Genomic DNA, 288358 nt, shown 5'->3' with positions numbered 1-288358 from the left:
ATTAGTCAGGATAATCTCCCTATCTCAAAATCCTCAACTTAATCACATCTACAAAGACCTTCTTTTTCCTTAGAAGGTAACATTTACAGGTTCCAGGGATTAGGACCTAACATCTTTGGTGGCCATTATTTAGCTTACTCTACCCTCCAGTCACCATCATCTCATTCAGAATCTTTCTGTTGTATCAGGGCATCATTTTTGCTCCTACTTCTTTCTATATACCATTCATTGTATGAATTATATTTAGATATGGTTATATACTGACATGTACAAGAGTAAAGCTCATGCACTATGTATAAGGGAGAACTTAATCTGATAGATGAGATCATTTCAAGTAATTGTTAGGCAGAGCAGACAAATAACAAGGACAAAGGACAGCCCGGCATTAGCTGAGGTAAACCATCAGGTTCCCTTTGCCTTAATCATGGGCATATCAAGGCACACCATAGGAAAGGGTATATAAAACATACCCATAAGATAGTTTTAAGATGGTACTAAGTGAAACAGGCTAAGACATAAGTCAAGAGAGCTCAGGGAAATTTGTACTGGCCCCTTGGGGCCATTTGACTCAAAATGGAAAATGAGATGAGACAAGTTCATAAGCCTACTAGCAACACTGCTATCACAGCTTTAGAAAGCTATAGATTTCTTTGATTGTACTCTTAATATTTTCTGAACTCTCTGTGCTTCCCCTGGTTATTTATTCATTCCCTCATTCATTTAATCCACAAATATTTATTGAATGCCCAGTATGCGCCAGGCACAGCATTATACCCAAAGTACGCAACCGTTAACAAAACTGATCTGTTTCTACCCTTCTTGGGCTTACAGTGTGAGAGAGTAACTCCTGCTGTTTAAGAGTAGGAAATCACTGACTACCTTCTGCCTGTGTTGAGGAGCCCAGGGCCAGTTGCTTACTAAGAGCACATCATGAAGATAGGAGTGAGTCTAGAGTGTGCAAGTCCTAAGACAAATATGAGAATAAAGGAAGGAGATCCAGAGCAACTCAATCAGCTCTGCCCCCTCACTTGAAGACTCCCCTTCCAGGGAAAACCCATGATGTTCCTATATTTTGTTTTAACAAAGAAGTTAGAGTTGCTATAGAGCAAGGGTCTTGAGAACTCTCAGAGAACCAAAAGAGCAACGTGATGAGCCCTCTCACGAGTCTGCTACAGAGCAGCTCTGGTTTCATCTGGTTTACATCTTGGGCTTTTAAACAAAGGGTTCTACAATAAGAAAATGAAGATTGAAAACTCCTGTGTTAGAGGAGCAGACCCCCATAGTGACCAAGAAACCTCCTGCAATGTGACATGCATGGGAAACAGCTCCAAATGCAAGCACCATGAATGGGGGGTACATCTTATATGAAAGAGGGACTATTAAATTATGCTTAACCAATGACAGTGGCCAGTATATTGATGATAAACTGATTCTTTCTGGTGTTTCATTTCTTTTTCATGTAACAGGAGAAATAACCAGGAAGGGAATGAAAAAAGGCAAACATGTTTCCCACAGTACTTGTCACCTGTCATGTCATTATTTCCCTGCTCATGTTCTGAATGTTCTTCCCTTTTGAAGCATTTTATATCTCTTATGAGTTTTCTTTGAAGAACTGTTCCTAGGGATTGAAAACACAAGGATCGCAGGACTTGCACAAGTTAATTTTTTTTTAATGAGTTTGGATCTAGAAGTTTGATGAAAACCTCTTCTTACCAATTGCATATGTATCATTTTTTTGTTATCTTGTAAACCTTTAGAAAAATGAGTGAAACTCCTATTTCCCAGACTACACTAGCCTCTAAGTAAGATAAGGTAATCACAACAATAATCACAGTATGTCCTGGCTCTATTTCTGCACAATCTAACTTTTAAAAAACTCTCCCCAAACAGTTCTGAGTCTTTTTCAGTGGTATCTTGTACTGTGGCACCTACTAAGATCAGGCCTTTCATTTTTGCTCACAGTCACGATTCCTTTAGTCACCTTTAACATCAAAAGTGGCAGCTATACCATGATGATCACAGAGACTTATAATGAACTGGTTAAGAGTTCTAGCACTTTAGTCAGATTGCTCAAATCTGATTTGAGCCTGAAGGGACCTGAACATTAGAAGTAAAGATAGTTCAAAGATGTCTGCAAGCACTAAATACCAGATGGGACAGTGGGTTTATGCTCACATAAACAGGAAAACAATGATAAGGACCAAATTGCTGAACCCACTTCCCCAGTGCCTTGGCTCTGCTTGCCCCAGTGTTTCAGAATGCAAATACAACTCTAGGAACAGAAATGGAATATATTGAGAACATTATCCCAATACTTTCTACTTCTAGAGGAATCATGTTCATATAGACAATAAAGTTCTATTTTCTGATCACTTGAATTCATTAACTGATAACTTTTTTCCTTTATGTAAAATTATTTAAATGATTAATCATGCAAAATTAATTATTCACTGTCTAAACATATAATTATAATACATAATTATAAAGTTATATTTACAATAATGTTTAACATTCTATATAATTAACTACTATAAAACATTAATAGTTTATGTATCTTCTTAGATAATCTATTTCTCAGACAATATTCCCCCCAAAATATTTACCAATTTTTCAGCTTTTCATTGCTTTGTAAATGGTTTATTAAATCAGTTGGAGTCCTACATTTATAGTTATGGAGAAAAGAATGTATGTTCTCTTCCAATGAATCAAGAACACAAGTTATAATGACACAGTGTTAGAAGGGGCCCAAACTCTCAAGACCATGACCCCTATGAGAAAAGGCTTTTAGACATGTAAATTGAAAGCTGTCCTTTCTCAGTCATTCTCCTTGTTTATTTAAAGAAGTTTTCAGCTAATCTCCTTAAGTACAACTAAAAACTAAATCTACATCTGCTAAGTTTCCCTTTGAGAACTGAAAAACACATTACCATTTAACGGCAGCTAAGTTAACACCCTCCCAACACACCAACAACTACTGCACCTGAAAACTTCAGCTGCACAAGGGAAACTCAGCAACAGAGTATTGTTTTAAGAGAACAATAGATCTTCTTACAGATTCACTGGAGACAAAAGCAACAAAGCCACTACTGGAAAGTCTGGTAAATCTTTGCATGCATCTGGAATTGATAGGAAGAAATGACATAGGACCATTATTTGTCTTATATGAATTCAAAAGTCATCTTGTTGAGCACTGTATTATTTTCCTAGAGATATTTGTACTTCAACATAGTGTAGCTCTTTCTTGTACACAGATGCACATGATGAATGAATAGAGCAAGGGACATTGGTTTCAAAGTTCTCACCCTCCAAAACTGAATTTACCAAGACGCTGCTAATTACACAATAGTTCTTCTAAATGAAAGCTCACAACAACAAAACTCACAGTAGGGGATTTTAATGGATAGTATAATATTGAATAATTGACTCTTTAGCCCTTGAAGTGGTACTCAGCTTTTTTTTTTTAATTTTTTAATTTTTTTATAAGCATATAATGTATTTTTAGCCCCAGAGGTACAGGTCTGTGAATTGTCAGGTTTACACACTTCACAGCACTCACATAGCACACATCTTCCCCAGTGTCCATAACCCCATCATCCTCTCCCAACCCCCCTCCCACAAGCAACTCTCAGTTTGTTTTGTGAGATTAAGTGTTTCTTATGGTTTGTCTCCCTCTGGATCCCACCTTGTTTCATTTATTCTTTTCCTACCCCCCAAAACCCCCAGGTTGCATCTCCACTTCCTCATATCAGGGAGATCATGTGATAGTTGTTTTTCTCTGATTGACTTATTTTGCAAGCATAATACCCTCTAGTTTCATCCACATCATCGCAAATGGCAAGATTTCATTTCTTTTGATGGCTGCATAGTATTCCATTGTGTATATATATATATATATATATATATATATATATACCACATCTTCTTTATCCATTCATCTGTTGATGGACATCTAGGTTCTTTCCATAGTTTGGCTATTGTAGACATTGCTGCTATAAACATTAGGGTACACGTGATCCTTCGGATCACTATGTTTGTATCCTTAGGGTAAAGACCCAGTAGTGCCATTGCTGGGTCAAAGGGTAGTTCTATTTTCAACATTTTGAGGAACCTCCATGCTGTTTTCCAGAGTGGTTGCACCAGCTTGCATTCCCACCAACAGTGCAGGAGGGTTCCCCTTTCTCTGCATCCTTGCCAGCATCTGCCATTTCCTGACTTGTTAATTTTAGCCATTTTGACTGTTGTGAGGTGGTATCTCATTGTAGTTTTGATTTGTTTTCCTTGATGCTGAGTGATGTGGAGCATTTTTTCCTGTGTTTGTTGGCCATCTGGATGTCTTCTTTGCAGGAATATCTGTTCATGTCCTCTGCCCATTTCTTGATTGGGTTAGTTGTTCTTTGGGTATTGAGTTTGCTAAGCTCTTTATAGATTTTGGATACTAGCCCTTTATCTGATATGTCATTTGCAAATATCTTCTCCCATTCTGTCAGTTGTCCTTTGATTTTGTTGACTGTTTCCTTTGCTATGCAAAAGCTTTTGATCTGGATGAAATCCCAATAGTTCATTTTTGCCCTTGCTTCCCTTGCCATTGGCGATATTCCTAGGAAGAAGTTGCTGCGGTGGTATTCAGCTTTTAAAGTTAAAGGCAACTAGATCTGGATGGAAAGGAGAAGAAATAGGACCGGAAACCAAAATAATTTCCTTTTCACCGCATTTCTTTTACCGCATTTCTTTTTACCTTTTTACCGCATTTCTTTTTACCGCATTTCTTCCTCTATACACATCTCATACATCAACAAAGAGGGCTATCTTGCTTACTATCTCATCAAGGCATATTATATTTATTTTATTGAAGATACTGAATGGAAAAGCAATTGGACTCAGGTAATAAGAATTCATTTTTTCACCCTCTGAATAATTACACTATTACTGATATTGATAATTATTTATTATTATTAGCTACCATTTTTAAGCACCAAGATACTGTGGTAAGACTTAAGCATTAAATTAATTTTGTCATCAACCTATGTGGTACTATAATATTTATAATATAAAATGGAGGTATACAAGTAAGTATGTTGATTAAGTTCACACAGATAGTAAGCGCTGAAGAGGTATTCAAAGATGGGGTTTTCTAAATCTATTAGGATAGAGAAGATTTTGACTAAATAGATATTACCTCTCAAATATACTTTTTTTTCTGTTTGACTAGAATTGTAGAAATGCTCAATTGTAGAAAAAAACTAAACAGACTGGTTCTGGATCCTTTGTTAAGATTTTAAGTTCCTAAATAAAATCAATTATTACCATTTATAATAAGGATCTGGTGTTTCAAGCAAATAATACAGGACCATCTTCTTTCTCACATGGAATCTCCTTGAGCAAAGAGTCAAGAGCTTTCAGATAGTGTCCCACCTATTCAGGCAACATTGGGACAATTCTAAATCTAACCTGCTTCTCAGTGGAAACACTATTGATATTTGAGGTGAAACAAATATTTGTAGTGCTGAATTGTCCCAGTCATGGCAGGACATTGCATCCTTGACTACCACCCAGTAAATATCAATGGTGCTAAAAAGCCCCCACACAAATACAAACCCCTCTGGGGGTGATACTGCCTCTAGCAAAGAACCACAGAGTTCATTCTTTCAATGTTCTCTAGTCATCAGGCAGCTGCTATATACCTGCAAAAAAGCAGTCCATCATCATTCTTATTCGTCCACAAATGTTAGGAGCTGATAACATGAAGCCATAGGCAAATCTGGACTAAGCCACTGCTCTGGGGCAAAACTCGAAGATCATGGGAGAAGGGCTAGGGAGTCAGATCAGAATGTGTAGAAGTGGAAAGACAGTCAGTCGCCATACCGAGGCATAATCATTAATGGGAAGGAAAAGAAAGAGAAAACACATTAGGAGGTGCATGTCTCCAGTTCACTGGAAAAAAGAAACAGTAGTAAGCCCATTTCAGGCTCCAATTGTCTGGTTGCCAACTTCCCACATGCTATTGGTTCATGACATGGTAGTTCTCTCTCTGAAACCTAACAGTGCTTTCTGACTTTATAGTCACTCCTCAGTCACCTAGTAACTACCCATAGGCCTCACAAAAGACAAGCCAACTGTTTACTTTCACGTCTGTTGCAACTTATTCTTGAAATATGTCACTAGAGGACTAAAAAGCTTGATGTCCCATTCAGCACATTTTGAGTTATATTTTTGAAAGAGGATGTTTGGGCAATGACACACAAATTACATGCACAAAGCCAAATTAATTATTTGCAGATATGTCGTATAATTATATGGGTTTATGCTATCCATCTGTGAACCTTAGTCTCCCCTGGTGCAAGTACTGCTTACAATAAAAACAGTTTAGTAGCTTTAAGAAAAATGCATTATACTTACATTTGCACAAAAGGAACGCCTTCATTATTTGATGGCATTCATGGGCTTCTATGAGTGGAGGAGACCTCGATAGGCCAACTGGTCCATTCTGTGACATTTAAGAAGAATCAGTTTTAAACAAACTCTGAAAGATGGTGGCAAGGAAGTATCACAGCCACCTGAAGAAATATTTCATTATTGAGTATCTTTTACACTCAGGAAATTCTTCTGTTACTGTATCTACATTTCCTGCAGCAATTTAAACCATTCAAAAATGATCTGGTGCCCACTGATCCCAGAAAACACCCAGTTGTCTCCTCTATGTTGGAATAGGTCATGGCTCAGGGTTGTTATTCAATGATTTCTACCTCCTCTTTGTTCTTATTTTTTATAAGCTTTTATTTATTTATTTGATGGAGAGATATACAGTGAGAGAGGAAACACAAGCAGGGGGAGTGGGAGAGGGAGAAGCAGGCTTCCTACAGAGCAGGGAGCCCAATCATGACCTGAGCCCAAGGCAGACCCTTAATAACTGAGCCACCCAGGGGCCCCATTTACCTCCTCTTTAAATTGAGTGTTATCAGTACAATTAGGCTTCCCTAATAGGTCTTATTTAATAAAACTTAAAAAGATTTTTAATGATAAAGAAAATTGTGGGGCACTGTGTGGCTTAGTCGGTTAAGCGTCTGCCTTAGGCTCAGGTCATCTGGGATCAAACCTCACCTCTGGCTCCTTGCTCAGCAGGGGATCTGCTTCTCCCTCTCCCTCTGCCCCTCCTCCCTGCTTGTGTTCTTTCTCTCTCTCTCAAATAAATAAATAAATCTTAAAAAAAAAAAAGAAGAAAATTGTACAAAAAGACTGGACAATGCAGAATTACAAAATGACAGGAAGTTCCTCTCAGGGGTCCTTATATGTATTTTTTTTAATTTGTATTGCTATCGCCTCAACTTATAAAATAGCGTCATGTCTCTGGCTGTGTGCTTTCATGTCCAAGTGCCTCATTATTATGGTACAATGATGTAAGAGTGGACTTGGCAATCACATAACTTATAGAAAGAGGTAAAAAAAAGAAAAAAAAAAGAGAATGGAGTGGCTGCCTTTGCCGTGGCTGTTAGGGTTGCTCTACAGTAGTGACCCTTCAGTTTCATCTTCTAGAATTGAGAAGGAATTTTCTAACTGCGAAGAGGGAGTTACTTTTAGAATATTATATGATATAAGTGGATAGAACCAAAAAATAGACTCATGTTTTCATGCCTACCAGCATGCTGATACACAGGTTAAAGGGAATAAAATGATGGAAGGAAAGTAAAATGTATTGAGCACTGCCTATAAGCTGGATGCATCACATATATGGTTTTATTTCATCTTTGCCGTGGTTGTATACACTGACCCACATTTTACTCATGAAAAACTCAACAGTTCAGAAGGATAATACTGTGCCTGTGGTCAGACAAATGGTGAGTGGTGGAACAAGGAGGAGAGCCCAGGACTGACTTTCCTGTGTTTATCATATTACTCTCTTATTCCAAAACTGATGGATAGATCAGATAGATAGACAGAGCAAAACTGATAGATAGATAGATAGATAGATAGATAGAGGGATAGATGATAGACAGATACATAGATAGCCAGGTCATGAGAACCTTGATTGCACTGCTAACAAATTTGTATTTTATAGGCTGAAGAGAGTTGGAATTTTTATAACTTTAGTTTTAGGAAAAAAATTATAAAAACAACTCTCACAATAGTGTGGATCAGAAATTTAACACAAGAGAAATGATTTCAGAAACATGTTGTCAGAGGTTAAAGCAGTAGTCCAGGGAAGACCCAGTGAAGATCTAACCGAAGGCAGTAGCACTGAGGATAATATGGAACAAAGAGATTCACAAGCTCTTTCAGTTTTTATCTCTTGGGTTTGGTGACTGCTTTGATGTGGGAATGAAAGTTTCTGAGTCTGGGATCACTCCCAGTTTACTAACTTTGGCAGAAGATGGGATGTGGTAAATAATGGTACTATAAATCAAGATAGTAAATGCCAAAAGCAGCAGCCAGTTTGGAAGTAAATAATGAAGAGTTCAGTTTTAAAGACATGTTAAATTTGAAATAAATATATCCTATAGGTAAGGAGCCCTCTCAGAACAGCTGAGGGTTGGTAGAGAAGAGAAAAATCATCCAGAGAAAAGACAGAGTCAGGAGAACATGGGCTTAGGGGAAAACCTCCAGGGCCATCAACTTTTAAAAAAAATTCCATATGGAATGGGAAGTGGGTATAGAAGAGGAAGGGGATTCGGGGCGCCTGGGTGGCTCAGTGGGTTAAAGCCTCTGCCTTTCGCTCAGGTCATGATCCCAGGGTCCTGGGATCGAGCCCCGCAACGGGCTCTCTGCTTGGCAGGGAGACTGTTTCCTCCTCTCTCTCTCTCTCTGGCTGCCTCTCTCCCTGCTTGTGATCTCTATCTGTCAAATAAATAAATAAAATCTTAAAAAAAAAAAAAAAAGAGGAAGGGGATTCAAAGGACTCATCCAAGGGGTGGAAAATGAACCAGGAGGTATGGTATCTTGGACTCTGAGACAGGGACATATTGAAGAACAAATAATGGTGAGTAGAGACAAATTATACTGGAACTTGGAAGAACCTACCGGTTTGAATCATTAACATTGGTGGTATTATGGTCCAGAGAAGCACAAGTAAAGTGATTTGGGCTAAAGAATAGTGGTGGTGAATTAATGAGAATTAATTAAATTATTAATTAAATTAATTAAAGAATTAATGAGAAGTGAAAAAGTAGAGATAATGAAATAAAGTGCATTTTTAGGAGCTTGGAATATAATAAATGAGTTGAATATACAAAAATCTTAAGTAAATTTACTACGTCTTTAAAAGTCTTCAGTAGGGATAATCCTCCCCTGCTCCTAGATAAAAACTAGGCAGATTCCATAACTTTTCTTTCAGTTAATAAAAATTCTTGTAGGTACTTCAAATTACAAATCCATCCTCATTTCACTAAGTAAAATTGTCCAAACAATATAATAAACAAGGTTTCAATGTCTGTTCCAAGATAAACATTTCCCTTGGTGGGAAGGGGGGGAAGTTCCAGAAGGTACCTCAACTGAGATGGCACATCCTGCCATCCACACCTCGGCCCGTTGCTTAGAAGTAGCCTCAACAACCTCCACTGTTGCCTCATCTCCCAGTACTGTGTGTTTTCTCAGCCTCCTCAAGTCTGCCATGGTGCAAGCAAAGTGACTCTGCACTTAATCACATCTCCCAGGACTTGTGGAGACTCTGGTTCTCTTCCCATTTCCAAATTCATGAGAAAGCCTTGCATTACAAGGCACAAGGTCTAGCTTTCCAAATGGTTGCATGGAGAGGCCTGGGAACACATCCTGGAAGGGTCAAGGGTAGGGCAGTTAATGCCTCATGAGTTGAATTTGTACCAAAAAGAGATAAGAAATGGAAAACAGCCCAGTGAATGCCTCTCCATTACTTCCAGTGAGGGAGTAATCTAAGGCAAGGTGGTTCTACAAAGCCTGTCTGGAAGATATACTTTGGAAACAAGCAACCACCTAATGTACTGCCTTGTACATGTTTTCCCTCTTTCCCTGCCTCAGTGTCCTTTTCCCTTGATCTTACTACATTGAGATTATACCTTCCCACACAGTCAAAGCATATAAGCTTTCAGCAGGGTTTTCTTAGGGAACTCAGGCCAAGACAGAGGTGGTTGTCTTCTTTTCTCTTTCTTCTCATTAGACAGCAGTTTTTTTCTCTAATCCCTTGAGAGCGACTTCATAGTCACTGTTATGCTATGGCTCTCTATCCTCTGTTTAACACTGATTCTTTCTTTCCCTGGGCACTTTGTGGAGATTTATGGGCAGATTTTCTGACAACTCCCTTAACTCGGGCAGTGCCTCTCCTTAGGCTTCCTATTTCAAATTCCCCACTACTATTTCCGGTGATACAACTCACAGCATCTTACTTCTAGACATCACTACCCAGGAGGACACATTTGTTCTCAGATGTGAATCAAACTCAAGTCTATAATTTCCTCCAACTGCAGACAATACACATATATATACAACACACATTTATATCATATATTTATGTGTGTATGTGTGTATCATTCATATACATACATATCGATGATACAAGATTCTTTAAGTGGTCCTGTTGAAGCCCTTATAAGATATAGAGTTGACAACTTGTACCTTTCATTCCTAAGGGCAGAGGAGAAGAGGGTTATAGACTCACAGAACTCCAAATGTTCTCCTCAAATATATGTCTCAAAAAATATTCTCCTTTATTTCTAACCCTAGATGATTTTATATTCTTAGTATGTGAGGAGTATGAAATTCTATACATGATCTACTATGTCCTCTATATTTATCATATATATATATTTATACTATATCCTTTACATATATCCTCTACTGTATCCTCTAAAATTAAACATCTACTGGTTTGCATAGAACAAATCCAACCTTAATAACTTCATAATGAAAAGGATGAGAAATAACATAGTAGCTAAAGAAAGGAATAGAGTTTAAGAAGTATTTAAAATTTGGGGCACCTGGGTGGCTCAGTAGGTTAAAGCTTCTGCCTTTGGCTCAGGTCATGATCCTGGGGTCCTGGGATCGAGCCCCACATTGTGCTCCATGCTCAGCAGGGAGCCTGCTTCCACCTCTCTCTCCCTCTCTCTCTGCCTGCCTCTCTGCCTGCTTGTGATCTCTGCCTGTCAAATAAATAAAAAAATAAAATCTTAAAAAAAATAGAAGTATTTAAAATTATTTCATTTTATTTTAAATATTTTATTTATTTGATAGAGAGAGATATCACAAGTAGGCAGAGAGGCAGGCAGGGAGAGAGGGAAGAAGCAGGCTCCCTGCTGAGCAGAGAGCCCAATGCAGGGCTCGATCCCAGGACCCTGAGATTATGACCCGAGCCAAAGTCAGAGGCTTTGACCTACTGAGCCACCCAGGCGCCCCAAATTTTTATTTTATTTTGATGGGAAGTGAAAATGATTTATGTAGGTTCAAAATTTTGCTTGCATGGACTTAGTCAGGAAGAAAATATTGAAAATATATATTAACAAAAGGATATTCATTTTCTTAGTTTCCTAATCTGCAAAGTGTAGCTAATAATATCAATTAACATACAGCAGTTGTGAGAATTAAATGGGAAAAAAAGTGAAATGTGTTAATTTTCTCTGGCCCACAATAAGAGCTCAAAGAATCTGGAATTTGAATATTAAGCCAAAAATACTTAAACATTTGCCGGAATCATAACATAGATTTTTTTTTTTTAACTCAATCTTAATCTAGTAGTTATTCAGTGTTTTAGTAACTTGGATGAGAGCAATCTGAATGGATTTATGCTTCATAGATCTACAACCCCTTTCTTTTCAAGATGTCTGCCAATTGGCTTTAATAATAATCTCTCTCTTTTATTTTCTTTAATTCTTAGTATCATTCATATATATGTATGAACATACCTGATGTTTTAGCCCAGGTTCTTTTCTCTTTTCAGAAACATTCTGATCTTTTATGATTTCATCATAGCTGTTTTCCCTGGACTTATTTGACCCAGTTGTTTCATTTAACTACAACTAAGTCACCCAAATCTGCTGACTCCACTTTTCTATTGAGGCAACATTCACCTTTAATAAAGTAATGACAATAGAAGACTATCAAAGAGACACTGAGTGATTGTGTGTAAATTTCTGTGTAAAACAGATCATTTGCATCAATACCCACAGTGATTTTGTGAGACATGTGTTTTTATTATCCCCACTTCACAGAAATCTATTAGAGAGATTAGGTTTTCAAAATTATTCTTTCCCCCTGAACTGGTTAATATCTCAAAAGCAACAAATTTTCAAAAAGGACAGGAATCCTAGTAAGGAGGCAAAGTGCTATAACTCCTTACCGAGATGTAGTGACAGCCCATGGAGCAACCTTTGTCCCCACTGTGACATGAGTCAGTGCTAGCACTCTATCCACCTCAGAAATACACCTCACCCATAATGAATCCACAGAGATTTTTACTGAAGAATTCATGGTATAATACAGAAGAACATTTATATTGCAAAACTGCATAAAATCCTCCTTGGGATTTTCTTTTTCTAAAAAGCTCTTCCGCCAAACCAAGCATTTCATCTCCTTTTTCCTTCCTCTATCCCTTAAGGAAGAGAATCACCTGTTTGAATATACCACTGAACAAACAAAGACAAACGAAGGCAGTTCAAGGAGTATCAACAGTTTTACTTAAGCATGTTCCTTCAGTTAGCATGGGAAAAGGGTGTCTGTCTCACCCACCTATCTCTAGTGGCCTATCCAATTTATCCATTATGTACGTAATACTTATTAGGGATGGAGAGTGGAAAGACACATTTTGATACTAGCAAGAGATTCATCTCATTAGTCCTTGCTGAACCAGGACTAGAACTAACTCCCTAAAAACAAAGACCAAAACACATAATAGAGAACAGGATGAACATGCCCTCTTAGACACTAGAATAGATGATACCAAGCTTCTTCTCTGTGAGTTCTATGTATTATTAAATGTTTGAATCAACCCTGTGAACCACCATGCAGAATTCTGAATTATCTTTTTAATATCAACTGTCAGTGGCATACTTAGGTGTGGGTTACTACAGAAATAGAGGAAAAGCAAGGATGCTTCCTATTTAGAATAAAAGAAAAAAAAATAAAGAACAAGAGGAAGGAAGAAGGAATGATAAAATCATAGTAGAAATGTAAACTTTTCTTTACCAAACTGTCTTTTCTAGAACCATGTTTCCTAGTTTTGTCAGACTCTGATTTAGATGGAAATTTTCCTTAAAACACATACATTTTATTTTTACTTATTTATAATTATTTTAAAATATTTATTTATTTGTTTGTATATTTATTTATTTGTTTATTTTAAATTATTTTTTAAGTAGGCTCCATGCCAGCATGGAGCCCAATGTAGGGCTTGAACTCATGACCCTGAAATCGAGACTTGAGCTGAGATCAAGAGTCAGATGCTTAACTAATTCAGCCACCCAGGCATCCCAAAACAAAGAAATATTAGAGAGAATGTGAAAATAACCATATTTTATAAATTTCTCTTCTATATCAGATTTTGAGAACATAAGTCTCATTTTTTGTCACAACTAAATATATATTGCTAGTAATGCTCTTACCCTATGTGAGAAATTTTTAAAGTTTTTTATTTAAATTCTGGTTAATGTACAGTGTAATATTGGTTTAAAGTGTACAATATAGTGATTCAACACTTCCATACAACACCCAGTGCTCATCACAACAAATGTACTCTTTAATCCCCACCACCTACTTTACCCATCCTCTAACCCATCTCCTGTCTGATAATCATCAATTTATTCTCCATAGTTAAGAGTCTGTTTCTTGGTTTCTCTCTCTCTCTCTCTTTTTGTTTCCCCTTTGCTCATTTGTTTTGTTTCTTAAACTCCACATATGAGTGAAATCATATGGTATTTGTCTTTCTCTGACTTTTTTATTTAATATAATACTCTTCAGCTCCATCTACAGCATTGCAAATGGAAAGATTTCCATCTTTTTTATGTCTGAGTAATATTCCATTGTGTATATATATATATATACACACACACTACATCTTTATTCATTCACCTATGGATAAACACTTGGACTGTTTCTACAGTTTGGCTATTGTAGATAATGCTGATATAAACACTGGGGGGCATGTATCCCTTTGAATTAATACTTTTTTATTCTTAGGGTAAATATCTAGTAGTCCAATTACTGAATATAAGTTAGTTCTATTTTTAACTTTTTGAGAATCCTCCATACTGTTTTCCAGAGTGACTGTACCAGTTTGTACTCCTACCAGTAGGGTAGGAGGGTTCCCCTTTCCCCACATCCTCATCAACAATGCCTGCTATTTCTTGTGTTCTTGATTTTAACCATTTTGACAGGTGTGAGGTGATATCTCATTGTAGTTTTGATTTGTGTTTCCCTGATGAGTGATGTTGAGCATCTTTTCATGTGCTGTTGGCCATCTGTATGTCTTCTTTGGAAAAGTGTCTAATCATGTCTTCTGCCTATTTTTTAATTAAATTATTTGGTTTTGGCAGATAATCACATCAAAAAATGGGCAGAAGACATTAACAGACACTTCTCCAAAGAAGACATGCTAATGACTAACAGACATATGAAAAAATGTTCATCGTCATTAGCAATCAGGGAGATTCAAATCAAAACCACATTTAGATACCACCTTACACGAGTCAGAATGGCCAAAATAACAAGACAGTAAACAACATGTGCTGGAGAGGATGTGAGGAAAGGGGAACTCTTACACTGTTGATGGGAATGCAAGTTGGTGCAGCCACTTTGGAAAACAGTTGGAGATTCCTTAAGAAGTTAAAAATAGAGCTTCTTATGACCCTGCAATTGCACTACTGGGTATTTACCCCAAAGATACCAATGTAGTGAAAAGAAGGGCTATCTGTACTCCAATTTCATAGGAGCAATGGCCATGGTCGCCAGACTGTGGAAAGAACCAAGATACACTTCAATGGACAAATGAATAAAGAAGATATGGTCCATATATACAATGGAGTGTTATGCCTCCATCACAAAGGATGAATACCCAACTTTTGTATCAACATGGGCGGGACTGGAGGAGATTATGCTGAGTGAAATAAGTCAAGCAGGGAGAGTCAATTATCATATGGTTTCACTTACTTGTGAAGCATAAGGAATAACATGGAGGACATTGGGAGATGGAGAGAAGAAGTGAGTTGGGGGAAACCGGAGGGGTAGACAAACCAGAGTCTGTGGACTCTGAGAAACTAACGGAGGGGAGAGGGTGGAGTGATGAGTGAGCCTGGTGGTGGGTATTATGGAGGGCATGTATTGCATAGAGCATTGGGTATGGTGCATAAACAATGAATTCTGGAACAATGAAAAGAAAATAAAAATGGAAAAAAAAATATTTGATTTTGGGATGTCAAGCTTATAAGTTCTTTATATAGTTTTGATACTACTGATCATATATGTCATTTGCAAATATCTTCTCCCATTCTGTGGCTGCCTTTTTGTTTTGTTGATTGTTTCCTTAACTGTGTAGAAGATTTTTGTTTTGATGAAGTCCCAATAGTTTATTTTTGGTTTTGTATTCCTTGCCTCATGAGACATATCCAGAAAGAACTTGCTACAGCCTAGGTCGAAGAGGTTGCTGCCTGTGTTCTCTAAGATTTTTATAGTTCAGATCTCACATTTAGGTCTTTAATCCATTTTGAATTTATTTTTTGTATGGTGAAAAAAAGTGGTTCAGATTCATTCTTTTGCATGTTGTAGTCTGGTTTTCCAAAGACTATTGAAGAGACTATCTTTTTCTCATCGGATATTCTTTCCTGAATTTGTCAAAGATTGACCATATAGTTGTGATTTCATTTCTGGATTTCCTATTCTGTTCCATCGATCTATGTGTTTATTTTTGTGCCAGTTTCATACGATCTTCATTACTACAGCTTTGTAATATGATTTGAAGTCCAGAATTGTGATGTCTCCAGCTTTGCTTCTATTTTTCAAGGTTGCTTTGGCTATTTGCTATCTTTTGTGCTTCCATACAAATTTTAGGACTGTTTGTTCTAACTCTCTGAAAAATGCTTTGGTATTTTGATATTTTGTATTAAATTTGTAGATTGCTTTGGGTAGTATAGACATTTTAATATTATTTGTTCTTCCAATTTGCAAGCATGGAATGTCTTTCCATTTCTTTGTGTCACCTTCAGTTTCTTTTATCAGTGTTTTACAGTTTTCAGAATACAGGACTTTCACCTCTTTGGTTAGGTTTATTCCTAGGTATCTTATTACCTTTTGGTGCAATTGTAAATGGAATCAATTCCTTGATTTCTCTTTCTGCTGTTTCATTATTGGTAAATAGGAATACAACAGTTTTCTGGATGTTGATGCTATATCCTGAGACTTGACTGAATTCAGGTATCAGTTCTAGCAATTTTTTGGTGAAGTCTTTTAGGTTTTCTATGTAGAGTATCATGTCATCTGCAAATAGTAAAAGTTTTACTTCTTTGTTGATTTGGATGCCTTTTTGTTGTTGTTGTCTAATGCTGTGGCTAGGTTTTCCAGTACTGTGATAAATAACAGTGGTGAGAGTGTGCATGCCTGTCATGTTCCTGACTATGGAGGAAAACTCTTATTTATTTCCCTTTCAGGAGGATATTAGCTGTGGGTTTTCATAGATGGCCTTTATTATGTTGTGGTATGTTCCCTCTAAACCTACTTTGTTGAGGATTTGTATTTGTTTTTTTTTAATTAACATATCATGTATTATTTGCCCCAGAGGTACAGGTCTGTGAATCATCAGGCTTACACAATTCACACTACTCAATATAGCACATACCCTCCCCAATGTCCATAACCCAGCCCCCCATCCCTACCCTCCCCAGCCCCCAGGAACCCCAGTTTGTTTCATGGATTAAGAGTCTTTTATGGTTTCTCTCTCCCAATCCCATCTTGTTTCATTTTTACTTTCCCTACCCCCCATCCCTCCCCACTGTGACTCTCAAATTCCTCATATCAGAGAGATCATATGATAATTGTCTTCCTCTGATTGACTTATTTTGCTCAGCATAATACCTTCTAGTTCCATCCATGTTGCAAATGGCAAGAATTAATTTCTTTTGATGGCTGCATAATATTCTATTGTATATATACATACCACATCTTCTTTATCCATTCATCTGTTGATGGACATCTAGGTTCTTTCCATAGTTTGGCTATTGTGGACATTGCTGCTATAAACATTTGGGTGCACATGCCCCTTTGGATCACTACCGTTGTATCTTTAGGGTAAATACCCAGTAGTGTGATTGCTGGGTCATAGAGTAGCTCTATTTTCAACTTTTTGAGGAACCTCCATGCTGTTTTCCAGAATGGCTGCACCAGCTTGCATTCCCACCAACAGTGTAGGAGGGTTCCCCTTTCTCCTCATCCTCGCCAACATCTGTCCACTTCCTGACTTGTTAATTTTAGCCATTCTGACTGGTGTGAGGTGGTATCTCATTGTGGTTTTGCTTTGTATTTCCCTGACGCCGAGTGATGTGGAGCACTTTTTTATGTGTCTGTTGGCCATCTGGATGTCTTCTTTGCAGAAATGTCTGTTCATGCCCTCTGCCTATTTCTTGATTGGATTATTTGTTCTTTGGGTGTTGAGTTTGATAAGTTCTTTATAGATTTTGGATACCAGCCCTTTATCTGATGTTGTTTGCAAATATCTTTTCCCATTCTGTCAGTTGTCTTTTGGTTTTGTTGACTGTTTTCTTTGCTGTGCAAAAGCTTTTGATCTTGATGAAATCCCAATAGTCCATTTTTGCCCTTGCTTCCCTTGCCTTTGGTGATGTGTCTAGGAAAAAGTTGCTGCAGCTGAGGTCGAAGAGGTTGCTACCTGTGTTATCCTCAAGGATTCTAATGGATTCCTGTCTTAAATTGAGGTCTTTCATCCCTTTTGAGTCTGTTTTTGTGTGTGGTTTAAGGAAATGGTCCCGTTTCATTATTCTGCATGTGCCTGCCCAATATTCCCAACACCATTTATTGAAGAGACTATTTTTTCCACGGGACATTCTTTCCTGCTTTGTCAAAGATTAGTTGATGATAGAGTTGAGGGTCTACTTCTGGGTTCTCAATTTGTTGAGGGTTTTTATCATGAATGGATATTTTATTTTGTCAAATGCTTTTTCTGTACCTATTGAAGTGATATATATTTCTTACCCCCCCTTTTTTAAAAGATTTTATTTATTATTTGACAGAGAGAGATCACAAGTAGGTGGAGAGGCAGGCAGAGAGAGGAGGAAGCAGGCTCCCCTCCAAGCAGAAAGCCCAATGCAGGGCTCAATCCCAGGACCCTGGAATCATGACCAGAGCTGAAGGCAGAGGCCCAACCCACTGAGCCACCCAGGCGCCTCACCCTTTTTTTAAATTAATGTGGTATATCATTAATTGATTTGCAAATATTGAACCACACTTGTAATCCAGGAATATATCCTGCTTGATGGTAGCAAATGATTTTTTTAATGTATCATTGGATTTAGATTGCTAGTATTTTATTGAGAACTTTTGCATCCATGTTCATCAGGGATATTGGCCTGCAAGTCTCTTTTTTAGTGTAGTCTTTATCTGTTTGTGGGTTCAAAGTAATGTTTGCTTCAAAGAATGAGTTTGGGAGTTTTCCTTTCTTTCCTACTTTTTGGAATAGTTTGAGAAGAATAGGTATTAACTCTTCAAATGTTTGGTAGAATTTGCCTGTGAAATCATCTGGCCCTGGACTTTTGTGTTGGGAGTTTCTTAATTACTGATTCAACTTCTTTGCTGGTTATTGGTTTGTTCAAGTTTTCTATTTCTTTCTGCTTCAGTTTAGTAGTTTATAGGTTTTTAGGGATTTCTTCCAGTTTTGTCTAATTTGTTGTCATATAGTTTTTCACAATATTCTCTTGTATTTGTTTGTATTTCAGTGGTATTGGTCGCTATTTCTCCTCTCTCATTTGTGATTTTATTTATTTGGATCCTTTATACTTTCTTTTTGTAAGTCTAGCTAAAGGTTTATCAGTTTTATTTATTTTTGTTTTCAAAGAACCAGCTCCTGGTTTCATTGATCACTGCTATTGTGTTGGTTTTTTGTTTTTGTTTTTGTTTTTTAGTTTCTATATCATTTATTTCTGCTCTAGTCTTTATCATTTCCTTCCTTCTTTTGGACTCGGGCTTCATTTGTTGCTCTTTTTCTAGCTCTTTAAGTGTAAGATTAGGTTGTTTGAGATTTTTCTTGCTTCTTAAAGTAGGCCTATATTGCTTATATCCTTCCTTTTTGGGCCATTTCTGCTGTATCTCAAAGATTTTGAACTGTTGTTTTTTAATTTTCATTTGTTTCCATGTTTACTTTATCTTTTCTTTGATTTCCTGGTTGACCCATTCATCATTTTGTAGCATATTGTCTAACCTCCGTGTATTTGTGGACTTTCCCAATTTATCTTGTGGTGGATTTCTAGTTTCACAGAGTTCTGGTCAGAAAAGGTGCATGGTGTGATCTCTTTCATTTTGTATTTGCTGAGATCTGATTTGTAATCTAACATTGTGATCTATTCTGGAGAATGTCTCATGTGCACGTGAAAAGAATATGTATTCTGCTGTTTTAGGATGGAATGTTCTGAATATATCTGTTAAGTCCATCAAGTCCAGTGTGTCCTCAAAGCCATTGTTTCTTTGTTTATTTTCTGTTTGATGATCTGTCCATTGATATAAGTGGGGTGTTAAAGTTCCCTTCTATTATTGTATTATTATCAGTTAGTTCTTTTATGTTTGTTATTAATTGTTTTATATATCTGGGTGCATAAATATTTATAATTGTTATATCTTCCTGTTGGATTGTTACCTTTATTATGATATATGCCCTTCTTTTCTGTTATAGTCTTTGTTTTAAAGTCTAGTTTGTCTGTATAAGTATCACTGCTCTGGCTTTCTTTTGACATCCATTTGTATGATAAATATTTGTCCACTTTCAATTTGCAAGTGTCTTCAGGTCTAAAAAAAATTAGTCTCTTGTAGGCAGCATATAGAAAGGTCTTTTTTTTTTTTTTTAATCCATTCTTATACCCTATGTCTTTTGACTGGAGCATTTAGTACATTTATATTCAAAGTAATTATTATTATTATTATTTTTTTTTTTTTTTTGCAGAGGAAATAATATAATTCCTTTATTTGAAAAATGATACTGAACCTCAGAGATCAGTTAAATCTACTGCTGGAATGGGGATTCTTTTTAAACTGTGTTGTTCCCTCTCTTCAAACAGCTGTAGCTGTACACAGATGGAAAAACATTTGGTCAGAAAGCAGCAAATTAGTGTTTTTCAGGACAGAATTCAGCTCCCGCAGCTCCTGCGTCTCTCCGTTCAGCTAGATTTTATTTCTTCTTTGCGTCGACATTTTTGCAGACCCAGTTCATGCCGTCCTGAACGCCCTCTTCCGTGAGGGCTGAGCAGGACTGGATCTGCCAGACGCAGTCGCGGATGGTGTGCAGGTTTAGTTCTTCTGCAATTTCAGAGGCAGGGGCTGCCGTAAGCAAATCCTGCTTTGTTAGCAAAGATGAGCACTGACACACAACTTAGCTTTTCTTCCTCCAGTAATTCAGCTAGTTCCTGACCCGTCTCTTCAAATCTTTTTCTGTCTGCACTGTCAATTACATAGATGAGAATATCAGTATTTTCAAAATAATTTCTCCAGTAGGGTCTGATTTTTCTCTGTCCACCAATGTCCCATACATTCAGTTTAAAACCTTGTGATTGCACACTTTTGATGTTAAATCCCTGTGTAGGTGTAATGTGGCTGATGTCTTCAGATGCAAGCTGCTTCAGAACAGTGGTCTTGCCAGCATTACCCAAGCCCAGGAGAAGGATCCTCACCTCCTGGTCTGGTGCACTTTTCAATTTGCACAAAATTGAGAGCAAGCCCATCCTCCCGCCGAGTCCCTCCTCCTCCTCCTCCTCCCTCAAAGTAATTATTTTTTAAGATTTTATTTATTTTAGAGAGAATGAACACAGGGAGGACCAGAGAGAGAGAGATAAGCAGACTCTGCACTGAGCATGGAGCCCAATGTAGGACTCAATCCCACTACTCTGAGATCAGGACCTAAGCCAAAATCAATAGTTGGATGCTTAACTGACTGAGCTACCCAGACACCCCTCAAAGTAATTATTGATGGATGTATATTTATTGCCATTTTATTACTCATTTTGTCATTGCTTCTGGAGTTTTTTGGGGGGTTTTTTGTTGTTGTTGTTGTTGTTGTTTTTGGTCCATTTCTTCTCTATGTCATTTTTGGTGTCTCCTTTGCAATCCAAAAGTCCCCTTTAATATTTCTTATAGGACAGAAATAGTGTATTTTAGTGGTAATTTAGTGTAATTTAGTGGTAATTAAATTTAGTTTTTCTTTGGGAAACTCTAACTTTCCTTCTATTCTGAATGACAGTCTTGCTGGATAGAGTATTCTTGGCTATATATTTTTCCATTTAGCACTTTGAATATATCATGTCACTCTCTTCTGGCTTGTCAAGTTTCTGTTGAGAAGTCTCCAGCTAGCTTTATGGGTCTTCCTTTTAAGTATGTCTTTTGTCTTGCTGCTTTTAAGATTTTATTTTATTTATCACTGTTTTACAAATTTAACTACAATATGTCTTGCTGTTGTCCTGCTTTTGTTGATCTTGATGGGAGTTCTCCATGCTTCCTGGATCTGGATGTCTGTTTCCTTCTCCAGATGAGGAAAGTTTTCAGCTATTATTTCTTCAAATAAATTTTCTGCCCCTTTTCTCTCTCGTCTTCTAGGGCTCCTATAATACAAATATTATTACATTTGATGGAGTCACTGAGTTCCCTAATTCTATTCTTGTGTTGCATAATTCTTTCTCTTTTGTTCAGCTTCATTATTTTCCATTATTTTGTCTGTAAGTTACTAATTCATTCCTCTGCTTCTTTCAGCCTGCTGTTCACTGGGTCAAGCCTGTTTCCATCTTGTTTATTGTATTCTTCATCTCTGACTCTTTTTTAATTCTTTTATCTCTGTGGTAAGGGTCTCACTGATGTCTTCTATTTTTTTTTTCCCCAAGCCCGGTGAGTATCCTTACGATTGTTGCTTTAAATTCTCCATCAGGCATGTTACTTATATCTGTTTCACTTAAATCTCTGGCTGGGGCCTTATCTTGCTCTTTCATCTGGGATAAATTCCTCTGTCTTTGCTGTTTGTCTAAGTTTCTGCCTTCTTCTTTGTTGTTATAAAAAGCAGTTATGTCTCCTGCTCATGAAAAATTGGCCTTATGAGAAGAGGTCATGTGGTGAATAGGGCCTGGCCCTTCAGGGAGTGTCTCTGGTGTGTGCTGCATGCTCTGTGCTGCTGTGTTTTGGTTGTTCTATCCTTCAGACCAGTCATCTGCAAAGCCTCTCCTTGCCTGCTACAGGCAGTGTTTGATCTCTGGCCTGAATGTGATGAGTTTTAACAAGGTGTGCTCTGGTCAGTTTGTGATATGAAACCGGACACCACTTTCAGCAGAACTGAAGCATATAGAATTCTCTGGTCAGGAGACATGTTGTGGGCAGCGATTTGTCTTTGTCTTCTGGGGTAGGGCCCACCACACTGGGACTGAGGCAAGCTTGACTGAAAAAGGCAGTTCTTCCAGAGCACAGGGGAACAGAGCAGTGCTCTCCAGACTCTATCCCAGGCAAGCCCTCTACCTTTAAAATTATAGGCCCCTCTCATTTTCCAAGCCAATGGCTTTGGGAAAACATCCAATTTGTGTGTACCTCTATGTACTCCTCTCTCTCTCTCCCCCTTACCCCTCTCTGGGACCACAGCTCTCTCCCTTCCACAGTACCTAAAATCCATTTCTCCTTTAAACCATGTCTCTGCATTTCCTATGATGTGGCTTCTTCTTTCCCTTTAGTTATGGAGTTTGTTCTGTCAGTCTTCAGGTTGACTATGAGGGTATTTAGGATGATTTGGTAGTTATCTAGTTGCGTTCATGGAATAAGATGAACCTTGGGTTGTCCTACTCTGCCACCATCTTCTCTGTCTTCCAACTCAAGTCCCTTTGTGAGAATTTTTGACTTGAAGAGTGAAGCATGAAATCCTCATTTTGAAAATGTAAAGTTTTCTAAGCCTGAAAGAGATCTTTTGACCAGGGAAAGCCAACTTCAAAGGAATAAATTGTTTGCTTTTTTGTAAGCTTAATTTTGATCTTTCTTTTAGTAAATGGAATATGTTTACCATTTGTATTACTGGCTTGCAAGTTTAGATTAACATAAAAATAGTTAAGGTCAATTTATTTGCCTTTTTTTTTGTAAATACAAAGACTGCATCTACACCATTATCAACAATCCAGAAGAAAGGAAAAATATCCATCAATAATGCTCACCAAAAATACAGATGCTAAGATGTTGTAACACTTTTCACTGAGATAACATAGTACAATGTAAACCAAGCTAAGAACTCTATGACTTTGAGGACAAAATATTGTTCATTATATTGAAATTTCTCAGCTATATCTGATTCTTTATTTAAAATAAGTTTCTCTCAGGGTGCCTGGGTGGCTCAGTGGGTTAAAGCCTCTGCCTTCAGCTCGGGTCATGATCCCAGGGTCCTGGGATCGAGCCCCACATCAGGCTCTCTGCCCAGCAGGGAGTCTGATTCCTCCTCTCTCTCTGCCTTCCTCTCTGCTTACTTGTGATCTCTGTCTGTCAAATAAATAAATAAAATCTTTTAAAAAAATTAAAAAATAAAAAATAAATAAAATAAGTTTCTCTCACTTTATTTCTTTATTCAATATCCCTTATAAGACTAATTATTTATATCAATTTTACAAAATGTTTCTACTGCATTATGAAATTTAAATTCCACTGAAAAGACCATACAACTTCTTACATATCTAAGTCACAGTTAATTCATATATATTTGAAGATAAGGGGAAATTTCCATTTAAAAATCAAAATACTTCAATAAATCAATATTTGCAAGTGAAAATCACTGTAATAATTATCTCCATGACTTCTTTTCTTTATCTTACACTAACATTCCTTCAGATTCCATATTTATTTCAGGGTTCTAGATCAAGGAATTCACAACTGCAGTAATTCAGATACCAGCAACTGGAATTCACATTAATCCATCCCATACCCTACCACAGCTTTCTGAAGCCTGTAACATCTGAACAGTCACAGTATAGTCAGGACAGGACTAAGTCCTGCTTAGGGTAAAACATTTGCCAATAGAAAGTCATTTATCTATATGTTTGACTATACACTGTGTTCAAGTATTATTCAGTATCACTATGGGAGGTAAAATTGCCCTTCTTTCCAAATACTCTGTATTTCAAGTATTTTAACAACTCCACCAATAATTCTTTAATTGGTTTCATTTTGAAGGAGATTTACCATTTTTTAGAAGATCAGAGTTTAACCCTAGAAGACCCTCTATTTCAAGTATGAATCTGAGAGGTTCTGGGAAATAAAGGGAAGGACAAAACATAAGGGTCCCCATGCACTCCAACTTTATTTTACCATGCCACCATGTTTTAAATCTCTCTTCCTTTACTTTCCATCAGGCCTTAAGAAATGATCTTTAGTCCATATCGACCAGTGGGAAATCCTGGGCCAGAGCCTGTGTTAAGAAGAGATACTACTGAATAGAAGCCTAAAGGAAGATTCAGACTCCATGGGATTCAAGGCCATCTAGATTTTTTAATTAAGTTCCCTCAAGGGGTGCCTGGATGGCTCAGTCAATTAAGGGTCTGATTTCAGCTTCAGATCTTGAGGTCCTTGGATTGAGCTCTACATCAGGCTCCTGCTCAGTCTGCTTCTCCCTCAGCTCCTCCCCCTGCTTACGCACTTTCTCTCAAATAAATAAATAAATAATAAAAAGAGTTTTCACAAATGTCTTCCTAAGTTATTACACCTATATTTAAAAATTATAATAAATTAAAATCTTCTTAACAAAAAGATATGCTCCATATTTTCATAATGCTATTAATACTGAATGTTTTTTGGTAAATCAACAATAAACACCGGATTATCTACAATAAAATTAGTAATATGGGGCGCCTGGGTGGCTCAGCGGGTTAAAGCCTCTGCTTTTTTTTTTTAGCTCAGGTCATGATCCCGGGGTGCTGGGATCGAGCCCTGCATCGGGCTCTCTGCTTAGCTGGGAGCCTGCTTCCTCCTCTCTCTCTGCCTGCCTCTCTGCCTACTTGTAATCTCTATCTGTCAAATAAATAAATCTTTAAAAAAATAAATAAATAAAATAAAATAAAATAAAATAAAATAAAATTAGTAATATTACAAGTTTGGAATTCAACTAAGTTCTAAAGCTCACTACGTTTATATATATATATGAAATATATATGTATATATATGAAATATATATGTATATATGAAATATATATGTGTATATATGAAATATATATGTATATATATGAAATATGTATATATATGAAATATATATATATATATATATACACACACACACACACACACACACACACACACACCCCTTTTACTTTTACAACTTATTAAGGGGGTAGAACTTATGCCATATTACTATTGTGCATATAGCACTTAGCATAGCCACTGGTATGATATAGGAACTCAATAAACATTATATTAGTTAGTTAGGCTCCATTACATTCCTAGTCTCTGCCTAAAACTACTATGTACAGAGCAGCAACTAAAATTATGAGACATTTCCCATTGTCTTCAAAGAGCTTATAGTCAAATAGGGGAGACAAGACCTCTCACACAAAGTTATTAAGGTTCCATTAGAGAACAAATATCTTGACATAACAATGCAAGATGATAAATATGTGGTTAGGTGTGAACAACTGCACTTAATAAAAGAATCAGATAATGGTATTACATTTCACAAACTGTGCATCAGAACATCTCTCTTCTTGTATCTAATACAGAGGTGTCCATATTACATAGCTATTAGCACAGTTAGGGCAATTCCAACCTTGAGGTAGAGACGACTGAACCTCCACTCAAGCCACAACATGCTTCTTTGCTAATGACACGCACAGTCTTGATTGAGACAAACAGGTGTCACAGTACTTATGTAGCTACTGTCTGCCTCATCTATGAGGTTAAAATGCCTTCTGATATCTTTAATACTGACATAATAGCTAATAATATAAGCAAACTGAAAGACTATCCCATTGTCCTTGCATGGTATTGAGCAGAATTTAGAGAGCCATAGAGCTGGCTATCAAGGTTTTTTTCCAAAAAGAGTCAAAAGTTTCTGGAAAGCAGATACCACTGAAAGAAATTATCCAATTTTCATGAGACATTTTATTAAAAAAATTAAAGAACACATTAATTTAAAATTTGGTGGAACCACAAATAATTAAAGATAAAACAAGAATAGATTATAGCATGGAGAATATAATTTTATATTCAAATGAAATTGCTTTATATCCAAAATAGTTTTGCTGAAAACAAAGTGCTTTGAATATTTACCTTTGTTTAATCTAAACCAGTAGTTTTCCATAGTAGTCATAGGAACAACTTCAATTGTCACATAAATGTCTGACAGAAATATAATTTCCAAACCTATGTTGAGAATTTTTAGAACTATAAAAATGGATAATAAAATATATAACATATTTTCACGCACTGGAGAACCTGTGATACAAATCCAATGCTAAATAATTTTAATGCCAATTTTAGTATAAAACTTCTGCAATTTCCATGTATATTTTGAACTTCTCGCAAATGTGGGATTCACTAGGATGTTTATAGCTTTGCATTGGTCATTTTAGGTGTTCAGATCTATATATATCTAATTTTATAACACTGGACACAGGAAGAGAACATCTCAGTACTGTGTGATCAAATCAAACTATTCAAATAAATGGACGAATGATACAAGACAGTAGTCATTAATTTGGACCATAAGTCCAAATTTCAAAAAATTATTTTCTTTAAAAGTCTTATCCTTCTTGTATATTTTCTTTGTAGGTTCTATAAATTTATATTTATCAGATAATTTTATACATATATTTTATAACTTATAAAATAAATATGTTTTATTTCTATTTTGTCATTTATAAAATAAATTTCTATTAGTAAAATGTATGTTACATTTTTGGTTTTTTTGCTTTTGAGAAGGCTCACATATCATTGTTAATAGTCTGATGTACCATTACATGGTTAAACATGTACCCAAACCAAATCTCATTCTCACTCTAATTTAGTCTCATTATTTACTCTAATAAAATTTCTCTGTAACAAAACCAGTATTAATCTCAACAAAATGAATTGTCTTCATTGAACCATGCTCTCTGCTGCATATATATATATATATATGTATGTATATATATGTATATATGTATATATATGTATGTATTGGGATATATATACATACATATATATACATATATACATATATATACATACATATATATATATATATCCCAATTGCCCCTTGTAATATCTTGCACTCCAGACAGTATCTGCAGGTTTAATTCGAATTTCTCTGACCATTTTGTTGTCTTCTCACCATGTGGGGTATTTTACCCCTGCCCATTAAATACTGGTACCTCTAAACCTCAGGCTTGCCTTTTATATTCTCTAATTTGTACCCTCAAGAACTTCATCTGTTCCCCTGACTTTGTTTGTATATCTCCAATATTTTAGAGTATCACATTAAATGGACGGCATATGTGACAGAAATCTTGCATTGATAAACTATTCCCAAAACTATATACTGACATAAATGACCATTTTATGTAGTTTATAATTTAGAGCTAAAGTGCCCAAGAAAGGCTCAGTTCGATTTTTCATCTTTGATCTTCTTGACTTCAGCTTGGACAGTTAGAGTAGCTGGAGAATACACTTTTCTTAAATGATTTTTTGAAATTTATTTATTGTAGAGAGATTAAGAGAAGATCAGGTGTAGGGCAGAGGGAGAGAATCTCATGCAGACTCTGCACTGAGCATAGAGCCCAAAACTGGGCTTAATATCATGACCCTGAGATTATGACATCATGCAAAAATCAAGAGCTGGATGCCCAAGTGACTGAGCCACCCAGGTGCCCCTGGAGAATACACTTCTTAAAAAATGTTTTTGCTTAAATGTTTTCACCTAGCCACTCCTTTTGTGTCTGACATCTCTCTCCCTCTCTTCAGGGCCTCTCCATAGGGGTTGGACCTGTAGCATGGAGGTTTCTGGGTAGCTGCAGTTCTTACACTGTAACTGGCATTCAAGAGGCAAAAAGTGGAGACTTCCAGGCTATTCAAAGGTCTGGAACAGCATTATTTCCTCCATATAACATCGTATTGCCACCTCAGTGGAAGATCACATGCCCATCTTTATACCCCTGACTTAGAATATATTTTTCCTTCTGCTCCTTCAATTCATGTCTCTCTTCCTTTAGAAAATATTTTCCTGTGACTTATTTCAAGATTAACTTCTGCAGTTAATTCTGATTCCCTCTCCCTCAGAATTTAGACACTATCTTCACATATTACTATGTGTAATGGACATTTCCTACTTTTTGAATGTTCACCATTGAGGCCCTTTTTTTCTATTAGTAGTCCAAATTTATTTGGTAATGTCTCATTTTGTAGAAATCTTTTGATGTTTTAGCCACTTCCTACAAAATAAGCTGTGTTTAGGGTCTCCAGAGAAATAGAACCAATAGAGGTGTATGCATGTGTGTATGATAGAAGAGATTTTTTTTTAAGGAATTGGCTTATGTTATTGTGTGTTCTGGTGAGTCCAAAATCTAATAAATTAGGCCAGCAAGGTGAAGACCAGGGAAAAGTTCAGTTCAAGTCCAAAGGCAGTCTCCTAGCAGAATTCTTTCTTTCTGGGGGAGTCTCTGTCTTCATCCCAGTAAGGCCTTGAGTTAACTGGATAAGGCCCATCCACATTACAGGGAGTAATCTGCTTTCTTCAAAGTTTGCTGATGTAAACATTAATTTCATCCAAAAACACATTCATAGAAATATCCGTGATAACATCTAACCAAATAACAGGGCACTGTGGCCTGGTCAAGTTGATGCATAAAATTAACTATCACAGATGTCAAACTGATTTGTTCCTCCCTTTTTCTCCACAGAGTGGACACCTAAGATAAGTTCGGTAAATCAGATGTTTTTTCTTGGTTGCTGAATCTTGAGCAACTAATACAATGATATCAGGAAAGTAGGAGGTCATATTCATTACAGCATCAGGAGAGGCAGTGACATGGCATCTGATTGTACCTGAAGTGTATCTACTGCTATTTTTCTGCTGCCCAGTCTTCTATTATTTCCTTCTAATTGATAGTCCTGGTCATTTGTACTCCCATAGAGTCTGGAGCCTCTAGATATATTTCCAATGAACTCACTGTTTTTCTGCAGATAAACAAATTTGGTTTCTACTGCTTGAATCCACATCACACTCGATAATATGTTATGCTACTTATGTACTCGAGTTGTCCTGAGAATAAATGAGTTACTAACCAAGAAGCATAACAAACAAATTCCTTACACAGTAGTATGATCAATGAAATGTTTTTCCTCATCATCATTTTCTTTTTTCTATTTTTCCTTAATATCATGAAAATTATTATAATAATCATTATTGAACTTTCTATATATGTTTTGAACAAGGAACATAACTCCTAGCATAGTACTCTGGACAATGTAGTACTCAGTTCAATTCATTAGCCTGCTTGGGTCATTTGCAATTAAGATGAAAACTTTGAGATGCTAAGGGACTTAGGTAATTCATGCAATAAACTATCCATTTTAGTACTGAATTCTCTAAACTCTGCTACATTTCACTGCATACTTGAAATATTTTGGTTATCTACAGTAAAAAAAACTTAATAACTTGGAAATTGGAATAATCAAAATTGACTTTTCTGAACTATAAATGAAACTTTATTCAACTTAAAAGTTAAAAGTAAGTACTAGTTCCCTGAAATTTCTACCAATAAATTCCACAACAGACTACTAATACGTATAGTGTTTCTTTTTAAGGTGATGAAAATTTCTGGAATTAGGGTCACCTGGTTGGCTCAGTTGGTACAGCATGCAATTCTTGATCTCCAGGTTGCAAGTTTGAGCCCTTCGTTTGGGTATAGAGATTATTTAAAAATAAAATCTTAAAAAAAAATCCTGGAATTAGAAAGAAGTGTTGGATGCTCAACTTCGTGAATATACTAAAAACAACTTATACATTTGAAAAGCATGAATTTTATGGTAAGTTAATTATATATCTCAATATTATATATCTTAATAAAAAAGATTTTTTAAGAAAATCAATTAACTATGCTGTAAATATCTACTTAGTGTTTCAGATTAGAGGTGTCCATTTTCTAGAAATTTATTCTTTATTGTACAGCCAGGATTCCTATATTTCTGGAGGAAATTTCTAAATCACTATTATTTATTTCTTGGGCAGTTTTTAAACCTGTCAACCTATGACATTCACTTTAAATGAAAACTTCATCATTCAGATTTCAGGTGAAATCTAGTTGTGGAATTCAGTCATTCCTAATGGACACATATTTTATCATATCTGGAGATTTATCTGGCAGGTACTTAGTAAAGTAAGGAAATGGATTGATTCCAACAATATTTGAAGTAGTATGGTGGGCCAAAGCATCCAATGCACATGAATAAATCAATGACACCTTTCCATTTCTTCATCATAGCTGAAATACTCAAGTTATGCTTAGGAGTGATTGCATCTAAACACGTTTAAGAAGAAATAGTCATCATTCTTTTGTTTTACTTCCAAACATATAACTGGAGACAAATAAACGTTACATGATAATGGAACTGGTGATTAAACACAGCACATAAGGAACACACTAACTCCATATTATTTGCCCATATTGCTTTGAGAAACAGATAGGGAAATATTTCAAAGTCCTCAAACTCCAACTTAAGAAGAAATATTTTACAATAATTCACCTGCTTCCATTCAAGGAATTTGATGTAGCTCCCAAGACAGTCTTTAATAGAGAATATATCTGAAATCTCACTGCAACATGTCAAGAAAAAAAAGGAGGGAGGTGGGGAGAAGGAGAGGAAATAGTTGTTAAAACTGGCAACATACCAAGAGTCATGTTTAGTACTCCACCACATAAAATGGGCTTGGACCATTTTATCTTCTTTCTCTTGCTCTGTCTCATTCTCTCTCTCATCCCCTCATCTCCCCCCAACCCGCACCCACCCAACCACCACCACCACAACCCACCTCTCCGTTTCAAGCAATCTACTTATCATTGTGCCTAGGCTTGATTAGATTTATAGTTTGTTTATCTGAGAGCTCAATGCTTTATTGCATCCAGAAGCCAAAATACGTGCACCTCCACAACCCAGCTGAATAAAACAAACTCATTTTGATCTTTGTGTACAAAGCCATCAGCACTGGTTCAAAGTGTAGTGCAGCCAGTTCTGGACAGCAGATGCAGAGTTCAGCTCTTCTCCTGGGCCCTTGGTTTCAATTAGGCTGTCTGCCAAGTGGCCCATGTGCCTCTGTGTGCTGAAACATTTCTTTGAGGCAGCTTTTTTAAATTAGGAAATAAAGACTTCCCATGTGATTTGCTATATATACAATTTATGACAATTGATTTTTATAGTTAAAATATGTACATTTTTAACATATTTCTCTTTCTGCAAAATAGCAGCTTTCTAACAAGAGAAGATAATTAGCAAAATGTAAATATTGCATTTCATTTACTCTTACTACTCTAAAATTAACTCATACATTGAAATGATACTAAAGACCACTGGGTTTCTAAAATAAATGACTTCTTTGTCTTAAGGTGGTGGTGGTGGGGAGGTAACAGTGGGATATAAGCAAGCACTTTCTAATTTCTAGGAATTGTAAATAGGGGAAATAATAAATATGAACAGAAAAGAAGCTATAATTACTTGAGAATGACCAGTTCCTCAACCAGAGTAGATGATATTTTTCTTGCTTTCATTACCATTTGGGCCTTTTACCTCCTGAACTTTCAAACACAACCTTGTGACCTGGCAGTAGATATAACAAATTCCAAAGCCAACGTCCAATGTCTAGCTGATTCCTGGTAAAAGCATGAGCTAAATGCACAGCAAATGTCTGTGATTCATAGCCTCAAATGTACACATATGTATGCAAATATAATTCTCACCAAAGATAGCCTCACATGGCAAAAATCTAGAAACTATTGGAAGCAGTTATCTAGTTGCTCTAAGATATTAATAATATCTTCATTTTGCTACTTAGAGGAGGCAGTCAAGTCCTACTAGGACTGGAGGAGCCTGGAGGGGCAGCAACCATCCTATATGGAAGATCCAAGCTATGTAAAAGCCAGGAAACCATGACAGCTTGCAACCTTTTGCAAGGATTCAGGTCAACTTTAAAGAAGCTCCCACATAAGCCTAGCTTACCCTTAAATTCAGAGGCATTTAAATCCCAAAGACCTGGACCCACAAATTGAGCCATCACTTAGCAGATGTTTGCCACCGCCAGTGCCAAGCCAAACCGAAAATAACTGGGCACCAACAATAGCAACTGAATGGTAACCAGCTGTTAGTGGTGATTTTAAGCAGGCCCCATACCATGCTAGGCCACTCAAACAGCAGGGACGCATAAGTGTGGCATACACATTTTTTTTTTTCTTTCTTTCTTTTCTTTTTTTTTCTTTTTTTTTTTTTTTTAGTGACCAGATGGTTTTATTGAGTCATTTTCCTGTTTTCCATAAAGCTGAATTACTACATTCCTAAAAATCTTCTCTATTTCTACTTCTAAATTAGAAGATTGCCCATAAACTCGGTGCTTGATCTTGAAAACGTACTGAAAATGACGGTACTATGCCTGTTTGATGGACGAAATTTCAATAACAGAGAAAGAAATAAACTTTCTGAAAAACATAACTTTGTTGAATAATTCTTTGGTAATATTTTAATAACCAAGGATAGAAATATAGGATTCATGTCAGTGTTAAGATGTTTTGATATTTTCCCCTTTCTAAAGGTGTCATCGCAATCAGAAATTTATAAATTTTCTATATATATCTTGCTGCATCCAATGTAGTACAAAGTAGATAAGATAATCTTTTCCTCTTTAGCACTTACTGTAAAACATATACAGACAATGCAGCTCAACTAACATTTACCAAATATCTATAGCATTGGCACATTTTTGGGGTTTTTTGTTTTTTTTCTTTTTACTGTTTAACTTCCTGAACCCATTTCTCCAACCTCCACCCCATCCCGCTGGAAACCACCAATCTATTTTCTGTATCTGTGAGCTTGGTATTCTGTTTTTATTTTTATTTTTTATTTTTTAGATTCCCTATATAAATGCTATCATATAACATTTGTCTTTCTTTGCCTGAGTTATCTTACTTAGCACAATGCCCTCAAGCCCCATCCATGTTATTGCAAATGACAAGAACTCATTCATTTTTATGGCTGAGTAATATTCCAATGTGTTGATATTAGTAATATTACAATGTGTGTGTGTGTATAATACACACACAAACACACACACACATATAGTCTCACAGATTCTTTATTCACTCATCTACCAATGGACATTTAGATGTTTCCATATCTTGGTTATTGTAAATAATGCTGCAATGAACGTGGAGGTTCATGTATCTTTTTTTTTTCTTTTTGAGTTAGTGTTTTCATTTTCTTCACATAAATACCCCAAAATGAAATTGCTAGATCCTATGGTAGTTTTACTTTTCATTTCTTCCAAAACCTCCACACTATTTTCCATAGTGGTTTCACCAATTTATATTTCCATCTGCAGTGCACAAGAATTCCCTTTCTCCACATCCTTGCCAACACTTGTTATTGGTTATCTTTTTTATAATAGCCATTTTAACAGGTGAGGGGTGATAGCTTAGTGTGGTTTTGATTTGCATCTACCTGACAATTAATGATGTCAAGCATCTTTTCATGTACTTTTGGTCATCTATATGTCTTCTTTGGAAAAATGTCTATTCGGTGTTCCACCCATTTTTAATCAGATTGGGTTTTGGTTTTTTGTTTGTTTGGTTGGTTGGTTGGTTGTTTTGTTGTTGTTGTTGTTTTTGTGGGGTTTTTTTTGCTATTCAGTTGTATGAGATCTTTATGTACTTTGGATATCAGCCACTTATCAGATTTATGATTTTCAAATATTCCTATCAGTAGGTGACTTTGTTGATGGTTTCCTTTGCTGTGCAGAAGCTTTTTAGTATGATGCAGTCCTACTTATTTTGTGTTTCAATTCTTTTAGAGTTAGATTCAAAGAAAAATCATCACCAAGACCAATGAGAAGGAGCTTACTCCCTATGTTTTCTTGAAGGAGTTTTACGGTTTTAGGTCTCCCATTCAAGTTTTTAATCTATTTTTGAGTTTATTCTTGTGTAAGTTTTAAAACAATGGTTGTATTTCATTGTTTTACATGTGGCTGTTGTTTTCGCAGAACGATTTATTGAAAAGACTATTCTTTCCCCATTATATATTATTGGCTCCTTTGTCATAAATAAATTGACTATATTTATATTCATGAATTTATTTCTGTTCCATTGATCTAAGTGTCTATTTTTATGCCAATATTGTTTTAATTACCATTTCTTTATGTAATAAAGTTTGAAATCAGGAAGCATGTCTCCAGCTTTATTATTCTTTCTCAGGATTGTTCTGAGTATTCAGGGTTTTTAGTGTTTCCATGCAAATTTTAGAATTGCTTGTTCTAGTTCTGTAGAAAATGTCATTGGAATTTTGATAAGGATTTCATTGACTACAGATTGCTTTCAGTAGTATGGGCATTTTACTGATTCTTTCAATCGACGAGCATGGAATATCTTTCCATTTACTTGTGTCTTCTTGAATTGATTTCGTTAATGTCTTTTAGATATCAATATGCAAGTCTTTTGCCTCCTTGGCTAAATTTATTCTTAGGTATTCTATTCTTTTTGATGCAGGTGTAAATGGATAGTTTTCTTCTTTTCTTTTTTTTTTTAAGTTTTTATTTATTTATTTGACAGACAGAGATCACAAATAGGCAGAGAGGCAGGCAGAGAGAGAGGGGGAAACAGGCTCCCTGCTGAGCAGAGAGCCCGACATGGGGCTTGATACCAGGACCCTGAGATCATGACCTGACCTGAAGGCAGAGGCTTTAACCCATTGAGCCACCCAGATGCCCCCTTTTCTTATTTTTTTTCTGATAATTCATTAAATAGTGTACAGAAACACAACAGATTTTTTTAACATTGATTTTGTATTTTACAACCTCACTGAATTTATCAGTTTAACAGTTTTTTTGATGGCATATTTAGGGCTTTCTATATATAATATCATGTCATCTGCAAATATTAATAGTATTTGTAGTTTATTTCTTCTTTTACAATTTGGATACTTTTTATTTTTAATTTCATTTAATTATTTACATCACCTAATTGCTTTGCACTACACTGAATATATTGAATAAAAGTGCTAAGAGTAGGCACCTTGTCTTGTTCCTGATCATAAAAGAAAGGCTTTCAGCTTCTCATCATTGAGTACGATGTTAGCCGTGGGCTTATCATATATATGGCCTTTATTCTATTGAGGTTCATTCCCTTTATACCCACTTTGTTGAGAGTTTTTATCATAAATGGATGCTGAGTTCTCCCAAATCTGTTTTCTATATATACTAAGATACAGAGATATCCTTCATTATGTTATTTAGTGTATTATATTGACTGATCTTTGAATGTTGGCCCATCCTTGAATTCCTGGAATAAATCCCACTTGATCATGGTGTATGATCCTTTTAATGTTTTGTTGAATCTGGTTTGCTACTATTTTACTCAGGATTTTTCATCTATGTTCATTAGGAATAGTGGACTGCACTTTTCTTTTCCTTTATCATCCTAGTCTGGTTGTGGTATCCATAATGCCAGCCTCATAAAACAAGTATGGAAGAGTTCCCTCCTTTCCTATTTTTTGGAAGAGTTTAGTGAGGATTGGTATTAACTTATCTTTGAACGTTTAGTAGAATTTTTCGGTAAAACAGTCTTGTCCTAGACTCTTGTTTGTTGGGAGGTTTTTGATTATTGATTCAATCTCTTTGCTAGTAATTGGTCTGTTCATATTTATTTTCATCATGATGCAGTCTTGATATATGTTTCTAGGAATTTATCCATTTTTTCTAGGTTGTCCAATTTGGTGGCATATAATTGTTCATAATATTTTCTTATGATCCTTTCTATTTCTTTGGTATCAGTTATAACTTTTCCTCTTTTGTTTTTTATTTCTTTGAGCCCTCTCTTTTTTTCTTGGTGAACTTAGGTAAAAGCTTGTCAATTTTATTTCTATTTTCAAAGAACCAGGTTTTCCTTTCATTGATCTTCTTTATTGTATATTTAGTTTCTATTTCATTTATTTCTCCTCCAATCATTGATATTTCTTTATTTTTACTACTTTTGGGCCTTATCCTCTTTCTACTTCCTTGAGGTGTAAAGTTAGGTTGTTTATTGGAGATTTTTCTTGTTGCTTGAGGTAGACATTTATCAGTAGGAGGATTCATCTTCAAAATACAAATTTTTGTATGTGACATTGCCATTTTTGCTTATTTCCAGGTATTTTTTTAATTTGGATTCTGATTTTTTCTTTGACCCATAGGTTGTTCAGTAGTATTTTGTTTAATCTTTATATATTTGTGAATTTTCCAGTTTTCTTTGTGTAATTAAATTCTAGTTTCATACCATTCATAAAAGATGCTTGATATGATTTCATTTATCTTAAGTTTATTAAGGCTTGTCATTCCATGTGTACTTGAGAAGAATGTGTATTTTGCTGCTTTGGGATGGAATGTTCAGTATGTATCTATTAAGTCCATCTGGATCAACATGTTGTTTAGGCCCATGTTCCTGCTTTGATTTTCTGTTTAGATGATCTACCCTTTGATTTAAGTGGGGTACTAAATGTCCCTACTATTATTGCATTGTCATCAATTTCTGTCTTTAGGTATGTTAGTATTTGCCTTACATATTTTGGTGTTGCTATGTTGGATACCTAAATATGTACAAATGTTACATATTCTTGTTAGATTGACCTCTTTATCATTATGTAATACCCTTCTTTGTCTCTTATTACAGTCTTTGTTTTAAAGTCATTTTGTCTTATAGTAAGTATACCTACTGTAGTTTTCTTTTCATTTCTATTTTTATGGAATATCTTTTTCCATCCCTTCACGTCTGGTCTCTGTGTGTCCCTACATCAAAAGTGAGTCTCTTGTAGGTAACATATAGATAAGTGTTGTTTTTTTGTTTGTTTGTTTTTTATCAGTTAAACTACTCTGTATCTTTAGACTGGAGAATTTAGTCCATTCATATTCAAAGCAGTTATCAATAGGTAGATACTTACTGACATTTTGTTAATTGTTTTCTGGTGTTTTATAGTTCCTCTCTATTTCTTTCCTCTTCTCTTACTCTCTTGTGGTTTGATGAATTTCTTTGGTGATATGCTTATAGTCCGTTATCTTTTGTGTATTTACTATAGGTTTTTGCTTTGTGGTTACCATGAGGCTTACTTATAACAAACAACTTATGCCTATAACCTTATTTTAAGTTGATAACTTAAGTTTGATTCCATTCTAAAGCTCAACATTTTTACTGTGCCCTTCACCCACATTTTATGTTCCTAATGTCACATTTTACATCTTTTTATCTTGTGTATCCCTTATTATAATCATATTGACTTTTACTGCTTTTGTCTTTTAATTCATGCTATTTATAAATGATTAACACACTACCTTTATTGTATTTATTTTTCCAGTGAAATTTATTCTTTTAAATATTTTCTTATTACTAATAGCACTCTGAATTTTCAGCTTAAAGAAATTCTGTTAATATTTCTAGCAAGACTGGTCTGGTAGTGATGAGCTCCTTTGGCTTTTGCTTGCCTGGAAAACTTTTTTTCTCTCCTTCAATTCTGAATGATAACTTTACCAGGTAAAGTATTCTTGATTGGAAGGTTTTTCTCTCAGCATTTTGAATATTTCATTCCACTTTGTTCTACCCTGCAAAATTTCTGCTCAAAACTCTTCTGGGTTCATAAGAGGTGGTCCCTTGTATGTGACAAGTTGTTTTTTTTTTTTTGATGGTTTTAAGTTTCACTTATTATCTTTAACTTTTAACAAATTATATTGTGCCTTGATATGGATCTCTTTGGGTTAATTTTTTTTTTTTTTTTTTTTTTTTTTTTTTTTTTTTTTTTTGCTTACCTCTCTGGGCTTCCTGGATCTGGACATCTATTTCCTCCCCCAGGTTAGGGAAGTTTTCAGCTATTATTGCCTCAGACGAGATTTCTGTCCTTTTCTCTCTCTTCTTCTGGGACCCCAATAATGCAAATATTAGTTAGTTTGATGCTGTCTTATAAGCTTCTTAAGCTATCTTCAGTTTGTCCCATTCTTTTCTTTTTCTCACTCTGATTGGTAAGCTCCACTGTCTTTGAGTTGACTAAACCTTTCTCTTGCTTAATTTAGTCTGTTATTGATTCCCTGTAGTGTATTTTCTAGTTCTATTACCATATTCTTTAGCTCTGTGCCTTCTATTTGCTTCTGGTTCAAACTGGTGATGTAGGAATTTCCTGAACTTATCTTCTCCCATAGGACACACTGAGTTTATAGCTATATATGGAATATTTTCTTCTTAGGAAAAAAAAAAAAAAGCCTAGAGACTTGCTGAGTAATGACCACACATTAGGCACATGAAAAGAAAACCACATCAAAGTAGGTAGGAGAGAATGGGAAATAATCGTGCCATAAACTCCACCTCTGGTATGGTGACCCACACTAGGAGAAAACTTAGAACCCAGAGCTTCTCTCTGAGGAGAAAAGGGCTCAAACCCCACACTGAGCACCTCAACTTTTAGGACTTCACCCTGAGAGATGAACCCCCAAACATCTTACTGTGAAAACCAATGGGGCTCATGACCTGAGACCCATAAGATTATAGTGATCTGGGAGACAGTTCTTAAAAGGCCCGTGGACTCAGACTACCTGCTTCATGGCCCATCTCAGAAGCAGCCAACTGTACCCAGATTTAAAGTGAAGGAGGCTCACATACTTATATTAAAGTATTGGGCAGGCATCTAATTTACCAAATACATCTGAGTGTCACTGGAACACTTTCTGGGGATGGAGACTGGCAGATGTTATCTTCTTGCTCTCCTTTTGCTGTGATCCAGAGCACCAGTATTTCTCAGAATAGTTTTTACATGTGTCTGGTGCTTAATCTTTGCATCTGCTGCCCAAAGGATGCCTCTTAACTCTCCAGCTGTGAAGGACAGAAGAACTTGCATTCCTGATCCCATAGGTCTATAATAATCACAGTCATCCAGAAAGGAACTCATATCTCAATCTGGCATCCTGATTCTTTTGGCTGCTTCCAGGGGACACCTCTACATTGCCTGGCTTTGGTGGTCAGTGAAGTTTATGATTGTGTATTCCATGGGATTGTAATCTATAGAGAAAGAATTCCTAAATAGCTACAACCACCCCCACTCAGGCACAGCAAGGGATAAAACAGACCCAGGAGCTTGAATTTAAGGCCTATTAGCTAATCATCCTGGTTAAAACCTAAGGAGAAGGCTTCTAATTAAGCACACATCTAGAGACTGACTGTAATCCTTTCCAGAGATCTCAGAGGATAAGTGCTATTTTCACACATTCCCTCTGCCTCACTCCAGGGCACCAGTGTCTTTTGGAGGAAAACTTTACATACAGCTGGTGACCTGATTTTTATATTGGGTGCCCCAGTATTTTTAGCTGTCACCTAGAAAATGTTCCTTGATCAGCTGGCTCTAATGGCCAAGGCAGCTTGCATTCCTGGGTCACACAGGACTGTGGCAATTGGTAAATTGGTTCTCGGCAGGCTGCAATCCCCACAGCACTATGCAAGATGGCAGACTGAGGCATACTTTCCAATCCTTCTTTGAAGGAGACTTCTGGAGATTTGCCCTAGGGGACAGGCTTCAGGTTTGGCCACATCTAGTGGACTACAAAGCTGTTCACAAGGAAGAGAGGTTGTAGATGCCATCTTGGAGCTATCCTTCTCCCTTGCTCCAGCTTCCAGATATCTCCCAGAGAAGAGCTAATACACTCATCTGGAGCCTACTTTTGTGACTGCCACCTAGGGGACAATCTCAGATTGTCTGGTCAGCAAGACTTAACACTTGCAGTCCCGCTGGATTATATATATTTGCATACTTTTAAAAACTACTGCTTGAGGATCAGTTTTCCAAACAGCCTGAATCTAGATGCAAAAATCTTTCCCTTAGAGACACTGACAGTTCTTGACATACCTTCAACCACTGGGAGCTATTAAAAATACAAAGGGCTGCCTGGACAAGCATAGAGATTTGACAAAGGGCTGGGACAGGGTTGAGGGACAAGATTCATCTCCTACAAGGGACCACACCTTCAGTACTGGGAGAGGTGGTTGTTTTATTTACTCTGCACAAACCAACATACAGAGTCAAGCAAAATAAAGAAACAGAGGAATATGTTACAAATGAAAGAACAAGATACAACCTCAGAAAGAAACTTTATGAAATGGAAATGAGTAATTTACTTGATAAAGAGTTCAATGTAATGGTCATAATAATACTCACCAAACTAGGAAGAAGAATGAATGAACACAGTGAGAACTTCAACAACAACAACAACAAAAATGGAAAATATAAGGAAGTATACTTTGTTTTTTAGTTGAGAAGATATAATATTCAAACAGCCATTTCTTAAGACTCATACTAACATATGGTTTATTCTTTTGGTATAAGGAGAAAGGTGAATAAGCCTATATATTTTAAAAAACTAGTTTTAGGTAGAATAATTTCAATATAATAAAATATCCACTATAGGTGAATATCCATAGATTTGGGACAGTCATAAGTATTTTTTCGTGACTTTGTCATTGTTTTCCAGTGAACTATATCTTGGGAGTAAGTACTTTTGGAAATGGAAAAACATCATTAAATATAGCAAAAAATGAATTTACTAAATGGGACTCAAGTAACATCAATTAATAAAAGATTAATGCAAATGTTTAGTGTATACTGTTTGCCCTAGAGGAGAACTAGACTTCTATCTTATACACCAAAATACCATTAATACATAGACACAGACACAGAAACACACATACAAACTCACTCAAATATTCATGAAATTGGGAGAACCTGTCTAGCATCAAAGAATCATGGTGCCCCTTCTACCCATGGCCCTGTAAATATGGAAATCCCACTTACTTGCTTACCATACTTCAGCAAGCATTAAACCCTAACTGCTAAAAATTTCTGTCTCAAGCAAAAGCCCCAGTCTTCTAGAATTCAACCTGATACTCTTATTCTACAAATTATTTCTAGATTTTGCCATAAATCCATTAGTGCTTTATTTTTGGTTACCCATTCAGAATCACTTCGTTGGCCAAAGGCATACTGACTCATCGCTTAAAATTTAACTTCTCTCACTTCTCTGATTTTAGCATTGAAAGTCCTCACCTCAAGCCCATGGAAATCTGATGGCTTGAAGTAAGCACATACACTGTGGAATGGGATCTGTATACATGTAAACAAACAAACAAAAAAGATAAAAAAAGGGGCATCTGGGTGGCTCAGTCAGTTAAGCAACTGCCTTGAGCCCAGGTTATGGTCTCAGGGTCCTTGGATCAAGCCTCACATCTGACTCCCTGCTCAGTTGGGAGTCTGCTTCTCTCTCTCCCTCTGCCTTTCTGCCCCTGTTTGTGCTTTCTCTCTCTTTTGAATAAATAAATAATATCTTTAAAAAAGGATAAGAGAAAATGTGTTTAAATGTCCTATTATTATCTAAGATATTAGATAATAAGACATTGCTATTGAATTTCATCTGCATAATCTATATCATTAGTATTTCAAAGATGTTCCTAGGCAATTATATGAAATATGATGCTCAATCATAGAAATCAGGTGTTGACCAATTTTCTCAGATCCAGATAATTACAATGCAGCTCCTATTATCCAAAGCCAAGTGTGACTTGGAATCTGTTTTCACTGCAAATAAACAAACAAACAAACAAATTAGCTTTTATGAACTTGAAAAATGTTTCCCTTAGGCTAAGAAGTTTAAAGGTTGAGAAGTACACCCAAAAGTCCTTAATATTTTCATGAAACAGTCAAATCCAAGTGAAATATAAGTACAAGAACATCAGTTTTAAAAATGACCTTCAGAGTCAGCTGGGTGGCTCAGTCAGTTAAGTGTCTGCCTTTGGCTCAGGTCATGATCCCAAGGCAGTGAGATTGAGTCCTATGTTGGGGTCTGATTCTCCCTCTGCTCCTCCTCCCATTTGTTCTCTCAATCTCCCTCTCTCTCTCAAATAAATAAATAAAAATCTTTAAAAATATTTTTAAAAATGACTTCTGATCACCTGGTGTCTTTGATCCCAAGTATCAACATGGAATTCTAAATTAGCTCATAAGTTAGACTGAACTGCATGGAGCCATACAGAAAGCCATAGGCCTAAAATCGCTGTTCCAGCTTTCCATGTGCCTTTCTGCCACTGCCAAGGTGATACCTCTTATAATGGGTGGTATTTAACCCAAAAAAGGCAAGCAAAGGAAAGCTGGTTCTACTCTATCCACCTCAAGCTTGTTCAGGATAGAGTCATTCCCTCCCAAGAATAATCATGAGACTGTTTTTCCATAAACACACTGGAAGGAGACAGATATCCTAATAGGAAACAGCCAAATAGAGGATGTCACCATCCCATGAAATGTGTCCTTGACCTGGATTCATCCATTCCTGTTGCCAACACCTTTTACCTGAAGTAGATTAAAAGTATCTTAAGCATGCAGTAGAAGCCAACATTATGGTACATTGGTGATGATGACAGTGGAGAAAACTGAAGTCAGTATGGGGGCTTATTTAGGTATAAAGAAAAGATATCATTAATCTGGAATTTCCTGGCAACTACAATAGCAGCAGGGGAGCCTCTGGCTTCCACAGACTTCATTAATCATAATGGAATCCTGTACCTGAACCGTTAAGAATTTCTGGATCCCCAGAAAGGTTCTTCTGAGAGATACTAAAGGAAGACCTCAAAAGGAAGACTAGGGCCTTGAAGAAATTACATAAGAATGCAGGAAAATAGTCACCCAAGAAGCACATGGGCACACAATGGGGAAGCCAAGTTTTGACCTATAAAAATAACTTTCTGTGGAAAAAAAATCAAAGCCCAATAAGAGTTATTTATCACTATGTGTGTAAAAAGAAAATTATATTAAGTAATATTAGGGAATATAAATGAAAACATACAACTTGGCTGTGAAGACCAAACACACATGACATAACTAACAATAAATTTAGAGAACAACACGGTGGAAATTTGTAAACAAGAGTGAAGTAATTAAAAATAGTAAAGTCTTGACTCTCCAGATGTTTTAGACAATTATCTGTTTGTTGAGTTTTCCAGATAGCTGAGTTATATTCTTTTCAGAATTCAAAGAATTTCACTTTACTCTTTATCCTTTCCAAATCATTTATGCAATCCCTTGCCTTTTAGAATGGAGTTAGCTCACATGATGCAATCTAAAATTCACTTTACCTAGAAAAAACAAAAAGTTCTCCTTAATCTCACTAATAAATATGACTATTTTTTAGATTTATCAACACATATAATAATATACTTTATCAGTTTAATTCTTATAACAACCCATATGGATGAGAGAATCTATCCTTGTATACCCAATAAGTAAACTGAGGCACATGGGTTTCATAATTTGCTCAAGACAAATAAAAAGTGGCAAATCTGAGAATCAAACTCAGGAAACATCACTCCAAGTCTGTGTACATAGCCTCTATGATCTGCCATTGTCTTTCCATTTCTGTTGTTTCATCCCGATCTTTACTGACAAATATGTTTTTAAAAGTATTGGTAGTGGTGCCTGGGTGGCTCAGTCATTTGAGCATCCGACTCTTGATTTTGGCTCCGGTCATGATCTCAGGGCCTTAGGATCAAGCCCTGTGTCAAGCTCGGTGCCATGTGCTATGATCCCCCCTCTCTCTTATCCCATGGCTCCTGCTTTCTCTCCCTCTTTCTAATAAATAAATAATCTTTAAAATATATTGTTAACAATATCAAATGTCTGTGCAACCATGATCACTCTTTTAATTAACAGTATTAACATTACTATATAATTTATATAGTTCTCATAATTATCATTTAAATGAGTATATAATGGTCTGTTGGGTTGATGGGCTATCTTTCAGTAAATCTCCATTGTTGGAACATACTTAGATTTCTTCAGTTGTTTAGGCATCACTTGTATTTAATTTAAGTATTTTTGTGTCAAATTTCATGAACTCTTTGACCTCAGATATGGTCATGTGTGTCTGGAAAAGTAATTCAAACATCATTAAAGAAATATAAATTATAATTATTTAACTTATTCTTGAAGACTCAAAGCCAGTATTAAAATTTCAATTATTTAGCTATGATGTGCCACAGTGCTACCTGGGAAATTATTAAAAGTTACAGGCTATTTATACCTATACAAAATGAATGAAGACCATACTACTTTTTTTTTTTTTCCTTTTTTTACAGATTGAGAGAGAGAGAGAGAGATTACAAGTAGGCAGAGCAGCAGCCAGAGAGGGGAGGAAGCAGGCTCCCTGCCAAGCAGAGAGCCCGATACGGGGCTCGATCCCAGGACCCTGAGATCATGACCTGAGCTGAAGGCAGAGGCTTAACCCACTGAGCCACCCAGGCGCCCCTTTTTTTTTTTTCCTATTTTTTTTTTATATTTTTTTTCTCATTTTATTTATTTTTTCAGCGTAACAGTATTCATTCTTTTTGCACAACACCCAGTGCTCCATGCAAAACGTGCCCTCTCCATTACCCACCACCTGTTCCCCCAACCTCCCACCCCTGACCCTTCAAAACCCTCAGGTTGCCCCAACCTCCCACCCCTGACCCTTCAAAACCCTCAGGTTGTTTTTCAGAGTCCATAGTCTCTTATGGTTCGCTTCCCCTCCCCAATGTCCATAGCCCGCTCCCCCTCCCCCAATCCCACCTCCCCGCAGCAACCCCCAGTTTGTTTTGTGAGATTAAGAGTCATTTATGGTTTGTCTCCCTCCCAATCCCATCTTGTTTCATTTATTCTTCTCCTATCTCCTACCCCCCCATGTTGCTTCTCCATGTCCTCATACTACTTTTTAAATTATACCTATTTTATGTACATTCATTTTTTAGTATCTTCTTTTGATACAAAGCTGACAGGTTTCACTTCTGTCTTAAGAGCATGTATACTTCCCCTAGTTTGTATTTATGGCAGATAAAATGTTTTATATTATAAAATAAATAATAAGTTCTGAGTGAACATTGGTAGTGTTCTTCTATGAAATAAATGCATGGATTTTGCCACACCTGTTTCACCTACTAAAAGCTCTTTAACATATTTGCCTCCTTTGTCTTACATAGGAGAGGACATTATGCAGCAGGTCCATGCAAAGTTGAGCTACTATGGTATTTCAGTAATGAAAGAATACAGAAAATGACATTGAGGTAGGGAAGGATAAAAGAATGAATTCCCTGAGATCTATTACTGATGTACAAAATATGCAAGTAAAGACACATGACCTAAGGGGTTTTCTCTCTAGGAATTCATAATTTAACCTTTGTTTGAGACCTGGGCTTAATTCCACTACTAACTAATAATAGTAACTCTATTTAAGACGTGATTTTTGGGTGCCTGGGTGACTCAGTCATTAAGCGTCTGCCTTTGACTGAGATCATGATCCCAGATTCCTGGGATTGAGCCCTGAATTGAGCCCCGCATTGCGCCGCCTTCTTCTCCCTCTCCTACTTCCCCTGCTTGTGTTCCCTCTCTTGCTCTCTCTCTCTCTCTCTCTGACAAACAAATAAATAAATGAACAAAATGTAATTTTTGTCAAATAAATAAATAAACAAAATGTAATTTTTATTTATTTTCTTTCTTTCTTTATTATTGGAATCCATTATATTCCAGAACTATACAATGTAGTGAAGTAGATATATAAAAGATGTCTATGGCATGATACTGGGTTTTAAAAATTCAAATCTTTTTAGGGATAGATATATGAAATAACCTAGAAGAGCCTAATAAACAGTATTGCCAGCTAATAAACAGCATTGACATAGTTTTCCAATGAGAAGGCTTGATGTTATCAAATGTGTTTATTAGTAGTTATTTATATTGAACTGTGATTCTCTGTAAGTTACGTTCTCAAGTATAGTTGGTCTTCTCTTTGAGAAAAAAAAAGAATAGTTTGTAGTTTCTTGAGTGTGCAAAAAAAGAAAAATCTCAGAAAAGAAAAAAAATGCTCATATTTCTCTGGGAACCCAGCAGATTGGTAAAGTTTTGGCCATGATGGATTACATTAGAATGTGGGAAGAGAAATACCATGCATTTCTCTGCAGCATACTTCTTTTAACTGTCCCTTTCCCATTTCTTTAATGTTTGCCTTATATTAATAGTGACTGATATGGAATAATCAACAGACTTGTGCTGTAAATCCAAAGAGAAAATTGCAAAGAATTCAAAGATTTGGCCTCATATATACTTCTGCCAGATAAATGGAAAAAAGCCAGAGGAGTAGGATAAAGTTAAAGGAATATTGCAGTTAAATTTTATGCATTATGTCTTTATGTAATATTTTTGCTGAAAGAAATACGAAAATGTACACAAAAATACACAAAACTTAGCTGTCAGCAAGAGTGAATTACTAGTAAGTGCCACTGAGAAGCAAAAGAGAAACAACATAAATTATTATAATCACCACCATCATCAAGATTCATGTGTTAAGTTCACATATTTTCATTGCATTGGGTTAGTTTTGTTAAAAGCAAATTAAATAGGCATGTCCTTGTCCTATAGGAACTTATGATTTAAGACAGACTATGTTACCAAGACAAATGTAAGGCAAGTATATGCACCTCAAAGAAAGACTTAAATTGAGTGGATGAAGGAATAAATAAACTAAATTCTTTCTATTATTTATTAGTTGAGGAAAGGGGTAATGGTAAATCCTTGGAATTCTGAGTTTGGAATTTAACCATCAGTTGGCCTCACGAGAATGATTTTGGGAAGGTACTATTGCAGTAATGGTAGAAAATTATCTGAGCAAATTGAAAGATTAGAAAGCTAGAATGTTTGAAATTCTAAATTAGGAGTTAGGAAGCATCATGTTGCCCACAGATTTTTAAATAAGGATTCCATAAATCATGATTCCATACTTTAGTATAATAGAATATCTTTGCACTATTTCAAAGAAAAAAGTAACGTGATGAAATGATGGGTAGAGAATAAAATATAACTCCACTTATGAAATTTTAAAATGTCACCTATTTTGCCATTCAGAATTATTCTATTTATACATTATTTTAGAGATCACATTGTAATTAGGCTTTTTTTCTTTGAGTCTTGTAATGGTCTTTAACCAAAATCCATACTATTCTGATCTGACTAAAAGAAAATTTCAGAAGACTATTGTTAATTACATTATTATTAATTACATTATTATTACTATTAATAATTACATTAAATTTTAACTGTCCAGAAATTAGTTTCTTATTTATTTAAAATGGCCTCACTAATAAAGAAAGGGCTGAATTTTTAAGACACTAGTTTTCATGACTCAATATCTTTGATGCAATTATTAAAAAAATAGAAACAGGACAACCAATATGGTCTTTAGTATTTTAGCAATGTAAAAAGTAGTTGTCATAGTCATACAGTTTTAATTTTTAAAAACACCTTTGGTGTTATTCAGTGTTTCTTAGTGAAAACCATTTCTGTGTTGTTTATTTTTAATTTGTTCTTCATTGCCTGCTTTGCAATGGAACATGTGTTTGCAATTGTATTTAGCAAAATTCATGATCTTAACATTGTACACCAAAGTCAATGTGCCTTTCTGGCAAAAAACAACCAGTATTCAAACACTTTTAAAATGTTTGGGGTTTCTGTCTCAATTGACAAAAATTGAAAAATATGTATTAGCCAAGCAAAACCACTATCTCAAAGCCATGTTGAAAATTACTCCAACCTGTCAAAGCCAATTGAAATTCCCTTCCCAGCCCAATTCCCAACTTCATTTTGTATGTGAAATAGGAAAAGTTGGATTTGATTATAACCACATGCAGAAGGAATAAAAAAATCACATATATCTTATACATCTAATACTATATACAATTTTCTTTTCAAAATTTTTGTCTTTTTTTTCCTTTTCCATCGTTTATCCCATCTTACTTGTTCTGAATAAGTCACTTGTATATAGCATACACACATGAGTAGTTTAACAGTGACTTGTGTAATATATTTTAAAAATCCCTGCTGTACTACATAATTCTTACATTGAAGATGGACTAACCCTAAAGTAGTGATCTAAGATCTGTTCCTAATGCAGATCAAGTAATTTGGGATGTTGCTCAATATCAGTATATTTTCTATTATTTGTTATGTTTACCAACTACAATGGTTTTCTAACTATGGTGCACAGTTGCTGTTAATCCAGGTGTAACAAAAGGACATGCATGATTCTGTCTTTAAAGTTCATTATAGAAGTTAAGTTCCCTCCTTTAAGATGAAAATCAACTTCATTTCACATCAGAATAACCCATGATCCAGGATGTAGAGAGGCTGACAGAAGGTTATATACAAGATGAGGAGCATGACTAAAATATTTTTATCCTGCCCCCAATCAATGCTGGGCAATACAAACTGCTTGAAAGTTAGAGTGCATAAAATCCCTGGAAAACTTAAGAGAACAATGAATATAAAATAATGGCAGCCAGTGGAGAAAATAAAGGCAGGTTACTTGAAATAAACGATTTAATTTCCATCCATAAAATCACTCCAGAGTCCATTGCATTTAACATTTATGAGCATTATCTAATGGAAAGAGCAGAATGTGTCCAAAGAAGTCTAAGAGACAAGTTTAAGTTATGTAATGTTATGTATCACTGTTATTTATTGATGAGATATTTGAGAATTTGTATCAAGGCTTTGATATAAATATTTCTGATTCATTTTACCTAGGGTAATTGAGACTCTGGTGGAGTACTGGTACATTCAAGATTAGCCAGTACATTATTTCCAAATAATGAAATTAATTGGAAGCTAATTTTTAGGCACAAGAATGACTTGAAATACTCAACACTATGGAGTGAGTGAAGTTTTGTATTCTAGGTTGAGACACTTGCGCTGTTCATCATTTATACTTGTATGTGGGTGAAATATGAATTCAAAGGGTAAAAGTACCGGTAGGACTGTGCACACTACTCTTTCTTCACTGCCACAGCAATCATGGAAGAACTTATTATGGACATGCCATATGATTGAATTAGCCTGAGGTTCTGAGCTCCCACATGGAAGACAGCTGCCTTGGAAAGTTGCCTGTACCCTCAGCAGACCCTGAGAGAACAAATAAATAAACTGTTGTGTATTAAGCCACTGGGATTTTAGTATTGTTTGTTTCCAAATCTTAATGTGACCTATCTAGACTGATATATCAACCACTATTAAAAAATTGTTAATATATTTGCACTTAGCTTTCCAGTATTATTTTCTATATATAAATATATTGAGAAAGAAATTTAGATCATGTTGTACATGTTATTTTGTAAAACTTTTCTTCATCAAATAATACTTAATGAACATTTTCCCATCATTAAGTATTTTCCCAAACACTTTTTATAATAGTTACAGGACATTGAATTAAAGTTGTACCACATTTTAATCAACCATTGCTAACTGGAAATTTTTGCTAAACAGTTCTGTATTCAATAATCTATTATATGTTCTTTGTGTATACTTCTCATTACTTTCCTGGGATAAAGTTTCCAAAATGGAAATGCTACATTAAAATTTATCCATATTTTAAAGACTATTGATACACATTGTCAAACTACCCTTTAAAATTGTTGTACCAACTTCTAATTTTTCTAAGAGTGTATAATATATCACTGCCACTCTACCCTTGATGGCCCTGAGAATTTTAGTTTCTTAAAACTGAAACTTTGATATATAAAAACTATCTCACTCTTTAATTTACAGGCAAAGTTATTAGGAGTAGCTGGTTTCAGGGAGAAGATCAGGAATTCAGATCTTGTAAGAATTAAAGGATTTGATAGTATATATTTAAAACTATACCCTTGGCCTCATTCTGAAAATGTTATTATGTGATATTTGATTATCATAGTTTTATAAGGGCCCTGTAGATTCAATTTCATACTTGATCCAACAATTGCATAGGATAATTTCTAATTCTACTCTTCGTTCTTATTTGTTTATATGTACACATATACAAACATACATATTATTGATTACTAGTTTTATTAATTCATGGTCTGAGACTATGATTTGTATAACGCAGTTTCTTAACATTAAACAATATATTATTTACATCCAAATATATACTCATTATTTATTTTTTAAAGATTTTATTTATTTATTTGACAGAGAGAGAGATCACAAGTAGGCAGACAAACAGAGAAAGAGGGGGAAGCAGGCTTCCCGCTGAGCAGAGAGCCCAATGCGGGGCTTGATCCCAAGACCCTGAGATCATGACCTGAGCTAAAGGCAGAGGCTTAACCCACTGAGTTATCCAGGCGCCCTTATACCCATTATTTAAAATGTTTCAGTTTGCTTCATGGATGTGGTAGACATGGTGAATCGGCACTCAGCATCCATTCTGTCTGCTTCTAAGGAATCTTGTTGTACTACAGAGGCTGGAAAACTAAAAACCATATTTCCAATGTTAACTGGCAATTCAGGATGGAGATGTGAATTAGATTACAATAAAGATGCCCCACCCCATCCCTTGAGATTGGGAAGGTGCAAGTTTGCCTGGGCAGGGGGTGACAGAGAGGGGAACTCTTCTTGTTTCTCCAGTTGCTGCTGGCAAATGAAGACAAAGATGGCACCACTCCAGTGCCCAGTCACTAACTTCAAAAGCACTTGCAGTGGAGATAATCAGCAACAGTTTCCTGTTGCCTGGATCACAACTCCGGTGGTGTGTTCTTCAACTTGACAATTCAGGTGGTGTTCACCTGATTATTCACATTTCTGATTATAGCAAAGGTAGCTGCAACCTCAGAAGCCTATCTGGTAGTGTCATTCTGGGAATTATCTCTGGAATCATCCCATAGCCTACTTTTCTGGCGTTCCCAACCACTTTGTATGAATTAATTTATCTGTGTCAAATGTCTTATGCTTAAAATAGCTAGAGTGATCTCTATTTCCTATAACTGAACCACCAAATGATATAAATAGTATTTAAGACTTAGCCCCTCTTTATAGTTTCTAAATTTGACATATAGAAATGTTTAATGTGATTGATTTTATTACTTAAATTCTCTATTTTTTTTTTCTTTTAGTTACTTACATTTAAAAAGATACTGTTACAGTAAAGCCTTCTTCAACAATTGTGGTTATTTCTTTTTCATTTTCTCCTTGAGTTATAATCCTTTTTCCATAATCAATTTTGATGTTCTACCTCCTTTGTAAAAATTTTATTTTGTTAAAACTTACGTTTGATATCCTCACCTACTTAAAAAAAAATAGCCACTTTTCTCACTTTTATGCCTTTCCTTTTTTTTCTCAAATTCTTTCTCATCTGATACCAATACAGAGACCTAAAGCATCATCTTGATTGCATTTATTTGATAAAACTTTTTTCATATTTTATTTTTAACCTTTATAACTTACTTCAATTTTGTGCATACAGAAATCCATTTACAATGAAGAATTGGTTGGTTATCTGAGGTGAGATGATGAAACGTATGATCATACAAAGCATAAAGTAATAAAATAAATGTATAGCCAAACAAACCATGGTTAAAGGAGGAATTTAGAATGAGTTCATCTTACAACTCCTTAACTATTACTCAACCTTAGTAACATCAATCCGATCTAACAGGGACTGGCTTAAGTAAATTTTCAAAGGTAATACTATCAACATGTAACTTTTGCTTTATGCTATGACATGAAACCTAACTCTGACTCAAGACACAAGGACACAACTCCATAGTTAATACTAGACATGATTCTACATTCCAGCCACATGTAATGAGCAAAAATAATTATTGCCCAAGATAAGCAACCTTCCCACAAAGATAAAAACTCTTCACATCAATGCTGCTTCAAAACCTTGACTTTATGAAGTAATTTTAAACAATGAAGGATATATATTTCATTTCTAAAGGAATGACTTGTGTGATCATGATGTGAATAATTAAATTAACTGATAATTACATAAATATAAAATACCTACAAGATTAAATTCACACATGTACAGGCACAGCTACAAAACAACTCAGTCCCCTGCCTTGAGGAAGCAAGTTTCTTTTAACATCGATTTCGGCATTGTATCCCAGTTTCAGAAACAGAAGTGATAAAACATACTATGGTCAAGAAAATATGCAGGGGCACCGGGGTGGCTCAGTGGGTTAAAGCCTCTGCCTTCAGCTCAGGTCATGATCCCAGGGTCCTGGGATCGAGCCCCGCATCGGGCTCTCTGCTCAGTGGGAGCCTGCTTCCTCCTCTCTCTCTCTGCCTGCCTCTCTGCCTACTTGTGATCTCTGTCTGTCAAATAAATAAATAAAAATCTTTAAAAGAAAAAAGAAAATATGCAAATATATTAGAGAGTTGTTTAAGTGATGGCAAACAGTTTATTTTTATCACATCATTCATTTATAAGGAATGTTTAATTTTCAGTAGGAATTCCTGGGAATAAAAAACTCCTCCAGGAATTTTTAAGACACATGTCCAAACTAAGAAAACACACAAGTGTAAGTGTATTTTTAAGAACATGTGCAAACTCATCAAGATGGTGGAGGAGTAGCAGGCTGAGATGACATCAGGTAGCAGGAGTTCAGTTAGATAGTTATCAAACCATTCTGAACACCTGCAAATCTAACAGATAGAAGAGAAGAAGAGCAGCAATTCTAGAAACAGAAAATCAACCACTTTCTGAAAGGTAGGACCTGTGGAGAAGTGAACCCAAAGCAACAGGAAGATAGACGGTGGGGGGAGGGGCTGGTTCCCAGCAAGCGGTGGGGCAACAGAGCACAAAATCAGAAATTTTAAGAGTCTGCTCCAGAGACAGGGACAACCCTCCAGAGGCTAAGCGGAGTGAAGCCCTCATGGGGACAGCGTGGTCTCAAGTTCTGTGGGGTCACAGAAAGATTGAGGGTGTCTGAGTGAAGCAGAGCTTACAGGTATTAGAGCAGGGAAGCTGACTAGAGAGATGGAGCAGAAGAGTGAGCTCTCAGCTTGCAGTTACCTTAAACTGTGATCCATGGCACAGTCAAACCACTGCTCTTTGAGTAGGGACCCCACAAGTGGCAGATCCAGGGAGACCCCTCCTGGAAGAGGAGAAGGGATCTGCTGGGTTTGGAAAATCCAAACGGGGCTGTGTGCCAGAGACAGAAATGCTCGGTCACAGGCCAGTTGAGCTCGTAGTGTGGCAAGAGACCAGGGAGATGGGAGTGATTGAGCACTTTTCTCTGAGAGCACACTGAGGAGTGTGGTCCTGTGCTCTCGGCTCCTCTGGTCCAGAGGTTGGGAGTCCGCCATTTTCACTCCCATCCTCCAGAGTTCTACAGAAAACATTCAGGGAATAAAAGCTCCAGAAAGCGAACCGAGCAAATTACAAAGCCTGGCCCCTGGCAAGGGCAGTGCAATTCCACCTTGGGCAAAGATACTTGAGAATCAATACAACAGGCCCCTCCCCCAGAAGATCAGCAAGAAATCCAGCCAAGGTCAAGCTCACTGATCAAGGAGAACAGTGGAACTCCAGAGGAGGGGGAAGCAAAGCACGGAATTCATGGCTTTCTCCCCATGATTCTTCAGTCTTGCAAAGTTAATTAAATTTTTTTAATTTTATTTTTCTCTTATTCTAACTTTTTAAACTTTTACTCTTTCCTCTTTTAATATTTTTAACTAGTTTATCTTAACAGTACCTTTCTTTAAAAAAATCTTTTTGAAACTTTATTATAGTCATATTATGTACTTCATTGTATCTAACTTTATCTTTTGTATACACACAAGGTTTTTTCTTCTAAAAAATTTTGGGATGCAATTTCTTCTAATAGATCAAAATATACCCTAAATCTAGTTTGTTCTAGTCTCCAGCCTGAGCAAATTCTCTCCATTTTCTTTTTTTTTTAATATATTTATCATTTTTTTTCAGAGTAACAGTATTCATTGTTTTCTCTCTCCACTTTCTTTTTCTTTCTTTTCCTAACGAACTTACCTTATCAACTCCTTTTTTAGATTTTTAAAAAATGTTCATCTTTACAGTCATATTCCATCCCTTCTTCATGTTTACCCTTATTTGTGTGTGTGTGTGTGTGTGTGTGTGTGTGTGTGTGTGTGTGTTTCTTTCTTTAAAATTTTGGGAGGTGGTTCCTTCTAAGACACTAAAATACTCCCAAAATCAAGTGTGTGGCTCTGTTCTATTCACCAGTCTAATATATATTTTTTCTTTTTTTTTCAATTATTTTGAACTTCTATTTACCCCCATCATCTCCCCATGATTTGGGGTCTCTTCTGATTTGGTTAACGCACATTTTTGGGGGTCTTTGCCACACTTTTAGTATTTTATTCTCTCGCTCATATATTCTTATCTGGATAAAATGACAAGGTGGAAAAGCTCACCAAAAAAAAAAAAAAAAAAAGAACAAGAGGCAGTACCAAAGGCTACAGACCTATTCAATACACACATTGTTAATATGTCACATCTAGAGCTCAAAATGACGATTCTCAAGGTACTAGCTGGGCTCAAAAAAGGCGTCTGGAGAAATAAAAACCCTTTCTGGAGATTAAAGAATTAAAATCTAATCAAGCTGAAATTTTTAAAAAAGCTATTAATGAGGTGCAATAAAAAATGGAGGCTCTTACTGCTAGGATAAATGAGGCAGAAAAGAAAATTAGTAATATAGAAGACCAAATGATGGAGAATAAAGAAGCTGAGCAGAAGAGAGACAAACAACTACTGGACCACGAGGGGAGAATTTGAGAGATAAGTGATACCATAAGATGAAACAATATTAGAATAATTGGGATTCCAGAAGAAGAAGAAAGGAGGGAGGCAGAAGGTATACTGGAGCAAATTCTTGTAGAGAATTTCCCTAATATGGCAAAAGGAACAAGCATCAAAATCAAGGAGGTGCAGAGAACAGCCCCCCTCAAAATCAGTAAGAATAGGTCCATACCCCATCATCTAATAGTAAAATTTACAGGTCTTAGTGACAAAGAGAAAATCTGAAAGCAGCCCAGGACAAGAAGTCTGTAACATATAATGGTAAAAATATTAGATTGACAGCAGACTTATCCACAGAGACCTGGCAGGCCAGAAAGAACTGGCATGATATATTCAGAGCACTAAATGAGAAAAACATGCAGCCAAGAATACCATATCCAACTAGGCTATCGTTGAAAATAGAAAGAGAGATAAAAAGCTTCCAGGACAAATAAAAACTAAAAGAGTCTGTAAACACCAAACCAGCTCTACAGGAAATATTGAAAGGGGTCCTGCAAGCAAAGAGAGAGCCTAAAAGTAGTAGACCAGAAAAGAAAAGAGACAATATACAGTAACAGTCAACTTACAGGCAATACAATGGCACTAAATTCAGATCTTTCAATAGTTACCCTGGACATAAATGGGTTAAATGCCCCAATCAAAAGACACAGGGTATCAAAATGGATAAAAAAACAAAACCCATCAATATGCTATCTACAAGAAACTCATTTTAGACCCAAAGACACCTCCATATTTAAAGCAAGGTGGTGGAAAACAACTTACCATGCTAATGGACATCAGAAGAAAGCTGGGGTGGCAATCCTTATATCAGATCAATTAGATTTTAAGCCAAAGACTATAATAAGAGATGAGGAAGGACACTATATCATACTCAAAGGGTCTGTTCAACAAGAAGATCCAAGAATTTTAAATATCTATGCCCCTAACATGAGAGCAGTCAACTATATAAACCAATTAATAACAAAATCAAAGAAACACATCAACAATAATACAATAAGAGTAGGGGACTTTAACAGCCCCCTCCCCTCACTAAAATGGACAGATCATCCAAGCAAAAGATCAACAAGGAAATAAAGGCCTTAAGTGACACATTGGACCTGATGGACATCACAGATATATTCAGAACATTCCATCCAAAAGCAACAGAATACACATTCTTCTTTAGTGCACATGGAACATTCTCCAGAACAGAGCACATCCTGGGTCACAAATCAGGTCTCAACTGGTAACAAAAGATTTGGATCATTCCCTGCATATTTTCAGATCACAATGCTCTGAAGCTACAACTCAATCACAAGAGGAAATTTGGAAAAAACCCAAACACATGGCTAATGAGCATTCTACTAAAGAATGAATGGGTCAACTAGGAAATAAAAAAAAATAATTGAAAAAATTCATGGAAACAAATGATAATGAAAACACAACAGTTCAAAACCTGTGGGACACAGCAAAGGCAGTCCTGAGAGGAAAATATATAGCTATGCAAGCCTTTCTCAAGAAACAAGAAAGGTCTCAAATACACAACCTTACCTTACACCTAAAGGAGCTGGAGAAAGAACAGCAAAGAAAGCCTAAACCAGTAGGAGAAGAGAAATAGTGAAGATCAGAACAGAAATCAATGAAATAGAAACAAACAAACAAAAAAAAAGATAGAACAAATCAATGAAACTAGGAGCTGATTCTTTGAAAGAATTAATAAGATTGATAAGCCCCTAGCCAGACTTATCAAAAAGAAAAGAGAAAGGACCCAAATAAATAAAATCATGAATGAAAGAGGAGAGATCACAACCAACACCAAAGAAATACAAACATTTATAGGAACATATTATGAGCAACTATATGCCAGCAAATTTGACAATCTGGAAGATGGATGCATTCCTAGAGACATATAAACTACCAAAACTGAACCAGGAAGAAATAGAAAACCTGAACCGACCCATAACAGTAAGGAGATTGAAGCAGTCATCCAAAATCTCCCAACAAACAAGAGCCCAGGGCCAGATGGCTTCCCAGGGGAATTCTACCTAGCATTTAAAGAATAATTAATTCCTATTCTCCTGAAACTGTGCCAAAAAAAATAAATGAAATGAAAACTTCCAAACTCATTTTATGAGGCCAGCATTATCTTGATACCAAAACCAGACAAAGACCCCTGCCTTCGGCTCAGGTCATGATCTCGGGGTCCTGGGATCGAGCCCCGCATCGGGTTCTCTGCTCAGCGGGGAGCCTGCTTCCCTTCCTCTCTCTCTGCTTGCCTCTCTGCCTGCTTGTGCTTTCTCTCTGTCAAATAAATAAATAAAATCTTAAAAAAAAATTAAAAAAAAAAAGTTAGAGACCAATATCCTTGATGAACACAGATGCGAAAATTCTCACCAAAATACTAGCCAACAGGATCCAACAGTACATTAAAAAGATTATTCACCACAACCAAGTGGGATTTATTCCAGGGCTGGAAGGTTGTTGGTTCAACATCTGCAAATCAATGTGATATAATACATTAATAAAAGAAAGAAGAAGAACCATATGATACTCTCAATAGGTGCAGAAAAAACACTTGACACAGTATAGCATCTTTCTTGATCAAAACTCTTCAAAGTGTAGGGATGTAGGGTATGTACCTCAATATCATCAAAGCCATCTATGAAAAACCCACTGCAAATATCATTCTCAATGGAGAAAACTGAGAGCTTTTCTGCTAAGATCAAGAACATGGCAGGGATGTCCACTATCACCACTGCTATTCAACATAGCACTAGAAGTCCTAGCCTCAGCAATGAGACAACAATAAGAAATTAAAGGCATCCAAATCAGCAAAGAAGAAGTCGAACTATCTCTCTTTGCAGATGATATGATACTTTATTTGGAAAACTCAAAAGACTCATCTCCAAAGCTGCTAGAACTTGTACATGAAATCAGTAATGTGTTAGGATATAAAATCAATGCACAGAAATCAGTTGCATTTCTATACACCAACAAGACAGAAGAAAGAGAAATTAAGGAGTCAATACCATTTACAGTTGCACCCAAAACCATAAGATACCTAGGATTAAACCTAACCAAAGAGGCAAAGAATCTGTACTCAGAAAACTGTAAAGTATGCATGAAAGAAATTGAGGAAGACACAAAGAAATGGAAAAATGTTCCATGCTCATGTATTGGAAGAATATTGTGAAAATGTCTATGCTACCTAAAGCAATCTACACATTTAATGCAATCCCTATCAAAATACCATCCATTTTTTTCAAAGAAATGGAACAAATATTCCTAAATAATCCTAAAATTTATATGGAACCAGAAAAGACCTTGAGTAGCCAGAGGAATATTGAAAAAGAAAGCCATAGTTGATGGCATCATAATTCCAGACTTCAAGCTCTATTACAAAGCTGTCATCATCAAAACAGTATGGTACTGGCACAAAAACAGACACTTAGGTCAGTGGAATGGAACAGAGAGCCCAGAAATAGATTCTCAACTCTATGTTCAACTAATCTTGGAGAAATCAGGAAAGAATGTCCAATGAAAAAAAGACAGTATCTTCAACAAATAGTGTTGGGAAAACTGGACAGCCAGATGCAGAAAAATGAAACTGGACCATTTCCTTACACCACAAACAAAAATGAACTCCAAATGGATGAAAGACCTTAATGTGAGAAAGGAATCCATCAAAATCCTTGGGGAGAAGACAGGCAGCAAACTCTTTGACCTCAGCCACAGCAACTTCTTCCTAGGAACATCTCCAAAGGCAAGGGAATCAAGGGCAAAAATGAACTATTGGGACTTCATCAAGACCAAAGCTTTTGCACAGCAAAGGAAATGGTCAATAAAACCAAACACAGCTGACAGAATGGAAGACGATGTTCACAAATGACATATCAGATAAAGGGCTAGTATCCAAAATCTATAAAGAACTTATCAAACTCAACACCCAAAGAACAAAGAATCCAATCAAAAAATGGGCAGAGGACATGAACAGACATTTCTGCAAAGAAGATATCCAGATGGCCAACAGACACATGAAAAAGTGCTCCACATCACTCGGCATCAGGGAAATACAAATCAAAACCACAATGAGATACTACCTCATGCCAGTTAGAATGGCTAAAATTAACAATTCAGGAAACAGATGCTGGCGAGGATGCAGAGAAAGGGAAACCCTCCACTGTTGGTGGGAATGCAAGCTGGTGCAGCCACTCTGGAAAACAGCATGGAGGTTCCTCAAAAAAGTTAAAAATAGAGCTACCCTATGACCTAGCAATCACACTACTGGGTATTTACCCTAAAGATACAAAGGTAGTGGTTCAAAGGGGCACATGCACCCAAATGTTTATAGCAGCAATGTCCCCAGTAGCCAAACTATGGAAAGAACCTAGATGTCCATCAACAGATGAATGGATAAAGAAGATATGGTGTGTGTGTGTGTATATATATATATATATATATATATATATATATATATATGTGTGTGTGTGTGTGTATATATACATATATATATATACTATGTAGCCATCAAAAGAAATGAAACCTTGACATTTGCAATGACATGGTTGGAACTAGAGGTTATTATGCTAGGAGAAATAAGTCAGTCAGAGAAAGACAATTATCATATGATCTCTCTGATATGAGGAATTTGAGAGGCACAATGGGGAGTGATGGGGGTAGGGAAGGTAAAAATGAAACAAGACAGGATTGAGAGGGAGACAAATTGTTAGACTCTTAATCTCACAAAACAAACTGCTGGTTGCTGGGGGAGGGGTGTAGGGAGAGGTTGTTTGGGTTTTGGACATTGGGGAGGGTACGTGCTATGGTGAGTGCTGTGAAGTATTTAAGCCTGACAATTCACAGACCTGTATGCCTGGGGCATAATACATTATACATAATACATAATACATTATATGTTAAGAAAAAATAAAAAAAATTTTTAAAAATGTCCAAACTAAGAAAACACATGAGTGTTAAGTATAAGGGCACAGGTAACCTGCACTTACAGAAGGTTGCCTTGCCAAACCAGAAGTCAGCCTCAGGTTGCCACATTTCAATTACAATTAGTCCTGATGACTCCTTTTGAAATTCATCATGTAAAGCCCCCTGCCACTAATACCATATTGATGGCAGAAAGGAAGTGAAAGGAATATAGGAGAGGAAGTCAGATCATGTTAGTTTTTTATTGCTCATAACAAATTCAAATTTGGTGCCTTAAAACTTTATCCACTTACTGTCTCACAGTATCTGTAGGTCAGAAGTCCACACATCCTGTAAGCTAGGTTCTCTGCTCAGTAGCTAAGAAAGATGTGACCAAGATACCTGCTTAGGCTGTGTTCCATCTGGGGCTCAGGGTCCTTTTCCAAGCTCATTAGGTTATTAGAATTCAATCTTTTGTAGTTATAGGACTGAAGTTTCTGAGGACTGCTCTCAGCTTCCAGACCTAACTCTCAGGTCCTCACAATATAGTCCTATCCCAGTACCACAGCTCTTTCTTTAGAGGCAGCAGGAGAATCTCCCTCCAAACTGTAGTAACAGTCTTATACAGCACAACCTAATCAAGGGAGTGATCATCTTTCATATTCACTGATCTGATCCACTCTCTGGGTCATATATACCAGTAGGCAGGAATTTGGAAGCCATCTTAGGATTCTTCTCAACCACACAGTAGTTACAAGGAGAATTTTAATATAGTTAAAAGTATGGTTTATTGATCTCTGTGTGTTTTAATATAGTGTTAAAAGTGTGGCTTCCTGATCCCTGTGTGTCTTATGAATGCATGGAAGACAGAGTTTCTGCCCCGAAGAATGGGAATTGAATCTTCAGCAAAAATAAAAAATAGGTGTGAAACTCAGGAAAAGTAAACTAAGACATCAAGGGGTTTAAACTAAAATCTAGTGGCAATGTAATAGGAAAGATTACTTTTCTTAAAATCAGGAATTAGTGTTCAAACAATTGTGATTAATATTTTTGAAGCAAAATTGTAATGCTAATTTTAAATACACTGCACAACAATACAACAAATAGTCAGTGTAGTATGCTTTGTGACTTGCCAGATGGGTAATTCAACCTAAACCATCTCCCCAACTTCAATTCCTCATCTTCCAAAAGGACATAAACTGGTTGATATGACCTGCAACATGGCAGCTTTGACCTATGCTGAAAAATACAATTTTAACACCTAGTCCATTAACAGCTCAACTCAGTGGTCAATAAATGTCTTTAGCTAAATAACTTAATATGTCCAATTAAACAATTTTAAGTGATTGTTCTATAAATGTTTACTCCGTTTCATCTGCTTCTTATTTTAAGGTCCAATATCAAAGTTTGTTATCCTGATTCTTAGATCACTATATAATACTTTCAATAAAAGCCTAAAGATTAAAGATCATCTTGCCTCTTAAACTACACTGCAATCCCTTTCTGAATGGTAGAGTTGTCCAAATAATCCAAATATTTTCTGGGTTATTATAAATTTTTGATATTCAAATATTATTTAAATGCCAGCTATGTGGAAGTGTATTATACAGTTTGATCTGCTTTAGCTGACTTTTTCTATATTCTCTTTTTCTAAAACCATATTGCCAAGGTACTTTTGAAAATGTAAAAAAATTCCCCTGAAAGTATGACAGTGGAGTGCTAGAATATCAAATAACTTCTGCTTTTATTGAAAATTATGACATTAAAATACAGAGTAATATAAAACTGAACATATGCACAAAACATCCACTAGAAAGGATATAAAGCAAAATGTTAAATCTGTATATATAATATGGTATGTTATACTTCAGTTTCCATAGCAACTTTCTTGACAGATGTTAACATGGATATTACTGTGAAATACAAAATAGCATGAAATAAAGTTATGCACATTTTCAGTCAGTGATTAGCTTACTACACACAGAATTGCAGAAGCTAAACCACATATTACTGAACTAAGCACAAAAGGCTTTGACAAATCTGAGAGGTTTGTAGTATAGCATTAACAAGATCTACATTAGGGACAAATTATTCAAATATCAAATTGGATAGCTCTTAATAATGGTACTTCTAATCAGAACGGGGAATTTTGATGAAAAAGAAATTCTTTCAGTGAGTAGAGTTTTTCCTATTTTGTAGTCCTGTATGGGGGGTGTTTTTGTTATTTTTTTTTTCTTGGCATATTATAGTTTATAACTGTTACAACAGAAATCAGCTTGATGTCTTTCTTTAAAAATTAACTGGGCCACTTGGGCTATCACAAGATAGACCCTAATTCCAAATAACTTCACTATAAAGGAATTTTTTCTTAACTTGAAAATCCTGAAATGGTACTGTTTGAAGGCTTCTCTTTTATTTACTCTTGAGCTTCATCTCCATTACTTTACATATATCACTCTACCAAGGTTACAGATGACCTTCACATTGCAAACAAACAGTCAAATTTTAGGCTTTTTACTGTGTTACCTATTAGCACAATTGGTCATGGTTGATCATTCACTCTAGCTTAAAACACTTTACTTGTCTGCCTGAACACAAGTGTGGCAAATTGTTTTTGGTTTTGCTTTTCAAAATATTCACATTCTTTAACACCATTGGTCAAATCCTCTAAATGTTTTCCATGTCATTCAGAATAAAATAAGGAGCCTACAAGCCATCCATAGTCTTTCCTCCCCTCTTCCTCATCTCCTACCATCACCCTCTTTTTGCTTCAGCCACACAAAATACCTTGTTCCACTTTAGAAACTCTGAAATCACTGTTTCCTCTACCAAGATCGCTTCTCCAGATTATCTAAATGACATCCTTCCTCCCTTCATTGAAATTTCTGCCCTAATTTCTCCTTTGCAGTATTGCTTTCCTTGATCAACCTTTCTTAAATAAAAAACTTCTCTCACTCCTTGTTTTATATTTTTTTTAATTTATTTTCAGCGTAACAGAATTCATTGTTTTTGCACCACACCCAGTGCTCCATGCAGTACGTGCCCTCCCTATTACCCACCACCTGGTTCCTCAACCTCCCACCCCCTGCCCCTTCAAAACCCTCTGATTGTTTTTCAGAGTCCATAGTCTCACATGGTTCAACTCCCCTTCCAGTTTCCCTCAACTCCCTTCTCCTCTCCATCTCCCCATGTCCTCCATGTTATTTGTTATGCTCCACAAATAAGTGAGACCATATGATACTTGGCTCTCTCTGCTTGACTTATTTTCCTCAGCATAATCTCTTCCAGTCCCGTCCATGTTGCTACAAAAGTTAGGTATTCATCCTTTCTGATGGAGGCATAATACTCCATTGTGTATGTGGACCACATCTTCCTTATCCATTCATCCGCTGAAGGGCATCTTGGTTCTTTCCACAGTTTGGCGACTGTGGCCATTGCTGCAATAAACATTGGGGTACACATGGCTCTTCTTGGGGGAGTTGTCAAGATGGCGGAGAAGTAGCAGGCTGAGACTACATCTGGTAGCAGGAGATCAGCTCGATAGCTAATCTAAACATTGCAAACACCTACAGATCCAACGGGAGATTGAAGAGAAGAAGAACAGAAATTCTAGAAACAGAAAATCAACCACTTTCGGAAAGGTAGGACTGGCGGAGAAGTGAATCCAAAGCAATGGGAAGATAGACCGCGGGGGGAGGGGCCAGCTCCCAGCAAGTGGCGGAGAAACGGAGCACAAAATCAGGACTTTTAAAAGACTGTTTCACTGAGGGACATTGCTCCAGAGGCTAAACCGGGGTGAAGCCCATGCGGGGTCAGCGTGGCCCCAGGTCCCACAGGGTCACAGAAGGATCAGGGGTCTCTGAGTGTCACAGAGCTCTCAGGTATTAGAACGGAGAAGCCAGCTACAGAGACAGAGCCGCACACTGAACTCTCAGCTCGGGGTTACCTTGAACCGGTCACAGGCTCGGTAACAGCTTGGAGTGCGGCTGGAGGCTGGGGATACGGGAGTGATTGGGTGCTGCTCTCTGGGGGCACACTGAGGAGTGGGGCCCAGGGCTCTCGGCTCCTCTGGGCCGGAGATTAGGAGGTCGCCATTTTCGTTCCTGTCCTCCAGAACTCTACGGAAAGCGTTCAGGGAACAAAAGCTCCCAAAAGTGAAACCCAGCGGACTACTTAGTCTGGCCCCGGTAAGGGCAGTGCAATTCCGTCTCAGGCAAAGACACTTGAGAGTCACTACAACAGGCCCCTCCCCCAGAAGATCAACAAAATATCTAGCCAGGACGAAGTTCATCTATCAAGGAAATCAGGTTCAATACCTAGGACAGCAGAATTCCAGAGGAGGAGAAAGCAAAGCACGGAACTCATGGCTTTCTGCCCATGATTCTTTAGTCTTGCGGTTAATTCAATTTTTTTTTCTTTTTTTTTTTCTTCTACTAAATTTTTTAAAACTTTTACCCTTTTTTAACGTTTATTGACTAGTTTATCTAAAATATATATTTTTTCTTTCCTTTTTATATTTTTTCTTTATTTGTTTTATTTTTTAAATTTTTTTTTCCTGAACCTCTTTTTATCCCCTTTCTCCCCCCTACAATTTGGGGTCTCTCCTGATTTGGTTACACCGCATTTTTCTGGGGTCTTTGCCACCCTTTTAGTATTTTATTTGATCCTTCATATCCTCTTCTCTGGACAAAATGACAAGGCGGAAAAAATCACCACAAACAAAAGAACAAGAGGCAGTACCAAAGGCTGGGGACCAAATCAACACGGACATTGGTAATATGTCAGATCTAGAGTTCAGAATGACGATTCTGAAGGTTCTAGCCAGACTCAAAATACGCATGGAAGATATCAGAGAAACCCTCTCTGGAGATATAAAAACCCTTTCTGGAGAAATTAAAGAACGAAAATCTAACCAAGTTGAAATCAAAAAAGCTATTAATGAGGTGCAATCCAAAATGGAGGCTCTCACTGCTAGGATAAATGAGGCAGAAGAAAGAATTAGTGAGATAGAAGACCAAATGACAGAGAATAAAGAAGCTGAGCAAAAGAGGCACAAACAGCTACTAGACCATGAGGGGAGAATTCAAGAGATAAGTGACACCATAAGACGAAACAACATTAGAATAATTGGGATTCCAGAAGAAGAAGAAAGAGAGAGGGAGCAGAAGGTCTATTGGAGAGAATTATTGGAGAGAATTTCCCTAATATGGAAAAGGGAACAAGCATCAAAATTCAGGAGGTGCAGAGAACCCCCCTCAAAATCAACAAGAATAGGTCCACACCACATCACCTAATAGTAAACTTTACAAGTCTTAGTGACAAAGAGAAAATCCTGAAAGCAGCCCGGGAAAAGAAGTCTGTAACATACAATGGTAAAAATATTAGATTGGCAGCAGACTTATCCACAAAGAACTGGCAGGCCAGAAAGAGCTGGCATGATATATTCAGAGCACTCAACGAGAAAAACATGCAGCCAAGAATACTCTATCCAGCTAGGCTATCATTGAAAATAGAAGGAGAGATAAAAACCTTCCAAGACAAACAAAAACGAAAAGAATTTGCAAACACCAAACCAGCTCTACAGGAAATGTTGAAAGGGGTCCTCTAAGCAAAGAGAGAATCTAAAAGTAGTAGATTAGAAAGGTACAGAGACAATATACAGTAACAGTCACCTTACAGGCAATACAATGGCACTAAATTCATATCTCTCAATAGTTACCCTGAATGTTAATGGGCTAAATGCCCCAATCAAAAGACACAGGGTATCAGAATGGATAAAAAAAAAAACCATCTATATGTTGCCTATAAGAAACTCATTTTAGAACCAAAGACACCTCCAGATTTAAAGCAAGGTGGTAGAAAACAACTTACCATGCTAATGGACATCAGAAGAAAGCTGGGGTGGCAATCCTTATATCAGATCAATTAAATTTTAAGCCAAAGACTATAATAAGAGATGAGGAAGGACACTATATCATACTCAAAGGGTCTGTTCAACAAGAAGATCCAAGAATTTTAAATATCTATGCCCCTAACATGAGAGCAGTCAACTATATAAACCAATTAATAACAAAATCAAAGAAACACATCAACAATAATACAATAAGAGTAGGGGACTTTAACAGCCCCCTCCCCTCACTAAAATGGACAGATCATCCAAGCAAAAGATCAACAAGGAAATAAAGGCCTTAAATGACACACTGGACCTGATGGACATCACAGATATATTCAGAACATTTCATCCCAAAGCAACAGAATACACATTCTTCTCTAGTGCACATGGAACCTTCTCCAGAATAGATCACATCCTGGGTCACAAATCAGGTCTCAACCAGTATCAAAAGATTAGGATCATTCCCTGCATATTTTCAGACCACAATGCTCTGAAGCTAGAACTCAATCACAAGAGGAAAGCTGGAAAGAACCCAAATACATGGAGACTAAACAGCATCCTTCTAAAGAATGAATGGGTCAACCAGGAAATTAAAGAAGAATTGAAAAAATTCATGGAAACAAATGATAATGAAAACACAATGGTTCAAAATCTGTGGGACACAGCAAAGGCAGTCCTGAGAGGAAAATATATAGCAGTACAAGCCTTTCTCAAGAAACAAGAAAGGTCTCAAGTACACAACCTAACCCTACACCTAAAGCAGCTGGAGAAAGAACAAGAAAGAAACCCTAAACCCAGCAGAAGAAGAGAAATCATAAAGATCAGAGCAGAAATCAATGAAATAGAAACCAAAAAAACAATAGGAATAATCAATGAAACTAGGAGCTGGTTCTTTGAAAGAATCAATAAGATTGATAAACCCCTGGCCAGACTCATCAAAAAGAAAAGAGAAAGGACCCAAATCAATAAAATCATGAATGAAAGAGGAGAGATCACAACTAACACCAAAGAAATACAGACAATTATAAGAACATACTATGAGCAACTCTACACCAACAAATTTGACAATCTGGAAGAAATGGATGCATTCCTAGAGACATATAAACTACCAAAACTGAACCAGGAAGAAATAGAAAACCTGAACAAGCCCATAACCAGTAAGGAGATTGAAACAGTCATCAAAAATCTCCAAACAAACAAAAGCCCAGGGCCAGACAGCTTCCCAGGGGAATTCTACCAAACATTTAATGAAGAACTAATTCCTATTCTCCTGAAACTCTTCCAAAAAATAGAAATGGAAGGAAAACTCCCAAACTCATTTTATGAGGCCAGCATCACCTTGATCCCAAAACCAGACAAGGATCCCACCAAAAAAGAGAACTAAAGACCAATATCCTTGATGAACACAGATGCAAAAATTCTCACCAAAATACTAGCCAATAGCATTCAACAGTACATTAAAAGGATTATTCACCACAACCAAGTGGGATTTATTCCAGGGCTGCAGGGTTGGTTCAACATCCGCAAATCAATCAATGTGATAGAACACATTAATAAAAGAAAGAACATGAACCATATACTCTCAATAGATGCTGAAAAAGCATTTGACAAAGTACAGCATCCCTTCCTGATCAGAACTCTTCAAAGGCTAGGGATAGAGGGCACATACCTCAATATTATCAAAGCCATCTATGAAAAACCCACCGCAAATATCATTCTCAATGGAGAAAAACTGAAAGCTTTCCCGTTAAGGTCAGGAACATGGCAGGGATGTCCATTATCACCACTGCTATTCAACATAGTTCTAGAAGTCCTAGCCTCAGCAATCAGGCAACAAAAGGAAATTAAAGGCATCCAAATCAGCAAAGAAGAAGTCAAACTATCACTCTTTGCAGATGATATGATACTATATGTGGAAAACCCAAAAACTCCACTCCAAAACTACTAGAACTTGTACAGGAATTCAGTAAAGTGTCAGGATATAAAATCAATGCACAGAAATCAGTTGCATTTCTATACACCAACAACAAGACAGAAGAAAGAGAAATTAAGGAATCAATCCCATTTACAATTGCACCCAAAACTATAAGATACCTAGGAATAAACCTAACCAAAGAGGCTAAGAATCTATATGCAGAAAACTATAAAGTACTCATGAAAGAAATTGAGGAAGACACAAAGAAATGGAAAAATGTTCCATGCTTCTGGATTGGAAGAATAAATATTGTGAAAATGTCCATGCTGCCTAAAGCAATCTACACATTTAATGCAATCCCTATCAAAATACCATCCATTTTTTTCAAAGAAATGGAACAATTAATCCTAAAATTTATATGGAACCAGAAAAGACCTCGAATAGCCAAAGGAATATTGAAAAAGAAAACCAAAGTTGGTGGCATCACCATTCCGGACGTCAAGCTCTATTACAAAGCTGTCATCATCAAGACAGCATGGTACTGGCACAAATACAGACACATAGATCAATGGAACAGAATAGAGAGCCCAGAAATGGACCCTCAACTCTATGGTCAACTTATCTTCGACAAAGCAGGAAAGAATGTCCAATGGAAAAAAGACAGCCTCTTCAATTAAGGTGCTGGGAAAATTGGAAAGCCACATGCAGAAAAATGAAATTGGACCACTTCCTTACACCACACACGAAAATAGACTCCAAATGGATGAAGGACCTCAATGTGAGAAAGGAATCCATCAAAATCCTTGAGGAGAACACAGGCAGCAACCTCTTCGACCTCAGCCACAGCAACATCTTCCTAGGAACATCGGCAAAGGCAAGGGAAACAAGGGCAAAAATGAACTATTGGGATTTCATCAAGATCAAAAGATTTTGCACAGCAAAGGAAACAGTTAACAAAACCAAAAGACAACTGACAGAATGGGAGAAGATATTTGCAAACAACATATCAGATAAAGGGCTAGTATCCAAAATCTATAAGGAACTTAGTAAACTGAACACCCAAAGAACAAACAATCCAATCAAGAAATAGGCAGAGGGCATGAACAGACATTTCTGCAAAGAAGACATCCAGATGGCCAACAGACACATGAAAAAGTGTTCCACATCAGAGAAATAGAAATCAAAACCACAATGAGATATCACCTCACACCAGTCAGAATGGCTAAAATTAACAAGTCAGGAAATGACAGATGCTGGCAAGGATGCGGAGAAAGAGGAACCCTCCTACACTGTTGGTGGGAATGCAAGCTGGTGCAACCACTCTGGAAAACAGCATGGAGGATCCTCAAAATGTTGAAAATAGAACTACCCTATGACCCAGCAATTGCACTACTGGGTATTTACCCTAAAGATACAAACATAGTGATCCGAAGGGGCACGTGCACCCTAATGTTTATAGCAGCAATGTCTACAATAGCAAAACTATGGAAATAACCTAGATTTCCATCAACAGATGAATGGATAAAGAAGAAGTGGTATATATACACAATGGAATACTATGCAGCCATCAAAAGAAATGAAATCTTGCCATTTGCGACGACATGGATGGAACTAGAGGCTATCATGGTTAGTGAAATAAATCAATCGGAGAAAGACAACTATCATATGATCTCCCTGATATGAGGATATGGAGATGCAACATGGGGGGTCAGGGGGATAGGAGAACAATAAATGAAACAAGATGGGATTGGGAGGGAGACAAACCATAAGTGACTCTTAATCACATGAAACAAACTGGGGGTTGCTGGGGGGGTGGGGTTGGGAGAGGGGGAGGGGGGTTATGGACATTGGGGCTATGGTGAGTGCTGTGAAGCATGTAAACCTGGCGATTCACAGACCTGTACCCCTGGGGATAAAAATACATTATATGTTTATAAAAAATAAGAAATTAAAACAGATGGCTCTTCTTTTCACTACATCTGTATCTTTGGGGTAAATACCCAGCAGTGCAATTGCAGGGTCATAGGGAAGCTCTATTTTTAATTTCTTGAGGAATCTCCACACTGTTTTCCAAAGTGGCTGCACCAACTTGCATTCCCACCAACAGTGTAAGAGGGTTCCCCTTTCTCCACATCCTCTCCAACACACGTTGTTTCCTGTCTTGCTAATTTTGGCCATTCTAACTGGTGTAAGGTGGTATCTCAATGTGGTTTTAATTTGAATATCCCTGATGGCTAGTGATGATGAGCATTTTTTCATGTGTCTGATAGCCATTTGTATGTCTTCATTAAAGAAGTGTCTGTTCATATCTTCTGCCCATTTTTTGATATGATTATTTGTTTTGTGTGTGTTGAGTTTGAGGAGTTCTTTATAGATCCTGGATATCAACCTTTTGTCTGTACTGTCATTTGCAAATATCTTCTCCCATTCCGTGGGTTGCTTTTTTGTTTTGTTGACTGTTTCCTTTGCTGTGCAGAAGCTTTTGATCTTGATGAAGTCCCAAAAGTTCATTTTCACTTTTGTTTCCTTTGCCTTTGGAGACATATCTTGAAAGAAGTTGCTGTAGCTGATATCGAAGAGGTTACTGCCTATGTTCTCCTCTAGGATTCTAATGGATTCCTGTCTCACGTTGAGGTCTTTTATCCATTTCGTGTTTTATATTTTTTTGCATTTTTATAGCCACTTGACTTTGGATGGATGGATGGATGATGGATGGATTCATGTCTCTTTCCTAAGAGCAGAAAAATTTTCTGTTGTGTTCATTGCTCTAGACTTAGATCCTCCACCTGTGTCTAGGTTAATAATGTAGGTGCTCTACAGATGCTTTTCAAAAGTGTGAATAAGTCAATCCAGGAGTTCAGACAGATAATTGAGGCCCTTTCCCTCTTCCCCTCTCAGGAATTCTCATTTCTGCTAACCTCATTCTAATCCATGCCAATCCAAGTGTTAAGCAAAATGTATACCAGCAGCCGAAGACTCACATGCTCTGAAATAACCCATCTCAGTTTAAATACATTTTTTTCTTGGTAAGCAGACACTGATAGCAGAAACATGATCCTATCAGCCCTCTTTGGATGATATGCCTCTTCTGGACCAATTATTGCATCTAGAGAAATACAGTACTCTATCTCATATAGTCCAGGTCATGGGACTCTCTAGGATATAAATAGTCAGAGCACTAATACTGATGGTCCCTCCTGACCACATGGGTAGGCTAAAAATGGTTTCTTCAAAAAAAGCAATTCTGGAAGGACAAATAACATGCCTCCTAATATTTAACATTGTATGCCAATATGAAGGGCACTAATGTGGTGATACAAACATAGCCTGTACTTAAGGAAGGCAAATTGCTGCCTAGCAATCCAATGCACCCTAGGACAGTCTCATTTGCTACTGTGTTCTCTGAGTGTTATGTCTCTGTGACTCATTTTCACAGCAATCCCAGCTCATAAGAATACTCTGAAAATAAATATGATGACGAATATGGTAATATAGTTTACTGTAATAAGGATACAATTAGTCTGAGAATATGACCTCAGCCCAGATTTTCAGTTCCTAAAGTGCATCTCCAAAAGAGTCAGTACTGGCTCTAAACCTAAGCAAAACTGAGTAATTGAGTTTAATCAGACTTTGCCACTAACTAGCTGTGACCTCAGGGATCCAGCTTAAAGCCTCTAGCCTGGGATTCCCCACCAGTAAATGACAGCTAAGTTACCTAAATTACAATGTTGAAATGAAACTAAATTGTGGTCATGTCTATAAAGCACCTTCTCCGCAACTAGTATATACAGAAAATAAAAATTAGTGTCATACTCCAAATTCCATATTACCTATGGAAAAGCTCACCTATACTTTTCAGTTTCTTTGGTAAGTTCTTCCTTATGTGTTCTTGTATCTCAGGGTTCATTCTTTATTTTTTTTTTACTGGAATAATATTTATTCCAATATCTACAACTTAAAGTCCTATTAACTTTTCAAAATTCCTATCAAGTACCATTTCTTAGTAAGAGTATCCAAACTTTCTAATCCGGATTAATCTCTCCTTCCACTGGGCTCCCACAGTATTTTAAACATTCTGCCTAATATGTTGTTATTTGTGATACTAACTTTTTGGGGGGGGGGCGGTCTAAGAACTCAGTGCAGTGCCGAATTTAATTACATATATATCAATAAGGGAAAGGATCTTGTGTTGATAATTCGAATTGGTTTCATTTTAATTCCTCCATATTCTTATAAAATTATGTTAATGAAAATAAGCTTAAATGCACAAGTAAGAAATTGGTTCAAACTACTAATAGCATTCCTTTAAGATTATTTTGGTAGCAATATGCTATAAGCATGTTCAAGGAAAAAATTATTCTTCTTCTCCCAGTAATTGAAAATATGTTTTAGAATGATAAATCAATAAATATAAAATCATTTAAAATTTATCAATATTCAAAGGTTCTAAATCCATGTAATGAAAAGAGTTGGTATATAGAGAATAATTTTTCACATATCTGAATATCAGCATAATAATCTGAAGTAGCCTTCTTACTTTTCTTAGGCTCTTCTGTTTAAATTGAAGCTGGGTGCCATACAATTCATCATTTTCAACTGCTGTCCTCATCCATTTCTTTGTCAAAAGCAATCATGTGATGTCTCATTAGAAGAGAAAGAAATAACTGCAAATGTTCTGTTCTTTGTAGAATGAATATCATAATCTGCCAGATAATTTCTCACACAGATCATAATAGTTCTGTTCTTTAGGAAAACTCTGTGAATAACATCAGTTCTAACTAAACTCAAAAAGGTTTGAAATGTTACTACTTTACTGATTGCTAGCTACTTACTCATCATCTTATATATGTTAGTAGGTGATCACAAATGTAGAAGGAAGAGAAAGAAGGTTTTCAGACCCAAAATGGATGCACTCAACTCTAGGAGGACTACAATCCTGTTAGTGAAAAACATTTAAGTCACTATTTTAGAAAAACTCTATCAAGTATGGTTGTACAATTCCCACTTCCCAGCAAAATACAAATACCAGATAAGACAGTACTAGAGAAGGAAATGATAAAAGTATGCAATTTGGGATATGAGCCCTCAAACATAGCAGTCCATGGCTAGCTCAAGAACAAATATCCCTAAAGGATTTTAAAGGACATCTCTGCATCTGTCACATTTGTTCATATTCATAAAAGGGAACCTATAATACCAAAAGCATATTAAATAGACTTTAGTACACTTTATTTCAGAACAGGGAAAGTTATACATTTAAGAATGATTTATGTAAGACTATTTGAATCTGAGAAAATATCTGTTCCATCTGAGAGGGGTAAACATTGGAAACATTCCTTAAAAATCTTCTCTGAAATAGTTTGTTTCCTAGAGCCTTAATCTGTTTAGGCAGCTATAACAATATACCACAAACTGGGCAGTTTATAAATGGCAGAAATTTATTACTCAGAATTCTGGAGCCTGGGAAGTCCAAGATCAAGGCACTAACAGACTCAGTGTTTAGTGAAAACTCTCTTCTGGGTTGCAGACTGTCAACTTCCTGTGTACTCACATAGCAGAAGGGGTGAGGGATCTCTCTGGGGTCTCTTTTATAAAGACACTAATCTCTGGTAGAAAGCTCAGCTCTCATGATCTAATCACCTTCCTAACACTCCACCCTAATACATTGGGTGTTAAAATTTCAACATATAAATTTAAGGAGGATGGGGACAAAAACTTTCAGTTCATTGCACCATCTGGGGTCAATTTTTGTGTATGGTGTGTGGTAGGGTTCTCATTTTATCTTCTTTATCAGTATCCACTTTCTGCCATTATTTAACAAGCAATCTCTCTTTTGACCACTGATTTGTCATAACACGTCTGTCGTTTACTAAAAGTTTCATATATGTAAATGTATTTTTGGACCTTAATTCTAGCTCCATTCATTTTTTCAATTTAGTACTAGTGCCACATTCTTTTGTTTGTTTGTTTGTTGTTTTGTTTAGATTTTATTTATTTATTTGACAGAAAGAGATCACAAGTAGGCAGAGAGGTAGGCAGAGAGAGAGGAGGAAGCAGGCTCCCCGCGGAGCAGAGAGCCTGATGTGGGACTCAATCCCAGGATCCTGGGATCATGACCTGAGCTAAAGGCAGAGGCTTTAACCCGCTGAGCCACCCAGGTGCCCCCTAATGCCACATTCTTTTGATTACTGTAACTTCACCGTAAGTCCTAATGTCATGCAGAGTGATTTCACTTCATCTGTACTCTTCTTTAGTGGTTACCTGGTTATTCTTGTCCCTTAGCTTATTTACATTTATATTTTATATCTTAAGGCATCTTGTCACTTTTTCAAATTCTATTTTTAAAAAAATTGGGTTGATGAATTAATTCAGAAAGAATTCACTTTTTAACACTATATCTTCCATCCATAAACCTGAACTCTCAATTCCTTATTTAGGATACTGGTCTTTATTTGACATCTTTCTCATTGTGGTTTTAACATCATTTTTCTAATGCATAAAGATGTGGAATATCTTTTGCCTTTTGTCCATTTTGTCCCTTTGTCCATTTTCTAATTCTATCGTTTGGTATTTTACTGTTAAATTTTCAGTGTTCTTTTTTTTTTTTTTTTTTTTTAAATATCTGAGGTGGGGGACGGGGCAGAGGAAGAGGGAGAGAGAATCTTGAGCAGGCTCCACACACAGCTCTGAGCCCAACACAGGGCTCAATCTCACAAACTTGAGATCATGACCTGAGTCAAAATCAAGAGTCAGAAGCTTAACTGACTGAGCCATCCAGGTGCCCCTCAGTGTTCTTTACATATTATAGATACTAGTTCTTTTTCAGATAGGTCATTTATAAATACTTTCCCCCCAGGATGGAGCATGTCTTTTTAATCTCTTAACATGTCTTTCACAAAGCAATTTTTTTTATTTTGATAAATTCTAATTTATCAATTTTTCCTTTTATGGAGGGTGCTTTTGGTATCAAATTCAAGAACTCAAGACATGAGATATGTGTTTTTTTCCTTCATTAGTTTGTTAATATGGTGTAAAATTTAGCACAGACCAATCAAAACTCAGATCTTTCCCAAAACTGGAGTATTCTTTTTCTAATCTCCAAAACTAAAAGTGGTCTAAATTTAGATTAGGATCCTTTTTCTCCGTACATTTCCTCAAGACATTTAGGACATTCTCATCTGTTTTTTTTCTTTTCCCTTCATTAAGCAATTCTAAGTGTTTGACAGCTGCCAAGGTACCATCAATGTGTAGGAGGGCTATGGAAGGGATCAATAGAGATAAGGGAGGATGGTTGTACTTTGAGTGCCATGTTTCTTAAGCTTTAAAGCACTATTATTTAATGAAGCCAAAGACAATACTGAAGAGATTAATAAACATTTATAAAGTAGTCAAAATTATTGAAGTAATATCACATATGATATGCTTAATGTCATTAACATGGTACAGAATCATGTGTTGAGATTTTTCTCTGAGATGGGTATAAGTTTTTGATGCTGAATATAAGAGCTTTTTAAAACAAGTAATTAGAAAGTACAAGCTGCTTTATAAGTAAATTAGTTTTTCTGATGTGGTCTTTAGCAGTAAACTAACTATAAATTGAAAATGTGAAACAAATCATCTTCTGGCATGAAAAATCTCACACAGAAGTTATCTTTGGTAGAGAAACAAATAAAAGACAAAATTAACTCACTGATATTTTTTAAATTCCAAACACACACCCCCACCTGAATCATCAAGTCTAATGTGGTAAAAAATTGAAGTCAACATTGTGTGATTTAGGTAGTAGCCTAACAATTATTTTTCACTGATCTATACACATTAATTCTACCCTAGAATTTATTTGATTAAATATCCCTTTGTTACATATTTGGGGGCATTCAAATGAAGTCTTAGTAAAATGTTAATGCCTGATCTGTCCCCCTCAGTAGCAACAGACTGAATTTTTGTGTCACACACAGACGCCAGTCTATTCTGTCTGGAATGCATCTCTTTAGTTACTATTGTACTACACAGAGTTTTTCAGTAAGCCCCTATTACCCACAGAATGAAGCTCAAAACAATGAGTTTTAACTCAACTCTCCTTGAATCTGCTACTAAACTACCTTGCCTATCTTATTTTCCAAGTTTATTCAATTAATAACTCAACATCTTAGCCAAATTAGAAGACTTACTGTATCCTTTGAAAACTTTAAATTTTCAGTTGATGTCTTTGATCCTGCTGTTTTCTCTTCCTAGAGAGCACTTACTTTCATCGTTTTATACCAAAAAATCTATATAGGTTGCAGATATTGGTTCAAATGACACATCCTCCAAACACCTTCCTGATTCCTCAAAAGAATCACCAAATCACCAAAATTCATTTAAACCTTACTTTTGGTCATTATATCAGTATATGTGTGTGTGGAGGGGGGGAGGTATTGCTTTGTTTTGTTTTATATATATGTATATCATTTTATTTATCATTAACTCATTGGGAGCAGAGATCATTTCTGACTTATCTTTATATTCAGGAGACTATCTAGAATAAAACTTGGAAGTAGTCAAACCCAAACAATGTTCCTGAATAAATGCATGATTGGATATGTACTACAAATGTTTAAAAGTTTCTTTATCAATCATTTTGTCTCTAAGAATGAGTTTAACAAATTCTATATAAGCTCTATCAAGGTAAGTTTATGAAGTTCTATTGATAGGTAATAAAGCAACTTTTTATTCTGTCCAAGAGGACATAGTAGGAATGGACAAGATTTAGTCTCCCATCTGACACAACCGAAAACCATGAAACAATGGTTTTAAAGACAAACATTAAGAAAGGAAAGATGACAAAAGGCAAACTTTCTTCTCTAAGATCAGGAACAAGGCAAGGATACCCATCCTCTCCCCTTTCATTCAACATAATATTGGAAGTCCTTGACAGAGCAATTAGGCCATAAAACTAAATAAATAAAAGGCATAGAAATTGGAAAGGTAGAAGTAAAACTGTCATTATTTAGAGAACATGATATGATATGTAGAAAACCGTAAGGAGTCTACCAGAAAGCTATTATAACTAAGAAATGAATTCAGCAAAGTCAGAGGATACAAAATCAACAGATAGAAACCAATTTCATTTCTATACACAAATAATGAGTTATTAGAAAGAGAAACTAAGAAAACAATTCACTTACAATTTTATAAAAAAGAATAAAATGCCAAGGAACAAATTTAACTAAGCAAGTAAAAGACATGCTCTTTGAAAACTATAAACCACTGATGAAAGAAAGTGAAGATAACACAAATAAATGTAAAGACAATGCTCATGGATTAGAAGAATTAATATTGTTAAAATGTCCATACTACCCAAAGCAATACACAGATTCAATGCAATTCCCGTCAAAATACAACAGCATTTTTCACAGAACTAGAACAAAGAATCTTAAAATTGTATGAAACCACGGTAGACTCCAAATAGCCAAAGCAATCTTAAGAAAGAACAAAGCTGGACAGGGCGCCTGGGTGGCTCAGTGGGTTAAGCCGCTGCCTTCAGCTCAGGTCATGATCTCAGGGTCCTGGGATTGAGTCCCACATTGGGCTCTCTGCTCAGCAGCGAGTCTGCTTCCCGCCCCCCCTCTCTCTGCCTGCCTCTCTGTCTACTTGTGATCTCTCTCTGTCAAATAAATAAATAAAATCTTTATTAAGAAAGAAAGAACAAAGCTGGAGATAGCATGTTTCCTGATTTCAAACCATATTACAAAGCTATATTAATGAAAATAGTGGTGTACCTGCATGAATACAGACACATAGATCAACAGAATAGAATATACAGTCAATTAATCTATCACAAAAGAGGCAAAAATATACAATGGGAAAAAGATAGTCTCTTCAATAAGTGGCGTTGGAAAAACTGGACAGCTAAATGCAAAAGAATGAAACTGGACCACTGTTTTATACCATACACAAAAAATAAATTCAAAATGGATTAAAGACTTGAATGTAAGACCCGAAACCATAAAACTCAGACATAAAACCAGACAACACAGACAGTAAGCTCTTTAACATCAGACTTAGCCATTTTTTTTTTTTTGGACCTGTCTCAGGCAAGGGCAGAAAAAGGTAAAACAAACAAATGGGATTACAGTAAACTAAAAATCTTCTGCACAGTGGAGGAAACCATCAACAAAATGAAAAAGTAACCTACTAAATGGCAGAAGATATTTGTAAGTCATACATCCAATAAGGTGTTAATATCCAAAATAGGCAAAGAACTCATATAACTTAATGTCAGAAAAGCAAAGAATCCAATTAAAAAATGGAGAGAGATGGGGCGCCTGGGTGGCTCAGTGGGTTAAAGCCTCTGCCTTCAGGTCAGGTCATGATCCCAGGGTCCTGGGATCGAGCCCACATCAGGCTCTCTGCTCAGCGGGAAGCCTGTTTCCTCCTCTCTCTCTCTCTCTCTGCTTGCCTCTCTGCCTACTTGTGATCTCTATCTGTCAAATAAACAAATAAAATCTTTTAAAAAAAATGTAGAGAGGACTTGAATTGACATTTTTCTGAAGAAGACATGTACCTTCATTAGGTCTTGCTCCTTATAAAAATAATTTGATAAATTGAATCTGAATCTAATCAATCTCCTAAATCCAAGGGGCAATTTAAAGGGAATACAGTGACAGAGGAACATGAAAAACTACACAACAGGGACATAATCAACAAACTTCAGACTAGTAAACTCTGAAGGACCCATTTTTTCAACAAATAATTCACAAGGGATTAAAAAAAAAAGATGGTAGGAAATACAGATTGAAGAAGACGTAGACATGTTTGCACCTGATTCAAACAAAAACATTAAAAATTAAGACATTTATGAGACATTTGGAGTTTTTATCAATGTCAGGAATTACAGCTGATGCTTAGGTGTTTTTAATGTTATTATAGTTACTTGTTTATGAATTTTATCTTCTAGACATATGAATGGGTATATGTAACAGTTGAAAGTATACAATATTTGGGTTTTGCTTCAAAATAATACAAGAGGGGGGAAGTGAATGAGGGTATAAAGAAAACAAGATTGGACTTGAGTTTATCATTTTTTTTAACACTTTGTTTATTTTTAAATAATCTCTATGCCTAACATGGTCTAGAACTCAGGACCCCTGAGATCAAAAGTCACATGCTCTGACAACTGAGCCAGTGAGGCACCCCAAGTCTGTAGCTGTTAAAACAGGTTCATCTATAATGAAAATGAGTTCCTTAAAGCTATTTCTCCACACAGGAGGCTTCTAGGACACTAGTAATATCCTACTTCTTGCCCTGGTGGTAGTTACATGGGTGTGATTATTTGGGCTATGTCATACATTGTAAACTTGAGCTTTATCACTTTTCTAAATGGGTTCATATACTATATTAAAGGATTCTCCTTCTGTGGTTTCCTCCCCTTCACAATTCTCCCTGCTCTCTCTGGTTTGCCAAGGCTCTTTCTGTGGTTGCTCTATCTTGGGATTTCTCTGCCTTGGCACTATTGATATTTTCAGCCAAATAATTATTTGTTGTGGGGAGCTGTCCTTGCATTGTAGGATGTTGAGCACCCGACCTCCAGCCCTTCATTTTAACACCAGAAATGTCTCCAGACTTTACCAAATGTCTCCTCTAGAACAAAATCCCCTTGTTGAGAACTATTTGCTTTAGCCAGCAAGATGTCACTATTTCTTCTAAAGTGTGAGCTATCCACACAGCACTTCTGATAATTGAGTCTAAACCTAGAACAAAACCATGACAAACAAGAAAAATACCATCTCCCACCCATGCCAGTCACTTTTACATGTTTGACTCTCTTGCACAAACTGCCTGCTTTTCTTTACTTTTCACAAATCTTAGGGAGTTTAAGGTTCTTATTGCTTGTCATGTTTACTTTTGTATTTGTCCAGCGTTTATATTTGCTAAAGGGATGAGGAACAGAGAACTCACACTTCCACAGTGGAATTAGAACTTAGAGTAGCCTCCATTCCCCTCCTGACCCAAAAACACCCATTAGAAGTGATTTTATCTAGTTCTATGACTATTCATATTTTTTTCTTTATATCTAAAATTTCTATTTTACTAAAATATATCTCAGTGTCAATTTTTCTGAACAATTTTCTCTGGCCAACATGTGGCACTTCAATATGTGGATTTAAGTGGATTTTTTTAGAATTTTTTTTAACATTTTTTTTTCTTTTCCACTATTTTTCTTTTTCATACTCCAATTATACACATGTTGGGTTTTTTGTATTCATATTCAGTATTTGTCATGCTTCCTCTATTTATTTTTAACATTTCTCTAATTTCTACTTAACTGTACTTGGTTTCTTATCTCTATCATCTATCTTCTCCAGTGTCTCTCATACCTAGTCTTCTTTCCAAATTCATCTCTGACTTTTTCTCTACTTTTCTTTTAAATATAAGTTCTACTGCTTCATTTAATCTCCTATTTTCATGACTTCTCCATCCTGAGGTTTTTAATATATATTTCCAGTATTCCTTCCAAACAATATAGGAATCTTATTATGCTTAAATTTTAATCATTATTTTCTAAACAAACATTTTTTTATCTTATATTTATTTTAGAGCCTTCATTGGTACCTTCTTTGGTATCTTTAAAATTAATCATTATAACCTTTATTTTGTTGCACTCATGATTGTTTAAATTTATTTATGTATTTGGAAACCAAATTGTATGCCATATGCATATCCAATTTCTTCCTTCTGAATGCAATTTCTTCTTCCTAAGATACATCTTTTCAGAAATTTTTAAGAGAATCTCTGATGGAAAAGTTATTCTTCTTTGTTTTAAAATTATCTTCCTGTTGCCATCATATGTGAATAAGAAATAGACATATAAATTTAGGTCAAAAGTTATTTTTCTTCACTATTCTCAAGCTTATAATCCCATTATTGTCTGGCATATTAGTTTGCTCGGACTAGTGTTAACAAACTAGTACACACTGAGAAGCTTAAACAATAGGAATTTATTGTCATACAGTTCTAGAGCTATGAGAGAAGGATGTGTTCTAAGCCTCTCTCCCTGGCTTGTAGATGGCCATCTTCTCCACATGTCTTTTCACATCACCACCCCTCAATGTGTACCTGTTTCTAAATTTCACATTTTTATAAGGGCACCAGGCATATTGGATTATGGACCCATACTACTCTAGTGTGACCACAAACTTACTTAACTAATTATATCTGCACTGACTCATTTACAAATAAGGCCACATTCTAAAGTACTGGGGGGTTAGAATTTCAACATATAAATTATTAGCGGAAACAATTCAATCCATTGCATTTGGTCTTTTTCTCCATTGAGAAGTCCAATTATGTTCTGTGGACAATATTTTTTTTACTTCGATTATTTTAAAGATTTTTCTTGAAATCTCATGACACTATAGTTTGTTACAATATTTATGGATATAGATTTATTTTTATAAATTTTTCTTGGGACTTGGTAAATTGTTGCTTTTTTAATATTAAAAAGTATTTATGATTTTCATCACTTCTGAGAAAATCTCTTCTTATATTGGCTCTATCACACTATACAAATACTGGATCTTACCCCCTCTTCCATCTTTTAAATCTTTTTCTGTATCTTGCATTCTGGATAACTCTTCTATATTCCAGTTCACAGATTCTCCTTTTAACTGCACTTAACCTGGCTTCAGTGGTCTTATTATAAAAAATTTAAAATAATAATAATAATAACATTGCTTTTTCTAGAAGTCATATTTAGTCATTTTTCAAAGCTGCATTTTTTTCATAACATTTTATACTGAAAAGTATATTTTTTCAGTATAAAAAAAAGTTTATTTTTGTGTTGATATTATCAATGTAAATTCACTTACTTTATAGATCTTAACATGTATTCTGTATTCTTAATTCTGTATTCTAAAGTTCTGTGTGCCTAACTCTGCTGTTATATCTTTTCATAGTAGATTTTCCCCCTGGTTTGTAACTTATAATTGTAAGCTCAGCTATAGAGGAGATAATTTTCTCTGTGTTAACTGCCTGTGGCCTGGGGTGTAAAAGTGCCCTCTTAGTTACTTCTCTCAGGTGAAGTGTTAGTATCACTGGTTCAAGATAATTTATTTCATTAATTTCTTATCTTAGGAGCATTCCTGAAAATCCAAAGCAATACAAATTAGTATTGCAAATCAATACAAGTTTGCCAAGTTTTCCCCCCTCAGAGTCTAGATTTTTAAAAAAATATTTTTCTTCTTCCTAAGCACAGAAGTGTTTTTAGCTTACATTTTCTCTCAGGTGCACTTCTAATTTTGTTCAGGGGTGGTAATTTTTTTCTGTCCCTAATGACTGAAGATTTCTTTAGAACACCATGCAGATAAGACCACTGTCTTATAATTTTTACTAATAATTTAGTGGTACTAATAGGACAGTGAGGATAGCAATGAAACAGCACAGCAGGTAACATAAAACTGAATTAGACATTTCTTAAAGTATATTAGTCTTCACCCACCTCTAGCCCATTCAGAAAAAGAAAAGTCTATATAATTAAGACTCAATCTTTTCATTCATTCATTCATTCATTCATTCTGCTGACAGATACTTAAAATTCTATTGTTACTATGCAAATAACATATTCTTCCATCTTCTCCACTAATTAAATACTAGGTCTACCTTGGCACTATCAAAATCTCATTGAGTTGCTTTATTAGCCCTTTTAGCTTTCAGATTATAGTTTTTTCTTACCACAAACAAGATCAAATTATAGAATAAAATGAAGTCTAATTTTTTAGATAAATTCTGAGTAGCCCTTAGAGTGACACGTTAATTTTCATGCATGTAAGAAGGCATTTAATCATTCTGCATGGTTGTAATTATTCTTTAAGGTATAAACTGATGAGACCCTATTTTGGCTGCAGTGTGGTTTCTAGTAAGAGAGACCTACTTATGTTTTCTCAGGAAAATTACAGACATATGCAGTGATAAATGTAAAGAAAAAACCTTAATTTTCTTGTTTTCAATAGGTTATATTAATGTTTAAGACAATTTAATTTTTTCTCCAGGTTTTTATTTAAATTGCAGTTAGCTAACATAGTGTGATATTAGTTTCAGGTATAGAATTTAGTGATTCATCATTTATATACAATACCCAGTGTTCATTCCAAGTGCCCCCCTTAATACCCATCATCCATTTAGCCCATGCCCCCACCCACCTCTGCTCCAGCAACCCTCAGTTTGTTCTTTAAGTTAAAAGAGTCTATTTCTTGGTTTGCCTCTCTTTTTTCTCCTACGTTCATTTGGCTTGTTTCTTAAATTCCACATATGAGTGAAATCATATGGTATTTGTCTTATTTTGGTTAGCATAATACTCTCTAGCTCCATCCACACCATTGCAAATGACAAGATTTCATTCTTTTTTATGGTTGAGTAATATTCCATTCTAAGTATATACTACATCTTTACTCATTCATCAGTCAATGGACATTTGGGCTCTTTCCATAATTGGCTATTGTTGAAAATGCTCCTATATTCCTGGGCTGTAAGATGGTTCAATATTTACAAGTCAATCAATGTGATACACCACATTAATAAAAGAAAGGATAAAAACCATAGAATCCTATCAATAAAGCAGAAAAAGCATTTGACAAACTACACCCATTCATGACAAAAAACCCTCAACAAAGTAGGTTTAAAGAGAACATACCTCAACATAATAAAGGTCATATATGAAAAACACACAGCTAATATCCTCAATGTGGAGAAACTAAGAGTGTTTCCTCTACTATCAGGAACAAGACAGAGATGTCTATTCTCACCATTGTTATTTAACATTGTACTAGAAGTCCTAACCTCAGCAGCCAGACAACAAAAAGATGTTAAAAGGCATCCAAATTTGCAAAGAAGAAATAAAACTTTCACTATTTGCAGACGACATGATACTCTGTATAAGAAAACCCAAAACACTCCTCCAAAAAATTGCTAGAACTGATAACATGAATTCAGTAAAGTTGCAGGATATAAAATCAATGTGCAGAAATATGTTGTATTTTTAACACCAATAACAGCAAAATTAGTACAATAATTTCTAGGGGCACCTGACTGGCTCAGTTGGAAGAGCAAATGACTCTTGATCTCAGGATCATAGTTCAAGCCCCACATTGGGTGTAGAGATTATTAAAATAGTTTTTGAAGATTATTTCTATTTTCTTTGTTTTATGTGATATTAGATGGTCTATCTTACAAAGTAGTTTTTAGTGTTATTCTTTTAGAGTGTCTAGCAAGAAGGCCTATATCTAGGTGTATAATGTAAATACCCTTCCTGTCATGTATATATCCAACTTTTCCAGACACTGTGGAAATAAAAATCAGGATGTCCAAGCATTGAAGAAGGCTGAATCTCATTCTAACTACTCCTGGTGGACCTCTGGTCTGTAGACTTATGCATGGATTCATTCTATTGCTACTGGGCCTAGAGCCAACTCATGTGATATCATCACATGGGTGATAATTTCAACTTTAGTATTTTCTTAAGCCATAAACACGACACCAATCTTTATACTAACTGGTATGGCAAGAACAAATGTTGTATCTCATTTCATAAAATTCAGCTCCCCAAATCTAGGCTTTCCATGTCACAAAAATAACGAGATAAGAAAACCAAGTTTATTCAAGCTTAAAATTCTAATTGTTTTCACATTGATATATATCACAAAAATATTAATTCATTTCATAGCCATATAGTTTTCTGCATTCTATTTATTATTAAATGGGTATCAAAATGCTGGTTATATCATCCAGAGCTTCTAGACCAGAGCTTCTGGAAGTTCAATGTCTTTAATTAATTTAAAGTGAGAAACTAGTCATTATTTAAATAGGGATTGCTGGACAAAATCTTCAGACAGATATAGTTTAGTAATGATGAGATGGTCAAATAAAACTGATTATAATTCGAGTCATTGTCATTAGAAATGAAGAAACTGTAATTTGTACTCTGATAATATGAGTACCCTTGAGTCAGCTCTATTTTGTTCTATAAACGTTACTGTATCTTGCAGGATAGTTGGTAAAGTCTTTACCTAGATCTGTTATCTTTTTTTTTAATTTATTTATTTTTATTTGTTTATTTACAGCATAACAGTGTTCATTGTTTTGGCATCACACCCAGTGCTCCATGCAGTACGTGCCCTCCCTATTACCCACCACCTGGTTAGATCTGTTATCTTTATACCTAAACTTCTATAATCTTCCCCTAACTCTGCACATAGATACACACACACACACACACACACACACATGCACACACAAGTGCATGCTCACATGGGTGCATCTCATTTTTGGGTATTTCTATTCAATTTCATTCCTAGTGTATATCTCTATCTAGGCAATTGCCACATTGATATATAACTCCGGTTAATTTTTATTTCTCCCATGATACCCATGATACTCCATGCTGCTTACCTTTGTGTTTCTAGTGTCTGTTTCACTGGCACACAATAGATACTCAATAAATTTTTAGAGAATCTGCTCCTTCTATATTATTTTTTTCTTTTTAAAAATAATTACTTATCTCACCACAAGCAACTTAACACCCTGATGCAAAATGAATACCTAGTTTGACCCAGAAAACTGAAAATCTTTTGTCCTTTTTCACCCTACTCATGTTAGCAAATACTCTTTTTTTTTTTATTTGTTTATTTACAGCATAACAGTGTTCATTGTTTTGGCATCACACCCAGTGCTCCATGCAGTACGTGCCCTCCCTATTACCCACCACCGGGTTCCTCAACCTCTCACCCCCCCCCCCCGCCCCTTCAAAACCCTCTGGTTGTTTTTCAGAGTCCATAGTCTCTCATGGTTCATCTCCCCTTCCAGTTTCCCTCAACTCCCTTCTCCTCTCCATCTCCCCATGTCCTCCATGTTATTTGTTATGCTCCACAAATAAGTGAGACCATATGATACTTGACTCTCTCTGCTTGACTTATTTTGCTCAGCATAATCTCTTCCAGTCCTGTCCATGTTGCTACAGAAGTTGGGTATTCATCCTTTCTGATGGAGGCATAATACTCCATTGTGTATATGTACCACATCTTCCTTATCCATTCATCCGCTGAAGGGCATCTTGGTTCTTTCCACAGTTTGGCGACCGTAGCCATTGCTGCAATAAACATTGGGGTACAGATGGCCCTTCTTTTCACTACATCTGTATCTTTGGGGTAAATACCCAGCAGTGCAATTGCAGGGTCATAGGGAAGCTCTATTCTTAATTTCTTCAGGAATCTCCACACTGTTCTCCAAAGTGGCTGCACTAACTTGCATTCCCACCAACACTGTAAGAGGGTTCCCCTTTCTCCACATCCTCTCCAACACACATTGTTTCCTGTCTTGCTAATTTTGGCCATTCTCACTGGTGTCAGGTGGTATCTCAATGTTGTTTTAATTTGAATCTTCCTGATGGCTAGTGATGATGAACATTTTTTTATGTGTCTGATAGCCATTTGTATGTCTTCGTTGGAGAAGTGTCTGTTCATATCTTCTGCCCATTTTTTGATATGATTATCTGTTTTGTGTGTGTTGAGTTTGAGAAGTTCTTTATAGATCCTGGATATCAACCTTTTGTCTGTACTGTCATTTGCAAATATCTTCTCCCATTCCGTGGGTTGCCTTTTTGTTTTGTTGACTGTTTCCTTTGCTGTGCAGAAGCTTTTGATCTTGATGAAGTCCCAAAAGTTCATTTTCACTTTTGTTTCCTTGGCCTTTGGAGACATATCAAAGACTCCACCCCCAAACTACTAGAACTCATACAGCAATTCAGTAACGTGGCAGGATACAAAGTCAATGTACAGAAATCAGTGGCTTTCTTATACACTAACAATGAAAATACAGAAAGGGAAATTAGAGAATCGATTCCATTTATTATGGCACCAAGAACCATAAGATACCTGGGAATAAACCTAACCAAAGAGGTAAAGGACCTGTACTCGAGGAACTACAGAACACTCATGAAAGAAACTGAAGAAGACACAAAAAGATGGAAGACTGTTCCATGCTCTTGGATTGGAAGAATAAACATTGTTAAAATGTCTATACTGCCTAGAGCAATCTATACTTTTAACGCCATTCCGATCAAAATTCCACCGGTATTTTTCAAAGAGCTGGAGCAAATAATCCTAAAATTTGTATGGAATCAGAAGAGCCCCCGAATTGCTAAGGAAATGTTGAAAAACAAAAACAAAACTGGCGGCATCACGTTACCCGATTTCAAGCTTTACTACAAAGCTGTGATCACCAAGACAGCGTGGTACTGGCATAAAAACAGACACATAGACCAGTGGAACAGAGTGGAGAGCCCAGATATGGACCCTCAACTCTCTGGTGAAATAATCTTCGACAAAACAGGAAAAAATATGCAATGGAAAAAAGACAGTCTCTTCAATAAATGGTGCTGGGAAAACTGGACAGCGATATGCAGAAGAATGAAACTTGACCATTCTCTTACACAGTACACAAAGATAAACTCGAAATGGATAAAAGACCTCAACGTGAGACAGGAATCTATCAGAATCCTAGAGGAGAACATAGACAGTAACCTCTTCGATATCAGCCACAGCAAATACTCTTTTTAAGCTGATAGTACTAATCACCACCTAGTGGCTAGGATGGGGAACTATCTGATTTGATATGTATTATCTGGCACTTTCAAGGCATTTGGGAGGCCCAAACATTTGGAATTAGAGGTTATCAATTACAGCAGGAGCCTCAAGTAATCCCCAGTGGAGTCCAATCTAGGCCTTGGATAATCTTATATTTAGATCTTCTTGTCTGGGGCTTAGACCATTTAATCTTCTTTGGGGATGTTTGCATACAACAGTGAGGTTCTTATTTTTTTTTTTTTTAGTTTGTTTTTTTTTTTTTTTTTTTTGACAGAGAGAAATCACAAGTAGGCAGAGAGGCAGGCAGAGAGAGAGGAGGAAGCAGGCTCCTGGCTGAGCAGAGAGCCTGATGCGGGACTCGGTCCCAGGACCCTGAGATCATGACCTGAGCCGAAGGCAGAGGCATTAACCCACTGAGCCACCCAGGTGCCCAGTGAGGTTCCTACTATCAGACTTTCCAGATCCAAATCTCAAATCTACCACTTACAGTCTTAATGATCTTAAACAAATCATTTAACCTCCCTATGTCATAGTTTTTTCATGTATAAAATTGGATTTCTCATCTATAAAATAATATTCCCATACAGAATTTCATGCTCATAATATCACATTGAGTTTCCTCTGAGGACTAAGTATAGTAACTCATGTGATTGAATTAATGCAGTAACTGGCATTTAATTAGAACTCAGTAATTGAGTATTGTTTCTGCATTGAGCTAGTTTATCTTCCTGGCTAAGTTTGAAAGCACTCCCGTTTAGATTCATTATACACATGCAGTTTTTCTCCAGGTAGGTCCTGGTTTCCATTGTCTTTGTCTGCACTGGTGACTGTTTCTGGCCCTGGCCCTACTTCCTAATTCCAATGCTTAACTCATCATAGTTTCACCCCACAAACTACCTCTTTGCCTGAGGAGATTTGTGTCTGCAGTGTGACTCTTGTATTTCCATTTTTATGACAATAAAGATTTTTCCATCTTGGGCAATTTTCCTTTGTCTATATATACACCACCTTAACCACTCTACTTCTTGTATATCTTTCACTGCGTGCTCCTTTTCTTCAAAAAAAAAAAAAAAATTGGTCATCCCTTTCTCCTACCCTTAATTAACCTCTATTTCTCTATTGTATTGTCATGGCTGATAATACAACTGGGGATCTGTGAAACTACCTGTATCAAGGAAAGAGAAAGCTTAAAAAGTTGTAAAACAAAATTAAGCCTAAATTATATGAATGTTACTAATCCTTGAAGACCTTGAAAATGCCCATGAATCCTCCTAAAAACCTGCACAAACCTACCATTTTCTAACTCTTCGTCTATTAGAAGTGTACATTTCTTCAAGCACCAATCTATTGAGAAATACTTTTAAAACTTCTTAAATAATATTATTATGAAAAACTGAAAACATTTTCTGTAAATATTGATACTTCAAGCATATGTTTTATTGTATCAACGGAGTATTCTGTATCAATCCTATAAAACTAACCACCACCATAAATACTGTTGTTACAGAATAATGTAGGCCAAATGAACTTATGATACATGATTTATTTCTAAGTTAGGAACTGAATGTAAGAAGAATGAACATGATATCTGATCTAAATTATTTGGGCCTATTCTGCCAGCATGTCCTCCTGTTATCTAAGTTATTGAGTAATTCGATCTTAGTTGTTTCTTTTTTTTTCTCCTCCCTGTTGAAACAACTGTGCTTTGAAATTTAGAATAATCAGAACAGCACAATCAGATACTTTTCAGTCAGATTCCATTGATCATATTCTGAATATATTACTTAGTGATGACAGTCTTTTGTTCGGTGGGGTGTTCACAGTATGTTGGGCACTGGAAACATCACTCATGGTGATATTATATGTCTGAGGAACAGGTCAGAATGTGGGAATGCCCTGGTTTGTTGCCCTCAATCAAGTAAGGTAATTTGTTCTCAATGGATGAAGGTGCAGTTACTCTCACTGATAAATAGCTATATAGACATAAGGTCTCAGTCAGTTCATTCCATTTTCATACTGGACCTTCTTCTCCAAATCATGGACCAAAAGCTAAAAAGGTGAAAGAACAGATGCCAGTTCCAATTCCTTCTGTGACGTTTCGCTCATCTTCCCTTGATCTTCCCGTGGTCTTCTCAGAACGCACTGGCAAGCAGCTCCAGAACCAGGCCCAGAGCAACCCGTCAGAGGTCTGCTTAGATCATCATAGATGAGATCCACTCACAGTGCAGTCTCCTTACTTTTGAATATAATACAGAGTTTGAGAAATTTTATTATGTGACTTACTTGATAATTTCGGTTTATTTTCTGATTCTACATAAATCATTAAAATCATAAAAGGAAAGAAATCCTTAATGCTGGCACTATGATCCTTGTGCTATAAAGAATGATATTACAAGTGATTTTAGTCATAAGGTTTTCTGATGATGGATTTTACGTCAGAGTTTTGCACCCAAGGTATCATACTTCAAAAATAAAAGAGGGGAACTGAAACTTTAATGACACTTTGGTTAGTATCTATGACAAGGAGTCTCTTCTGAGGTGCTTGTAACTAGGTTATTCAGGTTCTGCAGGTGCTATTAATTCACTGCCTACAATTTAAATATTTTTTAAGGTTTATTTATTTATTTTAGAGAGAAAGAGTGAGCACAGTGGGAAGGGGCAGAGGGAGAGGAAGAGAGAAACTTTTTTTTATTTAAAATCATTTAGTCAACTTATAGTACATCATTAGTTTCAGATGTAGTGTTCAATATTTCATCAGTTGCGTATAACACCCAGTGCTCATCACATCATGTGCCCACCTTAAGAGAGGAAGAGAGAATCTTAAATAGACTCTGCACTGAGTGTGAGCCCTACAGGGGCTTCCTTCACGACCCTGAGAGCATGACTGAGCTAAAAACCAAGAGTTGGACACTCAGCTAACTGAGCCACCCAAGCTCCCCTAAAGATTTTTTTTAAAAACTTATTCTTCTTTGGGCACCTGGGCGGCTCAGTCGGTTAAGTATCTGCCTGATCCCAGGGTCCTGAGATCGAGTCCTGAATCAGGCTCCCTGTTCAGCAAGGAGCCTGCTTCTCCTGCTCCTCCTCACTCATGCTCTCTGTCACTCTCAAATAAATAAATTCTTAAAAAAAAAAAACTTGTTCTCCTTTTATAAAATTACAAAAGGAAATGGGTTCATTACTTGTAGAAAAATATTCCCATTAAATTTAAGCCTGCTTTAAAATATTCAAATGTATGCACTTATGCATTCACTCAAAACATTTTTTTCTAGATGTCTGTCAAACTATGCAAGTTTTAAAAGTGGCCTAAGACTCACGTTTAAGGAGGAAAATAACACAAAAACATGTGATGGAACCAGACTACAATTATAAATTAACACAGGTGTAAAAATAAGATAATATAAAACAGTAATCTGAACAAAATATACATTTTCAGAAAATATACTGTAAAGGGCAGGTATCTAGGTCAACAGTGGACCCATGTGAGGTTTAAGAAATCTGGGAAAGGGAATCTAGGATAAGGAGGTCATGAATTGCAAGATGGTGCATCTAAGGAAGGAAATATAAGACTAACATGTTATAATAGAGTAAAGAATGAAAGACCATTTAAGATAAAGATTCTACTAATTAATATGGAATCCCTCCAAATCAAGTTCTTAAGGAAAATTACCACTGGTCTCAGAGTAATTACATATTTCATTATGAATCAAGAGAGAAAGTATTTCATTACTTGGAATGTTGTAGGTATCCAGGACAATAAAAAATAATGAAATAAACAACAAAATTTTAAACTGTTGAGTGTTCTAAAAGGTTTAGTAGATGAGGGTTCTTTACTATGTTAGAGTCTAATCATAGAAAAAAATGAGAAATGACTGTGTAGTCCTGGAGATTAAACATTAAAAGACATGAGACTAAATGTGAGAGAAATACCTTATGATGTTATGAAAATTAAGAAAGGAAATAAGGCTTCTGGCCAATAATGAACAATAACCAATCAAACAAAGAACTACTAAGGCGAAGCAGGCTGCTATCACTTTTGTGAACACACTAATATTGACTAAGCTAACACTAAATTTCTTCTAAATAACTGATGGTGAAATTACTTGTGATTCAAAGAGGTTTCCAGAAGAGGAACTAATAAAAACTCTGTTTCAATAGGAAGAAGTATAAAGATCTGAGAAAACATTCTCATTAGAGCCCAGAGAATGGCAGCATATCTCAGGAAAAAAAATTCAATAATCCTAGCTTTGATCCATTTGAATAAAAGTGCCACTATTTAAAACATTGATTTCTCAAATCCTACAAAAGTTGTTGCTCCCACATTCCTCTTTGCAGAAAGCTTCTTTGAGGGCTCTTCATCCTCATTACCCCATCACCCCCATCGCCCAACACCCAAAAGAATAATTACTTCGTCTTTGCTCTACCATGAATCTATCTCTGTCATAACACAATTGCCCATTTCTATATATTAACAACTAACAAATAACACTTGTAATAGACTGGAAACTCCTTAAGGTCAATGTTTGTTATATTCCATTTGCTTCACACAATACTAGCATTTACTGGGACGTAAAAACTTATGAAAAGTAGAAGCTTAAAGTTGTTCTTGAATTAATACTAGCAGTTCATATATAGTTTCTTACATTCCTTCACAGTATTTTGGACTTTCTCTTCTTATCTCTTAACACATTTGTGAAATAATTACCAATTATAATAATTATTATATAACTTAGAATATTATATACATAATGTATGTGTGTGTGTATATGCATATACATACACATAACGTGTATGTATATATGGCCTGGGCTAACCACATAATTTGCAGGGTTCATTACAAAATGTAATTGTGGAAGTCCTTGTTCATAAAGTGGGGGGGGAATGCCATAAATTATAAAATACAAAGCTTTTCCCTTTCTTTTGAGTTTCCTATTTTAAACTGTCACGGTGCTTTTTACTTTCTATTTAATGTCATCCTAAGTAAAGAACATTCAAATTTTAAATTGTTATAGGTTTTACTACTAATTTCATATTGTGTAATGCCAGTTTTAAATGCAAATATAAAAAATCTAACTTTCATGCAGAATCATTGAAATTATACAATTTCTATTTGTAGCTTTTATATGCATATGTATTTTGTTGCTGCTAGAAACAAGGATACTCTGCATAAAACTAACAACTATTTTGTTTCACTTCTTGATATGCACACATTCTACCAACTCTCTATTGGCTGCTTACCCAGGATTAAGGAAGGACTGAAAGGAAAGGAACCATGGATTGCCTTATCTTTCTTTTTCCTCCTATTACACAGCAGTTTCTGTAACATTTACCTGGTACTTGTTCTGAGTCTGTACTCCAGTGCATTGTGAATGCAATGGAGTTCTGTGTTTATGGGACATCACAAAAGCTATATAAAAAAGGGATGGCAATGAATGATGGTCATACATACTGTTCAACATTGTCTCTGCTCACGTGAATGATCTATTATCCATCAAACTCTGGTTACAAAACACAAGTTCTAAGATAAAGCTTTTAAGAATTGAAGATACAACAACAGAGCATTAAATTACACACAGGCCCCTTCTGGGGGCAAAGCCTATTGACCTAAACAGCTGTAAACCCATGAAGCCAACACTGTATGGGGCCTCCTGATATTATTTAGACCACAACCCTAACCACAGAATGAGCTAACTGGTCAAACACAATGGGTTTGTTAATGTCACTAGCATTAGAGGGCAGGTGACTTAAGTTTTGCCTTAAGTTGGAACTTGAAGACTTTGCCAATTACTTTTATTTGAGTCCAAAACTAATGTGAATTTTCAGACTGTGAAAGAAATGTTAAGAAGCTGATTGCCAAAAATCTTGTAAATTTTAAACTTATATAGATGCTATTTGTGGAAATACGATCAGACAAAAGGCTCTTACAAAATACCTCTGTAATATCTGAAGTTAAAAAAAAAAAGATTTTCAAGCTATGGGATGGCACTGCATTAGTAGATACTGAAATCAAATTACTAGGTTGTAACCAGAATTTTTTAAAATAATGAAACAGACAAGACAAAAATAGAAAAGATCAGAGTGCTACACATATAGCAAAGATACGTCTAATTTTATGAAACTTTAGTTTCCAGTATCTATATACCTATAATATATATATATACATACATATATGTGTGTGTGTGTGTGTGTGTGTATATATATATATGAATGAAAGTAATATGCTGCAATATAAGATGTATTTCCTCCTGTGGGTTATCATTTAAAAAGCCACTGTCATTAAAACCTGTGTCCTAAGATGAAGTCTATGGTTTCTAAACTCAGGAACCATCTTTTGATATTGTAACAAAGATTAATTTCAGAAAAGGAAGATCAAGTTCATGTAAATCATCCTGACAACTATTTTCTACAAAATGCTGCCTTTCCAAGCTCAGATCCCTGTAGATGATTATGTTCTCCAGGATTTGTAGATAATGTACTCAGCAATTCAAGCATTTGCAACATCCATCAGAGTGGGCATTTGGAGTCAAAGAAAGAAAAACACACACACACATTTATTCTTTTCCATTACGTGATTTAATCCTCACAGTAATCACTAATGGATAATAGCATCCTTTTTTTACAGGTGAGGAAGATGAAACTCAGAGAATTTAAGTAATTTGCCCAGGCACATATCTTATTAGTGGCAAACGGGACTTAGAACCTAGGTTGTCTGCGTCCAAGTTCAGCATTTACGTCTCCTGAGGTGTTATAATCTTATAAAAAATGTTGAAAAGATTAAAATTAAAAGGGGAAATAACATAACTGATGCACAAAAATCAAGGTTTGATTGTGTTACAGTCTAGTGAAATATAATTTAATTTTGGACTCCATTTTCCCACTGAACCATACCGTAACTAATAGGCAATATTCTTTTATGAATCAGAGCTTCAGCATTTGCATTTTCTTGTGGTTGCATTATAAGAAATAATGTGCAATGTTTTGATTTCTTTGTACCCACAATCGAAGACATTCAAAAACAACAAAATTCCACCAAGGAGAAGGAAAAAATAAATCTTAGAGAATTTTGGAAAGAATAGTATCAACTTTTTATAGCAATCATAAGAAAATCATCTACATTCGTATCAAATATCAGGTTTCCAGCACAGGAAAAGAAAACTGCAGTACCTGCCATTTTAAATTACTCCCTGTCATGTTTTTATTCCTCCTCCTCCCCTGGGATGTTAACGTCTTGAAGAAATATGTGTGCACTCTGAAAATATTTCCTGAAGTCAGTGGATTCCATATGTTCCTAGGGAAACAAATTATTCACTCCGTGGGTCATTCCTGGTGACATTTAGATCTTCTAATCAGTACATTTAGGCCCTATGTACTTTATATTTTCAGAGCTCTCTTGCGTAGACCTACATAGAACTCAAGAAATATTTTCGTTGACTCAAACCCTCCCTTAATCTAAAAGAACACACATGAACACACACATACACTCTCTTTCATACACATTTACATATAAAAACACATTCACAAAGACACCCAAATACATGTACTTTAATTATACTGGACATTGGTTTAAGAAAAGTAAGACCGCTATTTCAATCTAAGTGATACAGTTCTAAATGCAAAGGAAGCATTAGAAATGTACACAAAAATATACTCAATTTCCTTAGTTCATAGAGTTGATTAGAAGAGAGGCCAAATAACAAGTTTTAAGAGACTGCTTTTGTTTGGTTTGTGTGTTGTTTTGTTTGCTTATTTTACAAAGATAAAGATCAAGAATTAGAATCTGACTTTTGCTTTCCTTTGGACCAAAAAGGAAAAATAAAAGTATAGTTCTTAAAATGTTTTCCTCATTTGATTTCAGGTTCTGCCTTTTTCCTGTTTTCTGAAATGTTCTTTAATGATTCCTCTCATTACTGACTCTGATGTTGGAGCTTTCCCAAACTATTTCATTGGTCCTTTTCTTCATTATTTTTAGAAATTTCAATATTATCGCAGGCTTCAGTTGCCATCAATGTGCTATAGATTCCCCAAACATATTATTTTACTCATTTTATTGTACATATATTTGTTGATCATTTATATGTCCAGGAATTTTGTGTCATTAGTTGGGACAAAATAATCATGGTCACCATCATCTTACAATTTAAAATCAAATACTGGACCCATATATTAAATATGTTTAAAAAAAAAAGAAAGAAAGAAGAAAGAAAGAAAAATAACCAAGTAACAACAGTGCCAGAAAGGAAAAAAAAAGTAGGGCTCAAAGTAAGAGAATAAAATAGGAAGAAGGGAAGTGACATTTAAGTTGAGATCTAAAAATTAAGAAAGATCCAATCTAACAAAGATCAAGGATAATATATTTAAATAATTTGTAATATCTTTGATTTTAAGATGTATATAACTGAACTCTAATTTCCATACAAATCCAATTACCCTGCTTTTTCTCCCAGCTATTTCTGTCTTTGTTAATAGCATCACCATTCACCTCAGAAGTCTCTCGAGAATCTTCCTTGTTCCTCACAATGTACATAAACCCTCACCAAATCCAATGAATTCCACTGCATGTAGGTGTTTAATAAGTGTTTTTATTAATGAATAGTGACTCAATCAATAAACCACCTGCTAATGAAAAGTTTCTCAATGCCACCTAAATCTATCTTAATAACAATAGAATGTGTTCCTTCTTGATTTAGAATGTATACTCTGCCTTTCAAAGGAATGCAAACTACTTTTGTTGAACACATCACAACACTGAAGAAAGCAGGAGAGAAATCAGCTCCTACCTTGCCATTCAATCTCAGTCTAAAATAGTTTATTGACAAAGGGAAGGGCACATTTTTATTTTTGGAAGTATTGCTCCTAAGGAAGAGCATCAAAAAGGGGAAAATAATGCTCATCCTCTACTATCCATATATAGAATGCTCACAGGTTTATATTCCCACCCATATCTCTTCCCTGTACCACTTGTCTATAGGCTTATATATCCAACTACCTACTCAGAACTTTCACATTAACTTCTTAAACATATATATCGAAAATGAGCTAACTTCTGATATTCTCTCCCAAACCCTCCTCTTCCAACAGTCTTTATTACCTGTGTTATTAACAATTCCATCCTACCAGTTGCTCAAGACAAAAGCTTTAGAGTCATTCTTAACCCCTCTATTTTCCTTATATCCCATATTTAATTTTACACAACATCTTGTCAGTTCTACCATCTATGTAGATCCAGAATCTGACCAGTTATCTCCACCCCCACCATAAAAAAAACTTGTCTTAAAATTGTTTCTCTCTCAGATTATTGCAAAATCTTCCTTCAATAGGGTTTCTGCTTCCATACTTGCTCCCCTACAATCCTTTCTTAAAAGAGCAGTCGGAGAAATACTTTTTGCTCTAAACTCTTTGATGTCTCTTATCTCACTGGGGTAAAAGACCCAATCCATACAGATGCCTAATGTGACCTGCCTAGTTGCTGCTCATCTTCCAGGACTCCCCCTTCACTCCCTTTCTTCTTACCACACAATCTTTTTGTTACTTCGTTAGTAGTCTAGGTAAGCATTCCCCTCAGTGCTTTTACAATTAGACTGTTGCCAGCTCCCAGAAAATGATCCTGGATCCACCTCTTCCACCCCACCTCACTGCTAAGCCTTTATCTCCCTAATTAGTCCTTCTCTGGCTCCCTACTTAAAATTACAAACCTCTCCCTGTCTCACACTTCCTATTTCCCCTGCCATGCTTTATCTCCACAGCACTTTCAAAGTCTAAAATTCTATACAATTGTGCATTTTTTTCTTTGTTGACTGTTTCTACTAACTGAAATGTCAATTCTTTGAAGGCAATATATTTGGCTTTCTTTACTGCTATTTCACCAGTGACACACAGCAATGTAAAAAAATTTAAAGGAAAAACCAAAAGAATAAATGAATAAATGAAAAATGTGTATTTATGTGTTGGGAATTAGCTTGAAATGAAGATGGGAGATTGGGTCAATACTTGCAAATTAAAAAGAAACCCATCCTCTTTTATGATTATCCTCATAAAAGATTAGATTTTTCTACTCTAAATAGAGTTTCGCCAAATTTAAATTGTGGGTGTGGTAGAAAGAGAGAAGTGGGAGGCAAATTAAGGATGGGCTTGCTATGGAGGGGTAGATAAAGGGAGAAGCGTGCATTGTGACTAATCTGGATATCTGGTTTTTGGAAATTGAGGTTTGCACTCAACTATTTCCAAATCCCTGGCCAGCTCTTAGGTTCTAGGTTTCTGCAAAGAAGATAGATACCACCAAGCATCAAGATAAAAATACTTACTAAAAATTAGACTAACACTATCTCTAAATTCCCTGGAAGCTAAGGCAAAAACCAAAACACGATTGAGTTTGATGTGCATTTGTTTATGTGTTTGTTTTGCCAAGGAAAGCATGCAATTCACTTGAAAAAGACAAATTTATCTTACAACTGAACAGTTAACCATTAGAATCTCTAACAAGGACCTATGGATAAGAGAGTGAACACATCTTAAAACATAATTTAATTTTGGGGCACCTGGGTGGCTCAGTGGGATAACCTCTGCCTTCAGCTCCGGGCATGATCTCAGGGTCCTGGGATCGAGCCCTGTATCAGGCTCTCTGCTCAGCAGGGAGCCTGCTTCCTCCTCTCTCTCTCTCTGCCTGCCTCTGTCTACTTGTGATCTCTGTCTGTCAAATAAATAAATAAAATCTTTTTTTAAAAAAACATAATTTAATTTATATATATATACACACATACATGCATATAAATATGTATATATTTATAAAAAATCTATGATATTTTATAGGCTCTCTCTAAATCCAAAGGACATAACATTAAATGAACATATGTTGAGCCCCACAGGATACATAGAAATGTACCTTGCATGTTTACATTAATACCAATCCAGTCTTCAGCATTCTGCTCCATACATCCCTCCCTTAGCAACATACTTATGACTTATCTTTACCATCTTAAACAATTACATAACACACAAAATTATCAAATAAAAGGAGTGCGGGTGGAGGTGTCACAAATTGGTTGGTACTTCTGGAGGAAAATTTGTTGAGGTTCTATCACACCTTTTAAAATGTTTTTAGAAAACTAAAATCAAATGTCCATAAATGATTTTGAAGTCATGTTTCTAAACTGATCATTTTCTTTGCCTCCCTCAACCAGAAGTGATTGCTTTGTGTTACTTTGTTCAGATCACTGACAACTGCTATATGCAGAAACTCTGAGCTGTCAGACTTTAAATCTTTTTTTTTTCTAGCTTTATTGAGGAATTACTGGCAAATGGAATTGTATAGACTTAAAGTACAGCCTGATAATTTGATGTAAATATACACTGTGAAATGATTATCAAGTTGAAAATAATTAACACATGCATCATCTCGCATAGTTAACTCTGTGTGTGAAAAATGAGAATACTTAAGATCTACTTTCAGCAAATTTCAATTATATAATACTGTATTACAAACTATAATCAGCATGCTATATATAAATTAGATCTTAGAACTCATTCATCTTATAACTCGAAATTGTGTACCTTTCCATTTACATTGCCCTAATTTTCCCTCTTCCCAGCTCCTTGCAACCATCATTCTATAATTTCCTTAAATTATATCAATTTTTTAATCCCACATTCAATGAGACCACTTAGTAGTATTGATTCTTCTCTGTCTGGCTTATTTCACTTAGCCTAATGCCCTCCAGTTTCATCCATGTTGTCACAAACAGTAGGATTTCCTTGTTTCTTATGGCTGAATAATAATTTTATTGTACATATTCACACAAAATTTTCTTCATCCATTCAACCACTGAAGGACACTTAAGTGGTTTCTATATCTTGGCTATGTGAATAATGTTGCAATAAGGATGGGAGTACAGACATCTCTTTGAGATCACTGGTTTAATTTCCTTAGGATATAGACCTAGGAGTGGAATTGCTGGGTCATATGGTAGTTATATTATTAATTTTTTTAGGATATCCTTACTGTTTTCCATAGTAGCTATACCAATAAACACTCCCCCTGAAGTGGGAATGTTTTCTCCACATCCTTGCCAACATTTGTTTTCTCTTGCCCTTTTCGATAACAGCCATCCTCACGGGTGTAAGGTGATAATCTCATTGTGGTTTTGATTTGCATTTCCCTGATGAGTGGTGATATTAAGCACCTTTTCATATATCTACTGGCCATTTGTATGCCTTCTTTGAAAAAAAAAATGTCCCTGCAGGCCCTTTGCTCATTTTTAATCAAATTATTTGGTTTTTGGCTATTCAGTTCTATAAGTTCCACATATATTTTGGATATTAACCCCTTATCAGATATATGGTTTGCAAATACCTTCTCCCAATCCTGTAAGTTCTCTTTTTGTCTTATGGATTGTTTCCTTTGTTGTGCAGAAGCTTTTTAGTTTCATGTTGTCCCATTTGTGTATTTTAGTTTTTGTTGCCTGTGCCTTTGGCATCATATCCAAAAAAATCATTGCCAAGACCAATGTCAAAGAACTTTTTTCTATGTTTTCTTCCAGGTTTATGGTTTTAGGTCTTACACTCAGTCTTTAATCCATTTTCAGTTAACTTTTATGAGTGGTGTAAGATGGGTATCCAGTTTCATTTTTAGGCATGTGGATAACCAGTTTTCCCAACACCATTTTTTAAGATACTACCCTTTCTCCATTTTTTTGTTCTTGACAACCTTGTCAAACAGTGGCTGAATGTATGTTCATGAATTTACTTCTAGCCTCTCTATTTTGTTGCACTGGTGTATGTGTATATTGTTATGCTAGTGACACAATGTTTTGTTTACTATAACTTTGTAATACAATTTGAAATCAGAAAGTGATGCCACCAGCTTTTTTATTCTTTTTCAGGATGGCTTTGGCTACCTGGAATCTTTGTGATCCCATATGAATTTTATAGTAGTTTTTTCTATCTCTGTGAAAATGCCATTAGAATTTTGATAGGGATTGCATTGATTCTATAGATTGACTTGGGTAATATAAGACTTCTAATTTTCTAGTACAGTACATACCCATTATTCACAGATTCTGTATTTGCAAATTTGCCTATTCACTTGAATTTATATTCCCCAAATCAGTATCTGCATTGCTTTCCCCATCATTCATAGACAGTACAGAACAATGAAAAATTTGAGTCTCTAGTTGGCATATCTCCTGGCTGAGGTTAAACAAGGAGATGCCCTGTCTTCTTATTTTAGCTCTCATACTGTAAACCAGTACTTTTTAAAATTTTTGTGCATTTGGTTGGCGATTTTGCCATTTTAGTTTAGTTTAGTTTTTACTTAAATCCCAGTTAGTTAACATACAGTGTAATATTAGTTTCAGGCATACAATTTAGCAATTCAACACTTTCAAACAACGAAACAACATCCCGTGCTCACTGCAGCAAGTGCCCTCCTCAATCGCCATCACCCATCTAACCCATCTTCCCACCCATCTCCCCTCTGGCAACCACCAAAATAAATTCAAATGGATTAAAGACTTAAATATGAGACAGAATTTTCCCATTTCAAATAATCACCAAGTGCAATATCGATGTGCTGTTTAGTCTTTCTATGTGCAAGAGACTGTGATGTGCATTAATGGAGAAAGTGTGTGCACTGGATAAGCTTTTTTCAGGCATGTTTATCATGAGAGTGCTGTTGACCATGAGCTCAATGTTAGTAATCAAGAATATACATTAATTAGGGTGTCTTCAAGCAGAAACATGAATAAAATGAGGTTATATATTGATCAGTTATCAAAAATATTGTGACCAGAGGAACCTAACACTGTATTTCCCTTAGCAACAATGTTCAGTATTTGTTAATTCAGCATTTGCCATGACTTTATAGAACATAACTGCCATGAATAATGAGAATAAATATATACAAAGTATGAAATACAAGCTTTGGAAGAAACTTTTGAATGTAAAGCTTATAAAATGTAACCAGGGCTACCTTGCTAGATACAGTCTAGTTAAGAGTTCATAAAATAGCTACATGTGTCCATGCTGCTAATCACTGATGCTTCTAAGGAATCAAAAAGAACATGCGTGTAACTCCTCCCTTGATCTTGGCACTCCCTTCTATTGGACAGCATGATAGAGGGGTATCTTCCTAAGCAAAAGTTGCAAAACTCTCTGGCAATTACATCTTTGATTGAGAATGACAATACTAAGCCACCAGTAAAAATATATTACATGTAATTCTTCAGGCATTAGCTCTGCTAGTATAACTGGAAACTTGAGGGATTTTTCCTTATTTGTTTCTATTTTCAGGGATTTTGGAAAGGGAAGAGGACTTGAACTCAGAAGATTTATGTTTGGAATCTTTCCTCCACCACTTTCTAACTATAGTTACTCTATTAATCTGAGTTTCTCTCTCTTTTTTTAAATCTGGGTCTCTTTATGCAATATAGAGAAATATCTTTTTCACAAGCCTATTGTCAACATAAGAGGAAATTATATGAGAGGATTCTGAGAACTATAAGGGTTATATAATCATGCCATATCCAATCAAATCTAATCTAATGAAATGCTTATGTCATAGTCATAGTCAAAGATCTAGCCTTTGTCTTCATCATTCTCAATTTGGCTAAAACATTTTACTCTATGATTAACTTCTTCCTGAAACAATCTCCCTTGTTTTTTAAGAGACTGCATCATCTCATTTTTATTTCACTCTTTTATCATTGTACTTTCTTGGCCTCTTCTGGAAGGATCATGACTTGAGGAAGGAGGAAGGATAAGGGGAAGAGAGAAGGAAAGAACAAAATTTCTGAGTCAGAAAACCCAAGTTCAAATGAGACTCCTCTGGTATAGAACCTTATACAAGTTACTCCTTTGTTTCTACCTTTCTTCATTTGCAAATTTATACTAAAAAATATGTATCTTATAGGATTCTTCTGAGTGTTAAACAAGTAACAGAAATGATTATATTCCCTTTGAGATGACTAAGTTGAATCACATCATGCACTGTATTCTGGTTTATCTCAGTCACTACTAGCAGGCCAGCCTCCCTGTGCATCAATTGGATTTCTACTCTAATTTGGATCTGTACATCCCCTAGTCTAACTAAGCTTCCACATCTTGTCAACACTCAACTTTTGTACTGTGTCCTCTGAAACTCCTGGTTTGTCACCATCAATAAACCCAATATTCTCAACTTCTTCTTTGTTAGTTCTCTTCACCATCAGATCCAGCTTACCTTACGTGCCTCTCAATTAATAGCTTTTTCTTCCACTCACGGGGAGGAATTAAATATTCTCTCTGCCCTTTATTGCTTCTTCCAACTTCCCCAAAAGTTATATCTACTTCCAAGTACATGTTATCAGACTCTGATATGTGATAATCCCTCCTTGTTGCAAATGTCTATCATCTTCCAGGTCACTCCCTCTCATTTAGTGACTCCTTTATCACCTTTCTCTTTACCACTAGATTATGTTGGGTTTTTAACACTTGGGTACTTAGTTCATTGACCTTCCACTTCCACTCATTCCATGTTATTCCTGTGCTGTAACCTTGAACCAAGCTAAACTATGTAATGTTTCCCAAATATGCCCTATGTCTTCCAGTCTCAGAATATTTGCTTAAGCTCTTTCTGTTTATGGAGCACATCCTTTTTCATCTCTAACAAGTTTCTACTTATCATTCATTGCTGCCCTAAATGTCATTTTTCCATATGCAGTCTTTCTTGAACATTTAATTTGGCTGTGAACATTCCTTTCTTAAAATCCTGTGTCATAATTATTAGAGTCAGCCTTTAATTATACTCTTCTGCATTCTTGCCTTATCCTATGCCCTATGCAGATGTTTATTATTACTATGGTAAGCTCTTAGATGGCAGTGGGAGCTACATTTTACCAACAGTGGCTTTCCTTGATAAATCTAATACAGCCATTATAACTTCAATATTATTAATAATTAAAATGTGTTTAATCTTAGGGTGCCTGGGTGGCTCAGTCAGGTAGGCATGCGATCTTGATTTTTACTTCAGTCTGCTCTCAGGGTCTTGAGATAGAGCCCTGTATTGGGCTCCACACTCAGCAGGGAGTCTGATTGAGATACTCTCTCTCCCTCTCCCACTGCCCCTACAATACTCCCATCTGTAATACAAATAAATAAATCTTTTAAAAAATGTTTTTAATCTCAATAGACTGCTGGTTTCCATAAAGAATATGGATTCAGGCAAAGGGCTAGAATAGCACCTTTTTTGGATTCTGAGTGCCTACAACAGTGCTTTTAATTCAATCAATTTTTGTTAAATGGATAGATTCTGTTCTGGTTTTTTGGTCAGAGTTTTCCGTGTTTAGCACATTTGAGGTGAGACATCTCCATACAAGAGGGAAATAATCTGCAAAAGTCTTACATGAAAACAATAATCCTGAGTAAAAGTGGTGACAATTCTTTAAAATTGTAATTCAGAACCTTGACTAATTGAAAGAATCATCTGCAAAATATTGGAAAAAACATAAATGCCTAAATGGCATCCCCACACACAAATTAGAATTTCTGCAAGTGAAACCAGCCACCTGATTTCTACTTTGGGGATGAGATAATTTTGGAAATTAGGTATGGTCCAGAGCTGGGTCTCTTTCTTACCAGTATATTTAACCTCTAAACACCATCCAAAGTGATTATGTATATATATTTTCTAAATTTTTTAAATTAAATTTTTTAAATCTGAGTGTGTGTCATCTATGCATTGAATAAGAATCCAGGAAATATAATTGAGGCAGAATAGTTGGACAAATCTATAAGTCAGTGATTATTACAGGTAAGTATTTTGAAGTTGGATAATTTAATATGGACCTACTTCATTTAAAATATATTTATATAATATTTATAATGTAATTTTGGTATATGAAAAAAGAATTCCCAATTTAGTGTGTTTTCTAAGATTGGCAAATACAAAAAAAAAAAAAAAACTAAGAAATGTTAGTTCGTATGTATTTGATATTGTCTGTTCTTGGCTTGTATAATTGTGTCATATAAATAGGTCCAAGCCAAATAAAGATAGTTTAGCAATGTAAAAGTACCATGACAGCTCAGAAAGATCATGTAAGGTCACAAAACATAGCCAACTGGACTTTGTTTGTCAATTGTGGGGTTAATCACAGTGGAATAACACTTTTGCTTAGCTAATTCATGTTGCCTCCATTTTCAGAGAAAACTGATAAACCACACCTTGTTCTCAGAAAAGATTTAATAACTAAGAACTGGAATGAGACTGAAAAGCCAAGTTGTATTTCTCATATTAAAACTAAAAGCATAAAACAAGGGGCAAAAACACTAGAGTTTGTTGAATCAACTGTCTAAATTCTTGTATTAATTCTACCACTGAATTGCTGTAGGGAAAACAAAAGCTCTCTTTTTAAATACGCCTTTTTAAACACTGACAATATTATTTATTTAAATAGTAATTAATAATAACAATTAAAGACAAGGGTGAACTCGTGCTTCATATGTGGTAGGCATAGAGAACTCTGACCTACAAAACAGAGCAGAAATCATTCATTCAACAAAAATAATCTGAGCATCAAAGCACCACAAGAGGCACTCAGAAGGAAAAAAAAAAAAAAAGACTCCCCCCAGCACTTTAGACTCATGGTCTAGCAGAGGAGGAAGAAATATTAAGAGATTAAAAAATGAATATATCTATAAGCCATCTATGGTATAATCATCTGACATGAGATGAGTTCTTGGCAGGCTTTTGCAGCCATAAGAAACTTTAAGGAAGAAAGTTTAGTTGGGCTTGAATAATAAATGGAAAGATGATGAGCTGTGGAGAGCATGCTACATTGTGTTCAGAAATAATAAACATCATTTTTTTTGAAATCACAAGTCTTTGGGTCAATTGAGATCTTTGAAAGCTGGTTAACCATTTTGCACCTCAGGTTTCTCATCTAAGAAATGGGAACAACATGAAGATGGTGGAGAAGTAGCAGGCTAAGACTACATCAGGTAGCAGGAGATCAGCTCAATAGCTTATCTAAACATTGCAAACACCTACAAATCCAACGGGAGATCGAAGAGAAGAAGAACAGCAATTCCAGAAACAGAAAATCAACCACTTTCTGAAAGGTAAGGCTGGTGGAGAAGTGAATCTAAAACAATGGGAAGATAGACCGCGGGGGAGGGGCCGGCCGGCTCCCTGCAGCGGCAGAGGAACGGAGCACAAAATCAGGACTTTTAAAAGTCTGTTCCACTGAGGGACATTGCTCCAGAGACTAAACCGGGGTGAAGCCCAAGCGGGGTCAGCGTGGCCCCAGGTCCCGCAGGGTCACAGAAGGATTGGGGATGTCGGAGTGCCGCAAAGCTCGCAGGTATTAGAACAGGGAAGCCGGCTACAGAGACAGAGCTGAGGACTGAACTCTCAGCTTGGGGTTACCTTGAACTGGTCGCGGGCTGGGTGAGCTCGGAGAGCGGCTAGAGGCTGTGGATACGGGAGTGATTGGGTGCTGTCCTCTGGGGGCACACTGAGGAGTGGGGCCCGGGCTCTCGGCTCCTCTGGGCCGGAGACTAGGAGACCGCCATTTTCATTCCCGTCCTCCGGAACTCTACGGAAAGCGTTCAGGGAACAGAAGCTCCCAAAAGAGAACCCGAGCTGATTACTTAGTCCGGCCCCCAGTAAGGGCGGTGCAATCCTGCCTCGGGCAAAGATACTTGAGAGTCACTAAAACAGGCCCCTCCCCCAGAAGATCAACAAAATATCCAGCCAGGACGAAGTTCATCTATCAAGGAAAACAGGTTCAATTCCTAAGACAGCGGCGGAATTCCAGAGGAGGAGAAAGCAAAGCACGGAACTCATGGCTTTCTCCCCATGATTCTTTAGTCTTGCGGTTAATTCAACTTTTTTTTCTTTTTTCAATTTTTTTTCTTTCTTTTTACTTCTTCTGCTAAATTTTTTAAAACTTTTACCCTTTTCTTTTTTAACGTTTTTTGACTAGTTTATCTAAATATATATATTTTTTCTTTCTTTTTTATATTTTTCTTTATTTGTTTTATTTTTTAAATTTTTTTCTTTTTTTTTCTGAACCTCTTTTTATCCCCCCACAATTTGGGGTCTCTTCTGATTTGGTTACAGAGCATTTTTCTGGGGTCTTTGCCAACCTTTTAGTATTTTATTTCATCCTTCATATCCTCTTATCTGGACAAAATGACAAGGCGGAAAAAAACACCACAAACAAAAGAACAAGAGGCAGTACCGAAGGCTAGGGACCTAATCAACACGGACATTGGTAATATGTCAGATCTAGAGTTCAGAATGACGATTCTAAAGGTTCTAGCCATACTCAAAAAGGCAGGGAAGATATTAGAGAAACCCTCTCTGGAAATATAAAAGCCCTTTCTGGAGAAATTAAAGAACTAAAATCTAACCAAGTTGAAATCAAAAAAGCTATTAATGAGGTACAATCCAAAATGGAGGCTCTCACTGCTAGGATAAATGAGGCAGAAGAAAGAATTAGTGAGATAGAAGACCAAATGACAGAGAATAAAGAAGCCGAGCAAAAGAGGGACAAACGGCTACTGGACCATGAGGGGAGAATTCGAGAGATAAGTGACACCATAAGACGAAACAACATTAGAATAATTGGGATTCCAGAAGAAGAAGAAACAGAGAGGGGAGCAGAAGGTCTATTGGAGAGAATTATTGGAGAGAATTTCCCTAATATGGCAAAGGGAACAAGCATCAAAATCCAGGAGATGCAGAGAACCCCCCTCAAAGTCAACAAGAATAGGTCCACACCCCGTCACCTAATAGTAAAATTGACAAGTCTTAGTGACAAAGAGAAAATCCTGAAAGCAGCCCGGGAAAAGAAGTCTGTAACATACAATGGTAAAAATATTAGATTGGCAGCAGACTTATCCACAGAGACCTGGCAGGCCAGAAAGAGCTGGCATGATATATTCAGAGCACTCAACGAGAAAAACATGCAGCCAAGAATACTCTATCCAGCTAGGCTATCATTGAAAATAGAAGGAGAGATAAAAAGCTTCCAGGACAAACAAAAACAGAAAGAATTTGCAAACACCAAACCAGCTCTACAGGAAATGTTGAAAGGGGTCCTCTAAGCAAAGAGAGAATCTAAAAGTAGTAGATTAGAAAGGTACAGAGACAATATACAGTAACAGTCACCTTACAGGCAATACAATGGCACTAAATTCATATCTCTCAATAGTTACCCTGAATGTTAATGGGCTAAATGCCCCAATCAAAAGACACAGGGTATCAGAATGCATAAAAAAACAAAACCCATCAGTATGTTGCCTACAAGAAACTCATTTTAGACCCAAAGACACCTCGAGATTTTAAGTGAGGGGGTGGAAAACAATTTACCATGCTAATGGGCATCAGAAGAAAGCTGGGGTGGCAATCCTTATATCAGATCAATTAGATTTTAAGCCAAAGACTATAATAAGAGATGAGGAAGGACACTATATCCTACTCAAAGGGTCTGTCCAACAAGAAGATCTAACAATTTTAAATATCTATGCCCCTAACGTGGGAGCAGCCAACTATATAAACCAATTAATAACAAAATCAAAGAAACACATCAATAATAATACAATAATAGTAGGGGACTTTAACATTCCCCTCACTGAAATGGACAGATCATCCAAGCAAAAGTTCAACAAGGTAATAAAGGCCTTAAATGACACACTGGACCTGATGGACATCACAGATATATTCAGAACATTTCATCCCAAAGCAACAGAATACACATTCTTCTCTAGTGCACATGGAACATTCTCCAGAATAGATCACATCCTGTGTCACAAATCAGGTCTCAACCGGTATCAAAAGATTAGGATCATTCCCTGCATATTTTCAGACCACAATGCTCTGAAGCTAGAACTCAAGAGGAAAGCTGGAAAGACCCCAACCAAATACATGGAGACTAAACAGCATCCTTCTAAAGAATGAATGGGTCAACCAGGAAATTAAAGAAGAATTAAAAAAATTCATGGAAACAAATGATAATGAAAACACAATGGTTCAAAATCTGGGGGACACAGCAAAGGCAGTCCTGAGAGGAAAATATATAGCAGTACAAGCCTTTCTCAAGAAACAAGAAAGGTCTCAAGTACACAACCTAACCCTACACCTAAAGCAGCTGGAGAAAGAACAAGAAAGAAACCCTAAACCCAGCAGAAGAAGAGAAATCATAAAGATCAGAGCAGAAATCAATGAAATAGAAACCAAAAAAACAATAGGAACAATCAATGAAACTAGGAGCTGGTTCTTTGAAAGAATCAATAAGATTGATAAACCCCTGGCCAGACTTAAAAAAGAAAAGAGAAAGGACCCAAATAAATAAAATCATGAATGAAAGAGGAGAGATCACAACTAACACCAAAGAAATACAGACAATTATAAGAACATACTATGAGCAACTCTACGCCAACAAATTTTACAATCTGGAAGAAATGGATGCATTCCTAGAGACATATAAACTACCAAAACTGAACCAGGAAGAAATAGAAAACCTGAACAGGCTCATAACCAGTAAGGAAATTGAAACAGTCATCAAAAATCTCCAAACAAACAAAAGCCCAGGGCCAGACAGCTTCCCAGGGGAATTCTACCAAACATTTAAAGAAGAACTAATTCCCATTCTCCTGAAACTGTTCCAAAAAATAGAAATGGAAGGAAAACTTCCAAACTCATTTTATGAGGCCAGCATCACCTTGATCCCAAAACCAGACAAGGATCCCACCAAAAAAGAGAACTAAAGACCAATATCCTTGATGAACACAGATGCAAAAATTCTCACCAAAATACTAGCCAATAGCATTCAACAGTACATTAAAAGGATTATTCACCACAACCGAGTGGGATTTATTCCAGGACTGCAGGGTTGGTTCAACATCCGCAAATCAATCAATGTGATACAACACATTAATAAAAGAAAGAACAAGAACCATATGATACTCTCAATAGATGCTAAAAAAGCATTTGACAAAGTACAGCATCCCTTCCTGATCAAAACTCTTCAAAGGGTAGGGATAGAGGGCACATACCTCAATATTATCAAATCCATCTATGAAAAACCCACCGCAAATATCATTCTCAATGGAGAAAAACTGAAAGCTTTTCCGTTAAGGTCAGGAACACGGCAGGGATGACCATTATCACCACTGCTATTCAACATAGTACTAGAAGTCCTAGTCTCAGCAATCAGACAATAAAAAGAAATTAAAGGCATCCAAATCAGCAAAGAAGAAGTCAAACTATCACTCTTCGCAGATGATATGATACTATATGTGGAAACCCCAAAAACTCCACTTCAAAACTATTGGAACTTGTACAGGAATTCAGTAAAGTGTCAGGATATAAAATCAATACTCAGAAATCAGTTGCATTTCTGTACACCAACAACAAGACAGAAGAAAGAGAAATTAAGGAGTCAATTCAATTTATAATTACACCCAAAACTATAAGATACCTAGGAATAAACCTAACCAAAGAGGCTAAGAATCTATATGCAGAAAACTATAAAGTACTCATGAAAGAAATTGAGGAAGACACAAAGAAATGGAAAAATGTTCCATGCTCCTGGATTGAAAGAATAAATATTGTGAAAATGTCTATGCTACCTAAAGCAATCTACACATTTAATGCAATCCCTATCAAAATACCATCCATTTTTTTCAAAGAAATGGAACAATTAATCCTAAAGTTTATATGGAACCAGAAAAGACCTCGAATAGCCAAAGGAATATTGAAAAAGAAAGCCAAAGTTGTTGGCATCACCATTCCGGACTTCACGCTCTATTACAAAGCTGTCATCATCAAGACAGCATGGTACTGGCACAAAAACAGACACATAGATCAATGGAACAGAATAGAGAGCCCAGAAATAGACCCTCAACTCTATGGTCAACTTATCTTCGACAAAGCAGGAAAGAATGTCCAATGGAAAAAAGACAGCCTCTTCAATAAAAGGTGCTGGGAAAATTGGAAAGCCACATGCAGAAAAATGAAATTGGACCACTTCCTTACACCACACACGAAAATAGACTTCAAAATGGATGAAGGACCTCAATGTGAGAAAGGAATCCATCAAAATCCTTGAGGAGAACACAGGCAACAACCTCTTCGACCTCAGCCGCAGCAACATCTTCCTAGGAACATCGGCAAAGGCAAGGGAAGCAAGGGCAAAAATGAACTATTGGGATTTCATCAAGATCAAAAGCTTTGCACAGCAAAGGAAACAGTTAACAAAACCAAAAGACCACTGACAGAATGGGAGAAGATATTTGCAAACAACATATCAGATAAAGGGCTAGTATCCAAAATCTATAAGGAACTTAGCAAACTCAACACCCAAAGAACAAACAGTCCAATCAAGAAATGGGCAGAGGACATGAACAGACATTTCTGCAAAGAAGACATCCAGATGGCCAACAGACACATGAAAAAGTGCTCCACGTCACTCGGCATCAGGGAAATACAAATCAAAACCACAATGAGATATCACCTCACACCAGTCAGAATGGCTAAAATTAACAAGTCAGGAAATGACAGATGCTGGCGAGGATGCGGAGAAAGGGGAACCCTCCTCCACTGTTGGTGGGAATGCAAGCTGGTGCAACCACTCTGGAAAACAGCATGGAGGTTCCTCAAAATGTTGAAAATAGAACTACCCTATGACCCAGCAATTGCACTACTGGGTATTTACCCTAAAGATACAAACATAGTGATCTGAAGGGGCACGTGTACCCGAATGTTTATAGCAGCAATGTCTACAATAGCCAAACTATGGAAAAAACCTAGATGTCCATCAACAGATGAATGGATAAAGAAGATGTGGGATATATATACAATGGAATACTATGCAGCCATCAAAAGAAATGAAATCTTGCCATTTGCAACGACGTGGATGGAACTAGAGCGTATCATGCTTAGTGAAATAAGTCAATCGGAGAAAGACAACTATCATATGATCTCCCTGATATGAGGATATGGAGATGCAACATGGGGGGTTAGGGGAATAGGAGAAGAATAAATGAAACAAGATGGGATTGGGAGGGAGACAAACCCTAAATGACTCTTAAACTCAGAAAACAAACTGGGGGTTGTTGGGGGGAGGTGGGGTTGGGAGAGGGGGAGGGGGTTATGGACATTGGGGAGGGTATGTGCTATCATGAGTGCTGTGAAGTGTGTAAACCTGGCGATTCACAGACCTGTACCCCTGGGGATAAAAATACATTATATGTTTATTAAAAAAAAAAAAATTTGGAAGGGGAGGCGAACCATAAGAGACTATGGACTCTGAAAAACAACCTGAGGGTTTTGAAGGGGCGGGGGTGGGAGTTTGGGGGAACCAGGTGGTGGGTAATAGGGAGGGCACGTATTACATGGAGCACTGGGTGTTGTGCAAAAACAATGAATACTGCTATGCTGAAAAAAAATAATTAATTAAAAAAAAAGAAATGGGAACAACATTAATACCTACCTATGTCTTATAATTATAGGAAGAATCAAATGAAATAATGCCAGCAGAAGTGATGTGGAAACTGCAAAGAGCCATAAAAATGATACAGTCTTAAATATGTTAATAAAAAATAAAAAATAATTCATCACCAAGATGATGATGTAAGAGATGAAAATGATGTAAGAGAAGACCCAGAGGCCCCATGAGCCTGGTGTATGGACAGCTCACCTTATTTGTTCATTGCTGGTGAAGCAGGGTTTTTAAATGGGCCCTCTGAGGGTGTCTGGATGGCAGTAAAACATCATGCTCAGAGTAGGAATCTGCTTAAGATTCTCTCTCCCTTTCCCTTTGCCCTTCCCTCTCCCTTTGCCCCTCCCTCACCCCTCTCCACACTCTTTCTCTCTCTCTCTCTCTCAAATAAGTAAATAAATCTTTTTAAAAAATAAAAAAATTTTCCATGGCCTCCACAGACCTATACCCCTGGGGATAAAATTACATTATATGTTTATAAAAAAAAAAAATTGGAAGGGGAGGCGAACCATAAGAGACTATGGACTCTGAAAGACAACCCGAGGGTTTTGAAGGGGCGGGGGTGGGAGGTTGGGGGAACCAGGTGGAGGGTAATAGGGAGGGCGCGTATTGCATGGAGCACTGGGTGTTGTGCAAAAACAATGAATACTGTTATGCTGAAAAAAATAAATAAATAAATTTTTTTAAAAAATTAAAATTAAAAAAATTTTTAAAAGTGGGTACTTTGGTACTCCCCATACCTGATCTTCCTACTTCCTTTACTTTCTCCCTGAATGACTCATCTTCACACTTCTTTTATTTAAAAATTCTTCCTTAATTCAATAACTACATCATATTTAATTTTTAAAAAAAGTTCCTTGTCTGATCTTTGCCTATTCTGTGAAAAGGACTAGCAGGGTTAGGCATTAAATGAGAAGTTATTCAAATGGAAAATTCAGGTAATATTACTTCTTTTTTTTTACTCCAGGGTAATAAAATACCCAGAGTAGTGCTTCAGGAATTTGTGTTCTGCAACAAAATTTTAATAATAAATCATATCTACAAAATTATGGAATTAAAAGAAATTTCATGAGAATCTACCCTAATCCTTGCATTTTACAGAGGAAATAACCAAGCTACAGAAACATTAAGGCAATAAAGTATTCAGTAAACACATGGGCTTTGGAATGAGACTGTCAAGACTAAATTTAACTTTTAATAGCAAATGGCTTCTGTGTGATTCTCTGATTCTCAGTCAACTCCTTTGTAACATGGAGATAATGACAGTTACCTATTTGGTAGAGTAATTGAGATGGTTAAATAATCTAATGTATATAAAGCCCTTACCATAATACCTGACCTAGTGTAGTTGCTCAATAAAAGTTATTATTATTACTACTGTCAGCCGCAGCCTTGTTTTCCAGGCCCAGGCAGAGGCTACACTCAAACTGAGGTCTCGTGAGTCCTATTTCAGTATTCTTTCTCTTTAGTTTCAAGGTATTGCACAGAATTTTGAGTAAATGATACTGCGCATGAGAAGGGTTTGAAAATGCCTTCTCCGTGGGTACTTCCCTCAACACTGGAGAGTCTGTTTTCGTGAACATCACCATATACGAGCTTTCTGCAAGCCTGCTCTTCCCACAGCCAATTAGGATGAATGTCCCGATGAAAAGGCAATGGTACTTCTTCATCACAAGGGCAAATAGCATGATTACAGGGCCGATATGATTAAATACACAATCGTTTGAAAATAAATTGAAGTTGACATTTTTCACTAGCCCGGATGTCTGTGGCACAGTTGTTTTCTAATCCTCCCATAACCTTCGCATGGTAACAATGATAACTCTCCTTGGCTCAGTGCTATACAGTTTTTAGAAAAGCCTTCACTCACATCTTCCCATGTGATTTGCACACACTGCTGTGCATTAGAAAGACAAGGTATGACGACCTCGTTTTGCAGATGAGGACAATAAAGCTAAGGAGTGACATACTTGAGGCGACCCAGTTGGTAAGCAGCCGAGCCTGTCTACTCAAACACGGATATTCTGTCTTCAAGTGCATATGAAGTGCATATGTGCTCTTCCTGCTTCAGAAAGCACACTGCCCTCAGCTTGATTACTTACAACACAGAGTGATTTTTATCTTCAGATCAGGTTCGAATACAAAAGAATTCTTAGAGTAAATGAAATGCACTGCCATCTTATGAAATAAGTTGGTAAACCTACAGAAACATCAGTCTGGTTTTCTGGAGGTTCGGTAGTTACTCTGCTGCCGGGGAGAATTAGGTACCTATGAAGATAGAGCTGAGAATCTTTCTTTGTGCTTAGAAGCATACATAGTAAACTTGCCAGTGGAAAAAGAAGAAACCTGACAGAGCAAGCAAGCAATGGTCATCTTTCTAAGTTGTTATCAAGACTTCTGTGCAACATCTGATTCTGCAATCTGTCATTGCTCAAAGCCAAGAAATGAAGAGATAGTGGGAGTCAAGTTCTTTGTAGAAAGCAGTGCAGTTGTTGGGGGCTTTGTTCCCTTCCTTTTGCCAAATGGGATGGGACTCTGGCAGCAACACTTTGAATAAATCCTAAAAACAGTACTAAGGGCCAAGAAATTACTTCATAAGGGAGAGGGAGGGAGAAAGAGAAGGAGGCGCGGGATCCCTGGAGCAATCAATTTATGTGCTGGAGTATGAGATTTGATTATCTTTATCTGATTTTTCCAACTTCAAATGCTATTGATCACAAAATTCCCAGCATTTTAAAGATCTGTGACTCACTTTTGAACTTGGTGACGTGTCTCTACATACTGGTTGTAAGTTCAATTTCCCCACAAGTAATTCAGCATGCATTATCTCCACATTCCCTAAGAGTACTATCTTGTCTTTTGTTAAGTAGCACTGGCTTCATTTTTTTAATTCCTCAATTCTAATTCACTTTTGAATATCCAGATAAAATAATCACAGAAGATTATAGGGGGAAAATGTTGAATTTAGTATAGGGAGACTTGAATTGAGGTCCTGGCTTTGTTATTCATTAAATGTACAGGTGGATCAAGCTTGACTGTATCAGGCTATTTTTACTCCTCAGGAGCTCAGTTTTCTCCTTTGTTCAAAAAAAATGTTTATTTCTAATTTCTAGGCCTTTAATAGTTTCTATAATTCTATGTATGACCTTCTGACTTCCAAGCAATCCTCAGGAATTCTTATGTTGCCAAACTGAGAAAATATTTCTAAGTACAATCTCTCCTTGCACTCTGATAGGAGAGTAAAAGGATCTAGAGTCTACAGAACATATAGCTAAAGCCATGTTTTGTTTCAAAGTATTCCAATCCAGATGAATCAAATAAACAGAAACAAAGTCAATGAATATGTTATGTATATGTTCATATCTTGCTTTAACTCACAAATAGGAAGAATGTATAAAATAATATGGAAAAATTACAATATCAAAAAATTAAAATAAGGAAATTGTGAATAGAACAGAAAGTCAAGACCATAAGGAAAGGCAGAACAAAAACATGTATAGTTTGATGAAGTCTATATTGTCATTAACATTGACATTCATGTCCATCCTCACACTGTTTTCCCCATGCTTAAAGATCACACATTTTTCTATGAGGTAGTGAAACTATATTTATTATATTCAAAGTCACATATTTTCAAGTATTTCTGGTCTTCTCTTACAAAAAATATATCTCAATCAGGAAAAGCCCTGTCATGCCATGTATTTCTTAGGTCGTTCTTAGATCATATTTAATGATTGGACAACTCTACATAGCTTGTGAAAATAATGTATTCTCTATACCTTTTAATGCATATATATCTGATCCACACTGAAATAGGTTTTAAATCCAAGGTCTGGATCTTTACTGAGTTGTTTTTAAAATATAACTCCCAAATGTACATTACTGTTTGATTCTTTTGACTGTACTAACAACCCAGAAGACACAAATAAAGTAAAAGCTTGATGGCCATCTGGTGGAGATCTTACAGAAGGTGTTCATACTTTGGGCAGGGTCTGGCTTCTTTTCATAAAAGCTGGTGAAAACTCAGTGTGAACTTCAACCCTGTGGACCAGTTCTCAGGCATGATAAGATAGAATCCAGGAGGTCTGGCTGGATCAGATATGTTTTGCAGAGCACTGGACAACAGATGGAAGCCAAGGAGTAAGCACTAGTATTATCTCAGGGATTAACAGTCACTACCAAAGGAGTATTATAAACAGAATACTCAAGAAGCAAATGTAATGATACAGGAAAGAAAGCAAAAAGTCAGGAGCTAAAGGAATCATGAACTGGTCAGAAATCAGAGTGGAAGATAGGACACAGTGAAATATTTATGATATTGCTATCTTGGCTGTGAATGAATGAAGCAAGGATGCCAAAATCTTTTTTTTTTTTTTTAATATTGAATGATAGGTAGATTAGTCAGCTTAAAGGAGGGTTCGGTTGTCTGTTTGCCACTGTAGCTCTCCAGGAGAGAAGAAAAAATGTCAAATTCCTCTTAATATGTTCTAGACTGTCTGAGGTCAACTTAGTACCATTTTTCTGGGCAAATAAAAGGAAAAGGCTTCTCAGACCCTTCAATAATTTAAGTGTAGATTATCTAGAGAGGAATAGCCATTTTTGTCAATTTTTGTTTCGAGAGACAGTTCATACATCTCTTCCAATTTTTCCACATCTTGGGCACAGAGGCACTTTCTATCATTTTTCCAGACTATCTTTTCATGGGGGTTTGTAAAATGAAGAACCTTGAAAGATGAAGACCGTGTTTCCCAAAGCGAAGGGTAAGTTTGCCTACTGTCTTATATAATAAAACACATGTTTATCTTCAGAGTAAAAGACAGGAATAGTTACACATATTATAAAAGATTCAGGTTCCCTAATCTCAAGACACCTCTAGTTTAACACCAGCTGCTACAAGGACAAGAATTACCCAATCTTTGCACTGTCTTGTGGGAACTGAGGTATGGGGAACGAGCACAAGAAAATGCTGATACTCTGGCTACTCCCTGCACACACACACACACACACACATGCGCTCACGTGAGCGCGCGCGCACACACACCCTTAATCATCTCAGCTCTCTTACTGAAGAATTTGGCTTTCATGATGATAGGCTGTTTTGGGGGCTTTCCCTTTCCCAAAACCTTATAGTAGTTTTATCATACCACATCCATGATAGGAGTGGCTCTAGTCTTGTTTTTGGCAGCATTAATCTGTGTCTGCTCGCTGACCGAGGTCCACATTTATCCAGGTTGACAGTTGGGCAGAAGCTCTGGTTCCTCTTAAAGTAGTAATGCCTCCTACCAGTTCTACCAGAGCAATCTGAGGGATATTTGTCAAAGTCGATCCCGTGGTAATGCATGCCACCAGCATTACCTCAGCATCCTGGTTTCTTCTGGTGCTTGCCAGTGTCACTGCATCCTTGGCTCACATGACCCCAAAGTTTCTGGATCTTCTTCAGTCTGGATGGCATGTTGGCAGTCCAAACAAAAGCATTTAATTCATTTTTGAATGTTATCAGCCTTATATATAGATTGGGGCAGTCACCCTGGAATATGGTTTGAGAATGATGCAAGTGGAGAGGATGAAGGGTCATGATATGTAAATGTGAAAGAAACAAGATGTAGGGATTTAAGTTGAATGTCAGGCAAACGGGCAAAAGGGTAAATTCCAGAGAAATCCTGAAGGGGCAGAAGTCACAGAGCCAGTAGTGACCTGAGGCAGACATACTAGTATATCCCAAGTTTAGATTATTGTGTTTATTTAGATTATTATCACTTTAATGTTCCAAACAACTCGACCAATACAAATACACCACCCTATTCACTTGAGCAAATCTTTGCCAACACTCAGTAAGTTTCAATTTAAACACATCACACATCTGTTTATATTCAGTAGAGAAATCTGAGAATTTTCATCAGGATATACAAAAATTGAGTCTGGAAGTTTGTGGTCTAACAAGTCCTCCTACTCAAAAGCAAAGGCATTATCGCCAAAAAGGCTTTGAGCACAGACAAAAGGATTGAGTTTTCAGAGAGGATGGGAAATAGTGTGCCCATCCCAACTCATCCATGTTAAGAATCAAGCTATCCTTCTGGCTACACCAAATTGGCCAAGACCAGATTTATGTGCTTACTTAACTTGGTGTCACAAAAAAAGATGAAATGTTTAATAATTATATATTGGAATTCACAGTTATTATTTTCTTCAAGACTACATGATAGGGCCCTAGGTAATAAGCAGGATTGTTTTTTCTATCAAGGTAAATTTTCCCCTAGAATTTACATTTTTTTTCAAAGACTTACTTATTTGAGAGAGAGAGCAGTGGGAGCAGGGAGAGGGAGAAAGAGAAACACAGACACCCTGCTGAGGGCAAACCCAGCCATGGGGCTTGATCTCACAACCTTGAGATCATGACCTGAACCAAAAATCAAAAATTAACCAACTGAGTCATCCAGGCACCCCTAGAATTTACATTTTAAGCTAATTTTCTTTTTAGTTTATATTTTTTCACTCTCTCCTATTCAAGAAATAAAAGTCATTGATCACCTACTCTCCCTATATATAAATAGTTTTTAAAATATTTTATTTATTTATTTGACAGAGCGAGAGAAGGAACACAAGCAAAGGGAGTGGGAGACGGAGAAGCAGGCTTCCTAACAAGCAGGGAACTGGATGCAGGGCTCCATCCCAGGATCCTGGGATCATGACCTGAGCCAAAGGCAGATGCTTAATGACTGAACTACCCAGACACCCCAATCACCTATTATATTTAAGGCACTTTACTCACCACAGAGTACCAAATGAGGAATAAAACAAAATCCCTGCCCTAAAGGAACTTAAAGCAGGCAGTTATCTTTGGAAACAGACCATCATAGAAGCACACTCAGATTGCCACTCCAACAAAAATATTTAGGATGTTAATTGGTTTAACTTACTACATTTATTAAATGATTTGACCTATCAAAATAAGAAGTTTATAAATATTATATTTACATAAAATATACTTCTATGTATTTACATATATATGTGTTACTATACTTTTGCAAAGTTGAAAGTGAAGCAAAATTACAAGTGGCTAGACTCATTCTTGTAATTCACTTTTATTAAATTGTAAGGTACCAGAAATTTTAAAAAACTAGCCTATATTGAAAAATAATAGCAATAATAACTTAAAATTTTTCTATAACCACCATGATCCTCATTCTCCAGTCATACATCCAGCGCTTTGACTTGGTCACTCTTTTCTGCCTGGGTATAGGTGCTGCTAAGTTACTCCCATCTGTGAATATACTGCCATCATAAGGTTTGTGTTTTTGAGAAAGTGAATCCAGGGAAAGTAATCCAAGGGAAGTTTCAGATAGCATGGTCAAGATAGACAATATACATGTGGAAGACTCTTCCTACAGCTCTCAAACAGCATCAGCTCATCTGATTTATTTATTATTGGGGTTCATTCTCATGACAGCCACTTCTGCTATTGCACACAGGATAATTATGACATTGATCTTTCAGGTCCTAGGCAAACAGCAACCAAGAAATATGCATAGATCCTAGGCCACATGGATAAAAATGGAAATATCACATTCTAGAATGTACCACTATCCTATTGTTCTCTGCTTCAGACAGTAAGACCACCTTGTGTCATTCATATGTGGTCTGCACTTAATATCTGGCATTGCCCTAGATGGAAAGAAACTGAGTGAATGAAATCTAAATACAAACATCCAATTTTTACCATTCATTGCAACTCTAACCCCCTCCAAATTTTTGTGAGAACTAAGACACATAGTCTTTAACCAAATTAGGTCTCTGATCCCTTTACCTATCTTCCTCTTCTAGAATATTAGCTACCTCCCTCCACCACCAATATACATTGTTTCAGTTGCTTCTGTCCACAATTTGCACCCCTACGGTGTCATATTTTTATTATTTTTTTGCCATTTCATGGTCCCTGGTCCTTTTGTAGTGCCTATCTAGAAAATTTCCAAACTTTTACCAAGGCAACAAGTCTACCTTCTTCCTTCTTAACAACCAAGAGATAGGAAGGAAATCACTTATTGTAAAAATTGTCACCCCTACAAATTTCTGGTTTCTGGCCTCAGTGGGGCTTGTAACGTCTCATTTGAGCCTGGGTCTTTATCCTTGCCTCCTATTCTTTCTTGTTGGAGATTCCAAATTTTCAGTTCTTTCCTCAGGCTCTATGCTCTGTTGCACTTGCCACAGCCCAAACAGAAGATTTCTTCCAGTTAGGCAGTCAACTTCCCTACCTTGTTCTTAATTGCACATTCAAAGTAAGCCTCCTGAAATTTGATCCTTCCCTCTATTTACTTTGTTATTGTTCTGGAGAAATCAGTGATAATTTCTTTCCTGGAACACTGCACATTCTAACTGATCTCCCTGCCCATAGTCTCCTGCTTTTCCATATCATTTGCTTCCTTGCATACAACATTCATTCACTCTAATCCTACTTCCATATGCTGGTAACTTCCAAACCGTGTCCTGACTGATCTCCTAAACCACAGATCCACAGTCACAACTACCTTCTGAATTCTGAATTCTGAATTCTGAATATCTCCAAATGGCATTCAGTGGACTTTGTATGCTTAACATGTCAAAAACTAAAATTTTAAATTTCCTGCCCTGCAACCTACTTCTCCCAGATCTGTTACTAAATCAATAGCGCAAGTTAGAATCTGCTAGCCGCTGTCAGCCCCTTCTTCTTATTCACCAGTCTCCCCAGATATGACAAATAAATGACTGCTAAGCATTGTCATTGTACCACCCAACTATCTTTTCAATCTTTCTTCTTCTCTTAAATACTCTTACTAATGTTCAAGTCTTTTTCACTTGGGGTTAAAGGGATGAATGTAGCCTACTAACAACTCTTGTTTCCCCAACCTGACTCCCTGTCTGATACCAAAGCATTATTTCTAAAACATACATACATAATTCAGTATGAAAAGGCTGAAAGTGTCTAACAAATCTTACTATTCACCATCTAAAGGAAAGGAAAAGATGACATAACCCTGGAAATTAAGACTAACAGTAAACTAATACCAGAATTTAGGAAGCATTTGGGAAGAATCCTCACTAAATGCAAAGTCAGTGACACTGCCCACCATAAAGAGGAAATAATGTACATTTGTACTTACCATATATCAAGTACTATAGTAGGAGCTTAGGTAAGAAACTAATTCATCACAACTCACTGGATCAGAAGTGATCCATCACAACTCACTCTCCAGAAGCAATATCTCCCTCACCATAGGTACAGGTTCTCAAAGGAGGCGGAGGGCTTTCTCCTACTTCCACTTTCCAACCCACCACTTGGAGTTCCCTTTCTACATCTAGTCTAATCCTACAAACTCCAGGAAACTGGATAGGGCAATAGAGTGTGGGCACAGTAGTAATGGCACATTTATTTCCAGAAAGTATACTTCTTACAAGCGAGTCATTATGGTATAGGTAGAGACAATTTGTGAAAGCAGGATATATTGAGGATTGTAGTTTTTTAAAGGTATGTATGTGCTCAAAATGACATAGCAGGCAATAGAATGAAAAGGAAAATCATATCTTAGATAGTGACATTAGATAAAGAGTTGCAGATGGTAAAAACTGAGAACAAATTCTGTGGACCAATCAGTCACTACAGCCGTAAGTCTGAGAAGTAGACTTAACCATCACTAAAGTCAACAGGCTCTGAACCCAAAGAGCAAGACCCATACCTGATCTGTTGGCAAACACCCAGAGTGAATAAATTAAAAAATTAAAAAATAAAAAAAAATAAAGAAAGGAAGCTGGACTTCTGGAAAAAGAAGAAATGGCACCTGAGAAAGGTGACACCAAATGTAAGGCCCAACAGAAGAAAGAGAACTTTGAAAAAAAATAATTGAATATGTGTATATTTGGTATTCTAATTAGGATACGAAGTTAGAACTTTAAGAAATAGAAGAGAAAGCCAAAACACCAGCAGAATCACAAATCAAAGATATAGATCAGATAAGGAAGGATTATTTTTCTCAGGATAAAAAATGCAGTAACATTTAAAAAAATGCAGTAACATTTAAAATGTGCACTGAAAGATGTGATGATAGTAACACTGTGTGATATGAAACGAGTGACATAGTGGACATGCTTGAAATATCCCAAAATACTGTGGAAAAAGAAAAAACCTAAATGATGGATATGTGGGTAAGATAAAAGAAAAATTTAAATATGCAACAATAGTTAACACTTACAAAGCATCTTTTAAAGCACTTTATATGCATTCTACCCATTTAATTCTCTCAGCACTCCATCCTCATATTAATAAACACAGAAACTGGGAAAAATAACTAGCCTAAGCTCGCAAAGCTAATAGGGAGAGAATTATAACCAAGTCCATCAGACATCAAGGTCAGCTATTAGTCACTATGCTATAATAGCTCTCGAAAAGAGTATCTAGAAGAAAAGAAATAGACAAATAAAAGAGAGAATTTAACTAATAAAGGATTTGAAAAGTACATTAGAGATTTATTATCCATAAAGGTCAAAATAACCTAGACGAAAATCTTACATGATGACTATAAAGAAAAAGAATCACTGACACAGCATATTCCCCCCTGTAATAATAGTTGGCAAAAGGAGTTGAGAGAAAACTTTTTGTCCCAATAGTTTAATATTCAGCCAAGTTATTATTCATCTATGAAGGCAACTGAAGATATTCAAATGTTCAGAAACATCCCTCCCTTACAACACTTATGAAAAGAACACATATACTCAAGAAATGTTTGCATTACACCGTTAAATGAGGAAAGCAGCTTATAAAACAATAGGCATTATGTAAGTCATTTTTTGAAAGAAAAAAGTATCTTTGCAAATATATTCATAGAAAATATTTATAAACTTTCATGGCAAAACGTTATCATGTACAAAGGGGATTTTTAAAATTTCTATATTTGGAGTATGCAATTGCTTATGCCATAAGAATAATGAAAGTTAAAATAAAAAATGTTTTTGGAAACAGATTAATAAAAATTAGGCAATCATAATATTAAAAATGATGATGAAGCACTGAACTCTGACTCCATGCTGGGCAGGAGTCTGCTTGAGATTCTCTCTCTCCCTCTCTGCCCCTCCCCCCTGCTCCTTTGTGTGTGTGCTCTTTCTTTCTCTCTAAAAATATATAAATAAATCTTTTACAAAAATAAAAAGAATGAGAATGAACATTATATACTGGCATAGAACACTGTTCAAAATTCATAGTTTTATGAAGAAATCAAATCTCAGGAAAATACATACAAGATTATTCCATTTATTTAAAAAAAAATCCTACAAAGCAAAAAGAAACATATTATCTGACTTAAATACATGAAAGTGTCTATTAAAAATCTTGAAAAGTAGAGATAGAATGGGAATTATTTTTTTTCATTCCTACATTTTGTAATTCTCTGTGGGATTTATTCTAAAATAAAAATATATCTGTCAAAACCCAGGTTTCCTAAAACACAGAGGCTAAGGGAAAGCTTGGATCTTAATGTTTGACTGAGGGGAAGAGTGCAGTCAATGGCTGCAGGAGGGAGAAAAGCCAGAAAATGAGGCAGGGAAGTAAGGAAAGCAAAAAACAACATGGGGCAGTCAGGAGCTGGCACAGCTTCCCGGGAAAGCATAGCTGGGGACATGTCCTGGCAGGCCACATAGAACATCTGCACCTTGGAACAGATGGGGGTGGGCTGGGGAGTAGACTACAGAATCAGCTCTCTCTCATCTCCTATTCCTCAGTGGTGTACTTTTCCCCCACAAGTTAACTCCCCGGAATTTCTGGGTTGTGTTACTCACTGCACGTGAAGAATCTCTGGGAAAGACGGATCTCATGTGCAGTACTCAGTGCTCATCTGAATGCAGAACCCATGGGAAAGACAGACTAGTCATGTATTTGGTGGACTCCAGCCTGGTTTAGATACTGCCACAGGTCTCCCCTCATCAGGTACTGTAAAGCCCAACTTTCTGCCAGGGAAACCCGAGACAGTAAGTGTTATTTGGGAATAAGGTGACTCCATGGAGTCATGGAGATCTCCACTGAACAAGTGCCCAACACCCCAGGAAACAGATGGGGCCAAGTGAATACAGGAAGGTATGTGAATGCTTAATTCCACCATCAGTATATTAAATTATGTAAATATGCTAATTATAGAATTAAAAATGAGTAAACAGATAAAAGCTATTAATATGTTTTTACATTCTCTATTAAGGGAAATAAACCAAAGACAGTAGAAAGGAAAGAAGAGAGAAAAGACTATGATGGCACAGTCTAAAATCCTGAAATACTGACAGTAGATCAATTCTATGATAAGATTTAAGTCCTCTCTATTAATATTGGCCATTTATATGCTATGCTTTACCACCACTTTATCATTATCAATGGCATAAAGAGCCAGCCTGAAATTGAAGTCAGTTCAGAAGCCAAGAGAAAAGAATGATACCAACTATGCCATAAGGACAGACAGCCAGCTGCTTCTTAGTGTCACACTGGCTTTCCTCTGTAATTTAAAGGCACACCTCAGACTGTGAGAGGAATTGCCAAAGATACAGAAACTAAGACTCTAAAATCATAGATGATACTAATTATCTCTATTATGAAATTCTGCTCAAAGTTTTCTTGTAAAAGTAAAAATTTCTGTTTTCTGTCCCATTAGGAGCTTAATTTCATATGGAACATCTTTATTCTACAATGAAGACTTAGAAATTAAGCTGGGAAATTTTTTCAAATTGTCTGCAGTCTATGTTTCTGTTAGATTTCACATTCCGCACTACTCAGTTCAATGCAACTCCAAAAAAAAAAAGCCGTTGAACAGAACATGGATCCAAGGGACAGAACTAAAATCCAGGCTGCCATAAAATTCTTCCAGAGCTCATCTTTGCAATGACATCTATTCCCTCTCTAACACTGTATTTCTCTTTGACCTTTAACATCAATCTGTTTGACACTTCTCACTCTGTGACTGGGCAATGACCCTACTTTGCTATGTAACCACTAACAATAAGATTCTATTTTCAGATATATATTTTGGGTAAGGATAAAGACTTCTTAGCCCAACCACAGCAGTCCAGAAAGGCATGAAGGGGTAAAGGAAAGAAAAATTAAGCAACCTGGCAAAAGCTCTGCCCGCAGGCCTGAGCTGAGCTGAGAGGTAAAGAAGCCACAACAAAACCAAAAAGATTCAACATCACCGGAGGGAAGAACACTCTGTCCACACCTGCTGGTAAAACCATATATGTTCATGGCATGATGATATGAAAGACATGCTGATGCACAAGGAGTTTCTGCTCAAAAATCTCAACCCTGCCCCTTGACATTTTATCATCAGGGATTTATGCCTTTGCAATTACCCAAGCTAACACCCCAAAGTACTAGAATTCCAGCCACTTGAAAAGGAAATACAGAAAAGCTAAATATAGTATGAAAAATTGGTGATAAAAAAGACCACAGAGAGTGTAGGTAACTGTAAGTAAAAAAAAGAAAAGACAGGGGCGCCTGGGTGGCTCAGTCAGATGACTGAGTGTCTGCCTTCAGCTCAGGTCATGATCTCAAGCACCCTGGGATTGAGCCCCACACTGGGCTCCCTGCTCAGTGAAAAGCCTACTTCTCCCTCTCCCTCTGCTTCTTCCCATGCTTTCTCTGTCAAACAAACCAATTAAAAAAAAAAAAAAAAGACAAATATTTCACATATGTCACTCTTTTCCCTGAATTTTCGGTACCTTGGTTAGGAAAAAGCAGCAGTGAGAGTCAAAGGCAACAAAGTATGCATTGGGTACCTCGTCTACAAATGCCTTGTTGTAGCTGCGAGCTACAAGGAAGAAACAAAATGTAGAAATGCAAGTAGGAAGACAGAAAAAAGGAATAAAAACAGAAATCAAAGTTACAACAATAAGAAAGCATGAACAAAATCCTAAAACACGTCTTGTACTAAATATAGGAATTTCTAATTTCATGTTGGCTCTATTTGGAAATTTGATCCTAATGAAATATAGAAATAAATTTGTACCTGATGAGAAAAATGCTGGCTATTACTCATCTCCAAGTGTTATACCTACAGAAGATAGACTGTATGAAAATGTTATGCAAATCTTAAAGACATTCACTCAAAATCTGCTTTGAGTAAATACCAGCTTATCATTGCCACAGACTAGAAACTGAAGCTGTATGATTTCTTATAAATATGTAAAGTACTAAAGAAAAAATATATAAAATATTTTTTCCTCCCTCAATTCCTAAAGAGCAAATGTTCTAAAACTAATTTCCTCATAAACACAGGAGCTGTCTCACCGTTTAAGTATAAAGCAGTTAGTGGCACTAAAATAGAGTGCATGTCTCCTTCAATCGGTTTTTCTTTTATTATTTCTAGTTATTCTTTTCCAATAGCTTTCTTTTATACATTCTGTCAGCACATTTTTGTTGAGCATTTCCTATGGGCAAGCCATATTGCTTCAAATGAAAAATGTAAAGCTTAGATCACTTGATCCCTTCACTTAAGGATATTGAAGATTTGCTGAAGAGGTAGGATGCGTCCAGAAAAACAACTATAATGCAAAGCAGACGATGTCAGAAGAAAAATTAAATATTAAAGCAAAATCCAAGGATAGTTTAGAGGAACGCGGAAAATATTCGCACAGTGTTGGGAGAGGCAAGGTATTTTTCATGGAGCACACAGCAGCAGAACAGAACCCTGAAGAACATGTAGGATTTCTAGAATTATAGCTAAAAACTGAAGGAATTCCAAACGAAATAATGCAACACTAGGAGCAAACATGAGAAAGTCCAAAAAGTATTTGGGGGAAGAGCATATAGTCTAGCTGTGTATGTTTAGTGTACATGTTCAGTATATTAAGAACAAAATGCTAGACTTCCACAATTTTAGGAGCTACTGGCTCATACTCAGATTTACAAGGCATGCTTGTATACAAACCATAAACTATCTTCTGTTGGAATAATACCATTATATTTACATCTGACACCTTCTAGATCAACCCTTCATTTTAATTGAATTTTAATTGAATTGAAAAACTGAATTTCAAAGAGGATAAATGGCATTTCCAAGTTCACACAGCTAATTAATGGTGGCTCGTAGTGTGGAGCTTATCATTCTGGTCCAAGAGGAAGGATTTATCCCAGGCCATAAATGTTCTCTTGCTCCACACCTATCCCCTTATTCTTGCCAAAATACACGTTGGTTCACAGGCTGACCCATGCAGTTTATGACCAGGGGAGAGAATATTTTCTCTGTAAGATGTTAACTGGTTCATATAGTGAGTCCATCTCTCCCTTGGCCTTGTTAGCTCCCAGGTTCTAACTAACTCCTACACTACACCTTAACCAAGAAGGTCAAGACAACATTGTCACCAAGAAAATTTCTAAAAGAACCAATAACAGTTGAAATGCATTAAACATAAGTTTCTTAGATTTGACTCCCTCTAGAGTATGTTGGAGGAAAAGACTTGATCCAGTGAATTCTTTTTCAATACACATTTTAAAACATGGAAAGTTCTTGATGCAATACTCCCTCCTCTCCTATGAAATCTATAAGTTTTCTTTAAAAAAAGGCAGAAACAATTCAGTTTTTCTTAATGGATGGAGCTAAAATGCTTCTGCTGAATAAACTACTGATTTATATCTCTAATTCATCCACTTACTGATACCGGGACCAGAGATCTCTAAAGTACATCATTAATACTGGCTCTGTGATTTAAAGTATTAAAATTCCAAATTCACAGTAATACCTTTAGTATGGGGCAGGTTGTGTTCTTTTTAATGAGCTAATGAGCAGTTAATTTAATAACTGCTATCAAATCAAATAAACTTATTGTGAAACCTTTTTTCTTCCTACAGTTTCAACAGAAGTTCATTAACCCAATTCAGTGAGATTAGCTTTTTCACATATATAAAAAACACATATTCATTTGTAAATGTGAAAATGTCATAAGTACTTTTATGGCATGGCAGGATATGAATGTATTAGTTTCATATTGCAAAAAAAGAAACTCAAGAACTTGTTTAATTCTCCTAAAATCTTAATCCTTGAATACATTTAAGAGACTTCTTTCACATGTTTTCATTCTTTGTCTAAGGTAAACTTATTCAACATAAAAATTTTCTCAATGTCACTGAAGCACTCAGTATGATACATCAATAATAATGGAAGTATTTAACATCCACACTAGGACAGTCAAATTACCTCCAGTCTTTCTTGTCCTTTCCCATTCTAGCAAGGAACATACATAAAGCATATACATATACATACATATACTTTATAAATATATACAGATACAGTAGTTATGGACATATATGCATATTAGTGAGCTCTGTTTAGTGAGCTGCTGCTAGCCTGTGTTGGTAGACCCAATTACAGTGTTATTTTACTACCTACCACCTCCAAATTTAAGTACTGTACTTAGAAACTTGAATATAACATGGGAGAAGAAACCACAAAATCTTAATTTGAAAATACCTTAACATTCATCCGAATTTATGCAGCAATTCCACTCTGCTGGAAAACACATTCCATTTTAGGCAGCACTCATGGTCCAAAATTACCCCTTATGTCATTCTTTCTCAGTAATGTTCCCACCAATAACAGAAAGCTCTCATTAGGCCTTGGGTCCCCAGCTATTAGTTGATTAGTAAAGTACTTTTGCTTGTCTACTAATATTAATAATTAACTTGATTAATATACATTAAAGAGGCAGAGGAAAGTCATGCTGGTGGGAACCTGTAACAGATTGGTTATTTATCTGGACACTATGGGGCATTAAGAGTTCATTATGACTTCCTTGAATACTGCAAAGCAGATAATTGCTCACTTTCTGCAGGACTGAGAAAAAATTCCAGTTTTTCACAAGTTGCAAAACGTAGTGACTAATCCTTATTATATTGTATTACACAGTTGTATGATGACTTCTGATGTCAATAGACCATTTCCCATCCCACAGACTAGACTCACTTGACTTTCTGTTTATTTAAGTGACACTCTTGTTTGAAATTCTGGGGGCTTCTTATCCCTTTGAGTCACACACTGCGTCTGGGAGCCTCTGCTCTGGCACTTTTAGCACCTCATTAATTACTAACTGTAGCAAAGTCCTGCTGTTTTGCAACTCCTCTGCCTTTGTTGGGAAATCACAACGGCTTGCTAGAATGAGAAGGCCGGACAATAGTTATCTGCCAAATGTCCAGTTTGTGAGCATATTACAAAGGCTAATTATCTTAGGGTCTTGTAATTTCCCTAGATATTCAAACTTGATAAGATAACTCAAAGTATCCCTGAAGTACCTTTAAGTTTAGCACCAGGGGAAATCCAAGAAGCATTTGCATTCAGCTAACTAACATTCGGAGACTTTAAATAATTGTTACAGTTGTAAGTGAGGATAGGTGATGAAATAGAATATAGTCTCCTAGTTAACACGGGCATCTTAGAGGGAGAGTCCAAGGCACAATACCCACAGGCAAGCCGAACAGCACTCTCAACTTCTTTTGCACAGATGATCTGAATCTCCCATTTGGCTTTCGGTCTGTGCTGTGCTACACTGTTGTTTATTTTTTGAGCATACTAGTTCTGACACCAATCCCCACTACCCATGCCAGTAAATTTTAAGTCCTTCAGAGGCAAGGGCTATCTCCTAATATTTTTTTTTAAAGATTTTATTTATTTATTTGAGAGAGAGAGAGTGAGAGAAGGAATACAAGCCAGGGGGAGTGGGAGAGGGAGAAGCAGACTTTCCGCCGAGCAGGGAGCCTGACATGGGACTCGATCCCAGAACCCTGGGATCATGACCTGAGTGGAAGGCAGCCACTTAATGACTGAGCCAGCCAGGGGCCCCTCTTCTACTATTTTTTTAATCTGTAACACCTAGAAGAATGCTCTACACATTTCTCTATATAGATACTTAAAATACAGGGTATTTTCCTATTACAAAATATAACAAGTAAAAATATAAATAATTCTATAAATCAATGAAAGATCTTGGATGACAACTGATAATTTTTCTGAAGAAGAAACCTGTCAAACCAACCTGGTGTTTTACGTCAAGATGGCAGATACACTGAATATAAGTGTTATCCACACCCGTGTTAGAAATGGTTTCTTTCCCTTTGTGTCACATTGATCAATAAAGAGACTACATATTCTTGAAATCAGTATTCTTCCACCTGGGGTGTAAATAAGAGTAAAAGGAATCCAAAGGATAGGTTTTCAGTACTGAAGAGTCCTTACCCCTTCCCTTTAGAGCGAATGAATGCTAAGACTCAGAGTCAGTTTAACCATTCTGATTTGCTCTCCCTCTTCCGGTAGAAACTGTGGTTATCTTGTCTGAAATGTTCCGGTTGAGCACCAGCCCTTTCCCAGACAAAGAGACTTAGAGGTGTTGAGAACCGTTCACTGATCTAGGAGGAGCAACGGCCCTTGATAAGGATAAAAGGATGCCTAGTTTGAGTCCCGCCCAAACCTCTGCTCCCACCCTATCAGATATTTTGGAATCTCATCCCACATTCTCTCCTCTCCATGCTGACCTCCCCACTTTGTGAGTCCATTCCCTCGTGTCACCTAGAACAAGGATAGAGGGCCTCCGAGACAAAAATTATCTCCCCCAAAGCTACCAGATAAAAGGAATGGAAACTCGTAAGATTACCAATGTTTTCCAGGCCTTCTTGTTAATAAATGTCACCTGGGTTGCTTATTCAATACACTAAAACTAGACTCTAGACTCTATTTTGTTAATAAGGGCTCTAGGCGATTCTTATCTTTAGGCACGTTTGGGAAAGAGTAGGGAATGTATTTTACCCTGTTAGCATGCTAACATGGTAAAGTATTTACATCATACAGATGCCCCAATCACCAGAGATTGTAATTTAATTGTGTTGAAACAGAGCCCATGCATCAGTATTTCTAAAAACTCTCCCAAATGATTATCTCATGAAGCACTTCTCAAGCTTTAATGTACATACATATCACCTGGGAAATGGTTAAAATGATTCAGTAGGGGCACCTGGGTGGCTCAGTCGGTTAAGGCCTCTGCCTTCGGCTCAGGTCATGATCCCAGGATCCTAGGATCGAGCCCCGCATTGGCTTTCTGCTCCGTGGGGAGCCTGCTTCCTCCTCTCTCTCTCTCTCTCTCTCTCTCTCTGCCTGCCTCTCTGCTTACTTGTGATCTCTGTCTGTCAAATAAATAAATAAAATCTTTTAATAAATAAATAAATAATAAAATGATTCAGTAGATTGTTACTCAACAAGTCTAGGGTGAGCCCTAAGAGTCTGCATTTCTAACAAGGTGATGTCTTCGTCACTGGTCTGTGGACCACATGTGAGTAGCCAGGACTATTCAGGGCTATCTTTGGGACTGGAGCCAGAGCTAGAGCTAGTGCTCGCTCACTCACCATCCCTTTCCCTCTCCCTCTCCCACACACATTATTCCTACTTACTTACTTAATTTATATTAACATATAATGTATAATTTGCTTCAGGGGTACAGGTCCGTGAATCGTCAGTCTTACAACAATTCACAGCACTCACCACAGCAGATACCCTCCCCAATGTCCATCACCCAGCCACCCTATCCCTCCCCTCAAGTCCCAGCAACCCTCAGTTTGTTTCCTGAGATTGAGTGAGTCTCTTTCCAGTAGTGAGTGACATGAATGTCATGGAAGAGAAGAATGAGAGTAACCCACCAACCTGCCTCCAGCGGAGAATTAGGTGGATGAATGTGACAACATGCCCTAGGACCTGACCTAGGGCCTGGATGGAATGGGAGCTCTCAGAAATGGCCTCTGAATAGGAATCTGAACGTTGTGAGGGGGCATATGCAGACAGTGGGTCATTCAACTGGTCTCAAGAAAGAGGGAGAAATTTTGAGCCTTAATCTTTCCTTTGAACTGTAATAACTTTAACATCTAAACTGCCCTTTCCCTATAACTCCCTCAGATTTGCTTCAAAATATGGCTTTCACTCAAGTCTTCAAAGACTGGTATCCTGACTGAACTGCTCATTTATCTGTAGGCTAAAGAGGAATCTTTTTCTGGGGATAATAAAGATATACAACATAAAATCTTCATTTTTCATATATTTCTCTGTATCTTCTCTTAACTAAATTATGAGCTCCTGGAGACCTATGCCCTTCATTTCTTCAGTGTTACTCTCACAACATTTAATAAATTTGCACTTATTGCCCACACAGTAGACACTCAGCACTTTCACCAACTGGAAGTGTGGAAGCAGAGTCCAGGTGATTTTATACATTGTGGTAACCTGAAAATAAATGAATAAATTTTAACAGTGTAAATTAGTTTAAAACATGGAATAAACACAGTGCCTTATTTATTTGAGCAGGTTATAACTTTTTCTTCTTTAAATATGACTGAAAAAATAAAAACAGGAACACTTGTACAGCAAATTCATGGTGGAGTGCTCTATTATAAAAACAAATAAGGGGGGGGCGCCTGGGTGGCTCAGTGGTTTGGGCCACTGCCTTCGGCTCGGGTCGTGATCTCAGGGTCCTGGGATCGAGTCCCGCATCGGGCTCTCTGTTCGGCGGGGAGTCTGCTTCCTTCTCACTCTCTCTGCTTGCCTCTCTGCCTACTTGTGATCTCTCTCTGTCAAATAAATAAATAAAATCTTTAAAAAAAATAAAATAAAATAAAAAATAAAAACAAATAGGGGTTTCATTTCCAAAAGTAAATGCAGAAATATTAGAACTTCCTTCTATTATATTCAGAATTCACCTGACTCTAGACTTTACAAATATAAGTATATTGCTATCAATGAAGAATTATTAAAAGAACAAAAACCAAAGAGTTTAACCCAAGAATAAATTCATAATTATTTTAAACTCGGTGAAGAGTTCTTCATTTGAAAATGGTAATGATGATCCAGGCCAATGTACTAAAGGAATACTGAATAAATGTGAGGGAGTAAATGAATGAACTAGTAAATGAATGAGCTGTTCTGAAACTCCATTGACATGAAACAAAAGGATATGAATTTTTAAAATAGCATAGCCTGAGTGATGAAATGGCATTCAGAATCCTGGTGTGGGCAAAAGTATCCTCCTAATGAAAAGGAGAGGGTTTTAGTCTCAGCTCAGCCAGGATGGCCTTGGGCAAGCCCCTTAAGTTTGCGGGCCTCAGTTTCCTCATATACAAAATAAAATAATGTATACTAGATGATCTCTAAGAGTCCTTACAGTTCTATAATTCTATGAAGTTTACAAGCCAAATTAAACTGAAACTTCCATTAACAATCGAAGTTTTACCAGCTTCCAGACAAAGATTCTAGTTTGATTTTGAAATTTCAATTCAGGGGGTGCCTGGTTGGCTCAGCTGAGTGTCAGATTGAGACTTCAGCCCCTCTCGGGGTCATAAGATGAGCCCCTCCTCAGCCTCCAGGCTCAAGAGTCCCCTTGAGATTCTGCCTCTCTCCCTCTGACCCCACCCCCCACTCTGGCACATACACACTCTCTCTCTCTCTCTCAAATATAAATCTTTTTAAAAAGAAAAATTTCAATTCAGTACAGAAACTTTATGCTGGCATAGCTTTTATTAGTGGGAAATAAAATTTGTTCTGCAACTTTAAAAGCCTGAAAAGAACATTGAAAATTCCCTCCCCCGAGGTCTTTAAAAAAAGTAGAGGATTTCCTCTCTCAAAGCTGTTTAAACTTCTCCTACCTCAAGTTTAAGTAGCAAACAGGTTTGCAAAGGATTCTAAAGCCCCTTAGCCCTTTGTGATTCAGAGTACCTGATCACATCAATGCTGTGCACTTCACAGGGAAGGAGTTGTGTTACCAGAATAAAACATTTGCCAAGCACGAATGATTAAATTAACTCCCCAATACTTTGAATTCTCTAAAATAAATGTATTTCAACTTGGTATTAAAGGTAATCACTCTTTAACAATGTACATAAAACAAAAGAAGCCATTCTTGTATTTAACTTTTAAATACCAATTAATTCAACAACAGAAAATATATTTTATTCCAAGGGATTCGGATGTTCCATCTTTCAGTTAATCTTGTCCATTATCTATACAGACTTACTGAGTCTTCCCCTGTAAATTACCCATTACTTACCCCTTTGTTACCTTAATGCAAATTGTCTACTTTAATTCCCTTATTTACTCACCTTCTGCCCACTCATTTTGATTTACTTACACTGGTCACATGCGGATGGAAAGAATCGGAATCTGACTTAAGGGTAACCTCAGAAGCGTGTTTCTCACTCATGTAATATATCCAGCATAGTCATGAGGAGCTAGTGAGTGAGAGGGCTGTTCACCATAGTTCCACAGTGACCTAATCTGATGAAAACTTAATTTTGTCAGTGCTTCCTGGATTGTCACAGCATTAAAAAGAGAATGTGGTAAACCTGACCCTGACTCTTAAAACTTTTTTCTTAAAGCTTTTATTTATTTATTTATTTGTTTATTTACAGGGAGTCTGATGCGGGGGCGGATCCCAGCACCCTGGGATCATGAACTGAGCTGAAAACAGACGCTTAACCCACTAAGCCACGCAGGCATCCCTGACTCTTTAAAACTTTTCTCTCCAAGTGATTTAGTATCACTTCTGCTCTCATTCCTCCCATGTATACATTCTAAACCTAACTTTGCTGAATGGCCCCATAGCTACCACACTATGTCAGGACCAGTATTATAGAAAAAGCTCTTTTGGTCACTTTTCACCAATACTTGAAGGCTGTATGAGATGTCTTTGGCTCCCATGTAAATCTGTTCTTGAACTATTATACTAGGTCCCATCAGCACGGAGAGGAATTTTGTTCCTGCTCTAACCTTTGATTATAAGTTCCTTATGGACATTGTACACAAGGTCCTAGGTATCCACAACAGTTCTGCCCCTACTATATGAAAAGGAACATGAATGATTGTGTCAGAGACTGGACTGTGATTTCTTTGTCCTACTCTCCCTTCCTCTCTCCTTCAGTTCCACAAAGGTTCTACATGTCCACTTCCTTCTGATAAGGAAATCTTAAAAGTACTGATTTCTTCCTACTATGACTTTCAGTGAAACTCTATATTTAGACCTCCATATAAAGTTATTACAATATTATTGGCTATATTCCCCATGCTGTACTTTTCATTTCTATAACTAACTTATTTTATAACTGAAAGTTTGTACCTCTTCATCCCCTTGGCCTCTTTCACCCATCCCTCCCCCACCTCCCCTTTAGTGACAACCAGTTTGTTCTCTGTATTTAAGAGTATGGCTTTTTGCTCATTTGTTTTGTTTTTTAGATTTCACATATAAATGAAATCGTCCAGTATTTATCTTTCTTTGTATGACTTATTTCACTTAACATAATACCCTCTAGGTTCACCCATGTTTTCACAAACATTAAGATTTCATTCTTTTCTTATGGTTGTGTATCTATTTTATATATATGTAACATATATAAATATCTCATAATCTTCTTTATCCATTCTACGATCAATGGACGTATTTGTGTTGCTCTCTATCTTGGCTATTATAAATAATACTGCAGTAAACATAAGGGTACGTATATATTTTCAAATTAGTATTTTCATTTCCTTTGGTTAAATACCCAGAAGTAGAATTATTGGATCATAGGGTATTTCCATTTTTAACTTTTTGAGGAACCTCCTATTTTTCATAATACACTAATTTACATTCCCACCAAAGTACACAAGGTTCCCTCTTCGCCATATCCTTGCAAACACTTGTTACTGATACTAGTCATTCTGACTGTTGCGATGTGATAATTCATTATGGTTCTGATGATCTACTTCTAGATCTACACTACTTCAGTGTACATTCTGGATAATCTTCCTGTGTCCTAGGATATCCCTACACAGGTGAATCTGCATCAGGGAATTTAAATTTTTTTTACAGCAATACATTTTATATACTAACACAATCTCCTCCTACATTAAGAGACTGCAGTGAAGTGTCTAATCTAAATTTTTATTAATGCTTTATTGGGCCATTCATAGAAAAAACAAGTTCATACTTGAACTGCACCTCCCTTCTACTGTAGCTTTTTCTTGCAGTTTCTGCCCTCACTTTTCACCTCCCATAATCATTAAGCATCCTTATTAGATACAAATCTCCCAAATACATTTCATAATGCTCTGCACAGGTTGAACCTACTCCCCTTACCAAATGTTAGAGATCCGTTACAAAGAAAACAATCTAATTAAAATAATTCACTGGTTCTGAACTTCCTTGAGAATATTTGCACTTAAATTTCTAATTGTGATAATTGCAAGTAGTATACATAAGGATGTGCATTGTTTCATCAATGAGAACTAACAGATGAAAAATAGATATACACATTCATATACACAGAGGAAAGCAAACAATATGTGTAAGTATCATTATTTGGGGGAAATATCCTCAAGCTCTTACTTACCTATTAGAAGTTAGGTTATGTATCCTTAACAAAAATGTGAAAGACCATATGTCATGTAATTTATAATGTTACTCAAAAAGCATTGATTCTTATGATTACAAATAGGAAAACTCACCTTAGAGTCATGCAAAATCAAGGTATCATTCCTAAGAAATTTAGAGAATTAAATAGCAGTGAAGGAGTAAATCCATTAACTTACCTGCCTCTTTTCCAAAACCCTGAAGGTTTCTCTATTTTGTAGAGCAAAATGAGTGCACCTATTTCATTATATCTAAGAATTAGGGAATGTAATGATAGTGACTTCATGTTCATATGCACGAAAATGATAAGTCTTTCAGTCAATGTTAGTAGACAAAAGAAAGGCCTCCCAGCAAGAAAGCATTTACACAGTGACTCTTTTTAATGAGGAGACTTCTACGTTGTATTCACAAATCTTAATTATTTGCTTTGAGACAAGAAAGAAAGGAAGGAAAATAAAAGGACGACGTTACCTCTACATGAAGGAAGCCCTTATGACGTCCCCTACAGTCAGAATGCCCAGTATTTTTTTTTTTCTGTGAGTTCCAAACCATAACAGCTCTCTATTAATGGAATCAAGGCCAACATTTTATCATAAAAGTAGTCTCGAACTTTGTACTAACTTGATAGTCTGAGGTCTCCAGGCTAGAATTTAAACTTAATCCAGAGAAAGAACTAATCTAGAACCAGAACAGTCCTTACAGATAGAATATATGGTAAACTTCATTTTGCTTTCTTTTTTGAATTCAGTGTCAGTTTTCTGACCTGCCAAGGGGTTTGAAAGCTTGGCTTTATACAAAGATCAGTAACCTATTCACCAGCTCTGTGATGGGTTAAAAACAGCCAGTAATTCTCATGTTAAAGATGGAGTCTATTGGGTAAACTGTGGAATCTGGGCTAGCCCTGTAACTTGCTTTAACCAACAAAATGTATTGGAAATGACGCTGGAGGACTTCCAAAGGGCCTTACAGTTTCCCCCTTTTTAAATGCATCTAGAATCCAAAGGGCTCCATGCTCAGAGGATGAAAAAACCACGGGAGGAGAGCTACCTACCTTCCCAAGCATCTCAGATGAGCCCATGTTCAGTGACCAACAGCTGAATTCAGCACAGAAATGGAAGTGTCTGAGCATAGGCAGGGAGACCAGCAGGAGAACCAGTCAACTAACAAAATTGTGAGAAGCAATGAATAGTCAATAATTTCAGGCACTAAGTTTTAGGGCTCATTACAGCAATATGTAACAGGATACAATCTTCCTGGTAGGAAAGTCCTTTGTTTTCCTTCATTTTCTTGCAGAATACTTCTCACTGAGGTAATTGGAAAGCATGGCAAGCCAGTTAGCATGCAAATGTCAGAAGCACCACACAATGACAACCCTTTCTATTCCACATAATGGTTATAACTCCCTCCCTACATCTGTGTCATATCCACAGGTCAATGTGAAATCAAAATATGTTTCTAGAAAGAAAGAATTATATGGAAGAGAAGAAGAAAGAGAGGAGGGCCGAGCTAGGCCAACCCGTTATCAGTACTATGCCACTTAAGGCTAGGTTTCAGAGCTGGGATCTCCTAATGTGGAGAGGGCTAGAGAGCCAAATGGATGAGGCTCAGCAGGGGACTTCCTGGTAAGGTTGGGGCCATAAAAAACTGGGGAGAACAAGTTGCAAAGGAATTACAGAATGTGGGGTGGGGGGATGGTGAAGCATCCCTACCTACTACCCTACCTACCCTACCCTACTGGGGTAGGAGAACAAAAGCACCTAGAAGGCTGACCCTCATTTCTTTGTTACTCTAAATACATTCAAACACTTACAGGAGAAATTAAGTGTCATTTTTCTCACATGAGAAGAATCTACCCACAGTGTATCTACAAATAAACTAGTCAAATCATTAACCTACATAGACCTCCACACAGGTATCAGCTATTAACAACACTCCCACATGGTCAATACGGAGCCACATTGAATTGCTGGGGGAGGAGGCCTGACACCACTCCCAGAGTATGGTTGCCTCCCTAGCAAGCAGGCAGCCAACTGTGACCACTGACCTCCAGAAAATGAGACAGAAGAAGAGCTTCTACCTCCACCTCTGGATCAGTAGCACCCTAGAGCAGAGGAAGGAATCCTTCCTTATCCACATTAAGACTCACCATCAAGTCCTTCAAATGCTGTACATCTTAGATACAAAGTTTATCTCCACCCCCGCCCCCACCTTTGTTTCTCTTTCCTCTTCCCACAACATACCACATATCCTTTATCACACAGCATTTATTTCATGTAAGTGTCAGTGGTTTCTGTGCCTGCCTCCCTCACTGAGGGTATTTTGCTTAAGGGCAAGGCCCTAGTCTTCATGGTTTTGTATCTCTAGAAGTTAGCATGGTACTTGCCACATGGTCAGTGAATGTCGAAGGAAGAGTAATCAACTGACCAAAAGTGGCACTATGTAGTTGTGACTACATCAGTAGTAACAAATATAAACCATAAATGATAGGTAGTTATATGGATGGAGCAAAGCATGTTGTTTTTTAATATAGATGCTTTAAAGAAAAATTTCCTAAATATAAAAAGCCTGTTGTTGAGCATGCCCATAACACCTCTCCATGTCATTTTATTTCTGTCATAAACTATAACACTGCTTTTCACCAGAATACCAACACAAATGATAAAGTCATCTCTTCAATATTCTTGTCTTAAGGACCAAAAATATTCTGCTTCTTTGTCTAGCCTGGAGTCAACCACAGCAGGCAGCATCAACAAACATTTGTGGGATGAATGCACAACCAACTTACCTTAGCCACTACCCTTTACTATGTCCTTTCCAATAAGGTACCCTTACTTACCTATGGATTGCTCAAGACTGGTTTTAGATTTAACAGGAAAAAAATAAATAAATAAATAAAAGTGACTTAGTCAAAACAGCCTTACAAGCAATGTCATTCATCTTTTACTGATGCTGTGTCCTGGCCTTACTCCTTCCTTTTCCTGTTTCTCACCTTATTTCTAACGCCTGGGTATAATTTTGAACATGAACTTTGCTCATTGCCATTCTGATTCTAGTTACTCATTCTGGTTTAGTGCATGACCTTAATCTGATGACTGTTGTATGCCATCTTCCTTACTTGAAAAGCATTCCTGGCTTGTAACCCTCCAGCCTCCCCTGATCGTCCAACTCAGTTTTATTCACAGTGCATTCTCTGGAAAGGCCAGAGAAACATGGCCTAAATCGCTGGCTTTAAATCAGACAACCCGGTTTCAAGCCCCAGCTCTGATATTTATGTGTCACTTAAAGACCCAGCAAGAAGTCCTGGAAGGTACTTGTATAAAAGGACAACTTCTGATTGTTGTCAGCTCCGGCTCTAACAGGAGATGCTGAGGAACCCAAGGACTGGGAATAGTAGGAAACCATTTCTGTTCCTAGGCCTAAAGAGGCAGGGCGAGTAGTTGCTGTTATTGAAAACTGGTTTAGAGCTAGAGCCAGGGAATAGGGCCACTTGTCAAAGCTACAGTCACCCTGAGGGATACATCAATCTCCAGAATGATGCCAAAGCAGGGAGGGAGCAGAATCTCTCTTCCTTGCATGCTCCCACTGCCGTCCCCATTGACTGAACCTAACCAGAAAGCAGAGGACAAAATCTCTGATGACTGGTCCATAGAAGTCAACATCCTAGGGTCAGGGAGGACAGAGAAAACAGATGTTGGGGTAATATAAAATAACAAGAATAGTTTCTATATAAGTTTAGGTTAAGTGACTTTACCTTGCTGGCTTGTCTCCTCTATGAAACAAGTGTATTGAGGCTCTATTGAGATAACATATGCAAAAACAACTATAAAAAATGCTCATTAAAACTATCCCTCACCTAGCGTTGCACACCCCATCTTCCAGTACTTTTATATCTTTGACAGTAACCCCTCAACCTAAAGCTGAGGCCTGGATATAAACCCTCACCCAAAGATATGGATAGAAAAAAGAATGGAATAACACAAAACAAAAGGGAAAGTCCTATTCAATGAAATGCCTGTTCCTTCCTCACCTAGAATTCCTGAAAACAGGAAACGAGACTGAGTGGGATCTGTAGGAGGTTCAAAAGTCTTTTTCCCGATCCACTCTAGGCGTCTGCCCACAATCTGAGGTTTAAAATCTGTTCTTCCTTGTCCCAAAGTCTAGAGACATCTAGAGAGATTAAACCAGCTCTGGACATACTGTACTAGGCCAGAGTCATCTAGGATTTTAATGGATTAGGCATTTCCAGAAAATCAACAAGTTTGTGAGAAGATTTCTAAATCTGGGCCAATTTAATTCAATTAATCACAATCCTGTAAGTGAAAGCTAGCTGTGTTGTCACAGAACTAGAAATAGCATTGACATTTGCAATTACAAGTCTGCCTTTCTTTCTTGGATATGTTGCCATTATTTTCAGAGCTAAAAGGCACTTTGGAGATCATTTAGTTGAATTGTCTCATTTTTCAGATGAAGGAATCTGAAACACAATTGTAAATACAGAACAAGAACTTCACCTTGATCCCTAGAGAGCTAGTCAATCTTCTTACCACAACACATAGCCTCTTTATACTAAAGCTCTATAATCAAAAATTTCTGAGGTGTTAAATTCTTTACATTAAATACTAGCAGATATTCAGTTTTAAATGAGCCCAGAAATTAGCTTATTTGTGAAAAAAGAAGTTTTTAAAAATAGGCACACCAGACAGTGCTCACCACAATTTTCTAAGTGTCCCATAACTTCATCTGGGAGGAAGAACATTCCTTCTTGTTGACAGAAAGTAATCCATCATGGGTCTTGACTCTCATTTTCTTAATGCTCTATAACCATTTTATCATTTTTTCAATTGCTATAATAATTCTATCTCCTATATTTCTCACTCTAAAAATAGTAGCTGTCTTTCATCTGCTAATTTCAATGGCTTTTAAATACTGCTGTCTGCTCTATATTTCAAGGATGACTTCTAGCTGCGTCAGTTACACAGACCCAGCCAGAAATACCCTGTTTGACTTACTCAGATGCCTCCACATCTGAGTAACTAGAGAGTTGAGCATTTTCAGGATCTGCATGTTAGCTCTGTGGTATAATGACTGATGTCAGCCTGAACTTTGCCAAAGATCTCTCATCACTGCTAGTTATATCCCATTCCAAACGACTGGGCTTGCTCTCTCTTTCTGGAGCACACCCCCTTTCACATATTTGAGTATGGATTCAACAATATGACAATCATTTTCTTGCCTTAAAGTGCCACTCCTGCAATGGACAAAAATAACTTGTTACTGTTGTCACTGCTTGGTGGGGGAGGTGGTAAAGGGGAGATGAGAAGTTGTAGTAACTAGTCTGGATGTGTTTAAGCCCCTATCTTTATCTAAAACTATTCTATTCTCCTGGCCCAACTTTCTTAAGTTCCTGGTTATTCAAACTCCCTGGGATTTTCACGTTTTCTGGAGAAAAACAACAAGCAAATGTTGACTTCTATGCTGAGCCTATGGTTTTTAACTTGCTTTAGGCTTGGGCCCTGTAATCCTCTGGCAGCCACAGGCTTCTATAAGTGTTTTATTGATTAAAAATTTAAAAAGGTACTATTTTGCACAAAAGTAGGCCACGGCATGCTTTTCTTAAGCTGCTAGAACAGTTGAGGGGATGGACAATTCAGCCAAGCAAGTAAACACACACTTAATAGTATGGTTACATGGATCAGGAAAAAGTTATTCTAAAGCATAGCGTCAAGAGAGAAAGAATACACTCTTCATTTGTATAATGTTTTCCTTATGTTTCCTCAGAACTGTGCTTATTCCTTGACAAGCTTTTCCTGCATACTGCATCTAGTACTTTTTTCCTGGGATGGCTCAAGAGCTGCAGCTTCTGGCTCTGCTTGTTTATTTATTTACACTGTCATTTCTAGTCTCATCCAAACTAACGTATGTCTGCACAATACAGAGTGAAAAGTAAATGTCTTTCTTCATGTTTATTTCCCTGAAGTTGTTCACTAAATTGCTTTTTTTTACATCCCTTTTGCAATCTCATCCCATCCGGCTCAAGTATCCTGGATTAGAAAGGCAGTCTCTGGAGTCCTTTTCAAAGGGAGCCTCCCACAGCCTTTAAATCCCCCACATTTTATGGTGCAGATATTCAGGATCTAAGGTATTAAGTAAGAAGGAAAGCAAAGCTGACTGGGACAGACACAGAAAAATAGAGTAGCTTCTTTTTTGGATAATCATTATTGGAATTGTCCTGTTATCTGAAATTTTTCTGGTTCAAAGTGATAAACTCAGTCATTTGCAACTGGACATTATGCAATAGATAAAGACGGGGAGTGTGTTTGTGTGTGTGTGCGCGTGTGCACGCGTGTCTGTGCCTGCAATGTACAGAAAATACCATTCTACCACAGAGAAATAATTGCAAATGAAAATTATTAAAAATAAGCCAAAAATCATATCCTTGATGGGATTGTTGTCTTTCCCATAATATAAACTCTAAAGAAAACTACTCCTACCTTCAAAATTCCAACGCAGGTATGCAAAGTAATTAATAATATTTAATTAAGGAATTAACATGGAAAGGCCAGGTTCTCAGATTCCAATTTTTAGCACTTTAACAAGAACGTGCATTCATGTTCCTTTCCTTTTGCTTCCAGGCCATTTCATCTCCTCAGTCCTCTCTTCTGGGCTGTATAATCACACCATTGAAGACTTAGAGAAATACATTCTGAAGCATCGCAAGCTTGCAAAATGGGATGGGTAGGAACGGTGGCCTTCTTATCCCCTTTATTAATAAACACATAAATAGCAGGCAATCCAGTTTAGGGATTATAAATGGAGGAGAAAGAGAGAAATACAAATCTTACTTGCTTTCCAGCAGGGCTTTGGCTATCTTCTAAACCTAAATTATTTGAGCATAAGAATTAGCAAGGTGTTTATGAATCAGGGACTTTTTCAAAGTGACTTCTCAGGGGCTGTGTAAAACTGTAATGCTACAAAGTATGGTCCTTCGGATATTGTTAAATACAGCTACCTAATAGATCATATTAAAATCACTTCGGGGCTTGTGACTTTCAAATAATACTTTTTCAGTAATGTCTGGAAGCTCATCGACTTCTGCTACTGGAGAAAAGCGGTGGGAAGCCTACCATTGACTAATAACAGCCAGAGTGTACACCGCTCAGAAATGCCGGCCCTCCGTTCTCCCATCCCTGGGTGGACCAGAGGCCTTTATTTCCCACTGCCATGGGGCCCTTACCTGCGCTGGGAACAGAGGAAGTAGTGGACCTTCCCCATCTCCCCTAAGACTGGAAAAAATCTTTCCGAATATCATTCTCTGCTCCCTAGACGAGAAACGAAATTGCACAACAGATCTTTTCAGGACTGGGAGACAGCGGGTAAGAGGGAACGCGCGCTGAGCGAGGGCAGTCAGACTAAGGAGAGCACTGCCTGAGGAGAGAAGGAATCTTCCAGAGCCGCAGGAAAGGCTCAGTTTGGACGAAAGCCGCAGCACAACTGAATTTCCAAAGGGACAGTCCTGAACGCACACACGGCTGGGTCCTTCCCACTCGGGGCAGGTAACCGGCCCGCGAAGTGACCGTCAGCGCCCACTGAGCTCCTCCGGATCAGTCGCCCGGGAACCAACTGCAGCTACCTTTATTGAAAGGAAGAAAGCAAAGGAGTGGGTGCTCAAGAAAACCGGAAAGAAGCCTGCAGACAGAAACCCTCCCGCGATCTGCCTAGGTGGCGAGGGGCGAGCTGCCCTGGGGCCAGTCGTGGCGCGCCGGTGCTGAGGGTGAAGGCGCGAGGTAGCAGGGGCGCTCCGCCGGCAGAGCCTGGTGCGCCCAGGCTGAGGCTGTGGAGACCAGCCGGGCTCAGAAGTGGGGGGCGGGCGTCTCGCGCCCGCAGGACCTTCGGCCTCAACACTCCTGGCACTAGGACGCCCACCTCTCCCCGTGAAAGCTGCCTTTTGAGGGGCTCTTCTCGCCACGCTCTGCCTCCCCCACTCCCCCTGCTCGCGTTCTCCGCCTTCTTTGCAGTGTCCAGAGATGCTCCGTCGCAGACCCGGGACCCCTTAGGCGCCTCTTCCCGTCCCTCTGCCAAATCGCAACGCCTGTACTTTTCCAGCTCCCTCTTTCCCTCTTGAAATTGAAAGTTATTGAGGTCGCTCAGGGTTGTTGCTCCAGCAGTTTCCTTCCCCGCCCCCGAGCTCCCCCCGCCCCCCGCAGCCATCCCCCCCCTTCCCCCTCCCTCGTCCCGTCCTTCCCTCCCTCCCTCCCTCCACCACTGGAGCGGCTCCTACTCGCGAACAGCAGAAGCAGCTCGGGGTCTCTCCGCCAACCCCTTGGCCATGGCCGCGGTGCCGACGGCGCCCGCTCCCCTACGATCCCCGGGGCCCCGCCGTTGTCGCCGAAGCCGCCGCAACCTCTGAGCCCCAAGGGCCGCCGCCGCCAGTACCCGCCCGCCCGGATCCCGCCCGCCGCCGCCCCTCACCATGCTACCTGCGGCCGCCCCGGCGAGGCCGCTCGCTGCTCGTGGAACCCTCGCTCGCGGTGTTGACAGCCACCCCTGCGGAACCGCCGCGGTTGAGGGCTCGGACAATTTGAAAATACAGTAGTTGGTTTCCCTGCACCCGACCCGCTCCGTTTGCCATCCCAGCACGCCTATCGGATCTGAGTGGAGAAGTTGTCCGCTGCTTGGGGTCTCCCTCTCTATACGCCTAACACTTCCCTACATTTCTAGAACATTTAATATAATTAACAAAAGAAAAGGAGAAAAGGAAAGAAAACATTACTGGGTTACTATGCACTTGCGACTGATTTCTTGGTTTTTTATCATTTTGAACTTTATGGAATACATCGGCAGCCAAAACGCCTCCAGGGGAAGGCGCCAGCGAAGAAGTAAGTGCAGGGTTTTTTCTACACGTTTGCTCCCTCCCGCCGCGTTCACCTGTAGGGTCTCTCTGCCTGTCCTGCGTCGGCTCCCAGCGTCAGCGGTCCTCCCTCCCTGCACCCCACGCCCCCGAGATCCACCGCGTCTTTCACGCCTTCCTCGCGCGCCCTTCTCTTCCTCCGCATCCTCGCGGGTGCCAAAGCGGGCGGACCGGGCGTTAACGTGGCTCCCGCCCTCTCGTTACTTAAGGTTCGAGGAAGAGTTCGGGAAGAGCTAGACTAGCTCTAGCTGTTTGTGCTTTCCTTCCATGACTGGGACGGGAGGCTGGAGCCCCTGGCATCCTAGACACCCGGCCCGCGAGATGTCCCGGACCGCTGAGGAAGAGCCGAGGGGAGGAGCGGCCGCGGCGCCGGTTCACCTCGCGCGGCTGCCTCGCTCAGGAAGACCTCGCTCGGGTTGCGAACTGCCCGCGGGCCAGCCGGGGAGCCAGCGAGCGAGCGCGCGCCTGCGCGGCGGCTACTCACAACCACGCACGGATGGAGCAGGAGGGCACGCGGGGCGCTCAGGGTTCGCGTGTTTACGCGCTTGCAGAGACGCTCGCGATCCCACTGCGGGGAGGGTCTAACGACCGCCGAACCGGCCTCTGGGAGCCGGAGATGCCCAGTTTCCAGTTACGATCTTGCCTGTCACGCGTGAGCGCTTGCACCTTCTCAGGCTCTTTCAAGAGTCTCCTGGGACAGACACAGAGTGAGGGTGGGGTTCCCCGTAAGCACTCAGGCTCGCCTCCTCACTGTTTCGTATCTCCTGTTAACTTGGAAGGCTGGCTTGCGAAGCCGTCTTGAAAACAGTGCCCTAGCTGGGATTAAACGGGTGGGTACCCCAGGGCACCCTCAACCCCGGGTTGGTCTATCTGAAAGGTGGCGTCTTCTAGAGATTCAGAGACAGAGTCGAGAATGGCACCTCTCCCTGCTCGGGGGGAGCCTGGCGCGCTGGCGTCTGTGCCCCCGTGGGCAGTCCGTTCGCCAGTAGCAGGGCTGGGGGCGACCCTGGTTCCGGCGCGGGGGGCGCTGGTGGGGTCAGGAAGGGAGAACTCTTCCCGGAGTTCGCGGGGCGCAGAGAATGAGGCTACTGCCGTAGCCCCCCGGACCTCCGCCGCGGGGGACCCAGTGACGCTTGGCGGCAACGGGTCCCGCGCATGGACCCAGTCTCGGAGCGCCGCCGGGCGAAGCCCCTAGGGGCGGGCGCGGGTGCAGCTGCGGGGACACAGCCTAGGCTTGAGTGAGATGGAGATTTAGTAATCGCTTCTCCGCCGCTGTTTGTCTCTGCCCTGTCCCTGGACTTGAGGGTCCCCTGAAAGCTCTCTTTGTGCCACTAGCCTCAGGCAGACAAAGTCTGGTTCACCTGAAAACTGCCTTTAAAAAACGTAGCTGGGTCCAAGCGCCAGGGGCTCCGGCTGGGTCTCACCACCCCTGGGACCGCGTAGTAGGGGGCAGGAGGGCCCAAGCTAAACATGTCAGGGCATCCGATTTATTATTCTTGGCTTCTGAATGGTTTGTGTTCTTCGTAACTCCTCCATCCACCCTTTCACTCAAGGCGAGAGGCCGCCTCACCGAAGGGGCGGCCTGGGGCTTGAGCCTTGCCCTTGCGCCCTGGTGGTCCCCGCCTCCTCACCTCGCGGGCCCGCGGACACTTCATCTCAGGTCGGTGGGGAGAAGGATGCCGGGTCCAAGGGCAGTCTCCTGCTTTGCATTGCTCTGACACACTACTTCCTTCACCCTACTGAGGACCCCAGGGCCAGGAGCTACACAATTCCGGGGAGGGGGGCAGGGTCCTGAGCAACAGTGTAGGGGTGCCTCCGATTGTAGTTGGGGGCCTCTGTTTTTGAAGGAAGACACGAGAAAGAAACCTGGTCATCCATTCGTTTCCATCAGCCCCAGCTGCCCGGTGATTCTGCCCCGAGGCTGCGGGGACCAGCGGGATGGCCCACCTCTAGGTTCATACTCCAGAGAAATCGCCGTCAAAAGGCGAACTGCTTTTCCACCTGTCTCAAGGCCAAGACAGAGGCGCCCTCTGATTGTGTAGTGGGGGTGAGGGAGGGAGTGCGTGGCACTAGGTTGAAATTCCAATTATTCTGTGGGAGTGGGGCTGGGAGAGAGCTCCCGTAGCAAGGGATGGATGCTCCTTGCTGCTTCGCCCTTGAGTAGCCTTTGCGGCTGGGTTTGCTGGTACAATTCTGGGAGAGGGGCGACCCCTTGCGTCCTTCGAGGAGACAGACCAGGCTCTTGGCAGGTGCAGTTTGGTTTTTGGAGAATGGGAAGGAGAGATCTTTGTTAAATGTCTAGAAACTCAAGGCCAAATTGCATGTGCGCATACTTGTTTTTTGGAAATTTCTGAAAGAAACGTATAAGAACTTTGTCCTCCAGTGTGGTCTAGGAAAAAAAATTAATGAAAGGTAAAGTAGTAGTCAAAGGTATTTCAGAAAATAGTTGTCTTTACTTTTTCCTAAAAGAGACAACTAAAGTGAACATTTAAAAGTAACTCCCTTTGGCCTGTAGTTTAATAGCTTCACTTTCCTAAACTTCTAAAATACAAGAGGTAGAAAATTAAGGTGTAAGAACTGTTTTTTCAAAAAAAATTTTAAGTAGTCTCTTGAATGTTTTAGTAGAAACGTTTCTTGCAAAAAAAAAAAAGGTAATTTGTTTGTGGTGTTCAGTATTGTCAAGTCTAAGGAATCATGGCTAATCCTCAGATGTAGCAAAAGCCACATTACTATTGTCCTGTTTTCCTGAAACAACTGCTATACCATTTGTCCATACTTTGTGAAAACTAGTGATCTTAGAAAAACATTTTAAACATAAATTTTGCACCTTAAAAATTATGTGTGGAGTTATGGGTGAGCAAATGCGCAATAACTTTTTACCTATTCGGATTCGAATATAGCTCCTAGAAATGACTAACTTGAACTTATTTAAGATAAAAATGAAATGCAACCCTTATTCAAAATTCCCCAATCAGCAATGTTTTCAGAAATAAAGTTTGGCTTTAAGTACAGCGTTGAATCAAGAACCCCCAATCCAGTTTTTAACTCACTTCCAGGTCAGTCTTTGCAACTTAGTACAGTCAGGTTCTGAATTCCAGGCTATCTGCTAATAAAAGTAAATGTCATACTTGCCATAATGATAATAACCACAGTACCTTACCATTGCACTGAATTTCCCTTGAGTTATACCCTCAGACCCCTAAATAGTAACTTAAAGAGTGGGTATTTATCCCATTTTACAGAGGAAGAATCCGAATAACAGAGGCTAAGTAACTTAATCAAAGCCATACAAGCTAGTAGGTAGAACTTGTCTCCTGCTGCTTACACTACCTGCTGATCCGTCAGAGAGAAGATGGTGGAAATGTTAAGTAATAAGTCTGATGGCCTCCAGACCATCATTTATCCACTTTGTTTGAAGAATAAGCTGTTCTGGTTGACTGGAAATTTTTGAAGTGATATTTATATTATTATACATTAGTGACCAATGTCAAAGAATTAAATATCTGGTAATAACAGCAATAATGAATAGTAATAGTACAGCTTGCTAAATATAATAATATTATTCAATTATTCTGAAGACATTGTAGGATCATATTATTCCAGAAGATTATTGTTAGAAACATCAGATGTCTTTGTAGTCCTTTTTATCTGATGCCATCTATTAATTGGGTTTTAATTACCTGGGTTCTAGATACACGCAAGTTTTAAAAAGCCATTGTGTGTGCATTGCAATTACAAAGCTGTCATTGCACAATCTGTGAAACTTCTAAAAATCCTTCATAAAAATGTCTGAAATAAAGGAGTAAGAAAATAAGGGAAATAATTTTAATGGTAATAAAATAAAACCATCCTGTTGGAATATATTGTCATTGCTCATGACATTGTTCCAGACATTGAGCCATTCTTTGAGATTCTGATACACTCTTGGTAATTGTACTGCCAGTTATGGTAAATATCAAGTTAACTATAGGATAAAAAAAATCTTTCATTCTCCTACGCATTTTGTAATATTTAATTTTGAATGGAAGTATGGTTTGGAAATTGGCTACAATGCATTTTCTCACCTGTCTACTTCAGTTACCAGTGTACTTTGTTTTTAAAAGAAACATTAATAGAAGATATGAGTAAAATTTGCTGGAAAAAGAATATTCTGCAACATATCATGTGATGTTTGTACGAATCACATATCATGTGATGTTTGTATGAGATTTACACTCTTAGGCAGTAATGACAATATCTAAATACAAACAAAAGACATTTATTTTTGTAAATTCTAATATATTCACTATTACACCTCAGAGTTATTTTTTTAACATATCCTGTTGTTATACTATTTTAATTCTTTATTACTTCAATAGAAGGATTTTACTTAGAACATTAAGGATGATGATTTTTAAATATTGTCTTTTTAATCCTAAATTACTCTATGTAAAGTAACTGAGAATAGAAGAATGTGTGTGAAACTGACTTAATGTCATCATTTCATTGTTCCTATGAACATGAAAAATGAATAGTATTTCAACTTATAGGTAGATAGCTTTTGATAAAATCATTTCTCCATTAAATATTTACCCAGAATTTAATATTCCACAAATTAGGTCCCCAGAAAGCAATGAATAGAAATTACAACATGTAGTTAGATTTGATTTTCAAGTTATGGGGAAACCATACATACCACCATACTACAAAACAAATTTATTAGTCGCTGGATCATTTTAAAATATTTAAATAGGACAGAGATCTCCAGATTACTATTAAATATCTAAAAAATATTTTCCAATTACATGGTTAATCTTTTTTTTTTAATGCAGTTCTTTTAAAGGCTATGTAATGTTGGTGGTATATCATGTATGATTGTCAGAATCCTAAATAGAGTTAAGACCAAATGATCCCTCTGCAATTTTAAGAATGAAGTATCAAAAAATAAGACTATTCTACATATAGTGATTTCTTAAATCATCTTTCCCCGCTTTATCTAAATGTTTCATTCTCGATGTTGTCCTAACCCTTTTTCCTACTTCCCCGCTATCCACTCATCCCACCCCCCAAAAATCCTTTTCCAAGTAGTGAATTCTTGAAATGCCATCAGAGTGGGTATTATATTTCATGAAATGTAAGAAGCAACTTTGGTTACCATTAGGAAAACATCATTCAGTTCGGAGAGCATGGTAAGGATCATGCAAGACAGTGTGTTGAAATTACATGTTTTACTTGGTTAGAACTATTTCTTCTCTGAGCAGTGCATGGTACATTGGCATGCTTTTGAGAATGAGCATTTGAGAAGTGTTGCATCATAAATTATATAGGTTTCTTTTTTACCTTCCTTTTGATTTTGAGGAAAAATGTGGGTTATTTTCTTAATTGTGAATGTTTTCTTCAGGTTTAAAATGATTGGATTATCTTAAATTTACCATCTGTTGGACAACCTAGTAAGTTTGAAATGCTTTGCAGTTACACCTTAACAAAATATGTAAAGCATAAAATACACATCTGCAAAAATTTACTGACCATTTTTTTCTATTTAATCCTGTCCACCAGATCTTTCCATTTAGGAGTATCACTAGCATTCTGCTTAAAGTACTTATCCAGCAATACTGAAAAGAATGGAATGTTCCATTCTCAAGGATTGTGGGGGTGCTGAGGATGCTTACTGTCTAAATGCCATTGAGTGCTATAAAATCCCATTTTCTGCTCCAGAGAATTTTCAACAAGATGAAATTTTAAGCAAATTACCTATATTTTTTCACATTTGAAAAGTTTGAATAATTTCAAAACTTCATTTTAAAAAATATGGTTACAGGTGCCTCTTATTTGATAAAAGCTTTTCTGCCTATTTGTAATCTTGGCAAGGGACCTAGTTACCATCTGCTGCCACTAAAATTCTTCTGGAAGTTTTATAGAGAAAACTCAATGGTACTAAAGAATATGATTGCCCAATTAAATATATATTTAATAGCTTTTAACTGTTGTCATGCCTTGTGCAAGAATCTAATCCAGTCTTCAAAACACTACCTTATTTTAGGGTTCCATCTGACCTTTAAGAATTTGATGAGTAGCAAGCATCAAAAGTTCATGGTAGAGACTGAGACTTAAGATGCCATTGAGGGAGAATCCCCAGTATCTGTTGGGAAAAAGTAGATTGAGAAGTAGAAGACCTGGATTCTAGATCCGGCACAGCTGCTCATATTTAAATAATCTAGGCAAGTCCCTTTACCACACTGGCTGCAATTCCTCATCTGCGAAATGAGGCAGTTGGTCAAAAATTTATATCTAAGTGATTCCTGTCTCTTCAACTTACCATCTTTTGATCTGAGAACATAAGTCACGACTATGACTTAAATAGTCATAGTTAAACAGTTCTTCTAAACTTAGTTTTCTTTTTCAACCAAGTTTAGTGGATGAAGATTGAGAATGCAAGCAAATATAAATATTCCTTTATTATAAGGAAATATATGTAAAGATTAATTAATAAGAGCTTTATCAAAGTAGAGATGGAATTAATTATATTTCTCATTTTTCACAATATCTAGTGCCCCAAAACCATAGCCATTGCATCAGTGAGCATACTCAGTCTTTAGCAGGTGCATCTTGTCCTTGGGCTTGGAGTCTCAGGAAGCTGGTTTGGAATCCAGCTAGAGAGATCTGCAAAACTCCACACACACACCTGACAGGCTGTCAGAAGTGGCTTGTACTAGGGTGGAAGCAGCAACTGCTTCCTGATGACCTGATGGGATTTCATAGCACTCAATGGCATTTAGACAGTAAGCATGACCTGATGACCCAGGTTTAAGATAATAAGGCCCTGTGTGATAATAACAGAGACTGATTGAGCAAGGGAGTATACAGAGCAAGTCATTTGTGTGGATTTAAGTATTTATATGGATTTAAGTATTTATAGGATCAAGTGTCTAGGTCTTGGCAGCTAATTGGATATGAAGGGAAAAGAGACGGAGACATATTTGGCACCAGACTTTGTGGTGTAAGGACTCAGATCTAGGTGAATGGAAAAGCAATGGAGATAAAAATATGGGAAGTTAAGGGAAGCAGACTTGGTAGAAACTTATTTTTCTTTTGAGCTATCTTTACTTTGAGGGCCAGCATCTAGTAACTCACAATCAAAATCTCATAGTATCAGGGCTGAAGATAAGTATTTGGGAGTCATATAAGGGGGATAGTTGAATGCATGAGATAAAATCTAGTGGTGCCATATTTATTATTATTAAAAGTGTTTGCATAGCTGACATTGAGACTCTTACTGGTAGTATCAAAATAAGATTAATTACATTAAGTTACTTTGTCTATTTTAAAGAGTCTAATGTACCATTCTCAACTGAAGCCTCTCATTTTTATAGTACTCTTTGTATTATATAAGAGACTGGTCCCTAATCATTCCATTTGGACCTAGCATCTACTCATAACAGTGGCATTCTCCTTTCAAGCAGATTTCACTACAAAGTGTGCTCTCTTACAATGAGAGGTTCTGAGGATGGGATGGCACTTGAAGGAATCCAGTCCATCTGTACAGTGTATATATTCTGTACAGTGTATATACTGTACAGAGGTAATCCATATTACCTCTGCAACATCCCCACTGAGTAATTATCCAGCCCTAGTAACAGCTAGGCCCCACCTCCTTTTTCTCCTCCAATTCAATTTTGGCCTTCTGCATCAGAAGCAGGTAATATTTTCTAGTGTGCTTATTCTTCTAGTTGTCTTCTGAGCACTTTGCATTGGCATGGGATTAGATTCAGTTACCTTAAAACATCTTTATAGAATGAATACACAATAATCCAGTATGCTATATTCACTCCTAAAATCTGGCCTCAGAAAACTAGCTGGTAAGCATATTTATAATTATACCCCAATACAAAGCACATTCCTGAGAGTAAGTGGTAAAGCAGCCCCCATTTTATAACCACATAATACAAACCACCACCACACAATATAAAATAACAGAATTTGTGAGATGCTTATTTTAGAACACTGTTTTTTTAACATATGCTTGATAAGTTGGTAAGAAAAAAAAGAACCTAGTTTCTTATCATTATGTTCTTTTTTCTATACAAAGGGACCTCACAGGTATGAGAGTAATCATGACAAAGTAATAGTAATCATGACAAAGGGTATCATAAAAGCAAAGGCAGTAGCGGTCACATTGCACTGATAAGAAAGAGACAAAAAGGGGCGCCTGGGTGGCTCAGTGGGTTGAGGACTCTGCCTTCTGCTCAGGTCATGATCTCAGGGTCCTGGGATCGAGCCCTGCGTCGGGCTCTCTGCTTAGCGGGGAGCCTGCTTTCCTTCCTCTCTCTCTCTGCCTGCCTCTCCGCCGCTTGTGATCTCTGTCAAATAAATAAAATCTTAAAAACAAAAAAAAAAAAAAAAGAAGAAGAAAGAGACAAAAATTTTATGCCAAAGTGTGTGCAAGTGCCTCTGGGCAAACTGTAGTTTCATGGTTCTCAGAGCCACTGTTATATTCATATATATGTTATTTTACTACTCATTTATATTTATTTGTCAAAGTGAGTGTTGAGATACTGGTTACTGTTTAAATAGCTGCCATGTTTTAAATCACCTGTGAGGGCTAGAGCCTGTACTTGATGTTTTCGCAAAAGTTTATCTCATCTAGTCCTCACATTTACCCTGTAAGGATGGTGTCAATAGCCCCATAGTAGTCACCTGAGATCCCTCAACAAAGATGTGGTGGACCTGGGATTTCAGCCCAGGTTTGGCTCCAAAGCCTGTGTCCTTCCCTGATTTCTTCACATCTCCTCAACTATTGGGATTAGTACTTAGGGCAGTCGTAGGTTCATTTTCTCAAACCCCACTTCACCTTTTCTTTCCCTTACTCTCTCTTTGCTCATTCATTCTTCCTCCTCATTTAACAAACCACAGGTGTTTCCCAAACATTTACTACAGAGGTTGCTTCTGGTATTCTACTACATTCTCCCATTTCTCTTTCTTTTTTTCCTACCCCTTTGCTCTCTTTCCTTAAACTTACCCTATTGATGGTTTTTAAACATAAGAAGTTGCTGATTTTCTTCCTTAGAAGCAATAGAATATCACATTTTATATGAAATACTGCAAGACTATTCTTCTCATCTGCCCTGTGCATATCCAAGAGAAGATTAACTTAGGCATGAGGATGTGGCAAAGTCTATAATTTCACAGTTAAATATCAAAATCCTTCTATGTAATTTACAACCACAATAGATATTTCACTGGCTAGTTTTTGTTTTCCAGAAAAGTCATCTTTATGGTGCTTCATAAAATCTGCTATTTATATTACTTTTACCATGAGTATTAAAAGTAAACTCCACTCCAAATTCTTTCTTTATGGGCCTTGGTACAGTGATTTTCAACCCTGATTTCAAATCAGAATCACCTGGGGGATCTTTAAAACAAAAAAATAAGCACACACACACAAAACAACCAAAAAAATAAACACACACACGCACACACACACACACACACACACACACACACACCAACAACAACAACCAAAAAGACAGACTCCACCCTTGACCAAAGGAAACAATCCCTGGGGGTATGGCCCGGACATTTGTGTTTTCATAGGCAGTCCTGACGATTTTGCACCCAAGACTGAGAACTACTATTGGACCCTTAATTCAAGAATAACTATTACAGCTGGGCAACTGTTAAAAACAATGCCAGTTTCATGGGGGTTAGAAAAACAAAATGGACTTGTGTGGGGTGTGGTAAGAGATGAGATATAACATCATCTGAGCAGATAGTAGTTTAAAATATAAAGTAGTCCGATAGCCTCGTATTGTTTATCGGTAGAGTATTGTTAAACTTGTGGCACTGACCAGTGCAGACAAGATTGTCTGATAGGGAATGGTCTCAGCCAGAGAGTCTAAGAAAAGAGAGCAAAGTGCACACAGTAAGACATGATACTGAGTTTAACAGACACTGACTTCCTAGGACAAGAACATTGCGACTGGGCAAGGTGCAACCAGAGATGAGTGTGCTTGCTGCTGAACCCTCCCGCGGCTGAGTGAGGCACTAAATGGATAAAAGATGGGGTATCAGCCATACCAAATTTTTTTTTTCAAAGCTACTTCATGATAAACAACTGTTCTCAGGTTTTACCAGATGATTGGTAATGTGCCCCAGAGTATTGTTTGTCTTCAGAAAACACGTAATGGTTAGAAAACTGCCTAACAAGAAATAAACATTGTTTTCTTTTATAGTTTCTACAATTCCTGACTAACTCCAGATTGACTACTGTTGATCAGTAAAACTACTATAAATAACGTAGTTTTAACTCCATCTCAATGGGTTAAGTTTTGTGGTACGTTGTTTATTTGTGAACTTACTGCTTTTACTCCTCTCCTAATGTGCTCTCCTTTGGGTGGTTATCTTCATCATGTCTCATTTATTATTCTTTCCTAGTCCATGAAGGATTTCCAAACCTTGTCATAAACCAGGGAAATCTCCATGTAAAGGCAAAGTGGAAGTCTGGGCTTCCTGTCAGACTTAATTCTGCTTGTTAAGGGGGCTCCTTGAGAGAATTCGGGTTCTAGTGAGTCACTAGGCCAAATCCCAATAACCACAATTGCCAAAAGTAATTAGACTGAGGAAAGCCAGGCTCCTGGGGAGGAGGGTCATCACAGCACACTTGAGCCACTGCCCCGTGGTCAGACCTAGTTACTTGTCCCTAAGGATTGGGAGCAATCATGAGTTATGGAGAGCAGGAAATCCACCAGAAAACAATGCTTTTCCACCAATTTTTTTCCTTCAATAGATTATTCACCCTAAGCAGTCAAAAGATCAAAATATGCCACTGATATACATGCACAGATCATGTCACCATCATCTTATCAACCACTTTGTCTGCCTGCAGGGAGGCAAATGCACACGTGCAAAATTCCTGCTGTCTCCACTTGCAAGTTCTGTCCTCCCTCCCTCAGTAGATAAAAAAGACCTAGGGAGTTTAGTCTACGCTTTGTAAAAGAGGTGTCTGATTAGGATGGGAAGGGAAGAGATCCCTGTAAACATCCTAAAGTCAGTTCAGATATAGTATTACTGAAGTAACATTTGGAAATAAGAAAATTGTAGTACATTTCCAGGACAAGGGTTCTAAAACCTCCAGAGCTCAGAAAGGGCCAAGATTGCACTTAGGATTTCTTATACTGAAAAGAATACCATTTAGAAACATGATGCTGTAAGTAGCTAAGGAGAAGTTATCAGTAAGTGGTGCTCTGATTTTAAACTTTGAATATGTTAGAAATTAGAAGATTGTTAAACCTTTTTATAGGAATATATCCATACAGCCCAAATGCATCTGTGCTTAATAACCTAAGTGAAAGTCTGCCTTTGAAACTACTGGCATTGCCTCAAACATCCAGGAAAGATACGCTGTCTACCTCATGTGATGGATCCCACTGTTCACTGCCCTTAAATGTGGTAGGTTCACATTCCTTTATAATTCAGAATAATTTCAGTATATTTCAATATTCCTATGACTTTGGGTCACTGGCTCTTTCTGTTTAAACATGTGGATGGGTGATATTGTTTATCTTAAGTCCACAGAGAGGCAGGCAGTCAGATTCTTTTTCTGGCCAGCCTTCTGGGGCAACTGGCAATCTCCAGGTAACATTTGGCTAACAAACCCTGACCTCCTGCGCTGTGCACACTGAAGAGTTACAATGACCGGCAGTCAATATGATATCACCAGTTTAGTGGCACTATATATTTGATTTTCTTTGGTCTTGAATTTGACCATGAGACAGACTAAGAAAAGATTTTATTTTTAAAAGACTTAGCAGCAAGACTGTAACATTTAGGGGTGCCTGGGTGGCTCCGTCAGTTAAGCGGTTAAGCGCCTGCAGCGCAGGTCAGGATTGGGATCAAGCCCCACGTGTCTTACGTGTCTCATTGCGCTCACTGCTCAGTGGGGAGCCCGCTTCTCCCTCTGCCCCTGCCCCCTGCTCATGCTCACTCTCTCTCAAATAAATAAGTAAAATCTTAAAAAAAAAAAAAAAAGACTGTAACCTATAATTTACTTGTGTCACTACTTTTTTTTATAGTTTTTTTTTTATTTCTTTTCAGCGTAACAGCATTCATTGTTTTTGCACCACACCCAGTGCTCCACGCAATACGTGCCCTCCCTATTACCCACCACCTGGTTCCCCCAACCTCCCACCCCCCGCCCCTTCAAAACCCTCAGGTTGTTTTTCAGAGTCCATAGTCTCTCATGGTTCATCTCCCCTTCTAATTTCCCTCAACTCCCTTCTCCTCTCCATCTCCCCATGTCCTCCATGTTATTTGTGTCACTACTTTTTGGTGGCATGTTGTTTCTTACAGGAAATACAAAAGATACAGACAAATGCTGCTTGGCCACAAACTATATGAGCGCATACTGAGCTGCTGAAGATTTGTTTCTAACAGAATTCAGTCTTGCTTTTCCAATTTATGACGTATTTGTTGATCTAAGTCCAAAAGGACCTTCATTACTGTTTGGTAACAAGAGAAAAAGCCCACAGGTGGCATCTTCAGCTCCTCTGCCCTCATTTACCCAGTCACCTCATGTCATCCTCAAGATAACTCTTAAGCCCCTTCTACAAAGAAAGGGCAATCTCTCTTTCCTATAGCACATTTCCAAGACATCCACCCAGCTTTCCAGTTCTGTTCAGAGCTTGATGCAGATCCAAGCTGTAAACATAAATCAGTGCGATTCCCTTGGAAGCCATTTACACTTGCAGGATCATGTCGATGCATACTTGACCCTAGTATCAATAATCAGTAGCATGTGCCATTCCACCCAGCATTGTGCTTCCAGGACCCAGCCCTGATTCATGTGTGTTTTCAGACTTGTGAGCATTATGTGTCCATACCTCAAAGTTTAATTTCTAATAGAGTAAAGGAGAGTTCTAGAAGAAGGAGCTCCCAGCCATTTCAGGTTACCACTGCCATTTTCAGCACCCATGTGGACCTCTCACTGACATTTCAGAAATTCATTAAAAACTGCCTCAGATTTTAATATATTGCCTATACTATAATGGAGAGCTTTTTTTTTTTAATTTATGTATTTATTTTTTCAGCGTAACAGTATTCATTGTTTTTGCACCACACCCAGTGCTCCATGCAATATGTGCCCTCCCTATTACCCACCACCTGGTTCCCCAACCTCCCACCCCCGCCCCTTCAAAACCCTCAGGTTGTTTTTCAGAGTCCATAGTCTCTTATGGTTCGCCTCCCCTTCCAATTTCCCTCAACATCCTTCTCCTCTCCATCTCCCAATGTCCTTATAATGGAAAGCTTTTAATCCCAGAAAGCTTTACTTAATAATTTTTAACCAAACCTCTTAACAGGCTGAGGGGCAAAAGTGCTACCGTTTGTCAGGTAAGAACATGTTTCAGATGATACTTGCCAAGATTTTCCAGTGCAGGATGTTTTCTCTACCCTTCCTAGCCCCAAATCACTTCCTCACATACTCTCCAAATTCCAAACCAGTATGAAGATGAGTTGAACAGTCTTAATTTTAGAATCTTCCAAAGAAAAAAATAAATACACGGACAGCTGAGTTAATTTATAAAACACTGCTGCATTTCTTCTGGCAGATTTCAGTTCTCTCTTATTTAAGTCTTGCGTGTTAACTCTTACTCAGCAGCTCATGGGAGCAACAAGTCATTTCTATCTATTAAGCACCTTGGGAGCCATTGAACAAAAGTTTGGTGTTTCTTCACACTTCTTGTACACATTTCTTTTCTCATACACAATTTATTTGTTGGGTCACTGAAACCTTTAAACCTGAAGCAAATGGAGAGTCATTTTTACAAGAAGAATAAACAAAAGTGGCTGTTGAGATACTTGACTTGAATTGGGCTACACACTGAAGTACCTCTTTGTTAATACACACCCTTCATATTCTAGCAAGTGGCTCCCTGAAATCCTAGGACTGCTTAAAATTATAGGACCAGGGACCAGGAATCTCCCTTCCCCCGTGCCAGTTCCCTGCTCCTGGGAGTATGCCAGCAAGTTTGCGAATTCATTCTGACAACTGTTCTGGTGTAAATATTTAGAGAAATCCTTTCCATTAGAAATTAAACAAAGTGTAAGTAGCTGTTCCTAAATGATAGATCTTATTAATGTTTGCAACAGCAGACTTATGCTATCTGATGTACAGATTCCAATATACTGGAAAAGACTAAGGGTAAAAGAATCAAGACGGGAATTACATATAACTATACCAAATGTGAACTACAAAATTTTATTTTAACTTATCGCTATAGAGACGTGGTTTCATTTGCACAGATATAAGGGAAATGAGTTAATTTAAGTTAAAAATAATAAAAATTTGCTACTGGCATTCTCATGGTTTAAAAAGATGGGGGATCAGTGATTACAGCTCTCTTTATCAACATGTTCAAAAGCAGTTCTTACCTATTTCTCCATGTTCCTTCCAAAATAAAGTAATACATCTGAGATCCTACCTTATATAGGCTCTCGTTTCTCTGTTATTATTTAAAGACTATTAAGAGGGATAACGGCTAGGCTCTAGTGCTTATGTCAATATCACTTGTTAGAATAGGTTGGTACCCTAGCCTCGGGGGGCCAGAGCTCTCCCATGTTCCACTCTGCCTCTTCCTGTTTGCATGGTATTTTCAGGTATTTATATGTACTAGGGGATAACACTGCTAAGTAACTCAAAGCATCAGAAGCGTCATTGACTGAATTTAAAATTAATTATACAGTATTAATGATTACTGTGATACTTGACTAGAAAAGTGTATATTCTTTTGACTAGTTATTATTTCTCCCTACCTTTGATGATTTAGAGCCTACACTAAAATCTAAAAAGGCTTGAATTTTAATTCTCTTCCTTTATTGGTGTCATTATCTCAGACTTCTCATTAGTATATGCGGTTTGCTTTCTTCATAGGAATAGGAATTTTTTTTTTACATAGGATTTTCCCCCCCTGTGGAAAAGCACTCTAGAAAAAAGATGCTATGTAAATAATGTTATTAAAATATCTACAATGAGATTTTACTTTTCCTTGTTTTGCTTCAAATGTGTAATGACAGTCATTCACTGCTGAGTCTTCACTTGAATCCCATTTGAATCCCAAATTTATCCACAATTTAGCAAAGAAAATAATAAAAAGAAATTTAAGGGAGAAGAAATGGAAACTTCATAAACTTAATTGCAGAAGAATAACATCTTCCTGATTGCCTTTTTTGGATCCAGATCTTCGGGAGTTGGGACTATAGTTCAAGAAATCCCATGTTAGGGGCAGATGGATTGATTTCTAATAACATTGCTGTATACTTTAGATAAACCACTTATTTCGTCTGTGATTCCATTGCTCCCACTATAAAATGAGAGTCCTAATCTTTTACTTATCCGAAAGCAAGAGAGACTGATCTCAGAATCCCCCCTACAGGAAAATCAAAGAGCTCTTCCTTTTCCTTCTTGTAGCATGCTGTACCCTTAGATAGTTGTCAGTCAGAACTTCAAGAATGTGGAGTTACGGCTTCAATTCAAAAGTGTGAGTTTTTCTTTATACTTTCATGGAGTTTTTTAGACCATATTTTTTTAAAGCCAGCAAGTGAAAACAAAATTCTTTGGGGAGAAAAATATGAGGAAAAAATGAAATTAAACTTGGTCCTAATTAAAACAGCATAAATTCATTCAGCAGTGATTTATTGAACATTTAGTATGTGCTAAGATTACATAAGTCAGCACAGCACACACCAAACCTGCCTTTGGGGCATGTCACAGTGTTTAAAGAAAGAACATGTGAACCTAGAATTAAACATTATTCGGCTGAAGATAAATCAGAGCTGTTAAATATTCTTTCTAAGTTGTATAACATTTCTTTTTAAGGCTTGTTTAAACAGATTTGGAAATTAATGAGATGGTTTACAAATGAGCCAATGCACACCCAGATTTTTCTCTGGAAAACAAGGATACCAGACAGCACGTGAGGATGAGGCAGGAAGGTGGAAGGAAGATCAACAGAAAACACTGGAATTTATTGGGCCTCCCAGTATTATCTTGTCTGAAAATTTATGACCAATGGATAAGAGTCATCGTTCAGCATGACGTCTGTGACAATCATAGGAAGTATGCTATGCGTACTATAAACGTAGTTGGCATTGTTAGGTAAAGCTTGTAATGGAATGACATAGTTTGGCTGAGCAAATTTCCCTTTTCAGCACATTGACTCATTTCTATAGTTGAACTTTCATGCTAGTTCACTAACTGGAATTACTTTTACCAAACAAATATTAAAATATTGTGTGTTTAAAAATAGTGCATTTTTGTCCATCTCACGGAGGCATTTTTTAAACCACTACATGGGACATAGCTTCCAGTCTGCTTGAAGCACCAATTTGGCAAACACATAACATGTGTTTTTGGATTTCTTATGTAAGTCTGTTGATGACCTTTCCTAACATCAACTGATAGCTTTAAAGAGGTCAGTTGCCCGAATTCAGAGCCTTGAAAATAGCACGTTCCAGTTCTTTTCTGTATGTTACTAACTTGTGAAAGCCAGGTGCTTTTATGTGTATTATCTCTTGTAAACCTCACAGCAACCTCACAATATATTCTATTTTATAAATGAAGAAACTGAGGCCCAAACCATTAAGCAACTGACCAAAGTGGAAGACAGCAATGGTATACATAAGAGTATACCCAGATCTGCTGACTCAAAGGACAGCTTTCTCATTAGCTCTGCTTTTCATCAAGAAGACAGTGCCGGAGGTTTAAATGAGGGGGAGTTCTCTCTGCAGCTGAGAGGGTACTACAAATGGCTCCTTAGACAAGAAATGAGGTTGAGAGAGAGTAAACTGAGCTAACTGACAGAAGTGGTTACTTGGGAAGAGCCGTGAGAAGCCTTTAAGCCGTTTTTAAAGCAGGGGCCTGATAGCCTGATAAAATCTTAACTATTGTTCCTAAAAGATCCCTCTAATTGCTAACTGGTAGCAGTAGTCTGGGTGGGAAGTGGAAAGATGTGAGCTCTCCGAACTAAGGATGTAGAATCCACAGGAGGAGTGGTTGGTGTTGAGGTGAGTGGGGCTTCTAGAATCTTAGCTTTGGCAATGGATTGATGCCATTTGTGTCAATAGAATGTATTAGAGAAAGAGCACGTGTGGATTAGGTGTGCAACATGTTTTAGTAGGAAGAAAGATTTGGTGAGTCGTGTATGCAGCATAATCCCCTCAAATTACTTAAGAAAGAAGAAAGAGTCCAGGGAAGTAGGTAGCTGACTGTAGTCATTTTGTAGTGGACCCGAGAGTAGAAACAACTCCCTTGGCCATTCTGTAACACCGAAGGCCACAGAGCAGATAGGTTCGTAGGATGGCCTTCCAGAGACGTGTTCTGTGGCTCTTCTGGCAGTCTGTTTCTTATTTGCTTAATTAATGGTCATTTCAAAGAGAATTTTCTGCTCACTGGATCAACACTTACTTCACAATCGCCTTATTTCCTTACTCCATGAGATCCAAATCCAAAAAGTTACTATAACCTGTTACCCTAGTCTAACATGACTCATGACAGGGCACAGTTTAAAACAACCAACCAGTTAGACATATTCTCATCAAATACACTTGTCCGTTTTCTCATCAAATGTATCCCTAGTCTGTTCTTGGGAATGATTAGGTTTCAATCTGGCCCTAGTTGGTCAAGTATCACTTACACCCACTGTTAACTATAACATATCACTATAATTTTGCAGTTTAGGAACATTGTCTCATTGAGTTTTTCAGTACCCCCCTGAAATGGGTGAGCAGGTTTTACCATTCTCGTTTTATAGATCAAGCTTAAAGATATTAAGTGATTTGTATAGTGTCACAAAGCTAGTAAATTTGAGCAGAACTCAATCTCAAATTTCTGAAAGGGGCATATTTGTTTTGTTTTACTACAGTCCATGGCCTTTCCTTTGTGACCATGATCCCCATTTATCTCCTGTGAAGTTCCTCCTATTAGTACAATTTCCTTGGTGTGTGACAATAAAAGCATGTAAATTAGGGGAAATCTCTATTATGGATTACAGTATTCCTACTGGCTGACAAGGGGAATTGGTGGATCATTAGGGTCCGTTCCTTTAAATATCCATGTGTGAGCCCATCCAGGGGAAAGCAGATGCTGAGGAAAAAGGCTGATAAGTCATTTTAAAGACTGAACAAAAATGCTGTCAAATCTAAAAATAAAATCTAAGCCCATGGCTCCCCTAATGGTCCTTATAAACTAAAAGAAACTAAAATAGAGACTTGTAGTGATACACATTTGTCCCTCATCTTCAGGGAACACCTTCCAAAACCCCCCAAGTGGATGCCTGAATCCAGGGATGGTACCAAACCCTATATGTACTGTTTTTTTCTACACATATCTACCTATGTTAAAGTTTGTAAATTAGGCACAGTAAGAAGTTAAACAGTAATAACTAATAATAAAATAGGACAATTATAATGACATACTGTAATAAAAGTGATGTAAATGTGCTCCCCCTCAAAATATTTTATTCTACTCTATGCCCCTGTCTTCTTCTTGTTATGATGTAAGATGACAAAATGCCTACATGATGAGATGAAGTGAGGCAAATAACATAAACATTAGGCTACAATAGACCTTCTAACAATATGTTAGGAGGATCGTCTGCTCCCAAAATATGGTTTCCACAGATAACTGAAACTGAAAAGCAAAACTTTGGATAAGGGAGAGGATTACAAAAACATTCTGTTAAATGATTTAAAAAAGATCATTCCTATTTTGCTATTTCACCATCTATAATTAGTATTTTTGTTAGATATAGAATAATGAGGGGCGCCTGGATGGCTCAGTGGGTTAAAGCCTCTGCCTTCGGCTCAGGTCATGATCTCAGCGTCCTGGGATTGAGCTCGGCATTAGGCTCTCTGCTCAGCAGGGAGCCTGCTTCCCTCTCTCTGCCTGCCTCTCTACCTACTTGTAATCTCCCTCTCTCTCTCTGTTAAATAAATAAATAAAGTATTAAAAAAAAAAAGAAATGAATTAGGTTTCTGAAATCAGCTCCCTAATAAAAATTGATCAGTACACTTTCTGGTGGTACAGATAAATCATATCGAACAAATAAATCCCTTTGTGTCCAAACCAGCATGCCTGTCAGGGGTCTGAAGCAAAATGAGCCATGTTGTGTCTCTTTTTGTAACAGAAGATTTTGGTTCTGTAGTCTCAATGTAGAGTGATTGTTTTTATTTAAGAATTTATTTGAGAAAGAGAGAGAGAGCATGAGAGGGGAGAGATCAGAGGGAGAAGCAGCCTCCCTGGTGATCAGGGAGCCCAATGTGGGACTCAATCCACGGGCTCCAGAATCATGACCTGAGCCAAAGGCAGTTTCAGTTGCTTAACCAACTGAGTCACCCAGGCATCCCTAGAGTGATTATTTATAATGGACCACAGGAAAATATGTTTTATCTAGTTAGGAAGGCAGAAAGCCAGAGGAATACTTGGCAGGTGTCTTTGCTCCTATGCTGGGCAGTTTTCCTGACTAACTTCACAGGTCCTGTCTCCCCAGTGACTGTGACCAGAATTGAACATCAGGGATCTCAACTCTGGAAAATGTAATTGGATATTGATGCCGTAAGAAACTAAGCTTAGCTCCAGCATTTGGCTCTCTGGCTTTGGAAAGCGCTCAGATTCCACACTTAAATTCATGCATGCTCAGGTGTGATGGCTGAAATGCTGGGTTAGAAGAATCCCCCCAACTTTGTTTTCTGAATTCCTATAATATATGAACATTCCCTAAAATTCCATCATCTTTCAAAACCATAATGTTTCCTTGTTATCTTCACAGTAAACTCCCTAGCCTGCTATTCATGCTCCTGATGTTTGGTCTTAACTTTTGCTCCCCTTTATTTCTGTCCATAAATTTTATGTTTTAGTGAAATCAAAAAACCTCTGAAGAGTGCCACCAAGGCTAGGTGATCATTCCTTGTGAAGGCACCAAATTTCCATAGGTCTCAGTTCTTGATTTTGGATGGGTTTATTTTTTATAAAACTAAGGGATTTAGGGGCGCCTGGGTGGCTCAGTGGGTTAAAGCCTCTGCCTTTCGCTCAGGTCATGATCCCAGGGTCCTGGAATCGAGCCCCGCATCGGGCTCTCTGCTTGGCAGGAAGCCTGCTTCCTCCTCTCTCTCTCTCTGCCTGCCTCTCTCCCTACTTATGATCTCTATCTGTCAAATAAATAAAATCTTAGGAAAAAAAAAAACTAAGGGATTTATTTGTTCGATATGATTTATTATGAACCCATCAATATGCATAGTCCTGGGCTATCTCTTTGGGATAAAAAGGGAGAAAAGACATTGGGGAGGGTATGTGCTATGGTGAGTGCTGTGAAGTGTGTAAACCTGGCCATTCACAGACCTGTACCCCTGGGAATAAAAATACATTATATGTTTATTAAAAAATAAGAAATAAATAAACAATTTTTTTTAAAGGGGGAGAAAAGACAAGTCCAGCCCTTAGGACCTCAATATAGTCATTTTTACCTGCTTTTTTCCCTCCTTCAGGCCCCTGCCCTTCTAGTTGGATATTTCTGAATCCTTGTATCTCAATCAGTTACATCATTTTGTTCCTGGTCTCCCCACTTAGAAACACAATCAACATTTGTTATTCCTTTGTTTACCCATTTATTAGTTATTTTTTCATTTGCCTCTTTAAAATTGATTGTCAAATCCTGTCAACCTTGCCCATTCTTCTTTGGAGATAACTTTAAAATCCATCCCCTCTTTTCACATTACTTCCATTAGTGCTGTTCTAATTCAGACAACAGCAGTGCCAGGCATCAAACATAACATAACATCCCATTAACTTTTAGTTTCCCCTCCCCAGAAATTCTTCTCTTTGTCATCAGAGTATTTGCTTAAAACCAAATTAAATCATGTTGCTGATTTGTCTATCAACAGTTCCTTCAAGTTCTATGAAAGATTAAATTCAAGCCCCCACCCAGTTTCCCCATATTTCTCGAAATCCAGCTCGAACGTCAGGATTCCCAAGTAGGTGGTTCCCGATGGTTGGTTGTCTCCTTTCTGCTGAGGCCTTGTCCATAATATTTACCACACTGGCTTTACTCTGTTTATGGTCTCTCACCATACTTCAGACTCTTAGGTTTTTTCCATCTTTCCATCCAAAGCACCAAGCACTATTTAACAAACTCTCTTAAGGAAAAAAGGAGAAAATGTATTGGGTGTGCTCTGTGGTACTAGAACTTCCTGAAAGACAGGCAGGTTTATGTTCAAAATAGGGAGATGTTTTAAGATGTTCAGTATGTAGAGATGCTATAAAATAATTATACTGGCTTCCCCCAAAACACAAGATTTGTTTTACTAGATATGGTTAAATGGACTCTTCTGGGGAGGCTGTTTGAACTAAATCCCTCTAAACTTCCAAAGTTTTATTATTCTATCACTAGAAGCTAATTAACTACGTGGTCCACAGTGTTCTCATCTGAAACTAGAAAAGGAAGAGCTCTAAAATCCTTTTAAATTCCACAGTTATATTTACCATTCTCCCAAATCTTCTTTATGTATTCATGCATAACACTCTTGCTCCTAACACTGTCTTCCCTTTCTCTTTGTCAAAGTTCTTTTCCTTCAAGTCCCATCACTGTTCCTGACTGCTGTCTGGCATCTTCACATACCATAACTGTCGGCAACTGCCCCTGCCTTGGAATTTCTGCTGTGCTACCATTTCTAGTCTATATATTGATGGGCCTTAAAAAAATAAAAAGACTGTTTTACCAACTGTATTGTAGGCTTCTAGAAGACCATGTTTTGTTTCTGAGTCTCTGGGAGAGTTACCGCTGAATAAATACTTACTCGTGAAAATGGCAAGGATGCAATGACTAAAAGTAGGGCGTCTGGATCACCTGTGTCACATTCACCAGAAGTGCTTCCTATAGATGCTCTTATAGGTGCACCTGGGCCCACCACTTCACTCCTGAATCAGAGTTTTTTAGAATGAAACCTATGCATTCACATTATTAAAAAGTCCTCTGGCACCAGGTGGTGGGTAATAGGGAGGGCACGTATTGCATGGAGCACTGGGTGTTGTGCAAAAACAATAAATACTGTTATGCTGAAAAAAATAAATAAATAATTTAAAAAATTAAAAATAAATAAATAACAGATTCTTAGATACTTAACTAAAAAAAAAGTCCTCTGGCTCAGTTTTATACACAGTAAAATTTTAGACCCTTACTGGCAAAGACTGTCATGTTCTTTATACCATTCTGGTATCATTTCCATGGTACACCTTACCTCTTTCGGTATGTTTGAACACGTCCTTGTCTTCAGTGGGTTGCTAGAGTCCCAGAGGACTTCATGCCCAGAATGTGGGGTGAGAGCACCATATCTGATGCTCACTAAAAGCTGCATCTGTGATCCTTAAAAATTAGTCTCTTATTATGACTGTTAGTGAGTCCTTGGCTCTCCAAATTTCCCCAAATCTGTGTTAGAAGAAGCATCAGCAACTGCCCTCTCTCCAGCCTCCTTGCTTGAACGTTTTGAGTCATTATTGACTGAAGCTTCACAGCTGCCTTGAATAAGAGTGGAACTAGTACAAGGTTATACTTAGTACTTCCCGGGTAAAACGAAATGCCTTACGCATACTGACTTGTTACGAGTGACTGTAAGAGTGCTAGGTGCTTAAATGTGATCCCATTTAATTCCCCCAGTATCTATTAAGTAGATACTCCCACATTACAGATAAGAAAGCTTAGGTTCAAAAAGCAACTTGTGTCTAACCAGACTGTGAACTCCTTGATACAGATGATTGGTTTTATTCCTCTTCAGGTGCTCATTCACTGTGTGTAGATGTTGGAGAGTTTAATTGTCTAAATGAGTAGCTGAATAAAGAGATAAATTTTGGCTATTCAGCTAGTAAATCTTAAAACTCTGTTTGAGTCCAAAGCCAGCTCACCACCTCCCAGTCACTGTGCTCCTCTGGGAAGTGTGCAGGACCCATTTCTAGAGGAGATGGTGATGCCGTAAACCACGCCCATGAAGTACAAAAATGAATCAAATTCACAAAGGTGTGTATCAGCACCTTCTGCTCTGTCAGCAATTTTGTGACTCTAGGAGAAACATCCACTTATTTTTCCTGCTCAGGATTTTAGGTGGGTCGCATAAAGCTGGATTTATTTAATGGTATACCCACTGTTTTCACATCTTCTTGTGCCTGTTAAAATACCGCAAGTCTTTCGCCTGCTGTCTGCTTATGCTAAGACCTCAGCCATCAATATGCTACTTCAGCATGCTATGTGGCAAGAATATCCGAGTTTATTCATCATATAACAAAGTCGAGTTTGTTTTTAGCACAAACTGAAGTTTGTTTCATTCAAGAATGCAAACTTAGTAGTTATGGAATAACACACATGCAGGCTCATTACCATTAAACTATCACATTTTCTGTTTATGTTGATTTCTAATTAATTCTCTCGTTTAAAAAAAAAAAAAGGAATGGCTCACTCAGCCAGACCAGAGCACATAATGATTCCCACTGTTGGATGAACACTGTTGGATCTGTCTCATGAAAAATGCTGTTATTACCACCCACTAACTCATCAACAGGTCCTGGCTCTCTATGGAATCTGGGTCTTCGTTACCCCATCCACTCCCTCTTGTCCTCTATTCACCTCCACTTGGGAACATGGCCACTTGGAAAAAGGGAAGATTTCCCTCCCTTAGGAACAGCTGGAGATGCTGATTCAGTACCTTACATTTTACACCCGTAGCAGGGTGCATTAACCTTGTGATAAATTTCGACTTGTGGTTAGGAAAAAAAACACGATTTTTTGGTTATACAAAATGCTTTCTGTTGCAGTGTCGACAGCAGAATCAACTATAGCTATCTGGTAGGTCACAGGAAAACTAGTATGGTTTTTTTTTGTTGTTTTTTTTTTCCCTTTTTATTTATTTTTTTTTTCAGCGTAACAGTATTCATTCTTTTTGCACAACACCCAGTGCTCCATGCAAAACGTGCCCTCCCCATCACCCACCACCTGTTCCCCCAACCTCCCACCCCTGACCCTTCAAAACCCTCAGGTTGTTTTTCATAGCTTGTGGGCTAATTCCAAAGTTGATTCTTCAAAAGTAGTGATGGACTCTGAATCACTACTTTTGAAGAATCAACTTTGGAATTAGCCCACAAGCTATTAATGTATTTAATGAAAAAAAGAACATAACATAGACATTCTAAAAGGAAGTTTAGAAATGAAAACAGTAATGTTGTTGCTCTAAATTACCTAGACTTTGTCAATGTTCATCACTAATGGCAAGAATTCAGGAAAATACAGAAACAATTATATGCAAGGTCGCAAAATGTTTTATTTTTTATTCTCCTTATTTGTTCTTATAACCTCTTATATATTTCATAGTTTTCCTGTGTCTCTTTGCCACCACCACTATCCCCCGCCACACACACTCCAGGAAAAGAGAACAAAAATGTAAAACTCCGAGGCAAACTAAAATTACTGCTTGAGAAAGGAGAAACAAAGGAGAAATGATATGTTTCCAAGAGTAAAGAACATGTAGATTGATGCACAGTCTCTTCAAAGTTTAGAATCTGACTACAAATCTCTATGTTGTCAGGCTAGTCAGAACATTCTCCTCGAATATAAAATTTGATAAAACAACATGTTTTCAAGGAATACAAGATGCTATTTCCATTTCACGATCCATAAAATTAACAAAAATTAAAGTGAATGATTATGTTGGGCAAAATGTGTTCTTTCCTTTCATTCTGATATTCACTTAGCAATGCAGAATCTAAATACAGTTGGCATACAATCCCAGCTATTTACATTGGTCCACAAGGCTCTGTAGGACCTGGCTCTACCCTCCTTCTCCAAACTCATCTCTTACCATTCACAGTGCTGCAGCTTCATTGGTTCCCCTTGTGCTGTTGTTTATGACTGGTTCTTTCCCATAGGCTTTAAATCCTTTCTCTTGCTGGTGCTCCACCTGGAGTGCTCTCCCTCCCTTAGCTTTTCATAGCTGACTCCTTCTCATTCTCCCAATCTCAGCTAAAAGGTGACATTCTAAAAGGTGCCTTTCCTGACCACTGTATTGAAAGTAGCTCCCCACAGTTATTCCCTGTCTTATTCACCTGTTTATTTCACTCAATATCCATCACAATCTTTAAGCATTTAATTATTTACTTGCTTATTAACTGATTGACATCATGAGATCAGAAACTAGATGTCTTGTTCACTCCTACATTTACTACATCATGTGTAGGGTTAAGGTACATGGTGAGTTACCAGAAATTTTTGTTGAAAACCTTAATCATGGTTTTCACAATGTGTATACGATGCAGCCCACTTTCATCTGTCTTTCATTTCTAGTCCTACTTCTGTAGCCTGTGGAGAGACAGAGCACAGCCCTTGGCCACCAAGTTGGCATCTAGCTACCAAATATTCATCATAGCTTAGATTTCAGGAATTCTATATCTGCCATCATTTTCTAGCCATTTTTATAATATTTTGAGCTGGCTTGATTTTAGTGGAAAGTCTAGCTAATTGCTATTTAATGTTAGGTCTGTTTTATTGCTGTGGTTTTATTTTAAAGTATTTATAGAATATAAATATTAGACTCCCTTCAGGAAATTATTATTCAGTAAGAGAAAGAGAAAGATTTTCCAAGTTCTCAAAGAAATAGTTTCCATTAAAAACAGTATGTTTCCCCACATAATAATGGTGGAGCCCTAACGGGGCTGTATTCAGCAGCTCATGAATGCATTCCTCTCTGAGACTTTAGGAATTTGGTGAACCCATTGGTGTGGGCACAAACTTTCAGAACATTCAAGGTTGATTCAGTGGGACAAAAGATGTGGCAGACGCTATTATCCTAACTGCTTCAGGTCAGTTAATGTCTGTGCTACTGACTTTGATAAAAGTCCAGGTAGAGTGGGTGTATCATGTGTCTAGTTATGTATGTGGGCATTTTGTGTCTATTTACATACATACACATATACAATAAACATATGTACATGCCATCAGATGCTACACTGCAAAAATAGCAAAATCTGTGTATGTTTGTATATATAAATATGTGGCTCTCTCAACAAATTACTAGTCAGAAATAATAGTGAAGGACTATGATAGGCCTCGATTCATCCAGCTATCATCATTTGAGAATGTAAAGGGGCATTGCATGCCAATAGGTAATTATATTCATTCAAACAACTTCTGATAATTTGCTGTCTGTACCTAACAAATGGTTGTGGAGATCTGGCCACCGTTTGATCTGCCTTGGCTGCTTTAACTTACAAATAAATAAGAAACATTGACTCTCAATATTTTCTGGGGTTGATTCAATAGAATTTGAAAGAGATTGCCAAGTAATTCAAATTTTTAACATTAGATTTTTCTTAAAGTGAATAATGCCAGACACTCCAGAGGACTCATGAAACATCTCTTTCCATGACCATAACACTGTATTAAGCTTAAGAATTATTCTATAACAATCAAGACTGAAGGTATGATAGAAATATGCTGTCCTTTCTTAGGCAAATGCAAGTCTACATTCCCTTTAGGTGAACAGAGAACTGTAGTAAATGGTATCTAGAAAAACTACTTTTTTTTGAATTTCAAATTATTTATTTCATAATTAAGCATCTCACGGTGTATATGATTTGAAACTTTATTCCTTTGCCAGATATTTATAGGAACAGCCAACTTAAAATCAGTTATTATGCTTTCTATTAAGTATTTACCTGTCTGGCATCTTTATTACTTTTAAAAACAAATAAATAGCTTATCTTTCATATTTAGTGCCTTCTGTTCAATAATCAAAACTCTTCATTGAGAACCCATTTAATCAGTAGCTGCCCTATGTAGAAGCCGGGAATTATCAAGAAGATTATGAAGACATTATCAAGACCAACTTTCAAGAAGCTTCCAATCAGTGTGAACATCCTCATAAAAGGAGAGGACATGGAAGAAAGGACAGATGCAAAACTAGCTTTGATTACAGAATTCCACTGGCCTCTTATCCCTACCCTATCACTTAAGGTTACTGCAGGAAGAAGAGCAGGAAGTTAATGTTGTGAAGATAAGAATGTGTTAGGAAGAATCTGGTCTTTAAAATATTATTATTTAAAAAAAACTTTTATCAAATGTGTCAATTTATCCTTTATTCTTTGAATTATAAAATCACTACATTACTTTGATGTATTTATCACTTACTATAAACTTAAGTTAAACCTTTTATAAACCTAAAGCCTACCAAATTTTGTACTTCTGGGAATTCTCTAGCCACAAATAAATGACCACCAGAGGTAATTGGCAGCATGCAATATTGGATTTCTTCCACACAGCAATTTACAGTAGATGTGAGTACATTTGCAGTTGGGTTTTAGAAGAGGATTAAACTAAGGCAAATCTTTGAAGCCTACACTAAAATTGTTACAGAAACAGAGCTTAGATGTCAATGCTGCAGTTGGTTCAGTATATCATAAGCATTGAAGAGCATAGCCAAAGATTGTGTATTTACCAAATGCTCCACCTTTTAAAACTCTATGTTCTAGATGTTTTATCAAAGAAGTTAGTTGAGGGGCACCTGTGTAGCTCAGTCGGTTAAGTGTCCAACTTTTGATTTTTTTTTTGAAGATTTTATTCATTTGACAGACAGAGATCACAAGTAGGCAGAGAGGCAGGCAGAGAGAGAGGAGGCAGAGAGCCCAGGACCCTGGGATTGTGACCTGAGCCAAAGGCAGAGGCTTTAACCCACTGCCCAGGCAACCCCCAACTCTTGATTTTGGCTCAGGTCATAATCTCAGGGTCATGAGATCAAGCCCCAAGTGGAGCAAGGTCGAACCCCCGAACTCAGCAGGGAGTGTTCTTGAGATTCTCTCTCTCCCCCTCTCTCGCTGTCCCTTCCCCTGACACTGCTCTTTCTCTCTCTAAAATAAATAAATCTTTTTAAAAAATGGATTAACTCTCATGACTATAGCCTTTATGTTGCATCAGTTATGCATCACAAGATTATCAAATAGAGTAATAGTAGGAAGGCTCAACAACTAGAGAAATTGAAGTCACTCAGGGAGTATCGACTGTTCTGACACTGAAAATTGGTTTAAATTGTGCATTAATATATACTCTTTTCATACTTAACCTTTGTATGCCAGTTAGGAAAAGATGCTTTCCTATTTCCCAATTTTAGGGAAAGATGCACTAATTTTACCATGTATTTGACACATTTGTAAAAAAGAACGTCCTAACTTAAAGTTTCCATGAATTTTGCTCATTGTTCCACTCATATTTATCCTTGTTATACATCTAAAGTTTGCTTATGTATAAAGAAATTGTTATCAGATAACGAAGATCTAGATTCTAACCTTTGATGTAAACTTGCTATTTGCCTTACAGTTTTAGCATTTCTTTGAGTCCTAGTTTGAGGTTTCGAAATAAATAATTGTCATGGCTTCTATGTTTACTAACAATAGTTACTATAGTTAATTTAGCTTCTTGTGAGATGCATGCTTTGAAAGCAAAAGTGGTGTAGAAATACAAAGTATTGTTAAAAATCAGCTGAAAATGTGTCTTTTTCTCTGACCAAATGTCCCTTATTTTGGACTGTGTTTCCTTCTTCTGGCATTCTTCGTCTCCTCTTTCAAGGTGTCTTCTCTAATTAAGTAGCTATAGCCAGAGACGCTCATTTACATCTCTGGCAACCATTATAATATTAAGTTCCATATATTAACCATCACTTCCAGATATTTAATAAAATCTGCAAAGGCAGTGATCCCAAGCCATGTTTATATTTTTAGACTTTTTTATTCTATGAACTTGCCCTACCACTCTAACTATATAGGCTTTCACTCCCCCAGCTGTCCCTCACCTTTTCTGTTCACTGACAGGAGCTCAAAACACACCTTCTCAAATCCTCTTTCTTGTTCAGTCCACATTTTGTTACTCACCATTTTGATTGAGTCTACCTCCTAAATGTCCTTGGGAGTATTCATACCTTCCCCAACACATTACACTGCCTTTACTATATTTTACTATCATCGGTCTTTTACCTTGGTCGCTACATTAGTCTTCCAGTTTCTGTGCCTTTCATACTGCCAGAGAAATTGCCATTCTAATACAAATGTGATCACATCACTCACCAGATTGAAATCCTCCATATGAACGGAATAATTTCCTCAGCACAGCCCACAAAGTGTTCCATAATCTAGATCTGTCCTGCGCTTCCAGTCTTTTTATAGTCATCATTTTTCCATTAACCACTATTTAGGCATCAGTTGCACTGAACTCATGCCAGTCTTCTTCCTGATGTGGATAATTGGAGTGTCCCCTCCTCTAGCCCCACCATGGCCACTTACACACTGATAACTTCAACTCATTTTCTTATTTTTATTTAAATTCAGTTAGCCAACATATAGTTCATCATTAGTTTCAGATGTAGAGTTCAACAATTCATCATTTGCATATAACACCCAGTGCTCATCACGTCACCTGCCCTCCTTAATGCCCACCACCCAGTTACCCCATCCCATCTACCCCTCCCCTCCAGCAATCCTCAGTATGTTTCCTGTAGTTAAGAGTCTCTTATGGTTTCTCTCTGATGACTTCCCATTCAGTTTCCCTCTCTTCCCCCTATGGTCCTGTGCACTCTCTTATATTCCACATATGTGTGAAACCAAAGGATAATTGTCTTTCTCTGATTGACTTATTTCACTCAGCACAATACCTTCCAGTTCCATCCATGTCAATGTAAATGGTAAGTATTAATTTTTTCCAATAGCTGAGTAAATTCCATTGTGTATATATATATATATATATATATATATATATATATATATACACACCACATCTTCTTTATCCATTCATCTCTCGATGGACATCTCAGCTCTTTCCACACTTTGGCTATTGTGGACATTGCTGCCATAAATATTAGGGGTGCAGGTGCCCCTTCAGATCAATACATTTGTATCCTTGGAGTAAATACCTAGTAATGCAATTGCTGGGTCACAGGGTAGCTCTATTTTTAACTTCTTGAGGAACCTCCATACTGTTTTCCAGAGTGGCTGTACCAGGTTGCATTTCCACCAACAGTGTAAGAGGGTTCCCCTTTCTCCACATCCTTGCCAACATTTGTTGTTTCCTGACTTGTTTGTTTTAGCCATTTTGACTGGCATGAGGTGGTATCTTATTGTGGTTTTGATTTGTAGTTCCCTGATGTCAAGTGATGTGGAGCATTTTTTTCATGTGTCTGTTGGCCATTTGTTTGTCTTTGGAGAAATGTCTGTTCATGTCTTCTGTCCATTTCTTGACTGGATTATTTGTTTTGGGGGTGTTAAGTTTGATAAGTTCTTTTTTTTTAAAGGATTTTATTTATTTATTTGACAGATCACAAGTAGGTGGAAAGGTAGGCAGATGTTGGTGTGGGGGGGAAGCAGGCTCCCTGCTGAGCAGAGAGCCCAATTCAGGGCTCTATCCCAGGACCCTGGGAGCATGACCTGAGCTGAAGGCTGAGGCTTTACCCCACTGAGTCACTCAGGTGCCCCTGATAAGTTCTTTATAGATCTTGGATACTAGCCCTTTATCTGATAGGTCATTTGCAAATATCTTCTCCCAGTCTGTAGGTTGCCTTTTAGTTTTGTTCAACTTGTTTTCTAAGATTGGGTTTAAACCTTAAGTACTCTATGAAACCTCATCACCACTAACACCTCCATTGCTCATATGAAGTAATAGTCCAAGTCCTGTTTGAAAAAAAGGTGATTCAGAAATACAAAATGAAGTTATTATTAGAATGGAAAAGAAGAAGTATGAAAAAAATAGAATTTAAGGGGAACCTGGGTGGCTCAGTCAGTTAAGCATCTGCCTTTGGCTCAGGTCATGATCCCAGGGTCCTGGGGCTGAGTCCTGCATCGGACTCCTTGCTCAGTGGGGAATCTGCTTCTCCCTCTGCCCCTGCTCCTGCTCCCACCACCAAACAAATAAATAAAATCTTTTTTTAAAATAGAATTTAATTTTCTAAGTTTAGAATCATAAGATTTTAAGGCTGAAAGAGTTACAGTCAATCCAGACCAAAGTTTTCTGTGGTTTCCATATAAAAAGTAAAAACTTGCCTTAAGATGAAGTTTGGGAACTTTGTACCTAGTTGTGTAATACTGACTGTATAATTTGAGTGACCCTTATACAGCATTCAAGAAATAGTTACTACTCAACTGTAAAAAAAAATCCTAGAATCCTAGAATCTGAGCTTCACAGTCTCAATTTTTCCCACTTTCCACAGCATAACACTGAAACTTTCCTGAAGAAAAAAAGTTTGCCATTATTTGTGCCTGCCCATAATTGGAACTTCCTGATTAAACACAAATATAAATTTTCTTTGCCAATAAGGGCAATTATGTCTTCTTTACTTTTTCAAAAATCTACTTTGCCAAACACTTTTTTCTAAAAAGGCAAAATATGAAAAAAAGCAAGCAAGAAGTATATAGCCCAACATTATGAGTTGATTGTTAGATTTCTTCAGTGAAAGTTTTAAAGAATTGAGCAAAGTACCTTGGCACATCTCATAATTTTGGTGAGAACTGTTACCTACTATGGATCCTTTTATGGGGCTTTTTCCTGGAGAAGTTTCCAAACACCCAAAACCCAAAATTTAAAATGAAATGTATTTTAAGGTATATCCTTTTTGAGGCTTTGTACCTCTAAATCATGTTTCTTTTTTTTTTTCTTTTTTTTTTTTACCCTTTTTATTTATTTATTTTTTTTTTCAGCGTAACAGTATTCATTCTTTTTGCACAACACCCAGTGCTCCATGCAAAACGTGCCCTCCCCATCACCCACCACCTGTTCCCCCAACCTCCCACCCCTGACCCTTCAAAACCCTCAGGTTGTTTTTCAGAGTCCATAGTCTCTTATGGTTCGCCTCCCCTCCCCAATGTCCATAGCCCGCTCCCCCTCTCCCAATTCCACCTCCCCCCAGCAACCCCCAGTTTGTTTTGTGAGATTAAGAGTCATTTATGTAAATCATGTTTCTTTTCATAACTGATTTAAAGTTATATCATAACTGACAGAAGTTTTGAGGTGCTTGAAATTACAATTCTGTTTCCTTTAAGCAGCTGCATTTCAGAGCTAGAGATAGGTTGTTGTGGACCAAACACATCTGCATTCAAACTCAGAGTCACTTACTGCCCTGGGATTGAAGTGATTTTCTTTCAAAGTGAAGTCCACTTCTCCATAGACAGTTCTTATGAGAAGGTTTTACCTATATCTCTGGAGTCTTAAAATGGGCCAAACCAGCTTCTGAGCCCAGGACACTTTCTTCATCCCTTTTCTTTTTTAGGGTCTTTCCCTACTTAAAATATATGTACACGTTTTCTGTAAGTCTCCAATGCTGACTTACTGGCATGAAAAATGATCCTGTTACTTGGAAAACAGTTTTCACTTACAAGTCCCCCAGGTCCTATAATGTCTAAACCTCCTGTGCCATTTTATATGTCCGTCCCACCCCATAGAGGAGCATGTACAGGAAAGGCAAACTTCCCTTCCCCCACATATTTCCTCAGTTTATTTACAAAAGGTCTTGGAATGAGAATGAGCTGCTTGTGGTTCCTGTGGCTGATTCAGGGATGGTTTCCTCTAGGCAGAGGCTGCTGGTCAACCAAATGACCTCTCTGTAGCTAACCCTTGCACCCCTGTGGTAAGGCTGATTGGGCTTATGGGTACCCGCTTCTAACTAAGCCTGGTGGGATTTGTTTTTGTGGTAAAGAACTTAGCAAGAACCAAACATCACTCTGAAGTCAGACCTGATAATGGCAAGGCCCATCAGAGCCCAATCCCTCCACCAACAGCAAAAGAAGTCAGAATACATTGGGATACATTTACACTCCTGTGCATCAACCTTTGTTTCTCAGAAAGGTCACAATTTTTCCCTTCCGGATTCCTAGAAGGACAGTAAAGCTACTTATATTGTATTTGAACACAGAGTACATGAGAAGAAAACATCCCAAACACCAGATATGTGAGAGATGTACTTCAGTCAGCCCTTTTCCCTCAGCTCGTATGTATGTGCTGATGACCAGTTGATAGTCATAAGAAGGTTTAAAGTTGTGAAGATCTTTAAACATGAATCTTGCACATGTTTGTTTATATCTGTTCAGACTTGCTGATGAATAATCTTACCACCACAGGAATATGTGTAGCTCTAGTCTTTAGTGTCATGTCCTCACTAAATACTATTTCACTTGAGTAGATGGAAGATGAAGACAAAAGAACTATGAGAATTCTCTCCTCTAGGGGTGCCTGGGTGGCTCAGTCGTTAAGCCTCTGCCTTCAGCTCAGGTCATGGTCCCAGGGCTCTGGGATGGAGCCCCACTTTGGGCTCCCTGCTCAGCAGGGAACCTGCTACTCGCTCTCCCTCCCTCTGCTTGTATTCCCTCTCTCGCTGTCTCTCTCTCTGTCAAACAAACAAATAAAATCTTAAAAAAAAATTCTCTCCCCAAAGACGAAATGTTGAACATTATAAATATTATGAATTATAATTAGTAATATAAATAACCACATATGATCATGTGGAAATACTGGCAAGATAAATATCACATTCTCTTCATTGTATCAATTTGAACTGATACGTATAAAACTCCTGTGAAAGGAAAGATTTTAAGAAAGCATGGGAGAATGGATTCCAAGGAACTACATAGTTTCACAACCAATTTACACGGGAACAAAGGGTAAAACTGTGTTCACTAATAGACCACAGTTGAAAAAAGATATCTTAAAAGGAAGTATCCTTGCTCAAGTTAAACCTTCATCTGTGTTGGGGCGCCTGGATGGCTCAGTGGGTTAAGCCGCTGCCTTCGGCTCAGGTCATGATCTCAGGGTCCTGGGTTGGAGCCCCCCATCGGACTCTCTGCTCGGCAGGGAGCCTGCTTCCTCCTCTCTCTCTGCCTGCCTCTCTGCCTACTTGTGATCTCGCTCTGTCAAATAAATAAATAAAATCTTAAAAAAAAGAAACCCTTCATCTATGTTGTCATCCTTGCTTGAAGAAATTAGACGCATACTTTTCATCTACCACATAAATGACAAGCAAACTAATGTGCATTGATTTCAGTGCAAAATTACCCAGTCTCCAATCTTCCAGGATCCTGGCTCAATGAGAATATTTTCATTACGTGCGTGTGTGTGTGTGTTTGTTTGTGTGTGTGTGTGTGTGTGTGTGAGTGATCTGTAAATAGTTTGAGGCAGTATATTCTTAGTTTCCATATTCCCAAATTCTAAGAACTTTTTTTTTCTCAGATAAAATAATTTTTTTTTATTTTATTTGTTTATTTTCAGCATAACAGTGTTCATTGTTTTTGCATCACACCCAGTGCTCCATGCAGTACGTGCCATCCCTATTATCCACCACCTGGTTCCTCAACCTCCAACCACCCCCCCCCGCCCCTTCAAAACCCTCAGGTTGTTTTTCAGAGTCCATAGTCTCTCATGGTTCATCTCCCCTTCCAGTTTCCCTCAACACCCTCTCCTCTCCATCTCCCCATGTCCACCGTGTTCTTTGTTATGCTCCACAAATAAGTGAGACCATATGATACTTGACTCTCTCTGCTTGACTTATTTCGCTCAGCATAATCTCTTCCAGTCCCGTCCATGTTGCTACAAGAGTTGGGTATTCATCCTTTCTGATGGAGGCATAATACTCCATTGTGTATATATACCACATCTTCCTTATCCATTCATCCATTGAAGGGCATCTTGGTTCTTTCCACAGTTTGGCAACCATGGCCATTGCTGCAATAAACATTGGGGTACAGATGGCTCTTCTTTTCACTACATCTGTCTTTGGGGTAAATACCCAGCAATGCAATTGCAGGGTCATAGGGAAGCTCTATTCTTAACTTCTTCAGGAATCTCCACACTGTTCTCCAAAGTGGCTGCACCAACTTGCATTCCCACCAACAGTGTAAGAGGGTTCCCCTTTCTCCACATCCTCTCCAACACACATTGTTTCCTGTCTTGCTAATTTTGGCCATTCTAACTGGTGTCAGGTGGTATCTCAATGTGGCAACCTGAGGGTTTTGAAGGGTCAGGGGTGGGAGGTTGGGGGAACAGGTGGTGGGTAATGGGGAGGGCACGTTTTGCATGGAGCACTGGGTGTTGTGCAAAAAGAATGAATACTGTTACACTGAAAAAATAAATAAAATGAAAGGAAAAAAAAAAAGAACCCCTCAAACTCAAAAAAAAAAAAAAAGGAACTCCTCAAACTCAACACACACAAAACAGATAATCATATCAAAAAATGAGCAGAAGATATGAACAGACACTTCTCCAATGAAGACATACAAATGGCTATCAGACACATGAAAAAATGTTCATCATCACTAGCCATCAGGGAGATTCTAAGAACTTTTAATTAAAAACTCTGTATGTATTAAAGGGAAATTGTAGATCATAGAAAAGGGAAACGAAAATTCCAACTCATTCACCCATTATCACCAATTGAAACCTAATGAAACAAAGTGTACCATCTGCCTAGAGAATGTCATCGAACTTCTATATTTATAATTTAACATTTGCTTTTATCTTTCTGCATTTGTCCCTTCAGTGCATCCTAACGTCAGTCAAGGCTGCCAAGGAGGCTGTGCAACGTGTTCAGATTACAATGGATGTTTGTCATGTAAGCCCAGACTATTTTTTGTTCTGGAAAGAATTGGCATGAAGCAGATTGGAGTGTGTCTCTCTTCATGTCCAAGTGGATATTATGGAACTCGATATCCAGATATAAATAAGTGTACAAGTAAGTGCTACATGGCATTATGTTTTTATCTCATCCTTGGGGACTTCCCAGATTTACTGGCCTCTAGAGTATTTGTGATATTCAGTGTTCGGGAAATAATGATATTTACCTGATAATTAGGCTAAACATACTTGGACTTAGCCCTCAGAGCAGGAAAATTTTACCTCTTGTAAAAAGCACTCAAGTTTTGTGTTATTGTTGTTTTACATTATAAAAGCAAAAACTGAGAACCTGGTTATTACTCATGGAACATATAGAAAAGTACAGTAACCATTAATGCCATCTGAGTTCCCATTATGATCATAACATCCAAGTATTTAATGACTTAAAGAATAAATTAAGCTGTTTTTGCTTCAAGAAGGATTCCAGTATAGCCAGTGAAACATTTATCTATCTGTTGGAAATGAATGTGAAAACGCTGTCATTATCCCCTCTCCTCTGGACCCTGAAAGTCTACTGTCCCCACTGTAGACCCAGTAACTTTTTAGAATCGAAATTCAGAAACATCATTCCTCTGTCATACACCACACATAGCCCTGCCTTCCTCTCCAACTCCTCTCCTGTGAATGCATCTCAGCCATTTTCCACTGACATCACTGGCCTTCTTGCAAGATCTTCCCACCTCAAGGCTCTGCAGTTACTGTTCTACATTCACTGTTCTGACAGTTTAGAAAGCTCTTTGCCTACCTACACTTTTGCTTGGTTGGCTCTCTTTTTTCATTCAAGATTCTGCTCATATGTCACCTTCTCAGAGAAGCATTCCATGACCTGCTTACTCACAATAATCCACCTTTTCCCCTTATGGGTCTTTTGCCATAGTTATTCTTTCCAGAGCACTTATCACTCTGGAACCACTTTGCTCTGTGGTCCTGGGTTAGTTACATAATCTTTCTGAGCCTTGGTTTCCTTATCTATAAAATGGAAATTATAATAGGAGCTGTCTCACTGGGTTATTGTCCTCACAATAACCTCCACAACTTAAACCTCTTAAGTGACTTAATGTTATAAAATACTCGCAGCGATATCTGACTTACAGTAATCATTATATGAGGATCAGATGTTGTTATTATTTATTGTGTCTCCCCTCCTAAAATGTAAGCTCTGTGAAGTCTTTATCTCTCTTGCATGCTCTGTTGTCAAGCTATATCTAGAATAGTGCTAGGCACGTAGTGGACAATCAAATATTTGTTGAACGAATGAATAGACTCCCAAAACAGCCCCAAAGCAATATCTAGTAGATTTCGTTCTGAAATAGCTCTGATGAAACACTTTTTACTGTCATTTAATATAAATAAATACTTGGTCTTATAAACATTTTTGGCAATAGACACATTGCCAAAAACTTTTCATAAGGCTATCGATACATTTCAAAATCAATGGCTGATATATATCAACTGAATGACTGTGGAAGAATCCATAATTCAGTCTGGCAAATTAATTTTGAATCCTAAGCGTGTTTGACACAAAAGTCGCCTGTGCCTATAATGTAAGCATACAGACCCGGACCAGCAATAGATAAGTGAAGATAATGATAGCATATTTCTTTCCTTTTTTTCTATTTCAGAATGCAAAGCTGACTGTGATACCTGTTTCAACAAAAATTTCTGCACAAAGTGTAAAAGTGGATTTTACTTACACCTTGGAAAGTGCCTTGACAATTGCCCAGAAGGGTTGGAAGCCAACAACCATACCATGGAGTGCGTCAGTATTGGTGAGAAGGAATTCTAAGGTTTATAGGGGAGGAGAAATACCTCAGATAATAATGTCAATCTCCATGGAAGTGCTGCTTAAAGTCTTATTTCACACTACCTGAGAGACTATTTCCAAGAGGCTTTCTTCATCCTTCCTTAAAAGATACTATCTTAACAGAGTTCCCACAGCCTTACCCAGCATGTATCAGAGTATAATCTAACACCTCATGGGTGCCCCATTATTTCTTAGAGACTGTTGGCAACTGTTTTAGCTATTCTGATCATTACATTTTTATTTTATATCATTATGATACAGTGAAGTTCTACTTAATTTATTATAGACATACTTGCATATGTCTTATATAATACACACACACACACGTATATATTTGGTCTTAAACTAAATTTCCACATTAGGACAAGAGTTTCACAAAACACGTAGGTATGATGTCAAGCATGAGTAATGTTGTTTTCCAAGAGGAGAAATCATTCTCTGGGTATGGCCCATTGACACTCAGTAGGTGAGCCAAAGATCTACAGAACTGGAGTTGATATAGTTGAAAATATAAAATCTCTAATAAATAAAATAAAAAATCTCTTGCACTGCTTTGCTGAAATGCCCTACGTGCACAGGTATTCAGAAACAAGGAGAGGACTTGGGACTCACTCAAACTGACAGGAGGACACAAGTCACAGGGTCTGATTAAATGCAGGCTGAATTTCCTGGGAGGGACATCCCTCAGACCAGTTGTTTGTCTAAATAATGGATCACTGTCAGGCTCTATTTTCCCTCTTTTGAGTGTTGCACAGCTACTACAGCTATGAATTTGATGAACAGTTGGGGAGCAGATGCTAAGTCAAAAGGGAAAACAGCATACTAAATCTCAAATCCCTTTTTTTTTTTTTCCATTTTATTTATTTTTTCAGCGTAACAGTATTCATTCTTTTTGCACAACACCCAGTGCTCCATGCAAAACGTGCCCTCCCCATTACCCACCACCTGTTCCCCCAACCTCCCACCCCTGATCCTTCAAAACCCTCAGGTTGTTTTTCAGAGTCCATAGTCTCTTATGGTTCGCCTCCCCTCCCCAATGTCCATAGCCCGCTCCCCCTCTCCCAATCCCACCTCCCCCCAGCAACCCCCAGTTTGTTTTGTGAGATTAAGAGTCATTTATGGTTTGTCTCCCTCCCAATCCCATCTTGTTTCAAATCCCCTGGGCAAGAGCTACAAGAACCTTTGATGCTGCACTGATATTGGCATATGCACACAAATATTCTCCTGATTCAGTACAAGATAGTCTCCAGGACTCCCCTGGGGTCCCCACGGATAGATCTATTAGAACCAAAAGTGTAGAGTATAACTCTAACGTGGTGGTTCACCTGTTTCAGGTCCACAAGAAACACTTAGTTCTAAACAAACTTCATAGAAGAATGAAACGAATAGATGATATTTTAAAGATAATTTCAGAAGCATCTGGAAAACAGTAAGCATGAAACAGTTCATGGCTCATTTTGGTTTAGTCTTTTTTTTTCCCCCTCTAGTCAGTAAAGACACAGAGAAACAACTTAGAAATAGGGTAAAACATACATGAGAAAGCACTTCAAGTCCATCTCTTTGTAAGTCCTGAGGGCTGATGATTAAAGGTAATAAGTTCCAAACTGTGGAAGAAATAGGAAACAGTTCTGTGGAGTACTCAAGGACAGAAATTCAGGATGAGTTGCAGAAAGTTTGTGGTCTTTCTCAACCCAGAAAAAGGAGCACATGTTTAGATTCTCTTAGCTGTTGAAAGTGTAGCATTCAGTCCTTGAAAGGCTGTTTATCATAAATGTTTTAATGTTTTTCTATCGTAGAGAGCATTTAGCACCTGGCATTGTTGGATTAACTAGTATAGCTGACTGGTAATTTATCCTACTATTTAGACAAAAACTATCTCTTAACACAGTTAAATTTAAGTAATTTATATGTTTAAGAATAGGGGTTAGCAATCTAAAAGCCATTTAGTGAATCTGGCTCATTGAACAGTTAGGTGTAAATGACCTAGGACACGGTAATAGTGCAAATCCATAATTTTTGTTCAGGGCTCTCTCTTGTTGCTTGCCGTAAGGGATGCCTCCCGTCATGTGCTCTCTAGCCAACAAGCAGTAGGTGAGCCATGACTGAGCTTGCCTCATAATTTCATGAAAAATGATAACTTTTTTTGGCACAAAGAAACATTAGAGCTTATTCCTTTAAGGGGCGCCTGGGTGGCTCAGTGGATTAAGCCGCTGCCTTCGGCTCAGGTCATGATCTCAGGGTCCTGGGATCGAGCCCCACATCGGGCTCTCTGCTCCACAGGGAGCCTGCTTCCTCCTCTCTCTCTGCCTGCCTCTCTGCCTACTTGTGATCTCTCTCTCTGTCAAATAAATAAATAAAATCTTAAAAAAAAAAAGCTTATTCCTTTAACAGAGATGAAACTATGACCAACAGCTTGAAATAATGGTTCCAAGGACACAGTGTGAGTTATTGTCAGTGCTATTATTAGTATCTTGACTCTAGCTCTCTGGTGCTCACCAAAGATACTGAAGAAGGTATCCCTCCCTTTGCTGAAATTGACATTGTGTCACTTGTTTCTTACCCAGATTATTATTTAGAGGAAAGGTCATATACAGAGAAAATTCCACCCTGATATAAAGCTAGGGGGAAGGACTTAAGTTTCAACATATCCACTCCTCATGGTTTGTTGTCAAATTAAGCATTAATGTCCATTGAACCCAATTTTATAGGAAAATATAGTTCTATTCCATGCTCTAGATACTTGCATCCTCTCTGCACTGTCATCGTGTCATCCTTTTTGCTCCTCTTGGAGAGTTGGCCTTGTTCAAGTATTCACAGAGGAAGATATCCAACTTTAAACAGTGAGTAGCAAGGAACATGCCCTTTGCTATGTTCTTAATGGAACCATGCAATTGGTCAACAGGAATGAGAGCAAACGAGTAATGGTGTTATAAGGTCATTTCTGGTGGGAACATCTATTTCAGCTTTTCTCCCAATTCAGGAATCCCTCTTAGAGCATTTAAGACTATCACAAAATGACCACTTCCAGGGACAGGAAGCTAATGACTTTTTTGAGACCCTTGCTTCATTAGTGAGTAGTTAAAGATTTCCATTGTTAATATTGTTTTTAATACAGAAAATAGAAGAAAATGAGTAATTTTGGGTTTTTTTTCTTAGTTACCTCTTAACCAAATGATGCTCCAGTTCTGTATTGTTCATTTAACAACCTGAATGTAACTTAAATCACAATCCTTTTTGTTATCTTTACATGTTTTCCAACGTTTCCAATTTTCCAGAAATATTTTTAGAAACTAATATTATAGATTCATTCTACAGTATTTGTCTAAGAAAAACTCTCTTCCTCTCAAGGCTTTTTAACTATCTTTTTTTTTTAGAGCTTTTTAATATCTGAACTCATAAGTTTTCAGTATTTTACCTTCTTCTCCTCAATGGAATTATCTAAGATTGTCATTAGAATTTCATTTTTCGGGTGCCTGGGTGGCTCAGTGGGTTAAAGCCTCCGCCTTCGGCTCAGGTCATGATCCCAGGGTCCTGGGATCGAGCCTCGCATTGGGCTCCCTGCTCAGCGGAGAGCATGCATCCTCCTGTCTCTCTCTCTGCCTACTTGTAATCTCTGTCTGTCAAATAAATAAATAAAATCTTTTAAAAAAAAGAAAGAATTTCATTTTTCGGTGCACCTAGGTGGCTCAGTCAGTTAAGCATCCAACTCTTGATCTTAGCCCAGGTCTTGACCTCAGGGTTTTGAGTTCAAGTCCCATGTTGGGCTCCATGCTGGCTATGGAGGCTACTTTAAAAAAAAAAAAAAAAAGAATTTCATTTTTAGAACCATATATCATATGACTAAGAACTCCTAGCTGTAATTTTAAAAATCTTTTTTCTAAAGTCTAAATACACATTTGCCTAGACCACCTTTGCAATTGTGAAAAAGCAGCAATGTGAAATCATTTTCACATCACGTAATTTTTTTTCTAATTTAGTCCTCTTGGTTCTGGCAAAAAATGGATATTAGATGAAGTGACAGCTCACAAACTTTGATTTTTATTTTTCATTTGCTTTCTTAGAGATGGTTTTATTTGTTTGTGCTAAAAATCCACTGCTTTTGTATCATTAATATCAGGTTGGGAGATATGTCCTTAATTGGCAAAAGATATTATATCATTAAGTGACTTTGTGCTCTATTCTTTAAAAAAAAAGATTTTACTTATTTATTTGAGAGAGACTGAGAGAGAGTATGAGGGCAGGGTGAGAAGAAGACTCCCTGCTGAACGGGGAGCCCATGTGGGGCTTGATCCGAGGACTTTGGGATCATGCCTTGAGCCAAAGGCAGATGCTTAACTGACTGAGCTACCCAGGCACCCCTGTTGCTCTGTTCTTTGACTAACATCATTGTATTAGAACTAAACATGAAAACTAAGAGTGGCTCAGTAAGGTTCATTTAAGTTACAGAAACTGAAATTCACTAATTTAGTCATTAGCATTTAATTTTGTGTTACCTTCAGATACCTGATGGCAACTATAAAAGCATGTGAAAGAATGTGTGGCAAAAGAATTTATGTTTCTAATACATTTAGGTTATATTTTTTGAGGTTGCATGAAAGAATTTTGCTCTAAAATAAGGATCTTTTAAATCAGTAGGCAGCAAGAAAGGTTAATGGAAACATGTTTTGTGGAAAGAATCTTATATCTTAGATTCTTTCTGCAGAATCTAAGAATTATTGCTGCAAGCTGTTTCAGTTATTGTAAATTAGGAAGTTGTATGAACAAAAATAGAATAATAGCATCTTGCAGATACTTATTTTTGTTAGAAGTGCAGAAATCTGTTACAAGACTCTGGAAAGCCATGATTGAAAAGAAGAGATTAATACGTATAGAAAAGGGGGGGCAATCTACAGAAGAAGCTTTAGAAAAATTACATCTGTTCATCTTAGAAATCATTTCTTCACATTGATTCTAGAAGCAGTTTCTCAGCTGAAATCGACCCAGAATCCACTTAAAATAGATGCCGCTATGCCTGAACCATTCCTGTTAATAAATAATATCTAAGTATTTAACTGCACGTTGAGTGGATAAAGCAGTGAATCCAGGTCAATGACCTGGATGCCTTTTTTTTTTTTTTTAAGATTTTATTTATTTGGCGCAGAGAGAGAGCAGGGGGAACAGGAGAGGGAGAAGGAGAAGCTGAGCACGGAGCCCAACGCAGGGCTCCATTTCAGGACCCTGGGATCATGACCTGAGCTGAAGGAAGAACCACCTGAGCCACCTCGGTGTCCCATGGACACCTTTTTTGCTTAACCATTCTCTAGCACAGAAGTTCTCCAAGGGTGTTCTTTGTACATGCAAATCAGCACCACGTGTATTGTTAAAAATAAAAATTCCCGGGGCGCCGGGGTGGCTCAGTGGGTTAAGCCGCTGCCTTCGGCTCAGGTCATGATCTCAGGGTCCTGGGATCGAGTCCCACATCAGGCTCTCTGCTCGGCAGGGAGCCTGCTTCCCTCTCTCTCTCTCTCTGCCTGCCTCTCTGCCTACCTGTGATCTCTCTCTCTCGCTGTCAAATAAATAAATAAATAAAATCTTTAAAAATAAAAATTCCCAAGCCTGGTCCTAGACAACTGAATGAGGAAACAACTGAATGAGGAAACTGAAATGAGGGTGGGGTCCAATGGTCTGTGCTTCAGGGAGGCCTCCAGGTGATTCTATTGCATATTGAAGTTCGAGAAGCAGATCTGTAGCACATAATAATGACTAGTCTATCAAGTTATGGTCAGGATCAATCAATAAAGCCTTGGTCAATTGCGAGTAATTATATTAGTGCCCAGGTTTATAAATCTAGAGTGAAAAGTAAATCTAATGCAAGAATGAGTTTACCTGATATTTATAAGCATGAAAAAAAAGGAAAATATTATATTTCTACCTTTCCCTTTCTCTTTGTTTTCTTTAAGTCATCTTGCCCAAGTTTGTTCTACAGGATTTCTCAGAATTTGAACAAGTATTGATAGAAGCAAATATTTTTGTTTCTTGAACAATTGTGAAAATATCTGTGAGCCCGCTGAGCCTGCTTCTGCTGTTTTGTTTCAGTGCACTGTGAGGCCAGTGAATGGAGTCCTTGGAGTCCATGCATGAAGAAAGGAAAAACATGTGGTTTCAAAAGAGGGACTGAAACACGGGTCCGAGAAATAACACAGCATCCGTCAGCAAAGGGTAACCTGTGTCCCCCCACCAGTGAGACAAGAAAGTGTACAGTGCAAAGAAAGAAGTGTCAGAAGGGAGAACGAGGTACAATCATACTAGCAAAATGTGCTTATTTGAATTTTCACAATTTGATGCAAATTTATTTCACTTATTTCTTAGGAAACATTTAATAATATTGCTCGTGTCTAAAATCCTGAAAGGTATACCAACCAAACTATGTATGTTGGCTGTAAATCATAGAATATAGATATGCAGGGGTGTTTTTTAACATCTTAATTTTATTTTATTTTTTTCATGTTCCAAGAGTCATTGTTTATGCACCACGCTCAGTGCTCCATGCGATGTGTCCTCCTTAATACCAACCACCAAGCTCACCCCCCCGCCTCCCTCCCCTCCCTAACCCTCAGTTTGTTTCTCAGAATCCACAGTCTCTCTCATCTTTCATCTCCCCCTCCGATTTACCCCAATTCACTTTTCCTTTCTTTCTCCTAATGTCCTCCATGTTATTTCTTATGTTCCACAAGTGAAACCATATGATAATTGACTTTCTCTGCTTGACTTATTTCACTCAGCATAATCTCCTCCAGTCCCATCCATGTTGATACAAAACCTTGATCCCCAAATCAGGCAAAGACTCCATCAAAAAAGAGAATTTCAGACCAATATCCCTGATGAATACAGATGCCAAGATTCTTTACAAGATCCTAGCTAATGGGATCCAACAGCACATTAAAAAGATTATCCACCATTACCAGGTGGGATTTATCCCCGGGATGCAAGGGTGGTTCAACATTTGCAAGTCAATCAATATGATAGAACAAATCAATAAAAAAAGAGAGAAGAACCACATGGTCCTGTCAATTGATGCAGGAAAAGCATTTGACAAAATACAGCATCCGTTCCTGATTAAAACTCAAAGTATAAGGATAGAGGGAACATTCCTCAACTTCATAAAATCTATCTATGAAAGACCCACAGCAAATATTCTCAATAGGAAAAAACTGACAGCCTTCTCGTTGAGATCAGGAACACGACAAGGATGTCCACTCTCACCACTCTTGTTCAACATAGTACTAGCAGTCCTAGCAACAGCAATCAGACAACAAAGAGAAATAAAAGGTATTCAGATTGGCAAAGAGGAAGTCAGACTCTCTCTCTTCACAGATGACATGATACTTTATATGGAAAACCCAAAAGACTCTACCCCCAAACTACTAGAACTCATACAGCCATTCAGTAATGTGACAGGATACAAAATGAATGCACAGAAATCAGTTGCTTTCTTATACACTAGCAATGAAAATATAGAAAGGGAAATTAAAGAATCAATTCCATTTACTATAGATGTGCAGGTTTTAAAAATAGAGTCTGATATCAAAACTATAAACTGCTATAGATGTGTGTTAATTTGATCTTGATGGAAAATGATGCATTATAGATTTTAGGCTTTTTTTTTGGGTCATTATCTTTCTTATCCTTTCTATATTTGTCTTTTGGGTCATTATCTTTCTTATCCTTTCCAGGACCCAAAAAACTTTTGAGAAGCCTCATAAACATGAGATCTCATACTATGTGGTGTAAGATCGTAGTGAAACAACACCAGCCGTAAACTTATTTTTTTTCACTGCCTACAAATCAAAGTAGTACAATTAGGTTGTAAGCTTTTGCAGCTAAAACTATTTTAAAGGTTACATAGCATTTTAAAAAATATTTAAATGGATATATGTTTCTACAGTATTTTTTTAAGGATGTTATTTATTTATTTGAGAGAGAGAGAGAGAATAGGAGGGAGAGGGGGAGAGAATCTGAAGCAGACTCTCTACTGAGCACAGAGCCCAATGCAGGGCTTGATCCCATGACCACAAGATCATGACCTGAGCTGAAGCCAAGAGTCAGATGCTTACCTGACTGAGCCACCCAGGCTCCCCAATACATGTTTCTAATGCTGATTTCACATTTGAAGTAAATCATTAAGGCTATATTTTATACATATAATTCAAGCATTAATGACATTTGATCCCCAGATTATTTTACTTTTACACTAACTTTATAAACCAGATTATAGATCAATAATAAAATGATCTATAAATCAATAACAAATAACTGTTAGAGGGGCACCTGAGTGGCTCAGTTGGTTAAGCATCTGCCTTCGGCTTAGGTCACGATCCTGGGGTCCTGGGTCGAGCCCCATGTTGAGATCCCTGCTCAGCAGGAAGCCTCCTTCTCCCTCTCCCTCCACCGCTCCCCCTGCTTGTGCTCTCTGTCTCAAATAAATAAATAAAATATTTTAAAAATAGTAACTCTGTGTTAGAGCTTGTTCTGAAGTCTTATGATTTGCCAAGAAATACACCATTTAATATGGTGTTTTAGAGTAATTAAGTTCCTGCAATTGTCCTTTAAATTATAATTTCCCATCTTTCTCACTAATGTCCTCTACTCCACTGCCTACAAAGAAAGTTATGTAGCTTTATGTACCTATTGGTAGTTCTGTTGAGCCAATAAAAGATCCTCTCAATGAATTGCAGCTTGAAAGGAGTTTGGGTGCCTCAGTAGTTGAACTTCCTGTGCTTTATTTAATTCATTTGTTCATTCAGCATGGTTTTATTGAATTTTACTTTGTGGCCACACACAGTGATAAGTCTTGGGGATTCACAACCGAATAGGGTACTACCCCTATCCTGAAGGTATAATTAGGATCCAGTAGAAGGTTGAGATATTTGTATAGATAATCACAATGTTGTATATGAAAGGAAGATTATAGATACTTGGACAAAATTTAGTGGGAACAGAGAGGAGAGTGTTGTGCCAACATGAACATGGATCATTTAAGAAAGAATGTGGATCGCTTGTACTTTGCAAAATGTATTTCACTATATCAGAAAAATTGGCCGTTATCAGAATGTATCCAGCCTGCTGTTGCTATTAGTAATCAAGTAGTTAATGTGATAAAATTTTTGAAGACATGGAGGATTTTAAAGGGAACTTCAAGATTTCATAAATTTGTAAGAGGTTTTCATTAAAATTAGGTTTAAGGAATGAAAATTGGCTAGTGAAAAAGGTCTTTCTGGCATTTGTTACCAATTAATTTAAAACATCTTAAATTTTAAAAGTTGGATTTGGAAATCAAATATTTCATCACTCGACTTGTTGGTAAACTCCCATAGCCGTACATTTACTTATGTTTGCTACATTTTCTTGAAATTTAATGACTTACAGGTGGTCCTTGCTCATGTTATTTTTTCACAAAGATTTTACATTACTAATCAGTATTCAGCATACTTGACTTTTAAAATATAAGTGAAGAAAACCTTATCCAATAGACATGGAGAAGCAACATGGGGGGGTAGGGGGATAGGAGAAGAATAAATGAAACAAGATGGGATTGGGAGGGAGACAAACCATAAATGACTCTTAATCTCACAAAACAAACTGGGGGTTGCTGGAGGGAGGTGGGATTGGGAGAGGGGGAGCGGGCTATGGACATTGCGGAGGGGAGGCGAACCATAAGAGACTATGGACTCTGAAAAACAACCTGAGGGTTTTGAAGGGTCAGGGGTGGGAGGTTGGGGCAACCTGAGGGTTTTGAAGGGTCAGGGGTGGGAGGTTGGGGAACAGGTGGTGGGTAATGGGGAGGGCACGTTTTGCATGGAGCACTGGGTGTTGTGCAAAAAGAATGAATACTGTTACGCTGAAAAAATAAATAAAATGGAAAAAACAAATAAATAAATAAATAAATAAAATCTTAAAAAAAAATTAAATTATGATACTAGTATTTCATTTGAGAATGTGGTATTCTAGTATATTTTGCTAGGACTTGACTTAAATATTAACATTGAAAATGTCAGTTTTTAAAGCTAGCTATAGATAAGATAAATAATGCCACAAGAAGTTTAAAATAATAACCTGTGACATAAACTTGGCTTAAAAGTTTCTTCTGGTGTTTTTTCCTCCTCTCTGAGTAGGATATAGTGACATTTACATTTACTAAAAGAACTTCATCCAACTGGAAAAATTTAGGTAGATCACATTTATAATTCCAGATTTAGTTCCATTTTTATTTAATCTTTATTCATCTTTGTATATGTCTCAAAAAGTTTTTTCTCAAGTGGCCCAGAAATTTAACATAGGAAGGAAACCACTTCTCCCTTCATTTCTTACTTCCCTAACTTAATATTTTTCTTAACTTCTCTTCATAACTTATCAGACATGCTATCTGAACACAAAGAAACCAAATAGAAAAATAATAATGAACTCTGGACAGGCCACTATATCAAACATCATATCAAAATAATAATGCTACCTGGAATCTTCTCATTTAGATTGTGAAATATATATCATAAATATTCATGGAAATATATCATGATAAATACAATAAAGTGATAAAAGCTTGATTTCTCCTACCACTGAAATAGCTGTTACACAAGTGGTTCCTAAATGCTTATAGACTTATAAAATAAGATCTTTCAGGCTCATGGTTTCAGCATTTCTAGAAGAATAAGCTAAAAGTTTAGGTTTTTAAAATAAAATTTAGCCTGAAAATCTTGAATTTAAACTTAAGCATATCATCCCTGTCTAAGAGGCTCACAAAAGACAGAGGTAGATAACTCACATTTGGAAAAGGTATGGCGCATGTGTTCAGGAATTTTTTTCTGCTATGTTGTAATTGCCAAAGGCAAGGTCTCCAGGGAAGAATGATAAGATCCAGAAATGACTTTCCAAAATGTACACAAAGAAGAAGCTGAATTGATGGAAGTAGTTTTTAGTAACAAAATGAGTTCTTCAAGTCGTGAGATGTATTTTAATAAATGTGTTGAAAAAATTGGTTGCAAAATCTTATAAACATGCACTTTTCTTTACTAACATCCTTCTCATGTTTAGAATAGAGTAAATGAATACGAGGTTATAAATGTAATTTTTGTAGCCCCCTACATTTTTATTTGATGTACTATTTGTTTGCCTATTTTAGAATTTTTTCCCTTACCTTTTAATCAGTCTTAATTGCTCCCTCAATTACCAGTTTTAATAAGAAATAAGTACTATTGCTGTATTTTCTAACTTGAGCCTATCTTAGTAGAACTATATATCTGAGATGTCCAACATATAACATATATTTTAAGAGAGTATAAAGGCTAACATATAGAGTAGTCTCACATGGGCATTAAAACAGAATATTGAAATGGAAGTAAACAAGGAGAAAAATGCATGTTCAATAGTTTTCAACTTATATTTATTGACTCTTTTGATATACTGGACACCACCGTCTTATAAAAGGGGTGTGAAACAGGACAAGGAAATATATATGTGCCTGTATTTGATGCAAAATGTTGATACTATATGTGTAGAGGTACAGGGGGTCAGAGGAAGGAGAACTGAATATGTTTCTCATTCATTTGTACATTTCTTTAACTGGAGAGAATTTCTTGTGGCTATTGGGTTTTGAGGAAATTCACAAAGAATGAAAGAAATGATGTTCTTTAGCTAATTGCATGAAGAACATACTAATTAATTACATGTAGTGCATGATCTTGGGATAGAAAGGAGAAAGCAGAGTAGAGTCATGGAAGAAATGGGGCAGGGTCTACTTTCTTGATTCAAGAAGAAATAGCATCCCTCCAAGCAAAAAGAGAAAAGGATCCATTAGAATACAAATGCAGGCATACCTCTGAGATACTGAGGGTTTGGTTCTAGACCTCCATAATACAGCAAATATTGCAATAAAATGAGTCAAATTAATTTTTTGGTTTCCCAGGACATATGAAAGTTATGTTTACACTATACTGTAGACTACTAAGTGTGCAACAGCATTATGTATGAAAAAATAATGTACATACTTAATTTTAAAATACTTCATTGCTAAAAAATGCTGACCATCATCATGAGCTAGTTCTTATCTTTTTGCTGGTGGAGGGTCTTGCCTCAATGTTGATGGGCTGCTGACTGAGTAGGGCAGTGGTTACTGAAGGCTGGGAGAGTTGTGACAATTTCTTAAACTAAGACACAAATGAAGTTTGCCACATTGATCAGCTCTTCCTTCCACAAATGATTTCTCTGTAGTTTGTAATGCTCTTTGGTAGCAGTCTACCCACATTAAAATTCCTTCAACCCTGGAGTCAGTCCTCTCAAACTCTGCTGCTGTTTTATCAACTACGTTTCTATACAAACCTAAATCCTTTGCTGTCATGTCAGCAGTCCTCAGACACGACACCTTCACCAGAAGTAGATTCCATCTCAAAACACCACTTTCTTGGATCATCCATTAGAAGCAACTCGTCCGTTCAAGTCCGATCATGAGATTGCAGCAAGTCAGTCCCATTTTCAGGTTTTCACTTCTCATCTCTAGCTCTGAAAGCCCTGTGCCATCATCCTCCAATATAAGGCCATTTGGTCTGCATGGCAGGTCTGTTTTCTGTGTAGTCACCTTCCTTGATGATCTTCACTAGACCTTCTGGAGAACTTGCTGCAGCTTCTGCGTCCGCACTTGCTGCTTCATCTTGCCCTTTTCTGTTACAGAGAGGGCAGCTTTCCCTAAACCTCTGAACCAGCCTCTGCTCACTTCAAACTCTTCCCCGGCAGCTTCCCCACCTCTCTCACCCTTCACAGAACTGAGTAAAGTTAGGGCCTCCCTCTACATTAGGCTTTGGCTTAAGGGAATGTTCTGGCGGATTTGGGTTTTCTGTCCAGACCAATAAAACTTTGTATTGGCAATAAGGCTGTTTTGCTTTCTTATTACTCATTTGTTCAGTGGAGTTCAGTGGAGTAGTCCTTTCAGTGTCCTTTAAGAACTTTTCCTTTGCATTCACAACTTGGCTACCCGGAACGAGAAGCCTGGCTTTCAGTGTATCTCGGCTTTCAAAATGCTTTCCTCACTAAGCTTAATCATATCTGGGTTTTGATTTAAAGTGAGAGATGTACAACTCTTCTTTTCACCTGAATGCTTAGAGGCCATTGTAGGGCTATTAATTGGCTTGATTTCAATACTGTTGTATCCCAGGGTATAAGGAGGCCCAAGAAGAGAGAGAGAGAGAGAGAGAGAGAGAGAGAGATGGGGGAACAACCAGTCATTGGAGCAGTGAGAATTCATACATTTATCCATCAAGTTCACCATCTTGTGTGGGTACCCCAAAACAATTACAATAGTAACCTCAAAGATCACTCACCACAAATCACCATAAAAAAACAACAATAATTTTAAAAATTTGAAATATCACAGGGATAAATGGGATTCAGAGGCACAAAGTGAGTAAATGTTTTTGCAAAAATGGTGCCAGTAGACTGGCTGGATGCGGGGTTGGCACAAACCTTCAATATGTAAAAAACAAAAACAAAAACACAGTATCTGTGAAGACAATTAGGAAAAGTGCAATAAAGTGAGGTTTGCTTGTAAATAAAATGTCCACAAATATTTCTACGGAAGAGATAAATGTGAATATTATTGCATTATTGGAATATAGTATAGGTCACATTATGTGCTTTCCCCAAATTAAAGGCAAAGTTGTAAAATTTATCTTGGTTTCACATAAGGAAAAGAATTATGTGTTAATTAATAATCACTATTAATCATTTTCTCAAATACCGGTATTTGAGAAAAAGCACTCTATTTAAAATTACAGCATTATCAGTTTTATAAAAAATCAAGCAACTAAAAAATGATGAGTCTGCTTTGTTCCTAGGCTTGTTTCTCCTTCAGTTTACTTCCTAAAATCTTTATAACAACTATTCCAGTAAAGGATCGTCCAGTTTTCTACAGGAAGGATTTATATTAGATATTCATTCAAATTCAAAACAAGACATTTAGCAAAGATTCCCAGAACAGTTCATCAGAATCCAGAGAGATGGATTCATTAGCTCAAATTTGTCGTATGCCAGTTGGCTAGATGTCCTCTCCCCACCTTCACTTCATGGAGGAAGACCAGCTGGCCTACAGACACTCATCCTGTGTGAGCCCTGGAGGATGTGAGCTCTCTGCTCCTTCCCTGCACCCAATTAATAGACTGGCCCTTTGAGATAGGTCAGAGAAAATTTGAGAAAATACAGAGCAAAAATAATAATGGCATTAGAGATGGTTGTTCTCCACTAGGTGTGATTTTGTTCCCCAGGGGACATTTCTGAATATCACAACTTGAGGGAGGGAAATACTATAGGCATCTAGGTAGGGGAGGAGTGCTGCTGAATACACGACCTTGCACAGGGCAGCTGCAGACAACAAAAACTATCTGCTAATAATGCAAGCAGAACTCAACAGTATCTCTCTGTTATCCCTTCTTGGGACCTACCCAGCCCCTACTGAAATGGGTTGTTTGTTCAAATTCTGGGGCGGACCAGTTGCCACCAATGAAAACACTCAAAAGGTATGAATCCTTGGTAAGGACCAGATGGTGGAACAGAGGGGGAAATTTTCCTCCCCAACATAAAGGGAATAATCAACTTTATCAAAAATTAATATTATTTAATTTAAAATATTGCAGCACAGAAGTATTCAGGTATATTTAAAACTTCCAAGAAATGTAGTCCATTGCAGTAAATAACATCCTTCACTCTCAGAGAGATGTTTATTACTATAAATGTATATACCTCCTCTTAAAAGCTAAGGCAAATTTTTCATTTAATGTCCTCAATGGAGAAGCCTGGCAGTTGTTTAACCATGATTTTCCCATCTTTTCACCAAAACTAAATATGTGGCTATAGCCGTCTCTTGCTTTAAGCCCTCTCCTATCTATCAGCTTGAACTATATGAAACTCCCACTTTTCTAGGTCATAAATGTGCCCAAATATTAGCAGTTTCATAAGGTTCAATCCAATACGTCAAAATTTTATCTCTCTAAAGAACGAGACCCAGAGTGTCATTGTTACTGATTGAAAGATTACAGTCTGTATAAACCTCAACCAAATTCAAAGATTAGGCTTTTAAAAATAGTACAGGTGTACTACTGTTTTTGGAGGCTATAAGCACTACTGTTCATCTCTCAAGACTCCCATAAATGCACAGTTCATCTTCAGATCCTTTCAATCACAGTCATTCATGGCCTCTTCCCTTAATTTATTTGATTATGTTTTCTTCTCCTTAGCTCTATTACTTAACTTTTACTCTGTCTCCTTTCCCACCAACTCCCATTGAACACTTGAAGCATCAGATCAGTTTGAAAACTCAGTGGATAAGTGTCAGAATTGGTTACCCATCCAGATAAAAGATAGTTACAGCTGCTGTTACAGGCCCCAACCTTTTTCCACTGTTTCTTCTGACATTGACATCCTCTTTGTGAGGATCCTCTGCTGCCCAGGTACGTGGTTTGAAGACCATGCCATGATCCTCTGTATGCACAGTTTACTCCCTTCTGTAATTAATGCAGCAGAAAGATCACAGCCAGCACCTAGCTAGAGGTTGGAAAAAAAAAAAATGAAATGACAGTTACTAGGTTTCATGCCTCTAACACATTTCGTAATCCCATCGTATGTTCTTAAACTTCTCAGTGTTTTCTCAGGAAAATCTCTGCAGAAAATGAGAAACCTTTTAGTTCATGCCTTGCAATCCTAGGCACTGTACCATTTTTATTCAACCAGAAGTTATGAACTCTTTATAATGCCAAGTTTATATCACTCCATTTTTGTAGGCTGTCTAAGATGTTTGAGACATTATTCATGGTGGTCAAATTCATGTGGACATATTTACGGGGGAAATAGTTAAGTGTTAGCATTCTCTGTGTAGTCCCTTCCTTGCTATGGTGATAGAATCATTTTTAGGCTTCTCTGCTGTGTTGGTGTACCTCAGCGATCACCGTTCTAAAGAAGTCTTTATAATAAGTTATCCCTGCAAATGTCTATATTTTTTTGAGATGTTTATAAATAACAAATGCTTTTTAACCCATTGGTACGTATAACATAGCACGTACTGGTCAGTTTATTGAATTGAGTAGTAACTGTACTATACAAAGCACTCCTCAGTCCCTAAGCAAGCAATAGTCTTGCCATTGTTTAGATCCTGTGCACAAGGGTGAAGTTGTTTCAGTTAGCTTTTGCTACATGACAAATTAACCCCAAAACATAGAAGCTTAAAACAACAGCTGTCTATTTAACAATAAATGTGAGTGGGCAACTGGGGCTGAGATCCACCGCGCAGCTCATGGCTGGTCAGGGGACTGAGGAACTTGTGCTAAGTCTCTATCATCAGTAAGGTGGCTAGGGGGTCAACAGGGTTCCAAGAGGGATAGTAGAAGGAATTCCTTTTGAAGCTAGGCTCGGAAGTGGCACAGTTCCACTTTCACTACATTCTTTTAGCGTATGCAAGTCATAAGGCCATCCCTGATTCAAGAGGTGGAGAAATAGATTTCACCTTTTGGTGGGAGAAGCTGCAGAGTTACTTGGCAAGGTGGTGTGCATACACAGGAATGTTTGGAGAGCGTCAACCATTTTTGCCATTTACCACAAGGTTTTTCTTTTGTTTGCAGTTAGGTGAGTGTGACTGTTCATACATCCAATTCTTATTTTTATTTTTATTTTTATTTTTTACTATCTAAGGTACTGTCTCTTTCCTTGTAAAAACACACTCAGTGGTTTCTGCGTCTACAATATTTCTATTATACTTTCCAATTTGTAATGGGAAGAATAGGAAGAATAAATCAAAGTCCAGGCCAAAGTACCTTCATACGCTCAACAGACCATTGACTCAAGCAGCAAGTATGGGCTAGGCTGAGGATATAGCAGTAAGCAAGAAAGGCAAAAGCCCCTCCCATCACAGATCTCTTATCCTAGATGCTGGCATCATAATATGTCATTTCACAAGGTAGTTATGGCCAATGATCAGCCTACTTGTGGCATTTAACTGTGTTGAGTTTTCATCTTTGAGCTTTGCCCCATCAGTAGCTGTAGTCTTAATTGGAGTTCGCTGAAACAGTCACAAAGACATTCATTTGTGCTGGCAAAAATGAAATATCTCTGCCTACTTTTGGTGTGGTCTCCAGGCAAATATATGTCTTTCTTCTGTGACCACCATACTGATGTGCTAATACGTGTTTCCAAGATGGCTTAGTAGGGTTAAAGGTACAACTTGCGGCTATGGAACAGAGCTGAGTTAACGGGCCCATTGGAGAAATGACCCCAAGACCTTGGCTTCCTTTGCAGCCTGTTCTAGCCAAAGGAGATCCCTGCCAGTTATGGAGGGTTCCCTAGAGAGAGAACTCGGAGAGCATCAGCATAAATTTAAATTCTGGACCCCCCCTCCAGTATAGTTTCCAAAAGAGCTTTCTTGGTCCTTTGCTAATTACAAAGTAAACATTTCTCCAGCAAAAAGACACTTCTCCTTTCATGCTTCTGTCCTCCTTCCCACCTCCCTAATACAGACACTCCTTGAAACTGCTGTTGTTGTTGAAACCTCTTTGGCAGAGAAGACATCTGATATTTGAAGGCACAAAAGAATTATTCTTTCTGTAGATCATTATCTTGTCCTTTTTTTATCTACTCCAGCAACTTCTTCATGGAAGCATTACAGAATAACTTTGTAGATTGTTGTAGCCTTGCAGAAAGGACTCAGGCCTCCCAAGGGTTGTGATCAGGCAAATACGACCAGATTACAATTAAATTCTGTGACATCACTGAAACAGAAACATTCTCAAAGTTGTTTACATTAGAACCATATCATGTTTAGCAACACGAATGGAAATGCACCACTCAAATAGTTTGATCTTTACACATTGCTGTCAAATCAGACCCCAAATAGGACGAGGTTTAATTTTTTTTTTAAAGATTTTATTTATTTATTTGACAGATAGAGATCACAAGTAGGGAGAGAGGTAGGCAGAGAGAGAGAGAGAGGAGGAGGAAGCAGGCTCCCTGCCAAGCAGAGAGCCCGATGCGGGGCTTGATCCCAGGACCCTGGGATCATGACCTGAGCGAAAGGCAGAGGCTTTAACCCACTGAGCCACCCAGGCGCCCCCGAGGTTTAATTTTTAATGCTGAACAAATCCAAGCCTGAAGTTTCTAGCACAGTGCCTGGCACCAGTGGGCTGTTAATATTAACGTGTACATAATGGCTGTAAATGGCAGAGTCATCGAAACATCTTAATCCTCTATATTTCTGCTCCCTTCCATGTAAAGCTCTCTTTCCATTTAATCTTCAGTGCCTCTTTTTGTGTAAAGTACCCCATTTCTTATATCTTACATGAAAATGGTTTTCTATGTTTTTTCTTTCTTTCAGTTTCTTCAAAAACTTATTTGCTAATATAGGTAATTATTTCTCTAACAGAAAAACAATATAGCAGTAAATATCCCCCATTGATAAATCCTTTTTCACAAAGCTCACTGTTATCCCATCTGTATTCATCAGGACATTTTAGTTAAAAATGACAGATTTCAAATTAAGCAAAAAGAAAATCTATTGGCTTTACGCACAGTTTGCTCTAAGTGCTCAAACTATATCATTTGGGTCTTTCTCATCATCTCAACTCATCCTGCTTCTGTTTCCCTCTTTTCTTCTCTGCTGCAACACTTCTCTCCACTCAGGGGGAAAGCTGGCTCTGGGCAGTCCTAATTCTATATCCACCTTGCTCTCAATCCAAAAGCATAATGTGTTCTCCCTTTTGGTGTTCATTCATGCATTCTCATTAAGGGACTCAAATTGACCCTGCTTGGGTCACATATCCCATCCTTGTGAACCAATCACTGGCAAGGGAACTGGAGTCCTGTGATTGGTCTGCCTGAGCTGCATGACCATCCTTGAAACCAAGGGACATGTGGGCCATTTTGAGTGATGGTTCTACCTAGAAATAAGGATGCTAGGCTGACAAAACAACAGATAAAAAATACTTCCTTCCCAAAAAAAATTCAAAATTTTACAAATTGAGTTTATACTCTTGTATAGGGTAATCCCTGCCCAATATTATTCATGGGGGAGGAGGGGGAATTTAAGTGAAGAAAAGTAAGTTCTCCCTTTATTTTAGTTTTCTTCCTCTATTTTAGACTAGAGAAGCATGATCAGCATAATGCTAATAATATTTTAATTTATTTTTTTCCTGATTTCTCTGGTTTTCTGGAAACTATTTCTCCAGTTTTATGTGAGTAAAGTGGCTCTGAAATGAATAGAAAATGAAGCCACAACTTCTGAGTGGTTCCTGGGATTGATTTATGCAAGCTTAAGTAAAGATGTGTCCATTTCCATTTCTAGTTGCTGAGTGTTCTGTGTGAAATGTACCAGTGTGGGTAATGACCTTTTGCTTGATTATGGACCAGGTCACTGGAACTTTAAAATTAACTCAAACCTAATTACTGAACTCTTGTGTTTATACTGTGTGTACACCACCCGGTCATCACTCCAGCCTCTGTGAGCCCAGACTGCCATAATGCCTTGTAAATGGTTGTTTTGTTTATTTGTTGTTTCTGCTGGAGAAGCCTGCTTTTCTTATTTTTGAAAAGGATAAGATTTAGGAAAGAGTTTCTGAATAGAGTCCGGTTACATTTTATATCTCCATGCAAAACATGTACACTTTTTTTTTAAATTTATTTTCAGCGTAACAGTATTCATTGTTTTTGCACCACACCCAGTGCTCCATGCAATACGTGCCCTCCCCATTACCCACCACCTGGTTCCCCAACCTCCCACCCCCCGCCCCTTCAAAACCCTGAGGTTGTTTTTCAGAGTCCATAGTCTCTCATGGTTCATCTCCCCTTCCACTTTCCCTCATGTACATGTACACTTTTAAATAAGATATCCCTTTATTTTTGCATTACATGACATTTAATGTCTATAGGCATAATGCTACTTATTTTTCACTGATATTTTGAATAATACCACATTTTAGACAAGAAAATATTGACATACTAAACCCACACTTGGGAAACATGAATAATTGCAAGTAATTCCAAAAATAAAACATAAAATATATGCATACTTAGAATCAGTAGTTAATATCTAATTAATTACAACCTTATTATCCTAATTTACAGAAATAATAACCTAGTTTTCCACAATGTAATTACTAGAATGCTAATTGGATAGCCAATTATTTTATGAAATATGTATATATGATAGTGAAATATCTTTTTTATCACTCAGAATAATAAATACATATTGTAAACATCTGATACGAAGCATGTTATCTCCAACCAACACCAAAATCATAACTGGATTTGTTTTCTTTCAAATTTTGTTTATTTCAATAGCTAAAACATAGCTTACTAAAGGATTTCATGGGCAGACCTTTGGTGGATTCACACTTGTCCAATTTGTCAAATTTTGTTTTGAATTGCGTAGGAAAGGGGAGTTTGTTTTTTTTTTTTAATATTTTATTTATTTGACAGAGAGAAATCACAACTAGGCAGAGAGGCAGGCAGAGAGAGAGGAGGAAGCAGGCTCCCCACGGAGCAGAGACCCCGATGTGGGGCTCGATCCCAGGACCCTGGGATTATGACCCGAGCCGAAGGCAGAGGCTTTAACCCACTGAGCCACCCAGGTGCCCCGGAAAGGGGTGTTTTTATATTTAATTTCTCTCCCTCCACCCTTTGGCTTCCTACCATGTTTGATGCCTTTAGTGCCCCTCCCCCCCGCCTTACCATCCTTTCCTCCCTGCAGACTTCCTCAATTTTCCAATTGTTTCTTTTCATGTTCATAGAATTCAGAATATAATATTGAATATTTGCGGTGTCAACTTGGTGGAGTCATCAGGAAGGCAGAACCATCTCAGTTCAACTCTGGACTTGCTGATTATTTGCGATTTTGTTTATTTTTCACAAAGGCATGTTTTTTTTTTTTTTGTAATGGTGTACATGTTACATTATGTATACATACAATAATGGCATATATACCAACGTACCATAATGGTGTAATAGTAAAATTTGTTCCTGTTTACCCTTACTACTATAATAAAGATCTCTATAACGTTAATGAACTGATGCACTCACTTTCCATCAAAGGTAAAAGAGGCAGGATACATCCTAGTATTTAAAATATAGGCTCTGAAACTACAGAAACCGTTTTCAAATCTCAGTGGTGTTTTTAACTAACTCTATAATGTTAAGCTAATTATTTAGACTTTGTATACCCTATTTTCCAGATGAGGAAAATGGGGATGATAACTAACAATATCGCAAAGTTATAGCGAGGAGTTGGTGAGTGTGTAAAAAATTCTTAGACTTGTATCTGGCACATGGTAAGCACTCAGTAATTGTGAGGCCCAGCGTACAATGGAGTTCCAAACACTGGATGGATAAATCAAAGGATTTCACATTTTAAATATTAATTTACTCTCCCAGATTATTTTTCAAAAAGGTTTTAACAGTTCACATTTGTAGTACCTCAGAAATACCTATTTTTGTTATCCTTGCCATAAATGGATGTCATTAGTCCTCCAAACTCTTGCCAATCTGATGGATTAAAAATGAAATCCTGTTGTTTTATGATAGACATTAATTTATTTGGATTTCTGTAGGCATCTATCTGTATGTTTTGCCCATTTTTCTAGTAATTTCTGAGTCAGTTGTAGGAACTCTTTGTATAGTAGAGATACTGACTTTTTGTCAGGTGTATAGCAAATATTTTTCTTACCCTATTATTTATTTGACTATTTATAGTGTGTTTTCTTATATTTTAAATAATTACAACTTTTCCTTCTGCGTTGCTGATGTTTTAAAAATTTCTTAGATACTGTAATCTTAAATGTGTGGGTATTTATTCAATAAACATTTGCTGGACAGCAGTTGTGTGCGACACATTGCTAGAAACATTAGTGTAATGTGTTAGGGTATACATATGGTGAATCATAGATATATATGTAAGCTCTCTCACCCTCTGTCCGTCATAAACTCACTCTTGCCTCTGGCAATTCATTAAACAAATGTGTGTATTAGAACTAGTCTTATTCCCCTTGTTAAGAGCAGTATCATATGAAACAAGAGAATGAGAGAGCCAAAAGACACCTTAGAGATGAACAGTTCATCAGTCCTTTTTTGGCAATAAATGACACCAAGACCTAAAGAGGGTAAGTGGCTTTGCCCAAGTGATGTCACAAGGCTGGTGATGATAGAAGAGGAATGGGAATCCCAGTACATTGCACTTTTCACTCTATCATGCTGCTTTATCAACACAGTATTTTTCTGTAGTAGTATTTTATTACTTTTGATTAACAACTGTGTTGATGTTATTATTAACCCCATGTGTGGAAATATATAGATATTTAATAATGTATCACTGCACTGACTTTACCTTCTTCTCCTTGTTTGAATCACTTCTTATCAGCACTATTTTTAAACAACCAAAGAAGCCACCTACTTAGTTGCTACAATGGAAGGAGACTCTCTCTAATGAAATATGTATTTCTCAGTGAGTTTATTCTCATTGCCTGAGGCAACTGAGGACCAAGATATTCTGAAAAGTATATCTGAACACTGAACTGAGTTGTCCTTGGAAATATGGTGTGGGAAGGGTCACCAAAAGGGACCAAAGGAAAAAAAAAAATGAGGAGGTTTCTAATAAGTATCTCATAGGGAGAAGAGTGGCCTTTTTAATGAGCATTATACTGAGTCTTGTTTTGCTCCTTGTAATAGATTGCTGGGTTATTTATAGATGCTTCCAAAATGAGAAGATTGGATTACACAAGTAGTTTTATTTATTTTTTTTAAAGATTTTATTTATTTATTTGACAGAGGGAGAACACAACAGGGGGAGGGCAGAGGCAGAGGGAGAAGCAGATTCCCTGGCTGAGCAGGGAGCCCAATGTGGCACTCGATCCCAGGAGCCCAGCATCATGACCTGAGCCAAAGGCAGACACCCATTGACTGAGCCACCCAGGTGCCCCAGAAAAGTAGTTTTTAAATGGAGTTTAGTAACAGAACCCTCTGCTTTAATGAAATCTTATGCACATTCCAGTATATAAAATAGATAAAAATACAAGTGCTTGTTGTTAGTGAAGATATGAAGAAATTGGAACCTTTGTGCCCTGTTGGTAAAAAATGTAAAATGGTAGAGCCACTATGGAAAACAGCATGGTGGTTCTGCAAAAACCAAGAATAGAATTACTAAATGATCCACCAACTCCACATCTAGGTATATACCGAAAATAACTGAAAGTTGGATCTCAAAGATATATTGGCACACCCGTGTTTACAGCAGCATTATTCACAATAGCCAAAAGATAGAAGCAACCCAAGTGTCCATCAACAGACGAATGGATAAACAAAATGTGATGTATACATATAGAGTAGAATATTATTCAGCCTTAAAAAGGAAGAAAATTCTCCAGGGAATGAAAGAGTGGTTCAACATCCGCAAATTCATTAATGTGATGTACAGCATTAATGAAATGAGGGATAAAAATCATATGATCATCTTAGTAGATGCAGAAGAAGCATTTGACAAAATTCAATATCCATTTATGATAAAACCTCTCAACAGAGTGAGTATAGAGGGTATACCTAATGAAGGCCATATATGACAAGCCCACAGCTAAAACTCAAACTCAACAGTGAAAATCTGAAAGCTTTTCCTCTAGGGTCAGGAATAAGACAAGGATGCCCACTGTTCCCACTTTTATTTGTCATAGTTTTGGAAATACTTACCAGAGCAGTTAGGCAATAAAAAGAAATAAAGGCATCTAAATTGGAAAGAAAGAAAACTGTCACTATTTGTGGATAGGATCATTTTATATAAAGAAAATTTTAATGACTACACCAAAAAAACTGCTAGAACTGATAAGTGAATTCAGTGAAGAGGCAGAGTACAAAATCAGTATACAAAATTTGATTGCATCTCTATACACCAACAATGAGCTATCAGAAAAAGAAATTTAGGGGCACCTGGGTGGCTCAGTGGGTTAATGCCTCTGCCTTCAGCACAGGTCATGATCCCAGGGTCCTGGGATCAAGCCCCGCATCGGGCTCTCTGCTCATCGGGGAGCTTGCTTTCCCCTCTCTCTCTGCCTGCCTCTCTGCCTACTTGTGATCTGTCTGTCAAATAAATAAATAAACTCTTTAAAAAAAGAAATTTAAAAATAATCCGTTTATAATTACATCAAAAAGAATAAAATACCTAGGAGTATATTTAACCAAGGAGGTCAAAGACTTACACACTGAAAACTAAGTTATTGATGAAAGAAATTGAAGACAGAGAAATGGAAAGATATTTCATGCTCATGGGTTGGAAGAATTAATATTGTTAAAATGTCCACATTACCAAAAGTGATCTATATATTCAGTAGGATCCTTGTAAAAATTCCAATGATGTTTTTCACACAAATAAACTATTCCTAAAATGTATATGAAACCACAAATGACCCTGACTAGCCAAAGCAATCTTGAGAAAGAACGAATAAGTAGGGATCAGGCTCCCTGATTGCAAACTTATTACAAAGCTATAGTAATCAAGAGTATGGTATTGGTATTAAAAACAGACACATAGGTCAATGCAACAGAATAGAGTAACCCAGAAATAAATCCACACACACATATGTGGTCAATGAATTTATAACAAAGGATGCAAGAATATAGAGTGGGAGAGGACAGTCTTGTCAATTAAATGGTGGGAAAACTGGACAGCCACATGCAAAAGAATGAAATGAGACAACTGTCCTATACCACACACAAAAAATAACTCAAAATAGATTAAAGACTTGAATGTAACACCTGGCACCCCTAGAAGAAAATATAGTTGGTAAACTAGCAACATCAGTCAGGGCAATAAATTTTTGTATATGACTCCAAAAGCAAAGACAACAAAAGCAAAAATAAACAAGTGGGATTACATCAAACTAAAAAACATTTGCACAGCAATGGAAACCATCAATCTAAAAGGCAGTCTACTGAATGGAAAAAAATATTTTCAAATCATGTATCTGATAAGGGATTCATATCTAAAATGTGTAAGGATCTCATACAACTCAATATATAAAAAACTCCTACAGCCCTATTCAGGGGATCTGAATAGACATTCTTCCAAAGAAGATATACAGATAGTCAAGAGGCACATGAAAAGATGCTCAACATCACTATTAGAATGGCTATCAAAATAACAAGAAATAACAAGTATTGGCAAGGATGTGGAGAAAAGGGGACCCTCATGCACTGTTGGTGGGAATGTAAATTGGTATAGCCACTATGGAAAACAGTATAGAGGTTCCTCAAAAAAATTAAAAATAGGACTAACATGATCCAGCAATTCCACTTCTGGGTATTTATCTTAAGAAAATGAAAACACTAACACGAAAAGATATATGCACCCCCATGTTAATTGCAGCATTATTTACAACACACAAACACACACACACACACACACACACACACACACACACACAGTGGAATACTACTCAGCCATAAGAAAAGAATGAGATTTTGTCATTTGCAACAACATGGATGACGGATGGAATGTGAGGGAATTATGCTAAGTGAAATAAGTCTGACAGAGAAAGACAAATACCATATGATTTCATTTATATGTGAAATCTAAAAGCAACTAACCAAACCAAACAACAAAAATCATAGATAACAGAGAACAGAATGGTGGTTGCCAGAGGGGTGGGGTTTGGGAAGTAGGCAAGACAGGTGAAAGAGATTAATAGGTACAAAATTCCAGTTATGAAATAAATACGTCATGAAGATGTAATGTACAGCATGGTGACTTCATTAATATTTGAGAGCATATTTGAAAGTTGCCAAGAAAGTAAATCCAAGAAGTTCACTTTGTATGGTGACAGATGATAGCTAGGCTTGTTGTGATGATCATTTCACAATGTATACAAATATCAAGTTGTTACGTTGTACACCTGATACCAGTGTAATGTGTCAGTTGTAACTCAATTAAAAAGAAATTTAAAGGAAGGAAATTGTCACATTCTACAACATGGATGAACATTGAGGACCCAGTGCCAAGTGAAATAAGCCAGTCACAAATGTATGAGTCTACTTATATGAGGTACCCAGAGTAGTCCGATTCATTGAGACAAGAAGTAGAATGGTGGTTGCCAGGGAACTGGGGTAATGGAGAACAGAGAATTATTAATTAATGGGTTCAGAATTTCGGTTTTTCAAGACAAAAAGATTTCTGGAAATGGGTGGCGGTGATGGTTGCACAAGTGTGAATGTACCTAATGCCACTGGTCTATGCACTTAAACATGATTAAGATGGTAAATATTACATTAGTGCATTTTATGGCAATATAAGATAATTAAAAAACACAGAAGTGCTTGTATTGAAGTAGGACTAACTAACCAATAGCCATGAGCTAGAGTACTCTATAGGAGGTCAGTAACAAGATGGTTTATGAAATCTCTTTTACGTTTTCCAATTAGATTTAGGTAAAATCTGAACTTGACATTGCTATGGACACTTTATTAAGCATAGCATATTCTTAGGAAAATTCCTTGTCTCTCAGAAGGAAAAAGTATGTCAGTGTGCCCCCCAGCATACGTCATGCAGAGGTTATATCACACATCTTAATATATATTGTGCTGTAGCTGTAAGATGTTGTAGGGTGACAAGAAATAAGTAGCTACAAGCACTAGCTCTTTCAGGAAATATGATATATAAATATAACATGAGGGGCTTTGTATTTGTCTGTTTTTTGGTTTTTCCTCAAATTTGTATTCACTTTTACTAAGTTATAGAAGTGTGGCTTCCAAATTCCATATAGAAGTGTAGCTTCCATCTGAAGCAGCAAAACTGTGGAAAAAGAGACATTACTAATGCATATACTTGAACACATAACCTTTAATTGTAATAAGTGTATGGCACTGGGTCATTTTGGACATCTTTCCTTATTATTGGTCCCACCCAATCCCCTGGCACAGTGTTTTTTTCAGGATTTCTGTCACTTATCTTTCCCTTTTTGATTGCTAAATGCATAATCTAAAATACTAGGTTGCATGTCAGCCTAAACTTGGCTACAAGCTTAGGAGCTTAGGAACACTTTTTATATAAACTCTAAGGAGGTCAATTTTAGAAAAATCTCAGCTGCTGTACTTGGATCCCATGAGCCACTGACCATTTATAATTAATATTAATAAATGGCAGATGACAGATGTTTATTGCTTAACTAAAATTGTGTGTGCAATACTGAACTTTTAAAAAATTAAGTTAGTTTAAGACCCAAAGGACTTGAATATACATACACACATACATATATTTGGAATAATGAAAAGAGTAAAACTACCAACATGTGATCCAGAATCCTCTAACTACAAACACACAAGATTTCATAGGAAACATAAAAATATTCTTAGTTCATCAGACTAAGCATCGGTTTGCTATGAAACTCTATTCCTTTACATATAAATGCCTGTTTCACAAACATTTCTCTGGAAAGGATGCTTATGAATCATTAATATGTTCTTAACTATCAATCTCGCTACCCAAAACCGAATTGTTTAACGTGTGGTGCTCTTAAATCAGAAGTTTTTAAAAAAGTAATATCAAAATTCTGAGTTGGCTTAAATCATTATATTCCATGAAGCCTAATTAAAAAATATGACAACTGGGAGAGAATTTATTCACCTCTGGAGGCTAAAGAGGACACAACAGTTCAGTTATCTAGTTATGTTATTTGGGAACCTGATAAGATGATTAAAATAGAGATGAGACTTTTAGTTTGAAGAAGAAGTAAAAATGGCTTTCCACAGGAATTACAATGGACGAGAAATCATGTTACAGAAAGGCAAAAGACAGGAAAATAATTTGCTTAAATTGTAGTCCTTACTCAAATCCCATAGCTAAATCCATTGACATAGGTTCTTTCCAGTTGGACTGTACTTAGTAATGATTTGTCTAAACCTCGGCAGTTTTGCATAATTAGCTCATGTAGTCCTTTAAATATTCTAGGCATCTCTGCATTGTTATCAACTCCATTTTTAAAATGAGGAAGTTGAGGATCTGAGTATGAGTAGTTGACTTAAAAAAATCACACGTAGTAAGTGGAGACATAAGACTCAACCCCAGACCTGATAACAAGTCTAGTGAGATTTCAAGTTACTGAGGAAAAAACCGTTGATAACTACTTTCAGAATGTTAGCTAGTAAGTAAGGGAATCAGGATTAGGACATGGATCTTTTGTCTCTTAATCCAACCTGCGTTCCATGCTGTCCCTTTCTAATACTCCTGCCCACATGTTTAAGATGATCATTTATCTATCTGTCAGATCTTTTCTAATTATACCCACCACACATGTCGTTGGCATTAGCCATTATTTCTTATTATTGTCATTTTGTTGCTGATAATATTGAGAATGTTCTATTTCTACCACCAAATTTGCTAAGTCTTTCTGTTTTACAAACATTCGGCTGTTCAAAGAACAAGCTTGAACTTGATGAGGAAATTGGCCAGTGATTCCCCTTTTGCTTCAAATCACACTAATGTTTTAAAGCCAAATGGCTTTCACAAATTGTCAACATCATACCCAAATGCAGTAAATGGTTATGTGAGCAGCATCATGTTGTCTAAACAAAGACTCTGTCAGTCAATAGTGTCAGTAACATTCAGGCTCTAAGAGCTTTGTGCCATTCACAGGGTTATGTTTAAATATGGATCCTAATAAAGATTTTCATTTGGCTCTTTAAAACGCTATGAATATCAATACTGCATTCAAATACACTAAAAGAGCCTTGAAAACATAAAAGGAGATTCACTAGAAAATGTATTTCAAAGGTTCAGATTTTTGACTCAATTTACCAAGTATGTATGGTCTCCCAAGTGTTGTGTGAATCAGTGGATATGCCAGACATGGAGCAAAGTTCCCACCCCAGGAGGCTTCCAAGCCTGAAGCAAGATCTACGTAGATAGAGTTCCAAGACAGAACATGATGTGCATGTTTGAATAAAGTAGATGTGGCATGACTTTTGGGTTGTTCCTTGAGAACTCGTGACTATATGGGAAAATCACATGCTGTTCTCACTTGCGGTAGACATCTGCTGAAAGTACGTGAGATTCGGCTCAGGAAGTGGTGCAAAGTTTTTTCTAGAATATGGTAACTTAATTTTGGATACTGGCTGTCAACAGAATGAGAATTTCACGTTTGCATTATAAATGTATAGCATACTCACCCATGCAGGCCAGCAGAGCACAGTAAGCTATTTGTTTGTAAAACGATGGGAGCACTTATTTCCTCCAGTAGTTTATTAATAGCTATTTATAGCCTTTAGTTTGGGCTGTCAAAGAACTGCCCATTTCTAATGGTGTGTTTGTGATACCTTGTTTTGCAAAGGCTTAAAAATTCAGAGAGGCTTTTAAATATTTCTTAAACATGAAATTGAACTCACAAAATAAGCTTAATGGCAATCTAGTCAGAAACACATGGATATGTCTCCTTTAAATTATATACAGATTTTTGGAATTAAGATGTGGTAAAACCTACTAGTGGTCTATTAAGCTATCTAAAGCACCAGAAACATAATTAGAAATTTTCAAATTCAAGGATATCCTAATAGAAGTAAGAACAAATTGGTGGTTGCCATTTTGGCATTGCTTGGCATTTTTACAAATACTTCATTTAGTCTAGTGTTGGAATAGTGGATATGCTTCCATCAGGAATAGACCAAGAGCTGTGAAGAGGGCAAAAGAAACATGAAATGTTAATAAATGAGAGCAATAGATAAACATATGAAACTGCTTCTATGCTGGATTTTCTTTTGTTGCTGTTGTCCTTATGGGAAGACATCCTGTGGCTTTTCCGGTTGACTACACTGCCACCATATTCTCTAGAACCATTAGGATGGAACTAGTCTACATTTTTCTCAAAGTTTAAATATGTGTGTGCTGCACAGTAATTTAAAATAATATGTATGGAGTCAGAGAACTGGAAACATAGTCACCAACACATTTCTTAAACAAAGCCTGTTTTATGATCTATTTGTATTTATTCTCAGGCATACAATAGATTTCCATTTGAAGTACTCAGTAAAATTGTCTTGGACCAGTTTGCAAGAAAGTCCAATAGAAATAGTGCTTAGATTTATGGAGAAGCTTTCTATCTTTGGGCAGCTTTATCTTGCTCTTTAAACTAGGCACAACATCATATGAGTAAGGAACTGTTAGACTTCATTCATTTATATTCCTGACTTGAACCACAGATGCGTGAAAATTTATTTAATCTTGAAAACTTTTTAGTGCCCATTTCAACATGAAAAGAAGTGATTTCCCCCAGGTTATTGAAAACAATAGATGCTCACCTCACTCTCTTTAGATTCTATAATTTATTTGTCCTTTAAAATATACATTTTCCAAGTATTAGAGTTATTTATTGATCTGTGGTCATCTATTGATTTGTGGTTTTAGCCCTATATTTGTGTTTTTTATTTTCAACTATTCCTATTTGTTTTGTTTATTTTTCTAGCTTAGAAAATAGAGGTCCTTTATTGAAGGACCTTTATCAAAGTTCCAAAACGCATTATTTAGTTTTTTTTTTTTCTGGGCAAGGGAGGCTATGTATCTTCCTGAATATTAAAAACTCCAGAAATTCAAAGAAGTAGGATCTTTGCTCATGGGAATTAAAGAATATGTTTGAAAGACATTCAGCTGTGTTACTCTCTTAAATTGCATATGGTTAATCTGTTGCTGCCAATTGGAGCTTGGTTAGATGTTTGCTTCAGTTATCAAATAATACTTTTTTGAGAACACTGATTATTTTTGTTAATGAGTACAAAGTACTGGAAGACTTTATGCTTTCTGATTATGTAAACAACTATTTGGTTCAATAGTGAATTGCTTAACAAACCCTTCTTCTCCCTGACAGGACTGCAAAGGTTAACACCACACACATCATAGTCTAGTCCAAATCACAGACTCCAAATTCATGAACTTAAACTGATTTCTACATCTACATATTAGTTTCAGTCTGAAGACTACTAAGAATAGATTTAGTATAAAATCTGGATATTCTTAAATATCTTAAATATCTAAACACTGTATTCTTAAAGACTGGCTCACCAAATTGGCTAATAATGGTGAGGAAACATTACATTGAATGATGGTATTGTTAAACATATTCTTCCCAAAATTCATCTTAAATTATTTCCTTATAACTATTGTGTATTTATCATCAAAAATCATCACTATTATTTTAAAACACTTATAAAGTACCCATCTGAAGATGATATGCTCTTGGATTCTTCATAATGTTAAACAGATGCAGACATAAAGACAAAAGCAAATTCCAGAGTATTTTTGCAGCCGTGAAACCACCATTAAAAAAAGTTTTGTGACCCCAATGTTACCTTGACATTGTCTTGAGCATTTCATATTTAATTATAGTAGATTACTCACCAATATAATAAATACAGATTTATGAGATACTGTAATGTTCTTAAAACAAATGAAAACCACCCAAGAGGAGCCTTACCAACCCTGAGGTTGTCCAGATTGCATTGGCTAAGATTAAGTGGAAGATCATTCATCTCTAAGGGTCATGCAATTAATCTCAGAGTGGGAGTTAAAGTGATGACTAAGCAGAAAAGGAAGCTGAGGTACAAGCCTGTAAGAAAAAGGCTGGAAGCTCCAGTAACAAGAAATTTGTTTCCTTTTTTTTGTGAATAGACCTAAAATACTTACTCCTTCCTATCAGCTTCTTTGGGTCCTAAATTTAGGTTAGCTATTTTTCATGACCGTTACTGATATGATCAAACATGTGGGAAAAAAACAAGCTTTATTTAAAAGAGCACAATGTGTTTTACTGTCGAGGAAGCAAAGAAGGCATTTTATCTCAGGAGTCACCAAAAAGTATTTTAGGATAAATTTATAATAACCCAGGGTTTGGACAATGAGAAAGCTCAAGACACAGTATAAGAAGAAATTTTCTGCACCAGAGTTTAAATATTTATTTTAAAATAAAAGTAGAAATTCATCTTAAATTAGCTCAGGTGACACCTGTTGCAAAATATGAATTCCTTGTAGCTAAATTACTATACTCTTGATAATCCCTATGATTCCCAAGGACAGCAGATTTTTATTTTCAGTAAAAACTACTTGCCACCCCCCACCAATCCACAACTATTCTCAAACCTTACATTGTAAGCTAAGACTTCTTTTGAACTTGGTCTTTCCTTAATGGTAGAAACTTTCTCCAACTGGGGAGAATCCTGACCCAAAATTGGCCTGCCATTGGGGGTTTTATGTGATTGCCATGGCTGTTAGCTCATGAAAAAGTGACTGCTAAGTCGATTGCTCACATCAGTGTTCCCACTGGATATTTTGCTCATTTCTTGGGAATTTAAAAGAATAACAAATAACCAACAAATCATCAAAAACTATAACATGTTACCCAATTCCTGGGACTAAGCCAATGAGACTAGAATCTTAAATATCACAAATGTGAATTCTCAGCCTTCCAGCTACCAAATTGTCCTAAGTGCTCACCAGTGGCAATTCCATATCTCAACTGTACAGAAGGGGCACATTCATCTGGTAGCTGTCAGCTGTGAGGCTCTAGCACCTAAACCCAGCTGGCCATTACAGGCGGGAGCCACATATTGGTCTCAAAACCACAGAGTAGTACCCTGTCAAAAAGAGGATGTGGATACAGATATAATCTAGAACTGATTTGAGGTCGACACCAAATGGTCCATGGCAGTAATAAGTGCTTGTCCCAAGAACTTGACTCTGTATTCCATTATAATTAGTGATAAGGTGTAAATATAGTACACAACACACTATAGGAATGAGTAATAAGAACAGGTTGAAAAACTGAAATGATGAAACAAAAACCGAAAGTTTTAGAATTCTAAATTGAAAAGATTTGCATCTACTTTCTCTCTTTTTATAACTTGAAAACAAAGAGAGAACAGACTCACAAGAAGCCAAACTTGTTACAGATGTGTTTGTTTTTTCCTCAAAAGTCAATTATTTAATGGCTATCCAGGGAAAGAAGTCGGAGAGAGCCAAACAGTGGTCTTTTGGTTTTGTTATTGGGGTTCTTTGTTGTTTGTTTTGTGGAATAAAATAATAAATTTGATCATGCTAGTATCAGTCTCATAATCTGTGGGATACAGTCCTTCTTTGACTCATTTCTGAAATAACAATGAAGTGTGACATAAACCTGATATTCATTTAATATTAGTAAATATTTACTTAGCTGCTCTCTCCCAGGACTGCTCATCCTATGAGAAGATCTTTATAGTTATCTAAAATTCAGATTTCAAACCGCTAAATTCTATTTCACTATATAGATTTTAAACAATAGATTATATATTATAGTTGACAAATGGAGACACTTTATAGAATTTGGACTGAACAACAACTTTAAGTGTTATAGACAAGTCTCCCTGAGATATACACACAAGCTTCTTAATTACTAACCTCATAACAAAATTATGCCTTAAAACACTTTTAATTTGAGCCCTATTTTTTCACATAGTCATAAAAATAAAAGACAACTAATATGATTAAACTGGGAGCAACTTAGTTTTAGGTATCCCTTCAAAGAGTTCCCTAAAATGATTGAAAACCTGCTAAATAAAAACATGTTAAAATATGTTCGGTTGTAAGTCATAATTAGTAGTGTAGAATATCAGTTTCTTAGGAATTTTCAAAGACAAATATGCTGAATATGGAGTCAGCATCCACATGATACAATATTTATTGCTTTCTATTACATATTATATATAACATAATGTTATATTACATTTTACATAATTTTCAGCATTTCCAAAGGATGTTTATACTTTGTGAACTTTTATAAATGAAATCAATAAAATATGTGGATAAACAAAATACATATTGTCCTAGATTTCAACTAGATTTTTTTCACATTATACTTCAAAAGTATGAAAATATTGCTGAGAAAGAAGCATCTGTGTCTTTTCACATATAACTTTTCTTGATTATTTTTTAGGAAGGCAGACTAAACATGCAGTTCTGACATAGTACAGCATCCCATTTTGATTTCTGGGAAGCTCAGAAACCTTCACCGGCTGAAAAAAGCCTCTGAAAAGGGCAAAACTTTCTGACCTCAGGAGTTTCTGATAGGAAGAACTGAAGCAGTGAACACCAAGAGTACAGAAAACATTGGAATAAATTCCCCAAAGTTCTGTAACCACATTGGTGTGGGTGCACAAAGGAAGGCATAATTTCATTCTCAAAGAATCTCCCTGTTTTCACATTCTTTCATTTCTGTTAAAGCTGATCCTGCTGATGATACAGTCCAGATGAATTTCTGCTTAATAGGAACTCTTGTTCACAAATTGACACTGAAAATGCATTCCCTTTATATGTACAAAATGAAATAGTAAAGGCCCATCTTGTTTCACAATTTTGCTTGCAATTTATCGGGTAGTTTTTAGGAAAAGTACACTTTTGGTTCCCATACGGGTTGGATAAACAGAGGAGGTACGAACTTTTAAAAATATACTCTTTCTTTTTGACACTTGGCTGCCTTTGACTAATTTATTATTTTGTGTCTATTATCAATAAATTCAATTTCTCCAAATCTCCTAGATTAGAGTTTCCAGAAAGGAATTTAAGGTATTTGTGCTTTCTAATGGTCTGTGTAAACAAGTTAGGTACTGTTCATAACCAAGATGATCCATTCAGGTGAACTAGAGCATTTGAATAGTAGGCCAGCAGTCTTTAAAAATGTCTTCGGCATATATTTATGAACCAAATATAAGAAAACCATTACAAAACTTGGGCCTGTATTAGCTTTCTTTTGCTGCCATAAGTTACCAAATATTTAGAGACTTAAACAGCACAAATGTATCATCTTACAGTTCCATAGGTAGAACTATAGTTCTAACACAGGCCTAATCAGGCTAAATCAAGGTGACCACCGGACTGTGTTTCTTTCTGGAGCCTCTAGGTAAGAATTTATTTTCTTGTCTTTTCCGGTTTGTAAAGGCTGCCCACATTTCTTTGCCCAAGTCCGCTTCCTCCATCTTCAAAGTAAAAAACTAGCAAATTAAGTCCTTCTCACATAGCATTTCTCTGACCCTCCCTTTTGCCTCTTCCTCCACTTTTAAGGACTGCACCCACCTGCATGGTCCCAGATAAACTCTCTGAAAGTCAGCTGATTAGCAACCTTAATTCCATCTGCAATCTTAATTCCCTTTTGCCATGTAAAGTAACATATTCACAGCTTCCAGGATTAGGACGTGGACATCTTCACAAAGCTATTCTGCCTACAGAATGATACCTTAGGCTGTTATGGTAAAACAGGTCATACTTCTGAAGGGCCCCCAGTTTACATATTACTCTCTTAATGGACTCTAGGTAAGTGGTCACCAAGCCAAGGACAAACATTAACCAGCCTTGCTCATCCTGATGAAGCGAACACTCAACAGTGATGATTTCCTTCATGAGAAATTGTTGACAGATTCAGCTAAGTCTGCCCAGTTCTTTCATTATTCTGTCTGTGTGTCCCCTCTGACTATCTTCCACTGATTTAAAGAGGAACTTAATCCTTCTCATAAACAGGCTGTAGAAACATACGACTAAATCTGTGACCCTCTTGCTCAGCATGCATGTGTGGTGCATATTAATCAGGACAAATCGGAGCCCGGAATTTGGAAGCTGCCTGCAGGGGTACTGTACGTCTTGTATCCTCACTGCTCCCAGCAGGAGTGATGCAATGATACCTTGACTCATTTAGGACGATTTTATTTGTTAGATCACAGCATCAGCAGAAAGAAAAGATTTCTTTACTGAAAATAGCATAAAGACACTGAAAAAGCAATATAATCGTAACAGAGGAAAAGTAAGTCTAATAAAATACCTTGTCCTACTCGAAAATTCGTGTTTATGAATAAAATGGTCATTAAACTCCTCAGTTTAAGCCTTATGGTGTCACCACTCATCTTGCTTAGCATGATTCTGGCTCTGAACATTCTGTCTATTCATCCTTTCACTTAATTTTATATATTAAATAACTACTATATGCCGGGACCTGTGCTAGATGCTTGAAGTAAAAATGCTAAGGAAGATATACAAGTATGTATGAGACTCATTTGAGAGTTCATAATCTAATGGTAGAGTTAATATAAGCAAACAATGGCAAAATAGATAGATGGGCCTGATGTTCTGGGAACAAAGGAGGTAAAGTGTTATTGGCTGTTATAGAACAACTAGAATTTTTCCAGCTAGAGAAGCTATCCATTGAAGAGGACGATCTAAGGCACAAAAGCAAGAAAGAGCATGATGTGACCAACTAATCATGAGGTATATAGTGTGGCTGAAGCAAGAGCAAATAGGGAAAGAAAGAATGCTCTATAAAATTTTGGAGTACAGGCACTAGGAAGATTTAAAAGCAAGAGACTAACAGGAAAACAGACCAGCACCCTGTGGTATAAGAAGATAGCCTGTCAGCACGGTGCAAAATATCTGGAAGCAAAGAAAAGCAATGTCCCTAGTTTTACAACAATACATTCTAGAGAGGATAAGAGCCTAGAACTAAATGAGAATGAAAAGAGCACATTTGTGAGAGGTAAAATTTTCACAATTTTACTAAAGGAGATGGATTTGAGTGGGATAAGGACTGCCACAAAAAGTCTTAAAAGAATTCAATTCCCTTAAGGTTTTACCCTCGTCAGATTCAGGCTGTTTTATTTTTGAAGGTGAGTTGATTCACTCAGCTATTTTGTATTTTCACAGAAATCATCATCATTATTTTAGGAGTTACAACTTCATAAATCTTTTCCACTTTCTAAGTACTTATGTATCATTTATTCCCCGTGCCCACCACAAACAGAGTAATAGGGAAGATCTTCCCTCACGTATAAGTTAGAAGCAACTGAAGCACCGAAAGTACTTCATTTAATGTCATGTAGCTGAAAAGTAATATGGCCAACTCTATCTAAAATGCACATTTTCTGATACCTATTTCAGATTTTTATATTTAATTTATATTTTATATTTTTTACTTTTTTATATTTAATTTAATGCCGCACATATTTTTAAGCACACATTAAAAAAAATGGGAGTTTAGATAACATCAGTCAAGAAGAGACAATGGCTCCATAGTTTGACAGAGAATCAGACTCAGATCCACCTTCGAAGTCCAAGGTCACAGAAGCTATACTTTGCTTCCCTACTTACTTGCTGGAGAATTATTGGGGAAGACTTCATGGAGAAAGCAGCCTTTGAAATGTATCTTGAAGGATATATACAAGCAAGGAGGGATTTTCAAAAACACTTAACACTGCAAGTATGGTGCAGTGAGTTAATGTATCAATTCATGTGTGAATCAAAAATGTCAAATACACACACAGAAAGAATGCAACTGCTTACTATGTGTTGTAAGCAATAGTGAAAATCACCTCTCATCTAAGTGATCTCTGAAACATTTAATGTTTTTTGAAATCACAGGTATCATATTCTGTTTGGACAGAATCGCACACCCATACCCAGACGTGTTCATAGTCAAGGAAAGCTGTCCTGGAGACATTATGTGCTCAGCTCCTCAAGGTTCTGCTACAGCTAAAAAGTACCAACGGAGTTTGCAAGGCCCCAAAATGCGTTTGATTAAGGGTGACCCAGGTGTCAGGGAGAAGAGTCTCCTTCTTATCCACCATCCTCCTAACCCTCAGAACAGCAGAAAGACAAATCTGCTGATCTTTCTTCTGCCTTCCTTCAGTATTGCTACAGCTCAGTATTTTTAGTCACCTCCTAACTACTACCCCTTTTCTTAAAAAGTCCCTGAAGATAAGAGAAGGATTTATATACAGTCAATGATCACATGTTCCCCTTTCTACCTCCGTATGTCTTCTGGCACACAGGAAGACTGTTCACTTTGCTCAGAAAATAAACACCAAAAACAAGGGTTATCAAAAAATATCCCTTTAAAACTCTTTTTTCTATCTCAGTTGACCTTTTTATTTCAAAGATCATCTTATTTGGTTCTTAAGTGTTCAAATAAGTACTCATTTTCAAGGAGATTGAGTAAGACAGAGTTCATTCCTTCAGGAATTGTCACAATTTCTTTAATTTTTAGCTCATTTGTTTACGTCATCCCTAGAACTTTCTCTCTCCATTAACTGCATTACACATACCATTTGCTGCCCTTGCTACACCCTCTTAAATTGAAAGTTTCATCATACTATCCAAGGGCACTTCATTTGGGTGGAATTCCACTGAAAGCAAAATTCAATAAATTACAACAAAAGCCACAGTCATTCAAAATCAAGGGGAAAATCAGGTTTCTGAGACTGTGGAGTTCCACTTCAAAAGCCCCAAGATTGGGTCAAGATGAGCCGGGATCATATTTCATTTTTTTTAAAAGATTCTATTTATTTACTTGACAGAAAGAGATCACAAGTAGGCAGAGAGGCAGGCAGAGAGAGAGAGAGAAGGAAGCAGGCCCCCTGTTGAGCAGAGAGCCTGATGCGGGACTCGATCCCAGGACCCTGAGACCATGACCTGAGCCGAAGGCAGCGGTTCAACCCACTGAGCCACCCAGGCGCCCCCATATTTCATTATTTTAAAAGAAGACTACATTCCCAACTCCTCCAAATAAAGCATCATTTATGCCTGCTATACAAGATAATTTAAGGAAGAAAAGTTTATTTTGCCATCTTTCAACTTTTCACAGTCATCCAAAGTCCCTTCCTCTCTTCCTCCACTTCTCCTTTCCCTCCCTCTTCCTGACTACTTATCCTCCAGTCTCGGAAACTTTTTATTAGGCCACTGTTTCCCAGTTTGGAGCTGGGAGATGGTCCACATTCCCCACCTCAGGGAAATGTTAGAACCTTCAAATCTCTGAAACTGTCCTAGAGTTTAAATTTCTTCTCAAAATAGAAAGGAGTAGGATACCTCCCTGTTGCAATCTGGGCTTCTAAGGCCCCTTCTTGAAGCAGCCTGAGGGATATTCTAGTTATTCATCATTGGTTTGGTCCTAAAGGTGATCTTCTAGAGCATGGTCAGTCAAGATTATTTCCCTGAAAGCATGGTGTAGCTCTCTGGAGTGGGCTTTTGCCCCTTGAAGCCAATACTGGAACAGAAGTGACTTACTGGCTGAGTACTGCACAATAATAAATGGAACCTGTTAACACAAGTTGTTTGAGGAGCACTTGGGTGGCTCAGTTGGTTAAGCATCCAACTCTTAATTTTGACTTGGTTCATGATCTTAGGGCCATGAGATTGACCCGTGTCGGAGTCTGCGCTAGGCTTGGAGCTTGCTTAGGATTCTCTGTCTCTCTCTCTCTCTCTCCCTCTGTCCCTCTCCCCATCACCCCGACCCCAATCTCTCTCTCTGAGAAAAAAAAAAAAAAGTTGTTTGATTGAAATAGTGAGTAATCATGGCATATTTGCATATGTGAGAATAACATCAGAGGCATCCTTCCATATATCTGTCCTTCCCCAACCTTCCCTCAAATAAAATGATGGTCATAAAATCAGGGAAAGAGTATTACTTATCTTCCATTTAAGTTTTTCAACAAATATTTACTGAGTAGCTACTGCATACAGATTCTTGTCCAAAAAAAAAAGGCAAACCTACCACACTCTTTGGAGCAATGGTAGTGATGCTTACCTGTGTACTGGTGTGTGGGCCTCATACACCTCAAGGTTCTCTGTGTACAAAATTATGCAAATGAATCTGAAACCCACTGCTAGAAGCCCCAGTATTATCTACCTACCACCAAAATAACCTGTTCTGTGAACTGTGTTTTGTTCTGAAATATTTTTATAGGGAATCAAGATTAAGGTTGGGTTTCTACAAAAATAACTCATCATTTTTGAATTATTACTACAAATTCTTCCTAATATTACAAAAAATAGTATAGTTCAGTATCACCTTGACATATTACAAAAATGGCTAGGAATGTAGCTAAAAATTCAGTGATAATATATTATGATACATTTAGGGACCCGGTCAAAAAATAATGGAAGGAAATGAACTAGTTAGGAAATGAACTAGAAGAAAGAGGTGGGAAATTGGGCTTCTGATGATCGTGTCAGTGTTGAGAGAGAAAGTCCACATACAGAAAGAAGATTGTGTATCTGAAGAATGAGAGTAATTCTTTAATTTCTTCTGCATTAATCAGATGCCTATTAGAGGACCTATATTTCATTTTCCTCACAACATTTTGAAAGTTCATCAAGAAATAAAAAGGATGCCAGTGTTAATTTGACATATGGGAAATAACCTTTGATGAGAGAAAGTTAGAAGTCATGCAGCCTGGCAGAGTCTGTTAATTTTAAAGGATCAGTCTTCTGAAGAACATTCCTAAGAGGATGAATCTCCTTGTAAGACTGGTTGAAAACTGAACGGCAAAACAAGCTTTCTGTCTTTGAGCTTATATTTTAAACGCACCAGAAAAATAGAACTTTTCCATTTATGGTGGGAAGGAACCTATAAAGACATATATGTATATATATATAATTATACACACACAAGCATGCACACACATTTGCTACCCATGTGCCTACCCTCCTGATTCTCCTCTCCCACCCTAATGCACACGAGTGCAATGACAAAAGGAGGACAGTGAAAGCCATAAAATGAAAGACGGTCAGATCTCACCAATCTCGCTTAATTACACAACCAGTATTTTTAGGTTAGCAAACATTCAGTTGACAATATATTTTAGAGAAATTAAACCTGTTGTATTCCACTCAAGTATATGTAACCAGTATGGATGACATAATTATAGGGAGCTATCTGGCTGGTTTTGGAAAATGCATGAGGAAAGTATTTCTAATAAAAGAACAGATATTTGCACCAAGAGAGCAGGATAAAAAGTACCTAAAACATTTTGCATCATCTGCCACAAGTGAAATATGCCACTTATGATCTTCTTATCGTTACAAATGAAATGTATTTACTGCAAATTTTAATATAGTAGAAGCTAAATGAGATTTTTCTGTTTTCCATCCTTGTTTAAGAAGTCAACAGTTTGAGATAGCATGTGTAACTCAAAAAATTTTTTAAATACTGAAGCAAGGTGAAAACATTTGAGAATGTACTGAAGGTCCATTAAAAAAGTGAACTTTAGAAGTTGAGGGAAATTGAAAGGGGAGGCGGACCATAAGAGACTATGGACTGGGGCGCCGGGGTGGCTCAGGGGATTAAACCTCTGCCTTCGGCTCAGGTCATGATCTCAGGGTCCTGGGATCGAGCCCCGCATAGGGCTCTCTGCTCAGCAGGGAGTCTGCTTCCCCCTCTCTCTCTGCCTGCCTCTCTGCCTACTTGTGATCTCTCTCTCTCTGTCAAATAAATAAATAAAATCTTTAAAAAAAAAAAAAAAAGAGACTATGGACTCTGAAAAAGAACCTGAGGGTTTTGAAGGGGCAGGGGTGGGAGGTTGGGGGAACCAGGTGGTGGGGAATAGGGAGGGCACGTATTGCACGGAGCACTGGGTGTTGTGCAAAAACAATGAATACTGTTACGCTGAAAAAATAAATAAATAAAATTTAAATTTAAAAAAAAAAAGTGAACTTTAGGGGCGCCTGGGTGGCTCAGTGGGTTAAAGCCTCTGCCTTTGACTCGGGTCATGATCCCCAGGTCCTGGGATTGAGCACCGCATGGGGCTTTCTGCTCAGCAGGGAGCCTGCTTCCTCCTCTCTCTCTGCCTGCCTCCAGGCCTACTTGTAATCTCTGTCTGTCAAATAAATAAATAAAATCTTAAAAAAAAAAAAGTGAACTTTACATAGGTAATCAATAAATAGCTGAAAACATTAAATTACAGTTATAAATGTTTGTGACATCTCTACTAAAAATATCCTGGAGTAACACATGCTAAATAGACTTGGTGGTTGTTTTTCCCTCTGTGATATAATTCCAGATTAGAGTTTCATTTCCCCCCCCCACAGAACAATAAAAAGCTTCAAAGAAAGGAAGAGTGGGCTGTAATAGAATGGAAATTAGACATCAGGATCAACTAGTGCATGAAATGATAAAAGAGATTAGAATAATATCAACATTTCCGGTATAATCAATCACTGCAAATGTGCCAGCAAGTATATGAGGCCATCCCCTTCTGTCAATAAAACTGAGTAGACAATTTGAGTAAGGGAGGAAGTAGAGCCCAGTCAAACATGGCTATCAACACTTCTCTTTCTGTCTCAGAAGAACAAAATACTGAGGCAAGTTCTTGGAACAAACAGAAATTTATCCAAATGAAAATCAAATGAAATATGCCAAGAGAATATTCTTTCTCTGGAATTCTTTCAGTTCTTCGACTTAACCAGCTGGAATGAATTTTCAAGTAGCATTTTGTTCAGCCTTTTGAAATGAAGGACTTTCCTGTTAATTGGAAAGCTATATTTCATCAAAGATAAAGACAGTGCTCTTGGCTTAGTGATTTTCTTTAAAAAAGAAAAAAAAAGACATTTGGTGGATATTTAACCTAAACAAATTCCAGAACATGCATTTTAAGTGTGAAGGACTGAACTGTGAGCCTATATACCTAACTAAAGAAAAATGGGGAAAATTCAAATACCAATGTTATTCTAAGCTCTGCATGAAAACTTGCTATTATACTGTGCTCCCTCCTGAGAGGAATATGTAAGGACAGAAAAAAAATTGAAAACACTAACTTTCAGAATCAAATATTGATACAACTGAGGTTTATGGTTTTCTAAGGTAAATTAATTGGGTAAGCCACAGATTTAAGCATTCTTTATTATGTTACTTTAAAATGTGTTTTGAGGACAGAGATAACATGATTATCAACTCAGAAAGATTTAGAGCAAGAAAATAAAGTTAACCCTGAAAAAAATATTTAAGACTCAGATTTTCAAACCAACCTACACTTTAGGCAGTATGTTCAACTTAATTGCTGGTTAGTGATATGTTAAATACACATTTGAAATTTAAATTGATGCAGAATTAGGCAACCTGATTTATCACAAGAACATGAAAAGTTTTAAAAAGGAATTAATTATAATGTAATACTAAAGAAATACTGTTTCCAGACTTAAGGGAATCACTCAATAGGTAGTCTGGGGGTGCCCGGGTGGCTCAGTGGGTTAAAAGCCTCTGCCTTCAGCTCAGATCATAATCCCAACCCGAATTGGGCTCTCTGCTCAGCAGGGATCCTGCTTCCCCATCTCTCTCTCTCTCTCTGCCTGCCTCTCTGCCTACTTGTGATCTCTGTGTGTCAAATAAATAAATAAAATCTTTAAAAAAATAGGTAGTCTGAATGACAATTATGTATTCTGCTTTAAAATAATGTTGTAAGAAAACCTCTTCATGATACTATTTATGTACTTTGAATCTGGCAATATGTGTAGGATAGGAATTTTCTTTTTTTTTAATTTTTTTTAATTAACATACAATGTATTATTTGCTCCAGGGGTACAGGTGTGTGAATCATCAGTCTTACACAATTCACAGCACTCACCATAGCACATACCCCCCCCCAGTATCCATCACCCAGCCACCTCATCCCTTTGACCGCCCGCCTCTACTCCAGCAACCCTCAATTTGTTTCCTGAGGTTAAGAGTCTCTTATGTAGGTTTGTCTCCCTCTCTGTTTTCATCTTGTTTTATTTTTCCTTCTCTTCCCTTATGTTCATCTGTTTTCTTAAATTCCACATATGAGTGAAATCAGGTGGTTTTTGTCTTTCTCAGACTGACATAAGTTTTGCTTAGCATAATACCCTCTAGTTCCTTACACATCATTGCAGAGGGCAAGATTTCATTCTTTTTTATGGCTGAGTAATATTCCATTGTATATATATACCATATCTTTTTGTCCATTCATCCGTCAATGGACATCTGAGCTCTTTCCATATTTTAGCTATTGTGGGCAGCAATAGATTTTTTTAAGGATAAATTCAAAGAAATATTTGACATAAACATTCCACAGACTCACACACACACACACACACACACACACACACACACACACACATTTTGTACCTTGAGATATAAGCTGATGGTCTATAGCACCAGCCAGCATGAGTCAGAGATGGGCAATAAAAAGAGTATGGTGTTATAAAAAAAGATAAACACATCAGTTCATTTTTTAAATAGTCTTTAATACTTTGAGGAGATTGGTCTAAACTGAAAACTTCAGGAAGGGCAAGTAACAGTGCAACTAGGCAGGCTTCGGTTATTTTTGAAATAATGGAGCAAGCTACACCATTATCTAAATTTCTAGAGAAAAGCAATATACACATTAATCCCCCTAATATAAGTTCATAAACAGTATATAAAACAATCAGAATATCATATGCAGAGTCATTTTTTCCTTGAGAGAGCAATTAATACTCATTTCACAAACTAGCTACAAACTTCATGGCAGAAGTAATGTACTGAATTTGACTGGATTTAATAGGTGAAATTTACCAGCATACCCACTGACAAGTGAAAATCAGAACAAGTTTATAAGCTAATTCAGTAGATACAATTGTATAGGACCCAAGATCTAGTTCAAAACACACTATGCAAACATGCTTAGACCAAGAAATTTTCCAAATATAAATTAATGTGTGTGATTAAGTTTCCAAGGGTTTTGTAATCTAACCTAATGTGGTAGATAGAACTTCAAAGTCAAGAGATTTTGCACTCCAACAAAACACTGAAATTACTAATTTCAAATGAACTCTTATCAAAATGTAGTTGATTCAAGAGAAATAAGTTTACATTAAAGAATACTAAACTTAAAATGGTTACCTAAATAAAATAGTTATCTAAATTGTAATGCCCTGCTGTGTTTTTAAAATATTATAAAATACAGGATACCCTTTACTTTTATAATGAGTAGTTAAATATTGCAAATAGTAAAAAATCTTTGGGCACTTTCTCCTTTGTGCTTTTAACGATTCTTTTAACACAGGAAGGCACGTTAGTATGCCTAGTATGCAATATCCAGCATCTTTAACAGTTTCTTCTGGACTCTAACTAAAGTCCGTCTTGAGTGCAGAGTCCAGGCTAAGACTCTGGGCAGCAGAAGCAGTGAGATGGAATAGGGTTACCTTGGGTGAAAGGGCCATGGAAATTTCTGTCAGCACAGAACTAAAATTCAGATTTCAGATCCTGAAACTTCAGTGAGTGATGAAATTATTTAAACAACAGAGGAAAAAAATCTGTCAGGGCGAACTGAAAGTAATCCATAAGGAAAGTATTTGACCCAACAAAAGAAAGTTTATTATGCAAAAGCAGATTATGAAAATAGAAGTTCTAAAAATTGGTCATTGTTGATGTTTATGATGTTTGCTATGAAATGAAATGATTTATACTAGGACTGCATTCATGACTCACTGGGATTTTTAAATCTAAATCAGTACAGTTTTTTCTCTTTGGGTGTGAAGTGTAACAAAATGTAAAAATCTCTGATAATTTTATGAGGATTTCATAAATGTAGCAGTGGTAGTTTAAAGTAAAACAAAGTTTCTAAATTATGTATAAATGACACAACAGGTAAATAATTTCCAATAATTCCAATTATTACAATTTCCTGCGCTCAGCCAGGGGTGGGTTTGAGATTCTTTCACTCGCCCTCTATCCCTAGCCCTCCCCACACTTGCTCGCTCAAGCTCTCTCTCTCTCTCAAATAAATAAATATTATAAAAAAAAAAGTAGTAGTATGACTGGTATACCTAAGGGTCCATTAACCTTTTATTACCATTAGTCTTACTATTTTTAGAAACAGACTGCCCTAGTCATCTTCACCAGGATCACTGCAACAGGCTACTAACTGGGAACTTACTGAGCAAAGAAGATAGAAATATAAGTATCCTAATCTAGGAAAAGGTGAACAAGTGAGGAAGGTCCCCCTGAAGGAGTGACATGTGGCAGAAAATTAAACACAAAGTCTGAATTAGAGCAAGGGATGTGAGAGAATGCATTCTAGTGAATGTATCAAACACATGGACTCAGTAAATGTGGTGGGTTGTGGTGAATGAAGTGCAGGGGTGACTAGAAAGAAAAGTATGAGGCCATTGAAGGGAGTGACAAAGTGAGCAGGGGCTGGACAGAGGACCAGGACCCTAAGTGCCATGTTAAGACACTTGGATTTATCTGCTTTCACCTTCTAAAATTTACACTCAGTGTCTTACAGTCAAGACAGTCTTGTTTCTGAATTCCCAAAATGTGACACAAATAGATTGCATCTCTTATATTAGTCCTTTACAACTGGTGGGAAAATGCTATTTTTTTTTTAAGATTTTATTTATTTATTTAACAGAGAGAGATCACAAGTAGACAGAGAGGCAGGCAGAGAGAGAGGGGAAAGCAGGCTCCCTGCCGAGCAGAGAGCCCGATGCGGGACTCAATCCCAGGACCCTGAAATCATGACCTGAGCTGTAGGCAGCGGCCTAACCCACTGAGCCACCCAGGCGCCCGGAAAATGCTATTTTGATCTTAATATATTTTAATGATCAGATCTATCTTTGCAAAAATGGTTCAAGGCACTTTCCCAAATTAACAGCATTTGGTATAGAGTGTGTAATTTTATGCCAAATTATTTTTCTGTGAATAATTAATCAGAAGCATCTTGGAAGTTAAATAGGAGTACAATTAAATCAATTCAGGCATTAAACTACAAAATAAATAATTCAGATAGTTTTAAACTTTAGTTTGGAGAAATTAAGTGTCTATTTACAAATCCATTTCTTCATATTTTCACTATATTTATTATAAATTCCTAGAGTAATACCAAGGAAATAAGTATTTTTATTTCTTTAATGATTTTATTTATTTATTTGACAGAGAGTAAGAAGGAGAGCACAAACAGAGGGAGAGGGAGAAGAAACAGGCTTCCCCCTAAGCGGAGAGCCTGACGGAGGGCTCGATCACAAGACCCCCAGATCATGACCTGAGTGAAAGGCAGACACTTAATCAACTGAGCCACCCAGACAGCTCTATTTCTATTTTATTTTTAAAAAATGAAAAAGGTTTGAATGCATTCCTGATTCTACATGGTAATAATACAGCTGAAAAGAAATTTGGCGTTTCTGATTTTCAGCTGTGTTCTTTACCACTGGGTCAGGCTGTTCTGTGTTTGTATAGCCCACAATTCAAAAGCCTTTATATGTTATATGTATCTATGTACCAGATCATAATTGCTAAAGAAGTTAGACTGTAGCAATTCCCCCTCCTCTGCAAAATTTCCCAAGTGATGTATTAACTAAAGGAATAAAATTTGGAATTTTCATCCTCTATACATTAAAGTCAGGTCAGTTCTAGGTTCAAAAATCATTAGATTTACCTCATTTTCTCATGATTTGTGCTTTTTTGGAGGTATAAAGCCATGCGTTTCCAATTGAACTTCATTCCACAACCAATAAAGAGAAAACACCTAGCATATATTCTGCATTTTAATGGAATATTTATTTAATTGGTCTTAGTTATAGATTCAATAATACTTAGTCTTCCATCTAGAGTACGGGATACATTTTAGCTTTTTGAGAAAAATTCAAACAGCTTGTCTTGGAAGGGGACCTACAGAAAGCTCAATGGCTCCTCTTAGTGGTGGCATGAAAGAAATTCACCAGGAAGTCCATAAAGACCTCTGCACAGATATTGCCAAACATTCACAAAATTGTGACCTGATATTCACAGTTTGAGTAATTCCCAACAAGTAAATCCTATCTGTGATTCTATGGAAGCAACTTTTTTTATAACCCTCTTACATTTTAAAATCAATTTAACATTTTCTATAGTTTTCATTTTTCACTTGGAACTTAAATAATACATAATTTAGGAAAAATAATTCAGGACTGCTTCCTTCTCTCTTTGTTCATTTTTACATGTTTATTCCTTTAGTTCATATTTCTATTTGAACAGGTTTTAAAAAGACAGCCTGCAACTGATTTTCATTTTGTATCTAGCTGTCTGTTTCAAATGAACCTCGTCAGAAAACTTGCCTTAAACATTAGTAGCTATGGTACATCAAAAAACATACTTTGTATATATAAAGAAACTAAATAAGAAACTATATGATGTGAAATAAACTTTGGGAGTATTCATTTAAAGAAGTTGGATCTTCTATCGGTCTACAGCTATGGTTCTTATTCTTTGATAGAACTCGGGGTGAACTTGTTAACTACAGGTTCCTGGGCCACTCATAAGACCTACTGAATCATAAGCTCCAGGGGTGGGGCCTAGGAATATCTATTTCTCAAAGTCATCTATGTTTGAAAACCTGCCTGCAGAAGGCCCTACGGGGTGCCTAGATAAATGACTATGTTTCTGTATTAATAGGAAATAATTTCAGTATCTCAAAAATATCACCTATTCAATTATGTGATTCTGGTTTGCAATGAAATCTTAAATAATGGGGCTAGACCAATCAGCACAAAAGTTTTAGCTACCCTTTTAAAAGTTAAGGCTCAACACTGGGCATTATATAAGACAGTTGAATCCCTGACCTCTACCTCTGAAACCAACAATACATTATATGTTCATTGAATTTAAGTTTTTTAAAAAGTTAAGGCTCAAAAATAAATACCTATCACTGCATACACTCTCTTTATGGATTCTAATTACAAAAGTGCTCCTGAAATCAGAAATAAGATCACACATCAGCATATCCTATTGGCCTTTTCTAAACTAGTCACAGAAACGTCCAAACTCTGCCCTGCTGTCAGATTCTGATACTTGCCCTTTTCCGGTTTTCAATATCACTGATCCTCAGGACAAACTCCCAACATGGCAATTGAGTCCTGTACATGGTTCCAGCTTCTCTGAGTAATGTCCTATATTTAGACTCTGATCAAACCAAGGAAGTCTACTTTTCCAGTTCCCCAGATTGACCATGTCCTTGCATGCCTTCATTGACATAACTGTTCACTGCCTGACATGTGACATGAATGGCAAAAGCTCATTCATTCTTTAAGGCTCAAAAACATCACCCCATCGGGGGAGTCCTTTTCCATTTCCATTGGCAGAGGTCAATGCTTTCCTTGCTGTGCTCCCATTAGGAGATTGCACATGCTTCTCTCCATTTTAGCATTAGCTTGTAACTATAATTATTGTGCCTGTCTCCATGTCTCATTTGTATCCCCAAGTTTTAGCACACTTTTTGGCATAGAGTAGAAGCTGAATTCATGTTTTTGTAATGAGTTAATAACATTAACTTTAATTTCTTCCATGATTAATGTGTGCCAGGCACTATGCTAAGTGCTTTACAAGCATCTCGTGTGATCTTTACAACATTTAGCAAGTAGTAATGATTATCCACATGTTAAATACCAGATAATCCTGAGAGATGCCAACAAATTGCCAAAAGCTACACAACTAGTTGTTGGCAGACCTAGAATTTGAGCACTATGTTTTTCTGACTCTAAAAACAGCAATCTTAAACAAATGTTGCACCATAAAGGCTCAGGTCATACTTGATTGTTAATAGTAATTTCTCTTGGATGGTCTCTATCCAACATCAATCTCATACCTGGAACATCGAGGTTTGACAATCATTAGAACATTATACAACTCAATTCTGGTGCACGTATACACATGCATAATCAGTCAATGTTGAAACGTAAACATGTATGTAAGATTGTGGTAAGTTTGCTTAGTTTACAAACTTACCAAAGTATAAAACAACTATTGACCACATCAACAAAAAGTCATCAGAATAGAAAAAAGAAGTCCCCTTTAATGAAAACCTTACAGAATTTCCCAAATTGCACGTAATTTTTAGTGGACTGCAGCCACTCTCCTGCATTTTTATTTTATTTCTTGGACGAGAGGAAAATATATTATTTATGCAAAAGGGTAGTTAGTGTTTCCAACCACTAACACATGGTGTGTAAAAGATAATAATCCCATTTTTCTATTTTGCAATAGCCCTCCGTTGGGCAACAATCATGTAAAATGGGCTAGTTTCCTGTTACTTTACTAGAACCTCCCCTTACACTCACCGCCCAGACTAATAGTTACTCCTTGGATAATAAAACTATAATACTGAGTTTCATGCTACTTCCAAAACTGTTTCTGCCTGTCTTAAGAAATAATCGTATCAGTTTGCTAATAAACAGAAATGCACTATAAGTTGAGTATGTTGTCACTTGTGGCTAAAAAACATATAAATCAATCTGTGGCCAAGAAAGAAACAATATATTTCTTATGTGTTCAGAATATTATCACAATAAGATCACAGCTGTAAGATGTTGGACCATCATCAAAAGAACAATGTCAAACACTGAGCTTTTGGATAATTTCCATAAAAATAACATTTTGTTTGGGGTCAGTAGTTTTTATGGAACTTTGGAATAATTTTCACTGACAGGTTTTTTTTAGAACTAAACTTAAACACCTCCAAAATGCTCCTCAAAATGGAAATACTAACATTTATGGCCAGGTCCTTCTGAAAACCAAGCACATATCATGAAAACCAGCATTTCTCTCTTTTACTTTATACAATTTCATGAAAATTAAATTGTGCTGCATATTCAGAAAGGTAAATATACTCTTCAGTTTTCCCTGTTTAATTACCAAATTCAAGTCAACACTTCAAATGTGTAATAATTAAAGCCAAAATGAGAAAAAAATAAAACCTGGATTCCTTCCTCAGAAATTTTATCTATCCAGCAAATTCTTTCAAGTACAAAGAGTTATGGAATCAGTCAGTCAGTGTACAACTAGTTCAGCTCTAGGCACAACAGTCAACCCTAACATTTTTTTGTTCATCACTGCATATCCAAAACAATTTGACTGATACTTGTCTTACAGTGGCCTGAATTCTCATTTTTATTAACTGTCTTTTTAGAGTCCAGATTTTGGAGATGCATTATGTTTAGCCCAAAAAGGCAAGTTTTCATAAAGTAGTTGGAAGATTTTATAAATATAGTCTCAGACAAGCTAGTTGTGGCATAAAATCATTACTCTAAGGAGACTTTGTTGGCCCAGGATACATATGCAGTATTAATAATATTGCTCCCTAGGACTCTGTAACCAGAGCTGAAGAAGAAGAAAGCCAAACCACTGAATTCAATATTTGCAGCCTATTTCAGAACATAATATTTTGGTTCTCTCATACAAATAAATTCTCCAAAATACTTTGTCTAAAATGGTTTTTTTGTAGACAGATACTAATTTCAAATTTTACATGGCTTAGTTTCTGGGGATGCACGTTATCAGAATTTGTCCCTCATCAAGAAGTAATAAGTCCTAGTTCATTTCCTATGATACTGATTTAATTCAGTAATTTCTCATTGGGATATATATAATCATGGATGTTACTAAAACCATGCCCTCAGAAATTATTTCGCACTGTAGACCAAATATATATATATATATACAGACACACACACACATATATATGTGTGTGTGTATATATATGTGTGTGTATATAAATATATAGAGTACATGATAATAAAATACCTGGTTAATTCACTGTATAGAAATACATAAATAAATAATTAAATAATTAAAAACAGCCCATCCAATTTGGTGCAAGCCTCATGCACTTTGCTACTTTGCTCAGATTACTCTCTTTAGCTAAAACTCTTAGCAATTTTCCAATGCCAACAGAAGGAAACTCAGTTCTTTTCCCTGGCTCCAGTCTACCTTGCAGAATGCCTTTCCACATCAAAACCTTTAAGGTCCTATTGATTCCACTTTTTAAAATGCCCTATACTGTGAATCTGAACTAAATTTGTGCTTCAAACCCAGTTCAAGATCAGGGACCTCCATGGAATCCAGTGTATAGCCAATAAATATTTGCTCATTTGAGTGAGAGAGACACAATGTTCCTGCCTGCATAGCTGATACCATAGGGTTATTGATAAGTTGTAGTTAGCACCTGGCTGGTGATTGCAAAGAAAATCGATTTCAACATACAAACATTTGTGTTGAAATAAAGTACATTTCTCCTGGCATTTGCATATTTGTTATGTAAATCAAGTCTCTTTTAGTATATGGCATGCAGTTATAGCAGGACATTGCAAATCTCTGTTACTTGGAAAAATTTGAATACAAAGGAGTGCTTTCAGTAGGAGTTAGACAACATATACACATTAGAAATGTCTTAAATGGCACAAAATCTATTCAAAACTTTGTATTAAATATTCACAAGTAACTATGATGTAAATTAATTCTCAAACTTATAACTATAGAACCCTCTACTTTCCCAAACTATCATGTTAATTGCTTTGTTATATTTTATGCTCCATGTTCACATTTCTTGAAATATGGTACAGATCTAATCAAAAGTATCTGAGTGAATGATTTAAAGAATAGATACTTGGGGGCGCCTGGGTGGCTCAGTGGGTTAAGCTGCTGCCTTCGGCTCAGGTCATGATCTCAGGGTCCTGGGATCGAGTCCTGCATCAGGCTCTCTGCTCAGCAGCGAGCCTGCTTCCCTCTCTCTCTCTCTCTCTGCCTGCCTCTCTGTCTACTTGTGATCTCTCTCTGTCAAATAAATAAATAAAATCTTTAAAAAAAGAAAGAAAGAAAGAAAGAAACTTGGTATCTATGGTCTGATACGCAACCTAAGAGAAATTTAACTCGTTGTTTGAAACTTAGAATAACCAAATAGAACATGATTGAACGTATTTTTAAAAGGTGTTCTTTCATTTCAGGAAAAAAAGGAAGAGAGAGGAAAAGAAAAAAACCTAATAAAGAAGAAAATAAGGATGCCATACCTGATAACAAAGGTCTGGAACCCAGCAGAGAAACTCCAGAACAACGAGAAAACAAAGACAAACAGCAGCAGAAGAAGCGAAAGGTCCAAGATAAACAACAGAAATCGGTATCGGTCAGCACTGTACATTAGAGGGTCCCATGAGATCATTGTAAACTCATGATGCTGCTATCTTAACCAGATGCCCAGGACAGGTGCTCTAGCCATTAGGACCACAAATGGACAACGTGTCAGTTACGCTCTGTCTCAACAACATTCCAGATAGTTGCTATATTCTTTGTACAAGCATAGCTAACAACAAAGAGCCAAAAGTTCAAAGAAGGGATGTTTTCAAATGGTTATCTAACACGCTTCTATGCATTTCTAAGAGACAAGAAATTTTGTATATAATTATCAATAGGCTATAAGATGTAACAACATAATGATGACATCTGGAGAGCGACATCTTTTCCCTATAAAAATAATTTTTCCAGCTATTGCTTTAAGAAGCGAAAGATAGTTCTGCAAATTCGAAGAGGCAATATCCCTTCAAAGTTAATAAGAGATCAGGGAAGAGAAACATCTTTCAAAGAACAGTGTTGTTTTGTCCAGGAGATCTAGAGAGTGCTCAGACATTAGGGCCCGGCATTTGGAATGTAGGAATGATCACCACCGAAACGACCGTTTTCAGATTGGTTCTATTGCCTTCACCCTGTCCTTCGGCAAGAAACATGAGAGCATACACCAGAGTTAAGCATACTGTGTGGGATTGGAAAAAGGCAAAATGTGGAAGAAACCATAGCATTGGAGATGACTTCTGTGCTTTACAAAACTGTGAAGGGTTGTGATTACCTGGAACAGGTCTCTACTCGATGTCAGCACTGTGTGGTTCAGCCTCTACTACCCCTTGGGTTATATAAGTCTGTAAACATGTAACTTATAATTTCCAAAAGCAAAATCATACTTATTAGAAGAAAATTCTGATTTCACAGAAAAACAAGAACTAGAGCAAGGAGACTAGAACATGTTTGCAAAGTCATGTGTTTTCTGCAGGAAAAACAATTTTATTACCACCTGGAACTAAAAGGGGATACTACTTTCTAACAAGGTGTATCTAGTAGGGGGGAAAGCCACCACAATAAATATATTTGTTGATAGTTTTTAAAGTTTTGTTCATTTTGTTTTATTGGAAAATTGTTACTCTTACAGACTCATGAATTAGGAAAGGGGATTCTGAATCCTATGTAATCTGAACATACTACATTTCTCGATGTTTGCTTTTGGAATCCACCTTTTGTAAGTAGATAGAGATATAATTATAGCATATTAGGAGGTATTCATTTAGCTTTTCCCTTAATAAACAAAATTCTCATGCTAGATGCTTAGGCCTCCCAACATGATTTCACAGCTCCCTCTTCACTGCTTAGAAACGAGCATCTTTCCTTGTGTGTCAGTTCCTCCTGCATTTTGAACATTTGGCCTTTTCTTCTCCATGTTTTCTCAGTCTGTGGATCTCTTTTGGGGATTGAAGTCAACCTAGCTGAAGGCCTTACCAGTGTTTCACAGAGGACACAGCCAGCCCAGGACAGGAGGAGGCATCTTTGAGCAAGCCCACAGAGTCTCGTGGTCCGCCTTAGCCTTTCTGTTGTAATGGCAGGATGCAAGGCTGCTCTGCCCACCACACTCTTCCTGACCCTCTAAAGATCAGAGCTTTCGGAAGAATTGGCAATTGAGTCTGGCTTCTGGCTGCCTATCTCTGGTCACTTTTTTTCCTCCAACTGTACTGTTCATGTGGACTGCTTGGCTTAATTCGTTTTTCACTTCTCTTGTTGTCTTCCAAGATATGAAATTTTTGAATGATGCATTTCTGTTTCTTACTTTGGTGTTTTCTTTCCTAGTCTGCATGAGATAAGTGTTTCAACTAACTAGATCTATTCCCCATGTATGAAAATAATTCTATTTTCAACTACAGCTTATATCATCAAGGAGAAATAAACCTTTTCCTACAAAACTATATCAAGTGGAAGTATATTCCCGTGTTCTAGGACTTTTGTATGGTTTCAGACTTCATCTTTGTGTCCTCAATCTTATCTAGTCAAGCAGTAGCAGCCAAATTATTTGTCTCTTTCTGTGTTGGTCATTGTCTCCATTCTTTCAAAAAGCCAGTTACTGGGAGGGAGGGTCTAGGCGTGGAAATGCAGTGCTGAAAAATGGTTAAATCAGCCAGGACATGACAGCTGTGGCAATGACTGTCATGTCTTCCCAGGTGTTTTGACTCAAGACTTTTACCCTGAGATCTTCCAGAAAATAGCAGATAATCTAAATCCTTGAAGCAGCACTTTAATAAAAGTAGAATTATTACAAAGGAAAAAAAATGACAAGCAGCATTAATATTCATACTTTGGGTGAAACATAAGCGAAGACACAGATAACATCAACTTTAAATGTTCCTGTAATAGATCTTGAGGCGTGTAGAAACATTATGATGTTGAAACTGGCAGCCTACTCAACTTTGAGCAAAATCTCATGATCAACTCTGGTAAACTTCCCACACTAGTCACAGAAGGCATTAACTCTCTGCTGTGATTATGTCTCTAGGATCTGGTGAACTATTGACGGTAATGAGTGGCTGACAAATTCTTGATTCAAAGAGAATCAAAAGACTGCAGCAACAGAAATCTATGTCTAATCCACACTCCTCGTCTTTAAATTCTGCTTTATAACTAAGGGGAGGTCTGTCTTCCATAGTCAAAGTAAGGTTCTAGTCCCAGATGTTAACCATTGGCAAATCACCTGGGTTCTCTATGTTCCCATTTTTTTTTCTTTAATTTTGTTTATTTATTTGAGAGAGTGAGTAAGAGGGAGGGAGAGAGAGAGCAAGCGAGCTCCTGCACAAGCCAGGGGAAGAGGCAGAGGAAGAGGGGGAGGCAGACTCCCCAGTGAGCAAGGAGCCCTATGCAAGACTGGAGACTCCAGACTCGAGCCCAGGATCCTGGGATCATGACCTCAGCCCTGAGCAGAAGGCAAACACTTAACCGACTGAGCCACCCAAGTGGTTTCCCATTTTCTTAAGTGCAACATGAGAAAGGTGGGCTGAAGATGATTACTGGCAGGAGAGCATGTGACCTCTCTGTTAGTTCAGAGTGATGCCCCTACAGAGTTCTCCTCAGCGGCAGTGTCCTCTGGGCTCCTCAAACGTGAAAATGTATAAGGTCATAAAGGATACAGATTGAACTCTGATGTTACTGAATTAAAAGTTGTTCACATTAGTGGTTATTAAAATATTGAAACAAATAGCATTGAGAAGAAAAAAGGAATATGTAAATGCATCTAATGCCAGGAGGTTTCAGAAGATCCTCACAAAGGGAGACCTCAAAGAAAACCGGAAGTTCTCTATAGCTAAAGTTAGGCAGTCTGGGTTAACATTCCAGTTGTGTTACTTAAATATCATAACCTGTGTGACCTTGAACCAGTTGTGTGGTCTCTCAGAGCCGCCATTCCTCCCCTGCAAAATGGAAATGGCAACACCTACCTTGGAAAGTTATTAGGAGAATTGAAAGGCTCATCACTCATTATAAGTGATTATTCTGTATACAAATAAGTATCACTAAAAAGTAATGACTCTTTTCACAAATCACGTATATAAATCAATTTTATCTCTTGAGTAATGATAAGTGAAGATATCCTTATAATTGTACGCATGTAATAATTTCAAGGTATATAGTGAGAATCACCAAAATGAAATCAATAATAGTAACTAAAATGTAAAACACTAGTTTTATCTTAAATCCCCTTACAATTGAGAAGTTACTCATTCTTTAAAGTACGCATATGCATTTTACCAATGAACATAAATAAAAATACTCTATCTTTCCCATGGATATATTTTAATAGCAGACTGGACTCTTTCTCAAAACAACGGCAACTAGTCTCTGCAAATTAGGAGGGAAAAGTCCTCTTTTCCCTGATTTGAGGCTGATTTGTTACTTCACAGTTCATCTGGAAGTCAAATCTATCCTCCACTGAAAGAATAAAATTAAATAAGGCTGATGGTCAGATCAGTTGAGACTTTTCCCATTGCAAGCATAACACTTCATCTCACCAATTTTCTAAATTGGGGGGAAAAAGGAAACAAGAGAAAATTGTACCTCCTTTCGGCTAGCCACTCACAATTTGTCTAAGTTATATTGTGTATTTCTCCTAAAAGCAGTCTGAGAGAATTACAGATCTCCTCATTTTAAAAATGAGGAAATTGGGGCACAGGGAAGTGCCCAATGTTACACAAGTAGCAACCAGTAGGGCTGAAGATCCCTCTAAGCACTGGCTGCCTCCAAAGCCCATGTTCTCTTCCTTACATCATATCCCTTTAAAATCAAATTTATTGCTAATTCCAAGAATGTCCATGACACACATTATGGAAGTATTTTCCTATGATCCGAATTAGCACCACATGAAAAAGAACCTAGGAAGTCCAATCACAGAGGCCTTAACCCAGGATAAGACTCAAATCTGAATGTGTGTATAAATGTGTGTGTGTACCTGCATCTGTTCTCCATAGCTGTATGTGAGCTCCAGTCAGTCCACTGGTGGGACAGTGGATAGGAGGAGGCAAGTGTGTTCAGAGGGTAAAGGAGAAATGTGCCATCAGCAGAAAACCAAAGTTGAAACAGAAGGGGAACAGCGGTATGGCTCCTTGGGAAAGTCCTGGATTGCTTCTGTGGACTGGTGCTCAGCTTAGTTCTTTCTCAGTGTAAGCAAGGTATTTACCAACAGGACCACCTTGCCCTTGAGTCCTTGGTCAGAATTAAAACGATATTGGAAGAAACATCAACAAGTCTCCCCTATTGCTAGAACAGCCAAAACAGCATCCTTCAGATAATGCTTCATTTTCTCCCAGATACTTCAAACATTCAATATCAATATTTTAATTGTCACAAACCTTTTCTTGCCCATCCTGTCTCTTAAGCATTTCGGAGATCCACATATCCATCATATAAACAGGTTAAAAAAAAAAAGGAAGAAAAGGAAAGGAAAAAGGGAAAGAAGAGAAAGGAGAGAGGGAGGGAAGGAAAAAAGCAAAAAATAGTAACCACTTTTATTCACAGTCATTAAAATATAGTTGTAAGAAAACCTCAACTAGTAAAAATATTTCATTAGCTGGAAAATTGGTATATGATAATTTTAGAAGACAGAATTACCTGACCATACAATAATCTGATATATCAACAGCTTGAAAAATGATCGTATGCTTTTATAGCTACAGCTGTATGCAATGAAAAATATTATTGAAAACCATGTTGAGGCAATCCAAGATACTGAATCATCTACTAAAGATTATGTTTTGCCTTTAAAAATAAAGAACTGGCAGATACATAGTAGAAAAAAGTGTAAGCAAAGATGAATAATTAGTTTAATTACCGAAGTTTTCTTGCTAATTGAGGTTTCATTGATATACTATATTTTTTGATATACTATATTTTATACTGTTAATATCAGTTACTATTTTAGTTATCCCTATCAAATTTCCATCACAAATAGATTTTAAGCAAAAGATAGATTTTTTTTTCAGCCAGTTTAATAACTCAGTAAAAATTATACAGGAGCATCTACCTCTATAATAAAATCAAAATAATAAATACATTTATAAGTGCTTTGAAATTGTAAACACAATAAATATTATAAGCCACTATTGTTTTTGCCCAATGAAGAGCAGATGGCCTTTCCTCATTTCTTACACTGTTGACCTCAATAGAAACTTTATTCTTAGAGAAAATTATACGTATCTTTCCAAAGAAGGAGTTAATAAAAGCACGAACGCTTGAGGTGACCATACATAAGAATGCAGCATGCAGCCTTTCCTTCTGGCATAATTTTCTTTGGCTGCTATCATTGGAGCTACCTCAAAAATAAGGCAGGAGACACCACTTCACTTTGTAAATTTTGTCGTGCCCAGACATAATAACATAAGCTACTACTAAATTTCGAATCTATACCAGGGACATTTTTGAATCAGCTGATGCTACTACGCATGCTCTCTCTGCCCAGATCATGCATACCCTCGGTGGTCCCAAGCTCCCAAGAGAGAGGAAGCTCTGCAACAGCCCAGTCAACCATCTGGCTATGACAGTCTCAAGATTTGGAAAAATTAAAAAAAAAGAAGAGGAAAAAGAGAAAAATTTCTGATCCTGAGAAGAATGAGGGCCCTTACTTTTATCCTTTTAGCTACCCTGTGATAACCATTCACTGCCTCACCCCTAGAATGCTCTGCCAAAAGCGGGGGGGGGGGGGGGGGGGGGCAGCCATGCTCCTAGCCTTTAGGGTGGGCAGGGGCTGGGTTTTCCCCGATGACAATGTCAACCCAGCCTTTGGCCTCTCTCCCTGCTTCTGCCCTGTACTTTGCTTATTTATGTTTTTTGGTTGACGAGTTTGAGAATTTGAGAAGAAAAAATAATACCTAATGATTTAAAAATTAATCTAAGAATACATTGGAAGGGAAATAATTTAGCAAATTCCTCCACTCTTAATATAAAACTAAGGAAACAATATTATTTACACTTGTTAAAGCAGTAGTTTAGTTAAAAAAAAAAACGAAACATATGGACATTGGGGAGGGTATGTGCTATGGTGAGTACGTGAATAAGCCTAATGATTCACAGACCTGTACACCTTTGACAAATAATACATTATATGTTAATAAAAATAATTTTTAAAAATGAAACAGAAGGAAACTAAGAAAACAAACAAAAAAATAAAAGCACTTGCTATTTAACATCCAAGGACCTTTCCTTGTATTGTAACTTTTTAGAAGCAGTTCACTGAGTTTGCTCCTAATGATCTTTCTCCCATAGTAGAAAAAAAAAATGGTTATCACTCACACCAAATACTACAGGAAAGTAGATTTTAGTTTTATCCAAACCAGCAGTGATAATAATTTATGATTCCAAAAGACATAGACAAGCATAATCCACTTAGGAAAGGGAGTCATTTTCATGCACATGAATTCTAGCTTTCTGGGTTGCCATCCTAGCACCCCTTTAAATGTGGGAGTTTTTAGAATGGGAGAGGGAAAAATGAAGCATTGGAGTAAACCAAGATTCCACTTGTTGATTGTGGAATATTTAAAGCATAGCTTAATATGCAACTTGGGAAAGGGCCAAGAGAATAGAGCTTAATTTGTATATCCATATGATCCAATCAAATTCAGAACAGTATTATTTATAGAAAAGAGAGATCATTAGAAAGTGCTGTTCTAGGTCTCCAGATTTCCAAATTTATTATGAAAATTATCCTTTCTGCAATCATGAAAATAGATTTTTTGGTCATAGGTAGCCCTGCAATCCACAGCAATTTGCAATTCTGGCCTAGTATGAGCTTCCTTGCCTCTACCCTTCCACTCTCCAAAGCAACCAGTCAATTAGATCATAAGTAAAGACCAAATTGACAAAGAATAATGAAAAATTAATAAACTTAAAGAGAAATTACTATAGAAGAGCATTATTTCTTTCAGTTTAATGTTTTGGGGACTAAATCACTTTGGGAAATGAATATAAAACCAGTCAGGAGAGGTATTTCCTCCCTATCTTGGTCTGTTTAGGCTCCTACGACAAATACCAGAGACTGGCTAGTTTGTAGACAGCACTGATGGGGTCTGGAAGTCCAAATCAAGGTGCTAATCTAATCTATTCTAATGAGGGCTCACCTTCTGGCTCACAGATGGGACCTCTCTGTGTCCTTGCATGGTGCAAGGGGCTGGGGATCTTTCTGGAGCCTCTTTTATAAAGGCACTGGTCCCATCCATGAGGGTTCCAACCTCGTGATCTACACACCTCCCAAAGGCCCCACTTCCTAATATTCCTCAGTGGGCACTAGGATTTCAACATACACACTTTGAGGGGACACATTTAGACCATAGCACCATCCGTTAGTGAGCTATCTTCTAAATAAATAAATAATCAAAGTATAGATTCTGCCATCCTTTTTGTATAGCTAAATAGCAACAGAGCTACCCAATTAGACTTAGTATTTTCATATGTATACACTCCACAAACATTTTCCTGAAATCCTCTACCAGCTTTCCAGGTAGAGGTTAAAGGCCTTGTGATGTTTTATAATAATCGCTTTGCCAACGCTTGCATCCATAGTAAATATTAATATTTTCCAGTCTGTACAAATTATGAGAAAACAATAGTATTGCATTTGTAATTATGGAACTTTATTAGTTTTTAGGTCAGAAATAATGAGAAAATGTGAAATTACAGAAGTCTAACTTTGCAGAAATAAAGTGATTTAACTACCAGTTTGAAGAAAAACATCTTTATCTATAAAGGCAATCATAACTGAACCATGGAACTAGCCAGCAAAACTATACAAAACTCAGTCACAAAGTTGAAAGTGAATTGAGAAAAATGCTTCAGAAAACAAATTCATTCCCAAATCACTTCTTAAAATGTAGAAAGAAAAATAATACTAAAGGAGAGGAAAATAATTAAAAGTGGAGTCCCCTATGTTTTTTTAAAAAAGATTTTATTTATTTATTTGAGAGAGAGAGAGAGAGAGCATGAGGAGGGGGATAGAGCAGAGGGAGAAGGAGAAGCAGATCTCTCACTGAGCAGGGATTCCCAAAGCAGGGCTGGATCCCAGGACCCTGGAATCAGGGTCTGAGCCAAAGGCAGATGCTTAACCAACTGAGCCACCCAGGAACCCCATTTAAAGGTTTCAATTTGCAAGAGAGGCTTCAATCTCACAGCAAAGTGCTACACATATGGTTCTAAAGATGCCACATCAGCCCTAATCCAAAACTGTCCTCAGTGCTTGTCCAGCCTTCACTGGATACTACTTTCCCAGCTTCTGTTTTGCAAGGTCCCTAGGCTGGACTACCACAGACTCAGTGCTAGATTTCCCAACAGGAAGACTAAGCACGTTCTAAGGGACTCCACAAAGCAGAGGTAAGGAAAACAATTTGGGGGGGGAGGGGGGATTGCTGTTTTTCTATTACAAAACAATTTTTGAAAAAAAATGCTATTCAATTTTACCAAAGTGGTATTGAATTAGTCACAATGGGGAAAATGGGAACTTTGTTGAACTTTCTCATACTGGTGTTACAGTTTAATATTGTTTTATTTTGCAACACATAAAGGAAAAGGATAACAGAATCTTTCAGTGGGGAGGGGGGGCCTCCAAGATCTTGACAAACACCTAATGCCCCGCCCTCCCCTTGCCCAACAGCCAGTACTCAGCCTGGCTTAAGATATACCAGTGATTCTATCAAAACTCAACTAACTTCTCAGTATCCTGGGAGCCTTGGGAAAATCTCCTTTCACCTTTAACAGGAGGCTGGTTTGTAAGCAAGCATATGAGAGGCCCAACCACCCATTCCACCTTGTATTTCCTTCATTCCTGTGTAGGGTGATAGCTCCAGGAACTCAACTCTCTCTCACAGGGTAAGTCATGTAAAACCCTGTAAGAGTAAAGGAAAAAGAAAAGGAAGAAGTGTCCTCATAATGAAAGGAAATAAAAGGAACCATAAAGAACACACTAGAGAAACCCAGACACACACATTCTTTCTAGTGTTATGTAGCTTCACCCACATCCAAAGGGAAAAAATTGTTTTTGCTTCAAGAAGCTGTCTGTGTCTCTCGAAAACATAAAGGTCTTGGACTATCACAATAAACATTGCAAAATAAATAACAAAATGACATCTGGACCCAAAACTTTGGATGGGGTAGAATGAGACAGAATGCTAATTCTTCTTAGTTCTAGAAATAAAGCATAGATTTCATTTTTTCTTTAAGTTAAGAGATGCTTTCCATTATTAACCAAACACAAACCAAGGACATACTGATTTCAGTTTGAAATCCCAAAGAATGTAATACTCTCTGTCCATAACATCTTTTCACAAGTTGGGCTAAGTTTAACAATATTTTAATCTTTTGTTTTCTATTTGAAACTAAGATAGTAAGTACTCAGTTACCAAGCCAGTACATTTAAATATGAAAATAGTTCACTTTTAGCCCTAATTATTATTGGTACTGGTAAACAAGAAAACTATCATCTTTTTGCATTAGAAAACCTCCAATGTAATACAGTAGAAAAATGAAACACTTCTATTGTAAGAGAATGTCATGTTTAATTGCTATTCATTCCAATGACAAGGAAAAAGACCATGTTTCATGTGCTTTTAATATAAATCCAACTCGATGTGGTGATCCCATTCAATTGTTTACGGAGACCAATCAGGCTCTCTTCCTGTGTAAAGTAATTACATGGAATGCTTGAATTTCTCCTAATAAATTTAAGGATTTTTAGATAGGTACTTGCCTAAGAGTCACTTTGCTTATTTTCTGTAATGCTCTGATAAAATGTTTGTAGGTGACATAGTAAGTGTTGCATGCTCAATGCCAAAGAAACAAAAGCATTTAAGGGACACCTACGTGGCTCAATAGATTGAGCATCTGCCTCGGAGTCCTGGGATCCAGCCTGCTTCTCCATTTCCCTCTGCCTCTTCCCTCTGCTTGTGCTCCTTTGCTCTCTCTCTTAAATAAATAAATAAATCTTTTTTAAAAAAAGGCGTTAGAAACTTACGTCATTTCTGAGTCAATTGTAATGCCTCCTAAAAAGTCTTTATACCTAATTTATAGTAAATAATAATAATAATCAGCTAAATTATTCCAAACTTACTCTATTATTCTTGTTCCCAGCTTATACATAGTGATCTTCAACAAATGAAACAAAACAAATGAAACAAACTAATAACTAGTTTGATAATAAATATTCCTCATTTAGTCAAGTAAGTATGTAAGAATATTTAATCTCATATAAGCAGTTTTTAAAAGTGTACTTATTTCTCTTTCCACAAGCAGTAGTGTTTGGCAGAGGAAAATGATGAGACATGGTCCGAGATACAATATCATCTGCTAACAGTCTGCTCCAGATGACGCATATTCATTGTATTTCTTACATATGACCTACAATATACCAGCAAAATGGGGAAATTTTCTTTTTAAAAAATTATCTTTTGAAAATAACAGGCTGGGGTGCCTAGGTGGCTCAGTTGGTTAAGCCTCTGCCTTTGGCTCAGGTCATGGTCTCAGGGTCCTGGGATCAAGCCCCGCATCGGGCTTTCTGCTAGGTGGGGAGCCTGCTTCCTCCTCTCTCTCTGCCCGCCTTTCTGACTACTTGTGATTTCTGTCTATCAAATAAATAAATAAAATCTTTTTTTAAAAAAAAAAGAAAGAAAGAAAAGAAAAGAACAGGCATTTCATTATGTATTTTTTTCTTTCTTTTTCTGATTAACCTAGATGCCAGTTGTTAAAGGTTTTTCTAAATTCTAGTCTGTCTTTTATCAGATACAGTTTTGCAAAGGTTGGAGGTAGGTCAAATTTACCAAGGCTACAAGTTGTAACAAGTTGAATAAATGGAAACACTGAAAACACTAGGAAATGTATCTGGGGTTGCCTTACTTTTTAAAAAGATTTTATTTATTTATTTGACACAGAGAGAGAAAGAGCAAGAGAAAGAGCAAGCACAAGCAGGGGGAACAGCAGACAGGGGAGAAGCAGGCTCCCCGCTGAGCAAGGAACGCAATGTGGGGCTCGATCCCAGGACCCTGGGATCATGACCAGAGCCGAAGGCAGACACTTATAACGGACTCAGCCACCCAGGCACCACTGGGGTTGCATTATTGAATGAAAGGCAGTGAAAAAAGCCAAGCTTTGGAGATAGGAAGACTTTCTATTTATTTGAGAGAGAGAACAAGCAGTGGGAGGGGCAGAACGCAAGGGAGGAGCAGGCTCCCCGCTGAGCCCAACATGGGGCTCCATCCCAGGGATCTGGGATCATGACCTGAGCCAAAAGAAGATGGTCAACCAACCGAGCCACCCAGGCACCCCGGAAGATTCATGAGTCCTCCCACCACAGACGGGTGGGGAGGCAGGTCAGCATTGGCTCTCTGCTGGGGCCCCAATGGGTTGGTTGGGAGGGTCCCATAGCCAGCTGGCCACTCCAGCCTCTTGGCGGAGGAAGGGGCCCTGTGGCATCTGGGACCACAGAAGGAGCTCACCTGCCAGCTTCTCAGAGCAAGACCGCCGAAGGACTAAAGCCACAATGAGCTTGCTGGAGGGTGAGTGGGATCCCTGAGGCTTGGCGCCTGAAGCCTCTTCCTCACTGTTCCCCCGTGGGCCTGTCTGCTGGCGGCCACCTCCCTGGTTCCTCACAGTGACCAAACAAGAAGGGATGTCATTCTATAAAATGGGATAACAAGGTAGCACCTCCTTGCAGGTGTCCCCCCCCAGGTGGTCCCGATGATGATGTGATAAGAAGCATGTGACTCATTTGCTGTGCTATATGCAGTGAACTCTGTATTCTCCCCTCCCTGAAACCCACCAAACGCTCCCATTTTCCAGAGGAGACAGTTGAGGCCCAAAATTGTGGCTGGAGAAGCTACCCCAAGACTACACTCAGCTTCATGTGCAGAGCCAGGATTTGAACACTGAACTGACCCATGTGCCCTAGCTTGGCTTTCTGGGCTTGGACACCCGAAGGAATCGAGTAGGGATTCTTCCTGTCTTCCAAACCTGGGAAATACAGCCTGGTCCTAGCGCCCTCCAGAAGGAGGTGGGGACATTTGTTGTTCCTTCCTGCCTCACCAGCCTCTCCCTCCTAGATGATGGTCAGTATTTCCCTGCTTCTGCGTCTGCCCCATGATTCCAGTATGTGTCCAGCAGCAGAGGTCAGATGGGGAGCCATTAAAAAGCAAAACTTTATTTCAGAAAATTCTGAACATATAGAAATAAAGGCACAGTACCACCAGATCCTCCCAAAATAAAAATAAATCCTTCCACCATACACTAACTATACAATGACCTTAGAAAAATAACTTAAGTTCTTTGAATCTTGGTATCCTCTTATATAAAATGAATATTATTACAAACTATATAACCCAATTCCTCAAATATGAGTAGTTCTTTGCCAGTGAAACAAAGTAGGAGAGAATTCGTGGCATCACAGACCATGAGAAGAGTCTGGTGTGGAAAGAGCATACGCTGTTTGGGGAATTCTAAGTAGCTTTTGTGTTCTCTGGCAAGAGATTTGGGAGGTGCGTGGGTTGGGCACAGATGTCAAATGGCCTCCTATGCTATGCACAAGACTTGGCACTTTATCTTGAAAACAGTGATGAGTGGTAATGAAAGGATGGAATTTTTTAAAGAATGAGGAAAAGATTCAGATGAGCAGCACTCTTAAGTATACTGGGTATAAAATTATATTATTCAATTTCAAAATAAATAGAGCATGAATTAACTCAGAGATAGAGGCGAAGGAGAGGAGGGGATAGACGTCATCAGGAGGCAATAGCCACAAAACGTGGTGACGAGTAGGAGGAAACAGGTGAGTGAAGCAAATCCCATGTTTGGTGGGTCTGAGGAGGACAGGGTCACTACACAGAGACTCCACTGCTGGCAAGAGGATAGCTTGTTGATTTGTTCTTTTTGAGACGTGTGAGACATTCAGAGGAGATGAACTCAAGGGAGTCTGAAATATAGGTCTGTTCTTGATTAAAATGTATGCATTGTGGGGATACCAACAGAAGAATAATCATCTAATAAATAAATCTGAGGACATGAGTGAGAGGACCTGGGGAGAATGCCGTTAAGGAGAGGAGACTGAACACAACTGACAACATTTAACCAGAGAGCGGAGGACAAGGAAGTGAGGAAGGAAGCGGAGACAGACTGGGACATAAATAAAGAAGAGAGAAAGTGATAACACGTAAATGCAGGCCTTGGGAATTCAAATGAGTGATTATACCAAATGCCACAACGAAATCAATCGATCTAAAAACCCTGTGTTCCCGCGATTTGCCAATCTGGTCCTCTTTCAGAGCTTGTTTCCAAAAAGCTGTGAGGACAGCGTTCAACCCACCACTTGGAGAACAGAATGGGAGAGAGGGAGTTGCCCAGGCAGAACATGCCGCACACTGAGAGGAGCGCGCCCTTCTGGCAGGTGCAAGGGGAGGGGCGCCCAGCGCCGCCCACAGTCAAGGCGCGACTGGCGCTTGACGTGGGTCTGCTTTATGAAGAAAGAAATTAAACGAGACCATGTTAACCCACAAAGGAGAAAAAGGAATTTCCCAGCTTGTCAGGCCTACAATCATGTAAACTGGTAATACACTCAAAGTATAACTAAAAAAAACCGTATTAAGCACGGTGCACAAATATCGATTTAAACAGTTGCCATTCTAACCTGTTTCTCCCTGCACATCTTCCATTTCTCTCTCGAATGCCTGTATCACTTCATAATTCCCAGCAAGAACATTTGGTTTTACCTTTTCCTTTATCTCGCTGTCTCCTTTTCTATTAAAATGAATTCAGTAAAGCAAATTCACGATAACTGGCCTTTCTATCTGAAATCAATCTACATTATGCACTCCTTAACACCTAGATTAACTTTCTCAACTTTTCCGCAATATTGCTTACTCAACTTTTTACCCAGAACGTACCTATACTTAATGAATCTCCACTTTTGTATATGTTACTTTAGAAATAAATTACAGATAAAATGAAAATGGGTGTAATAGTCCTTTTAAAAATGTAAAATACAAAGTACCATAATAAAATACATCAAATACATATTTAATATAAAGTATAAAAATATAAAGTATAATAATATTACTAATATCAATTTGAGGATGCCTTATCTCCTCCTCAATCGAGTTGTAAGCCAGTGTTTGAATCATGCATACAAATCATTGACTTGACAAGAAGGAAAACTGTTGGGGCCCCTGGGCTCGGTGGGTTAAGCCACTGCCTTCAGCTCAGGTCATGATCTCAGGGTCCTGGTATCGAGCCCCACATCGGGCTCTCTGCTCAGCAGGGAGCCTGCTTCCCTCTCTCTCTCTGCCTGCCTCTCTGCTACTTGTGATCTCTCTCTGTTAAATAAATAAATAAAATCTTTAAAAAAAAAAAAAAAAAAGAAGGAGGAGGAAAACCGTTTACGGCAATTTATGATGACCTAGGACAAAAAAAAATTCCTAAGAAAGATTAAGATCTATGAAGTATTATTTCATATTAAGCATAGTTTTTTCTTTTTTCTTTTCTTTTATATTTGCTTTTCTGTTTTCAAACACGTGCAGTGGCACACCCCTATATGCAGTCCTATTAAATGAAGCCAGTTATGTTTTGTTAGAGTTTATAACTCCATCTTCTACCTATTGGCACACGTTCAGCTCTGCTATTAAAAATTAGATGTTTTATTAATGTGTTTACTTGCTGACAGGAAGCATCTTATGCTTAGCATATTCAGCAAAAATAGGGCTAAATTGTCTCCGTTAACTTATTTAATGTCTACAAACAGAAACTTAATGTAATGCATATAATATAGATCCAATGATCAATATAGAAGTTTTCTGCCCAATAGAAGCTCAGATAATCAGTAAAAAATCTCCTATCTTCACAGTTCCTCCTAAATAAAAAAGAAAGAAGTGCTTGCTTTCAGGTCAGATCCCAAATTGTAAAATCAGGTATACAAGGATCAGAAAATCAAGCAATTTTCCCATATTTATTGTACATTTTTAAAGCAATGAATTACTTTTTATCACTATCTCAAAACTGCTCTATTTTTTAAAGATTTTATTTAATTATTTGACAGACAGAGATCACAAGTAGGCAGAGAGGCAGGCAGAGAGAAAGAGGAGGAAGCAGGCTCCCTGCTGAGCAGAGAGCCTGATGCGGGGCTCGATCCTAGGACCCTGAGATCATGACCTGAGCCGAAGCCAGAGGCTTAACCCACTGAGCCACTCAGGTGCCCCTGACTATTTTTATGAATAAGATTTACAAAAGAAGCTACAATGAGATGTCTCTGTATCTAGCTGAACAACTGTGTAATGAATAGTGATCAAATTTTCTATGTCACCCAGAAGCTCTATAAAGGGGCACTAGTCTTTGTCCTTTATTCTTCACTGCTACTTCATCTCGGTAGCTTAGATGAAGCTAAGGAAAGTGCACTTACTTAAATTTGAAAAAAATAACAGTGATGGGGCGCCTCGGTGGCTCAGATGGTAAAGTGTCTGCCTTGGGCTTAGATCATGGTCTCCAGGTCCTACCATCCAGCCCCATGGGGCTCTGCACCGTCGGCAGCAAGTCTGCTTGTTTCCCGACTTATGCAAACTCTCTTTCTCTTTGTCTCTGTCTCAAATGAATAAAAAAATCTTTAAAAAAAATAAAAGACAGTACTAGGAGAAATAGCTGATACTTTGGATGAGAAAATTTAAAAATGGAAAACAGCCAAACAGTCTAGAATGATAGACTGGGACCAAAATGATAGAATCAATAAGAAAAGAAACCATCCGTCCACATTAAAGTTTTAGGAACTACCCAGGAACTAGGGAAATAATGGCTATTGCCATGGGGGGGAAAATATCAGCCCCTGAAGGTTTCACTTGATCACAAGCTGAATGGGAGCTGAGTATCTGATAAGGACCTTAAAGGAGCTCGTGAGGCCAGGTCCTGTGGACAGCTTGCCAGTCCCTTGAGGCTGCTCTTTTCACCTTAGGCTCAGGTCCTAGGAACAAACTAATTTGAGTGTCTGGGCATTTTCTCATAGGCCCATAATAACATCCCTTTAACAGTTAGTTTGGAATCTTGAAAAGCGACAATTTACTTATATCCTTAGTTATATCCATTGCCTGCTCAAGATTAACCCTGAGCTTTACTGGGAAATGTGAGGCCAGGGTGGGATGAGGTGGGATTTTTCTCAGGAGGGGAGAGGATTCAGGTTTGCCTAATTAGTCACCAACTCCCCTCCCCTGTCCACCTCCTTCTTGAAAGAATCATTCAACTTCAGCTAGAGCAAGGAAATGGATGACTAACTGACAAAGAGTTTGGTAATGTGTTGGCATCTAGTTGCGGGGTTGGGAGAGATTAAAGAGTGGAGGAAATTCATACTTGAAGCAACACAGATTAAAGAGGGAAAGGAACACATTTTGGTGGGTGACCAGAGATGGGGAGGACATGTGCATGGAGACGTGCATGCGCCAGAAGAATGAAATTTCTTGTTGTTTTTAAAGTTCAATTCTCATTGAAACTCAGGACATCAAGCAGAGTCCTTCATTACGCTTAAGAGCAACTGCCATTTTCTGACTCCCTATTCACTGGTTATGGGTTTATCAAAGCCTTGAGCAGAGCAATCATCAGCTCAGCTTTTCCCCCTCTTTCTACTGCATCTTGGGTGACTGTCTCTTCTGTGCCCATTATATCTCCAGCACTCCAACTTCATTGTCTAGATCCCTCTATATGGACACCCTGGGCCATACCACATTCAAAACTCCCCCAGGTTTGGATTTATAATTTCTGGATTGCCACTCTCTGTCAACAATGTCCTAAATTTTCTACTTCTGCAACATGTTGGTTCACAGAGGATATTCTTCAATCTCATTAAGGACTGTCATTCTTGGTTCTTTAATTTATCTTAATTTCTCATCCTCCTTCTGACTTCATTCAATTATTCGGCTCAGCTTCATTTTTCTCCTTTATAAATGACAGTAGTCATACTCATGTCGTGTAGGTGATGTGAGGATTAAGAAATAAATTACACAAAACACACAACATTTCTCCTTGCTAAGAGTGGCATTAAAAGATCACTAAAAATGCTGGTCCACCTAGAGCTTAAGATTTATTACTAAAGAAACTCTCTTGCCATTACTGTCAGTGTTGTTGCCCTTTACTCTTCTTCTGCATCTATTTAGTAAAACTCTGGCCTTGGATCAACCTGTTACTCCTTTCACAGTTTCATATTTGGCTGCCACGCACTAATGAAAACAAATGCCGCAATCACAAAGCCTGATAGCACTACAAACTGAAGGTCTGCCCCCTCAACTGAGCTATGAACACTACACAGTATAACTTTTGGTCCACTTCTCTCATTCCCCGCAATAATATTTTCAAACATTCACTCTGACTTTCTCCACACTCAGCAAATGAACTTTACTTCAGTAAGAAAATGGAGACCATCATGTAAGAACATTCTCCACTTACTATCTCCCCATACAACACAAACAAATGTAAATATAGTTAGAACTAGACTTATCCCTTCTCTTTCTGTGTTGGCCAAATGGTAGTCTTGCATATTGAATGTCAATCCTTCCATCTGTTATTTGAATCACATCTGTCCATTTCTTTGGGAACCGCACTTAAATCAAGTGTATTTCATCTCTTCTGTACCTTTAATGTCTCTTTTTCTTTTGGCCTCTCCCATCTTGTCTCTTTATCTTCTAGGGATAGCTTTATTTTTCCTTTTCTTAGAGCCATGTTGTTCTAAAGACCAATATGTACTTACCTCCACTTTCTCATTTCCCAAGTCAGTCTCAATCACTGTATCTGTGCTTTTTCATCTCCATTAAATCCAAGCCTACAAACATCTTTCTAGTTGCTAAAAACAGTAGACATGTTTCAGCTCTTACCTGACAGGACCTCTCTACTACTCATGTTATTTATCATCTTTCTTCTTGAAAATCTTTCCTCGTTTATCCCCCATAGAGAATATCTCATTCATTTACAGGATTTTAATTACAATTTAATGTTAATACTCCAACATCTAAATCTCCAACTCTGGTCCACCTTAGATCCATGTAGGTAATAGATAGTTCAAGAAAAATGAACATTTTTGATTTGGATGTTCTCTACCATGTCAAACTATCATGTCCCAAAATGAACTCATCATCTTCCTCCTATTCTTTCTTGAAACTTGATTATTTTCTTCTTTTTTTTCCTATCTTGGCAAACTGCCACATCCCATTCATTTTGTCAAGTCATAGATTGCATTCAACCTTTGCATTTATTCAGTGATTAAATTGTCAATTTTTCCCATAATATTCCTTAAATCCATAATTTGGTTATTATTATCCTATGATCACTGTTGTACACTTAGCCTTCCATGTGGTGTTCCACATGACATTCCTTGTTGTGTCTGCCAGATGTCATTGGAGCCGTACTCATCATCCACATGGCTGGCCAGGTATCTTTCCAATTGAAATAGCTCCCCGAAACTCTCCATTGCCTTTTAAAAAATTAGTAAAACTACCATTTATTAAAAACTTACTCTATAAGTACTTACAGGCTTCTTTGCTCAGAAGTCTCTGGACAGTCTCATTCTGTGAGCGATTTCCCCTCTCATGCAGCCTTGTCCAAGCACTGTCCAATAAATCTTGCTGTGTGTTACTGCTTCTCATGGGCAGATTTTTTTTTTCTTGATGACCCCCAAGGATAAAATCCAAAGTTTTTAGAAGATCATATTAGAGAATTCATCATCTGGTCTCTGTTTCTCCAGCCTCATTTCTTGCAAACACTTATATACAAATCATACCCAAATATCCGTAGAAAAGTTTGAATCAACCAAGGTCAATAAAAGGTCTGATAACTGGACAACCTCTATTCCTCAGAGAGGGCTCAAATCAAAAATCATTCATTTATTCCCTAAACAAATTTCAGCACATACTGACTACTCTGTAGCTGGTATTCTTCTCTATTCTTCTCAGTTCTTGAACTACACCATGAATAAAATAAATAAATGCAAAAAAAAAAAAAAAAAACCAACAACAACAAAAAAATCTCCCATGCTGTGAAACTTCATTCTGGAGGGGGATGGGGTGACATTGAGTTTGGGGAATTTACTCTGAGGTAAATGGGGAGCCACTGGAAGTTTTGAGCAGAGAAGTACTCCGATCTGACTAATATTTCAACAGCATCAACCTGGTTTCTAGGCTGAGAATGGATATTAGGGAAAAAGGAAGAAAGGAAGCACTGAGAAAAAATGGTGTCTTCGAATAGAGTGATAGCAGTAGACATGGTGTAGAACGTCAGATCCTGAAATTATTTTGAAAACAGAGCTACTAGATTTGCTCCTAGGTTATAGGTTGTTAGTGGTATGTGGAGGAAAAAAGGAGTTAAGGATGACTCCAGTATTTTTTGATGAGAGCAACTGAAAGAATTGAATGGCTATTGACTGTGGTGGGGAGCACTATGGGTAAGGTCTTAGCATTTATTCTCTCTCCAAGTGAAACCTTTCTCCTCAATGAACTGTAAGTGTTATTGTACATCAAAGCTTTGAAAAAAAAATCTTGATTCCTGGAAAAATATAATTTGAACCAAGCAATCCCATCAATAAATGTACAATAAAATAATGACAACTTGGATGGATCAGTGTGTTCTAGATACTCTGAAAGCCCATATGGTCTAAAGCATAGTACGAATCAAACCATGATAAATGAGTCACAAACAGGAACTGTTTAAGACTTGCAAAAATACAGTATAAATACAAACGGATCTTAAGATTTACTGTGAAAAAAACTATTTTTCTTTACTTTGTTTTATAACCTTCCTTCTCTCTTCTATTACCTTCTAATTTGTTGTTCTTTTCTCCTTTCTAAAATTGTATTTTTTCTTAAAAAATAAAACTTGACAGTTTTATCCTGAAGTTAAAATGTGATTCCTAGAGAATATGGGATTAAAATTTATCCAAATCCATCATGTTTTATCTTAATTGACCTCCTATTAGCAAAGCAAAAAGAGCCAAACCTATTCCAAAGCCTAATTGGTAACAGGGGTGCTGGTGACTCTTTCACTGAGAGTAGGTGGAATAGGTACTTGACTTGTGATTTGCCCAAGGAAAGTATACACACTGCTTTAAAAATAGAAAAGTCCCAGGAGGAGGAGAATACAATATTTATGTCAGCCTGAAAAAAATCAATGCATAAATGTTAAAGCCGGGAGACTTAGAAACTCCACGTTCTGTCTTGGAAACTGACTTTGGGCAAGTCATTTAACCACTCTGAGTCAGTTTCCCCAGTTGCAAGGCAGAATTCTGTACTTTCTTTTTTTCTTCTTGCTTATCTTACTCGTTCTTCATCTCATCTATACTTTCTTTTAATCTGTCTTCCCACCTCACCTTCACTTTCTCTTTTTCTTCCTTCCTCCCTTTCCTTCCTTCCTCCTTTTTTTTTTTAAAGATTTTATTTACTTATTATTTGGGAGAGGGGAGGGTTGGGGAGGAGCAGAGGGGGAGGGAGAGGGACAAGCTGACTCCACACTGAGCAGAGAGCCCAGTGCAGGGCTGGTCCAACTACCAGAGACCCTCAAATGACTGAGACAGCCAGGAGCCCCTCCCTCCTTCCTTTTTTCCCTCCTTTCTTCCTTGTCTGCTTCCATTCTGCCTGTTAAATCTCATGCTGTACAGGACTGGGAGAGATTTCAAAAAACAAAAAACAACAACAAAAAAAAAAACTCTTCCAATAAAATAATGGAAAAATGAGAATAAGTACAAATAAATACTAATCTGTCAGACTAAAAAGCACAGACAGAGCTATGATGGTCGATCTCCAAGCAATTAAAAGTTAAAAAGATTTAGCTTAGATTACTCTACTTTGATTGGAATGAGAAGATTCAATTGCCACTGTCATTTGGCTGGGAGCAAACATATCCCCTTGTGGCAGGGTCTGCACTTCTCAGTTCTCCGCCAGCTCTGTCAATTGTACGCACAAGACAGGTAATTCCATTCCATTCCCATTATGGCCTTTTTCAAACTCTTCCTATTCTATGCACTTCCTCAGTGGATAAACATTGGCAGGGTATTTAAACTCTCCGAAATGAGTTTCATTATCTGCAGACACTGAGATAAACATAAATCTCTGTATTGCTCTAAGAATAAAATAATATATTGAAACTGTTTATATTCATCTTCCATTGCTGTATGACAATATTGCGACAGCCTTAGAGGCAATAAATCTATGATCTCAAATTCTCCATGGCCAGGAGTCTGGGCTTGGCTTAGCTGGAACCTCCGCTCAGGAGGTCTCATTAAATTGCATTCAAGGTGCTGACCACAAGGCCATTATCATTTGGAGCTCAGCATTCTCTTCCCAGCTTATTTAGATTATTGGAAGACATCTGCTCCTTGCAGTTGTAAGACTGAGGTGCCCACTGTTTTTCTGCCTGACGGTGGGTGACCAGAGGCCACCTGCAATTCTTCGCTATGTGGCTCCCATAGTCAGTCTACAACATAGATGTTCACTTCCTTCCGGGCCAGCTGGAGTGAATCTGATTTTTTTTTTTAATCTCAAGAGTTCATTCCATTAGGTCAAGCTCACTGAGTATAATTTCCATTTTGAGATTTATCAGTCACCTAAACATAAAAGTGAAATTCTGGTATAGTCATGGTTTTACCCACTCATAGGGTACAGGTTATACAGTTATGGGTCATTGGGGGGTCTCTTAAAATTCTGCCTGTTGAAGGAAACATATCATGACACCCACTCCTACAAAAAGGACACTTAAAAGAAGATTTATGAAAAATGCTGGCTGGTTTAATATTTTTGACACTCCTGAATCTTGACTATGTTGAATCATCAGTTCAGTCCACATGCCATTACAGGAAAATGTTACTGCAAGGGTTTCTCAAATTCGTAAACTTTTACTTCTTTTATCAGTCTCTGTGACTCACTTAAAACTTTATTAACTGGGGCACCTGGGTGGTTCAGTGGGTTAAAGCCTCTGCCTTCAGCTCAGGTCATGATCCCAGGGTCCTGGGATCTTGCCATGCATAGGCATTCTGCTCAGCGGGGAGCCTGCTTCCCTTCCTCTCTCTCTGCCTGGCTTTCTGCCTACTTGTGATCTCTATCTGTCAAATAAATAAATAACAATCTTTAAAAATAAAAAAAAAATTTAAATAAAGAAAAACCACTTTATTAACTGTCGGCTGCACACTGTGAGGTGCTGGGCTCTGCTGACAATAAACTCAGAGTGGTTTCAGCCTTCACAGGGCTTGTAGTTAGTACTGGAAGAACAAAACAAACAAAAACCCCAAACAAGTAAGGAAACAAATGGATGCAATCTTTGCTAAATACGGTTAGAGCGGTCAGTTCTGTGGAGCATTTGGCAGATCGGTGATAGTATTCAGATGGCAATTTTAGAAGAAGATCCTGAATATTACTAAGAAGTTAATGTTTGTTGAGAATAACTAGACCCATTTATGAAATTGTATAGTTGGGACTCTTTAGCACACATAAACATAAATATGCTGGCTTTAGGGAGAACTCAAGCATCTTTCATCAGCGTACCTTAAATTCTGCTTACAGTGAAGAAGAACCCTAGTCTAATTTTGTCCAAGGCTCGGAGCACTGTATTGGGCCACGGTCCTACTGGTGCAATTAAGATGTATCTGTGACAGTCTGATCACTGGGGTCCCTTCTCTTTAGGGGACCCTCTTGCCAGTAGATGTGATCTTACTGGAATTTTCTCCAACTGGAATGGTTCATCACTTGGAATTAGTTTGTCTGCGTATAAAAAAGTAATAGTGACTTAAAACAAGAGAGTTTATTTCTATGTCATGTTGAAAAAAAAAAAAAAAAAAAAAGGCCTAAAGATACATGTTCCAGGGCTGGTAGGGGCTCCGTGACGCCATAAACCCAGGTTCCATGAACCTCAGCTCGTGCCTTCTACCTCATGGTCCGAAGGACCTGGTCAGATTCTAGCTGGACTAGATAACAACGAACCGAAAGGAAGGAGACTTGAAAAAGAAAGGAGGCCAAGAGCATATCCCAGCTGCCCCTTAAGAAGAGTCCTCAGAATCTGTAAAAGCAACACAAACAAACAAACTCAAAATACCATCTGCTGACTTTTTAGTCACCTTGATTGCATGACACACCTAGCTGCAAGGAAAATTAGAAAATGAAGACTTATTTTTTTTCCAGGCAGCTTGTTTCCAACTAAAATTTAGAGTTTCCATTATAAGGAAGAAAAGGAAAATGGAAACTGGAGTAGGCAACCAAAAGTCTCTGTCGTGTGGTATAAGCCAGGAAACGAATTTGAGTGGAGTAGGCCAAGTCCGCAACTTTGGGCCAGTTTTGCTCTAGGCCGCTCAGGCTAACCCAGTCTAGACGAAAAACGTCCTTCATGTGTGCCGGCCTCATCAACTAGATTTCCCAGTATAGAATCTGAAGTTGGAGCCCCACTTAGAACTGGTATAGCAGTTTTTTATGCAAAAAATGAAGAAGAAGAAGAAAAAGAACAACAACAACAACAACAAATGAAAGTCTTGGTGTATCAGATATATGTGACAGAAACCCACATTGCCCTAGGTTAAGCAAAAGGGGATATTTTATTGGAAGTTCATTTGATGGTCAGAACTTAAGAAAATTACCAAACAACGAAGACTTTGGAAGAATGGGTGTTGAACTAGCCTCAGGGATAAACCAGACACTGACAGGATCTTCTAGTTCTAGTAATATTCTCAGGACATTCTCCCTACTTCATACCTCTATTCCGGGCGGGGGGTGGGAAGGAGTCAGCTTTATTTTCTGGATTTCTCATTATGGCGAATCTGTGGAATGCATCCCAGCTATTCAATCATGCCTAGTAGTTCCTGACCAAAGAGACAGATTCAATTCCTGGAAAGGGTCTCTGATTTGCCCAGTTTGTGGACTATTTCTGTGCATAGACCAGTCACTGTCAGTCCCCTCGTGAGTCTGGTGGCTGAAAACAGAAATGCATAGGCGCTGTACATGAGGAAGGAGGAAAGCTACTGAGTGAGTAAACTCAACAGTGGTCTGCTAGACTTGGAGCTGACATACTTAAGCTTGGAAGTTCTGAACAGAATAAGAGGCAAAAAGAGAATAGATGTTTCTGTGTCTATTTTAGAATTCTAATATTTCTTCAGGAAAAATTTGAGAGTGAGAGCCACCTAAGGAATTTTTCATTTCTTCGTAGGAACTAAGATGTTCTTGATTAAGAGAAGATATTCAATTTGTTTGGTTTTATGGAAAGAAAACAGTTTGCAGAGACATTATATTTCTGGCCTCATATAATGGAACTGGGCTTTTATCTGATGGATGTTGCATAACCCTGGCTAGTTCTTCCACCCAGCTGCGTAGGAACGGCCAGAGGAGCTCCCTTGAGTTCCTCTCCCAGCCAACCCAAAAAACACAGAGGAACGGAATCCAACCAGTTCTGCCCTACGCCTTGGGCCAAACACTTTCTTGGTTTTCTCAGCTTCCTTCCATTGTTTGTTGCTAGACGGTGTGATTTCCTTGACTCAAAGAGTGCTGACATTCTGAATTCAGATTTAAACTTTGAAGCAGAAGCAAAGAAAGCAAGTAAGCCTTCCACAGGAGTTTGATCCTAGACTTCTTAGGCCCAATTAGCCAAATCGAAAGAATCAGTGTACAGTCAAGGCTAGCCCACCCACTGGAGTCCTCCAAAGGAGTTTAGAGCTGATACCCCATAGCAATAAGGTGTTCTTTGGTTTTGTTTTTGGTGCATGGTTTTCATTTTTGTTTTATTTGTGGGTTTGGGTATATGTTAAGAATAAAATTAAGATGCTTGTGATGCTGTGTCCTGGCTAGCCATATCTCTTTCCATAAAAATCTTTCACAGTTCACGCTTAAATATATACACACATTCACACACTTATATACTTTACTACAACTAAATACATATATATGAGGGGTTCTGATATCCTAGTATAGTGGAGTTCAAAAATTGTTTTCTAATTCCTTTCTTACTAAGGCATTTATAAGACCCCCTTAGTCCGTGTAAATGAGGATATATAGTTTCTGTACTGCTTCAATCCAGAATCCTCTTATATTCTCTTTTATGACTGTGATAGCTTTTAGCAGGCCACCTACATTGGGATTTACATCTTCTTTAAAAGCCCTCATTACTATTTTCAGAGAGTCTTTTTCTTTTCTATCTACATGCTCAAATTTCAGTATCAGTTGATTTCTATAGAGAATTGACTTCTCTAATTTGTTCTATAAAATACGTTCAGCCTGCTTTACTTCTTAACCTTGACATGATCTCTCCTCTCCCTCTCCCTCTCTCTCTCCCTGTCTCTTTCTTGGATAGATGGTATATGGACAGGAAGGAAAGGAGGGAAGGAGGGATGGGAAGAGAGGGAAAAAAGAAAGAAGGGAAAAGAAGAAAGAAGAAAAAAAAAAGGAAAAGGAAAAAGAAAAGAAAGAGTTCTCAGAGAGCCTTGGTATTATATTCCATAAACTTGGGCAAGAGGGGCTATCTCTACCTGGGTTGATAACTTTCATATTGACTAAATCATGACTATCAAGGGTGACATGGTCTAGGTCAACATTGACTACAACAGTTGAGAAAGTATCTATTTAACAATTTCACCCACAACACCGTAGAGGTTAAACCTAGTTAAAATTCCGTTTCCTTCTCTCTTGGCAGGAGCCTAACCACAAAGGCAGTAGATTCACAATTGTCCCAGAGGGGCCAAAAAGAGGATCAGAAGACAGAGACTCAAGCTGCCAGATACAAACCTCACTACCCCCTGCCCAGCCTCTTCTGTGCCTTGGGAATGAGTCAGGGAGGGGCTTTGAAAAGCAGGGAGTGGGTTTCATAGCCCATGTGGCACATCTAAAGTCAAGGAATTGGAAAGAGTGGGTCACCTCTTCACTCCTATTGTTTCTTGGTGGACTTGATCATGCCAGAGAGCTCAACACAGTCAGAAGTTAGTTCTTGCCATCTCACGTAAGTCTTCTTGAACTGAAAATGTTAATGAACCTGTGATACGTGTTAACCTTGGAATGACTCCTCTTCTCTTTCTTAAATCATTATTACTTGTGCCAGCTTGTATGTACGATTACAATTTAAGGAAAATAAGCTTGAGTTAAGGCACAGAAAGATTATAGTTATTAATCTCAAAAAAAAAAAAGGAATTAGTGTCTAATTCAGTTAGACATAAGCTGTGTTGTCATGACTCAGGACCATGGCAACCAGATGTGGAGGATCCCATCTGCTATGTGTTAAAGTACCAATACCTATGAGTAACTAAAATTTAAGAGTAAATTTGAACTGATTCAGATTTTATTCTTAAAATATTGGCATCCTTGTTTTTGCATTTTCATTTTGTGTAGGGCTGGAGAGACTCAGCATTCCCTGTAAACCACCTTGGATCCCCTTGAGCATCCCCGATGGCCCTCAGCAAGTTTCTAGCCAGTGCCTGGGACACTTCTGTAAACCTGCCTGAGGGCAGCAGGAGCTGTTTTGCCTACAGACTTGGAGCCAAAGATCTGAAGGTGTCTGAGAGCCTCTGTACCTCCCATTTCACCAGCCCTTGGCCAATTACTTACTGACATAAAAACAGGAATGCCCAGCTCTCTCCCCTCCAATCAGCACAAATGCTGAAGTGAATTTTACCTGTCAGAGGACTTGACATTCTCTGGAAAGCAGGCTGAGCCTCCTCCCTTGCTTCCTGTGCTTCCCTGTTCTGCTAGCCCTACTCCCTTCCTGGTGTCTCCCATGAGAGCTTCCTTTACAATTCGCATGTGTGGGGGGTGGTATGCTTCTGAGAAGCCTGGCCTAAGACAATATGCTGTCTTGAATAGAAGAGAAAATGATAAACTTGGACATGGTCTATCACAAATGGCACAGGGCTCCAAGTCCACCCACAGAACTGTTTCTCAAAGGAATGTCATCTGTCAGATGTCACCACAAAAACACAATGTTGAAATCCTCCCCAAACTAAGCCTGGATGAAGAATCTTTTTATAAAGTCAGTCTTTGTACCAGAGGAGAGAGAGAAAAAAAAAATAAGTGAGTGTTCATATAAGTTTAAAGATTCTTGTATCTAACTGTGGAATTTTTATTTATTGTTGAAGTATAGTTGACCAGTGGTGGAATTTTTTAAAAGAGAGAAATGAATTGGAATCTATTCGTTTTTAAAGTATTAATGGGAATGTTGAATTCTATTGATTTATTCCAAAAAAATTATAAAATTTCCATTTCAGTTACTTTCTAGAGAAAAAAAAAACAGCAGGAGGAAAAGAGTGGGGGACAGGGAATGGAGACAAGGAGACACAGTGAAAATCAAATTTGCAATCATATCTAATGCTTAGAGAGTGCTTATTTTCAGCCAAATATCATCTGAATACACATATATATGCATATGTATATGTATATGTATATGCATATGTATACACGTGTACATATAGACATACATGTGTCTGGAGGTGTGTATTTTCCCAACCACCACTCCATGAGTTGGGCACTATTATTTTCATACTTCAGATGGGTTTAAACTATGTGGGTCCACTTACAAGCAATCTTTTTTATAATACAATACTATAAATGTATTTTCCTTATGATTTTCTTAATTACATTTTCTTTTCTCTAGCTTACTTTATTGTATAGTGTACAGTATATAATAAATATACAGAATACATACATGTTAGTCAGTCGTTTATGTTATTAGTAAGGCTTCCAGTCAACAACAGGCTATTAGAAGTTAGGTTTGGGTGGTGCTCGCTTCGGCAGCACATATACTAGAAGTTAGGTTTGGGTGGAGTCAAAACTTCTGTGTGGATTATAAACTCCATTGGGTTGGGGGGGGTGGTTCCCCCAACTCCTGTGTTATTCAAGGGTCAAATGTACATACATCCACATACATATATACGTGTGTGTAGGTAGGTATCTACCCACAGTTCTTTGAGTCATGGTCTCCCCAGCAGGGCAGTATGACTTCTAATTTTGTGTCTTGGGACTTCAGGAGCCCAAAGCAGGAGCTACTACCCTCATAAAAACAAGGTCTAGAACTGCCGTAGTCTCTTTCACATAGTCTCTCTCAACTAGTCAAAATCGCCTCATGCCAGTCCAGTCAAGAAGAGGAAAAATAGAACCTGTCTCCTGATAAAAGGAGTATCAAAGAATTTGTGGCTATCCTTCATCTGCCATACCCTTCGAACAGAAACAGGCCAGTAATGCAAAAATGTCTGAGAAGCCAGCAAGGATTCAAACTTTGAACACTTTCCACAAGGAAGGGCCATGGGAAGCTAACTTAAAGAGAAGGAAATGTCTCTGAGGTAACTAGTGAATCTGAGGGTTGGATAATTATGGAAAAGAAAAGACATAAGAGGACATACTGTGTGGTCAGAGCCACACACCTTGTTTGGAACTAACTAAACATGCTAATTACTTGGCCCAAAAGTTTGTCTGCATGTTCTTACATGTTATGTTGTACCTATTGTCTTAACTGCCCACACGACTTTCTTGTTCAGACTCTACAGCCTTGTTTCTGAGAACCTGAGTTCTAATAATTTTCATTGTCCTTCATGTTTCTGAAGCATCTTCCATCTGTGAATATATTAAGGTGTTTATGATTCGTTCATAGTACATAACCCCAGTCAGGAAGACCCTCCTATTTGCTAATCAAGAATCATGCACAAAGGTAGGAGTGGAGACATGAATAGTAATAGCACTGACAATTACATAATTATATTAGCAGGATTTTCTTTTTGTCCCCAGGTCAAAATAGAATAGTTCAAGGCAAAATAGGTGATGTTCACAAAAGCTCTGGAGTCAGGTAGAAATCCACCATACCATTTGCAAAATTAATGACTTGTTTAAGCCATATTTAATGTGAATTTAGCACTACTTATTTTCTAGGATTGTCGGGATTATTCAAGAAAATGTATATTGTATGGATAGCACAGAATAGTCATTCAATAAATAGTGGCAATCATTATGAATATTATGTCAACTCTAATATCATAGTGCAGTAGGGAACTAGAATAAAAGAATAAAACCCAGAAGAGCAGCTCATGGATCTGGTTAAAACTCTGTGCCTCTAGCACTTTAATTTCTGAATATTTTAATTATTTTGTATGTGCAGTTTACATAATTACACATATATTATGAACTTATAGTTTATCAGTGTAACTCATATTTACCTATTGTCATTCAATCAGAAAATATATGTTATGCTATGGGCTTTACCAGTATTTATTTTCAGAATTCATTCTATTTTAAATTTGATTTGACCAGTGTCTGATTTCTGATATGTTTGCTCATTCATTCTTCATAAGCATAAAAATTGAGAAGCTATTGTTGTTAATGGAAAGTAGTAGATTAAAAGTGACATTATTTATGGCCATAACTGCTGTTCTTGGCATATTCTTTCAAGAAAAATTATTTCTTGATTATTATAAATGCATTTAAAAGTAATACACTTGAAAAATGTATATAGTATTTCAAAAGAAAGTTCCCCATAGGCTAGTTGTCTTTGAATATAAAAGAGTATTTAAAAGAGATCCTCACATCCCTTTGTCTGGCCTTTTCTGTTTATTCCCAGTCTGGTCTCCAAGTCATCACATACTATTTGTTTCCTCTTCTCTGTAACGTTCAATGAGAATTAATCTCTCCCTCACACACCTTTGTTTTTAAGGGGCATACATTGTACTTTTTAAAAAATAATTTTAACATTTTGATTTGATGCTTTATTTAAGAATTGTTTATGTTTATGCCTGTCTTTTCCACTTGATTGCAAGCTCCTGAAGGCAGAAGATGCTAAACCTATGTTAAAAATACAAACCAAAACGCAAATCAAAAGACTGTGTATGTAAAAGATACTCAGTGAGAGGGCTTAAATCTGCTAATGCACACACAAGAACCAATTACGTACTTCATTAACCCACCCAAAACAGACGGTAACATAAAATAAATACTAGCTTTTTACAGCAACACAAGTACTTTTTATGATGGGCTATTTAAAACATACAGCCTTACTGAAGTATTTTTGTGGCTAATTTTATGCCAAGAACACATCATTTCGGGTCTTGAGACAGAACTGCAACTAGTGTAATCTCCAGATTGGTGACCCCGGGCTACTCCAAGGGTAGCCTGAGGAACCACCACAGCAGTCCGACCTTGGAACTTGTCAGAAATGCAAATTATCTGGCTGCACCTACATCTGCTGAGTCAGAACCTCTGGATGCAGAAACCAGAAATCTGTGTTTTCACAAACCGTCTGTGGGACTCTGATGCACGCTAAAGTTTGAGAGATATTATTATAGACATTTATTAAAATTCCAAGCTAGAAGAGAATTGAGGGAGAATTGAGGAGTCTTTCCATCTAGCTCTTGAGGCCAAGAAGGGATATGGTTCTTGCTTAAATGGCAGAACCAGGATCACAACCAGAATCTTTAATTCCAGATCAATGTTCTTTTCAATGTTCTTTAACCCCCACCCCAAAAAAGTCATTTTCTCTTGAAATAAAATGGTTTTGTGTTAATACTAGGTGGAGTTTGAATTAATGCTGAGTGGAATTTGGGATCCAAACTATAGTCACTTGTTACAAATAGCTAAATTAGTCGGAAGTTATTAAATAAAAAGAAGCATGGAAACATTGCATTATTTTCGGCTGCTGGGAAGGAGTTGTGCAGACCCTTCTATTCATTCTATTGCTGAGCAATAACCACACAGGCTCTTGCATGTGTATACACAATTATACACAGGAAATTTCACTCCAGATATGCGACTCCATCACAATGAAGCCATTCCTCCTCCAATGACGCATTGAGGAAGATCAGACATCTATGTCTTGTTCCTGACGTAGTTAGAGGGCAAATATTTGTTCTTTTACCGTTAAGTATTATGTTAGCGGTGGGTTTTTATAGATTTCCTTTTTCAAGTTGAGGGAGTATTCTTGTGTTCTTTCTTTGCTGAGTATTTTATGAGGAATAGATGTAGAATTTTTTTTAAATGTTTTTTTCTGTGTTTGTTGAGATAAGTTTTCAATATGACTTTCCCTTTTTAGCTTCCAATATAGGGAACACATTGATATATTTTCTGTTAAACCAGCCTTATATTCCTGGGATAAAGCCTATTTGGTTATGATGAATTATCCATTTAATATATTATAAATATAAATAAATATATTTATATTTACATAAATAAATATATTGGGGGCTCAATTTGCTAAAATTTTGTTTGGAACATTTATAAAGATACTTATGAAGAATATAGATCAGTAATTTTTCTTATTTTTTTTGCTATGTTTCTTGGAATGCCTTTGTCTGGTTTTGGAATGCATTTAATAGTAGCTTCATAGAACAAGTTGGGAAGTATTCCTTATTCATTAATTTTTAGAACAGTGTGAGTGGAATTAATTTTGTTTTTCCATTAGATATTTGTTAGAGTTCACTAGGTAAGCAATCTGAGCCTGGAGTTGTCTTTGTGGGAAGTTTTATAACTACAATTTCATTCTCTTTAACAGATATAGGAGTAGATAATTTATTTGTTCATGAATGAGCTTTGGTAATTAATGTCTTTCAAGGAATCTGACAATTTCCTCCCTCCTTGACCTGGAAACTCTCTCAAAGTACTCTGATAAGGATATCATAACACTCACCTTATTTGTTTCTATTCTGTCAGAAATCACTTTCTTTGTAACTGAATGTGCAAAGTTTTAAAATTATTGTTTCATATTATTTATACATTTTTTAATTTGTTTCTCAGGTATAAGTAAACTCTATCCCTGTTTCTTCACCATGGCCAGAAGTGAAAGTCCTCTGTCATTCTTTTGATTAGACTTTTCATGGTGTTTATTGTTCCATGCATGGTTTATCTTTTGCTAGGCTTTTCCTTTTAACTTACGTGCTCTTTTCTTTTTTTTTTTTAAAGATTTTGTTTATTTATTTGAGAGAGAGTTGGAGAGAGCACAAGCAGGAGAGGGAGAAGTGGGGGAGGGAAGCGGACTCCCTGCTGAGCAGGGAGCCTGATATGGGGACTCCCAGGGACTCCATCCCAGGACCTGGAGATCAAGACCTTAGCCAAAGGTAGACACTTAACCATCTGAGCCACCCAGGCACCCCCATCTGCTCTTTTCTATTTAAATTCCATGTCTTGTAAATAGCACATAGCTGCTCTTTCTTTAAAAAAATTAAAAAAAAATGCAGTCTATCTCTGCATTTTAATTGGTGTATTAGGCCATTTACATTAAATACAGTTATCAGTACTAATGGGTTTAAATCTATTATCTTACTATTTGTTATCTTAGTTTCCCATCTGCAAATTGATCCCTTTTCCTGCCTTCTCTTAGACTGTGTATTATTTTTTATTCTACTTTATTCCTACTACTAACTTATTACCTCCTCCTTTTTATTTGTTTAGTGATTACTTTAGGCTTTACATTATACATCAACATTATAGCCCACCTTCAAATAACTTTTTAAAAACTCATGTATAGCCTAAGAACCATAAAACTATCTACTTCCATTTCCCCGTCATCCTTTGTGCTATTTTGTCATACATTTTATTCTATGAATGTTTTAAACTGCATAGCACATTGTTATTATTTTTGCTTTAAACAGTCATTATATATTAAGAAGATTAAGAAATGAATTAAGAATAAAATATTCATCTTTCATTTATTTAGTATTTCAGGTGCTTTTTATCCTTTAACTGAAATCCAAATTTGCTTCTGGTATTATTTTCCATCTGCCCAAAGAGGTTTGTTTTGTTTTGTTTAACATTTTTTGTTGTACATACCTAGTGGTATGAATTCTTTCAACTTTTATTAGTCTGAAATAAACTTTTATTTTGTTTTTGGGTTTTGTTTTGTTTTTTTTTTTGAGATTTTATTTATCTAGGCCAGCACAACTGGTGGGGGGGGTAGGAAGAGGGGAAGCAGACTCCTTGCTGAGCAGGGAGCTCAATGCAAGGCTCCATCCCAGGACCCCAAGGTCATGACCTGAGCTGAAGGCCGACACATAACCTACCGAGCCCCCAGTTGCCCCTATTTTGCTTTGGTATTTTGAACATATTTTCACTAGCTAAAGAATCCTATCTTGACCATATTGTCTTTCAGTGCTTTGAAGATGTTATTCCTGCCGGTGTTTCTGGCTTCCATTATTTCTGCTGTTATTCTTAGATATGTTCCATTGTAATTTGAATTCTTCTCTAGATGCTATTAAGATGTTCTCATTTTTTCTGATTTTACATAATTTGATTATGATGTGATTTGATGTGGTTTTCTGAGTAATTTTTATTAACCTACCTGGATCAGTGGGTGTATAGTTTTCATCAAATTTGGGAAATGTTTACCCATTATGTCTTCAAATGTTTTTCTGACACTCTCACCCACCCCATCCCTTTCCTCTGGGATTTCAATTACACACATATTAGAATGCTAGATATTGTCCTACTGGACATTGATTCTTTATTTTTTCAATTTATTCCCCTACCCCCTCCACCCCTAGTACTTCATTAGGGATAGTTTCTATTGCCATGTCTTCAAGTTCACTGATCTCTTCTACTGTATTTAGACTGTTCTTAATTGCATACAGTGCATTATTCATATCTGTTATTGTATTTTTCTACTCTAGAAGTTCCCTGTCAGCCATTTTTATAACTTCTATATAAAAGATTTTCTCCTCATCATTTCTTGTTTTGCTTTGCCTTCTTGAACATATGGGTCATATTTATAAGAGCAGTTTATATATCATTGCTCATTTCAACATCTCTGTTATTTCTGGATCAATTTCTATTGATTGATTTTTCTAATAGTTATGGGTCATAATTCTTACTCATTTGCAGAAAAATTTTAATTTTGATTTTGATTGTGGGTTTTATAGTATCAGTTGTTCTATTTTGTTATGTTACTTTAAATCGTGTTAAGTTTTGTTCTGGCATGTTACTTGTAACATGTAAGCTATAGGTAGGTTACAAAACAGGAAAGTTACTTATAATAAGATCACTCTGAGTTTTCTTTAAACTTTGGTATAGTGTGATTGTAGTGTAAAAACTAAAATTTCAAATGCTGCCTTGTTGCCTTTGAGGCTCACAGGTCCCCACAGGCCTAGCTGTGTGTTCTCCTGTTCCTCTCATCAGATATGCCCTTTACACATTAGGAAGGGCTCTCCATCTGGTTAATTCCCCTATCAGTGGGACCAGCTGCCCTATACTGGTTCCTCGACTTAACTTGACTCATCTCATTGCCAGTTCACAAAATTATTCAAACAAGCCAATCACAACATCCCATAAGAACCAAGGGACACCTCTTGTAACTACAAAGCCTGCCTCCCATAGCCACACTGGGGTTACTTGGCTCCCAAGGGCAACCCCATGTAGCTCTGCCTAGAATTTGGTGTCCCCTCTTAAACTCTGAGTATATGTGGCCCACAAACTACTGCCAATCTCTTCTGTCCATTGTTGGGTGCCATGTGTCTGACAATCTTATACCGTTTAGGGTAGGGGATCCCTCCTTCACCAACAGGGTGAATAGGAGTTCATTAGAACAGTGTCTGGAGTAGCCAGCAGTCTGGGGCTAATGTAGCCCCATGAAGGTAATGCTCTTTTGAGGATTCTATCAGATGAGCTTTGTATTATTTGATCTTCACAAATTTTCGAGGAAGAACATGAACAATTCCCAAACCTGTGTGATTTCTAGGAATTATTCTTCTGCTCCTTCATGGTGATGCTTTATGTGATCCTCAGATAGTTTTCAAAACCTCTTATTATATGTAGATGACTTTTCAGCTAAAGACTCAAGAGATCCCTCTAAAAATCTCCGGAACTCTTTCTGTGCAGTTCTTTCATCTTCAGTAATCTCACCAGCATATTTAACTCAGCCTCCCTAAAGTTTGATTTTTTTACTCTCCAGTTTAGCAAGACTCTTGGGTTCTGTTTGGGTTCCTAACTTTACTGTGGCATGAAAACTCTCTTTAAGCTACTAGTAAATCATAGGGCTCATACTATTTACTTCTTTTCTCTTAGGGGTCACAGCTCTGTGCTGTTTGCTAGCTAGTATCCAAAAACTTTTATTTCTTATGTGTCTCTTTTTAAAGTTGTTGAAGACATGGATGTGGGTAAAATCTGACCCCTCTTAGCTCATCTTCACTGAAAGAAAAAGTTCTCATCTAAAATTTTAAAGTCTATTTTTTAACAAATAAAAATGGAAAAATACTTATTTTTCAAATAAAAGTAGAAACTAATTTCCCCTTTAAAAATTCTGAGAATTTATAGCTGTGAGAAGGAGTTCATTTTTAAAGATTTACTTTGAAACCCTGGAAACTGTTGATTTTCACCAAGATGTATGTTATTCTTTGGCAAGTTTCCTATTTTTTTCTCAATTCTGTCTCTCAGATCTCTTGCCATCATATATCTCTAGATTAAAATAAAATTTATCTGATCTTTCTGGCTCCACTTTCACCCTATGTCAGATCTCTTGCCTATCAGTGCAGAATAGATTGTTCTTTACAGCTATCTTCAGCACAATATTATCCTGCTCAAAATTGAAAGATATGTTTTTAATGCTTACATAATTAAATCAAAACTTTCAAAATTTGGACTACTTTATAAACTAAACCACAAAACAAATGTTATTTATTAATAGAATTATACTTTGCCTAAATTTTAAAAACCCTAACTTATCTTCACAAACAATGTGAGTCACAGATTCAGTGACAAGATTCCTGCTTGTTTGTTTTCTTTTAAAATTTATTTGTCAGTAATTGAATGCTACTTTAGGGATAATTATCTTCATTTTTTTGATCTAACGTTTGATAAATGTCACTATTTTCTAAATGCTATGTCACATACGGTAGATACATAATGATAGATATTATAGGGTTATGTATAATATAGTGTTATGTACCTTACATATAATAATCATATAATGACATAATATTTAATTTTAATATAATCTTATAAAGTAAACTTCACACCCAGTTTCATTTTACAATTGAGGAAATATTCAATTAGAGAGATACCCAGTGATTATATCACAGATAAGAGATGTATATATGATCTTTCTGTTTCCAGAACTGATCATCTTAACCATTATATATAAATGGACAATGTAGAATATAAATGTTGCAATTATTTATTTGTTCATGGAATCCTGAAATAACAAATTGTAACTCATGCAAAAAATTATAGGAAATGAGTGATATATAGTAATAAAGTATAAAAGCCACACTGACTATTTAACAGTCACATAGCTTTAGGGGCACCGGGATAGCTCAGTCAATTAAATGTCTGCCTTTGGCTCCTCTGCCTTCGGCTCAGGTCATGACCTCAAGGGTCTTGGGATTAAGTCCTTCATCGTGGGCTTTCTGCTCAGCGGGGAGCCTGCTTCCTCCTCTCTCTCTGTCTGCCTCTCTGCCTACTTGTGATCTCTCTCTCTGTCAAATAAACAAATAAAATCTTTTAAAAAAAAAAGTCACATAACTTTATATACCATTGCATCTCTTATATATCACAACAGTTTTTAAAATAATTTAACTACTATTTGAAAAAATACTATTAAGAATTTGCACAAAATAATGGTCTCACTTATTTGTGGAGCATAACAAATAACATGGAGGACATGGGGAGATGGAGAGGAGAAGGGAGTTGAGGGAAACTGGAAGGGGAGATGAACCATGAGAGACTATGGATTCTGAAAAACAACCAGAGGGTTTTGAAGGGGCGGGGCGGGGGAGGTTGAGGAACCAGGTGGTGGGTAATAGGGAGGGCACGTACTGCATGGAGCACTGGGTGTGATGCCAAAACAATGAACACTGTTATGCTGTAAATAAACAAATAAAAATAAAAAAAAAAGAATTTGCACAAAATATTAAAGAAAACATTTTCAGAAGCACAAAAGGAGTAAATAAATGTCATGTCATTCTCAGTTCATTATGATCAATTAGATAAAAAACTAAAAATAGGGTATAACTGAATATTCTCATTAATAAGATTTATATAATAACTACGTGTTGACTAAATTCTACTATAGCCACATGGTCTTTTCAGGCATACTTTTATATAAGAAAAAATTCTGAGTGCATAATTTTGTGCAAGCAAAACCTCAGTAAATTTTTCAAAAGCTACAGAAGAAAAAAATAACAATGTTACAAATGTAAACTAAGAAAATTCTATTTAAGACACATACCTCTCCTAAACAAAATTCTTCACCAAGAAATCAAGTCTTAAGTGCTTTTATAAAATAAAGTACAAAATAACAACAAGAAAATGAGGGGTGTATCTAAGAAAAAAATAGCAAATGAAAAGTAAGAAAGATACAGAAGAAAAGAATCAAGGAAGCTAAAAGTTGGAATTTTCATCTCAGTAAAAAGAAATTATTGTTAGAAGGGGAAAGCAGAAGAGCGTGAGCAAACAGCAAGCTGAGATGGCTCTCTCTGACTATAATGAAAATTCTGGATGAAATAATACAACTCTTAGCTTGAAAGAAAAACAAGAAAACTCCAGGAGCCGAAAACACAGAAATAAATCAATTAATAGAGGGGGAGGGTGAAGCTGATGTCCTTGAGTATGGAGTGTTCCATGAAGTACCCATGTAGGTGCTGGGGCTTTAAGGCAAGCAGGAAGATTGAACTGTGACAAAGTATCTACATAATGGAAAATTTTAACACCCTTCTCCAGAAACTGATCCTTAAAACCTAGTAACTGATAGTTAATATTTAAAAAACATTTTTTAAGATACTAACAACAAAATTAATAATTGAGAGAACAGTTAGGGAATGCACATTCTTTTCAAGTTCAAATGAGATATTTTCAAAGGCTGATCAGGCTCTGGACCACAAAATATTCTCAATAAATGCCAAACAATTCACATACACCACATTTCATAACTACTCTGCTACCAGAAGGAAATGAAAAAACAGTAGTTTACAGCCTAAGAAGGTAAATAAATCAAAATTATTGTAACAAATATCTGGTAAGTCACAAGTCAAAGAAGAAATCATAATAGACAGTGTTTATTATTAAACTTTAAGTCACAAATAACAACTAAACCCCAATATAGTAAAGTTTATGCAATGTAATTAAAAGAGTTTCTAGAGAAAAATATATAGTCTTAAAATACATTTATTACAAAACAAGAAAAACTAAGAATTAATGAGCTATTCAACCAAGAACTTAGAAAAGTAATAACAGGAAGGGCATCTAGGTGGCTCACTGGGTTAAGCATCTGCCTTCAGCTCAGGTCATGATCTCAGGGTCCTGCAAGGACCTGCTTGGTAGAGTCTGCCACTCACCCTGCCCTTCCCCCCTGCTGGTAATCCAAAAAGACCTTTTTGAAAAAGACTAACAAATAGAAAAATATATATAACAAGATTGATGGGAGAGACAGGAAGAGAGGGAAAGAGCAGAGGACCATGCAGAGAGAAAGAGTATTGTGTTAAACCTGCTCTCTCTGGTGTGGGGGTATGCTTCAATTTGTGAGATTTCTGACTTCCATAAGTGTAAATATTGCCATTATTGCTGATTTTAATCCACCAACATGATGTCGCTGTACACCGATTGGGGAGAGATGGACAGATTTAGTTCTGGGCAGCCAGTCCAAGCCAGCTCTAGCACACCACTGGAGAGGAGTCACAAACAAATACTTTCAGAATTGAAAAAGAGTACACAATGCAGTAAAATTTAAAACATTATAAGAGAATATCTTTAATAATTCTGTGAACATAAGGGAAAACTTGGGAAAAGCAGATAATTTCTCAGAGAAGTATAACTTCCTAAATAGACCCAAAAGTGAGCTAGACTAGAGCTATTCTTCATACTTACTAAATTAGAATTTCTGGGTGCGAGGTCACAGACTTTGTGTGGTGAAGCATCCTGCAGTTTGAGGATGATTGCTTCAAGGAAAAGATCAACCTAAAGTCATACAAACTATTTTAGAGACTAGATAAAGAAAAAATTCCCCTGTGAGGCCAATATAGCTTCCCATCCAGAATCAGATGTAAAGAGGCACCTGGGTGTCTCAGTCGGTTAAGCATCTGCCTTGGGCTCAAGTCATGATCCCAGGGTCCTGGGATCGAGCCCCATGTCCAGCTCCCTGCTCAGCGAGGAACCTGCTTCTCCCTCTGCTTCTCTCTCTGCCTCTTCCCTTTGTTCATTTTATCTTTCTCTCTCTCAAAAAAAAATTTGGAAAAATTTTTTTAAAAAGAATCAGACTTAAATACTATAAGAAAGATTATAGACTGATGTCACATGGAATCATGGAATATAAATCTTCTAGCTAAGGTGTTAACAATGGAATCCACCAATGCTTGTACGTGTTTGTCTCTGTCAGTGTGGGCTGTGACTAAGTTGGAAATATCCCAGGAACGAAAAGATGTTTTTATATCAGGAAATCAGTTACTATATTTGTGACAGTAAAAAATTAAAGGAGAAAAGCCATATGATGATCTCTATAGGTACAGAAAGTATTTTTGGTAAATTTAAATACCTACTCATGATAATATTATATTTTTATTATTCACTCTTAGCCAACTAGAAATAGAAAATTTTAACCTGATCAAAATTATCTTTAAAACCTTTAAAAACCATAATATTTTGATAAAATTATAGATACATGCCTTTTAAATTACGAAAAGACAGATACCTACTATTACCACCTCTATCCGGTATTGTGTTGGGGGGTCCCACTCTGTGCAATAAAAAATAAAAGAAATAAAAGGATATCTGATACGTCGTTTGCAAATATCTTCTCCCATTCTGTCAGTTGTCTTTTGGTTTTGTTAACTGTTCCCTTTGCTGCGCAAAAGCTTTTGATCTTGATGAAATCCTAATAGTTCATTTCTGCCCTTGCTTCCCTTGCCTTTGCTGTTGTTCCTAGGAAGATGTTGCTACGGCTGAGGTCGAAGAGGTTGCTCCTTGCATTCTCCTCAAGGACTTTGATGGATTCCTTTCTCACATTGAGGTCCTTCATCCATTTGGAGTCTATTTTCGTGTGTGGTGTAAGGAAGTGGTCCAATTTCATTTTTCTGCATGTGGCTGTCCAATTTTCCCAGCACCATTTATTGAAGAGGCTGTCTTTTTTCCATTGGACATTCTTTCCTGCTTTGTCGAAGATTAGTTGACCATAGAGTTGAGGGTCGATTTCTGGGCTCTCTATTCTGTTCCCCTGATCTATGTGTCTGTTTTTGTGCCAGTACCATGCTGTCTTGATGATGACAGCTTTGTAATAGAGCTTGAAGTCCGGAATGGTGATGCCACCAACTTTGGCTTTCTTTTTCAATATTCCTTTGGCTATTCGAGGTCTTTTATGGTTCCATATAAATTTTAGGATTATTTGTTCCATTTCTTTGAAAAAATGGATGGTATTTTGATAGGGATTGCATTAAATGTGTAGATTGCTTTAGGTAGCATGGACATTTTCACAATATTTATTCTTCCAATCCAGGAGCATGGAACATTTTTCCATTTCTTTGTGTCTTCCTCAATTTCTTTCATGAGTACTTTATAATTTTCTGAGTATAGATTCTTAGCCTCTTTGGTTACGTTTATTCCTAGGTATCTTATAGTTTTGGGTACAATTGTAAATGGGATTGATTCCTTAATTTCTCTTTCTTCTGTCTTGTTGTTGGTGTACAGAAATGCAACTGATTTCTGTGCATTGATTTTATATCCTGACACTTTACTGAATTCCTGTACAAGTTCTAGCAGTTTTGGAGTGGAGTCTTTTGGGTTTTCCACATATAGTATCATATCATCTGTGAAGAGTGATAGTTTGACTTCTTCTTTACCAATTTGGATGCCTTTAATTTCTTTTTGTTGTCTGATTGCTGAGGCTAGGACTTCTAGTACTATGTTGAATAGCAGTGGTGATAATGGACATCCCTGCCCTAACAGAATGGGAGAAGATATTTGCAAACGACATATCAGATAAAGGGCTAGTATCCAAAATCTATAAGGAACTTAGCAAACTCAACACCCAAAGAACAAACAATGCAATCAATAAATGGGCAGAGGACATGAACAGACATTTCTGCAAAGAAGACATCCAGATGGCCCACAGACACATGAAAAAGTGCTCCACGTCACTTGGCATCAGGGAAATACAAATCAAAACCACAATGAGATATCACCTCACACCAGTCAGAATGGCTAAAATTAACAAGTCAGGAAATGACAGATGCTGGTGAGGATGTGGAGAAAGGGGAACCCTCCTCCACTGTTGGTGGGAATGCAAGCTGGTGCAACCACTCTGGAAAACAGCATGGAGGTTCCTCAAAATGTTGAAAATAGAACTACCCTATGACCCAGCAATTGCACTACTGGGTATTTACCCTAAAGATACAAACATAGTGATCCGAAGGGGCACGTGTACCCGAATGTTTATAGCAGCAATGTCTACAATAGCCAAACTATGGAAAGAACCTAGATGTCCATCAACAGATGAATGGATAAAGAAGATGTGGTATATATACACAATGGAATACTATGCAGCCATCAAAAGAAATGAAATCTTGCCATTTGCGACGACGTGGATGGAACTAGAGCATATCATGCTTAGTGAAATAAGTCAATCGGAGAAAGACAACTATCATATGATCTCCCTGATATGAGGACATGGAGAAGCAACATGGGGGGTTAGGGGGATAGGAGAAGAATAAATGAAACACGATGGGATTGGGAGGGAGACAAACCATAATTGACTCTTAATCTCACAAAACAAACTGGGGGTTGCTGGGGGGAGGTGGGATTGGGAGAGGGGGAGGGGGCTATGGACATTGGAGAGGGTATGTGCTATGGTGAGTGCTGTGAAGTGTGTAAACCTGGCGATTCACAGACCTGTACCCCTGGGGATAAAAATACATTATATGTTTATTAAAAAAAAAAAATTTGGAAGGGGAGGCGAACCATAAGAGACTATGGACTCTGAAAAACAACCTGAGGGTTTTGAAGGGTCAGGGGTGGGAGGTTGGGGGAACAGGTGGTGGGTAATGGGGAGGGCACATTTTGCATGGAGCACTGGGTGTTGTGCAAAAACAATGAATACTGTTACGCTGAAAAAAATAAATAAAATGGAAAAAAAAAGACATACAGATGTCCAACATACAAATGAAAAAATTAATAAAAATAATGTAAAAAATAAAAAAATTTAAAAAAAAGGATATCAACCAGAAAGACAGAAATTTCATTCTTTCTCAATGATATTATTGTGAATACAAAAAGTTCAAAACACTTTGTAGACAAATTAATAAAGTTCAAGAAGTTTGCTCAATATGAGATCACTGTACAAACATCAACAGGACTCTTGCAATAACATTAGATCTCATTCACAATAACTTTAAAATTTTTAAGTCACTTAGGAATAAATCTAACAAAATAAACAAAATATACAACCCTAATTAATCAGGAATCTAAACACTGAATACATGGAGAGTATAGAGTGCTTGTGAAAAGGATGATTCAATATTTTAAAGATGTTATTTCTACCCAAATTAGGTTGCCAGATTTAGCAAACACAAAATAGAAAATACTCAGTTAAACTTCAATTGCAAGTAAATTATGAATAACTCTTTTATATAACCATCTCCCAAATATTGTATGGGACAAACTTATATTTAAAAAATTATTTCATGGATATGTCTGTCTGTCTGTCTATCTATCTATCATCTATCTATCTAGATATACACACATGTAGATTTAGGTATTTATTTGTTTATATTTATATAATTTGTTATTTATCTGAACTTCAGATTTAATTGAGCATCTTGTATTTTACTGGGCAACCCTATACTAAATTACTCTAGTGACCCAGTATTATCCAATATAATCCCAACAGGATTTTTCATGGAATTTAGAAATAATCCTACAATACATATCGAAGAGTAAAGCATGTAATATATAAATATGAAAATGGCTTTTCTGAGAATAATGGGTAGCGTAAAGAAAATCTACACTACTCCTGGGTCTCTCCTTTACTCTCATACGATTATCACACCAACAATACTGACACAAGCTGTGATGGGAGAATCCCCCACACCAAGAAATTCTGTGACAGTAGCTGGGGGAACCTACAGTTTAACTTAATTTGAACCCTATCTACCTGGAGAAAGCATCAGATCCCTCAGGTTAGGGCTGTCTCACAAGATGGCCCCCAGCCTCAGGGGCCAATAGCAAGCCCAGGTTGTTGTCTGTATTCCTGGTCAATCAGCTATGACTTAAAGATTCCCATCTGTTAGAAGGTAGAAGAGAGACGGTGACTGAAAAGGCACTTTAAGACCAGAAATGAAGCAGGCCTCTCCATAGACTTTACACAGTTTTATTCAGGATAACTTACTGATAGGGAGTCCTGGGTCGAGAACAATACATGACAGCTGCATAGTTATTCCCTGCAAAAGCCAGACCTTAGTCCATAGATTTTATAGAGTGAGGGGACATGCAAAAGGGCATTGTAGTGAGATCAAAAGGTTTGCACGCACCTCAGAGGGTTGCATGCCCCTAACTGACAACTACTCTTCAGTTAGATCTTGTGGTACCACCTGTGAGTCAGGAAGGGGAAAGACTATGTTATCTCTAATGGATTAGTGGGAGGCCCAAACAAGTCTTGGTGGGCATTGCTAAGGTATGTATATTAATCTGCCAGGGGCCTGGAATGCATAGCCCCAAGAGACATCACTAAACAAACATGAACAAGATGGAGGGCCAAAGATGGAGTCAGTATTGTCAGCTCTCCTACACCATTACACCCTCCTCAGGTTCAATTAATTGCTAGAGCAGGTCACAAAACTCAGGAAAACAGTTTACTTACCGTTTACCTGTTTATTATAAAAAGATATGATAAAGAAGGCAATTGCGCATCCAGATGGAAGAGATGCATAGGAAAACTTAGGTGGGAGGCTGCAGAGTTTCCATGCCCTCTCCAGGAGTACCACTTTTCCAACACCTTCCTGTGTTCACAGGCCTGGAAGCTCCCTCCACCTGATACTTTTGGGATTCTTATGGTATGATCATAATTTACTCGATTCCAGCTCCTTTGCCCCTTCCTGAATGATAAGGCATGGGGCTGAAAGTTCCAAGCTTCTAATCATGTCTTCGTCTTCCTGGTGACCAGTCCCCATCCCAGAGTCCATGGGGAATCATCTCATTAGAATAAAAGACACCGCTATCACCCAGGAAATTTCAAGGGATTTAGGAACTCTGTGTCAGAAACAGGGATTAAACATCAAGTATCAGAACAAAAGATGTTCCTAGTGTTCTTGTTACCTAAGAAATTATAAGGATTTTAGGAGCTTTGTACAGGAATCAGGGCCAGAGAACTATATATATATTTTTTCTTCTATTAATTCACTGGTAGGTTTTTGCCTTAGACCTGGATGATTAAAGAAACAAAGAAGGGAATAAATTCCCCAAAGAGAAATTCAATCTTTTTACTCCAGACTCAGAAACCTCAGCCCTGATTACACCGACATTGGTCTAGTCACTCCTGCCAGGTGGCAACAAGAGGGGAAAGGAACATATCCATATCACAGTCATTGCTTTCATCTGTTTCCTTCTCTTCCCATCAGGGACTCAAAGAGCACTTTTGATTTGTGGCAATAAAAGGCAAAAATGAAAGTATTAGAATTTGAAAATGAGTCATGACAGTCTTTTGACCTCAATAACCATATTCCAGGTATTCTGATCTTAGCACTGTCCTGCAAATAGATCCAGCATCTAAGAGAAAAGTAGACCAGATGGGAGGGTTGTGTCAGTAAAATCAATTTGGAATTCTCCTCGAAGATAGATATAACCAAATAACAGGTTTTTGGAGAAAATAATCATTCTTACATTAAAATGCGATCATGAGTAGAACTTGTATTAGTTGGGATTAAGAGCAAAAAATAAAAATCAAACCATCCCAACAAGCACAGAGGAATATACTGGAGGATTGAAGAATATGAAACCTTTTTACACAATCTCAGAGTCATTCTTGGAAAAGTGAGGAGCCAAAGTATCTATGGGGAAATTGGAAGGAAACAAACAGTCACAGCCAGATGGGATTGATCATCTCCAACTGCTTTTTCCACCTTTCTCCACATTCCATGTGAGCTTTAAATTCCAAGGAGAGGAAAGCATCTGATTGTATAGTTTGGGTCACATGTCCATCCCTTGGCCAAGGGAAATGAGGACATCTTGATTGATAGTTCTTTGTTGTATCCAATAGTGAAGAAGTAGTTTTCCCAATGAAAGTTCAGGGCACCATTTCAAAAAAAGAGGAAATGGATTTTTGGCAGCCATAAACAACAGATGTCCACTGAATGAACAAATACCACAGGTTTTGGGAAATGTACCAATGGAAAACAATGGCATTGTGATTATCAGTTGTACCTTGGTGCCAGACTGTTACATATATATAAAGATTTTCTATATATAGAAAATCTTTTAAAATTCTATATATAGAAAGATTTTCTTGATTAATCGTTCTAGGAAGTGGTTAATACTAGAGTAGAAAATGATTAGGCTGAGGGCGCCTGGGTGGCTCAGTGGGTTAAGCCTTCGGCTCAGGTCGTGATCCCAGAGTCCTGGGATCGAGCCCCCCATCGGGATCTCTGCTCATCAGGGAGCCTGCTTCCTCCTCTCTCTCTCTCTGCCTGCCTCTCCCCCTACTTGAGATCTCTGTCTATCAAATAAATTAAAAAAAAATCTTTAAAATAAAATGATTAGGCTGGAGGCATTCTGCTAACACCAAGGTGTTATTCTAGAACTACTACTGCTTACGGTGGCTGCTGGGAATCTCTGCTGTGTGAGGTGCAACAGCAACAACAATGAAGAAAGATAAGCCACTTTCTCAAGCTTCCCGTACCCATCATGGTAATTGAGAATCCTCCCAGGTCAAGGAAGAAGGTACTTGAGCAAGTGGCTGATAACTGGGGCATGGCAGAAACAAAACAAAACCAAAAAATGCCCTCCCCGTAACAAAACAAAATAAACTAGTCTAGAGAAAAAAAAAAACAAACAAACAAACAAAAAAACAAAACAAAACAAAATACTCCAGTTATTTGAACTGCATGAGAGTTTTCTTTGCCTAAGGTTAAGATGGAGTTTCCTCAGTGGAGATCAGTACATGGTCTGTGGTCAGCAGAGAAACACTGGAGAGAGCCAGCAGCAGCAGCATAACACAGAAGCAAGTTGAGCATGCCAGAATAAAAGAATCTGCTTACTGCCCAGCAAGCCTATATACCTGCACCGCTAGTGAAAATCCATGTATCCGTTCTCGCATAATCAGGTATCATATAAAAAGACAAAGAAAAAAACAGACACACGTGTACATATATAATGTCTACACATATGTATATGTGTATATATAATAAACATGATGCATATTTCACTTAGGAAATAATTACTACTAATATTCCCAACAGTTTTTTATTTCGCATTTAATTTAAGGTATCTTTGTTGTACAGAAGCTTGACATTTTTGTGGCATCAAATATTGTTTTTTTTTTTCCTGTAATTTCTTCCATTTCTTTCATGCTTGGAAAATCTCCTACGAAAGACAGTATTATGTCCATAATTCAGTTTAAAAGATGTAGGTATGGACAGTGTGCTATGAGGTTGAGACTACTTGACTTAGGCTACACATTATGTGCAGTCATTTGCTGTAATCATATAAATCATATAAAGGGTGATCAGCTAACTTTCAATTAGAAAGGTCACACTCCAGAGACTACATAGGACTGCTTCAGCTAGTTTCTCTCTGACCACCACCAGATATTTTGCCAATCAATATATGAATGGTGGAAAAGGGTTTCTGTTGGTGAGGTGGATTCTTATGGATGGAATTAATGGCATTGGATACAAATTTTAGAGACACCTTCTCCTCTTGCTTGAACAGTATACAAAAATCAAGGGAATCCTATATCCTGTTTGCTATGGCTCCAAGACTTAATCCCTAATGAGGTGTCTTACCTACTAATAATACTTCGATAAATGGTTGCATGTGTAGGAGAATTTGGTCTGAGAATTGTTCTTTATAACCTGATAGAGGTTGTGGGGAAATAGTTAATTCTCACCCACCTCTAACCCTTGGAGACTACTATTAACTAACAAAAATAACTGAAGAGTGGTACAAAATCAAATTGGCTTAAACCAATTCATAAGAACCAGTTCAATATCCACCTGTGTTTTCTTCTAATTTATTTCATGATTTTATCTGTCATATCTAACTCTTGGTCCATCTGGAGTTTTTAATTTCAAATGCTACAGGAGTGGAGCCATCCATATAAATGCGTGAGACAAGCTGGCATGGAACAGGAAGTAGGAAGAATTGTGCCAACTTGCAGAACACAGGGGGCCACCACTGCTCTGTTCATGCCAATTCTGGCCATCTGGGGATAAGGGTCCAGTATTGCTGTATTTTCTGATTAACTTTTTTTTACAGTTTTTCTTAAACGTTTATATTTTGTTGAAAATTTTTCTGATTTTTAAGATACCGTGCGGGGCGCCTGGGTGGCTCAGTGGGTTAAGCCGCTGCCTTTGGCTCAGGTCATGATCTCAGGGTCCTGGGATTGAGTCCCGCATCGGGCTCTCTTGCTTGGTGGGGAGCCTGCTTCCCTCTCTCTCTCTCTCTGCCTGCCTCTCCATCTACTTGTGATCTCTCTCTGTCAAATAAATAAATAAAAAATCGTTAAAAAAAAAAAAAAGTAAGATACCGTGCAACAAACAGTCTATATTTGTGGCCCAGTTATGGTAAAAGGCTGACCAGCTTATAATATTTTCTTTATTGTATAAGATGTAAATATAATATATTTTTCCCTCCAAGTAGGCATATTCCCCCCCAAAACTGTTGAAAACATAGCCTTTCCTCTTAAATTCTTATTCTTCCTTTATCAAGCACTGTATACTTGTATACTAGAAGCTATTATTTCCCACATATTTGGGTAAATTTGAGAATAATTTGTCCATCTCCAACAACATTCAGATTTTGACTTAGAATTTTAATTGCAAATTAAGTCTTTATTACTTCAAGTAATTTTTAAAACAAAAAAACCCACAATTTTTAAAACAACATTGAAATGTAATACAAAATATTTACTTTAATATTTTAATATAAGTAATATTTAAATTTTTGTGTATTTGTTTTGTTTCTAAATATTTGACTTAAGTTTTTTCTAGTTCTAAGAATTTTAAAATTTATTCTTTTAAGCATTCTAAACATATAATTGAATAATTGGTCGTCACTTTCTGGGCTATATTTTTGCTAACATGGAGGGGTTTTATTTGTTAAAAGCTTGCAAGGGTTAAACAGTAAAACTGTCATGATTTGGAACTATTAATTTTTTAAAGATTTTATTTATTTATTTGAGAGAGAGAGAGCACGATGGAAGGGCATAAGGGCAGAGGGAGAGAGAGAAGCAGACTCCCCACTAAGCAGGGAGCCCAACTCAGGGCTCAATTCCAGGACCCTGGGATCATGACCTGAACTGAAGGCAGATGCTAAACCAACTGAGCTACCAAGGCACCTCTGAAAGTGTTTTTTTAAGTAATTCCATAATTATTGGATATGTCTTAAGATTCTAGTCATTTCTATTTACCTAAAACATTATTTACTTAGCAAAAGTATCCAATGCAGGGGCCCCTGGGTGGCTCAGTGGTTTAGGCCGCTGCCTTCGGCTTAGGTCATGATCTCAGGGTCCTGGGATCGAGTCCAGCTTCGGGCTCTCTGTTCCGCGGGGAGCCTGCTTCCCTCTCACTCTCTCTCTGCCTGCTTGTTATCTCTCTCTGTCAAATAAATAAATAAATAATCTTTAGAAAAAAAAAAAAAGTATCTAATGCAGCTATTTTTGCTCTTTTAATAATTCACTTCTGATTTTTATTCAGATAATTCATAATACTAAGTTTTCTGTAGGAAATAAATAACATTTATTGATATCAACTATGTGCCTCTGTTCTATGAGCTTCGGGTAGTAAAGACATACAAGGCCCCTCTTTTCAAGAAACTTACATTGTCAGAAGCAAAGACAGATTAACAAACCATGAAATAATTTTTTTACAATATCAAGTAAGGAAAAATACTCTGGGGAAGGCTGGGTGGCTCAGTTGGTTGAGCCACTGCCTTCGGCTCAGGTTGTGATCCCAGGGTCCTGGCATCAAGTCCCGCATCGGGCTCCTTGCTCAGCAGAGAGCCTGCTTCTCTTGCTGCCTCTGCCTGCCTCTCTGCCTGCTTGTGTATACTCTCTCTCTCTCTGGCAAATAAATAAAATCTTTAAAAAAAAAAAAAAAAGGAAAAATACTCTGGTGAGATTCAGAGTGTGATATGAGGGGCACCCTGGTGGCTCAGTCCATTAAGCAGCCACTCTTGGTTTTGGCTCAGGTCAGGATCTTAGTGTCATGAAATCCTTCCTACCTTGGGCTCCATGCTCCATGTTCCATGCATGGGGAGTCTGCTTGGGGTTCTCGCTCTCCTTTTAGTTCTGAAATCTTTTCTTTTTTTTTTTTTTAAGATTTTATTTATTTGACAGAGGGAGGGAGAGATCCAGAGAGCACAAGGGGGGCAGGAGGATGGCAGAACCAGAGGGAGAAGCAGGCTCCCTGCTGAGCAGGGAACTCCCCCCACCCAGCGCAGGGGAGAGGTGGGGGAAGATGCGTATCCCAGGACCCTGGGATTGTGACCTGAGCTGAAGGCAAATGCTTAACTGACTGAGTCACTCAGGCGCCTTTAAATAAAAAAAAAATTTTTTTTAAAGTGTGATGTTATAGGATGTGACAGGCTGAGGGAAGTGGAGAATTATGGATAGTCAGAAAACAACAACAACAAACAAACAAACAAAACAGAAAAAAACCCACTCCAAAAAAACAAAAACAAAAACAACAGAAATCTAATACTCACAGTTCTAAAGGCTCGAAGATGAGATCAGGGTACCAGGTTGGATGAGAGCTCTCCTCCAAGTTGCAGATCTCTCTCTCCTTGTTCCTCACAAGCAGAAGGGCTGGGTGGTTCTGCAGGACATCTTTTACAAGAGCACTGAGCCACTAAGTTCTTTTTTTTTTTTAATATTTTATTTATTTATTTGACAGACGGAGATCACAAGTAGGCAGACAGGCAGGCGGGGGGGGGGGGGCGGGGGGAAGTAGGCTCCCGGCTGAGCAAGAGAGCCCGATGTGGGGCTCGATCCCAGGACCCTGGGATCATGACCTGAGCTGAAGGCAGAGGCTTAACCCACTGAGCCACCCAGGCGCCCCACTAAGTTCTTTCATAAGTGTTCCACCCTCATGAACCCCTCTTCTCCTAAAGTCCCTATCTACGAACACCTTCACCTTTGGGAATTTAGGATTTCAACTTGAATCTTTCAGGGACACAAACATTCAGACCATAGAATGATTCCAAGTAGAAGGCACAGTTCATCCAAACTACATGAAAAATTTCTTTCTGTATCAATATTAGTATGTTCCAGGTTACTCATGCCACTGGAATTTTCAAAATTATTACTATAATGTTATTTAGTAATGCTATCTTCCCCCATATCTATGGCTGTTTTTCTTTCCCATTCTTAATAATATGTATTTGTGGTTTATATCTTTTTACTTTTATTTTTAAATCAAACAAAACTTTTGGATTATCAATTCTACTTTCATTTTTATATTTAGGATTTTAGGATTTTATTCCTCTATTCTTGTGTCCTTTTTGAAAAATTTTTTATTCTTTATTTTTAGTAATAGAAATTATAAGACTATGAAATTTTCTGTTAAGTTTTGCCCATGTTCAAAAAAATGCTGACATATTGGATTATTGATTTTCTTGCTTTAAGATTGTCTCAAATTATAATATTGATTTTATTGTCAGCCCAAGATTTAGAGACTTTAAATTTTGAAATGATAGGTAATTTTTCCCCATTTAAGTTTTATTAATATCCAGTATAATTACACTGTTATCAGAAAATATGACCTGAGCAATTTATTGAAATATTCTTTGTAGTTTAAGTACATGAGTTTCTTTTCTTTCCTTTTCTGTTTCATAATTATCACACAGGTACTTGAATTTAAGGGATATTCTTCTCTTGTGGATATAAAGTTTATTGTGTATCTATTGATCAACAAAATATCATGCAATTTCTCCTTCTCATCATCTTTTTTAAAAAGCTATGTACTCTATCAAAAGTTGAAAGATGCTATCAGTTGTACAAACCAGATTTTTTTTTCCAGTTTGCCTATTTCTAATGGTTTAGAAGGAATGAGAGAGTGTGACAGCCAGAAATACAAGTTTGTAGCTAGAGTATGAGACTCTTTATTGCCAGATCTAGGAACTGTATCGTGTATCAGGATGTCTTTTATTGCAAATACTATGCAAAAAGTGAACTCAAGCTGACTAAAACAATGTAGGGGCCACATGAGCTTACATATTCGAGAACTTTAGAAAAAAGGCAGCCTTGAAGTATGCTTCAACGAGGCTCCTGGCATTCTCTCAGTTCAATTGTTCTGTCCCTATCAGTTTCATCTTCAGGCTGGTTTTCCTCATGGTAACAACACGAAGGAGGCAACCCAAGGTGTGGCTCTGTACTTAATGCCATCTAAAGGAGGAGAGGGTCCGCATCCCAAAGCTCTCTGTGAAAGTACCAGAATTTCATTCTACCACTCTTAGGTCAAATGCCCACACCTTATAGACATTAGTCTGGAGTTGGCATATTCTCACTGACTTAGTCTAGTTTCATGCTCCATTTATAAGAATGGTGTAACATTTCCCAGAATCTCATAGACCCCATATGGAAGGTCCATAGGACAATGAAGAAGAACAAAAGGGGACACTCAACACTGGTTATAGTAGCACCAAATACCTTATCTGTTGATGCCCAGCCTCACACTGGCACTTCTATATTGTTTGGTATCTAAGGGAGCCAAAAAGTCATTTTCCAGAAACTGCTGACTGTTGGTTTCCTGTGTAGTTCTACCAAGTGGAAGACACTCATATGCAAATAGGAGGTGGAAGGGGGAAGTTGATCCTTTTCGTGGTCCTGGCTCTGGCAGTGGCAGGGGTAGGTAAGTCCTGGTGGCCATGAGACCCTGGATCCCTGCAGCCTTGGTGAGCTTATGAGCTTCTGGCTTGCTATTGCAGCAGGTCAAACAGATGTGCTCCAGCAGCCTTGAGGAACATATGAGTGGCCTTAGGAACACTGGAAAGCCCTCTGTGCCTTTGACCTCAGGAGAGCTTAATGACTTTCTAGTTCCTGATTTCACAGAATCCTCATCTCCCTTCTTTGGGAATAACAATAGTACCTACCTCATAGTTTATGGTGAGCTAATATGTGTAAAGCACTTAGAATGGTGCCATTAGTATTATATCTTAAAGCTGGAATTCTCAAGTATACGCCAAATTTTTGTTATTTGTTGGAGTGTGTAGGATAAAGGAGTAAGACAGAGGATTAAGCTTCCAGCTGGAGAACATACTCTTCAACATTATCACACTTAGAGAAGTTATAAAAAGTATTATTTTGCTTACACTAAGCATCATTGGACTAGATGGCACTCTTCAAGAACCAGTTATATATTGATACATATGAATAAAAACCTTGAAATATATTGATTTCAGAATAAAAGAATATGTAAACATGTCTACATAGTCACTAAAAATTTACAACCTTAATTCAAGAGTTAATGACGTCTCAAAAATGCAGCAGCACTGCAAGTAAGATACT

The 288358-nt window shown here is 37.4% G+C and overlaps 1 protein-coding gene and 2 pseudogenes across 2 annotated transcripts; 1 reads left to right on the top strand and 2 right to left on the bottom strand.

Annotated features, from left to right (window-relative positions):
* Positions 1-20099: 20099 nt before the first annotated feature.
* LOC123942420 lies at positions 20100-20910 on the bottom strand (annotated as a pseudogene).
* Positions 20911-116796: 95886 nt separating this feature from the next.
* On the bottom strand, positions 116797-117233 carry LOC123942161 (annotated as a pseudogene).
* Positions 117234-144463: 27230 nt separating this feature from the next.
* On the top strand, positions 144464-237069 carry RSPO3 (R-spondin 3). 2 transcript variants are annotated; one of them, XM_046005603.1, is made up of 6 exons: positions 144464-145062; positions 180657-180848; positions 182413-182559; positions 188670-188867; positions 235138-235307; positions 236683-237069. In XM_046005603.1, exons 1-6 carry the CDS (start codon positions 144966-144968, stop codon positions 236716-236718), a joined length of 840 nt encoding a protein of 279 aa, XP_045861559.1. In that variant the 5' UTR covers positions 144464-144965; the 3' UTR covers positions 236719-237069. The 2 variants fall into 2 exon arrangements, with proteins under 2 accessions (XP_045861559.1, XP_045861560.1); XM_046005604.1 differs by lacking the exon at positions 236683-237069 and having other exon boundaries at positions 235138-236333.
* Positions 237070-288358: the final 51289 nt, after the last annotated feature.

This window comes from Meles meles, chromosome 5 (assembly GCF_922984935.1).
Source record: "Meles meles chromosome 5, mMelMel3.1 paternal haplotype, whole genome shotgun sequence".
Classification (NCBI taxonomy): domain Eukaryota; kingdom Metazoa; phylum Chordata; class Mammalia; order Carnivora; family Mustelidae; genus Meles; species Meles meles.
Note: the sequence above shows the minus strand (reverse complement) of the source record. Positions and strands in the feature narration are given on the sequence as shown.

Bases quoted from the DNA above. Each gene is read 5' to 3' on its own strand.
- RSPO3 (XM_046005603.1), top strand. From the start codon at position 144,966: ATGCACTTGCGACTGATTTCTTGGTTTTTTATCATTTTGAACTTTATG. The intron at 180,849-182,412 runs GTAAGTGCTACA...TTTCTATTTCAG, and splicing joins AGATATAAATAAGTGTACAA to AATGCAAAGCTGACTGTGAT. The intron at 182,560-188,669 runs GTGAGAAGGAAT...GTTTTGTTTCAG, and splicing joins CATGGAGTGCGTCAGTATTG to TGCACTGTGAGGCCAGTGAA.